The following is a 287,271-nucleotide window of genomic DNA, read 5'->3' on the forward strand; positions in this document are numbered from 1 at the left end:
GTGTCAGGGTGATGTGCCGTGTCTGTCAGATGCCTGGGGACTTCTGATACCCCTGAGATTCCTGAGAAGGAAGGTGAGCGTCGGCTGCCAAATTATAATCCCTGCCGTGGTAAAAACTCAGTGATGGGTCTTAGGGTAATTTATTTTTCTCTCTGCTCTTACCCACATAATGTCATAACTAACAAAGATCCCAAACTGGAGAAACAGCTCAACGGCTTCGGCGTTAGATTTGTCTTTCCCAAATACACACTAGTGGTCAGAAAAGTCATTTCACTGCACATCCACCGTTCACAGGCAGCCGTGCATCCTGCTGCATCCACGCCTCCTTCCTCTCCCTCTGCATCAATCAGACCTTTTCCAAAGACATCTACTAGCTCTTTCCCTGTTCAAAATCCTAAAATAATTGTCAGTAGCTATTTAAAGCCCTTCACATCCCGGCGCACCGCGGGTACAAACAAAACCCTTCTGGGCGAGCCCAGCCTGGCTGTTTACAAACAGGACACAAAAGGGACAGTCACATTGCCCCGGGAAAGCACAGGGATTCCTGCTCATCAAGAACGTGCCCGGAGTTTTGCGTGGCCAAGCCCATGGATCGTGGATCAGGCGCCTCCACTGCAGTGATGTGCCTCAATCAGAGCAGGTTTGAGTAATGCTGGGTTACCCTGGGGACATTTCCAGCCTAATTGGGAAAGCAGCCGGGCAGTAGCACAAGGGGTGTGTCTTTTGGGGGTTTGTGGGATTCTGTGGAGCTGCATCCTGCAGCAGCCTGCAGGAAAACACAGCAGTGCTGCTCCATGCAGCAGGTCAGCAATGCTGGGCTTTGGATCTGGAGAATTAACAGGAAAATAGGGGCATGGAAAACAAGCAAGTGGTCTGAGTGAGCCAGGAACAGATCTCAGCTGTGACCGGCCAGTGGTTTACTCTGGAGTTTAACAAACGCACAGCACACTGCAAAAACTTTTTCAAATTGGAAAGGGAACTAGAAATAAAGGGAATTTCTTGCCACAAATGCTCTACAGTGCACAGATGTCAGCAGAAGGTCTTCAAAGTGGCAATGAGGTCATTCCTATAAATAAATCATCCTGGCCCTGAGGAATCCTGCGGAGCTTCCTGGGAAATACGCATCTCAGCAAGCTGGATCTGCCCTGAAAGAGGAGACAGGTAATGACCACTCCTTTCAATGTCAAAGGAACAGAGAGTTTAAACAGGACCAACAATGACTCCTTCATTTTTTAATCTCCCTGATGAATAATGCAGCACATTCCATAAGGTGATAGGCAACATGTTCCAACAAAATGACACCGAACACCAGCAGGGCTGGGGCTGCCTGTTCATTCAGAGGATAAAAGCAGGAATGGATCCACTTAACCTGAGTTGGATTTGCACACCAGGGCACTCTGGACTGCACATGTGCAGCACCTGGAACTCCAGCCAGGCAGCATCTGGTGCCCACCTGCAGCTGTGCGGCGTGACCTGGATGTCGATCCTCACACAGGCAATGGTGCAGATCCCTGCTGGACAGCAGCGAGCAGGAGAAAGGGCACTAAATTACTGCCACCCAACCTTAGGGCACACCCTACAGATGGGCAATCTCTCTGTGTGGCTTAAGGAGCAGCAAAGAGGCAGCTGCTTTGGTCTGTGCCTGAGAATTCATCTGCAAACAAAAATCGGGTGCCCACGCAGGAGGTGAAGTCCAAGCCACAGGAGCACATGACATGAGTTACACGGGACAAATCCAGGGCTGCGTGGGCTGGGTTTGGCTCCATGGCATGCTGTGCCACTGCTGCCAGTTAAAATCATCCCTGGAAAGGAAAATATAATGTGTAGGGAAATCATCTGATTATATGTTTTAATATTTATGCAGCGCAGAGCTTACTATAAACTACTCTGCGAGCAGACATTTCAGTGCTGAGGAGAGAAGACATTAGAGCTAATCCACGTGTTGTGAGGCACCAGGGCTTGCATGCCTTGTGATCAACTTCCACAGCCATTACACTAAAACTACTCGCTGTTCTTCTGCAAAATAATTGGGTTTGAAAAGAATAAACCATAATTATTTTTTTAAGTACTATTGCGCCATCCTTATCCTAAAGCTTCTGCTGACCTCCAGCAGCACAGATCAGATCCATGTAACACCCTTTAACCTCAACCCACTTTAAAATATTAATCCTTATGCATGGCACAGCATTATTATCCCCTTGCTAGGGCTGGGGAACACTCAGCAGGGAGATGGGATGAGCTGCTGGTGCTGCAGTGAGAGAGGGGAAAGCAGGATGGGAGAAATGATGTGCTGGGGAGAGCAAGGGGCTGGGGCAGTACTGAGCTCAGTGCTTGGCTCCCAGGGAAAATCCAGAGGGAGGGCACCATCCCAGAGCACAGGAAGCTCAGAAAACCCATTAGAAGAAAGGAAAGCTTTTACTGTAATGTCTACCCTACTTGGGGAGAAATAACATGTGTGTTAAAATATTCTCATGGTAAAATCATCTGTGCCGTTTTTTTCAGTTAACGTTAAAAAATAGCTACATTGGGATGCAAAACAACCTCTGATTTTAATTATTTTGCTTTGGAAAATAGAAGGGATGGAGAAGGTTTCCAAGTGAGAGAGAACTGTGTTAAGAGAGAGAAAACGTGCTTCATGATTTTTCATAAAGGATGAAAACTGTGGATTAACCTGAAAATATGGCAGGAAAGATTCACTGTGGACTGAAAAGGCTTTTCTTTCAAAATGGTTTCAATAGGAAATTTATGATCAATAGCCAGTTTAGATTCTATAATGAGCTCAGCTTAAAATGGGTGGTAGACGCATTCCCATCCTACGGTACCGTTAGATGGATGAAGCAACCTCCTCCCTGACTTCCCACGTCTTATCAAACACTCTGCAATCCAGAGATGTTGCCAGTAGCAACAATGAGTCTTTCACCTTTTTGAAGCTCTCTCTCCCCTTTGCTTTAGCTGCTTCCTGGGCCCTGATCCTGCTGCACATGGCACAGCAGCAAAGGCTCTGGGACTTCACAGTCTGTCCTTCTTTTTTCCCCAGGTGTGTGGCTGGAGCTCCCTGGAAGCCACAGGGGCTGGTATGGACCTGTATGAGATACCTGGGCACTGGATTTCATAGAGTCAGTTTGGTTTGAAAGGGACCTTCAATACCATATTGTTCCACCCCCTACCATGAGCAGGGACACCTTCCACTAACACAGGTTGCTCCAAGCCCCATCCAACCTGGCCTTGGACACTTCCAGGGATGGGGCAGCCACAGCTTCTCTGGGCAACCTGTGCCAGGGCCTCACCACCCTCACAGGGAAGAATTCCTCCCAATGTCCCATCTAACCCTGCCCTCTGGCAGTGGGAAGCCATTCCCCCTTGTCCTGTCCCTCCATCCCTTGTCCCAAGTCCCTCTCCAGCTCTCTTGGTGCTGCTTTAGGCACTGGAAGGGGCTCTAAGGTCTCCCTGGAGCCTTCCCTTCTCCAGGATGAACAACCCCAATGTGCTCAGCCTGTCTTAATAGAAGTACTGTGCTTATTTGGCACCCCAGTAAAGCCAAACCCCTGATGTCAGGATACAACCATCATCTACTCCAACTGCAATGGGATGGTTTGGATCAGTCTATTAAAAATAAGGAGCTCCAAAAAGAGATTGAGTGAAGTTGCCCAAGGACTCAGTAGCTCACTTGTCCTTCCAGTTATGAAATCAGAGACTGCCAGGTCACATCCTGGAAACAAATGTGCACATATCTTTGATGAGACTCAAGCCAAGTGACGTAGGGACCTTACCTTGTCCCAGCAGCCGACCTTCAGTCCTCGTGTCTTCAAACACTTCCCATTCCCTGGGGTTCAAAATACTTCACAGTCACTTTCACTGAGTGTTTTCCAAAGCTTTTAATAAAACATAGAAAATAAAACAAAAAACTGCAGCTTGGATTTTTAGCAAATAAATGATGCTAATAGTTCTGGACATACTTTAAAAAACCCTCATCCATTTTTACCAGCGGATCTCCCTCACGAAGATGCTTTACTCTGCTCCAGCCTCCCCTGGAGGGGAGCCAGCCAAAGCCTTGCTGCAGACAGCAGTTGTCAGGCCAGTCTCTGATTTAAAAGGGGGTAGGTCAGTTAATGCTGTGCAGATGGCAAACAGCACATTACATTTCACTGGGAGATAAGCTGGCAGACGCTGGGATGGGCTGGCAGCGGTGGGCAGGGTGCCACGGCACGTCCTGCCACGGCCACGCTCGGCTCTGCACACCCTCCAGAGCCAGCACCCAGCAAGGACCCCCTGCTTCTCCTCTGGGACCTCTCCTGCTCATCCCAGCTCTCTGTCCTCATTGTCATTCCATTATTGATGGGACCATTCCGAAGCGCAGTTTTGGCCGGAGCGCAGCACGCTGTCGACACCAGCTCTTCCCAAACACTGCCTGTGTCTCACCCTTGCATAAAACATCCTGTAATGTGGATTCCAAAGGAGTGATAAATGTGCTAGTCTGCTCTTCTAGCACCTGCTAAGAAGTTATGCTTAACTTTGCTTTATTCTATTTAGTACTTTTCTTGTTCTCTTGCTTTCCCCCCCCAAAAAAAAAAAAAAACCCCACATTTTTTTTGTTGTTATTCTGAATCCATTTTTGAAGTGACAACTGTGAAAGACTTGAGTCAGTGCCTTTTGTAACTGCAACAAAAAAAAAAAAAAAAAGAGTAGATTAAATATCACCAGAGAAGTTTGAAGAAGCAAAAAGAGCATCAGCACAATAGCAGGTGTCAGTCTGCACGAGTATTTCTGGAAAAGGGAAAAAGCACAGGACGTTCGAATCAGAGACGTTTTGATGATCATTTCCCCCCCACAATGACTGTGCAGTTGCACCTAAGAATTATTCAAAGGTATTAAAAATGATCATTGCCAAAAAAGTAGAAATAAGGAAAATGTGAGGCAGACCAGCGCCTTCTTTCACCAGTTACCCAGCTCTGACAGGTGTGTTGTGTCAATGAAACACTACATCTAATGAACTTGCCAATGTGGCTGGAGTTTGCCACTGCTGGGCATTCAACTTACAGCGTTTATAAGCTTTTTTTCAGATTATGTGCAGGTGTTCTTGGTTTTTTGTCTCCTCTTTCAGAAACTAAATCCCTTTTTTCACTTGGCAGTACTCTACCAAAACGCAGTGCTCTGACTGCTGCTGGTCAGTGCATCAGAAAAAACATCCCCCTTTCTGTAGAATAAAACACTTTCAGTTGGAAGGGACCTACAGTGATCGTCTAGTCCAGTCCTTTGCACAGGATTTCTTTGAAAAATGAAATTTCCCATTCTAAAGGAAAAAGAAAAAGGCATAATTAGGACCTGAAGCAACTGGAATAAAACTGCATATGCAGAGAGTAAGATCACCCTCACTGAAGACCTTCTTGTCCCCCTGGGCACACCTGGGCTCATGTTCAGCCACTGTCAACCAGTACCCCCAGGTCCTCTTCCAGCCTGGCTTGGGGGAGCGATGGCTGAGAGGCTTGAGGGAGGTGCCAGGTTCTGTCACAGTGGCAGCCCTGATCCCTGGGAACACTGATTTACCAGACAGGCACATTGACACATTTCTTACTTCATACCCCAACCACCATTTCCCCTTCTCTGGTGGGGGCGTTTCCCCAAGGATGAGTCTCAGTCACTACCAGGATGTCTCTGGAAAACCCGGGGCCATCATTGTGGAAGTGCTGGGGCCTCCAGGTGCCTGGGCTCCCCCTGGGAGCTCTTCCAGGGGCTCAGTAAGTGTGAGCACAGTTTTGGTTGTTGATGGAGGCGAGTCCTGTTGTGTGCACTCAAAACAAGGATTTTTAAAAATCATATTCCAGCAAATACACCATTCCCCCATCAGCAGGAATGAGTTTCTTGGAAAATCAGGGTCTGCTCCACTTCCACACAGGTGCTGCCACAAATCCTGAAGGAAGAATTTTAAAGAAAAGGATCTTTTTTTCCCTTCTTTTTTTCTTTTAAACGGCTGAGTTTCAGTGCTTGAGGCTGACTCCGTGTGTCGGTGCCATTGGGATGAAGTTCCACCTGAACACGAGGAAGAACACCTTTAGTATGTAAAGGTGGAACAGGCTGTGGAGTCTTCCCTGAAAATATTTTAAATCCATCTGGACACACTCCTGAGAAAGGTGCTCCCTGCTGGAGCAGGGAGGTTGGATGAGGTGACCCTCCTGTGGTTCTTTCCAACCTTTCCCACTCTGTGACGCTGTGACTGTGCTGGGAAACAGGAGCTGGGACATGATCAGCAGGACAATGTGTCCAGGAGATGCTAATCCCACAGAAAAGTTAATCCCTCACAGCACAGTGGGCACTGCTCCTGCCCAGCAGTGCCATGGCCACAATCAGGGGCGATGGCCAAGTTCTCAGCAGATCTGGCACATTCCCTCTCAGTCCTCCATGGGGATGGAGGTGGGAGGCTGGATTGCTCTGTGCTCGATGCTGGAAAAGAGGACACTTTGAGCCTCTTATGCCAAATATCACACCTGCTCCCCCTGACACATGGCACATATCCAGGATCATTGTTTGGGGAGGAGCAGCCTTCCCTCCTTCCCTCATCGTGTGGGAACACAAGGCTGTTGATGGGGGGTTTCTGTGCAGAAAACTGGCTTGAGAGCAGCTGTGGGTGGACTCAGACAGCCCCACAATGGGAAAAAGGCTCCAAAAGGCTCCAAAAGCCTCAGGCATGAGGAAGGGCATCCCACTGCCTCATAGAATCACAGAATGGTTTGGGTTGGAAGGGACTTTAAAGCTCATTTAGTTCCAACTCCCCTGCAATAAGCATGAACATCTTCAACTATTCCGGGTTGCTCCAAGCACCATCCAACCTGGCCTTGAATGTTCCCAGCGATGGGGCAGCCACAGCTTCTCTGGCCAACCTGTGCCAATGTTTTACCACCCTCATGCTAAAAAAATTCTTCCTTATATCTCATCGACCCTCCATCAGTTTAAAACCATCACCCCTTTTCTTATCACAACAGGCCCTGCTAAAAAGTTTGTCTTTGTGCCCCCTTTGGCATCCCCCTGGCACCTCCCAGGATTAGGAAGGAATTAGCTGAATTAAAATTAGAAACACAATTGCACAGAGCAAGGGAAAACCCTCTGGCTTTCCAGGTCCCTCAGAATGGATTTTGTCACCACGAGGCCCTTGGCCAACAGTTCCCCCTCCATCACCTGGGCTGAAAGCAGGAGACAAGCTGTGTGCCCTCCCTGGCACGGGCAGCTGGTTGGCTCATCCTTGAGGAGCAGCAGGGCTGAGAGGGGAAGGTTGCTCCGGGGAGATCTGGGGGACTCTGTCACTTCCAGGTCAGCGTCTGTCCCCTGCAAAAAATAGCTGTCACCCTCCTGTTCTCTGCAAGTGGGACAGAAAAAGTTATAAAAGTATAAAAGAATTAACCAGGTTTTGGAGCAGATACAAGTCAAACTATGTAAGGCTGGATGATGTAATTACAAACTATGTAATACTGCACGAGTGACAGTTTTCAGAGAAAAACCAGAAGGAAATCCCTTCTTACTGCCACTAAAAGCTCAGGCTGTTGCCTTCAGTTGTCTGACAGTTCAAAGAATGAGCAAAGTGCTTCAGCACCAGCATCCTGCTGAGCTCCTACTTGATCCACCTTGGTGAAAAACCATCACTTTGCAAGCAGAATTCCCCTTCGGAGTTACACATAACATATTTCTTTCCAACTGGAAATGCTACTGGAGTTTGCTACAGACCATTTAAAATTAAATTGTGAAAGCATTTTAAATGAAAAAGGAATGAAAACTCACAGGTTTGAAAAAAGATAGATTGGAAAACTCTGAGATTTGCTGCTTTCTAAAAGGGAATCAAGGTATCATGAGTACTAAAAGACTCTCTCGCTCTTTCAAACAAATTAGAAATAAAGCCTAAGAGGAAATAAAAATGAACAGGTAGATTTGAATTTAATTTGCATTAATAAAGATTTAAAAAGGATTAGGTTAAGACTGAAAAACACATTTAGTTTGATTCAGCAGCTTGTTTTTTAGCTTCAGACTACAGAGAGCTGGTAACAGATCCCTGTGCAGTGTCCACAGGCTGGTCCAGAGGCTGCAGACAGGGCAAGAGCCAGCAGCTCATGGCAAGAGCTGAGGGTGTTCAGCCCAGAAAACAGAAGGTTCCAGGGAGACCTTAGAGCCCCTTCCAGTGCCTAAAGGGGATCCAAGAGACCTGGAGAGGGGTTTTGGACAAGGGCCTGGAGAGAAAGGGCAAGGGGGAAGGGCTTCCCACTGCCAGAGGGCAGGGTTAGGTGGGATATTAGAAAGAAATTGTTCCCTGTGAGGGTGGTGAGGCCCTGGCACAGGTTGCCCAGAGAAGCTGTGGCTGCCCCAGCCCTGGAAGTGTCCAAGGCCAGGTTGGACAGGGCTTGGAGCAACCTGGGCTAGTGGAAGGTGTCCCTGCTCATGGCAGGGGGTGGAACAAGATGATCATGAAGGTCCCTCCCAACCCAAACCATTCTGTGATCCTGAGATCTTGAAGAAGGTTACACTCAGTGGTTGCTCAAGTACAATTGTTCTGTCTTCATTTGCATTTACTTTGTTAAAACAGCTTCAGAGAGCTGCTTCTTACAGCCACTGTACTCTGCTGGGAATAAAACCTTCCCTCACTTTACAGCCAAGAGAAGGCCCCATTCTTGCTGCTGCAATCCCATTACAGTTGCATTAACACTGAAATTGAAAGCCTGACATTTATTATATGCATTACAATAGAGAGGAAGGGCCTGCCCAATTCAAGGTCTCACAAAGACAGATTTTTTGCTCTTCAAAGTACTTGGACCACTCAAACAAAACAGGGATGAAGGGACAGCAAAGTCTCTCACACACAAAGCAGGGCAGGGGTGGAGGGAGGAAGAGCCCTTGTCCTGCATTCAGCATCCCATCCCTTCTAATTTTGTAGTGCCCACCACAAATCAAACCCAACCATGAAATGGCAAAATAAAACAGAAACAGTTGTACTTAATGACAAAGACATGAACAATGAAACAGAGAAAATAATATTCAAGCCAAGTAGAAAAGTTATAAGCGACCATTTCTGACCCATTTCCCTTGCTGAGGAGGGACTTCTCAGCTGTGATTCCCAAGAGCAAAGGATGAAATAAGCCATGGTGGAGTTTCTGGGACAACCAGATAAAGGGAACCACTCAGCTTTCCACGCAATGCTGGGTATTACAAAGGTGGATTTCCGCTGATACAGGCTGGAACCCGTGTCAGCTTAAGCCCAAGATCAAAGCTGTCCTACAGCTCTGCCTCATCCACCGTGGTCACTCCAGTTACAGAGGGACTTACTGCATGATTGGGTCTGGTACGGGGAGCTCCTGGTGTCTGGAAACCACTGTTTGAAGGAGGCAAGCCCGTCGAAAACCTGGGGGTTAATTCCACACCATTAACAACTTTTGTTATTGAAGTGACCCTTCCCACAAAGCTGAAAGCCAAGGCTGCTTTTAAGCCTGGCAAAAATCAATCACCTTCCTTGGAAGGTCAGCACAGGAGTAATGCCCAGGATAAGTCCCATCCCCTGTCCCCATCGATCGTACACAAAGCATCTACACGCGCCACAGAAGTGATCTCTCACTGCTCGATATTTTTTTAGTGCTTCACCTGCTTTGAATTGCAAGTGCTTTGATAAATGAACTGAGAAGTTCCCCGGCTCCTCCACTCCACGGGTGAGCGGCTCGGAGCGAACTGCCGGAATTACAGGGTGATTTTTCACGGCAGTGCTCACTGAATCCCTGCTAAAGCCTCAGAACCTACTCCTTTATCTCGCAGGCTCCCTGCTCTTCCAGCAGCAAGGCACAGGCAGGTTTTTGGAGATAGGCTCAACAGGGAGAGTTTGAACTTGGGAATAAAATCTTGATTTAAGGATTTTAGTGTGAAATCATCAGCTCGGCAAGCAAACATTTCCCTGCTTAGCAAGCTAAAAATGAGAAGAGCAGCACTGAGTTTCATACATCCATCATAACATGTCCATTTTTATTTCCTAGGGAGAGGCACTGTGGTTGGTCTCCTTGGGTTAAGATCCCTTAAACGTGCCAAAGCCAACACCTCATCTGGATTTGGACAATTCACAGCCACATATAAATGTCAGAGCAAGAGCCAACTCCACCCCAGTCACCTCCACCCAGCCAAGGGATTGACAAGGGGTGGGAGTCAGTGAGAAACCTGCACCTAAAATAACAGCCTTCATTCCACAGAGATGCCTGGAATAAGCATTTATAAGGATAACTGGCACATCCCTCACCCCACTTTACCAGCACTTCTCCAAGAGGATGAGGAGTGTGAGGGCTGTGGAGGTGCAGGAGGTGGGCACCCCATGGGAGCTCCCCTCTGCTCAAACTCTCTCTTCATTTCCTGATGAGGGATTTATTGTATGGCCCTTCAAAATTCAAGGCAGGATCTAGGATGAAAAGAGCCAGAGGTCTTCCTTGCTGAAATGAGTAGGAGTGTTCTCCATCCTCTCTCTACATTCTATAATCCTGCTGGCAGAGGTGGCAGTTCCCGTTTTGCAGCTGTGACGCTGTGTTGGTGCAGCTGTCTCCTATTCCATACTGTGTTCCTTGCTAAAATAACTCCCCGTGGTTTCCCTGGGATCCTTGCATTACCCAACTGCCCTTGGGAGCAGGGATATTGCATTCCTCGTGCTTTCTGAGAGTGCAAAAGATCCACCATGGATTCAATGTGCAACTGAGCATTTCTGATATCAAAGGAAAAGGAGGGACCTGCTTAATGGCATTTAATGAAACAAAAGTTTCGTTTCAGTGGGAATCCAGACTCCCACTTCCCTGCATGGCTGATGCACACTCCTGGAAAGCTCAGCTTTCTGTTCTTTCAAATGTTCAGGCTGTATTAAATTTAACATCAGCTTGTTAGGAGTTATTATTAGCAGGTGACAGCTCATTTCATATACCCAAAGTCAGCAAAGCATTAATCTTCCTGCACACCAAAGCCTTGGATTATTGCACTGATGACGATCTTTAAGGTCCCCTCCAACCCAAACCCTTCCATGATTCAAACCTCTCCACAGGCTTAAAGATAACCTGTGGAATAGCAAACAGTGCCTCCCATGCTGCCTTTCAGCTGGGCACTCCAGCTGCTCAGACCAGAAAGTTACAGCCACAGCATTGGAGTGCCATCACTGTTTAATCAACTTTTCCCATAAGTCCCGAATACGAACATTTTATTTAAGATTACTCCATTTATGGCTAAAATTAGTAATTCCTTTATAGTGCTCCAGATCACCAATGATCCCTGCTCACACCTCCAAGATGACAGCTACAGCAGCCTCTTGCTCTTGAAGATGTGTCAGAAATCACAAACTGGCACAAAAAAAAAAATTTGTAGGAACAATCCCCGTGGTGGAAATTGGCCTTCTGAAGGGAAAACTCTCAGCAGTACTGGTTTTCCTCCTTTGGAAAAAAAAGCCACATTTGCCCAAAGCAAAATGTTGAGCAGGAAAATAACTTTGGTGGAAGTGTTTGTTTTTTTTAAAAAATCATATTGCTTATAATGGAAGAATTTCAAAACACCTGTATGTTTATTCTAATGACTTGTCTCTTGTGGGTTTTCAGGTCTACCCTTCCTAACACCTTCTCCAATAAAGCCAAAGGAAATAAATGCAAGGTGCACAAATCCACATGAGGGAAACAACCAACTCTTCTCTTTGGTACAGGTGAGTACCAAGATTCCTGGTGCCAGCAGAGCCCCCAGCATGGCTTGGCACCACAGGATCCCAGGAGAGATGGACATAATTAATGCAAAACCCTGCAGTGACCTGGAGTGCTGCAGAGCAGCAGCTTTCCCAGCCTTGGTATCCCTGAGCTCCTTCTGCACAGCTCAGCAGGCACCTTTCCCTAATAAGCCTGGAAAAAGCAATAATGTTTTGTTTTCCCTGGACAATGCTTAGAGAAAAGATAAAGAGCTCCAAGTTAGTATCTTGTTTAAAGGTCAGAGAGAAGAAAAAAATCTACTTTCCTAGGTGGAAAAACCTCCTAGATTTCCACTGGCACACAGCCCACTCCTGGATTTAATCCTGACCCACCCACGCCGAAGCCAATGCGATTGTGGTGATCCCTTCTTTCCTGAAGGCAGCTCTTTTACTGGATCCAGCTGACCTGCTTTGACATCCATCTTCACTTGCAGGACTTGCCCTGGGAAGCTGAACCTGAAATTCTCTCAAAGTAAGGAGAACAATCTCCCAGTGCTCACTTCACTGAGCCTGGAGCTCGTGTAAACTGAGCTTTCCCAACCCTCTGCCCTCCCTGCCTTACAAACCTGTGGAGTGCAGGATTTGCTCCCTTTGGAAGAGGGTTTCCAAGTAACACCATGATTTTTCACCTGTTCCAGCCCTTCTGTCCCTCGTGAACAATGATCATCTCCCCATCCAATTTTGATGGAAGTTAGTAAGTAAAAGAGACAGCCCTCTCTGCTTCCACCAGTGGGAATAATACTGCCAGAGGGGAATCCACAGGTATTTTTCTTCAGAGCAAGGGAATCTCCTTTTTTTCTCCTCTTAGGAACGTAAGCTGAGACGCTGCAATGCTATAAAAGGTTATTTACGGTTAAGAGAGAAGAAGAAAAAGAAAATACAGGATTCAACAACCTGAAGAAACATCCTTACACTTGGCTACATGAGGTGTGAAGCACATGAGCACGTGAGAGCTCCGCAGGAGTGCCCTGAGGGGGACAAATGCACATCTGAGCCATGTGATGTTCCTGTCATTGTTCTGACCACAGGCTGGGACAGGTCATGGTTTGGGTCGGAAGGGACCTTCATGATCATCTTCTTCCACCCCCTGCCATGGGCAGGGACACCTTCCACTAGCCCAGGTTGCTCCAAGCCCCACCCAACCTGGCCTGGGACACTTCCAGGGATGGGGCAGCCACAGCTTCTCTGGGCAACCTGTGCCAGGGCCTCACCACCCTCACAGGGAACAATTTCTTCCCAATATCCCACCTAACCCTGCTCTCTGGCAGTGGGAAGCCCTTCTTCCTTGTCCTGTCCCTCCAGGCCCTTGTCCAAAGCCCCTCTCCAGCTCTCCTGAAGCCCCTTTAGGCACTGGAAGGTGTCCAAGTACTTACCAATTTGCTAATGAAACTCTAATGAAACTTCTGTTTTCTTCCCAGGTCTGTAAAAGCAAGCAGTATAAAGGTTTTTCACACAGATGCAAATACCCCCCACACAAATCTGACAGAGAAATGTGTGTGTGAAACCAGTGTAATTTTACACACCAAGAGAAAGCTGGGGGAAGATTCTCCTCAAAGCCAACACCTTTCAAGCTGATCCACGGGCTGCTCAGAGGCAGAACCACGGCAGAGCCAAGCAAAGCAAGTCTGTTATCAAAAAGCTTAAAATAAACCTTGAAGCACCAAAAAAAGCCAAGTTTCAGTGTGATTCTAGTTAAGTTCAGTATAGTCTGAAGCATCTTCCCACTTAACAGGAAATCTTATCAGTTTGTTTATTTTACTTTGCTGCTACATTAAACAGTGACAGTTTCCCTTTAAATTTTAACTCAGGACATGTCAGAGGCACCAAAATGATCCCGAGCTGTCAGGAGATGTGAGACATGAACTCAAAACCTGCAGAGTCATGAATATGTCAAAATTAACGATGCTCACGTGTCCTTCTGCCAACACACACCACTCCCTAAGCAAAGAGGGGACTTGGAGGCTCCTGTGGTGTCAATCCAAGCTAATTTCAGAAATATTTGGTGATGCTTCCTTTTGTAAGCATATGTGAGAGTTCTAACTCACTGAGTCTCTCCATATGGCACATTCCTGTTCTTCTACTATAAACAATCAGAGGGGGAATCGAAGCAAATTTGGAAATAAACAGCAATTCCAGGTTTCTCACAGCACTAAACCGAAAAATATTTCACTGCACCAGGAAAACTCCAGGACTTGGAACTGAAGGGTACAGATGCCAATTTTCAGTGGCTTTTCCTCAGTGCTGCCTCCCTGTTAGTGAGAGGACACGGCTGCAGGCCCTGCTGCTGGGCTTTGTGCTCCTGGGAATCACCAGGAGAGACTGTCCATGAGTCAGATGTGGAAAACTGGTGTTTCACGGGTGTGAAGCTCCAGTTTTATGACTAAAGCTGCTCCCTGTTGCCTTCAGGCAGATCACAACCCCACACTGCTATATTTAGCAGGACTGTAATGAAAACTGCAAAGTCCAATCACGTGTACTTTTGCCAGGATATTATCTGAATTTAAAAAAAAAATATATAAATAAACCCATACCCTTTGTTCTTATGAGTCAGCAGTTATGGTAAATGAAAATACCTGCAGATGGGCACTGGCTACAGGGCAGGATGACACACATGTTGTACCACAGATCACCTGCATGCTGTATGTAAAACCAAGGCAGTTTTTGGTATAAAACCCCCAGAATTCGAGGATCTTGTATCAACATAAACATGGAATACACATGGCATAGTGCTGCCCTCTCTCCCTCAGTCCCCCAAACAGAGCAGCCTTAACAAACCCCCAATTTTGAGCTGCATGTCTGTAGCCCAGTGAGTTCTTTCACTAAGGTGGAACCGGACAAGTATTAAAATCTATGCTACAGGATTAAATAAGATTTTATTGTCACATTTAGCTGCTTTGTCAGAGATGTACATTTTGCAGGTTTCTGTACGGAATAAAAGTAAAAGACGGTGGTTGCCAACCTGTCAATCCTGATTCCAACAGTGACACGTTTATACCTGAGCCAGAGGTATAAACTCCAGAGCAAGGTCTCTGTCCCGTGGACTGCAAGACTCCAAAGCAAAATCCATCAAGTTAAGGCTAATGAGAATAATGTAAAATAGTTAAAACCAGAGCACTGGATGTTTAAAGGTGGAAACACTCGGTAGAAGAGTGGCAATTTTAACACCTCGTTTTTCCCGAAGTTATTTTGCTTAATTTATTACAGGTCAGGAGAAGGCAATGAACAGACTTTTGCCTACAGATACGATCCAAAAGACTAAAATTTCAGTGTGTAAATCTGACAGATTTGAAATTTTTAAGTGACTGTTCTGGGTGTAAACCAAGGAAGTGGTTACTGACACCTCGAGTGATAAATGCTGCAGATAACCTCATCTTAAAATGTGTATTTTCTCATTTACACATCAGGGATAAAGTCCAGTAATACAAACTTCTTAGTGGCACAATTTCACATATTTTGGGCAACGTTAGCATACAAGCAGTTTTTAAATAAAAGTAAGTGCATCCAAACATGAAATTCTCTAAATATACCACACTTCATTTATCCCAAACGGCAGTTTTCTGACAAGAGCTGTAATTCAATTTAAAATAATCATTTACACGTTTCACCCAGAGGAAAAGAGGTAATAAACCCAGGGGACTCTCCAAACAATCTTCTCCTACCCTATCCCCCTATTTAATACATAAAAAACTCATCTAGAAGCGTAAATCCAATACTCAGATGCAAATAAAATGCAAGAAGCAGTCTCTGATGTTTGCAATTTGCAGACTCCAAAGTCCAATCATGATGGAATTTACTACTTCTGTCGGTCATTTACTCCTGCATGTGCACTTTGTATTTATACTAAAATAACCAATGAGACAATAAATGAGGCCAGTGTGGCGTAAAGTCATTGTAAACCCAGTGAGACCAGAATAATTATATTTATGACATTCATTTGGATGATTTACCAGGCATCCCAACTCCTCCCCCCCCCCAACCTTTACAGAAAAAAAAGGCAACCATCAGTTGAAGTGAGACACATTCTGCTTGTAAAAAAGGTCGAACCAAAGCCCTCCTCTGATAAGAGCATGCCCACAGAAGAAGGTTGACCACATCTTTTCCAATCAGGCTTCTCAGAATTATCATGATTTCTCTGCTTGCAAAGGCCAATTTGGCTTACCATCGAAAGCTTATTTTGAAGGCGGCTGATATATTTATTCCCTTTCAAAAATTAAAATTCAAGGCATGATAGTGCAAGAGGTAAGTTTTGATTTGAGAACATTATCTGTAGACTAACTGTGCTTAGTTACTATACATCCCAATTTATTGTCTTAAAGAAAATATGGCAACAAAAGCTACAAGATCTCTATAAATTTCATTTTGCCTAAATTTACCAGTACATCCATGAACCTCATCAGTATTAGTACAACTTGATTATCCTAATGATTCCATTATAAAACTTGCAAAATGTATCACAAGGTGAATAAACCATCTAGTGCAAGTCTTCTACATTTTGTGTGCACAGTAATCCTGTGTAGTTCATCTCCTCCAGGTTAAATCCCCAAAGTCTCTCGGTAACAATTATGAAAAAACAGTGTCAGGTGGATTCTTTTGTTTTTCCCCCCCATCAAATCTGAGAAGTTTGAGTGTTCCTGGAATCACCATCGGGATGTGCTGGAGGCCGTGAATCCCTTGTCTGTGAGTATTCACTGTCAGAGGACTCTGTGGGTTCAAGCAAATTCTCATAATCACTGTCTTCTGATTCGTCAACATTGTCACCGACCGCTCTTTGGGAAGATGGCATGGATGCTCCATTACCAGAATATTTCAATCCTGCATTTGTGGACACATAACTGGAAGAACCTACTGCTTGAGGCCGAGGCATGAAGACACTGCTGTCCAGGAGCCCGGGGCCAGCAGCACTGTCCTGGCTCGTTGCATTGAAATCGGAGTACGGAGGGGGAGGATCAGAGACATCCGAATCTTCCAGCGTGCAGCCTTCCACAGCAAACCCAGTGTAGGACATTCGGGGAACAAACATGGGTTCCAAGTTATCTGGTGGCATTTGCCTGCTTAAAATTGCTTGCTGCATTCCTACAAAACAAAGAACATGGGGGTACTCAATGCTTTTTTGGCCATGTGCTTCACGTACCCGAGGTGTGACCACCACACGGCGCTGTGCTCTCTGCTTTCTTTCTGGTTGTTATTAAATGTTCATCCCTGGCATTGCTTTCCAACTCCAGCACTTGATTTTGTCCTCTCAGTCTCCATTACTCATCTTTCCTAATTCTGATTTTTGTCTTATATAGTCATCAATACACTATCCCTGACCATCACATCAAATCCTGCTTATTGCTACATCCTACTCCTGGAGCGTGACAAACTGCCCTAAATTTAGCAGTGCAGCCATGGAACTCATCAGTATCAGTACAACCCAATTATCCCAGTGATCACATTTCAAAAACAAAATGTGTCAGAAAGCAAATAAACTACCCGAGTGCAGGCATGCTACGTTTTTTATGTGCACAGTCATCCTGTACAGTTCATTTCCTCCAGTTTAAGCTCCCAAAAAGCACAGCTACAGGATGTTTCCACAGCCTGTTGCTGTTTCCACCTCATCTTTCCTCTGTATTTTTGTTCCCTCTCACATCCAAGAGCACAGTAACCTCAGTTAGGGCTCATCATGGCTGCTCCTCTCCACCTGTGTCTTACTCAGTACTCAAAGCTTCACTAACTTTTCATCTGTGATAACTGAGTTTTGATGTTACATCTTAAAAATACCACTTTCTACTTTCTCTTCCAATGCCCCTTGTGCTTGGGGACAATCTCATGAATACCTGCAAAGAAATTACCTTGTTTTCTTCCCTCAAATTATTATTTTAAAAACCGTACTCTCATTAAAAACCTAAGTGATGGAATTACAGCTGCAGGTGTAACAGGGTTATCAGAACAGGAATGTAAAAGTCATCTTAAATGAGATGATTTGGCAAATATTTTAAGGAAGACATGCACAGGAATAATGAAAAGCAAAACCTTACAAAATGAGGAACAGTTGCATCCCTCTGCAGAAAAGAAACACTTGATCTAAGTCAACTATAAATATCAACATGCATGAAGTGTGTTCAGCTGTTGAGATACAGGTATGTATTATTTCACTGCAATGGTCAAGAATACAACTGGAATACACCTAATTTTGAATACCACCATTTCAAAAATAGGGAAAAACTGGAGAAACTCCAAGGAAAGGACTCTTTAGAGATCTAAAAATTATGACCTAAGAGGAAAGGCTGCAATAACAGGGATCAGAAGGGAAGACTTGAGGAAACAGTTTCACTCTTCAAACGTGCCTATGAGGCTGCTATGAAAAGGTAAGTTATGTACATTAGACACAAGGAAAAACTTCCTGGCAGGAATGTTGTTAAGCACTGGGAGAGACTGAAGGTTTTGACTGGTTTCTAAGTGGTTATTAACCTCCAGACATCTGTCAGAACTGACACTGGGATAGGTAAAGTGACAGCCAAAACAGGATCAGCTCTACTTACTGTAACACCACATTTCTGGAAAAAACACAAATGAAGGGTGAACAGTTCCTTTCATCAAGTCAGTGAGATGTCCCTTAGGAATAAAAGGTGCATATTCCCTCCAGTGGCTGTGTAACAGCACTCCATTTTTGGGCCACAATATGAGAATTGCAGTGGGAGATTTCCTGGCACCTGGGAAGTGCACAGCACTCACCATACCCTGGAACACGTTACGTGTACAAAACTACTTCACTGATCTGGCAAATAAAGTCTCAACTGACTTTTATGCTGGAGTGTAAAGTCACAGCCTGTTAACCAAAAGTTTATAAGAATAACAAGCTTTCACAAAACACTACTGCAGGAATTGGAATCAAATGCTCCCTCTTCCTCCAGCCCGGAGAATGATTAACTGGAATATTTAACTCAGTAAAACCAAGGAAATTCTCCCGATATTGAGCAAGTGAGAGAACACAAGGCCAGATTCAGCATTTAACTACTCACATCTAAAAATACTGCAGAGTTACAAGCTGCATGTTTTCTTGTTTCAGCCCTCTCACATGATTATCTGCTCTGGGTGAATTCTCAGTCCAGCATTTGCATCTCACTGGTAGTACCTAGAGGCAAGCACAGGCTGCTCTTCCTCCTCCTCCCCCAGCTTTTCCATATAACTGGATCAGCTCCAGGCACACTAAATACCCACCTCTACTTCTCCATAGTAGCAGTTCCCTGCCTGCTTCATCTACAGCCAAGCAGGAAACAGCAGTGACTCATGCACTTCCATCTTTTAAATGGTCTGGAGCTAATCCTGGCTCTTTTACTTTATCTCTGGGGTTCAGAGGAAGGAGAACCTGGGCTGACAGATCAAACTGTGCTCTGAAATGCTCATGTGGTAACAGTACCTTGCTGCTTGGAGCAAATAAAAAATATCCACTCATGGCAGCAGCAGGGCCATTGCAGAGTTTAGGGTGTTCACCCACCTAAATCATCTTTCACTGTCAGACACAGCTTTAGGTAACAGGACACACAAGTAATAAAAGCCATCTTGTAGCTAAAATGATGAAATTTGGTTATTTGCTTATCTCTTAAAAAAGAAAAAAAAGAGGCAGTGTTTGCTGAAATATGTAATTTGCTTATGAATTACTTGGGTTTTAATCTTACTTCCCATTTGTCTATTCTCTCTGCTCCTACTCTCTACCTTTGGCCTTCTCTTGCACTCACAAATTAAATTGGATCAGCAATGTCTCCTTGGAAAGGTCCAAGCTCTCCACAAAACTTACCTACTCCTAAACAAAAGTCTACTGAGGTGACATTCAATTTTTAGGCAGGAGGGACAGTGTGGCAACCAGGCAAATATGCTCACACAAGTCTCACTGATTCAGGAGATTATGGAGCAGCAAAAAGAGATGAACAAACACCTAAAAAGATTTAGTTCAACACTGAAAAGTGGTATTTCAATGCTAAACATGTTCACCACTAAGACAGCAAATGGGAGTGGGAATGAAGAGTGGGAAAGGGAATGAAGACTTTATAAAACCATGGATAGCTCCTGTTCTGCATACACACTACCCTGTTTCTTTCCTGCAAAAGGAGTGTTTAGATTTGTTTTTTCCACTTTTCCTTTCCTACAGCTGATCTTTTCCTGTATTATTTCCAGAAATTACTTTCACATTCTTTCTCTACATTGTTGTCTCTCTCCTATATTTTAAGCTTGCTAGCACTGCATGAGTCCAACAGAAATACCTGCAGTATTTCACACACACTTTCACAGTTCAGGTGTCACGCAACGTAAATCCATCACACACACTTCCCAATGGGACTTTTTTCCCATGAGTTATCAGAAATAAAAAAAATTATTTTAACTCTACAAAACCTTCTGTACTTACAGCATCTGCTCCTGAAAAAAAAAAAAAGTAATTAAAAGGCAACTTACTTATTTCTTGTTCTTTTTCATTCTTCTTCTGTGCGATTTGCCTTTTTAACTTGTTCACATCAGCTTGAAAAGATTCAACAACGCGTTCACTTTTTTCTACATCTATACATACTGCCTGGGAGAAAAACATAAGATATGGTAAGACTGTGCAAAAATATTGGAAATATTTCCATGACAACATTAATAAAGCTCCTACCAGACAGGAAGCCATTAAAAGCACAAAACTAAAAGCAGGACTTCACTGTATCAGAGTGTGATATTTAAGCTCAAGATCGTTTTCTTTACTGGCTGTTGCCAATTCCCCACTGCTGCATTACAGGAAAAGCAATTCCAAATAATTCATCATTACAGAAGATTTGTAATGAGATCCAAAGTTACTAAGTGCCCCGTCCCTGTAAGTATTCAAGGCCAGGTTGGACAGGGTTTGGAGCAACCTGGAATAGTGGAAGGTGTCTCTGCCCACAGCAGGGGGTGGAAGAAGATGATCATGAAGGTCCCTTCCAACCCAAACCATTCTGTGATTCAATGTGATTCATTATCATTAACCATGATCAGTTTTGAAGAGTACACAACCCTAAAAGCTTTTTCTTCTCCAAAAGGTGACTCTTAGTGGCCTTACCTGCGGAACTGAAAAACATGAACTACGCTTTCAATTCTGTATCTAATTTTTAGAAGTTTAATTGGGGAATAATGCAAATATATGTCTAAGCTGCTTAACCAGAAAACTGATTTCCAGTCCTGTAACATTCTCTGTTAGATGGTCACTTCAAAGGTAAAAGTTCCTCAAGTCAGCCAAGGCCAAAATTAGTTTTGAGCTCTGTAAACCTTGTACATGATTTACACAGTGACATACAACAGTTAAAATTCTAAAAGGTAGGAAGACAACTCCCTGTTGATCAGAGAATCGTGAAACTGTTAAGGTTGGAAAAGATGTTTAAGATCATTGAGACCATCAACCCAGCACCACCATGTTCACCTCCAAACCAAGGGTATCCACGTGTTTTTGAACAGTTCCAGGGATGGTGATTTCCCCACTTCCCTGGACAGCTTGTGCCAACACCCTTCTGTGAAAAACCATTTTCTAACACCCAGTCTGAACCTCCCCTGCTGCAGCTTGAAGCAGTTTCCTCTTGTCCTGTCCCTTATTCCCTGGGAGCAGAGCCCAACACCCACCTGGCTCCAACCTCTTTTCAGGTGGTTGTAGAGCACAATAAGGTCCCCCTGAGCCTCTTTTTCTCCAGGCTAAACAACCCCATTTCCATTTCCAGACCCAGTAATTCAAACAACAGCAGGAGCACAAAGGATATACGTGCTCTTGGCATAAGCAATGTTACAAATAATGCCAGGAGCTAAAGAAATAGAGCTCTGAAGATAAATTTTTCTATCCCCTAAAGTTTCCCTGTGTGTGCCTTACCCACCTTACAAGGCAGGCTGGGAAGCAGCAACTTCCCACTGAGAAAGAGCAGCTCCCCTGTGCAGGCAGGGCCAGGGGATGGTTGGAGGGATTGCTGCCTCGTTCCCTGCTCCATGAGCAGACCAGCAGAGCTGAGCTGGAGCAGAGACACAAATTCCCCCAGGGTAGATGCAGAGGGAAAGCCTGGGAACAAGCTGTGACTGCAGCACAATTAGCAGCTGTGTGAGCTCCTGGGGCAGCACAGCCACGCTGCTCTTCACACAGGACAAGCTGTGAACTGACAGGCACACATTGAGTAGATCTGACACTCCAGGCACTTTCAGATGCTTTGGCACATTTGGAGCAGGATTCACTCATGCTCCACACAAGTTTTAACTAACAGATGGAGCTCTGCTGATGTTTCATACCCAGAAGTCATTTTTAAACCTCTGCAAATCCCTACAGCCTTCAGCAAGGCTTCTCTTCAATGCATACTCTTAAAAATAACTAACACCTCCCAGAAATCCCTAAGTATTGAATCATTTACTTGAAAAAGGGAAAGAATTGATGATATTCATACCAACCACTTTTACAGACTGGAAGTGCACACATTAAATAGAAATGGACATATTTCATTATTAAAATCAGACTGATTTTCCTACAGTTCATGATAATTCTTTATGAGCTTTAAAAATCTCCATCCCCTCCACTCCTGGTTTAACCAAAGGATGAATAAAAGATGCCACAGACATACTGACCAATATGAAGCAAAGGATGTTACCTGTACTTTTTCCTGAAGTGCATTATAAACCTGATAGATAGCCCTGATGTCCTTCATCACTCCATCTTTGTCAAAAAAATCAGTACTAAAAAAAGGAAGCAAAGCAGAAATCATTAGTTAGAAAAGACAACACAGGTTTCTAGTTCATGCTGTCTTTGAATTGCTGTTAAGCAGTCTATCACTCTATTTCTAAAATGTATTTTATTGCTAAATATGCTATTTTAGCAATACTATATTGCTAAAAACGTACAGTACTGTCAAGATCCAGTTGGACAGCAGCATATTCAATACCAAAATTACTTCTGGAACAACAAAGTCTCATTTGAATGAGATTAAACTTATGCAGAAATCTTTAAGCTTTGTATAATTTGATTGTTAACAGCCAGAAAAGCTACTTGGCACTTACAGCACGTAAGTAAAAATTCTTAAGAAAAACAACAAGATTTCTGAGCCAGAGTTCAAGTTTTAAATTAAGCTTGCACACGGAATTCCTTGGGGAGGTGGATGGTGGGTGGAAATCAAACCACAAGCTTCCAGCCAGAAGGCTCAGAGCATGGACTGGCCACACCAACTCTGCTTTTCTGAGGAGTGCACCGAGTTCCCTGAAAGATTCAGTTTTAAGCAGGAAAAAAGCACAGTAGGAACTGACCATTCTTCTCCTGAACTAGTTTTTTCCTTGTAGTATTCTTTGGGAGGTACAGAATGTGGAGCTGGATGACTAATTCATTTTAAAGGAAAAATCCTTACCCGTGTTCCTTGATAACTTTGGCATAATTTTGAGAAGTATTTGGCACTGAAGAAACTTTGTATTCCTGTTGACTAGTGTTGCCTAGATTAGGAATAGTAAGCGACACCCTTTGATTATACCTGTAGAGAAAGTTTAGAAAGACTTCTTAATTCATTTGCAAAAGATCCTTTACAATAGCCTTGATATTATCCCAGCTCTCTGATGATCACAACTCTTCTCATTTTAAAGCTTCTGCATTAGGTTTGTTATAAAAGCTGCTAAATATTACAGGTTGTGTTCAAAATAAATGCAGGATCAAAAATTCCTACCTCCATACCTCTCAGGACCTTTGAAATGTGCACTTGAACTACCACAGACACATTCAGGTCCACTATAAGAAACATGGTACTTGACATCTGATATCTCTTAAAATATATTTTTTGTTTGTTTGATGATTTAAAGTCTGAAAAGAATTTTTGCTCACCCCAACTTTAATTCATAAATTATTTGCACAGGGAAAAAAGCTGCCATCACTAACAAGTGGTGGTTTGTTACACTAACAAGTGCACCCCAAGACATTATTAGACAAACATATAATTTACATATAATTGTACAAACTTCTAAATAGCTTGAAGAATAGCAGCAAGAACCAAAAAATGAGGTTTGCTCATATACAGAGATGGCTTACCTTCTGTTTGGTCTAAAAAGCACATATTCTAAAGCATGTGTTGAGTTATTTGCAGTAGAAATGAAGCTGAAGAGAAGGAAGACAAGATCAGGCACTCCAAGGATGTGTGTCAGCTGTTTATGAATGATGTGCTCTCTATATGACATCTGCTGCTGTGTGTTTCTCCTAAATCTGTACCATCCAATAACGTTCTGCAATCAAAGTACATCAGAAAAGTGTTAACTCAGAGACACACATTCACCTTCTGAGAATAAAGTTGCTAAAATTGTGGTATCACAATTAGCCAAAAGCTTTATTACAACAAAACAAACTGAATTCCTAGAGATTTGCACCTATTAAAAGAATAGAATTCCTAGAGATTTGCACCTTTGCACCACAAAAAGTGTAGCATCCTGTTAAAACACGACTATCAAATATAAAACAATATAACTCCCATGTTAAATAAAAGAACAGGAAGCTTTGTTTTTAATTTTTTTTATATTAAATATTAAATTATTTAGCCTGAATGTAATAAAGCCTGCTTAGTTTGCTAATAAAAGAGAATACAAGACTGTCTTTATTCCCAGACAGCAGTACTTCTTTCTTTTTTGACATTATGACAATTAATGTCATTAAATCTGTGATGCTGTAGTCACATGACACTTCAAGTTTTATTTTCTTTGGTTTTGCCTACATTCCCCCCACAGATTATGCACCTTGCCAGTCCCCCTGTAAGGCAGATCCTAAAAAAATAACATTCCAGTGAAAACTAGTGGGAGACAAATATCTTTAAATTATGTTTTTTGCCTCATTTCCTGAGGGGGAACTTAATGTTCTAGAGTAGAGTTATAGGGTCACAGAATTCAGGATTCAATACTGGAAACTCACTCCACCACTTCACTACATAAGGGACCACACCTTCAGCTCTGCTCTTTGATGTATCAGTTCATGAGAACCTCTGAAACAACTCTTGGATAATTAGAAAAGGTTTGAGTCTTCTCCAAAGAACTAATAAAATTTAATCTTCTTAATACTGGTTGTGCTACTAACAGCCATGATTTGGAGCTGTGACAATATCTTTAAACATCTATAAGCTGTGACATAACTGATGGAAGAGCTTTTTCAGTTTAAAACTGACAGTGCAAAAATTGCAATTACAAGGCTGAATCGTTACAATACCTCCAAATGAACTCTTTCAAAAAGATTTTCAGATCAACTGCATTTTTGGTGGGTTCAGCAGCAAAGTACACAATCATTATGCCACGTTTTTAGCTCAGAAATCTGAGTGGGTTAATACAGCCTTTCATTTTTGGAGACCTACACTTAAATCCTTCACATTTCTTCAGGGAAATTAGACATTGCCCTTGGTTTAACCTAAGCACCACAAATCCACCAACTTCTGTACAGGATAAGCCCTGGATCAAAACAAACCACCAGATTTATGAAAGAAAATATTTCTCCTAGTTAATTACCTTTTTTCTGTTCATTTGTTTTCCAAACCCACTCTTTCTAATGACCAGAACAGGAGGAAAAGAGAGAAAACTTACTTTTCTTCGGTCTTTAAGGATCCTGTCCAAACTCTCCTCATTAACTTTGCCTGCATAATCATAAAAGCTGGAACCAAACAGGAAGAGAGAAAGGCAGACACACAGTTTACACACATATATTATACATAAAGTAAACACTTTACACTTTGAACATTCTTCAAATAGGTGGCATTCTATACAATACAAAGCAATTTCCAGAGTTTTACCTTTATTGACATAAATGCACTGTTTTAATTGTTAAAACCCTGCCTAAAAGAAAGGGAAGCAGGGCTATTTTACATGTAACTTCAAATAAGTTTCTTGAGCTCCAGTCCTGCAATTAGACTCACGTGGTTGGACCCTTGAAGCCAAAAGAGGCTGCAATAATCCAAAGTATCATGGTCTTTCCATATGGCTCTGCTTCCAGAACTGAGGCCCAAACCCTGACATGTCATTATTTTGAGGGCACAGCAGATTTAAGCATTTATACACCTACCTACACACACAGGTTGAGAAATTTAAGTAGATCACACTACATGATAAAAGGAGAAACATTTGAAAATAGATTGCTCCCTGCCTTACCTGCCAAGTCCTTGGTCTCTTTCAAGAGCTGGTATCACTAACACCTCAAGCAGTGCAGGAAAACACTCTGGTTTACAGGTCTGTGATCTCAGCTCTTATGTGGGAGGGGTAAAAAACACAACAGAAAATCCTGAGCTCTGTACTTGGCTGGTAAATAAGGGTGGAAATACCATTTGCTTCAAGATGCAAGTTGTAGTGAAAATTCAGACTACAACTAATTGGTAATTTGAAATACGTATTATTTGCATAATCTTTTCAATTCATGTTCACAGTATTTATTTATTTATGCATTCTGGTAAGTAGTAGCTATGCAATTCTTTCTCTTTCTGTGCTTTATAAGAGTAATTTTTTATAGGATGAGCAACTGGTATGTCATGAAAGACATCCATTTGAAAACTCCACAGACAGAGAAATCAGACTTTTGAAAATCCTTGCTTCTCATTCAGTACCAGCACTGGAACCAAGCCTGTCACACCCAACATCAGCAGTGCCAGCTTACAAGAACACAGTGGATGAGCAATAAGGCCTCACATTGGCTACAATTAAGTCAAAAGGACAAGGCAGAAAAAGCCCAAATCAGCATCTGCTACAATCAGTGGAGCAGAACAACCAACAGCACACTCTGGTCCTGATAAAAAGTGCATGAGCTGTGAGAGCTTCCCTCGTGCTCTGCAGTGAATGGATTCACCATTTTCCTGTGCAGCAGCACACAGGGGATACTCCTCCCCTCCCTGCATCAGCTCAGGCACTAACAACCCATTCCTTTGGCTGGGGGGAAGCAGGGAACGTGACCCGTTTGGATATGTGCTGCACAAAGCATCCCTGGGATCCAGGAAGAGCCTCCCAGACACTGGGATATTATCTCCATGTGTGGAGTCTGCAGCATTTAAATCACTGCCTTCAGAGTACCCTCTCTGTAATTATCAACCAGCAAGTGACTGACTGCAGCTTTTCTCTTAATGCAACCACTGTCAATCATAATATCTAAGCTACTGTGTCTTCTTAATTGGCTGGAAATCTCCAAATAAAGACAGGAGGAGATTAATTGGGAATTCCTTCTAAAAAGGAATTCTAGACAATGCTTTAGAAGCCATCACTGTATTAACAAGTGAAGACTACAGAGAAAATCTGCATGTAAATAGAGGGAAGCTGTTAAATAGAATACATTAGCCCCATATTTAATTTAAATTCTGGAGTTCAGAAGATCAGAAGGTAAAAATCACTAGAAAGCTGAAAGATTCAGAATAATTAGTTGGTGCAGGTCAGTACAACTAACCACAAAACAACTTGGTAACCCCACAAGGTACAAGGGTTAGGGCACCAGGGTGTGCTGTGACCCACCAGGCCCAGGCAGGGCCAACCTAAAACTGCAATAATTTCAATTGATTTTGACATCCATCCTCATTATCAGAGTGGTATGATTTGAACTGACTCCTATTCTACCTCCACCAGCTACCCAAGATGGAAATTCAAGGAGACAGAGAAACAAGCCCCTTCCAACCTAAGGTAAGTGCTACTAAAACTGTGATCTCATAATTTCATTGTCATGGTTGGTGCCATTTCCATGGATTTCTGTAATACCACCAGATGAGCAAACACTGGTGGGGACATTTGAAATGCTAATACATTGCAGTGAGCTCCCCATTTTTATATTCTGCATCCAACACGGGAAGACAACAAAAAAAGCTTACCTAAAGAGTTTTGAACAAGGCTCATGGTTATGGATTTCTGCAACAACAAAGAAAAAAAAGAGACATATGTCCAGCTGCTTAAGGCAAAGGGAAATTACAGTGGCATATCTTGCATGAACTTTCCACATCACAGCTACTGAGCAAACAAATATTTGTGTCAGACCACACACTGCCCTTAATGTCTCAGCAACACTTGATGACACAGCACCATACCCAGAAAACTGGCTTCTCTTTATAATTTGACATTTTACAGAGGGAAATATTTTAATAAGACACACACTTGCTCAGATACACAGAGATATAGGAGCCTCAAATACACACAATAATATTTTAATACTCTAGTTGTAACCTCCTCACAAAAGCATTTTTTCTCTTGGATATCCCTTTCCACAACAGTTACTTGCATTCACAGACACTTTGTTACAGCAGCAATGAAGAAAAAAAAAAAGGATGGGGAAGGCAATCACTGTAATGTTATACACAGGAGTGTTTCAAGAGGCAAGGCAAACAGTCTATAATGAGAAAAGGGGTTCAAACCCATTTCAAAACACTTAGCTGCAACTTGTAATTCTGTTCTACGAGATATTAAAAACTCAGAGCAGCATTTTTTCACTGAAAAGGTTGCAATAAGTGCTAATGTGCTTATTTAAAGAGCAAAGGTTGTAACATGGCAGTACTCTCAGAGATGAGTAAGAAAAGAGTAAAAATCCAATCCCCATTATCACTCCAACACCAAACATGACTTATTTTTTCAGGTGCTTGGAGCAACCTGGTCTAGTGGAAGGTGTCCCTGCCCATGGCAGGGGGTTGGAATGAGATGGGCTTTAAGGTCCCTTCCAACCCAAACCATTCCATGACTCTGTGATTCTATGATGATGTAGCACTGATATTTCCAGCTCCCACAGCAGAACCCCACTGGAGTGTTTAGCAACAACTTTGTTCAGACTCTTCCTTCCTGGAGGGTGACACACCACCTGCTGCTCAGGGCTGCCATCTCAGCACAGTCACACTGGGATGACAATTCCCAGGAACAGCAGACTGCACACATTAACCTCCCAGCACATTTAGTGTCTATCAAAACAAGGCCCAGAGCATCCATTCCAGGCCCACTGCCCAAGAAACTGTGCATCCTCACTAGCAAGAACTTCTCAGGATGCTGCTGTGAGAGCTGCTTTCTTAGGAATTGTATAGAATTGTATCAATTCCAGTATTTTTGCATCATCATGCAGGAAACAATCTGCTAACAAAGCCAGTAAGTGCAATTATTGAAGCTTAGACCACTGTTTTCCAGGAAATATATTGACTGCAACAACACACTTGATCCTTGGGTTATGATATTGCCACACAGACCTCGTGTTTTGAAAAACAGGAAGCAAGAAGCCTCCTGCTCAGACCACATGCAGCAGCCAACATTCTAAATTTAAGGCTTACACATTGGCTTATTTATAGATATAGCATGCATACTGTATATACACACATAGATACTCAAACATCACCACTGATCTTACAGATAAAAGAAGTTAAAACTCATCTGTGACAACAGTGCCACAAAACTGTCAATCCCCTGAGCTGAACTGGGAGTTCAAGAGTTAATGTTCACAAAGAAATATTGAAGTAAAAGTCTGGTAAACAAAAAAAAAAATAACCAGAAGGTCCTCAGGGGTGGGTGATTTCCATTTTCATAAAGTAACTGTAACTAATAATGTGACAAAGGAGTGATCTAAAAAGGGAGTGATTTTTAACACCACAAGCACTTGGTTTAGGAAACCAGGCCAAGGCTGCAGCTGGTGACATCACTGCCAATAATAACCAGGATCAGTGACCACTGCAGAGCAGTGTCTGCTTTAGAAACTTCAAAAAGTGACTGGCTCTGTCAGTTTAGTCTGAACACACAGAGCTATCAGCTGCCTTCCCTCACAAAGTGCTCTGATAGTGATTATATGCACACACAAAAAAAGCTATGCCTTTACTTTCTGTAATTTAGCTCAACTAACTAATTAATTAATTGACACTTCAGTCAATTTACCACCCTTGATCTCTTAGGAATAACCAGAACAGGAAACTACTCAACCTTCTGGATTGCTGGGCACACAACCATCATCACTTCAGATCATCAGTTCTGTGTCAGAAAAACAACTGAGAGTCAATCCAAAGATGTTTGTGTGTTACCTGAGCTTTATGCAGACCCTGCTTTGTTACCTGGGATCAGATTCACAAAGCCAGGTATGGATACATTTGGGTTTTTAGGAAGGTTTAGACATATTTTAACATCTGGTTATACATACAGAAACAAAAAGGCCTTTTCTTTCAGGGCTTTCCTACTTTCTACAAACCAAAGAGCTAAAAACATGCAACAGCTTCTCACTCATGCAGGAAAAATCTAATTCAACTAACACTTAACAGCAAGAGCTTCAATCTTCTTTCACTTTTCACACAGATCAGCTGTAGAGTCCTTGTGCTTTACAAACGAATTGTCTGACAAATATTTCTTGTCCAGTCTTGCTGTGACAGTTTATGATGTTGCCAGCTCCCAGCTGTCCATCCAAACCTTTTACTGAAAACCTGCCCCTTTCCAGTCTTAGTAAATCAAGCAATGAATTAATTTCATTTTAAGCACATGCTTAAATACTTAGGCAACTGGATCAAGAAACTCTCTGCAGGACCAACAGCCAAGTAACTAATTTCTCCATCATGAAATGCAGATAAATGTCTTCAATAAACAATCTTTTCTTTACACAAGAAGATGCACAAAACTTCTGTAACTAGCAAAGGTCTGTTTCCTTTCCTCACAACCACAAACACATAGACACTGTGGCAAATAGGATACACCCTCTGATGGTCTCACAGGTGAAGTGATTCTTAATGAAATTTTGTCCTGAGAACTTAAAACCTGAGCAGTGCCAATCTCAGAATGTCTCAAAGTTACATCACTTACCAATCACTTGTAGAAATTCAGTGTTGCTGATCTGTGAATCACTAATGCTAAAGGTCTCTTCTTGCCTCACCTCTCCCAGCAGAAATCCTTCCTACAATTTAAAAGGAAAATAAAAGGACTAAAAATGGAAAGAAATTCACTGCATACAGTCATGTACTGTAACTTTCTTAGTCCTTAAGTTGAACCAAAGATTTAGTCTGAAGCACCCATCTGAGCTGCAGCGGGTACAACCTGCCCTGAGGTTCACCAAGGCTGATTTGCTGCTTTGCCAGCATCCTTTCACAACACTGCAGGGATGGCTTGTCCAAAAATAACATTCTACACACAACTTACACAAGGGAAACACGTTACAGAAGGGAGGGTTCTGCCCCAGCCCCAAAGGGATGAGAAGGAGGTCTGAGCACAAGGCTGCTTTGCTCCTGCAAATCCAAGGGAAGTGGAGTTTACACCTGCAGAGCCTTACTCAAATTTCTGTGTGGAGACTGGGCTGGACCCTGAACAACAACAGGGATTATAAAACCCAGATGTTAATTTAAAGGTAAAACAAAGTAATTTATTCTCCACCCCTACCCAAAATGAGGAAGGAGACTGAGCAAGAATTGTGTGGTTTTGGCACAAGCACCGAGATGGTGGTGCAGAGCTAAAGAGCAAGCTCAGCCTAAAATCATGCCAACAAAACCGTGGGATTCGGGAACACCCCAGCTCTGCGCTGGTCAGGCGCGGCTGCGGGAAACCCACCCACAGAGCTTCTACACACGTGTTCCCTGCCTGCAACCCCAGTCCCGCGGGAGCCCCGCCCCGCCGGGAACATCCCGGGGGAGCACTCCGAGCACCCCACATCCCAGGGAACACCCCTAGAATCCCACATCCCGCCCAGGCACCGCACATCCCGGGGACCAGCCCGGACACCCCGCATCCCACAGGGAAGAACGCCGGACACCCCATATCCCGGGGGGAGGTCACCAGGCTCCCCGCATCCTTTGGGGAGCAGCCGCCGGACACTCCACATCCCGCAGAAAGCATCAAGGGTACCCCACATCGCCGGGAGCAGCCCAGGCACTCCACATCCCGAACACCTCACATTCCAGACTCCCCACATCCCAGGGAGCAGCCAAGACACCCCACATCCTGCCCAGGCATCCCACATTCTGGGGGGAGCAGCCCGGGCACCCCACATCTCGCCTGGACACCCCACATTCCGTCCAGGCATCCCACATCTCGCGGGGAGCACTCTGAGCATCCCGCATCCCAGGAAACAGCCCTGCCATCCCACACCCCGAGGGGAGAATGCCGGACATTCCAAATCCCGCCTAAGCACCCCACATCCCACCCGGATACCCCACAACCCGGGTATCCCACATCCCACACGGGAGGAACAGACCGGACACCCCACATCCCGCCGGGATACCCCACATCCCTCCCGGGCATCCCACATCTCGCCCCGCCGCGCCCGTGTGGGGCCGCCCCCGCCCGCTGTGACCCGCGGCCGGGCCGCACGGTCGGCGGTGCGGCCCGCCAGCCCCGCAGCGCGGGTGCCGCTCGGTGTGCGGTGCCGGGCTGTCTCCGCGGCCCCGAGCTGACGGTGCGGGGCACGTACGTGGTCGGCGCTGCTGTTGGCGCTGCAGTAGCACACGGAGCTGAAGGTGTAGCCGGAGATGGACGCCGCCATGACGGACACACCGCCGCCGACGCCACGGCGCACGCGCGCCGCCGCGCACGGCCGCTTCCGGCGGCGCCGCGGGGCATCATGGGCAGTGTAGGCCCCAGGGGCGACGGAGGTCCAGGGGTTGGGGGCGTGTGGAACGGCGGGAGCGAGTCAGGAATGATTGGGTTTGGAACACACTCGTGGAGCACGTGGAGGTCGCCGAGCCCGGTCCGTGACCCATCACCACCTTGTCAGCTAGAACACAGCACTGAGTGCCACGGGCAGGGCTAGATGGGATATTGGGAAGAAATTCTTCCCTGTGAGGGTGGTGAGGCCCTGGCACAGGTTGCCCAGAGAAGCTGTGGCTGCCCCATCCCTGGAAGTGTTCAAGACCAGGTTGGACGGGGCTCGGAGCAAGCTAGGAGAGTGGAAGGTGTCCCTGCCCATGGCAAGAGGTGGGACTGGATGGGCTTTAATGTCCCTTCCAACCCAAACCACTCCATGATTCCATGACACACACACGGAGCTGTACCAGGAGGCGACTCTGCAGCGGTGCCGTTCATCACTCCTATTTTTTACTTAATACACCTCGCAAAAAAAAAAAAAAAAAAAAAAGCCTTGTAAAAGCAGCCACGTTTGTGAAATTTGAAATTAATAAATATTGAAAAGCATAAACCCTTCTTTAAAATATTGCGCCGATTTTCATCGAATCCCAGGACGGTCTGGATTGGAAGGGACCTCAAAGATCATTTACGTCCACCCCCCTGCCACGGACAGGGACACCTTCCACTATCCCATGCCGCTCCAAGCGCCAGTGTCCAGCCTGGCCTCGGACACTCCCGGGGATGGGATTTGAGGCGATCGCACCGCGCACACCCCGCAGGGGCCACACAAACCCCCCGATTCGGGGCGGGCCGATCCCAACCCCCCCTCACACCGGCACCACCGAGCGGCTCCGCCCGCCCAGAGCGTCCCCGCGCTCCGCCCGCCCCGCTCGGCGGTTCCGGGCATGGCGGGGCCCGCGGAGCAGCCCTTCGTGCCCTCGGTGCTGGGCACCCGGGAGCAGTGAGTGCCGGGGCAGGGACGGGCATGGGAGCCAGGCGTGAGGCCCCACGGGCGGGACGGGGCGCGGAGCCACCCGCGGGAGTGGGTGGGAGGTGTCCCTGCCCGCGGCGGGGGGAGCTGCAATAAGGGAGCGTCCACGTCCCTTCCGGCGCGAACCGTTCCGTGCTTCGTGTATTATTTTATTTATACAATCCGTAATTATGTAAAGTGGCGCTCATACATGGAAACAGCCTTCTCGCCCTTTCGTAGAATCACGGAATGGTTTGGGTTGCGGAAGGGACCCTTAAGACCATCTCGTTCCACCCCCTGCCATGGGCAGGGACACCTTCCATATCCCAGGTTGCTCCAAACTCCGTCCAACCTGGTCTGGGACACTTCTAGGGGTGAGACAGCCAAAGCTTCTCTGCGAAATCCATTCCAGCCCCTCACCACCCTCACAGGGAAGAATTCCTTCCCCACATTCCCTGCTCTCTGGCAGTGGGAAGCACTTATCCTGTCCCTCCATCCCTTATCCAAAGTCCCTCTCCAGTTCTCTTGGAGGCCCTTTAGATACTGAGAGGGTCTCTCAGGTCTCCCTGGAGCCTTCATTTCTCCAGGTCAACACTCTGAGCTCTCCCAGCCTGGCTCCAGAGCAGAGGGGCTCCAGCCCTTGGAGCATCCCTGTGGCCTCCTCTGGACTTGCTCCCACAGTTTAATGTTCTTCCTGTGCTGGGGAGCAGTATCTCACCACCCTCACAGTAAAGGATTTCTTCCTAATATCTGGCCTAAATTTCCCCTCTTTCACTTTTTCTTCCCCTCACTCTTTAATCTGAATATTTCCCAGTATTAACTGCCATATCCTGCCTTTTCTTCCTCCCTTACTCCAGCTGGGATGCTGCATATGAGAGAGAACTGCAAACTTTTCAAGACATTGGAGATGCTGGGGAAATCTGGTAAATAAAATGACTCCTACAGTGTGTTTCTGTTGTTTCTTGATGAAAACAGACATTGCAGAAATACAGTTAGCAATCCAGTGGGTTGCTGACAAAAGGATGGGGAGTTTTAACACTGAAGCCACCAGTTCCTCTCTTGCTCAGTTTTGCAAAGCAGGTTTCTCAGTTACACTGGGACAAAGTGTCATGACACAGAAATCGAGCTGGTAGTTGAGGTGTACGTCACTAAAAAATTTTCTTTTTATCCCTGAGCTCAGATTTAACTACACAGGCTGCCCTTGCTGCTCCCTTTTTTAATATGTGGGTGATATCACCTCCCAAAGTTGGGTTTTCAGTGAGTTTTAAGGCCACGGGATTAATTTTAATTTGAAAAGAGCAAACACGAACTGTGAGCTGTGGCAGTTGTTACTTCAGTAACACTAAGAGGGGCTTTGCAAAAGCTGGAGGGAGCGAGCGATGACATAAATTTGCTGTACCTTACGTAGATTTTTTTGCTGTTTTAATTCCCTGAGCCCTCGTTTTACACAGGTTTGGAGAGGAAAGCATGGTGCGTGTCATCAGGTGGCTGGAAAAATACGAGGTCCCCCTGGACAGCTCTGTGCTTGACATTGGAACTGGGAACGGTGTTTTACTGGTTGAATTGGTTGGTATATTGCAAAGTTTGTGTATTTTTTATACAGAATCAGAGTTAAAATCCAGTTCTCACAAGTGACAGTAATAATCCTGGTGAGCTGTAAAGCTGTGTGAAAGACACAGAGAGTCAATACTTCAGTTTCCAAAATTTACAGTATTTCTTGAAATCTGTCAGCATGAGCATCCCTTATTTTAACTTTACCTTTGTTTCCCTACACTTAAAACTGCATTTCTTCCCATTGTTGTGTAAACTCTTCCAGAGAAGAGAATTAAGTTGATTAATGCATGAAGTACCCTCATGTGCAAAAGCAGACCCTTTCTCTGCATTCAGTTCTGATAATAAAACTCAGTACTGATGTGAAAAAGTGGGTCAAACCAAGGGCTTCTAAGTAAATTACTTACAAAGTAACACTTCTTTTCATGAAGTGTCCATTTCTGTCAGAGTGAAAACTCTGGTCAGATATGGTCTGAGGTGTTACAATGTTGTTTTACAGTGATACAAGATGTTTAGGAGTTCCAGGGTTTTTTTCCTGGTTTTAATTGATTTTTTTTGTGTAATACTGCAGAGGAGTTGGTAAAGGAAGGGACTGTCATACTTTCACAGCTTCTATTGTTCTGCATTCTCTATTGGCTCCATTAGTTACTGCAGGAATTGAAAGGGCTGGAAGTCAAAGTCAGGTTTGTAATGGAAATTTTTTCAACATGGACATTGATTTTAGAACACTTCAAAGCCTTTATGGGGACTGGCTGCTACACCACAGCACAGGGGAAGTTATGTCATCAAAAACAGAAACTGCCCATCTCATTAAGGGAAATTAGCCTAATAGTGATGATTATTAAGTGCAATGCTAGCCAGCTCTATCATCATTGAAATATCCAACAGAAGTTTTATAGTGACCCCACTTACAAATAGGAAACTGATTTTCATACTGTAATGGGAAAATGACAGCCTGATAGCTTTTAAAAACTATTAAACTGCTGTAAAAGCACCCTCTTTCCTTACATTAAGCACCTCAGAGTACTGTGGTTGCTTTTGTAGGGAATTTTCAGTCCAGTTCTCATTTGAAAAATGACTTCAAAAATTACATTGTTTAGTTTTGCTAAATAATTCAGGATCTCACTTGCTTAGTTCATTTAAAAGACTTTTTTTTTTTTTATGTGTTAGCTGCCAGGCTTTGAAAATCAGACTGAGATTCTTTTGAAAATCAAGTTGGGATTCTTTTGGCAAGAACAGCAGCTACTGTAGGACTGTTCTACCACTGGAGCTGGACTCCATAATGGGATAGAAATGGCAATACTGGAAAAGACTCAGCCATGGAAGACATTAGTAGCACCTCTCTAAAAGGGAACTACTTGAGACTACCTAAGTACCACATAAATAGACCCCTTTTTATGTGTGAAGTAGACCATGGTCCTACCCCTGTTAACTGCAAGGATGTGATAGGCTGGATTGAAGACATAATTCTTTCACCTTCCCAAAATTCTAGCACTTCTAAGGAAATGTTTCTGCCACACAAAGCTCTGATCTTCTCTTATTTTTATGAGTATTGTGGCAGCCAACAATATTGAAAATATTGAAAAGCTTCTCTGGAGCGAAGGATGTTCACCCACGTTGGGGTGTCTGTCTGGCAGCAGCAGAGGCCCAAGCACAGGGCAGAGCTGATACCATTGCAAACTCCCTTCTGCTCTTTAATCTGCCTCTCCAGGAAGCATCAGAAGAGTGCCATAAATACCACCTTCAGGGCAGGAGTCCAGCTGCAGGATGGCACGTGAGGGAAGGATCCCTTCCTGTCACAGTCAGGCCCTACAGGTTTAGCAGCATTTAGTGCTGTTTATCTCTAACCTTTCCTTCTCTGCCCTGGAGACTATAGGAGTGAATGGGAACTCCCTGAAGTGACTCAAGCCCTTCCTTTCCAAACAGAGGAGCTGTTGTGAGAACTACTCTTCCACCCCCAAGCCTTCAGCACAGGCATCTGAGGAAGCCTGCTTTGCTCTGGGGAGGAACGTGGGCAGGAGCCTGAGCAATAAGCTGTTCTCCATCACATGCAAACAACACTGTCTTTGTGCTGAGCTGCAATTAGCCCTCAGTTCAGAACAGCTGGTTAGCACTGAGCTCACAGGCCTGAGGGGCTGCTGGAAGGAGGAAGGACTGTTGTGAAAACTCCTCATAGTTTTCCTCGCTGTTAAGGTGTCAGCCTTTGGAACAAGTAGACACGCAGCTGGTTGCTTAATGCCAGTTCAAGTCCATGTGTTTTTCCATATAAAAACAAAGGAAAGCCTCCTCCCTCTCTGTGCTGTGACAGCCTGCAGCTGGCCATAGGATCAGAGCTCTTGCTGTTATGTTTGGGTTTAGACAGGCCGACTCACACACGTGACGTCCCGAGCTGGTCCCTTCAGCTTCTACTTCGGAGTGCAGAGATGTGTCCCTGTTCCCCTCCCACGTGCCCAGCTCCACCTGGGTGCCCACCTGCTTTGCCAAAGGGTTGCTGGGATCTCACTGCCCGAGTTCCCTGAGCTGGGTTATCGTTATCTCCTCCGAACTTAGATTAACAAAGTCTCCCTATGCTCTTTTATGTGATGCATAACCTGCCTGAAAATTGCTGATACAGAGACCTTGCAGCATGCAAATAGTTGTATTCAAATAGGAATTTAGCATGAATAATTAGAGAAATGTTTGATTTTGCAGTGGATTTCTGTAGTAGTGTAATGTATTACGTGATTTGGCTCTTACAGTTTGGGTTATAAACTAAATAATTGCTCAATCTCAAATGTTATGTGTCAGAGAGTATTTTTTTCCTCATTTTGAAGCATCTGGCATTGTCACATGTTCTCATCACTGAAAATTCCTGTTTTCTAGCTTACTTTTGGTGCAGATAAGAGAGCCTGTTCCCCTCCAGGGTGTTACTTTTCACAGTTCTGCTCAGTTTTGCACTTGACATAAACCAGCTTTCAGTCAGAAGTTCTTTTGATGAGGTATTTAGGCAGTGTGGACTTACTTCAGCTCATTCCTTGAGCTACTTAGCTCTTGTAAAGGTAACAGGTATAAAAATGAGTAAAAGCTGGGTTGGTTTTTTTCCTGTCAATAAGAGGAGGACAGATGAGATGGATTATAGATAGGGAGTATACTTGCTGGATAAAAAAATCGCTAGTGCACTAATTAAGATTCTCTGATTCTGTCTAGGCAAAGTCTGGCTACGTGAATCTCACAGGGATTGATTACTCTCCTTCTGCAATACAGCTTTCAGAAAAAGTAAGAGAGAAAGAAGGGATGTCTAACATTAAATTAAAGGTAAGTCTTGAGAGAAAGTTTATTGAGGAAATAGAAAGTAATTGAACCCGAGATTAAATGACCTAATTGATATTCAGACGTGCTCGGGGTACTAAACAAATGATGTCTTTTGACATTCATTTGTGAAAGAGCTCTAACCAAATAAATCTCTGTTTACAAGAAGGTTTTTGGTATTTATTTTTGTTTTCTGTTTGTAGCAGTCATTAGGGCTAACAAGATTTCCCTGCTTGGAGCAGGAGCAGAAGAGTGGTTCACCCTTTGGGAGTTCTATATTTTAGCTGCCACATTCTGAATTTCAGATTTGAGATAGAGGAAGAAATCCTTAAATGATAGATCCCTATCAGTAACTGTGCAGCAGGAAGTTTGAGAGCCCTTGCTGGAGCAGGGGTAGGACCAGATGACCTCCAAAGGTCCCTTCCAGCCTCAGCCATCCCATGATTCTGTGACTGCCTGTAATTCTGAGTTCTCTATCTGCTGTGCTGTTTTATCCTCCAGCTCTGTACCTGTGTGATGGTTCTGTTCTTGTGTCAGTTGTAAAATCTCTTTGTGGCAGGCACCGTCTGTTCTTCTGCATTTGTGCAGGGCCTGGCACGTGCCAGGGATCAAAGTACAAATTATGATTTATAGACTGAACTCCAAGTGTGTTAGTCTGAGCTTTAGATTACAGCAAATAGGTCATCACATAACACACAGAGAAGAAAGGAGCTTCCATAACATTGAAAAGGCTGTGAGTTACCCCTTCCCAAGCACCTATTGTCAGGTTCGAAACGTTGTATTTTAAAATCTTGCTTCGCATTAAAGTTTCAGGAGCTGCTGAGCAGAAGATTGTTTTCACAGCTGTAGACTTCTGGTTTAGGTAGAAGACTTCCTGGCCCCATCAGCTGAACTGTCAGGCTTTGACATTTGTATTGACAAGGGGACTTTTGATGCCATAAGCCTCAATCCCGACGACGCGGCGGGGAAGCGGCAGCAGTACGTGAGATCCCTGTGCAGGGTGTTGAAACCACAGGGCTTTTTCCTCATCACATCTTGCAACTGGACCAAGGAGGAGCTGCTGAACGAGTTCAGAGAAGGTAAGCAGCTGAACAGAACCCTCTGCCAGCTGAGGGTTGTTGAAGGATGGGATGAGTGAATTTTAATGTCCGTGTTAGCATATTGACTTTCCCAGATCAGGATTAGAGAAGGTAAAGAGATTAGTAAATGCTTCAGCCTGTCTTCCCTCTGTTTTCCTCTGGAATTGCATCTCCTTTCATCTGGAATTGCATCTCCTGTGTTTGCCAGTGCCAAGGTGCCACAGGAGGACAGGTTCTGTTACGCTTTGGAGGTTGGGGCTTTCAGTCTAATTACACTGGGAAAATGTGTACCCAGATGATACTTTTTTTCTTTGAGTCCTTTATACCATACTGAAGTCACCCTTCTGATTGCTTTGGGATTGTTACCCATGTTTAGAGGAACTGGTAAGTCTGTGACCTTTTTTGTCACCTCCTCAGCTGCTCTTCTGATCCATCACAGAGTTTTTTTACATGCCAGTCAGCTCCTGAATCTCCTGCCTGAGACTTGAAACTCAGTGTGGATCTGAAACAACCATCCCTTGTGAGGAACTGAAATTACTGGCAAGTTCTCATCTTTTCTGCCATTAATTTGTGTGAGTCAGCCAGCTGAGGTTTTTATTATCCATGGAAGAGGTTCAGCTGTATAAAGCAGTGGTGCAGTGCAACGATACAATCCTATAAACTCACAGATTAACTGACTTGCAAGTTTTCCAGACAAATAAAGAATGGTTTGCAAAGGGTTATCCAAGAGGCGAATAAAACGACTTCCTTCTAATAAAAGCATTTTAATTTCTGTCTGGCAGGATTTGAAATTCTGGAGGAGCTGCCAACACCCAAGTTTTGCTTTGGAGGAAGAATTGGAAACAGTGTAACAGCATTGGTTTTCCAAAGGAAAGAAACGAGGCCATCCATCTTGGACAAATTAGATTAGATGAGAAAAGTCTGAACTTTAAACCTGACAGAAAACCTCAGACACGTGTGTAAATAAATGCTTTTTGAGTGCACAGTAAAATACTCTGTATGGAACTCTGAGGGGCTATAAAACATTGCCCTAGAAACATTTCAGCTTTGCCTAACTTGCCCATAAATTTTGTCCTTGCTACAACCTCACTTGTTTTAGGGAAGCTGCATGTCTGGGAGGGAAACAAGGCATTCTACATACAGGTAACAAATATAACTGAGTGATGTTTGTGTTTGGAACATGAAGGTTATCTGATATTTAATTTTAGCGTTGGTAATCAGTGACCAATAGAGGTAAAAGTATTCTACAAAGCAAAAATCTCATTTCTCTGTTGTGCACTGGAATAGGGAACAAGCTTTTGCTATGTAAGTACTTTAATATTAATTAAATTTCATATTAATTAAGGCACTTATATTAATATGTATTAATATTAATTAATTACAATCTTTAATTTTTTTCTTTGGTGAACATGAATGTAGCTGTTAAGGAAGGGAATTAATACAAAAACCACAGCACTTGCAAAAAAAAGTCTAGTCAGTGTTTTAAATGCAGATTTTCAGAGGTTCTCATGCTCAGCATGGTTCTGTCTCCGCTGAAGTAGCTCAGCTTTTTTCCCACAGAGGGAGTGTCTTTGAAGGCCTCACTTGCCTGAGTGTGGTCATGCCTGGTCAGTTATTTTCCCTGGTCTCATAAATACATAAAGGTGGGATGTTACAGTCTTGCATTCTCACTAGTGAGTGACATGTGCCTCCTTCATGATTAATTTTCTATATAGTAATGTCTTAAGATCCACAATGACCTTAGCTTTTCCGGTGAATTTCTCAGGACAGATTTTAGCTGCATAAATCCAAAATAATTCAAAGCATAACTGTCCATTCCTTGTTCATCTTTTTTAATATAATTTTTAAACTTCTGTGTGTGATCTTTTTGCCTAATTTCTTTGCCTTTATTTCTTCTGTTGTTTTGTATTCTCTGAATATTACTGTTGCTTGAAAGGCAGGAAGATGAGATTTCTTCATCCCTTGACAAACCCATTTGCAGGTGACAATAAACTTGTTCTTTCAAACCTCCAGGAGGCCCCGTTGGGCAATCAGGTTTTGTTTCACAGGCAAGGTCATGTTTGCTTATCAGGGAATTGCTTCTCCTAGTTTCCACAGTTCTCCTCATTCCCAGGGTTCGGGAGATCTTTAAGGGTCAATAAATGCTTCTGGTCCTTTCCCAGGACAGGAATTAAGGCATTATTTGCACAGTGGTGAGTCCTCCCTCTGTGATCCATCTGTCGATATCCTCAAAGTAGGAATCCTAGTTCCACATCTTTTTGCAAAATGGGATATATTCCATTGGAAGAATGGTTTATCAGCAGTGGTGAGCAGATGTAGTCACTGTGAACAGTTCTTTGCATATTTGGTCAGGCTTGAGTTCCTAACTCAAATGCCAAAACCAAGGTCTTGTTACCATTTGGGTAACTATTGTAGTCCTGTGTGCTGTCTCTGCCCAGCAGCCAACTGGAATGATAGGAAATGTAACAGGGAAAACAGACAGAGGGGTTTTTTTGGTGCAGTGGTACAAAGGATTCAAAGTACACTCCTGATAACACCCTCAATAAAAAGCCTGTGACATTTTTGTAGCTGGTTTGGCATCAGGTAGAGCTAATACAAGGAAATTTTAATTGTCAAGGACTCTGGCAGGATGTGTTTAGGCCATCTCTTTTATTCCCATCTGTAATTTTTGCTAAGGAAGGCATGATGTGTGTTTAATCATGGAATGAAAATAAAATCCTGGCTGTCTCGGATTTTCTTTTAATCAATTAGTTGGAATTTGACCATTGATTCACATTCCATAAGATATGTAAAGTTAAGGGCAAGTATTGTTTTTCCTCTTCATAGGATTGATTATTACTTTTTCTTCTCCAGGTAGTATTTTTATACAATTCATAAAGCAAAAAATAAGCTTCCAAAAATTGCTTGAAACTAAGGATTTCTGCATCTCATCTGTAGTTTGCATATTCCTGCTCAGGCCCAAGCACTCTCAGGTCTCACTGGAGAGTAGAAAAATGCTTGTAAAACATGTTTTAGGAGATTTATTTTAAGGCAACAATAACCAAAGACTTACTATTTCAGATCTGCTCTGTTGGAAACCTGTGTTTTGTGGATAATGGAGTCTAGGTAGCAGCTCAAATAGGGACTTAAGCAATGAGGGTTTTTTGGCTACTAGGATTTGGAAATGACACGTCCTTGATTGGGGGCAGTTCATCTTGCCAGGAGGTTCTTGATGGAGGCGTGATCTCTAAATGTTGATGCATTTCAGTGAAAAAACAGCTGAAAAAGAGGCAGAGGAATAAGCAGTGGGTTAGGAGGGGTGAATATTTGCTGGAGGTTTGGGGAGTGCTTCGTGATGGTTTCTGAAGGCTGGAATCTTCACGACTGCACAGCTGTGTGACTCTTGGTTTCAGCTGCAACGCCGGACTACAGGAGAATAAATGCAGCATTTAAAACGCATTTTCCTCCTATTGTTTCGTTATCTGAAAACTCTGTATGTGATTTCACTGTCAAATATGAGGTTTGTGGGTAGTAAAACTAACATCTGCCATGGATCTCAGAGGTGGTTGAGCCCACAGGCTTTTCCTGCAGGACCGAGTTGAGGCTGGATGACGCTGCGGAGCTGGCAAACCTTTCTGATGGAGTTTTGCATAAAACGTGGGCAGAACAGAAAGGGTTTGTGTTCCCTTGTTCATTGAAAGTGTACTGAAGGATGGAATGCTCTCAGGACTGACCTTTTATTCCAGGGAGATGGGAGATGGCTTTTAGTGCCTAAGCTCAAAGAAGCAGCACCTCCACCAACATCTGTGCTTGGTGCAGCTCAGACATCTGATACCCAGCTCCTACTGCCAAGCAAACTGTCCAGGGATTTCTCTTTTGAGGCATTTGCTGGGAGAGGCCATTGTGTTTGTTGTGGGGCTTGTACTACTGAAAGGGCTTGGAGCATTTTACTCTGGAATTTTATGGGGTGTATCACGAAAGTGATTTGTCAGCATGAAATACCTGAGAGAGGTGACCGAGCCATATTAATGAAATAATTATTGATCTGAGATGTCTGATCTAAGAGAGTTTCTACACATGGGACTCTGCTAGAGTGTGAAGTAAATGGATTCTCGAGACAAAAAGCCTTTGCCTTTTCAGCATCACAGTACTTTCTTGAAGTAAATACTCCTCTAATCATGTTTATACAAATTAAGGAGTGAGAAATGCCAGACATGAAAATCGTGACACAACTCAATGAACAGAGAAAATTCAGATGGAAGGTTAATATTCCCTTACTCCTTGACTTCCCTTTTGGTGACCAGCTTGTTATTTATAAGAGAGGATGTTCATTTAACAGTCCTTAAGGAGCAGGAATAGTCCTAGAATGCCAGAATAGTTTGGGTAGGAAGGGACCTTCAAGACCATCTCGTTCTAATCCTCTGCCATGGCCAGACACACCTTCCACTATTCCAAGTTGTTCCAAACCTTGTGCAGCCTGGCCTGCAGTCCTGTTCGTCAACTGTTTTGTAAATGGTTTTTTTTGTTGGGTTTTTTGGAGGTTTATAAGATATAGAATTAATATTGTGTTCTTGAAACTCAGTATAATTTTGTGATGTAACATGAAGAATTTCTGGGAGCTACATTTCTTCTTTTTTAAGAGCTGTTGGGTTACATCAGAAACACCAACAGAATTATGGCAGCTGCTTTTGCAGACAGGGCCAGCAATGATGAAGCAAGTAATTACAGGCTCTCTGTCCCATCAGGAGAATATTTCTTCAAATCATTATTGAGAGCATCGGATTGAAATAACTGTTTGCATTATGGGCTCACCTTCTCAAATTTAAATCTGGTGTTGCAACACCATTTCTGAAATCTGGGAATAGCCAGCTGCCTTGATTGTATCTTAGGGTTTGGGGTATTTAACACCTACAGCAAAAGGAGACTCAGCTTTTTTTTTTTTTTTTTTTTCTTACTTTGTACTTTTCTAAAAAGGAGCCTTCAGGTATTTGGGGTTTTAAACCTGCTGTTGCTGTTTACAGGAGAGCTCCTTAGACCTGAGCGAAGAAGCGCATGTCCCACCACACAGGTCTCAGGTGTGAGTCTCTGGAAAGAAAACAATGCTCTCTCATATCATTTATATTGAAATTATTTCAGTTCTGCACACATTTCTGGTGCAGACTGACATCTGTGAGCCTGAATGGGCAAACAAGGGGATTAACAGCAATCCCTCCCTTAGAACGACTGGGTTTGTAGCCAGGTGTGCAGGGTGAAGCCAAGTGTGCAAGGAAGAACAGATAGATACTTGGGAAGCTCCAAAGCTGAGCTGACACAGCTTCTTTGGAGTTTTTTTATGTCAGGATGAGTTCTTGAATAGCTTTTCTGGTACATTAGGCACAGCATGCTTTTCTCCATCACTGACACTGGCTTCCATGTATTTCCACATTCCAGGAATGCACTGGCAGCACTGAAGCCATTGTGAGGAAAATCTGCATGTATATGTACTCTGCTATGTCTGTTCCACTGTGTTCCAGGGCGCCTGGTATAAGGCTGCCAAATTTTATGTTATTTCATACCAGACAAAATCTTTAAGTGTGGTATTTAGCAACATGCAGCAAAATTTTCAGTGTTTTGGCACTGGGATTGCTTTCCTGATCTTGGCACGCTGAAAGGTAAAGAACACAGCTTGCTACAACAATAACTGCTCTATTTTATAGGCCCTCTAAGCATTTTAACGGATCGAATCGTCTCCTGTAAAATATGTGGAGAGCACTTAAGAAATAATTGGACCAGGGCTCTGCATTGCCATACGGAGCTCTGCCTTTGCATTCCCGTCGCTCCCTGCCTTTTCTGGGATAAGAGGAGGGGGAGACTGCCCTTCACAGTGTTACCTGATCCAGGGATGAAGGGGTGCTATGGATGCCTTGGAGGGGACGGCTCTATCCTGTGCCTTGGCTGGAAGTACGTTGAGCATGACCCAACCCTTGTGGGTAGCAGTGAAATTGAGGAGCAATTAATGGCTACCAAGGGCTTTCAGTGAAAGGGGATGAGGTGTTATAGCCTCAAGACAAAGGAGGGAAAGGAGCACTGGCGTGTTTTGTTTAACACAAGCAAGGGAAAAGCCGACCTGCGGCTTAATTTCAATTTGTTAGGGAACAGTATAGCTTGAAATGAGCCCATTTTTATGTTACTGGAAATTAAACTGAGTGCTGTCAGGCAAACCAATTGCTGCCAGGTAGCATTATAAATCCTGGATAATCACAAATGCATAAGCCCATGCTGGAGAGCCAGAGCTAATAAACACCAGTGAGGGAGCAGAAACAAACCTCAGCACAGCCCCTGCAGCAGCCAGGTATTCATGGACAGCATCACGTGTCAAGCTGAAGTGGGAAGAGTGTGCATACAGTGAGAAATCTGAACTGCTGGTGGGGTCGAGAACTGAGATTTGAGCAGAAGGATCTAGGCTCTTTCACCCCAATTTGTGGTGTTAATTAGCCTCTCCAGCTACTCCTGAACTCCATGGGTGCTTATCCAAGGTAGGGTGCTGCTTTGGGGCGTGTCTGCAGCTGCCTTGAGCTTTGTGAATGATGCACAAGTAACTCTGGGCTTATCTTAAGCCAATGCAGACAAAAACATGGTTGACAAAGTGATAAGCACATTCAGGTAAGAGAGAGGTTCACATATGTCTTTCATGGTCTGTTTATTTTATCCATCAGCTGTTTCCATTACACCTTCTGTGGGGCAGCCCGGAGCTCAGCAGTCATGCCCTCTACCAAGGTGGGAAGGGAGGCAGCAAACACAAAGCTGTTGCATGTGCAGCAAATAACCTGACATCAAATAGGATTTTTAACTTTGGTGGAAATCCCACTGTATGCCAAATGTAGTTAGAACTACACTCCTCATTACAAACCTCTGCACAGCAATGGTTCAGTTGTTTAGGTATCAGGTCTCAGTTGGTATCAGTTGTTTAGCGATTCAGGTACTTTCTGACCCAGAGCACATCGACCATATTACGGACATGTGTTTGTTCTCTGGGTATGAAATACTTGTTAAAAATACTTGTGCTTGCTGTTATTTAGATTTCGTGAGTTTCAGGAGTTCCCCTGTGGCCTCTGAAGTTGATCTCCTTTTTGTGCTCTTGGAGGCATTTGGTGGAGCCAAGATGTCCCTGTGAGTACGTGGTACCCAGCACAGCTGGATGGCTGGGACATCATGTGGCTGGGACACTCCGACTCTCTGGCCTTGGGCAAGTCCCTTACCTGTATTCCTTGTCTAGCAGGAGAGGCAGAAGGATAAACCAACAAATAACTGGGATTGCTCCAGTGCTTAGGACAGTGCAGAGTTGTAGGTCATGGTGAAAGGGACACTTCTGAAATTATTAGTAAACTTGGTGCATATGACTTGAATAACAACGAACTGGAGCAGACAGTGAAGCATTGGAAAGGATACATGGAAAGCAGGCTGCAATCCTGTGAGCTGGCAGTGAAGGAAATGGTGTTTATCCACAGGGCTTAGCACTGCTACATCAACAGGTCTTAATGACTTGGACCCCAGAATCATTTCAGAAGGACCTTGGAGATCATTAGATTTTTCCCTATCCACAGTTTCCATCTCCCATCAGGAAGGCTCCTAGTCAGTGGGTAGCAAAATTGCTGACATCCAAGACAAAAACACAAATTAAATCAGCTCAAGAGTTGAACTGAATGATTTTTCTGTCCACAACAACTAAACTCTCTTGGTCAGTTCTTTAAAGCTTGAAAATTATTTCTGTCTTTTCCCTTTCTGACAAAATCTTCTGCACTGCCCAGAGCAGGGAACTATGGGCAGCCTTTACATTTCAACAGCATTAATGCAAATACTATCTGTGGAAAACAGGTTTGTGCTTCAGCAATAGGTTTTCATGTGTGCTGGGAATGCTCCACAGCCAGCTCATCTGTTGGGAAGTACAGAGGATGAGAGGCAGAAAATGCTGGGTTTGGAGCAAGCTGCAGGAGCAGACAGAAAGCAACTTTCTGCTTGAGTCTTGGAGCCCAAGGCTGCCACGGGAATGGATTCAATTACACTCCGAGCTTTATTGCTGAAATATTCCACTGGGAAGCCATTAAAAAAACATTTTCAAACTTGATTCCCTAAGTTCTGGAAAAGGAGTTAGCAAGTGTTTTATTGCTACCAGCCTCAACACGTGATAAGAAAAGCAAATACTGAGTGGGATGGAGGAGCTTGATGCTAAAGCCCCTTCACATCATCAAACCCTTCTCCCTGTTCATCACCCACTCAAACCAGCCACTCCTAATTTTATGTGTACTGAGTACGGAGCCACTTTTGTTGAGATCAGTCCTCGCTGTGTTGGTGGGAGCAGCTCCCTTGTTAAATTTCCACCCACTGCTTCTGCTTACTTACCTCTTTCTTCTTAATTACATTAAACACTAACTGATAGTCTTCCTCAACAGTTATTTGGTGTCCTGGGCTGTGCAGCAGCAGGGCAGGACACCCAGAGCATTGCTGAGTTACCCAGCCAGAGCCTCCCTTGCTGCTCCTGCCCTTACTTGTCCCCACATGCCATCCCCAGCAGTGTGCCCGGCCATCCAGGCGGGCGGATGAAATTCAGCCCCAGATTCATTCCTGATGACATCTGTGTTGTCTGCTCGCATATGTTTAAGATTAATGTTTAGGCTCTGTTTTGTAATGAGTTCTAAATCTTCCTTTTAGCTGTCATGTCGTTTCCTTGTTCGCTAATTACACCCGCCCTCGGGAGGAGCCCACGTGCTGTGTGCGGTGCAGCTTGGGTGGATGGAAAATGTTATTGTCAGAGCACATCGCTCCTAAAGGCCATCTCCCACGTGAGGCCAAGCAGATGTGCCTCTGAATGCTGCTGGAGGACACCCATGGCCACCTTCACTCCTGCGGTATTTTGCTCAGCTTGTTCTGTCAAATCAGAGCCCCCTCCCAAAATACATGCTGGAAAAAAATTCCTGCTGAGAAGACTTGGGGCTGCTGGTGAATGAGGGGCTGGACATGACCTGGCATGAAAGGTTGTGCAGCCCAGAGAGACAACCATGACTTGGGCTTCATCACAGGCAGCATGGGCAGCAGGTCAAGGGAGATGATTCTTCCCCCCTACTCCACTCTGGTGAGCCCTCACCCTGGAGTAGTGCAACCAGCTCCAGGGTTCCCAGCACGGGAAGGACATGGACCTGTAGGAGCAAGTCCAGAGGAGGCCACAGAGCTGCTCTGAGGGCTGGAGCACTTCTGCTACAGAGACAGGCTGGGAGAGCTGGAGTTCTTCAGGCTGGAGAAGAAAGGGCTCCAGGGATACCATAGAGCTCCTTCCAGTGTCTAAAGTGGCTCCAAGAAAGTTGGAGAGAGACTTTGGGCAAGGATCTAGAGTGACAGGACAAGGGGGAATGACTCCAAACTGAAAAACAGTAGGTTTAGACTGGTTATTGGGAAGGAATTCTTGGCTGTGAGGGTGGGGAGGCCCTGGCACAGGTTGCTCAGAGAATCTGTGGTTGCCCCATTCCTGGAAGTTTTCAAAGTCAGGTCGGACGGGGCTTGGAGCAACCTGGGATAGTGGAAGACGTCCCTGCCCATGGCAGGGGGGTGGAACTAGATGGTCTTTAAAGATCCCTTCCAACCCAAACCATTCCATTATTCTATGAAAAATGGAGAAAAATTAAGGAGTGGCATTTTTTTTACCGAATCCCACCCATGGGTGCAACGGTGGACGGTGAGTACCTGTGATGTGCCCAAACTTCAGCGCTACTTCCCATTGCGGGGACCGGACCCTTCCTTTCGTGGCTGATGAAGCCCAGCTCTTTTCCACCTCCTCCTCCTCCCTGGGCCGGCCGTGCCACCAGGAGTCACTCTCGGCCTCTGAACGAGCTGCGGAGCCCCACGCGAGCCGCACCCGCGGCATCCCGGGCTGCGGGGCCGGGTGCGGGCAGTGATGCCGCGGGAGCGCTGCCAGCGCCAGCCCGGGGACCCCGTCGTGTAGAGCCTGATGGCCGCACGGAATCCCCCTTTTTTATCATTTTTGGACTTTTTCCTCCCCCCAAACGCTCTTTCTGGCCATGTTTAACCCCTGGGATGCCCGTTCGGGGCGGCAGCCGGGGGGGGTCTCCCCCGCCTTCCCTCGCACCGAGCGCTCCGGTGCGCGGGTCCCCGGGGCGGGCGCTCCGCAGGTGCGGGCCGGGCTCTGACCGCGCTGGCTCCGCTCAGGAAGTGACAAGAGCATTTCCTCCTCCTCCTCCTCCTCCTCCTCCTCCTCCTCCTCGCCGCTCCCTCCCTCCGCCCGCCCCGCCCGCAGCAAGGCGGCGGCGGCGGCGGCAGCGGAGCGCGGTCGGAGCGGCGCCCAGAGCCGGCCCGGCCGGGCCGCGCCGCCGCCACCACGGGAAGCGCCCGGTAAGCGATGCCCGGAGCCGAGCGGGGTCGTGCCGTCCCTAGGGGGTGTCGGGGAGGGGGTGGACAAAGGGCGACGGTACACCCTGCCCGGCCCGGGGCGCCACGGAGGGGATGGGGGGAGGATGGTGGTACCCGATGGTGGTACCCCCCGCCGCTGCCGCATCACCGAGGAGCGGGCTGGGGGATGTCCACCTTTGTGCCGTCAGGTCTAACGCGCGCCGGGGTGAGCGGAGAGCACCGCGGAGAAGCCGCCTGGGCGCCCGGAGGGAGCGCGGGGCAGTGGGGTGTGTGCCCGGAGCGGCGGGGCGGTGCGGGATGCTGAGCCCCGGCCGCCCGCCCGACGTGCGGGCAAGGGCGGCTCTCCGGAGTTCGGCGTGCGGGGAGCGAGCGCTTCTCTCCCCATCGGATTCCTCTGCCTTTGCCACTGGAATTTCTTCCTGCAAGCGAATCAACACGTGCTTTCCTTTCTCTGGGCCGAGAGTGATGTTTAAGGGGGTTGAAACTCGGATGCCGAGTCTCGAGTTCTCACGGGGGGCTGCAGACCGGAGGAGCCGTGGTTGAGCATCCCTGCAGGGATGCTCTCCCAGGGTAATCGCACACTCTTCCCACTGTGCTACGCTTCAGATTTCATTCTGGTACGTGCGAGGTGGCTCCCGGCAGCAAGGGAGAGGGGCAGGCCTGCCCCCCGGGTGGGGGGTCTCGAGCATCCAACTCCGCTGCGGTGGGACATGGCAGCTGCTTACTGTGTGAAGGGTCCTGGCAGTGGAGTTGTCCTAGAAAGTCCCTAAGTCTTGTTTCTCCATTCAGTGACGTCAGGTAGTTCAGGTTCTGCAGTACGTGAAGGTTTCACATACAGCTGCATGCAAAGATTTCACGAATAAGGGTTTTTTCCTCAATAATTTTAATTTACTTGACACAGACTGAGTTTGTAGCAGCACGGTGCCTGTCACTGAGCAGTACCACTGCCTCTCAGTGCCGTGCAGTCTCCACAGATGCCGGTGTACCTTGGCAGCTCATCCTCTCCTTAGGAAATCCTCTGGAGTAAAAAGTAAGCGTAATTTGTTATGAAATAGGCTGATAGACGAAACTTCAGTTCACGATTGAAACCAGATGTGCATATTTTCCTTTTGAATCCTCAAGCAATAACGAAAGTCTATTTTGACAGATTAAAAACTACTTGCAAATTGCAGAGGTAGCAGTGCCTTGTGATAATCCAGTAAAAACACGGAGTGCTATGAGCATCTCTGCCCCGGGTCAGGTATCTCTGAGCACAGCAGATACTGCTGAAATCACAAAGCCCAGATTCCCTTGGCCTGCCTCTGACATGGGCAGAAATGTTTACCAGGGCTTGGATGAGGGCTAGAAAAAGAAATAAAGAAACCCCAAAACAATGTAGATAATGTTTCTAGGGAAAATATTTGGGGTGGGTCATGAAACAGATTATTTACTGTGATAGTAAAAACCCTGAATTTCAGAGCAGCTTGCTCTGTCCTTACCTGTTGTGGCTCAATGCAGGTTTGAAGAGAGTTTCTGATTTATTTCTTCTTTTCTGAAAGTCCTCGTGAGCCTGAGAGTGCTTGTGGTGGTGGGTGGGTTACACCCAGCTCTGGCATGGCCGGGTTCAGGGTGCAGGATTAGGGCTGTTCACCCCGTGCTGGAGGCACTTTACTGGGAGAAGGATGCAGCCTCCTGGCTTTCACAAGCTGGGGTGGGGGGAAACCCAGCCAGAACAACCTGCCCTGGAATTACTTCCTTCCATCCACTTTCAGAGGAGAGGAGGATGCCCGGCTGAGCATGGACACAGGGAGCACTGCCATGGACACAGGGAGCACGGCCACGCGTGCTGGCGGTTTTGCAGCTGAATCCCTGTCTCCAGACTTTCTCACTTCCAGCTTAAACCCAGAGCAGGGAGGGAAACTTTTGAGACTTCCAGCTCTCCGCAGGGCCAAGGTGTCCAGGAACCACATTGGTTATAGAAAGCAGATGGCCTTCTGCTGCAAATGCAAGACTTAGCATAGAAAATCTGGGCAAATCAGACAGTTGATTTGTGTGAGTGAGATCCAGATTTTTGTATATGGAGATCAGGCAGACTGTGGGACAGAGCCAGCACCAGTGTAGGCTAATTTTCAGATATGGATACCTGCATAAATATATGCATATGCATAAATATGCACACATGCAAATAGGCAAGCATATACCAATATAAATCCCCAAATATACTTTGGTTAATTATATGCAATTAGTATTTTTTCTAGTATCAAATGCTTGCTTTACATTTACCAAAAGTATAGGTAGAACAAGACGCACAGCTTTTTGGCAGAACACCTGTGTTTCTGTGCAGAACAGGCACCATGGGCTGTGTCCTGATGGGATGGGGAGGGGGATGAGTTTTATGCAATTTGTCAATTTTATTATTGCTGGTTAAATTCTGATTTCTCAAATGGCAGCTGGGTGCTCTGAGACTGTGCTTCCTTCTTTCTTTCTTATGACATTGCATAGAGTTTTTCTTGATCATTGTTGGGATGGAGGCAGTTTGTACTTGCCTTGTAAAATCTCAGATGGAAAAGGGGACACCCCAAGTTGAAAGGGTGATTTTGGTTTTGTTCCCTTCCCCCTCCTGTATCACATGGCTTGTCAAGCGATTTTGCTGGGAAATATTCCTAATGAACATTAATCTGTGGCAGAGCAGACTTTGGACCAACTTTGGGCTGGGACAGGGCAAGGTGCCAGAGATGCTCGGAGCTCTTTGGAGAGCTCAGGCTGGAGAGGCTGAGTCTCCTTGCCCTGTCCCAGGGGAGAGAGAGGGCAAGCAGAGCCTTGGTGTCAGGTCTGCCCTCTTTCCTAGAGTGCAAATACCTTCAGAAAGACAGGCTTTATTCCCGTGGCTATGGGGGACCAGGCTAGCAGAGGAGTTGGGATGTTGCTTCTCTGTAGCTCCTCAAGCAAGTTCTCTTCTTGGCTGACTTTTTCTGCTCCTTTCTCCCCCAAAACGGGGAGGAGGAGGAAGAGGAAGCAAGCCTGCTGACTCGGGGAAACAGAACTAAAAAAAAGAAGGTCTGACGAGTGGCAGAGGGCTGCGACTGCCACTCTGTGACTGCCGTCAGTCTCACGTGCCCGCCCGGAGCGGGCGGTGAGGGCTGTGCCCGGCAGCCGCGGCTCGCCTTGCAGGGGTCCCCACGGGGCTGTGCGAAAACACCACCGAAACAGCAGCTCCTCCAGCACGCCTGCTCTCCGGAGAGCTAAATATAAACTCACCAGCGAAGAGGAGGGAATTTTCCACCGTGCTACTCATCTGTGCCCACTGGGTCATGAAGCCTGGGGAAGCCCCTCTCCCTGCGTCTTCTCCTTGTTCCCTGCCAACCCAGCACTGCACGGGGTGAGTGCCACCACTCTCTATAGGGATGAGACCTTCCATAAATTCCTTGAAAGCAGTCGGGGCACTGGCAGACCTGAGCCCTGGAGCTCTGGTTCTGCACACAAGCCTCCCTGCGAGAAGTGGCCGCGCTTTAACTCTGAAAAAGGACTTTTCCAAGGTCATACTCCACACCCACAGTTGCAGCCTGGCTGCCCACGACCCAGCTATTTCTGTAGAGCAGCAGTGCAGAACGTGGCTCTGGTACAGTGAACCAGAGAGCAGATCTGTTGACTGTTTTGTTTTTCCAAACTTTTCTGAGTTGGCTCTCTGCAGAGAGACAAAAAATTCCCTAGCAAGAGCCTGTTTCTAAAACCTCACCAGGCTGGTGTGCCTATGCTAGTACAGGCTGTGGATGTGTGAGTCTTTAGTCATCAACAGGTGACGTAGGAATTGAAAATTAAGAAGCGTCATCACGCAGTTAATTTACAACTAGAATTTCTCCTGGCTTCAGGTGGTTGATCCATGAATTTTGAGGCCTATGAGATTTGATACGTTGGACGTGTGAGATACCACATCTTACGGATCTGACATATGCTATGTAAGATAAATCAGATTTGATATGTTAGAAGTTTCTTTGAAATGCACAAAGGAGCAAACTGCATTACGCTGACTTCGAGGAGCACCAAACCCTGTGTGAAGCATGGATGATCCCAGCACTGCAGGCTGTGGGTCTCTGCATGGATGGGTGGGAGGTACCAGGTGAATTTGGCTCAGTAATCACTTCGAGTAATATTTTAAGAACTGGTTGAGTGAGTGCAAAAACTCTGTTCTGCTGCATTGAGTTTCTATACCTCCCCCCTAAAAATGTACCCAAGGGAGACCTGGTCATGGTTTTTTGCTTTTAGAGGATTAAATATAGCAGCAGCATTGGTGTCACTGCTCTGTAGTCCATTTGAAGCATCCCTTGGGCTGCATCATTCCCTATACTTGTGGCTCCTGGCCATAGGTTTTGCTTTCAGCAGCCAGAGCTCAGGGCTTGTGCTGTGCGGTAGGTATGGGACCGTAGTGAAAGAGGAGTTTTACTTTGTGGCTGTTTTGTGCTTATATATCGTTACGTCTCCCAGGGTTTGTAAAAAATGGGATCTGGCAAGCTTTGATCTGGCAGCTGGAAAACCTGCTCTCCCTCTCTCTGCTCAAAACCAGCCCTCGAAAGGAAGGACCAGAAACCCTCTGGATGGCAGAGGAGAAGTGGGGTTTGGGGAGGTGGTGGTACAGAGGATGTGGCTCTCAAGGTGCATCAGCAGCTTGCTTCGGTCTCAGAGACTGGTCTGGACTGAGGGAGTTGAGAGACACCCCTCACCTTGCTCCTAAATCCGAGGGGATGAGTTAAAACTTGTTATTATACTTGTATTTAAGAATTTTCTTATCTTGTGCTTTTTCCTTCCTGTTCCTCTGCCTCAGTTGCCCCAGTTGAACAAGTGCCACCGTCACTATTCTGCACCACTGGGAAATGTTAGAGAAGGAAAATGGCATTAAGGCAGACAGTGGGTCTTGCCTGGTCAGGACAGCCTGGCAGCACAGTTAGGCCAGGTGATGGGGGCCATTTCTCATTTCAAGTGATGTGGGAAAGTCACAATAACTGTGAGTTTTGTGTTTCTGGGCTTGTCCTAATCTTACTGAAAACTTTCAGCCTCCTGGCATGCTGGGAAATAGTTGTCAATGTTATAAAATTACTTCATGTATATATATTATTAACCCTGTTATCATGTGGGGGTTTTTTTCTGTCCCAGCTGTGCAAATGGATGTTGTATAATATATTTGAAAGGACAAGTTTTAATACTATGAACTAGATGGCAAAAGCTACAACTGTGTGCCAAAGCTGAAGAACTGTTATAATTATGAAGGTATAGAAAGCATTAAAAATATCCACATTTGGTTTTGTAGGCTCACTGTTAATTCAGAAAAACAGGTTGCCCAGAGAAGCTGTGGCTGCCTCATTTCTGGAACTGTTCAAGACCAGGCTTGATGGGGCTCTGAGCAACCTGATCTAGTGGAAGGTGTCCCTGCCCTTGGCAGGGGATTGGAACTAGATGTTTTTCAAGGTCCCTTCACACCCAGACCACTCTATGATTTTATTTTTATTGGAATATCAGCTGTGCTATAAATGAAATGCAATGCAGTAGGATGGTACTTCTCAAAGTCAAAGCATCACAGTTAATGAAGATTTACAGTTACCAAAAGCTTCATTTAGAAACTCTCACCCACATTTTCAGTTGCACATGGTTTATGTTGTTGGTAGAAATTATTTTTCCCATGGAGGTTTCAGATGTAAGTATTTTAAACTTAATTTAAAATAAAAAGTCCCAACTCTCCAGTGTGATGGATTGTGCTGTTGATACCTTCCCCGTGCCTGTCTTTTGTGTACCCCACAATACATCATAAAGGTGACAGGTTCAAAAGGATCAGTGTTAAAGCTGGGACAAGAGCCAGGCCAGCCTGCAGAGGGTCTCCTCTGTCAGTCCACCCTCCTGATCCTGGCATATCCCACCCTGGTGACCCTGTTGGGACATGGAGCCACTGGGAACAGGGGTTAGCAGCTCATTCAGGGTGTAGGGCAGTGGGCCAAGAGAGCCCCTCTCCTGGGGACTACTCTATGTATCGCCATTTTTGGTAATTTTCCAAATTAATTCTTGCTGGAGCATGGACTCAATGATCCTAAAGTCTTTTCCAACCTGAGTGATTCTATGATTCAGTGTCTTTTAGGAAGTCCACTCAGGGCGGAGATGAAACTATAGCACTGACTGGGAGCCTTCTGCAGTCATCTGCTGTGCTGGTAGTTTATTATGATGATTATTGTCTGTGCTGGTTCAGGAAAAAATTGCACTTTGCCCTTGCTGTGGACCTGCGTAGTCCCAGCTTCCCGTCAAGCTGGGAGGTGTCCCAGTGCCGGTCTGCTCCCTCCAAGGGACCTGCCTGGCTTCTCCTGCCCTCTCTGGAGGCAACCAGGTCATCCTCAGAAGTTACCACCCCACATTCCCCCAGCCTTGTGCTGTACCTGTGTCTTCAAGTCCCTCAGTTACTCCTGGGGTCTGCTCCAGACCTTGGCCGGAGGTGACAGGAGGCTCCAGGTGCCCATAGCAGTTGTGGAGTGCAGAGCATGGAGACAATGCTCTCTCTGCTCCTCTTGGAGAGCCTTGGTTTATCCAGCCTGTGGCCATATCCCCACATACCTTGGTATTCTACTGCACCATGCAGGAGCCTGGGGACATACCCCTGCCTTTGAGGTGAGTGGCTTTTTAGCAATTTAGTTTTTTAAGGTGTATCTTAATGTCTCTGTTACAAACAGCACTGGTTGCTTCTCTGCATTATGTATTATCAAGTCGTTCTCTCTATTTAGTGCTTTACTGGTCTTGAGTCACTTACACAGCACTGATTTTCCTGTTTCCTTCCCAAATACTGCCAGAAATACTGCATGGCCTAAGGTGACAGTCTAGTTCCTGTTGCAGCCAGTGTTGCCAGTTATTTGCAGGTCTGTTTGAGATCTGCCAGTGACAGAGTTGTCGATAGCTGTCATACACTTGTGTGTGCTTTAATGAGGTCTGTTATACAGTGCTCCCTTTCAACTGCACAAAGACATCACCTGAGGTGAGAGCTCTTTCCCTGGTGCTGTAAGAGTGGTTCCTGACTCTCTGACCTCCCACTGAAACCGGATCCTTGCCAGGCTCTGGGTTTCAGGGCCATCACTTTTATCACCCTGGCTTGTGCCAATCCTCAGGGAGCATGGGTGGTGATGGCTCAGAAAACTTTTTGGCACAATCTTATAACAGTTGAAGGTGTAAATTATTTGCTGCTGCTGTTTAAGAGCAATCTGTATTTAGTTCTTGCTGTTTAATAACATGCCAGGTTACTCCTGACAAACGTGACCATGTCCTTTTCCTTTCTCCTTAGGACATTTATACTGACCATTTCTCACTTTTCTACATCGTGACTAATGTTTCCACTGTTCTTTCTGTTGTTGTCAGTGGCACTTCTTGTTGTCCTTATTATCTATAAAAAATTCTGTAGCTTGTTTTCTAACAGAACGTGATGTTTAGCTTACACTCTCATGCATTTTAAGGTGGCGTCAGAATTTTAGGGACTTCACAATGATTTACAAATTCTAGGATTCATTAATTCCTTCACTCGTTAGGGTTGCAAGTTGATACATATTTTTTTCCATGTGATGAAGGTGGACGTTTTTGCTGCCCTAATTGTCCCGGGCAATCATTCATGTTTGTGCACTGACAAAATACCTGGCACAGTTCCCTTCCTGGTAGCCTGCTGGCAGCTTTGGAGCGGGGATGGGAGGCAGCATTTAGGTCAGTTCTTCTCGGGCTGCCGTTTCAGGAGTGGGCTTTGTGTTTCACACCACGCTGGTGCCGGGGCCAACCTCCTTGTCCTTTGGGCTTCCCCTGCCCACGACACAGAGAAATCTATTTCTCCTCCTGATTTTCACCTGTGGGATGAGAGAAAGAGGGATGTATGGAGACTATCCAGAGATGTAGACTCTTGGGGTGGAAAACGCAGATTTCAAATTTTTTTCCCCTTTACTACTGTATGTTCACACTGTCATAAATGAGCTCGAGGAAGGCTGGGCAGGACGATGTTCCTGCCAGCCCAAATAAAACCAGGGGCTGTTTGCATTTCCACTTACTGTTTTTTTTTCTTTAATTTTCCTCGCCTCTGAGACGATCTGCAAAAATCTGGGCTTTTATGGCTGCCAAGCTGCTGTGGAGCTCATCCTGCTCTGCTCCATGTGACTTAGGCATCTCCAGGGGATGAAACATCCCAATGCTGGGAAAATTGTCCTCTGTGGGTGTTACTTCTCTGGTTGGGCAATCACCTGGTGGGGTACCTTGCTTTGAGGCAGTGGTACCTTGGGCTCACTTCAGCTGCACTCCAGGCTTGCAGCAGCACGGGGGGAAGCATCTCACTGCCTGGCCCTCGGGGAGCCCCCAATGGAGCCAAACCCACAGAAGGTTTGGGCTCTACGTGCTACTGACACCTCGCAGGAGCTGGGAGTGTGTTACAGCAACAGATTCTGTATTATTCCAGCCTCACAAGCGTCTGCCTTGCGATATTAAAAACACCATCTCAAAGCCAAGTCCAAACTCTCAATGAATGACTCCGTGGAAATGCTGTCGGGCACGTTTCAGTGCTGCCTTGGCTTTGATTTGAACGGGTAAACATGGTGAGTGGGTGTTTGCTTTGACTTCTTCCTCATAGCGAAAGACTTCCTTTGAGGGAAGGCAAAGCCTCCAGTGCTATTCCCCGTCACAGCAGTGGACCATTCTGCCTGTGGCATGATTTTGGTGATGCCTTTGCTGCCTGCCTGGGTCCTGTGCTGCCCAGCAGCAGTGGGAACCTCCCAGTTTCCCCAGTATCAGGGATGCCTCGTGTCCAGGGCTCTGCTTAAGAGTATGAATAATCTTGGCAGAGCCTGGTTTCTCCATCTGGTTGTGGCACAGTCATCCCAGCTGGGATGATGCCCAAGGACCTCCTTGGCTTTTGTGGGCATCTCCCCCTGCTTGACCCATACTCTACTCTGTTTCCCTTGAAGCTTCCCAAAATCACCTCCAGCTTTGGCTGCACTGAGATTACACATCAGAGGCAGCCTTTGCCACATGGTGGGTGGTCTCTGGAGGAGGCAGGGTGGGTGCAGCCCATCCTCTCCTTGTCCTGCTACTTTAGGAAGAGCCCCCCTCTGCTCCTCACACATTCCCCCATTTCCACCAGAACCATCAAAACTGGCTCCTTGGCAGCCTGTGCACGTAGGAACCATCTTCTGGTAACAGATTGTTGTGTATTTAATGAACCCGAGGAAAACACGAAATTTGAAGGCTGCGGGGCGATACGAGTTTGCTGTTCAGTCTGCCAAATTCACACTAATTCAGACAACTCACAGATGTTTGGATCCTTGTTCGTTAAAGAGATTTATGGAAGACGCAGCACTCAGAAATTTACGGAGAGATGGAGGTGGCAGCGTGGGCAAAGGTTTGTTTCTTGGCCCCAGAGGGCTCCTTCCCTCCCTTCACTGTGCCTTCCCCTTGCCAGTGTTGATGGCAACGGGTGGACAAACAGCAGGGAAAAGTGCCTTTCAGTCACTAGAAGGATTACTAAGGCTCTGGGTTCGTCTTTCAGAAGCCAAGGAACTCTTTGAAAGCTATTTCTGAGCTGAGGAATGAACCCCCAGAGACTGGCCAAGGGGCAAAGTGCTCTGGTGTAATGCAAACAGTGTAGGGTGTGCAGGTGACAGTGGGCACGTGTGTTACCCTATGTGGGCATGGAGACGGTCCACTGAAAGCATCTGAAATTCTTAAAATATTGCCTGCCTGCTTCAGGGAGGTACTTTCAATTTTTGGAAGGTTCTAAGTGGTCATTTCTCTGTACTGTACGTGAGGGTTCGGGAGTCTTAGGGTAATTTATCCATAAAGGGGAGCTGGTAGAAGACAATGTAGTCTGCAAATTGACCCATACATCCAATATTTCCCTGTTTTAAATCCAGATATGTCTGTAGGGGCTGTCAGCCTCTACCTATTCTCCAGCTCAGCCTTGAAAAAAGGAGAAATCTGAATTGCAAGCAGCATCCAAATCTGTTCTGACAGTGATGATGGTGTTGTGGCGCTTGGCAAGCATTCCCCAATTACACTGTGGGATGTCCCAGATCTGGCTCGTGCTTGATCTGGGTGGTTTTTTGGTGGTCACTGATGAGTAGCAGTGTTACAGTCAGTACCTACCTCACTTTGCAGCTCTAGGACGTGCTTCTCGCAGGGACCCTGAGAGCTCTGGAGCCAGCCAGGAAACCCAGGCTGGCTGAGAAGCCCCCCCTAACTGAGAATGGTGAGACCCTGGCACAGGTTGCCCAGAGAAGCTGTGGCTGCCTCATCCCTGGAGGTCTTCAAGGCTAGGCTGGAAGGGGGATTGGAGCAACCTGGACAGTTGGCAGGTGTCCCTGCCCATGGCAGGGGGTTGGAACGAGATGATCTTTAAGGTCCCTTCCAGCCCAAACAATTCGGTGATTCTGACCCTCAGAGCACTATGATCTGGCTGTAAGTAGATGGACATGGTTTCATGGAGGTGGGTGTTCAGATGGGTTTATGTGCTGTTTGAAATTGTTTGTACTTGAGAAGTGAGTCAGTAAAAGGGTTGTGGTAGGGCTGCTTACCGTCTCTGGCTCAGGCATTTCAGGCTGTATATGGGAAAAGAATATAAGGAAGAAACAAGTATTGTTTTTTTGTGTCTGTTTACTAGAGCACCGTGCTCTGAGCTGTAATTAAAAGTAAACCTGGACCCTGCTGGCTTGTTCAGCATCCCTAGTTGTTGAGATTAGGCAGCCAAAGCAATTCTCAATTCAGCAATTCCTCAGCTTTTGGGAGCATGGCCAACACTCACAGTGTCTCACAGACCACTGCAAATTCTTGTAATAAATCTCACAATTGAGGCGGGGGGGAGGAACTCACAGAAAGGTGAGATGGTTTTTTGGACCAGCAGGCTGGATTGCTGCTGCTGCTTCAGCTGCAAGGACAACCCTTGGTCCAATATTTCCACTATTCCTTGGAAATATTATTCAAAGTTAGAAGTAGTCCCCTAACAAGCAAACTAGGCAATGATTACAGGTTTGCTGAGAAAATGTCATTTCTGTGGTTGTTGGGATTAAGAGCATCCTGTAGAATGGCCCACACATGCAGGGATATTGGTGGTGTGTGTCCCCAAGGCAGCACGACTGCAGGACTCCCTGGGGCCAGTCCTGCTGGGTGAGGAGGATGCTGGGCTCCTGGGGCTGAGCTCTGCTGTGTGATGTCAATGGCTCTGGGGCGTTATTCCATGGCAGAGTGATGAGCTGGGAGTGCACCCTCAAGCTGGAGCAGCTCGCCAGCCTATGCCTGTGGCCGCTAAGGAGTGATCCCGTAGGAGGTGTGATGCTGGTCCTCAACAAAACTCGTGAAGACTGGATGTGCAGCCAAGAGATACTGAAGACCTCACATTAGTGCTCCAAATGCGTCTGGTCTTCTCTTTAACCCCCCCACGTGAGTTTTTGAGCAGCAAGCTGGGTCACTTTATAGAAGTGTAGTCACTTTATAGAATCATCATAAAATCACTGAATGGCCTGGGTTGAAAGGGACCTTAAAGATTATCTTGTTCCAACCCCCCTGCCATGAGCAGGGACACCTTCCACTAGCCCAGGTTGCTCCAAGACCTGTCCAACCTGGCCTTGGACACTTCCAGGAATGGGGCAGCCACAGGTCCTCTGGGCAACCTGTGCTGGTGCCTCACCACCCTCACAGGGAACAATTTTTTCCTCATGTCTAATCTAAACCTGCTCTCTTTGAGTTTGAAGCTATTCCCCCTTGTCCTGTCGCTTCCCACATCTCACTGGCTCCTCTCCGTTGGAGGTTGGCTGTCTCCTCACTTGCACCTCTCGCTTGCTGGTTGCTGTTTTGCAGTGACTAATTTTGCTTTCTTCTTCTCCTTTTCAGTTGCCAGGGAGGAAAAGGCAAAGTCACTGCCAGCACCATTTCCTTCAACCTAAAGATGCTGAGACAAAGCACCTCTGCCCCTGACCTGTCCTTTCAGTGCATCCACTGCTGGTGTGTACGGGAGTTGTTCCCCTGCCACTCCTATTCCCTAAGAGCATGGGGGACAATAAACTTGGTGTGTTTTACTCAACTAGATGGTGTGTAACTTTCCTTAATTGCTCTTATTTCTTTTTGGTGAGAGCCTGCCTGCAGATCAGGTCCAACCCAAACCTGTAGATCTGACTGTGAGCTCAGACTTCAGGCTCTCCCAAGAGGAGACTGGAGTTCTTTGGATGTGTGGTTTGGGGCTCACGGTGCTGAGGTGTTACACAGGCACTTGGAGCAAGGGATCGGGTTGAAATAATAGATTTTTGTTTGCTCAGTGATTAAGTTATGGCTGTGGGCAGGACTCCAGAATGTGTGTTGTGCCTGGTGGTGAGGGTTAAGCCAGGTTGCATAAGGTCCTCCTTGGTGGCTGCATATGGTATTTTTGGTTCCTAACCTGGCCCCTCAGGATGGGTGCTGTCATGGTAGACCTCAGACTCCTTCTGGCTATGGGTTTTATTAGCATGGCTGTTGATGTTGGCTCTGTCCAGGCTGTCCTGCACTGGCAGGACATGGGAGTTCTGGGCTATGCTGGGGAGAATCTGTATTCCTGTGTGAAGCTGTTGGTCATAAGCAACGAGACGATGTGGTGCTTGAAGCTGTGCAGACCTCCAGGATGATGCTCACCTCAAACACCACCTGTCATTGTTTTCCCCTTTGCTGTGCCAGACCTTAAAAATGTTACATGTAGGTAAGGCTTTTACTTAGTAATTAGTGCAGAAGGTGTGTCTTTATCCTGTTAGTCCTGGAAAAGTCTACTCTAGCTTCAAGTAGGAGGCAGAGGAAGATATTTCCTTGTTCCTTTTCTTTGGCTGGTAATCTCTGATTCCTTCATCTGAGTACTTAGAGCATGTGGCAGCACAAGGTGGGAATCAGGCAGGAGGGGAGCACTGTGTGGGACCCAGGGCCTTCTGCACTGGAGCCCTTCTGCCTCTTGGAAGGATGGTGCTTGCCCTTCCAGCAGCTGGGGAAGACCCTGTGGAGCAGGAGGAACTGCCTGCAGGCTCAGGGCAAGATGGGGCAGGGCTGCAGCCTTTCTGCTCTGAAGGCTGGGCAGCCTGGGACAGTTTTTTCCTCTTGATGGAATCCCAGGGGGTGATCCTGATGCTGCTGCATCCGTGGAAGTTTTGTCCGTTGAAAGTCATGTGCACTGACTCATGATCCTGTTGACTCAGGACCAGTCCATGGTGCATTTTCGGACTGTACAGACTTCTTCTTGGGTCCTGAATGGCATTTTTCACGTTTATTGGAGGACTTTACCCCATAAATAAACTCATTATTCACTAATGATGTGGGAGATTGCTCAGGCAAAGGGAACAAACTGCCCAGAGCTGAGCCCCCTCAGCCCTGCTACAGAAGGCAAATTGTTGCCTGAGTGAGGAAATGAGCCAAAACTTAGCTACATGCAAATGATAGGCTTTGAGGATTTTTCCAAATTCATAATGCAGTAAATCAACAAATTGAAGATGTACTTCTTGGCACTGTCCAAAGCCCTGATGGTGAGACAGATTGTTCAATGAGGAGAGTCAATGTAGCCCCAAGCCCTTTTAAGAATGGGAAGGATGGGGAGAGAAGCATGTTTTATAGTTTGGGTAAACATTGCAATGTGATGCTCTACAGAAAGCCTTAAACCCCACAATTTTCAATTGCAGTCACCAGTTTTGGCTATTCCCCCAAATTCTTTGCAGCCCTCTGTAGGGTTTGGAAGGGGATGGTCAGTGCCTGGTCCCCGCAGGGTTCTGTCTGCACGGAGTAATCAAGATGTGCACGGTGTGGGGGAATTTCTGTTTCGTTGGTGAGAGTGGGAGGGTGGTTAAGCCTTAGAATTGTGATCAGTGTTGCCCAGAGGGATTAGGTTTGGTCCTTCAGACACGTGGGTCTAAACTGCGTTAAATAAATCACGGTGGCTCCTCGCACAGCCCGTTGTTTTCTTCAGGCACAGCACAGGGAATGGTGCTGGGGCAGGGGGTGGAAGCAGGGTCCTTTGTGGGTTGTGGCTTCTTCACTGGAGACTTGGAGCAGCATTAAAAATCCATCGGGGGCAGGCGATTTATATTCTGACAGTGATCACACTGTTGTGCTCGCAAGGTGTATCAGTATGCAAAATACAGCTCCAGCTCCTTGTTCCTGTGTACCCTTCCCACTGTAAATAGGTTTTGTGTCAGTGTGTGTGTCTGGAGATGGATTATGGGGCTCGATGGGGGTTGAATGCTTTCTGTGTGCAGGGTGGTGATCCCACAGCAAGTGGAAATCTGTATGATGCTGGACCTCAGTCATCTTCATGAAGAGTTACTGCTGGGGCTCAGATCATGGAATCAGGGAATTGTTAAGCTTGGAAAAGACCTCTAAGATCGTGAAGTCCAACAATTCCCAGCACTGCCAAACCAAGCACTAATCCATGTCCCCAAGTGCTGCATCGACATGTCTTTTAAATCCCTCTAGGGACGGGGACTCCACCACTGCCCTGGACAGCCTTTTCCAGGGCTGGACAACTGTTTCTGTGAGGAAATTTTTCCTAGAATGTATGGGGATGCGTTATTGGTCACTGTTCACACTCCCTCTAACCATGGCAGTGCATCTGACAGACAGTTTGTTAAATCCTGAGGTCTTTTCCATACAGGTCAGTGTAGGAGTTGAACAGGGCATGGCTGTGACTGGTGCTTGGAGTCTGCTATGGTAACGCTAGCTGTGGGGTGAGGAGTGGGACCTCCCTGCAGGGAAGGGCTGTTTGTCCCCTGTGAGCAGCTCTAGGGCTGTGCTCCTTGCTTGTGCATTGTAAGGAGCATGTTTGTTCTCCAGCCTTACCTTTCAAGTCCATGGATGAAAGCTGGATCATCTGAATTACTCTTTTTGCAGTGTAATTTTTTTTCCCAAGCCCAACACTCCGTGACTGTGGTACTGTCCAGGAAGCAGCTCTGGGAGAAACTTCTTCCCACCTCTGCAACTGCAAAGACCACACTGGCTTCTGTTTGGTCTGTATTTTGAATGAAAACCCAAGGAAAAAGCAGGGTTTGCTAAAATTTGGGGGCTTCCATGCACTAGTGCTTCTCAGGGGCACTTCATACAGCTCAGGAGATCGTGTCAACTCCTGTGGCCATGGCCCAAGTCTGAACTTAACCTTGACATCAGGATGAAGATAGTTCCTTTGTCTGATTGCAAGTGAGGAAATACATTTCTTAAAGTAATTAATGGTCCCTGAAGAGTGTCTTTTTATTAGCATGTGTGTGTGTGAAAGCATCCAGTCTATAAATACACAGTAATTTCCTCCTCAGCACCAGCAGGACCCATCCCAGCTCTGCAGTTTCTGTCCCGTGGCACTTGTTTGCATCGGGAGGACATGACGGGGCAGGACCGTGCCGGGTCAGGAGCCCAGCGAGGCAGGATGGGGAGCCAAAGATCACATTTCATGGAAAGTTTTCCTTTTTGTTGCAGTTTCTCCGTGGGGGTGATTTCAAAACCCAACCAAGCAGTAGTTAAAATTGCTCATACCTGCAAGAGCACCCAGACCTGGCGCTTGGAGGGGGGTGGTGGTGGTGTTGGCTGCCAGCTCGCAGGCAGTTTGCCGTGCTGTGTGTCATTAGGGTTGTGTTAATTGCAGGAGATGCAGTGGGGCAGGGAGAAGGGGAGGTGGGAGGTGGTGTGTGCTGCATCCTGGCCAGCTTGGGCAGGAGGCTCTGCCTGTACTTGCCGCTGCTCTTGCCTGCTGGCTGCCGCAGGCCTGCGTGTGTACCCGAGTCTGCTGCAGCAGCACTAACCATTACCTTAGGGAAAGGTAATTATTCCCGGAGAAATCATACCTGGTGAAGGAGGAACTGTGCTTAACTGCTTTCATGCTGCTCTGAATGTTTGTTTGATCTTCACTCCCTTTGCTGGTGCCGGCAATGGCCCTGGTGTCCTCCCAAACACGGGGGGTCTGGCACTGAAGCCAGCATTCCTAAATCTGTGTCAGGATCAGGGACAGCTAAGACTGTGATAGATAAAAATCACAGAATAGTTTGGGTTGGAAGGGACCTTAAAGACTGCAGGGACACTTTCCATGAGACCTGGTTGCTCCAAGCCCCATCCAACCTGACCTTGGAAACTCCCAAGGATGGGGCAGCCACAGCTTCTCTGGGCAACCTGTGCCACGGCCCCACCACCCTCACAGGGAAGAATTTTTTCCCCAAATCCCATCTAACCTTTCCCTCTGGCAGTGGGAAGTCATTCTCCCTTGTCCTGTCTCTCCAGGTCCTTGTCCAAAGTCCTCCAGCTCCCTTTGAGCCACTTTAGGCCATGGAAGGGGCTCTCAGCAATCCCTGGAGCCTCCTCTTCCTCCAGGATGGACAACCCCAAACACCTGTGCTCTCTTCACATGAACCCAGGCTATCCATAGTATAAATATGTGAACTGGGCTCACAAATTATGTGTCATTTTGACAGTCTGAAATGTTTTACTTTTTTATTTAACAGTTTTCCTCTGGTCGTTGGGTTGCCCAGAGGTTTATGATGAAGTTACCAGTAAATTGTATGTTATTAGCCCACTGATGTTCATAAAAAGCTGGAGACTGCACCAGGTGCCCTTGGGAGCAGTAAATCTTTGGAAAATGTATTGATTCCCAATCTTGGCTTTGCACTCTGTATGAACTTTGTCCTCACAAAAGAATAGAAGGTGATTTTTCTTTACCAGCCAGCTGGCCTTTAAATGAGCTACTCTTGACACCACCACAAGCTCTAATCCAAGTAAACACGGACAGGATGATTTAGGAGCTGGGAAGAGGAGCCGTATCAGTTCGGAATGAGGGTTAATACTTAGCAGCACATTCTCGACTGTTGTCCTTAAATATCACAATTGGCTTTGACTGGATGGTACAGGATCAGTGTTTTATGCCCTTTGGATGGGTTTGGTTGTTTGCATTAACAGCAAAGCAACAAAAGAGCAAAACGGGATTAGAGGAGTGATTTGGGGAAAATGCTGATTTCGGTAATCAGATTAGAATTGCAATCTGTCTGCTTTTACACAGCAGTCAGTCTGTCAGAGAGGATGCCAGGAGGTGAGGCAGGGCTCTTGGTCAGGGCTGGGCAGTGCTGTATGAGCCTGGCTTTATACTGTGCTTTGTAGACATGCCCTGTTGTGTAGCCTTTAGCTTTTTCTACCTAAAACTACCTAAGAAATAGGTTAAGGATCAAGAGGCATGGTGTGGCTCTTAGGATTTCAGGGCAGGGAGCTCTCTCCTTCCTTGCAGGTTACTCTTTGTGTTGTTTTTTCCTTAAAGGGCTCTTCAGAGGTTGGGAATTAGGAAGTAACTGGTGTGGGATAGGGGCATCCAGGGGATTTAACGGCCTTAATGATGATGGAGAGGCTTTTTCTTCTGGATGTCTGCTCCCAGCTGGTGTGATGGCAAGGGCTTCTGTGGGATCAGCTCCAGGGCTTTAATGAGCCCTTCTTTCAAAGTCTTGATGTCTTCAATATAGGGGATATGAATTCCCTTTCTAAATGGAGAATTCAGTGGAAACTTCTTTTATTTGACTGAAATACGTGTGTCCCTTGTGTGCTTCCCACAGCTCTGCAGGTGCCCATCCCATTAAATACCTTTGTGCTGATGGGGTGCAGAGGGACACCAACAATGTTTTAAGAGCCTAAAATAAACACTCCTCAGGACTAACTGCCACCAGTGTGTTTTTTGGGCAGCGCTTGCCCCTTGCCCAGTGCATCCACCCTCCAGGCAAGTCCCTCAAGGCTGTTACTCTCTCTCTCTCTGTGTGCAGGGAGTTTTCCACACTCCGAGGCTGTCCCTGTGTATCCCCCGAGGAGCCGGCGGGGCCCAGCCTTTCCCGGGGGAACATGGACTGAAAGAGGAGCTTTGGCAGACCCCAGCTGCCAGCACCCTTCACCTGGACCCTGATGGACTCTGAGGCAGGACTGCATTACCATGGTGATGATCTTAACCAAAACTCGGGAAAACAAAGGTGCTGACTCCGTAACATGCAGGACTGAGCTGGTAAGATTTGTGAATTCTGTGTTCAAAACCATTATACTGCTGAGAACTTTGCTGTAGCTTTATAATAATTTTTTTCTGTGCTGCAGGGCTGGATCTTTAGGTGGTTTGTAGCACTGATTTCTACCGAGCTGCATTAATATCCAAGGAGCAGGTGATTAGTAAATGACTGGAGTGCTGTGGCTTTTGCATATGTGGATTTCAGTAAGCATGCAGTGGGATAAACAGTAGGAAAAAAACAAATCAATGCTGTGAATAACACAGGTGAGAAGTTGCTTCCCCAACAGCGAACAGATGTTCATCATTAATAGGAGGACGAGCAATTGGGGAGCAGGATTAAGTGGGAGATGGCGAAGGGCAGTGCTGTGGTACTTTTAATTTCACTGGGAGCCTGGAGAGATGCAAATCCAACCACACTGAAGGAGCAGGCAACAACAAAAACCCAAATGAAGGGCAACAAACAGACTAAAGGATGCTGTGAGGAGTGAACAAGGGTGAACAACATACCTGTGGTGGGGTAAATAGGGGACAACACCTCTGGAGGCAGGATAAGAGCAAATGGGGGTTGGGAGTGGGTCAGGGGGAAGAGGTGCAGGGTGATGGAGAGCCATCTGAGAGAGCCCAGAGCAAGGCTGGTTGTGGACACTTGTTCCTCTGTCCTCCTGGAGAGATGGTCACGGTCTGAGAAGAAATTAGACCGAAGGGCAGGGTGCACTGAGAGTCTCAGATAAGGGCATGCAAGGAACACAGCAGGAAGCATCTGGCAGGATTATCCATAAATGGGCATTTTGAACCTAAAAGAAATATAAATGCCTCTGTTTGCTGAGGATGACAAACTGTCCAGCTGGGCTCCCCGGGCAGCTAGCGCAGTATGCTGGGGAAGGCAGTCTGTCCTGGCAGTGAACAGCAGAGGAGAAGGTGAGCAAGCCAGAGGCAGTGTTTAATCCTACCTTAAAAGGGTGAAATTGTGGAAGGATTTTGATGTGTTAAAAGACTACCCTTGTTCTAGTGTTAGCTCCTGCTGGGAAGGCAGCATCTCCTGTGGCTGCTGCTCAGGGTGGTGAGGGGGGAACATGAACATCTGATGCTGGTTGTATCCCAGGAGGTGTGTGGGGCAGGGGAAAGGGAACTGGCTGCAGGGAGGCAGATGAGAGTAGTTCCTTCCCTACAAGAAGGGGTGGGTGCTTGGGCTGTCTGATGGCAGACAGCAGAGATGCAGAGCTGTGACACGAAACTCTGCCCTCCCGTGTTTGCCGAGTGCTTCCCGCAGCTCTGGGGCTGGGTCAGTAGTGCAGTGACAGTCCTGGGTACACAACTGGAGTTGCTGGGTTGCCTGAGCTGTTAAATTGTGGCAGACCATCGCAGGAAGGCCTGATCCACCAAAGAAAGCAAGAGTTTTTCCGTTGGCTCTGTGGGCAAGGCCAAAAAGCAAAACTGAAAGGAAATAAATGTCCGAGCAATGGGGCAATATCCCCTGCCAGCAGCCAATGGGCTCATTTGGCTCAGTGCCCGATTTGGTATAAGCACAAAATCCTTACAAAATGGTAATTATGCTCAACATGGGACATATGTTGTATTCCTCTCCCTCCTGCATTTGCAGACAGTGGCTGGTCTCTGAGACTGGCACACAAATGTGCTCTGGCACAGCCACTGCCTTCTCTGGGACTCATCCCACTTCCATCTTTGCTTCACTTTGACCACCCTTTGGAGACAGCTGCCTGTCCTCTCTAACCCCTGATTAATTCTACCTGCCACTTCCTAGAGTGGGGTTTGGCAGGTAGAGATATCCTTACTGCACCTAGAAAAGTGGCACATGCTCCAAAGAAGGTGACTGACTGTTATTTACCTTCACCACATCTAACACCCCATAGTTGCTTTCTGCCTCCACATCCCTCTATATTCAATATTTACAGCATTCTGTATGTGAAGTGGGATCCTTTACTGAATTGCTCTGTACAGGCAGGTGCCACCATTTGGTACACTATTATGATGATGATGATGATGATGATCCTCATCATGCACTGGAGACACTGGCACAGGTTGTCCAGAGAAGCTGTGGCTGCCCCATCCCTGGAAGTGTTCAAGTCCAGGTTGGAGCAACCTGGGCTAGTGGAAGGTCCCGCCCATGGGCAGGGGGTTGGAACTAAATGGTCTTTAAACTCCCTTCCATTCTGTGGTTCCATGGTTATGAGAGCAGGCAACGTGTAAAACATGGATCAGGAGAGGAGGTGTGAATGCAGTGACCTAATGCCAGATAAAACACAATTATGGCAGCGCAGATGAACGTGGAGACCGTGCTGGTGCTCCCCTCAGATGATGTAAAGCCTCGGTCAGATGGCGTGGTGTTGCCAGGATAGACACTTCAGAAGCCAGAATATGGATATTTTTAGGGATAATAAAAGAACAATTAGTGTGAAAGTGTGTTTTTGCAGGCATAGCTGAAATGGCATGCAGCTGCCGATGACATATTGATTTATTATATGTAAAACCATCCATGCTCATTTTTAGAAGTCTGATGGTGTCTCTTATGCTGTCAAGAGGAAAATTCTTGGGGAAAAAAAAAGAGTGTAAAAAGCAACTGGGATTATTTTGTACCCATATAGTGGCACTTTTCCCTATTTTTAGTGCAAATCAGCACAATCCAAGTGCAGACTCCCCAGAAATGCTGAGGTGAGAGCGCCTTGCCTTAGAAACACATTTTATGTTTAAAAAAACTAAATGGCTGCTTTGTACCTAGACAGGGGGGCCTTAATGGGCTTGGATGTGGTTCAGATACCACTGCTGCTGCTTTCTTGCCTAATCCAGAATTACCACTAAGCTGCAGCTCCCGCTTTCCGGTGTTTTGGGTCCTGGGAGTGGGGACCTCTCTGCAGCTATTTCCATGGGTAAGGACTAACTGCAGGACCCATGATCTGCAAGCTCAGGCCTTGACAACGACTCTGCACAGCGTTTAATTAAGTGTGGTTTTGTTGAGGGAAGGTGAGTGGGTCTGTCCCCTCGTCCCTGCCAAAGCCAGACCGTGGCAGGCTCCCAAGGTTCTCCTCTCCACTTTGCCGAGGCAGGGAGGTTTCTGGTGCCCAGGTCGAGTCTGCGAGAAGTGAATAGTTTTTCTGGTTGTTTGCAGCACACTCCAAAGATGAGTCAAGGACCTACCCTCTTCTCTTGTGGCGTGATGGGTAAGTAACAGAAACTTCTGTCTGTATTTACTCCACCTCCACTCCCGCTTCCTCATAGCGATGGGCGGGAAGATGTCCTGACTAGCTGGATGTCTCCAGAAAGCACTGCCCTGCAGACTTTGGGGTGGGCACCCTGTCCCACACAGTGGGAACAGAGGGGCACCCACCCCACCACCCACTGGTGGTGGCCATCACACCTGTGCCACTCTGCTCCCCAGAGGTGCCCTGTTGCCATTGCTGAGGGAGTTGCTTGTCTCCTTTCCCCTCCCCTTTGCTATATTTGCTTATTTTTAGAGTAACTCATACAGAGAGATTATAAACATTTGGGGTCTGAGGTTGCGTTTGAGTACCCAGCCCATGACCGTGGCTCTTGAATGTTTGCACGATGCAAGTAATAAATAACAGTATTATCACCAAAATGTTCCACCACTTGGCACAAAGTGTTTGGACAGACCTCAAACAGTAAAGGAAAATGACTTACTTTTGCCGTTGGCAGTAACCACGATACAGGATGTCTGATGCCTTTTATGTTGAGCTTGCTATCAATTTTTATGCTGAACAGCCACCAAAATTGATGGAGGATTTGTGCCTTGGTTGATGATCCTGAAAACTGATAGTGCCAGAGGATGTGCTGTTAGGTTTAGCTCTTTGGCGTTCGTAGCGGGGAGCCAGACACTGGGCGAAGTCTCAAAACCCAATTAAAATTGTAGGTCAGGTTTGAGCCAAGCTACTTGCTGTGAAAGCCAATACTTTACAAAGAGGCTGCCCCTTCTCTTCATGGACACAACTCTCATTAGCGTTAATGAGAGCTGGGCACATGCATTGACAGGAGATGTCTCCCAAGCTCTCTGATAGCTCCAGTCAATTGGGGGTGCAGGGGAGATGGAGAGCATTTGGGGTTTTTTTCAGATGAAAATCACAAGCATCAAAGTCAAGAAAGGGTAGAGACAGCCTGTTCCCATTCTCTGGCCTGTCAAACATGAATGAGGAACAAAAGACCCAAATCAGATGGTTTTGTCTTGCGCTGTGGCACTGGCAAGCTCTTCAACAGATATGTTGAGTCTCTGCCTAATTGAAAAGCAGTTTGTCTTTTAAGAGCTTCTACAAAGCCTTCTGCATCTTCCTGGTGCTGTGATGGTCTTCTGTGTCTGCCAAATCATCCTCTTTCTGAGGGAACTGAATGTCACCTCCTTGACCTCAGCTTGCCCTGTAATGGTCTTCACCATGCCAGTCAAGAGGAGCCTGTTTCTCTCCAACATGAAAGGCCATTAGTTGGCTGGGTTTTATTTCAGGCATCTTTCCTGAGTGATCTTGATGCCTCCAAACATGAGCCATGATCACAGACTAATCCAGTATCAAAACTTGCTTGATTTCTTAAATAAGCCCCATGGTTATTACAGCACCAAATGCAAAACTGGGGCAATATTTCAGGCCAAAGGGCCAAGTTCCTCTTGGTGGAAAGCACTGAGATAAATAAACACAGTGAAGTTTGGACTGGTAGCACAGCCAATGGGAGGCTGAGACTCATAGACTTAGGTAAGATACTGGGGGTTTGGAGGGAGGTTGGCTGAATTTTCTGGGGTTTTAACCAGAAGAGGCTGAGGATCTTAGAACAGGGTCTTCCTGGTGCTTCTGGGTTGAGGACAGCTTTGGGCAGGAAGGCAGCTCATATCTGGTCCTGGTGACCAGGGGGCAACAGGGCAGAGGGAAGCCCATGCTCTGCCAGGGAGGGCATCATCCAAACCCTGGAGTTCCCTTGTAAGGTACTAAACGCCACAAGACTTTGAAAAAGGATTATTGGTTGTAATAGAACTCAATGTATTGAGTAAACATTGTTAAAGACTTGATATTAGATGATGCAATACTAGATCCACTTCTCAAGGTGACCTAAATAATCTTTTGATTTTTAAGATTTATGAGAAATAGCCCTACTGGCGTGATGAAGTAATTACTAAAAAGATTAGGATATCTTTATATAGTCCTTTGCCTGGAGGAACATTGAAGATGAAATGCCTAAAAGTATAAATTCAATAATTTCTGTTTTCCCTTCTCCTTGATGGGTCCTTGAAACGCCAGGGAGGGTAAGAATTGTCCTTTTCCCCCTTTCATTCCCCAGCAGTCTCCATAGCACGTTCACAGTGAATATATTGGTGACTGTGCTAGAGAAAGAAGGTGACATATTAGAAAGTTGGGGCATTAGGGTGGTGAGGCCCTGGCACAGGTTGCCCAGAGAAGCTGTGGCTGCCCCATCCCTGGAATTGTTCAGGGCCAAATTGGATGGGGCTTGGAGCAACCTGGGATAGTGGAAGGTGTCCCTGTCTGTGGCAGGGGGTGGAACTGGTTGGTCTTGAAGGTCTCTTCCAACACAAACCATTCTGCAGTTCTACTATTTTTGACTTCCTATAGTGAAATTTTTCTGTTTTTGCGTGAATGACAGAAGAAAATTTACAATATCCTAACAAGGCATTGGCAGCATTGAGTGACTTTTCCCTGGCAGATACGTAAGAAGCGCTCAGCATCCAAGTTGGTAGCACCAGAGGTTGCACTAGTCCAGTCATGTATCACAGAATCACTGACTGGATTGGGTTGGAAGGGACATTAAAGACCATCTCATTCCAACCCCCCTGCCATGGGCAGGGACACCGTCCACTAGACCAGGTGTCTCCAAGCCCTGTCCAACCTGGCCTTGTAAGGGAAGCTCAGTGGGCGTGTGCTGACAGCTGTGGCCTCCTGTTTTCTGTGTAAGCAAGAAATTATCTTTGAGGTGAGCTGCAGTCAGGGTTTTATTAAGGCTGTGACAAGGTGCTTGCTCACGCAGTCACTGTGGCTGCAGGATCAGAGTCCTGGAGTGGCATCGTGTGCACAGGCCTGGTTGTAAAAGGGAGGAGGAGGAGGATGGGTTTGAACATATTTGGAACAGATCCTGCATTCATCCGCTGTGAAGTGCTCTTCAAAGTAACCATCATTTCCTTTTTCCCTGGGAGAGCACTCTCAGAATTTGTCCTTGCAGGGCACTGTGGCAGAGTGGGGTGATGGATGAAGCACACAGGTCAGCTTGTCTGCCCTTTGGGACTCTTCTCCACCAGCACCATTTGGCAACACCATCATTCCAAGTGTGCCAGGGGTTGCAGCCTTGGGTTCACTGTTGCACACCTCTCACTTGGAAGTGGTTTTTCACCCTACGTGGGTGACAGAAGAAAGCCAAGAAAACAGAAGAAATGCCAACTCATAGAATCATTAAGGCTGGAAAAGACCTCCAAGATCAAATCCAGCCTTTGAACCCCTTTATGGAGATGATGCCCCTTGGTTGCATCCTGAAAGCACTCACTGGGCTTACATGTCTCCTGTTGCTGAACCAAGCTTTCCTGGAATTTTGGGGTATTTTTTTGGAAAGGCCTTCAGCGCAGAGCAGCATCTTGATGCATGTTCAAGCACAGGCAACCCACAAAGAGAATAAGCCACACAAGGAATTCTGGTGAGGTGTAGCTGGAGCCGGGAGACCTCACCAGGGCACATTTTGCCATCGAGGTGGGGAATTTCCCTCCCCCATGCAGGCTGTTGGCACGAGCAACCTGCAGCCCACAGGTGTGTTTATTCTCCAGAGTAGATTTTGGGGCTGTTATTTTCATTTCCCATTGAAGCACAGTCTGTGCATCATATTTTCCTCTTATTTCTGCGCTGGGAAGGCTCTATGGCACTGCCATCGGCTAATTACAGCCATTAAATGTGTTCCACATTTAGAAATTATCTCTTGAACGTAAACAGGGGGCAGTGGAAAATGCAGGCTGCCTTTCCAACATGCATGGGGATTGTGAGACCAAATTCCAACCTGAACAACATGTGAAAAAAGGGAATTGGATGCACACCTGTGTGGAGAGAAATGTTTGGGTTAAGATCCAAACAGAATTTATCTGCCAAAAAGGATAAGAAAAATTGATTGAAACCTCTAATTGCTTTACAAGTTGCTGTAATAAATTATGTATTAATGTAAATTGTTTCACGGGAAAAGAACGTAGAGGAGACTTGAGCAGAAGGATCATGCATTATGTATAAAAAAGAACTGTAAAAATATTATAGCAGCACATTTGTGTCGCTGTAGTTAAAGTTGTGTCAGCATTTTGGTTTTACACCCTTCTCTGTGCTTATGAGAGTGGTCATTAAAATTTACTCGGTGTCACCAGAGCAGCATTTAAAAAGTCTGGGGCCATCCTGGAGCTGCAAAGTGCCCGACGTGTCCGTGTGCTGCTCCTGCAAAACCTGGAGCTCAGCATTTGGAAACCTGGCTGCGATACTCTGAGGATAGATCCTGCTCTCTGTGGGGGCTGTGCAAAGCTCTTGGGGCTGTGTGGAGGACAACACTCATCTCCTTGATTTTGGGATGTGACTTGAGCCCATGAGTGCCTCGTGCCCCGGACCACTGGCTTCGTTTGTTGCAGTGAAGGTTGCATGAAAGAACAGGTGGATGTTGCTGAGGTGTTAGTGTTTGTTTTTGCAGTTTTAAGTCAAAATCCAGAAGTAAGGTGCTGTTTCATCCGAGGACACTAACAGCCAAGAAGGGCCTGTTTAAGCAGGGGGGACTCCCTCGAGTTGCACTTACACTGTGCTCTGGTTGCTCTGTCATTTTCCAATAGGCAAAGGAGAGTTTCCCAGTGAAACATCTCACTTGCAAATCAAGGGGTTCTTATGGTGGGTTTTATCCTGGAACAAATTACTGCCTCAGGGTAAACCAGGCTGAGGTTTGTAATTTAAGAAAATTAATACATGTTTAACTGCAGTAGAATTAATGGCTCCAGTGCAATTATTGTTATCAGTGTGTGCAGGATGGGAATCTTACTCTTAAAAATTTGAGCAGAAAACCAGCTGCTTTTCCTCAATAAGGCTTTCCAGAGTTCTTTAATTACACCTTCAGCCCTCAGATAACCCAGTTTTCAAACTGTTTCAGTGAAACCTGCTTTCTGTTTGCACTGAAAACCCATTTTCTGGAATATTTGCCACTTTGGGACTGGTCAGTGATGTCCATGGGACTGGGGGGGCCAGGCTGTGCCAGCTTTCATGGTGTAAGGGGAAAAGTAAATTAACCTGAAGCTGGGGCTGGGGATAGTGGTGCTAATAACATTTTCTTTGCAAGGTTTGGAAGATTTATAGCTGTTTGTGCTGAAGCAGAGGTGAAAGAGGAAGGTGTCCCGTATCCTCCTCACCAAGGCCCTTTGTACAGTCTCCGGCCAGAGGATTGTGGCAGCTTGCCATGAAAAATCGGCTTCTATTTCTGTTTCTTTTGTCTGCTGACCTGACCTAAGAAACCTCTGAGCTGGCAGCATAATACAGAGGAAAAATAATAAAGATCTAAACATAGATGAAGTTGTTTAGCACACATTTCTCACTTTTCATTGTGTTTATTAAAATGAGGAGAGCAGCGGTTGAAATGCCATGCGGTTATTGCGGGCAGAGCCAGGCTGTTTGTGGCTGGAGCTGGAGGCAGGGAGAAATGGGAAAATTGGCCAACAGTGGTGTAAGGGGCCCCAAATCTGACCTCCTGACTTGAAACCTTTGTTGAAAGCACTCCCCACAGCTGCATCTTCCCTATCAGGCTGGTACCTGCAGCTGCGGGCTGGGTACGGCTTTGAATTCATCCTTCGGCTGCCTGAGTGGAAATACCCAAAAACCCCCCAAAAATATTGCATGGCTTAGATACGATCATGTGAAACTTGGCAGCGACGGTTGGCTGGCACAGTTGGCCTCTGTTTGCAGCAGCCGACGACAAAAACAGGCACCAGTGAAAGTCTGTTGGGTGATGACTTTTTTCCATTGCAGCAGCCGGCGGGGTTGTCCTACCATGGTTTTCCTGTTGAGCGTCAGTGGTGTATCTGCAGAGAGCCCCGTCCGCCTGAGCAGCCCATGCAGGGCAGCCCAACCTTGGCAGTGCTTTGCTTTCTTCTTTTGTTGTCAGCGGGAAGTGTGTGGGAATGAGATCATCATCCTCGATCCTCTCTTTGACATGGTCATTGGTGGGAAGCTGGGGAAGGGTCTGGAGCACCAGGAGCGGCTGAGGGAGCTGGGGGGGCTCAGCCTGGAGAAAAGGAGGTTCAGGAGGGACCTTCTCACTCTCAATAATTAACTGAAACGAGGGTGTAGCCAGATGGAGCTCGGTCTCTTCTCCCAGGTAACAAGAGGAAACACCCTCAAGTTGCACCAGGGGAGGTATAGATTGGATATTAGGGAAAACTTTTTCATGAAAAGGGTTGTCCAGGGCATTGGTGGAGTCCCCATCCCTGGAGGGATTTAAAAGCCATGTAGATGTGGCACTTGGGGCCATGGGTTTATGGTGGCCTTGGCAGTGATAGGGGAATGGTTGAACTCAGTGATCTCAGAGAGCTTTTCCAACCTAAACAATTCTGTGTTTCTATGATTCTATTCTATGATTCTATGATTTCTGAATACAGCTGTAACCATGTTTGCAGTCTTCCTCCATGAAGCTGCCTGCAGCCCTATACGTCTCAGCCTGAAGATTTTGGAGGTCCAGGTTTCTTGGAACTTTACTCAGGCACTGCAAACCCCATCTGATAAAAGGAATATCTTTATGCTGACCCTGAAACCATGCAGCAGGTCGCCACCATCTTTTGCTGTGCTGCATTGAAAGATTTTAATAAAGCCAAATTTGCATGAGGAACAAATTCCTCTGTAAATAAGATGAATGAAATAGAGAGGAATAAATAAATAAGTCTATGTAAGAGAGGAATAAAATAAGTGGGTTTTTTTTTAAATGGTGAACCTATTAAGGAGTTTGTTCCTTTAAATAAATGCTCAGCCTTTTGTTTCTTAGAGAGATGCAAACAATTGTCTGTGCTAGGTACACCTGGGATGCTAAACCCAGGTTGCAGCAGCAGAGTAGGAGAGTGTGGGTAGCCAGTGTCCATAGCACCTTCCTGCTCCATGGGGTAACTGGACAGGGGGACACCTGGGTCAGAGCACCCAGGTGACCAGAGATATTGGGGGATGGAGGGGAGATGGATGATAAGCCTCACAACACGGACCTAGAGAACAACATCTTGCATGGCTTCTGTTTGACACTATCTTGGGCTCAGTTTGGGAGAGATGCTCAGAGCCTTAATGGGGATAAGTTGGTTTTGTTGGAGCAGTGCTGTTTTAGCATTGGATGAGAGCAGGACAGCTCGATGGGTGTTGCGGTGGCTTTTGGTTTCTTGTAGGTTCTGGTGACTTTGTTGGGGTTTCTGTGCTACGCCAAGTAGATAGGCAGATCAGTGCCCGGTGGGACACCCCTCTTTCTATTAGGACCATCCCAACACCTCTCTTGTCTCCTTTCTGGTATTTTGTCCCCCAGGGTCTATCTTGCCCCAGATTTGTACTCTTCACTTTCAGTTTTTGTGAGCCTTTCAGGCAGTTATTGGTTGAGGAACCCAGGACAAACCACCCACATCTGAGACGTGATTTAGCACAGAGACAACCAATGGCCACATCACTTTATACTGCTGAATTCCCCTCAGCCAGTGAAATCTGGAATATCCAAAGCCATGTTTTCATCTTCTTCTAGCAGTTTTGCTCCTGCTGGGATTGTCACTTAGTCTCTCTCTCCACCTACACTGTACAACCTGCTCTGCTGGCAGTTCGGAAAACCATATTCCAAGAGTTAATTAATTTGTACTGGAAAACGTCCCATATGCTACTCTTTTGTTTATGGACATAGAAAAGCGAAACGCAGAATTAATTAACGCTAATGCCTGTGCGTGTGTGTTGTTTGTTTTTTTTGTTTTTTTTTTTCCTCCCTCCTTTCTGAACCAGAAAATGACAGATGGAGAGATCTCAGCAGGAAGTGTCCACTTCAGCTCGAGCAGCCGGGCGCCAGCATCTGGGACTGCTTGTCGGACAAGGGCGAGGAGGGCCCTCGCTGGCCCAGGGAGGGGACCAGCACCTGCTCCGTCACCAACCTGATCAAGGACCTGAGCCTCAGCGACCCCCACGGCAACGCCTCGGCCCCCCCCAGCAAGCGCCAGTGCCGCTCGCTCTCCTTTTCCGACGAGATGTCGGGCTGCGGGACCTCGTGGAGACCCCTGGGCTCGAAGGTGTGGACACCAGTGGAGAAGCGCCGGTGCTACAGCGGGGGCAGCGTGCAGCGCTACTCCAACGGCTTCGCCACCATGCAGAGGAGCTCCAGCTTCAGCCTGCCCTCGCGCTCCAACCCGCTCTGCGCCGAGCATCCCGCCCTCGGCGGACGGATGGGGTGCCAGCCCAGGAAAACGGCTGCTGGTGGGCACGGGGGAGAGCGGGTGGACATCCAGAGGTCCCTGTCCTGCTCACACGACCGCTTCTCCTGCTCGGAGTACGGCCCGCCCTCGGCCAGCAGCACGCCCGCCTCCACGCCGGAGCTGGGCCGCCGTGCAGGGGGGCTCTCCCGGAGCCGCTCCCAGCCCTGCGTCCTCAACGACAAAAAGGTGGGAGTCAAGCGGCGGAGACCGGAGGAGGTCCAGGAGCAACGGCCCTCGCTGGACCTCGCCAAGATGACCCAGGTAAGAGGCGGCGGGGCTGTCCCTGCAAGGGGGCTCAGCAGTGAGGGGACATAAAGAGCTGTTCTCTGCTTTGCCAAAGAGCTTTTAGCATCCTCCAAGGTGGGTCTGTGGCATGCAGAAACACATCCTTCTGTCCAAGCAGAATATCCATTCCCTTCCAAATGGACTTCTTTCCTGCATTTTTGTTCTACACTGATTTTCACACACCGAGTCCACCATGTCATTGTTTCCTCCTGGCACGGGTTTCAAGCAGGAGTATGTTAAACCCCACAGTTTTGAGTTCAGGTGAGAGGAGTCCTGGGCCTGCCATGGCGAGATGAAGGCAGCACCTCGAGGCACCCAGCCCTGGCTCCATCAGGAGCTTAATTCTTACTGCTACGGGCTTTACTCGCTCCTAGCCTCTGTAATTTTCCACTCTGGAGATGTTATCACGTTTCATTTTCAGTTCCAAACACAGAGCACAACCTCCCTCTTCAATCTGCCGTGCAGAGCCAGATAACAGATCTGAAGCAGAAATCACGGAGAGTTTTGCTCCTGAGTCTTCTCCCTGCAGGACCAAATGACTGGGCTCTAGTGAGAGACAGAGCCAAGAGGCTGCATCGAGGGACAGCATGAGCAACGTTTCCATTTCACACTCATAAGGTTTCTTTTCCTGCAGTTTTAGGACTTGACATTTCCCACATCAGTAATTTATAGTCATGAAGCCAGTGATACCACCAGCTCTGTGTGGGATGGAGATAACGGGTGTGAAAACCCCAGGGCTCCCACTGTGGGAGCAGGGGCACCCTGGCCACCTCCCAGGGTGAGCTGTCACCTTCTACTGGCCAGAAAACTTCCCTCATGGTTTCAGTTCAATGTGGTTGCCTTCTGTGCTTCATACCAGACTCACCTGTGACAGGAGCATCTGTCCTGATACTTTTTTGTAAGGCCAGCAAAGCCTGTCTGGTGCAAGGCATCTCCTTGTTGTTTGCAGGAAAACTGCTGGGGGCAATTCAGCAGGTGGGATGGAGAAACAGCTGGGAAATACCCAGTGGGTGAGATCCATTGCTGTGTGTGCATTTTCTTCTTACACGAACATGATATTTTATGGTCTTTCAAGAACATGATATTTTATGGTCTTTCGTGCCTGGCAGAGCAGAGGGTGTTTGAAGGAGTGCAGTGGTGCTGGAGCAAGAGATAAGCTTTTCCTGCTCCAGAGGAGCTTAGAGGATAAAAAGGGCAAGGGAATCCTGCATTTGGGTCATAGCAGGGGGATAACACAAGGATTGCTCTTGTCTAATGATAAATCACAGCAACAACATTTAATATGCTAAGCTTATTTTATTAGATAATAAGCTGGATGGGCAGTAAAAACCACTTACAAGTGTTACTGTATTTTACTAGCCACAGAGTGGAACAGCAGAACTGTCCCCTCCTAATTCCCTCTGTACAAGAAGGCACATGTCGTTTCACCTCCTTGGAAGTGTTCAAGGCCAGGTTGGACAGGGCTTGGAGCAACCTGGTCTAGTGGAAGCTGTCCCTGCCCATGGCAGCAGGGTGGAATGAGATGATCTTTCATGTCTCTTCCAACCCAAATCATTCTGTGATTCTCTGGTATGGACAGGGGAGAAGGAGAGTGTCCAGACTCTGGCTGGGCACTGACCTTCCCTGCCCTCTGAAGATGATGTGGGGCAAAGCCACCTTCTCCAGCCCATTAGTCCAGAGGGACAGTTTGTTGGCTAGGAAACAAAGGTCTTGGTCAGGGATATCTTGCAAGTCAGCAGGAGCTTCCCTTTCCCTGCAGTGGATTCTGGGCCCAGGCACACATTTATAATTTGGACAGCCTCTGACATGGGCAGGTGATCCAAGGATGACAAAAATCTAATCACTTGTACGTCCAAAAGCAGCTCAGTCCATGTTCCTGGAAAACCTTCGTCTTGAGGAATAGCTGTGTTTTCTCTGGCTGCTGTCCTCCACACTTTGGATATATCAAAATATCCAAAGTGAGAAAGCAATGCCTGAGCACTCGGCATTGCTCAGCATTGGGGTGGTACATCCTCTGCAAGAAACGATACAAGGAAAGGGTCTGGAAGCTCCACACTGCAAGGGATGAGTGCTGTAGGAAGAGAGAAGGGATTTCCTGGAGCAGTGGACACCCCCCTTCCTACCCCCTCCTTTCCCACTGATCCAGGCTGGGTGGCCAGTGCCGAATGCCCGGCGGTTGCTACAACCAACAACCAACAACAGTGTCACTAAGGAACTCCACCGCTGGGATCCAGTCCAAGCAGGTCCCATGGAGTATTCTCAGTTTCCAGACAGGAAACCCAGCCGGGCTCGGGTGCCCTGGCAGTGGGCGAATCCCCAAGGCATGGATGTGCTGCTGGGTTTGGGGCAGCAGGGCTGGAGCAGAGAGGGAAGAAAGCAAGGCTGGGAGATGTGCAAGGGCCGGGGTTTTCAGAGCTGTTGGGCTGTGGAAAGCAGCGCTGGCAGGCTGCTCCCCGCGTGGGAGGACTGGCACAGAGGGACGAGCACGATGAGGCAAGTCATGGTGAGCATTCTTGCCTTTGGTGGGGCACGGTCAGAGCCCTCCCCAGCACAGGAATGCCGGGAAAACCAACTAATTCCTCATGCAGGAGACGGGGATAAGTGTGCTCAAGAAAACCCTGCAGTTTTGGGGACCTTCCCAGGCTGCTTTTAATGTGTCCACTTCAGGAGACTGGAAAGTTGGGTGATTTCAGAGAAAGAGCTGAAATAATGGCAAGGTGTCTGCATGGCTGCAAGTGTGCTCAAATCTGGCTTTATACGGTGTAGAAATGCCTTGTGTGCAATGGTCTTCAGGATCCAAAGCAAAGGAAAACCAAAATGTCCAGATTATTCTCTTTACAGATGGGAAATTAAAGCACGGGGCATGCCATGAGTTCCCTGAGTGCTAAAGGCAGAGCTGGGGACTGAGCCTTGGGGTGCTGGGTGCTGGATCAGCATCTGGCTCTGGCAGGGGATCAGTTAATTTTCTGCTTGTGCTGGTGACCACATGTGTTTATAGGCCTCAAACCCCATACCATAATCAAAATAAAAATAATTTGACCTGAAAGAAATGTTTTCTTCATACCAGGAGGGATATTTAGGCCAGGCAGGAGGGAAGGGAGCCGCTCCTGGAAGCAATTACATGGCCACATAACTGGGCTAATTAAGAAAGAGACCTAAATGTTAAAGTTAAGCTGGGAGGGAAAATAGTTGGGAAAACATTGCCTTCAATTCCTCAGAATCCTGGTTGTGTCTTTTCTGTCTGCAATTCCCATAGCTCAGAGAGGGGAGGTGAGCCCATATCCCTCCCCTTATTACTTACTCATGTGGCACCAAACCAGGCAGGCTTCAACTTCGGGCAGAAACCAAACCATGAACATGGTTGTCGTTGAAATAGCAACAATTTTTAAAAGCCACAGCACCACAGCAATCCTTCTGCTCTTTTTAAATGCATGCCAACACTCTACTCTGCTTTCTCTTTGCTTCTGAACTGGGTATGAACCTGGCAGGTCATACTCAGGTGCGCGTGTGATGGTGATGTGTTATTTAATTATCCCGTGTCTGGAGGCAGGTGAGGTGTGAAGAAGCTGGTTTCTCTTCATCACCCCAATCAAGGAGAGTTTGGGTGCCTGACCTGGCATCTCTGACCTCCTTAACATGAGGACATCAGCCATCCTCCCGTTTCAGTGTAGGGCTTGGGCTTCCTTTCCAATCTCAGCTTTTATTCCCTCTTTCCACATAAAGCACGAGCCCAAAGAGGACAACATCCCACCTCTGAGATCCTGGCAGTTGCCCTGACAGTGTGTTAATTAATCTCCTTACAGCGAGCTCTCCTTCCTAGGCACAGTGCTCTCTGTCTCACAGCTCCAGGGACCTTGTCTGTACCAGCAGGCTGTGATCAGAAATGTCTGGAATCAGGTTTTTTTCACAAGTTGGGAGGTTTCTCAAAGACCTGGCTTTCTTTTCCTGATGTGGGTGCACCTAAAATATACAAGAGATGAGAAATGTCACAAAGGTGATGGGAGGTGGCTTAGACCCCACATGTTCTTCGGGCTGAGCTGATTTTGGCAGGAATGGGTGGTTTCAGCCTTTGCAAGGCACAAGGAAAAGCGTCTCAGTGTACCAGGTGATAAAAACAGATTTTCTAAAATAAAAGTAAACTCTGCCTGGGATGCTGTGTGGCAGAGAGCAATTCCAGTGCAATTCCTCTCCAAAGGGACTTGATATCTCTCACCTCCACATCTGCTGCTTTGTGAAATCTCCGTGTCAACGTTTTTGGGGATCTGGGGTGCCGTGTGCTGAAACGCCTCGTGGCAGCGCAAACACTGGCTTTGGTGGCTTGTCTGAGTCATCTCCGGGAAGCCGAGCCATGGGCCAGCCCTGATGGTGGCGTGTGCTGGGCTGAGCAGATTGTGTTCCTTCACACAGGCTCCCGGGAGCTGCACGGGAGACACAACATGTCTGTCACACCGGCGGCCGCCCGGAATGGGAGTTTGGAATTGTCCCCGGCTGCGGCGACGCGAGCCCGCGCTGTCTCTTCCCCACTCTGCTTCCTGCCTTCTAAAATTTTGATGCGATTGTCACTGAGAGATTTTAATTCGTGTTAACACAGTTCTAAACACAGCTATCCTTTATGCAGCTGTGCTTTTCACATGGACCATTTATATTTTTATATATATAGAGAGAAATGTATGTATTTAGGGTTCAAGGCCAGGTTGGACAGGGCTTGGAGCAACCTGGTCTAGTGGAAGGTGTCCCTGCCCATGGCAGCAGGTTGGAACTTGATAGATTTAAGATCCCTTCCAAACAAACCATTCTATTTTTCTATGATATATCTATAGACATAGACATAGACATAGATATATAGATATAGATATTTGTTCAACCCCAGCCATGTTCCCTCCAACACTAACCCAAAACAGGAGTAGCCCTGGCTGGAATTGGAGGATGGTCTTGTAGTGTTTGAGACTACAACTTTCCATGAAAAGAAAGGCACAAAACATCTCTGTGGAATGTAAAGCATAGCACTGCTGGTAGTAACTGCCAGACGTGGGGAGATATATTGGCTCCTCCCAGCTGTAAGTGCCCTGCTTGGGATCTGTATGCTGGTAGTAAATGAAGATTTGGGAATGGCACTTGTGCCCCATTTCTGATGTCACTACGAGGTTTGGGCTTCTCTGTGAGCCTTCAAAGCAGTTGCAATTTGAAGAGCTACACCTCATACCAAATACTGTAGTACTGGTCTTTTCCTCCTGAGTTTTCTCTACATCTATTTAATTTTCTACAGAGGTTGTACTCATGAACACCAAGAACTCCCAGGCAACTGGCAAAGTACTTCTCCTCTGTGAAGCTCTGTATTATATAATGTCTTGTAGCATATGGAACAGAAAGTTGCTATAGAATAAATAAGGCAATTAAAATACAATATTCCCTTGCATCTCCTTGGGTTATGGAGAGCATCCCATGGTTATGAGTTCCCCATAAATAGATTTGTCCCTGTGGTGGGCTGTGAGGGACGGATGGATGGATGGATGGATGGATGGATGGATGGGTGGATGGGTGGATGGATGGATGAGAGGGTGCTGAACACCAGCTGAGGACATGGTGAGGATGAAGCACTGGGTATGCCTGATAAGGATGAGTTGTAGGGAAGACTTTGTGCCTGACAGACGCCTGTTGTGGGAAAGGCACTGGGTACAACGGGATTATTCATGTTGCTCCCTGGCTGCCGTGGACAGACAGAGCCATTCATGGGGTGACCTCACTGTCCTGCAGGGAACACGTGCCTTCACATGATGGAGTCTCCAGGAATCACAGGAGCATCCCCCTGAAATGAAGATGTGTGGTACTCGTGATTTTCGGGATTAAAATCAGCTCCAGTCTGGGCTGGAGATCCAGAGGATCTCCACACGCAGTGGAGTGTGTAATGCTCACAATGGCTGGGAGCCTGGCTGGCCACCCCCTTGTTCTCCCTTCCAAACTAAGGAATAAGGACAGTTTCCATGAGGATCTGTGCACGAAGGAGTTTGTACACTCCCAAAGCTGAGGTCTTGACACTGAGTGGGAAGAAGTTTAAACTGCAGAATGGAAAAAGGGGCCTCTGAGCATCCAGCACTTTCCTTGAGGGGTAAAATTCTCTACATTTTCACCTAAGAAGACTTTTTGTTTAAATCTTGGCACCTTTCAGGCTTGCTGGCAGGGCAGGAGGGGTGACAGTGATCTTGGTCGGCGTCAGCACCCACTTGAGCCAGTGACAAATATTGCCAAATGTAGTGATAGGCGAAAAACTGGAGGTTTTAAATTCCAGACGTATCCCAGGAAATAGTTTGCTATTGATGTAACTTTTGAGACAGATTCCAGCTTCCAAGCCCCAGTGTTTTTTAAATAAACAGGAACGAGAGACTGCAAAGGTCAGTTTGTGGCCTGGTGGGAAAAAACCTTCAGTTCAGGATCAAAAGGATCTGACTTGGTTCAGAGGGCAGAGAGGACCTCGAAGGCTGGCTGGTTTTAACTCTGGCCAGACTGTTGCACATGCTACCATCTTTTCATTGCCCTGGTATTTTTTTACTTAAGTACACAAGTAGCTGAAAAAACTTAACTCAGTATTGGAAGTTCATAATGATGTTTGCTCCTGGCACAAACTGTTCATGGGTTTTTCCCCTCTCTATACCTTTGCCAAACAGTTCTTCACAGTTACTGAAGTATAGCAAACCTTGCCTCAGCTGGTGTCCAGTGAGAGAGTGTAGACCAATCTGTACTTGCTGAGGTTACTGCTGGTGCAAGCCCATGTTGCTGATATAGAACTATAGAACCACGTAATGGTTTGGGGGGGAAGGGACCTTGAAGATCCAGTTCCACACCCTGCCGTGGGCAGGGACACCTTCCACTATCCCAGGTTGCTTCAAACCCCATCCAACCTGGCCTTGGACACTTCCAAGGATGGGGCAGCCACCGTCTCCCTGGGCAACCTGTGCCAGGGCCTCCTCACCCTCACGATTTCCACCTAATATCCCATCTAACCCTGCTCTCTGACAGTCTGAAGCCATTCTCTCTTGTCCTGTTGCTCCATGCCCTTGTCAGAAGTCCCTTTCCTACTCTCTTGTAGCCCTTTTAGATACTGGAAGGTGCTCTAAGGTCTCTCCCAGTTCCATCCTGATCCATCTCCTGTTCCTGGCTGCATCCCCTGTTCCCAGTTCTATCCTGCCATGAGTTGCAAGGATTTGGGCTTGGGTGTTGCACCGTTGTTCTCGCTCACATGGGAGGACAGGGCTGGGAACACAAACAAAGCTTGACAGTGTCTGTCCCAATCACAGACAAAATCCAATTGTATCCCGAGGATGCACATCTGATTCACCACATGCTGTTTAACCCTCCAGCCCCCGGGCTCATACACTGCGTGACCGTGAAGAACAGTTTTTAGAAATCACAGAGAGTCATCCTTGAAGGAGTTGGCATGCTCCAAAGTGGCATTTTGGCTCAAAAAAGCCAAAAGTAATTTTTCATGCTGGTTTAAAAAAAAAAAGCCACCCCAAACCCAGCACTCCAGGAGATTTCCAGGCTCGCTGCTCCCTGCCAAAGCTCAGGTGGATGCGGTGGTGGTAGGATTTGTAGATGGTGGTTGGGTTTTTCTCCCCTCAAAGATGCTTCATTGGTCACATCTTCTGCTGGAGGATTTTGGAGGCATTCAAAGGCTGGAGCAGGGTGCAGATTTCGGATCTGTGGCTAAGCCCAGTGCAGTTGTGGGAATGGCTCCTCTGGGCACAGGGAAATGTGGCTGTGACCTCCCGAGCAGCTGGTGAGTTTGCAGAAAATATATTTTCAATGCAAAGTTTCAGTAGTGATGATCAGAGCAGTTATTTGGGAACCTCTTGTCTTGCAAAACTCTTATCAAGGTGTCTGAGGGACACAAAGCATTTCAGATTCTAAATAAATAAATAAATAAATAAACAATAATAATAATAATAATAAATAGATAGATAGATAAATAAATAAGGGCACTTCATTCTTCCTTTCAAGAGAAAAGCACTCAGAGTCAGCCCAAAGTGGAGACTGTGTCAGAAAAGTGAGGTGCATTTCGGGTCTGCACTGGATTTGCAGGATACCAGGTCCTGGATATGGCAGTGGGTGCAGGTGTCCTGTCCCTGCCTCGTGTTTGATGTCCCAGGTTTACACACCACAGTACCTCCTTTCCATAATCTCTGGGTTTATGGTCATCCACAACATGATTTCATCCCTTTACTTGCTGATAGTCCCTCTTTGGTGCTGCTGCAACAGTGACATGAAGTTTGGTTATGATTTTCATAAGGTCTTGCCTTATCATTTGGGGCTTGAAGTGAGACTGCAGTGGCATAATAGAAATATTTCTTTTATGATGAAAATTATGTGAATAGTATGAAAATGGAATACGGCTGAGGTTCTCAAAAATGTGGTTAAAAAAATTAAAAAATTTGTATTAGTGATGTTTCATCCTAACTTGGCATGAATCGAATTACCAACACCACTGAATTTCCCCAAAGATGAGCCACTCCAAATCCTGAAGTTTTGCCATCTCTCGGGATGAGCCAGGTTCAGGGTCACCTTTGCTCATGCCAGAACCACTCCACTTAAATCCATGGCAGTGCAACAGCATCATCAGCAGAGCATCCCGGGCCTGCTACCACCATCCCCACTGGGCTTTCAGCAGCATCAAGTGTGTTGGCATGGGGGCCCTGCACTGCTCCAGGGATGCCCTGCCACAGCCTCTTGGGATGCAGAGGAGAAGGCAGGGAGGCTGTGAAAGGCTGTGAATGGCAACTTGGAAATAAATGCACAGTGATCACTCATGGGGTTGTCTGAGCAGATGGATTTCTCCAGCTCATAGCAAAGGGTTCGGTGTCTGTTAGGGAAAATATTTGTTCTAGGCAGGAAATGAGGTTTTCCTCCAATTATTATTATGAATAGGAATGGACTGGGAGGCTGCACTGGGACTGAGTCCCCACGTGTGGGATGCTGAGAGATGTTGCACATGGGTGGGACAGTTGAGTCCTGGAGTGTTCCCCGCTCTCTGATTCCATGCATTTCTGTGCCTGCTGTATTTCTCCAGATTTCTGGGATTCATCTCTCCAACACCTCCCTGGGGCTCTGTAGCACCAGAAGGATTCCTGTTGGTGGGTCATATAACAGCTTTTTCTTTTGCACTTCTGGAATCTCCCTGAACATCCTCACTGTCACTGGGGCAGCTACAGATCTCCAAAGACAAGATCAAATCCATGAGTAAAACCAAATTATCTCCACAGGCTCCAAAGGCAGTGTCAATACTAATGACAATACTAAAGCCTCTTTCTTGCTCTTTTTTTTGTTTATTTAATACTGTGGTGTGAAGCGACTTGGTAGGATAATAGATATTTCAGAGCCTACTTGTGAAAACTGTTTTTCACACCAAACAGAATAAAAGCAAAATTATTTGCTAAAGCTGTAGACTTCCAGTGCACCAAGTAAGCACTGGTGCCTGTTATTGCAAAATGAGGACTGGAGCTGAGTAAATATTGTTCTTTAGTGGATGAAAAGGGAAGAGCTGGGAAGGCAGATATGGAAAACCAGAGCAGGATTTTGGTACCCACCGTGAGCAGGGCAGGGAGCCATCCCCTCTGTACTGGGGCTGCTGCTGCAGGCACGTTCTGCAGCACCTCAGCCTGATGAAGGAAGGTGCCTATGAATTACTCAATGCCTCCATAGATAAAATTTAAAAATTAAATAAAATAGTGGATGAGTCTGAGCTCCCTGACGTGGCAACACCACGTATAACCCAGCTCTGCTCTGCACTAGGCACACGGGCTCCGTTTGCTTTTCACACACCCCATCACTGCCTCCTGTGTTTTCCTTCCTCAGGTATTTCAGTCATTTCTTTCCCAACACCTCATCGCTCTGAGGCTCCTTCTGTGGGAGGACAGGGTATGTGTAAGACCCCCAACCTCCTCCCGATGGCAATGTTGATCTTGGAAGCTGCACGTGGCAGCGGTCACCGGTGCTCCTGGGGGGAAGGCAGCTGTGTCTCCCTCTTTTTGGGGAGTCCAAACTGCAGCAAGTGAGGTGCTGGTGAGACCTCTCTGGGGCTTCACTGAACTCATAATGTGCTTGGCCAGAGCACAGTCCCAGTGCCTGTGCTGCAGCCTGGACCTGTCGGCAAAACTGCTGAGATGCTTTTTGGTTATAAAGGGAGAGTCGGTTATTGGAGCCTCAAGGCTGAGCCATTCCTGCTGCTGCTCCCTCTCCATCTCCCTCCCCTTCCCACTCACTGGGAAACCGGCCTGGGGATGAAGTTGGAGAAGATTCTGGGTGCCTTAAGAGCAGTGGAGAGCACTGAACCTGAGTGATGTGTGTGTGTGTGTGTGTGTGTGTGTGTGTGTATGGCCTGAATCACACCAGCTGCTATTATGAAGTTCTGCAGAGCTTCAAAACCAAAGGAAACCCATTTTCCAGTTTCATTTTCCACTCTCCATCACCTGACCCTCCTCCTTGGCAACACAGATGAGCATTTTCCCTGGCACAAATGCCAGGTAGGATTTACTGTGATGCAAACGACCAAAGCATTTATATATAATGATATAAAGATCACAACGCAGGCTGAAAGTGTTTTACAGGAGAAGTTTGCCTAGGAGAGTGATTTAAACTTGAGCCAGGTAGAGAATCCCCCAGTGGAGGTGACTTTGTTGGCTCGGGAGGGCTGGCAGAGGCACATTGTTCTCGCATGGAGCAGCACTGCTCGCTGCCCGCTTCCCCCCTTCCCTTCTGGCACCGGGTTATTTTCAGCTTTCTGAAGCAACTGTAGCCCAGTGAGCCAACAGGAGGTGATGACAGCTTGGGAGGTAGGGCTGGTGGTGCTGACAGGTTGGAGCGTTACACCTTAACCGGGAAAATTGCGGCAATCACCTGGCGGGGTGGAAGAGAAGAAAGGTGTTTTGAGCAATAGCTGTGATCACCACAGGGATCACAGTCCTGCTGATACTTATTCTGGTAGATCCACTGTGATTGCAGGGATGTGTTCCAGGGAAAAGCTCACAGCTGGCTATTTTACCAAGGGAAGAGTCATATGAAGGAATTTTGCTAGGGATTTCTCCAGCTTGCTTGCTGTCAGGGCTGCAGCCACCAGCCCCTGTCCCTGATGTTCAAAGGTAGGGAAAACCTGTGGAAGAGGATGGATATGGGGGGTGAGTCGGCTCCTGCAGCCCTCCCAGATTGTAGCCTTGGTCCCTGCACAGAGTGGAGCATCACGAGACCCTGTGGGATGGAGACATAGCCAGAGTTTGGCTACCAGCATGTGAGAAGGGCTCTGCTCTGGAATACCCTGCAGCTCATTCCAGAGGCCAAGCATTTGTTATTTGTATTTTTAAATAATTTTTCAGGTCCTTGCATTAGAAATATCTCATTTTTTTTTCCTCTCCCTGAGGCACTGCCCAGCATGCTGGATTGCAGCACCTTTGGGGAGAGTTGGGGGAAGAAAAGCCAGCACCTCAAATGGTCAAAAATGGGTCATTGTTGTTGGCAAAAGGGGGTTTGGGTGTAAGTTACATTACAGATGCTCTCTGGGTGAAGTCAGGATGGCCAGAAATCTCCCAAAAGCCACCTGTGTCAGATCCAGGAAGGTATCTGGATTCCCATGGTTTCCCTGAGACCAACAGCATTTGAGGTGCCTGCTACCCCTTTCTGTCTGGCAGTGAAGGCCAAGGCTGGGGGGGGGCTCGGAAGGGGCCCAGGGCTGCCTGCCATGGGGAACAAGTGCTGCATTGTGCCACCAAACCTGTTCCTTGGCTGATGTCAGTACAGGGTTTGACTGCCCAGTTTTGCCAGCTCAGCACTTCAGCACGTGCTAAATTCACCCAATAAATAAAAAAATGAGTAAAGAACTCCTGATGGGCTGAGAACAGACGCCGCATTGACGGTGGTGGCTGATCCACCGCGGCTCCACAGCCAGCTCATGGAATGCTGGCTTGGTGATCACCATCCCGGGGGGACTCTTCTGACCCAGCTGCTGGGAAGGTAAGGTGAGGGATTTTGTGGCAGCCAGTACCTATAAAAACTTGCTTTCCAAGCTGTCAGACCTGTGTCAGAGGAACCTGCACGTGGCCTTCCTCCACCAGCAGCTGCAGCAGCGCTGGGAGCACCAGGACCATCAGAAGGGGTTTTCCATCCTCTTGCAGGGAAGAGAGAAATAGCAGCTGGAGTAACTCAAGGCTTGGGTTGCAGCATGTGAGGATGTGAACAGGGAAAATGAGGCTGTCGGCTTGATTGTCTTGCCAAAGTCCCATAAAAAGCAGAATTTCCCTGAAAGTCAGGTATCTTCATGGCTGTTCTCCGAGACATGTCCAGGCTTGGAAATACTTTTTCTTTGGATGGGAAGAATGTGCCATGGACCTTTTCAGTTGTTCTCCAGGCTGCATCCTCCATTATTCATCACTACAGGGATCACTCATCTCCCTCTCTGAAGCACTGTAGAGCATCTCCCATCCTCTCAGGATGCTCTGTCCCACCTGGAGCAGCTTGGCATGTCTGTGCATGAGTACCAAGCCCTGGGAAGCGACGGAACCAGGAGATGAACTCAGTCAAGAAGGAGAAAAATTAACATTCCTGAAAGTGCCAGAGTTTTGTTTGTAGAAAGGATTTGCACTTCTGAGAGGGCTGTTGACTTTCAGGAGACTTAGGCTTTCCAAGTGCCTAAATCACTGTTGGAAATATGCTTGCAAATTTTTTTAAGTACTTAGAAAATATTTCTCCTATGTCCTCAGGCCTCCTCCGGTGGTAATTACAGAGTTGTCCATTAACCACAACGTGCAGATCTCTGCTTGAAGCTGTTGCATGTTCAGCACCCAGAAGACAGACCTCATGGAGAGGCAGGGCTGGGATTTAAAAAAATACGAGAAGGATGACTTGGGGAACTGAATTGCATATTTAGAGGGCAAATGCCTATTTTTTCACACTGGCTTGGGGCTTTCAGGTATTTGAAGGTTTCATAGACTGAAGGCCATGTGAAATGTAGCTTCTCCCAGCTTGGGCAGTGGCCAACTCCTCCTGTGGCAGTGGGAACTCAGCATAAGTACCTTGGATTTATTGAGCTGATGTTCATTTATTTTTGGTGAGTTCTGTACTGCCTTAAACATGCAGCCAGGAGACGTGTGGGGTGGAGATGGTCATGTAACTGATCCAGAGCACGCTGGGGGTAGTTTTGATGCCATCACCCATTGCAGGGATAGAAGAGGTGCAGGACCTGCCAAGGATGGGGAGGTGGGGATTTGCAGTGTCTGCTCACCTCCTGGGGACCAGCTGGCTGTGAGTGTTTCTGCTGCCCTTCTTGCTTTCTGTTGGGAAGGGAGGGCTCAGGTTTGGGATGGGTGCGGAATGGGGTCGGGAGTACCCTCAGCTCACCTGGTGTAACTTCTATCCCAGCCCAGCTTCAGGATTGCCCCCGTTCCCTGTCCCCACACCTGACTCAGCTGCCTCTCTCCCCTTGCCTTTGTAGAACCGCCAGACTTTCAACAGCCTTACCTGCCTTAGCGCCGCGGCCGAGGAGGGCTCCCAGCGGCCCCCCGGCCCCCCGCCCTGGAGCGCAGCCCCCCGCTCCCCCGAGGTGATGCCGGGCAGGACCCCCGCCTGCACCCCGGTGCCGGAGCCGCCGCGCCCGCAGCCCGAGGACCCCCGGGCCAGCAGGGATGACCTCTCCTGCGAGGAGGAGGAGGAGGGCGGCGGGAAGGAGGAGGACAGGGTGACCTGGCGGAGCAGCGGGACAGGCGCTGAGAGCCTCTTCCAGCTGGACGGCGAGATCGACATCGAGCAGATCGAGAACAACTGAGGAGGGAGCGGGTCCTCTCGCCCCGGTGTCGGGGGGCTGCCAGCAGAGCCCTGGAGGGCTCCTCGCTGTGGTTTGCGGGGTCCTGTCACTGCTCCCCCTCCTGCCAGCTGGAGGGGACAAAGCAGCTTTGCCAAAATTTCATCAGGTATTTAGAGCAATTTGTGTGCATGCGTGTGTAAATCTTGAAATTCTTTGTAACTACTGTAGCCAGAGATCAGCCAAGTCGGAGGAAAGTGCCTGTCCGATAGGAAAACCAGGCACAGGGATTGCCAAAATCTCGCCATTAGCGAGTAAATGGCTTTTCCCAGGACAGGGTTGGAGCTGATGGAGCTGGCCATGCTCCCCTGGGTCCCACCTGTGCTAGTTCAGAAAAGGGATGCACAAGGAGAAACCACCACCCCTGGGGCTGGAAAAAGTGGGGGGAAACCAGAATATTGAGATTTGCAGTCCGAGCACTGGCTGGTGGCTACTGCCGATGTGGCTGTGGCTCCTTTTCTCCCGCCACATCCCGTGCAGCCCCAGCACCCCCTCTCTCCCCGTGTCCCTGGCAGTGCCGTGAGAAGGAAATCACAAGTGAAGTCTTTTGCTTAAATTTAATAATGGCAAGAGCTGGATTTTTACTGTGGGTTTTGGTTTTTTAATATATATATATATTTTTTTTTTTTAGTTTTCCTGTCAAGGAATTAAAGGGACCCCTGGCTCATGTGGGGTGGTGTCCACAGCAGCGCTTGCCGGGTGCTGCCTGGGGATGCTCAAATGCCTTTCTTCCCTGTTTTTTTAATTCCCAGCCCCCTCTCTCAACCCTGTTGGGAAACAGCCCCACTCAGGCTCGGTGCCACCCTCGCTTGGGTTCCCATCACCCTGTTGGGGCTGGGCTGTTTACCCATTTATCAGCAGCTGTGTCCTCTTTGCTACCCAGGGCACGGCTGCCACCCTCTTTTTTTGGCTTTACTGTGAAGGGCTGTGTGCCCAAGGCATGTCACGGCGGGGTTACTTGACAAAGTCAGCTGGCAAAAGGCTGAAAATCCAGGTAGCAGCACTGAAAGCTTTTCCTCTTCCTGTGCCTTTTTTTAAGCACAGATAAAATGGTGACCATTCTGTTTTTTACAATACAAATTCTCTTTGCTAAAATAAGCTGTCCACTTGCTAACAGGTTTAGAAGGACATATATATTTTTTTCTCCCTTTGTTTTTTCTTTTGTTTGTTTGTTTAAAGCTCTAGGGATTCTGTACGAGTGGCTTACAGCATCCTCTGCAGGTTCCTTCAAGCTCAGGGTTCACTTCCCGAGCATTGCAAAAGCGAGAAAGGAAAAAAATCATGGATACCAACAGCAATTGAAGACATGGCATTTTTAATGGGGTTCAGCACCCCCGTTGGCAGTGCTTTGAGGGTCCATAACTCAGAAAGACTGAGAGCTGCTGGTACAGGTTTCATTCACCATTTCTGGTTGTTAGTGCACTTTTTTCTGCAGTGGTTTGGGATACGTGTGGCATCTCTCACCACAGTGGAACCCATTAGCTCTTATCCCTGTCCTGGCACCCCAGAAGTTTTGCTCCCTCCAGGAAAGCAGGACCAGCCCCAGGTATTTGAGGAGGGGATGACAGGGATGCCTTTTCATTTTGGGGAACCCTCCAGCTCTTTTAAGTGTTGCTTGACGCATCACTTAGAAGAAAATACACCGTGGGTTAATTTTTAGCCCTCCTGTTGTGGAAGACGCTGCTGGTCTCAGACATTTTGGGAGGGTCCAGCCATGCCAGTGTTTTCCCAGGTTGCTGCCCCTCTGTCTGTGCCCCTGCAGGGTCACCCCCACAGCACAGTTCTTGGCTTTGAGTCTTCCTGATGCTCCATCCATCCTTCCCACCACTGACACGTCCCAGTCCTGGGGCACACAGCTCCTGCTGGCCACAGGCACCTCCTCAGCTGGCCGAAAAGGGGCAAAGTCACCCAAATCCGTGTCCAGCTGCTGTCGCAGAGCCCCGGGTGGGCTCTTGCATGTGCATCACTGGGGGAATTCCTAAGGGCTTCTGTTTTCTTTCCAAGGGCTGCTCCTGGTGCCATGCTAACCGTCCAGTGTGGGAAGGTGGCCAATAGACCATGATCCAGCTGCACTGGACGTAGCCGTAGCATTCAGTTTACATACAGCACAACCTGTTTGCCTTACTAAAAACGCTTCTCCAATGAGTCATGGCCTTATACTGGGCACGTTGGCGTAGGCACAGACTACAGTTAGCGACGGTTTTGAGGCCACGGTGGTGTTCTGTTGGGTATTTCTTGTTGGGTTTGTATGATTTCATGTACTTATTCTCAGTTTAAGAAAGCCTTACTTTTTAAATTTCTTTTCTCTCTCTCTCTCTCTCTCTCTGTAGAGGTAAAACGTTTGTGGATTTATATATATATAAATATATATATAAATAAAGTAATTAAAAAATATTAAATATAATATAGTATGTGCCTCAGATTCAGGGGACATCCTGTTGATTGTAAAGTCAGAAGTGGCGTTGCTCCCTGGCGTCAGGAGATCCGTCCCCTACGCCCGCAGTGGGAGAGCAGGGCATCCCCCTTGGGGTCCTGCTCTTGGTTTGTAAAGGACTTCACCTATTACACAGATGCTTTGGTAACCCTCCAACTCCCCCCCGACAAATCCCTGCCGGCTGCCAGAATGTGATGTTAAAGTAATATGCAGAGAAAGGATGTTATTCCTTGCTAGGTAGCTAAAACAGGTTTATTATTGTGAAGAGACCCGATGGTTTGTCCAAGGTGTGACCCAGTCTGGGCAGCCACTGTTTTAGGATGACAGCAAAGCTGTGTCAGCAGCAATCATCCTGAAAAAATAGGATTTTAACACAAAAAGTCTTAGCAGGCACACAGGAGACTGCTGTGTGTTTGCAGATGTAGCTCTTTGAGCCGGTTCTATGAAAGAGTACATTTAAAAAAACCAACAACAACAACAACAACAAAAAACAACAAAAAGAAGTGTTTGTAAAATAGATTGTAATTTTTCTACGTTCTAGCATAGCCTGTTTGGCCAATAAATTCGTGTTTCAAGTGCATTTTTTAAAGCTCCTGGCTGCCCAGGCAAACAGACTGACGTAGGATGTTCTAGGATTGTAGAAGTGCTTTCCGGCGTGTCTGAGTTTGGTGTTTTCAAGAAAGCGAAAAGAAGAGGACGGCCAAATAAAAAAAAAATAAAATAATAATAAAAAAAAAAATTAAAAAAAGATGAGAAGAAAAATAAAAAACAAAGCCTTCTGAAGCTATGACCTGTAGTAGCCAAGTCTCGCTGGCAAAATTGCACAAGCGCCGCGGGACGCGCGTGTCCCCGGGGAGGGGCTGCCCGAGGTGCCCCCTGCGCGGGCCGGCGAGGAGGCTGCACGTTCCCACCCCCTCCATGACTTGATTGCACTAGAGCAGCTCAATCTCAGGAAATTGCTTGTTACTTTTACTGTGTAAATAAAGCTTCCTGGTTCAATAACCCCCGGACAGTGTCTCGCCTCTCTGTGATGTGGGGTCGAGGGGTTCAGGGACACCGCTGCCCCTCGGGGATGTGGCAGCCAGGTTGTGGCACTGGTTGGAGTTTGATGGGGCAGGAGTCTCCTCCTCTCCTCTCCCAGAGGGGGTCTGGCTGCACCCCCTTGGCCATCTCCATGGGTGCTGGGAGGGGGTGTCCCAAAAATGTGTGTGTGTTGGCAAATCCCCCAGCTGGGACCCTCCATCGGGGTGTCTGTGTTAGAAATAGGAAGGAGTTCCCGGCTGTGGCTTGCACTGGAAAATGGACATTTTGTGATATTCACATGCAGGCAGACACGATACATCCCACTGTGGTGTGGGTTGTCTCCCATTGTCCCCCCAGCCTGACCCTGGCTGTCACTTAGTTGTAACACAGCTGAAAATACGATAACGAAATGCTGAAAATATAACAACAAAATGCAAATTTAAGTGCCAAGTAGAACCTTATTCTTTGTGTTTAAGGACAGAGCTAATGTCCCACCCCTAAACTCAGGCAAGGCCAGAGCTGACAGCAGGGCAAGGGCACACAGGGGTGTTAAATAAATACTTGAGGAAACAGGGTGATATCTCCCCTTTATAATCCAAAAAGGAAAACGGCTGTCCTTCCTCCAGCAAGCAAACAGTATAAAAAGTTTCATGACAGATGGCAGGATGTTTATCTGCCTAAACTTAATCAGATTGAAGTGATAGGCTTAGTATAATAGAACAAAAAAAGGAAGAATTAGGGGATAAAAAAGAAATTCTCAGTGATCCGTCACAGCCCAAATGTTCAACCAGGGTTTATGGCATCCTTCTGTGTGTGTGGGTGCTGACAGTACCACGTCCTCTGGCTGTACCACTATCCAGAGGATAAAAGATACAAAAACAGACCAAAAAATTGCACTAAGGTCATATTCCCAGATGTAGTTTATTTTATTAGAATTTAATTCCCAGCCCCTTTCCCCTGCTGTCCCCAAGGGGTGCCCTGCAGCTCAGGGGCCAGCTGGTAGCTCTGAAAAACAAGTGTTCCAACACTCACAGGCTGCTCCAGAAACAAGGAGAATCACTTTGGTGTCCTTCAGCAAGCAGAGTCTTCTTCAGCTGTTGGGACTGCTGGAGCTGGCATTATCATTTACCTCCTGCTTGCAGATGCAGGAAGCAGTGGCTGAATGCAGGCACTGGCCAGCACATTACATATAAATATACGTAACACAGACAGAATTACACACCTGACCATGGTCCCATGGGAGGTCCAAAGCAGCTTAAAGCCCAAAAAGTCTTGCCCAGAGCCCAAGAGGGTGCTGAGCTGCTGATGCGTTGATTAAAAGGGGACTTTTGCCTCTAAAAGGTGACCCTTGCAAACGCTGCCAAGTGTCGGTGAGGGTGGGCAGAGAATGTGACGGAGCAACCCCTAATCTTTAATTCTTTCACCCATTTTGAGCCCCTGTCCCAGCCACGCTCTTGCCACGTGCAGAATGGACAGGTGTTACCACACAGGCTGCAACACCTGTACTGCAAAACTGATGGGGGAGAGAAACTAAAAACCCTGGGGATGTGCTGGAGAGCTGCGGTGCCTGGAAGCAGGAAGCAGCTCCTTTTAGAAACCCTTATTGTGGTTAGAAAAGAAAAGGCAAATCTCGTGGCTGCCCCTGCTCCATGGAGCACCACTTGGCAGCCCTGCACGTGCTGAGAGCTCCTGGCAGCAGGATGGGGCTGAGCTGGAGCTAAACTGATGTGGCAGATTCTTGGCAAGCACGTGGTGCTGGTGCAGGATCAGTCCCAGGGGATGTTCAGTGAGTACAGAGAATCACAGAATGGTTTGGGCTGGAAGAGACCTCAAAGACCATTTTGTTCCACCCCCTGCCATAGGCAGGGACACCTTCCACTGTCCCAGGTTGCTCCAAGCTCCATCCAACCTGGCCTTGGACACCTCAGGGATGGGGCAGCCACAGCTTCTCTGGGTAACCTGTGCCAGGGCCTCACCACCCTCACAGGGAAGAATTTCTTCCCAACATCCAACTTAAACCTACCCTTTTTAAAGCCATTCCCCTTTGTCCTGTTATTCCATGCCCTTGTGAAAAATCTCTCTCAAGCTGGGCCTGTGTGGGACTCAACACCAACAGCTCCCTGGCACGGGGGAGCCCTTGGCTGCATCTTCAGGATTTTATTGGGAAGAGGTAGGAAACCCACATTCCCTCCCACACAGCCATGTCTGCTTGTGGATGGAGGGAAGGCAAAGCCCATCAGTCCCATAGCTGCTTCCAGCTTATTCCAGCTAGGAAAAAGCATTTCAGATCCTGTAAACATCCCTGCCAGTGCTGATCCCACTGAATACAAGGACAAATAGGCCAGATCCAAAGGACGGGGTTTATTCCTGACAGGACAGCGCAGTTATTCCCTAATGTGTCACAGCATCACCACATTCCCATGCCTTAACCGACGGCTGTTCCAGACAGGCTAATCCTGCCAGAACCATGTTTACTGGCTTGGATCCAGGGATGTCCCCCCTCCCCAGGGCTTTTGTGCCACCCAAGGCACACACAGGACCCCGCAGAGCCCCCACCAGGGCTTGGTGGCCTCCATCACCCCTCAAGGACATCCTCCATCCCATCTCAGGCACCCCAAAAGGCACAGTACAGATGGGTTAAACAGGTAAGTCTCTTAGTGAGGGGGTGCAGGGTTCCCTGTTTTGTACCTCCAGGCTGGGTACCCGGCGTGGGCGAAGAGTTGAAGGGGGAACAGCCCCCCCCAGGAATCACCCAGAGGAGGCAGAGGCTCCTCACAGGCACCAAGAGAAGAACATTCAAGACAGCGGGTTTGGTGTTCCCTTGGATAAGGTCAGTAGATCATTTTAGGACCATTATGTGGAATATTTAGGGAAGCGGGTGCTCACCACCCCGAGCAAGGCTGGGCCTGGGTTTGTTAAGGTGAGGTGGAGGTGGGAGAGGATGAAGCGGTTCCATGGAGAGGCTGCACATGAGGACTCATCCCTGTTCCTGCTGGTTGGTTTTACATCTCCTGGAGGATGATGTCGACTGCTTCAGCCAGGTTGTTCACGTAGGCATCAGGCTTCACATCGGGGTGGTTTTCATCTGAAGGTCTGCAAAGGGTACAGAAGGGCACAGCTGAGCAAGGGCAGGCTCCCAAACAGCTCCCATGTCCCTGGCTCTCCTGCTGCTCACACAGCCCAGGGCAGCACCCAGGTGACCCCCAATGGAGCACCCTCAGGTGAGCCTGAAGTTCACATTCCTTCCTCTTCTGTTTTTTTCCCCTTTTCCCCTTCTCTCCCCCACAGCCAGATCTGCCCAGGTAGATCCTATATTCTTGTGCCACTGAGCTGGGAAAAGCTTTGCAAAGCCTCGATTGGAAAAGAAGCTCCAATTAGTTAATGAACTAATCCAAATCAGTGCACTGCATTTGACATGACACTTCTTCACTCAGGCAACAGCAGTAGCAGACAGGGATTGGTGTAAGGACACTTCACTGCAAGCCTAGGACCTTACAAGCTGCAAATAATTATTCCCCCATGCTTTTTCTCTAGAAAGAGGTAAAGAAAAGAAGAACTCGCTTCCAACCTAGAGATATGAAAGGTGAAAAGGAAGGTTCTGTCAGGGTTTCATTTTGCAGGACCACTATCTGCTTGTAAATGCAACAGTGGAGTTTTGAGACACCACCAGCACAAGGCTGAGACTCACCCTCCACAGTGAGTCACCACCCCAAAGCAGAGAGGCTTGAAGCCATTTTTTGCCAGTGACTTAATTAGCAGTACTGCCCTAACGAGGCACAGATGCACAACCCCATTTCGCTGATTCAGCAGCATTGCTGGTGAGGAGTGGGGCAGATGTGGGAGGCAGAAATTTTCCAAACCTCGTGGTCCTGTTATGGCTCTTGGGCTGAGAAACCCAACAGCCGCTGAAGAGAAAACATATGTATTTTGTATGCTTAATGACTTTCCTTTGGGAAAGAGACAAGAGCCTGAATGTCCACCTCCCACCTCTCCCACTCCCCACGAAGGGCAAACCTTTATTTAGCACAGTGTCTCAGTGGGGAAGATGCACTTCCCATCGGATGCATGGGAGACAGGGAGATGATTATTTACGACGTGCAGAGTTTGGTGAGCACTTGTCTGTACAAGTATCAAACCATTTCTTCAGTCCCAGCACTGAAGCTCCCCAGGGCTATTTCCTTTCTGCTCCTTTTTCAGCCGTGCTCCTCATGTCCAAGCACATGAGCTCCTCACAAAGGCACGGCCTCTTTCAAGAGCCCATGCTGCTCGAGGGCTTACTTGCTGCAAAGTTACAGTGTGCAACTAGGAAAAATAATATATTTTCGTATTTTCAGCTGATATTCAGCTTTCCACTTGCAAAGCCATGTCTGGCACCAGGATGATGGCTCCATGCACTGGGGCTGGCTGTCATAAAAGCATCTTATTTAAGGGGTAGATGCATCTTTAAATATCCAAATTCTGTCTTGTTACAGGGCTAGGGTGCAATGAGAACTGTAATTATGATGGCTTTTAGGTTTTCCTCAACTGAAAAAGAGTTTAGATTGCTGAAGGTAAAGCAAGTTGTAACATACGATGGAAAAAACCCCTTCAAACGAAAAACAAATAAAAAACCAGTGTGTACCTATCCCTTTGATGGTGATCATTGCTCACCCCTGATTTAACCAAGTGGCTTTTATGAATACAGAAGTAACTTTGGGTGTATAGTAAAACATCCACTTCTTGTCACTTATCTTTAATTTGAGTGGAGATCTAAATAGAATGATGAATAAAACTTCTTTCCATTTTACCCCCTGAAAAATGTTTTTTCCTAGCTTATACATTAGGAGAAAAATTTAATGCTCAAAATGAATGCTTCTAAAAGAAATTTTCAATTCCACAGCACTCTTTGATCTATTAAAAGGATTTTTGTGATTATTATCTGTGCTGACTACACAGAAATCCATCTGTAACTCAGCTGCTAAATGCCAGCCATCAGGGAAAGGCCCTGTATACACTTGACGTGTCCCGTGAAAGGGGTGTGTGGGGTGTGTGTATGTATGTGTGTATATATATATATAGAGAGAGAGATAAATATATATTAAATAATGTATTTTTACCCATTTCCCAAATACCATGGGATCACAACACACAGACTGGCCAGCCACTAACTCCTGGCTCCACTGAGGTTAATAATAAAACCCACCTTAGCTCAGGGGAGCTCCAAGTTCACCCTGGTGCACTGCCCAAATGCCCTCTGGGACCTCTGGGGTGGACGCAGCCTTCATTTCTATCAGCTGCACCCCTGTTATTGATCCAAGCCCCATTCTTTCCCCTCTGCTTCACAGTCCAATACCCTCCAGGGTTACAGCTGGGCACCCTACAATCCTCTTCTGCTGCCCATGCTGCAGACAGATGGCCTTGCTCACAACACAAGGGTTTCAATCATTTTGCTAACACTTTACTGGTGTTATCCAGAAGAAAATGAGAGGAATATGCAGCCCTTATAAAGCAGATATCCTACTTAAAGCAGACAGGGTGCATAGCAGAGCCCAGGAGTGCTGCAGGTGCTCCAGCCAGGACCCTGCTTCCCTCCTGTGACAGCCCTGTGGCATCTCCCTGTCCCCTCACCAGCAACCCCTATCCCTGGGCTAGGAAGTGAGCTTCATTTCAGCCCACAGCCCATTTGGGAGCTCTCCTTTTGAGCCATGTCATATGTCTTAGATTACCTATGTGCTCATCGCCGCTACGTGGGGGGAAACGCAATAAATAAAAACTGTCTGAACTCCGTAGGAAAGCAGAGAGCTGGGATAAACACACTTCCCTGCTCTCTTGCCTTTTCCTGGGGTTGTGAGTGGAGCTTTTCTCCCTGTCAGTGCCACCCCAAGTGCTGTTTCATGTGGTCCCTTCCTTTGTCTCACAGACGCTTTGTAGCTCACGCAAACAGCCCAGCGATGGTTTGTTCCCCCCTCTCCCTCTTTTAAGCATCCGTGGAAAGGAAACTGCAAGCAATAAGCCCCAAACACTAATGCCAAGAAGCAAAGCTCCAAGTGTAGCAAAACAGCTCAAGAGCCCAAGTCTGGGTGCCAGAAGTGAGGCAGAAGAGAGAGCTGTGCCATGAAGCCTCCGGGCACATCCAAGATGCTGGAGGATGAGCCCTTCTTCTGCTGTCTAGAGGGAGCAGAGACCGTGGCTCTACACCAGCCTCTTCCCTGGAGAATTCAGGCTTTTTCCCAGGAGAAACCCCCAGATGCTGAGAGTTTTAAGATCCCCTGAAGTGAAGCGCTGCTCTGGAGCTCAGCCCTGATGTCCTGGGCATTGCTTTGGTGCATCAGAGCCTCCCTGGACAGGGCCATCAAGTGCAGGTGGAAACTTCAGCCAAGAGCAGATCTTGGTCTCACAGTTCCAGCTTTGCTTCTCTCTCAGTGACAATGACCCTTCGCATTGCCTGGCAGACATCACAACTGCAGGTCACAGAACTGACAGCAGAGGTTATTTTTTAATACTATTCTCTTTCATCTTCCATAAATAAATAAAAAAAAAAATCTAAAAATATCTTTAATTTGCTAGGTCAGTTGAAGAAGTTAGCATTGAGCTAACTTTAGGATAGACTCCTTCCGATTTTTTTTCTCACGTGGGACTCTGGTTGCAGGGAAGAACATAAATCAAAATGACAGAAAATTATATACTGCAGCTGAACATTGAGCTGTCAGCAGTCTTGGCCAGTGCACAAACTTGCTTGTGAAAAATCAACTACAGCCTTGGGAAACACTCTCTCCAGCAAAGCAGGACTCCTTGGAGTGGCTGAGCACCCCAGCCCGGATGTGCACAAACAAGGAACATTTTCCAGCCCACGTTGGCCACGGCACTGTGGAATGTGGCACTGCACTGCTGCATTGCCCCTTGGTGGTCACTTTGCTGGGGTATGAAGGGGTCAGGGAAAGAAGCAGAGTAGCACAGGATCCCTCCAAAATCCAGGGTGGTCCTCTTCAGTGCCTGTGCAGACACATGATCTGCGCTCAGGGTGATGTTAAGAGAGTATGTCCTTCAAAAGAAAAGCCAAAACCATCCAAGACGACCGGTGCCTCACCACACATGAACGATATGAAGCATCTTTAACATGATGCAACTCAGACAGGGGTCTTGAGGCTCAGTAGTTACTCATGTCTATCAAATCCTCAGGAGATGACTAAACATCCTCCTCTCCCAGGGACCATTTATCACTGTCAGGGCTGCAGCAGCTGAGCAGCTCTGAGCCAGACCCCATGCTCATACTAAACTGGTTAGTTCAGATCAATGCTTTGCTCAGAGACATCAAGGAAGCAGCAGGGGGATGCAGGAAACTGGCTCTGCTATTTTAACTCTTTACTTGGTAAGAGAAGCTCCAGCTATCAGGGAAAGTCCAGTGTCAGAGCTACTGACTGGCAAAAATTGATGGATTACTGCTGGTGAAGCACGAAACCAAACCCCACATCACAACCTGCTGTGAAAAATCAGCTGCTGCAACAATCAGAAGGTTCACTTACTGTCTGGGTCAGATTTCCACTTGGATAAGCCTGTTCTGACAAGCCAGATTCCCTACCTAGACTCAGCTATCAGGGATGGTCTTGAATTGCCCTAACTTCAGTGTCATTTTCTGCAATGGTTCACCCAGATGCAGCTGAACATCTGTGAGGGATAAAGGCATCTACCCTGGCCCTCCTGGTCCTTTGCAGGAACTACTGGGGGTCTTGGAAGCAAATGGAGGAAACACAGGGAGAAGAGAGTGTAAAAAGATGACCCAAACCCCACAGACTTTGAGTTAATTCTTTTGTTTCCCACACCAGATGAGATTCCAGTTTTAGACTGTGGGTCAAGGCGAGGATTGGATGGTGCTGTCAAGACAGCTCTAGTGGCACTTTAATGGGGAACAATTTCTGCAAAGGGGATTGGACCTCAGTGCTGAGGTATCCTGTGAGCTGGGAGCCAAGGAAGGGATGTCTGAGCTCCAGACCTTCATGTTGTGCTGTCCTAGAAAACTTCATGTACCGGTTAGAATTACTTCCTCAGCGCCTCACTTGTGCTCATTTCCAACAAAACATATGGAGGACAAAAAGGAAACAGCTGGATTACTGCATGGACAAAATATTTAACAGATAAAAGTCTGAGTGGAGGTAGCTGACACGGATAGTCATGGCCATAGGGATGGAAACAGCCCCAGAATCCAGGTCAATCCAAGACCTGCTGAAACTTGACTTCAGAGAACGAGAGCAGATGGGGATTGATCGACACATGATTAGTGTCACAGGTTAAAATTAGCTTTTACATAATCCTTTAAAAATTGGGGTGGGTAGGAAAAACACCACGCAGGGCCAAAGCAAGGCACCAAAGTTAATTATAAAAAGACAAATGATCTCGCATTCCAGTGCACAGTGCTGCAGTCATTTGGCTGATCCATAACTCTGTGTCCCACGATCACTGACCTTCCCAGCAGCTCCACTTTCTGTCAGCAAACTCCATCCCACAAACTCGCCCTCTGTTTGTACAAGGCACCTCTGTGTCACCATTCAGACTTCCCACTAACTCCCCGATTAACCAGCACACACTCCTGCTCCATAAAATGAGATAAAAAAGTCTGAAACCATTTCTCCTGACAGTATATTCTTCAGGGGCTCTTACTATAGCTGTAAAATATGCAAGACAGAGTTTAACAAGGTTTTCTTTAAGAGGAATGCAAACAGACACTGTAACCTTTGCTTGTTGCTTTGGACAGATGCAATAATTAGACTCGGTGCCATGAGTGAAACCCTCTTTTTTTCTTGAAACATGCAATTTTATCAGTTTGTCACTGAAAACCCCAATAAAACACAGTGACTAACAGCTCACTGTTAGATGGGCAGCTGAGGGATGGCTGTGGAACACGCTTCCTGACAGGACAATGAGAGACAAACCTGCACCAAAGCCACCAACAGCACCCAGGGCTGGAGCAGGTCCCAGAACTCCAGGGAAGACCATATCTGGATCACTATCATGTCACAGACAGATCTCCCTGGGATAAGAAGGGAGGCTTTTGTGGTTAAAAAACTGGATTTTGGAGAGCTGTTGTGAGTCAGAGCAGAAGGTCTGTCCTCATAAAGCACCTTCCCTTGCTTTGCTGCTTTCTATGGGGAAGATTTTTTTGCTTGGAAAAGTGTGCACCATCCACAGAAGCTTCCAACCACAAACCATCAGCCAAAGATGCCTTCTCTGTGGCTGCAGGAAGCCTCTAGAGATGACCTTGCCATGCCATCTCCTGCTCAACATGTCTCCAAGCAAAGCAAACCCATGTCAGAGTAAACCAGCATCCTCCACTGCTCCTCTCTTGCCTCCCAGAATTGTACACACAGCTAATTGTGTTTAATTGTGCCTAATTCAAATTTAGGCATCCACAAACAGGTAGATATTAACAGTCAAATTGTTTGCTGACACCTGAAGGAAATCTGTGGGCTTGTGACATTTATGTTAAACTGCTGCAGTTTTAACTGAGCAGAATAAACCAGCTGAAGTACAGCACTTCTCCAGGCAACGTATCTCAACATACTGGAAAACAGTGAGATTGAGGGCATAGGGAGTTATATTTCTGCATAAATTACCCAAAACCAAAATAAAACAAAAATGCTGGAAATCACAGAATGGTTTGGGTTGGAAAGGACCTTAAAGCTCATCTCATTCTACCCCCTGCTATGGACACCTCCCACTATCCCAGGTTGCTCCAAGTCGTGTCCAGCCTGGCCTTGAACAATTCCAGGGATGGGGTAGCCAAAGCTTCTCTGGCAACCTGTGCCAGGGCCTCCCCATCCTCACAGGGAAGAATTTCTTCCCAATATCCCATCCAACTCTGCCTTCTGGCACTTTGAAGCCATTCCCCCTTGTCCTGTCACTCCATGCCTTTTTGAAAAGTCCCCCTTCAGCTATCTTGGAGCCTCTTTAGGTACTGGAAGGTTGCCATTCGCCATATCCTTGTTTTTCTGAATTTCAAGGCATTTCCTCGGGTGAACACTTGCACTTTTCAAACACATATGAGCTGAAAATTTAATTTGAAGTGTTGTGGTAATTTGCTTGTTCCTAATCAGATGGCTGCATGACGATGCTTTAACCAATGAGCTCAGACACACAGTTCCTTAGAAGAGGATGCTGAGAGCACTGGTAGGACTGAAACAGGTGCATGAGGAGTGCTTGGTGTGCCTGCTGCACTTTGCTCTACCAGGTTTTCCAGCAGGTCTTTTTAAATGGGCACTTGTCAAGATCTGGTGCAGGACATCACACTGGGGAGCCAGGGAGGAGATTGGAAATGGGGATTGTAACCACATACATGAAGTGGTTCAGGGAGAGCAAGTGGGACTTCGACAAAAGTAAAGAAGTTAAAGGATCAGAATTGATCAGAACAGATCACAAGCTGGAGGCTGGCAGTAGCAAACTTCCATGGACATTACATGTAAAGCTTGGGAGAGGGTCAGCACAAGTGTTTTCTGTACTGCTATACACAGGCATGACATTTAGTCATGGTGATTGTAAGTTAACCCTTGGATAATCCCAGTTCCTGCCATTTCTGCAGGGTGCAGGGCACCAACCAGTCATGGAACACACAGCGCTGAGGAAGTGGATGACAGCAGCTGTTTTTCTCCACCCATTCCTATTTATTTTCTCTCTCAGGAAACACAGCACATGTGAACAAGCCAGATTAAGAGCTGTGGATGTTAAAAGTCCTGAAATTCTGTGGACAGGACATATACAGATCCATCCACATACTTGTAAGAAACAGGTATGAAGGAAGGCAGGACGGCGACGGGGAGACGTGATGTTGTTGGGACAGAGGGTACTGCTGGCTGAATGTTCTCATGTGAGTACACCAGAGCATGGGATTTTATTAGTGCTGACTTCTTTCCCCTACCTCCAAAATCCCTCATGGAAAAACGCATTGGAAAGTCAAGCTGGTCTGAACAAATATTTAAACAAGCAGAGCACTGGTGTTCTGGCATCTGGGCAGCAATTTTCCTGTCAGAACTGCAGAGCTCTCTCATCTTGTAAAGCCAGAGCAGTTCAGCAGGGGCCAGGCATTAAAAGTGTGCATACCAGCGTTATGGTGGAGAAGAGGGAGCAGCACACATGCCTACTCTGGCTTTGGACTGGTTCCCAGCCTGCTTGTCCCAAAACAGCTGCACATGTGTCCTGGGAGAGGATGGTACGCCGGGGAGAGCTGGAACCTGGTGGCCATCAGGATGGTGGGATACTCAGCCAGCCCCTTCTGCCACATGGGGATCTGGTTCCTTCTTCTCTGCCCATAATCAAGGTATCATGTGGCCTCTGAGCTGCAACCTGCCACGGTCCCATCCAACCCCAAATCCAAAGGCTAAGCCTTCATGGCTCCAAAGCCTCCAAATCCATGCTGGCTCCATGCTTGGGATGCTGGATGCTGGATTGGACTTCTGAGGAGACTCAGGAGGAAGGGAGTTACTGCATTGGTGACTGTCATCCTCAGCCTCATGGAAACCATTTCCATTTACCTTTTGCAGTGAGGTTATATGTTGATAACGTTTGTGCAACATACTCTGTTAGGCCAACAGAAACAGCTAGAGATGAACATTTGTGAACACAAAATGCTTCTGCCACTGCAGAGGTGCACGCTCACCCCTCAGCCACTTGAAGTTTTCCCATCATGCCAGCCCAGACCCACTTCATCCAGTGTTGTCTGTCCAAAAGCAAAATGCTTTGCCCAGGCTGGTGACATGAACCTCTTTGGGAGCCTCCTCCTCAGGACAGACAAATCCCTCCAAGTGGAAGAGTATACACAGAATCACTTAGGTTGAAAAGGTCTCTAAGGTCATCAACCATTGATGAACCTCAAAGTCCAACTGTTAACCCAGCACTGCCAAGCCCCATGTCCCCAGCTGCCACATCTACATGTCTTTTCAATCCCTCCAGGGATGGTGATTCCAGCACTTCCCTGGGCAGGGGAGGCATAGATTGGATATTATGAAAAATTTCTTCACTGAAAGGCTTGTCAAGCCCTGTCACAGCTTGAGGCTGTTTCCCCTTGTCCTGTCCCTTATTCCTGGGAGCAGAGCCCGACCCCCTCTCCGGCTCCCCCCTCCTGTCAGGGAGTTGCAGAGAGTGAGAAAGTCCCCCCTGAGCCTCTTTTTCTCCAGGCTGAGCCCCCCCAGCTCCCTCAGCTGCTCCTTGTCAGACTCATGCTCCAGACCCTTCACCAGCTTTGCTCCCCTTACTCATCCCACGTTCATCCCATCTTCTTAGATAACAAACCTGGATAGGAAATACCCTCTGGAAGAGACGACTTTTTTTCCCCCAGTCAACTCTATTTAAACCAGATGACAAGCTCGTACCCCAGAGCCAACCCTCGGACAGGCAGAGTTGGGTGTAAAGCACCTAACTTTTAATAAAGTTCAGAAAAATTTAAGTGAGATGAATCCAAGCTCTGGTGTTAGTGCAGCCTGCAAACACATGGAAACGAGCCACAAATGCCAGGCCCTGGTGCACGGGCAGTGACCGCCAGGCTGGATGGGGGTGGACTGGGAGTCCAGAAGCTCTGCCTGTACATATGGATGCTCCAAGTGCTGCAGTGCAAGCACAGCACAGCTGTTTCCAATAAAATTGAGCCTCCCTCTCCCCCCTCAAAAAGCTAAACGCACATTTGCTTGTTTGCTGAGAAAATCTGAGAACTGCCCCTGCTCTGCCAAACCATCCAGTCTAACAGGGTGTTTGCAAGCACCGTGAGACTCAGCTCTGCCTGCTTGGATTAATTATTGATGACCTGCTCGGCTTTGCCAGATGACCTTACTCAATCCAGTAGAAAACAATTTTAAACGCCCCTGAGAAAGAATTGGGACATAAATAGTGCATACACACAAACAGATGTGCATCTTAAAATGCAACTGATGCATTAGCTATTAATCAGACTTAATATTACACAGGAGTGGGAAAGATTAATTTTAAGGTTTGAATGTGAAGCTCGGGGGTGCTCAGACATCTTACTCTGTTAGTTACATTTAAAGACCTTAACCTAAGAGATTATTTCATTGCTTTCCTTTAATACATTGCTTACAAAATCCCTATGAAATGTGTAAAATGAATGCTGGCTCCTGCGTTTGCAAAGCATCTCATGGAGATTTAAGTTACAAAACTCTGGAAGATGCAGATTCTAGCAAGAAAAAGAGCTTTGCAGATTATAAAAAAAAAAAGGAGTCTTAATTTAAGATTTCAAATGCTGTTTGGAGAAGTTTGATGTAAAAAGTATGAGGCCAGATTGGCACTGATAATGCAACTCTAGAGACAAGACACTCAAAGTTACAGCATTAAAAGACTGTTTCTCACCAAAGAAGAATTTGAGCTACCCTAAGGAGAATAATATTTGTCTCCAGATGCTGCTCACTAAATCAGCTTTAATTTTAAATGAGAATGAAACTATGAGCTATCTGTGCCACTCCCAGGAAACCCAAGCAGACAGACACACATGCAGCCAGTTCTCCTTCCAAAGGGCAGGAACAGCCAATTCACGCACGTGTTGGGAACCAGCACCTCCCTGCTCCAAAACCTTTCCTGTGTGAGAAGCCAAAAAAGTACCTACACTGGAAAATTCAGGCATGATTTATATTTTTGTCTGCAAAGTTGCTCAGCCTGGAGAAGGCAACAGCGTGGGGTCTGTCTGACTTCTCCTCCCAGACCAGATAGGAATCTTGTATCCAACCTCACTACACTCAAGGATGTCAGGAACCCACCTGTTTCTAAACATGCTCATGCTATAAAGGATATCACAAAAGGGAATACATGTTTGGACCAACTCTCAAGAGTTCTGCCTAAGCTTTGACTCAGTGCATTATTTATGCCCTCTGAAAGGGTTTAGAGACATCTGAGCATGCAGAGCCCACCCAAATAACTTGTGCCTCTTTCTCAGAAACTTCTGCCCGTTCTAAAGCAGAAACTTTGCTACAGTTATTCCAAATTATGGCTTATTTGTTTAAGCCACTCTGTAAATGAGATCTTCATAATCTTCTCCTTAGAAGTTTGCATGCCAGGAGTGTCTCCCTACCTTTAATTCCATGACCACAGTGTCAAGGAGATGAGACTTCAATTGCCTAGGAAATATGTTCACCAATATCTGGAAGTGTTTGTGGCCAGGTTGGACAGGGCTTGGAGCAACCTGGTCTAGTGGAAGGTGTCCCCGCCCATGGCAGGGGATTGTAATGAGATGAGCTTTAAGGTTTCCTTCCAACCCAAACCATTCTGGGATTCTATGAAGTGATGGAGGTGATCAGCTTTGCTTTTTGCTTTGTTTCAGAGATGAAAAAAACAGGTCTGCTAAGCAGCTGAGCAGGTAATGAAGGAAGCCTTGTGCCATGTGCTTGCAGCCTCTAGGATACTGTATGGGGCTGCTGGGGAATGAGATCCTAAATCCAACAGCAAACAATACAATGTCATATGGACCAGCAATAGGCAGCCCACACTGGATCCCTTTTTTTTTTTTTTTAAATTAGCCATCCAGGCCTTAGGCTGGGCTACCTCCCTCCAGAGGAATGCAGGATGTCCCCTGTTGATTACATTCACAAAGATGGGAAGCTGTTCAAAGAATGATGTCGTGCTGCATTTATGGATCGTGCTTCATCCAAGGATCTCAAGCTCTTTGGAAGTTTATCAGGAAATGTGCAGCACCACTGCCCTGGAAACATGAGTACTGCAGGGAGGCAGCAGGGATGGCCACGGCGTCTTCCTGCTCCTCCTGGCTCTCTTCCACCTGGTCCTCACACCAGGCAGGATCCGGAAGGGCTGAGGAAAGCCAGCGAGCGCATTTTTCAAGGTGTCAAACCACATCTATGCTCGTGCTTAAGAATGGATTACGGAAAGTATGCTAAGCTAACGCCGTTAGTACACGGATTAAATCCCCAGCACTCCTGGCGCTCAGCCCTCTGCTTGGACATGCAGAGCAGGCCAAGGTTTATACCTACTTCCTTCCAGCTTCCAGCTCCAGCTCCTCAGATGAAGGCTGCTGGCGTGTCCGACGTGCTGTGTGCTCAGTGCAGGCTCAGCCCCAACCCCTGGCTCCGCTGAAGCCTTCCATGGGTTTTGTCAAATACCTAGTCCCGGTAAGGCCAACAGAGACTTTGCTCTACATTGTTCAATAAATAATCCCAAATGTAAAACAACTGACTTGGCTTTGAGCAGTAAAGCACTTGGGATGCTTGGTTTCAGTTTGGGGTGTTGCACAGGTAAGGTCTGTGTCCTGTGTTGAACTTGCACATCCTCCAGCATCGTTTCCTATGTTGGTCCCCAGCTGCCACTTTCATAAATACAATGGTTAATAAATAGTGTGGCCACCTCCAAACAGCTTTTTAAAATTAGGTTGTCTGGGACTGACTAGATATTTCCCATGGCAGTTTACTGCTGGCTGTTATCACACGTACAAACCACAAAATCATCAGGACACCAACATAACCATTTTGTACCACACCTGGCATGCTCAGAGCAGCACCGGCCACCACTGCTACCAGCACTTTGCTTTCACACCCTGCCACATTCATCCTTGCAGGGCTAAGATGGTTTCTGAGACAGTTCTTCACGAGCTCCAAGAATCAGGAGAGCTGGCAGTGCAACATGCCCCGGAGAGCTGGCAGTGAAAGTGGGGCCCAGGGGCACGGACACCTCAATCTCCAGCACAATGTACAATGCCAGTTTTTTTCCATTGCAGGTATTTGAACTCTCCCAGGGGAAAACCTAAAGAATCTCAAGCCGTGGCAGAGCACAGAACTGTATTTCTGTACTGGATGGCCCAACCCTGGAAGTGTCCAAGGCCAGGTTGGACGGGGCTTGGAGCAACCTGGTCTGGTGGAAGGTGTCCCTGCCCACGGCAGGGGGTTGGAACAAGATGATCTTTAAGGTCCTTTCCAACACAAGCCATTCAGTCACTCTGTGATTTCTAATGCTGGACTCACAGCACTAGTAAGGCTATTTGAGCAGCACAACTCCCACTGCTGCACCAACTGCTTAAGGGATGGTGTTTAGTACTTCTTAGGACCAGACTGAACTTGTAACATTTCTTAACTATTAAATCAATATAAAAGACTCACAGTTTTAAAACAGAGGATGAAAAAACCCAAATAAACAAGAACAGTGGCATGGTAACTGCTTTACCTTCTTGGTATCTGTAGTATTTGCTTTCATCTGAGCATTGTAGTTGAGACCAGTTTCCTCCCTTTGCATCAGCTTCAAGTGAAGACTGATCCTTTATAGAATGAACAGCCCATAATACTGGTTCCAGCTGTGGACCAGCTGCTTCTGTAACCCAACCTGGCTTGAAATGAAGTTTATTTACATACCATGCTCGATACCTTTGAGAAAATACACTACTTAAAATACTTCAAAGGCTCACTTTGTACTGGAGGTGGGACAGCCAAGACTGTAGTCTCTGCACATATTGCTAAATTCTTGTAAGGTATTTCAGGGTGGAGATATTTGTCTATGAAGTTAAAAACAACCCAACAATAACCCAGTCTCCTTCAAATTGCATTGAAGGCAGCACAGAGCAACCTGTGGAGGGCTAATCAAACCTCCCTGCTGTTTTTTCTCAGTCTACAATGAGAAGCAGTAGCCTGGAATGCAGGCTTGGGGGGTGTGTGCTGTGTAAGGATAATATATATAAACATAATAAAGTTTTGAAACAAACCACCCAAGCCCTTGTGTGGAAAGGACTTCAGCAGATCATAAAGAGAGAGACTTCATCTTCATTAAGTAAAACATTAAAGGAAATGTTCTGACTTACTGCACTATACATTAATGCTCAGCAATGTAAGGAGTTTAATTGCCTGTTGCTTTCCCACCATAAATTACTACCTGCAGCTAATGGCAAACCTTCCTCCAGACCTGTTTATGCACCTCACTCCCATTCTGTACACTCACATGGATGGAAACAGCAAGGCAGCCTGGAGTTGTCTGAAGTCCATACAAATGGGAATGTCTTGAGAAAGCAACGAACATTTAAGAATGCCACATGTGTTTGGTATAAGCTGTTTGAGCAGCTCATCACCTATGCAATGCTCAGCAGGTTTTATGATTGTATATATCTGAATTTTATAATTAGGCAGTACGAGTTAAAGACGTCCTGTAGTGACCTAATACAACAGTGAGACAGGGCATTTAAACTGACATTTTAAACTGACAGGGGGCAAGTTTAGATTAGATATTGGGAAGAAATCTTTCCCTGTGAGGTTGCCCAGAGAAACTGTGGTTGCCCCATCCCTGGAAGTGCCCAAGGCCAGGTTGGACGGGGCTTGGAGCAACCTGGGCTAGTGGAAGGTGTCCCTGCCCATGGCAGGGGTTGGAATGAGATGGTCTTTAAGGTCTCTTCCAACCCAAACCATTCTTGTATTCTATGATCTATGACATATCCATTAATCCTCCTGTTTGCAGCAGAACAAGATCCACATCCAAATACACACACAAAAACTTTTCAAGGCGTTTCCTCCAGTCTTCAAACCCCACCTGTGCCTCCCTTCTACAGCCTCTCCTTTCTTATAAAAATACTTAAAAAAAAAATGCCTGAGAAGACACTTTAGTGCCCCTAAAATAACTACTACCTGGTGCCTGCAGGGAGGCACTGGTGGGACCATGCTTTCATTTACAGGAATCTGAAGGAAAAAACAGGCACGTGGCTGGGGAGAGCAACAGTCTCTGTAGTGCCCCTGATTTTAACTCTAGTTAAAAACAGCCTGGGACATTCTGCAAAATTAGAATTACAAAACATACCTACTGATATCTGCTAGAGGCAATCCACAAACTCTGACTTTGAATGGTACCTGCCTGAGTCCTGGCTCCAGGGAGTTCAGTGTATTTCTTGCCTCTGGAAGTCACTTGTCCAGCCTTTATAAGTAAAATGATGTGTTAGTGATGCTCCAGCCAGGTCTGCTGGAAGACTTTTATCTTCTGCCTAGGACTAAGCACTTTGGGGAAGCTTTCCATCCAGCCTCTGAGCACTTCCAGTTTCTGAAGCTATCTCTGCCTACATCACTGTAATCTGATTTCACCTCAGTAGCCTCTGCTAGTGGCACCTTGTATCCTATAGCAGTCTTTGACAACATCAGCATACTGATGCCAGACAAAGCCTTTTTTTTTTTTTTTTGTAGTTAACCCAGCAAATACCACTCAGGGAATACTGAAGCTCTGGAAATTTGAAGAAATCAGATAATAAGAAAAAGGGCCTGAAAAATATTTAATTATTGTTTATGCAGAGTTATCAGGTAGTTATCAGCAGATCACAATAAATCCTATGGTGAAATCATGCTCTACTGAAAATTGCTTGCCGATAAAGACAAGCTTTAAGTCAATGTTAAACCATGCTGCCATTCACACACACGATTTTCCTCACACATAGCTGTTTCCTTCCTTCTTTGAGGGGAAAAAAATCATAGCACCATAGAATTTTTTGGGTTGGAAGGGACCTTCAAGGCCACCTAGTTCCACCCCCGATGAAGGAGTAGGTTGCTTCAAGAAGGAAGAAAAATTACCCATCAGAGAGAGGCAGATATGCAAGGTGACATTTGGACCTCAGTTTAGCTATTCTGCATCTGGGAGATGCTACTTAGATACAAACCCAAAACAACAAGCCAGAATCCCAACCACTTTCCCAAAGGATTAATTAAGGAATCCTCCTCCCAGCCCCCATTCAGAAAGTCTGGCTGGAAACTAAGTAACAGCAACTGTTTACTCCATTAAAACTCTGCAGTAAGAAAGGACAGCCTCCTACAGCTTCCCACAAATTCAGGCAAGATAAACATCTTTGTTATAAACCCAAGAGCCTCTCCAGTTTTATTGAAGGGGCTAGAAAGTGTCAGAGAATGGGAGCTGCTGAATCCAGGCTCTGATTAGCAATTAAGCACTTGGAGAGGGTCAAGGCTCTGGGCAGCAATGCCCTCCCCGTTGATGCATATAAAACCTTCTCACATAAATTAGCCATCCTGTGATTTTAGTGCTTGGGTATGCCTGTGACAAAGGAGCCCTCGCAGGGCTCTGTGCAGCCATCAGATCCAGCCTCTCCTGCCTGGAAATCTGCAGGGGAAAGTCCAGAGGGCTGTAGACAGACCTGTGCCCCCCATGGGAACAAGCTCTCGGGGTCACCCACACTGCCCCACAGTGCAGGGAGCCTCCTGGATCGGGTATGATCCCTTTGACTTGAACTTCCACAAATTCCACAAATATACTGGTTTTCCAAGGATGGGAGCCAGGTAGGGTCTGTGGAGCTCCCCGGCTTCCGGATCCAGGCCCTGAGCAACCTGATCCAGTGGAAGGTGCCCCTGCTCATGGCAGGTGGTTGGAACTGGATGGCCTTCAAGGTCCCTTCCAAGCCAAACCATTCTGTGGCTCCTCGTGCAGCACGGGCCGGGGTCCAGCCTCACACAGCGCCGGGGAGCGGCACCCGCCGTGATTTACGCTGGCAGGTGGAGGCCAGATCAGATCAGGTATTTTCTCCCTGAAAGGTATTACATAAAACCAAAGGCCATTCACGTCAGAGGCCCGTCTCCCTAATTAAGGGCTGGGAGGCTCCGTGCTCAGGGGCTGAGCGTGCGATCAGTGCTCCCGACACAATGTGCCCGCAGAGAGCCTCGCAGAACACGTCTGACCCCGCCGAGGGCTTTGTTTCCCCACACACACCTCCTTCCCCCAGCACAAAAAGCTGCAATTGGAAAGCCCTGGTCCTCGGAGGGGAGCGCTGGTTTTTATCAGATGGTAACGATGAGTACATCGTGAAATCATTTAATAGTTCTCATTAAATGCCTTGTTGGAGAGCAGCCCTGATTTATGAACACTGTGCCGTGGGTATAAATAAGCTGCACTTTGCTTGTAACACAGCTGGTCAAGAAAATTAATGTTTTGTTTTCCATAACCTTTGTACTCCCCCTTCCTCTGCTACTATGGCAAAGCTCAAGGCGTGTAACTGGATCGTCCTCAGGAAGAGGAGACGCATCCGAAGGGCTCACGGGGGCTCAGCCCAGCAGTGGAGAGAGAGGCAGGATCCCAAGGGCAGCCCTGCACGCCAGCTCTCCTGGAACCACTGCCCTTACACGTGGATGTACCTCCCTATTTCAAAACAAAACCCCAAGTGCTTACAAGCAGACCTGCCTCTCCCGCATTCGTGCTGGAAGTGTTGCTGGAACAGCGTATCCTGGTAAGTTCAGGTCCAAGAAATACTGATATATTTAGCACCCCTGCATAACTTTCCATACTTAAAAGCCCAGTACTCCCTTTTTCTTTTGTGCCCAGGGAACAGGACAAAAGCCACTCAAACCAGATGTACATCCATCTCCAGAGCAGGGGAAATATGAGGCCGCTGAGACACAGGACAGTGGCCAGAGACATTTTTTAATGCTTATATTAACCACAGCACCTAATCCTAAGCAAACACTTCATCACTTGCATAGTGTTTTTTGTCAAAAGACCTTTTAGTCCCAGCACAAGGTGTACACTGAGCATGTGACTGAGCACAGGGAAAACTGCACTTCCAGGGCAGACAGATGTTGAGGAGGCTTAGGAGAGAGTCAGTTTAAACAAGGATGGAGAGAAGGGCTTTGCAATCATATGGTTTGCAGCTGGAATTTACAGGCATGATAATTTTATAACCCTCTCCTTACAGTTTTGAAGCAATGCAATATTCTTTGCTGCTGCAGGGACAGGGCTGCAGGAAACATCCTCTTGTGTCTGACAACTTCACATGACCCTGAGACTGCTCACCGTGTTGTAAAAAAAGGTTGTGGGAAGCTGGCAGAGCCAATGAGGTGCATATGGGCTCATGTATTTCATGGGCATTAAAACATCGAGTCTTAAAATCAAAGAGTTTACTTCTGCTCACAGCCAGTCTTGTTATATCTCATTCAGAGACACTTCTGGTTTCTTTTATGGTATATATGAGCTTTTCTTCATAGAAGTGACTTCCCAGTGACTTTATGTATTTCTTTTCTGGTTGAAACCAAGAAACCTCTTACTCAACCAACCATTTTTCAAAGGTTCATAATGCATGAGGCTGTAAAATCACTGCAAGAAGAGAGTCTTAGGCAGGAGGACTCGAAGCACTGAGACAGCCGAGAACAAAACTATGTGAAAATCACCTCAAACCATAGCAGGAAATGTGAGAAAGATTAATCTCTTTTAAGAGCAATATTTTTACATTTCCACAGACATAGCCCCAGCACAGTCACGGCTGTGTGCATTTTCCAGACACTAACTGTGCATGGACTCAGAATCTGCCCAAAACCAAACCTTAGCTATCATCAACCTTAGTTTAGCCACATATTTGGCATTTAAACAAGAAGAAATTAGGAGTTTTTTCCTTGGGAGGCAACACAGATTTTGGCAACTGCTGTTGAGTTTTAAACATTTGAAAGTAATTGCTAATACACAAAGAAGCTGGAATTGAGGGGAACTTTCCCCAGGTTGGAAATCAGTACTGGTATCCACTCCAACAGCTCTTGAAGTCAGTCAGGCTCAGTCCAACATGTCCTGCCCAGATGTCAGCACCATCCCCAAAACAAGGATACACACAGACACATATGAATGTCTGTTTCTCTGTAGATGAAGAAAATTTATATTCCATCATCTTCCTTTAAAATGATACATAAAGCAGGAAGACAACTTGTTTCACTAGGAAAAATTTATTAGACTAATTTCTAGGGTGTATTTATTCATAAAACAAATTTTTGCTAGGTGATGGATTCAGATGAATCTGACTTAGAGACTCTGGCTCTTCTCTCCCATTAGTTCCTGTCTCTATAATTAATAGACATTTAATTATTTCTTGGAATATACTTATGCAAAAATATATCAATTTTGCAGAGATCATTAACTCCAGGGTTTCCGCTGAGCCACAGTGACTCCATGGTTGATCCTGAGTTGATGCAGGTCCCAATCCAACTTTTCCTGGTATGAACCTTTGTTTCATTTTATTGCTATCTGGGTTTATGAGAGAAGCTGGGAAGGAACAGAGGACATGAAGAACACTCTTTTGCCTCTGACACTGGCCTGGTGTGTGACCTGAGGTCATCACTTGGCCTTTCTGTGAATTGGTTTCTGCAACTGAAAAGTGAGAATAACAACACTTTGGTCCTTAGTGTGAGCACCTTGAAACTTCATTAGGGAAAAAACAGATACAGGAGAATGAGGTATTTCCAGTCCCTTCACGATCAGGTGGGGAGAAGACTCAGCGATGGAAGAATCTGTGGCCAAGCCCTAAAGAAGATGGATCAGTCACAAACTGTTTGGGATGATGCCCTGGCCAGCTGGGACCCATAAATGGGTTTTGGTGTTGACTTCAAGAACATCAGAGTCTGACCTATGTCACAGGGCCTAACCTGTAAACCAGAAACAGAAGGATTTCTGTCTTCCCATTCCCTCTCTCCAATACAGATTTGTGTTCTTCAAATAAGACTGTGTCTTATCTAAACTGTTAAACTCCATTTTGGTAGGAACCTGGAGGATTATTGAAAGGCAATGAAATAACCCTGCAAGCAACACGACTGGCAATAAGAGGAAGAAGAGTGAGAGAGCAGGAGGGAGAAGTTGTTTGTGAATCAGCACTGAGCCCTTTTGGGCTGGAGTAGCTGTCTGTGGGGCACCTGGCATGGGCACATTTCAGTGACAAATTTGTCTATAAAGTATGGGATAAATCTTGGCCTCTACCACCTGTGAGCAGCTTCCTTTGACTTGAGTGGGAACTGGTTCCTCACAGCTGAGAGCAGGATTTGTCTCTGAGGAATGTCTTGCACGATTAAAAAAGAGGGAGGAAGAGCCCTCTCAGAAAATCATCACAGAAATTATCTTGGTTTTTCTAACACCAATACCAAGAATACAACTGATAAAACCTCCTAGAGCTGGTCTCTGCCTCGTGATTGCCTTTCTGCCAGCAAAAATTTGGAAACTGGGGTTGGTTGCTTGCGTGCAAGGATGTTCCCTGCACAAAGTTTCTGCTAAATGTATACAAGAAAGGTATAGCCCTGCTTTCCTTCCACTGCACCAAGTCTTGGGCCTGCAAAGCCATACCCATGGAATCACAGCATGGTTAAGGTCAGAGAAGACCTCTAAGGTCATCGAGTCCAACAACTAACTGGTTGGACTGGTAGTGCATCCTCCATGCATGAACTGCACAGCTCTCTGCAGCAGTCATGGAAGCCCCACAGCAGACACTGGAATCAGAACCCACAGGTTCGTGTTTGACACCCACGTTTAATGATCTCTTTGTGACCTTTCACAAACCAATTAGTCTGTACTGCAATTTTAAAACGTACAAAGCAGAGTAAAAATACCACCAGAGAGCTGGGCATGATAAGCAGAGCACTGACAAAAGCACGCTCTGAGCATCATCTAAACATGTTCCAAGCCCCCTTTTCCCACCCAGACATTATTTGCATGTGCTCCCAAGGCTTCAACATGCTTTAGAGATGGGTGAAGCATTAGGATTACGATCACACAAACTGCTGTCCTTCCTTCTGGTTTACCCACTCTGTGCAAACCCCTGGACCAGCAACACAACACATTGGTTACTTTCCCCTGGACAGGGGGATAGGAGCAGGTACTCCTCAGAGCAAGTACTTACAGTCACTGCCCCCAAGGAAGGGAGCTGCTGCCAGGAATTAAAGGTAGCCAGCCATTCCTTGCTTACTGTAAATATTTTGCAGCCAATAATTACAGCCTGTTTCAATCCTCCGCCCTGGAAAAAGCTTGCTGTTCTCAAGGCAGAGGCAATCCAACTGTCAGTGACTGCCTCTTCCAACACCTCCAGCTTTCCTTTGGAGTCCTTACGGGGTTCTCCAGCCTCCAAAGGCCCATGACCAACAGGCTGACTGTCCCTAATGGAGGTGGTGGCTTTGGCTGGCAGAGATATCTGACCCATGCTTGAACAGGTCAAGCCACTTCTTCCCAAACAAGTGAATGACAACAGGCAGCTGCCTCAGAAAGAGTTAAAACAAAGAGTTCTGCTAACACTTAATGTTACAAATCTTTTCAGTTAAAATAAATTATTCAGGAGATGTCAGCCTCCCGTCAGCACCATCTGAGCTACATTTTTAATAGTTCTGTGCACTGAACACATTCTGTCATAGTATCAGTGATACTGAGCTGCGAGACGATGAAGGGGGAAATGCAAGCACGTTGTGAACATGAAAGACTGAGCTGCTTTCTCTTAATGGCCATGGAACACGTGTTGCCCAAGGCAGAGGAGGGATCAGTGGTGTTGGTTACACTGCAGAGGAGTAAAACAAACAGAAATAATGCACTGACTTCAGGAATTATCACAGGAGCCTCTTTATTTTCCCTCCAAAGCACTATCCTACCCAATGGATAATTCACCCACTACCTTCCACTGTCTTAGGTCTCACTTACTGTGAATTAATCCACAGTGTGACTCTACCAGATTTTTCCAAACATAAGCTGGAATCAGGATCTAGCCTCAAGGCTGCACGAATATATAACTTAGCAAGGAAGAGTCTTCTCCTCCATGTCTGTAGTAGTAACAATAAAAGAAGGCAGCATTTCTCTTTGCCCCAGATGCTAAAATAATCACCTCGCTGACCCACGTATTCATTTACTTGTCCAGATCACAATCCACCTGGCTAAATGCTTCTACTTCCCATCCTGTTTCAGTCCCAGAAGATGGAAGAGAGGAAAAGGACCAGATTTCCCACAGGGAAGCTGTTTGGGGTAAATAACCCCGAGAGAAGAGCCTCAAGGGAAACTGGCTGTTGAGAAGTGACCTCAAATTTCCACACTTCTTACTTCTGAGCAAGAAAACAAACTTTGCCCCAAGTGCTATCTGCCTGCAGCTTCACCTGCTTCAGATTTTACCTGAGAGAGAAGGAGACAATGAGTAACTGCAAGGCTGTTGCAAATCAAAGGATAGAAAAGGGAATATGGGAGATCCACAGCCTCCTCCAGGAGCATTTTGGGGCACACCAAATCCCAAAGTCTGAGTAGCAAACACCACCTGTGTCTTCTCTCTTCCTACAAACAGGAACAACTCCTGTTGCAAGGGCAGCAGCAGCTCGGTAGGTCTGGTTTGCTCTTAGGTATAACTCAGTAAGGTTAATTAAGGATGTTGTACTAACTGGTGGTTTTCCTGAGACAAACTGAGACCTAAGAGATGACTGGTCAGGCCAGCATATGGAGGGAGGATGGAGGAAGAAAGGGCCAAGGTTTGGCAGGGGTTATGGAAAAAAACACAGCCTCTTGTTCATCGCTCAGAGGTAACGATGAGCACGAGGGCTGAAAGCCTCTGGATACTCACACACACTCCCACTGTTCACCAGCCACCTTCTTGGGACTTGAAGGAATTCTACAAAGCACAAAAATGCTGCGGTCAGTTCTGAGTGGGCTCGGTGGCTGAACAGGCTGCAGAGAGAACCCGTACATGCCCAGGCTGGAATGAAGAAAATCCAAATGCAAATATGCCGAAGGATCGCTTACAGAAAGGTCCCCTGGGGAGTGGCAGAAGGAATCTGTGCCAACAGGGTGCTTTCTGGGAGTTAGGCATGTGCCCAAGGGAGAACTGAGTGATGCCATTGACCCCAGGGGGTGCAGGAAGGGCACTGAAGCCTGAAGGGACAACTGAACTGCGAGCTCAGAGGCAACAACACTCTCAACCATGTGAAAAAGAGAAAAACAGCCCCCTGCAATAAAGCCAGAACTACATCAATTTTCCCATTTTGATTTACACCTGCTCCCTCAGCTGTAAAACAGCTTAACCCTACTGGGTTTCATCTGCCACAGCTTTGTACCTCACAGACTTGGACTCATGGAGGGTGAGTGGCCCTGTGGTCAGGAACAGTGCGCTTGGTAAAGGCTGATCAGCATCCTGGAGAGATCCAGAATGCAAGAGCAATCCATCATCCAGGCCAGAGCACAGAGGATACAAGTGTGGGCTGAGAGTCAGCTATTGTGTGGATGCACCTACGGAGAACATTTGGTGGAATAAGGATAACAAGGAAAACAGGAAGCCTGAGGCTGTTTGCCCAAGGACAGTGATTATAACAGTGCCTGTCTTTGCAGCATACAATGGATGTTCCTGCTGTCATGTGCCACGTGAGGAGGAACATCTGGAGAAATATCTTTCTTTGGATACCTGGGAGGGTGAGGAACCCTCATCCCATCAAGCACCAGGATGGAGGAGCAGAGCAAGGATGAGGATGGGAGGGGGTGGGGAGAGCCAGCTGCCTTTTTTGGGAGTGATGCTGCCCGAGGTATCAGGGAGATCACTTCCCTTCCACGTCTCCCACTCACCCCTTGGAAAAATAGTTATTTGACATTCACAAAATAAACACTGTTCTTTTCCAGAAGTACTGAGTGGTAGATCAGCTCCAGGATCTACCACAAAGAATTAATTCTGGGCCTGACCTGGTACCTCCAACAGCAGGAGTTGTGCTCTTTTAAATGGAATTTTTGGCAAAGATAAAACTGAGCCCAAGCAATACTGATCTCCTTGGGGAAAGCACATTTCTGGGTGCTCTCTGGAAAGGTGCTTTTTGCCTTGTCATGTTACTGTCCATCCACTCCAGCAGTCCCACTCATTCCCTGGGAGGCTGAAGACACTTCTAGGTATCTCCAGAGCTGGTCTGTGTTAACATGGGCAGTGGAGGAAACAAGAAACTCACCCACAGTGCAGCAGCCAGAGGTGCAAAAATGCAGTGACCCTGTGAGTAGTGAAGGTAGGCCTGACCCAGAGCACTCTGTGTTGTTTGGAGCCAATCTGGCACTGGCTGCATTAAGAATGTGGAACATGTGTTTGGTGAGAGTAATAAAACACCTGAGCAGGAAAGCTGGGGCTGTTGAGCCTCCTTCTCTCTCTTGGCAGCCTCAAAATTGCCTCTGGATTATGACTCTGGGGGTGAGAGCATGATCAAACAGGTGGGCTGAGAGGTGCAGAGGTTTTATCCTGCCATCTGTCCCTAGAGAGCACGTGTCAGAAATAAAAAGGATGAGTGGGAAAATGACCGGCAGCAATGGAAGCAGCAGGATTTTGAAACACCAGCAAAGCTGGTGCCCGCTCTGGCTGAGCCCTGTTCTTGATTTAAACCCCTAAAATTAGTTGCTGCAAACCCCCGGGGTCCTTTCTCTGAGAGGTTTTTTTGGATTCTATGAAACACTGATCCACTTCAAGCATCCCATGTGACGGCTGCAGCCGTGGCTGGGAGTGGGGGTCATCGAGGGTCCCCAGCAGAGAGGGCTCCCCAGGGACACCCAGACCTGGGTGACTGCTCTGCAATCCCAGGAGATTTTGGGGTAAAGCCAGCCTGGCTGTGCCCCAGGGAGCTAATGCCATGTAAAGCCCCTCTGCTGGGGAGCAGGAGGTTCAGGTGCCTGCCCAGTGTGTGAGGCTGCCAACGTGGGAAGGGTTAAGGTAACCACAGTCCCAGGCTTGTTTACCCTGAGCATTAGAGAGGGATAGTTTGCTGAGAACACACTGATCAATATCTCCCAGCTGCCAGTTTAATCAGGATTAAGTGAGCAGCTATTAATTTTGCTCTTTTCCAACAACATTCAGCCGCCGTGTGAAAATGCTTCTTCTATCACAAACAAATTAACCTTGATACCATCTATCCAGACATTTTAAAAGGACTTAAAAAAAGAAAACCCCAAATCAAAACACTGACAAGAAGGGCCAAGACCAATAATCTGGCTTTAATTAGAAGCTTTCCAGTGAGTGGTTCACAGCAGGAGGATGAAGCAGGAGGAAGGCAGGGGTGCTTAAACAGAGCCAAGGTGTGCTTGGCTGGGAGCTGGGTGTTGAGACAAGGCTGGATGGACACCTGCAAAGCCACCTTTGAAGTGTTTAGAGTCATAAAGCACTGTGCAAGGGTAGGGAGCAGCACAGAGGTTCCCAATGCCCCTTCCCAGGCCAGTGTCAGAGCAGAGACACCTCCCTGGAGTGCAGGGACATGGCCAGACACAGGTGTCACCACAGCAGGAGAGGTCTGACTCCTCAGTCACGCCGTTTTACTGCCAACGAGGTAAATCCTGTAGGCCCGGAGCGTCCACCCCTCCCGGCAAATTTCAGGACTGGCGCAGTTGGCGGCTCAGCCGCAGGCGCTGAATATTTTTGTACGTGCAGAGCTGCTTCTCTTCTGAAACACATCCACCTTTGGTGAGGGGTGGCAGGCAGCCACCCGGCCCAGCGTGCGGCTACGCATACAAACACGGCGCAGTGATTCAGCCCGGACTGCGCTGGAGCTCTTTGGGACTGAGCTCCCCAGGCTAAAGACGACAGACGCTTCCAGATCCACGAACAAACGGCCACGGCGCAACCGCCCTGAAGAGCCAGCTTCTGCTGTTTTGTCTGCTTTGTCCTACAAAGTCTCTTATTCTCATCCATGGGGTGACTCATGGAGGAAGAGGACGCATCCTAGGAAGACGGGAAGCGGGATGCACAGAAGCCCAGCCTCGAGCTTTGTAAAAGCCCTTTCTCTCAGCTATTCTGTACATTGCAAAGGCACCAGAAGTTCTCTGAAAAAAGGATGACAGACGTGGCTGGACTTTCTTTCCAAGCTTCCTCTGAAATCACACTTGGCACAGCAGCCCCGGCCTGTTGAAAGAACATGGGAACGTGCATGGCAAGAGCTGCTCTCAGGTTGGAGCTCTCTGGGCTTTTCTAAGCCATCTGGGCTCTGATTTAGCTTGCAAGTCCGTAAGCCCCAAATGAAAACTCAGCTCCTAACCCAAGGGTTCAGCTCGGGGTCGATGACAGAGGAGTGGCTGAAGAACTCACTCTTAATTCCTCCTGGTTAAGAGCAGTGGGGAAAGGTCTTTGCCACCACAAAGAAAAACTCACCTGATCCTTTCCCATTTCTCAACTCCACTGTCTCAACTAGCTGGAAACATTTTGCTACTATTTCTCATCTTCTGGAAAAGGAGTGAGAGACCCAGTGCAGGCAGAGCTCAGGCAGCTGATGAGTTTCTCAGCACCGGGTTATACAACCCTCTTTCCAGCCAGCAGAGCAAGGCAGTGTTTGAAATGCTGGTGCTCTCCATCTGACCCTGAAGCTGAAGTCCCACCTGGATTAAGTTTTCTACCACCATGCCCAGGTAAAAACCAGTGTGCCCACCACCATGCCCAAGTGGCAATGGTGAGCAGCCCTAGACCAAACAATCCTGGTGCAAACACCATCTGCTGTAAACCCTCATCCTTTATGTAGCTCCAAAGCTTTGTGAGATGCAGGGACATCTGTCTCTCTCCTTTCTCCATGTGGACCCAGAGAAATCCTTGAATTCTGCCCTCTTGGCTACACTACATAAGGCACAAAGACCAGGCCATGAGGTGGGGAAGCACATCATGATTGGTGACAAGCCTTTTCAGAGCAAACCTCAAAAGTCTTTCATTGCAGAGCTCTGCTTCCTTCCACTCTGGTCTGCACAAACCATTTCTGAATTGCAAAGTGACACCCAGCCCTGATTAATAGATGTGTGGCACTGGGCCTCCACCCTCCCCACTTGTGTCAGGAACTATGTTGATATGAATTAAACTGAAGAGCCATTGTTCCAGTTGGGCCACATTAAGCCATATTTTGTCCAGAAGAGCAGAGATTGGAGGGAGGCTGGCACAGGGCAGAGCAGGTTCAGATAGCTCTGAAGGTCAAGCCAACTCCACCGTGGAGGGCTTAAAGCTTTCTGTGCCAGGTAGGATGGTGGATAAAATTATGTTCTCCAAGGACTGGATATAATCCAGGTGACAGCCGTTACCCAGCGCTGCCTCTGGGAACATTAAAATGAGACTTTGCGCTGTTTCTTTAAAGATCTTGGAGAGTTTTACAAACATTAGGGATCTAAATCTCTCAGTGCTCCCAGGGTGCAATATAAACTGTCTGGGATACCCACTGAGGCAGGTTTGGAAGTGCCAATGACTCTTTCATTTGTTTTACTGAAAGGGAAACTGAGGCCCCAGGGGAGTCGAGCCAACGATTCCTAATTTGAATGCCTGATGTTAGGCAACTCATCTGCATGAAGAAATCATTTACAATTTTTACCTTTCTTTTTTTTTTTTTTTTAATCAGATTAAAGTATTACAAGGTTGATCCCCTTCCAGACAGCTTGGTTGGCTGCATTATGTTTCAACACTTGGATTTTTCCCACAAAAAACACCACCACGATATCTCAGAAATTCGACCATACGCCTGCATGTGCTTACACAGGGAGCCTTGAAAATGGCAACACCAAATAAGTATTCCCCACAAACACAAAAATTCCCTTTGAATATTACAACTGTTAGATAAAATATATACTTACTACTGCATAATTAAAAAAGCCTCTGCAACTTTAATGCATACTGCCCTTGATCGTGTGGAAGCAAGGAAGAACAAAATCATTAGAAGCTAAATTATTCTAGTAGTCTATTATCATGGTGTAATCTTATTAAAGAAAATTCATGCTGGTGTAGCCTCTTACCTTCACCACTTACAGAAGAGCCATGTGGTGCAGTTCTGAGTGCACAGAGATAATAAAATTACAGTGAATTATGCAGCCTATGTATGGAAAAAGGAGCATAATTTCATCCCTTCGAGGAGGGATGCTGATTTTTCTCAGTGAGGCGACACCAGTACTACTCAGTTGCTGTGCATAAAGGGACTATTCATTACTATCTGCAGACAAGCAATTTTGGAGAAGATCTTGGGGCTGCCAGTGCAAAAAGGCACAGCTTGCTGCCACGGCTTGGCCATCAGCCAGTGCCAATCTCTGGCTCCAACAGCGGCCACGGCATCGTTCGCTGTGGGTGCCTGTCTCTGCCCACCCAACAACCCAGGCACTGCCAGAGCATCCCCTGCCACAGCCAGCCTGGGCTAGTGGAAGGTGTCCTTGCCCATGGCAGGGGGTTTGGAATCAGATGATCTTTAAGGTCCCTTCCAACCCAAACCATTCTGTGGTTCCAACTCCATGAGTTAGGGACACACAAAATAGAGCTTGTGCTGATTTAAAAATCATAAGGGAGAAAGGCCTCACTCCCCTCATCACCTGCTGTGAAGGACAGGCACACAATTAAAAGTTTTCTGCAAATGTTAATTACAGTGGACTTAGCTAATGACCAATTGGTATTTTGATTGTATTAAGTTTCTAAGTGTAATGAACTTAACTGAAGTATGGATTACAATCTTGCTCTAATTAAAACAAAAACGTGTAACACATATTTAGCTATCAGAAAGAGCTTTAATGGCTGTTTGGGGTCAAACTGTTGAAAATATTAATGTGTTGTCTAAAGCCTGCAGCACTTAATTAGATTCTTCATTCAAGTGGAATTCATGTTACTTCAAAGGATGCATCCAGATAAGATTTTATTGTGCACTCAGAAACAGATGGAATATAGATCTGGACTGTTACTTTCATGCTATTCTCCCTTGCTCTTCAGGTCTGGACTGGAATCCTGACTTCCTCAGTCCCCTCCAGCCCCGTGGCTTGGGGAAGAGATGGGGACAGCTTGTATTTCTGAACCTTTTGCATCTCTAATATCTGAGCATCTTCCCTACCACTGCAGTAAGAGCTGTACCATTTGCTGCCTTGCTTTGGGCACAAAGGGTAGATCAGGGAGGTCATTGTTACCTTGCAATACGTGGATAGAGATTAAACAACACACCTTGCTACCAGCAGCCACGGGGAAAAGGTGTTCAGTGTTGGTACATCAGTAGTGGCCAAGCAAAGCTGGGATCAGAAAAGCAAAGCAGAGCTCAAGAGACCACAGGGTTGAAATGCCAGGAATCCAGGAGGGCAGGATTAAGCAGGGAAGAGCTCACAGCTCTTGTCTGCGCCATGCTGCAGCTCTGCCTCTTGGCTTTGCAGCCCTAGGAAGAACTGACACACTTTAATCCAACTTTTTAATGCCAAATGAAGAATGGATTGGAAACAGGATGTTCTCCCTGGAAAGCACTGGACTTAATTTCTTCCACTCCTTTGGCAATACCTGTTTCTGTACTTCTTTAAGACAAAACACAGAACCCTTTCTTTTTTACTGGATGCTGCCTGAGGCAGGAGAAAGCTGTTTGCTGTAGGTGATGTCTCCACCCAGCTCCTACGAGAAATGACATGTTTGCAAAGTCAAAAAGTCACCACTCCTGAGGCCTACTCAGCCACCAAAAAAAAGTATTTTCAAACATCTGTGATCCCTTTTCTCCCAGCCCTGACCTTCAGCTGTCTTCAGTAACCCTTCCTGTTTCTAAACCATCTGGAGATGCTTGGATGGGCACAAGGGGAACAGGGTCCCAAAACCACCATCCAGTCTCAGGCAATTAAGGCACTGGCAAGCTGGTGCACCATTTATTTGAATTTGGTGTCAGGGCTTGATTTTTGAGGAATAGCCCAGGGGGTGTCAATGTTCCAGGAGGCCCCTGCATGGTCAGGCCAGACATGCTGCTGGACACACAGCTGCTCACTCCAGCCGAGGCTGGTAGAAGGGATCCCTCTCCAAGCTGGCTTCCCTTAGCCAGACAGATGGACCTGTGGGGAGAACTGGACATGTGCATCTCCCTTCTGGTCTCCTGACCACGGGAGCAGGGTAAAGGCTCTGTAAGAGCAGCAGTTGCTCAAGGGCAGGGCTGGGGAGGAAAATGTGTGAGCTCAGGAAGAGCTTGTGGTTATGAGTCAGGGTGTCACCATCCAGCATGTGAAGTGACACTTAGACCAGTCTGAACTAAAGGCTTCCTGTCTTCAAAATATCTCATTTGGGTCACACTTGAAACAAACCAAGCTCAGCACAGCCATGCAGCAACACCTCACTCCAACTCACAACAGAGGTGTGTGACTTCTTGCAACAAGTTTGACAGTGCAAACCCTTCTGGTCTTGTCACAGCACCTACAACAACATATCCATAATTGTGGCCATGTAGCTCCCCCACACTGTGACACTGCACCTTATCAGTACTTTTATGACAGCTTTGGTCACCTCTCTCAACCCAAATCACAGCCTGCTCAGGGAGCCTGGGATCCACCACTCCACCGCTGCTGAGCCCTGCCATGGCAGTGCCACAGCATGTGTGAGGTTTTCAGTTCCAGGAAAATCTCATTTTAGACAGCCCTAACTGGCCACGTTAACCCAGTCAGTACCTGCTGTTTACTCAGGATATCAAGTCCTGGACCGTGCATGCCTGGGTGTGCCCTGCATTGACAGAGGGAGGAGACTTTACACTGGAATTTGGAAGTCGATATAAAAATCTTGCTTGCCTGATGTACAAGTCCGTGGTAGGAGTTTACAAGAAGGCAGAGAGGGTTTGAGTCCAGTGAGGGCTGCATTGCAACCATCATCTCTGAAAAGAGAAACACCCAACCAACTGAGTAGAGAGGAGAGAGCACCAAAGGAGTAAACCTAATTCTGTGCCTATCAGGTTGCCAGGAGCTGGAGGGACAGAAGATGCTATAAGGTAAACACATTAGCATAAGATAATGTCACTCATGCTGGCAGCCCCAGAAAGGAGAGACTCTGCAGCCAGAAGTAGGCACATCCAAACAACTAACACACTACAAATTCATTCTGAAATAAAGACAAGGTTAAGGGGAAGAACCTCTCCAAGGTTAGGGAGAAGAATAGGACAGGCTGCCCGGGGTAGTGGTGGAGTCCCCATCCCTAAAGGGATTTAAAAGACATGTAGATGTGGCACCTGAGGATATGGTTTAGTGGTTGCCTTGGCAGTGCTGGGGGAAAGATTGGATTCTCCGAGGTTTTTTCCAACCTAAGTGATTCCGTGATTCTAAAATGATTCAGTCTAATTCAAGGATAAAGACAGGACTTCAGGACACCAAACCCAGCAAGGCAGCCCCAAGCCAAAGGCTGTACTGAGGTGTGCACCCATCCAAGGCAGCCTGTGCTCACCAGAGCACTGCAAACAACCACATGGAAGCAACAAGAAAGGAAACATCAGCTTAACAACGGAGCTGCCTTCACACCTCTGGGCTCGTTTGCTTCTGGGATGTAAAAGGAGAAGCCTCAAATGCATGTGACTGTATATATGTGTGTACATAAATATGGCCAAATAACTCAGGTGAGGACTAGGAAAGTTAGGAGGCACCTGAAAGCAGGAGCACACTGCAGCTAAGCAACCTGAACAGAAGTGATAGGATTTACTGAGGAAACTCAGCTATATCTTCCTCCAAAAGCCACAGATTCTGCTCCTGAGGTTTCTGTGCCATTAATCCCATTAGCGACAGGATTTACATGTTGAGATGAAGAGAGGTAAAGCAGGGGTAAAAAAAATAACACAGATGCTACTTCACCAGCCCCAGCTAATTTTCATGCAATTCTGGTTTCAGATAAAGAGCCTTCCCTAGGTTTTTGTACAAGAACAGCAATGCTGGCTATTCAAAGGGTGATAATACATCTCTCTCGTGGTTAAAGCCTCCAGCTTTATGAACACACATCCTCAAGGAGCACAGCAGGGAGCAGGGATGTGCCTTCAACAACTCTGGTGCCAGACTCAATCTCTTCTCCTTGCTCGGCTCCAGTTCTGGGGCAGACAATGGGACAAAATTATTTCAAGTGAAGCCCTTACTTGCTAATTGCATTTTGTGCCCCCACTGGATTATGCTGAGAACTAAGCAGGACAAGGCAAATTTATTTGGTATTACGGCTGTTTCAGGGAGTTATGGTGAACACTGAACCCTGCACAGATTCAGTAAGGGGCAAGATTAAGGCTTTGTTAAAGCTGAGCAAATGCACAAGAACTTCACTGAAAGAGATGAGCTGAGTAATATCTTCAAGTTTAACAGAACAGCAACCACGTACGGCTGTTTTCACAGACCCATAAACTGGATATTCAAAAAAGGAAAAGGAAAATAAAACAAAGGAAATCCACTTTAGCAGAGATAAACTGAACTTGGACACGTGTACAGACCCAAAAAAATCAACAAGAGGCATCTCACAGGCTAAAACAAACTCCTGTTTCCCAAGAGTGTCAAGTGTGATCCCTTGTGAAACAGAAACGTGAGCTGATGTTTCTTTTACTGAAATGATGAAATTAAATGTTACTTTTGAAAAGTTTACATAAAGTTAAGAGAGCAGGGTAATCCCAGCCCTTTACAGCAAACCTTTAACACTTGATAATGCACACAACAGAGGTGTAACTACTCTGGGCAGAGCTCTGTCCTCACGTGTCCTGTGCTCTCGACACCCCCCGTCACGAACCATCTGGCTCTGAATCATCACCTGCCCCTCACTGCACTCCCTGGCACAACTACAGAGGAAACCTCTGTGTAAATCTCTGCAAAATCTGAAATGTAAAGGAGATTGCTCAAAGTAGGTTGTAAAGCATCATCCTCTCCATGCCTGGTGTTCCAGCCAGGTAATGTGCTGCCTTTGCTGAAACAAGGAGGTGAATTTTCCAGACCTCCCCAAAACCAACGGCCAAACCTATGAAGCACAAGAAGTGAGTCTCTGTCTGTCATGGGAGAGCAGCCAAATCTTTTTGTGAGCCCAATAACAGACTCCTTTGCTGCCTTTACACGTCTTCAGCACAAACCCAAGCCCCTCTGGCTTCTCTGTTCATATATATATGTGAACAACATGGAAACTAGACAAGGCTAACTCCAAATGGAGCTGCTGTTGGATGGCTTCCCTGTGGTTTTTGCAGAGCACAGGCTCCTTTTAGCTTTTCCCATCAGACACACTTTGCCCCATGTGTAGGACAAGGCTTCCCCCAACAGGGGTGGAGAGGCTCTCCCTCTCCCCACTTCCATAAGCCCCCAGCTCCCTGAAAACCAGAATGCAGAATATTGTTACGTGACTATAAATGGTGAATTGCACAGACCAGGAAGGATTATTTATTTATTCCTTCATTCCTCAGCGCATACAAAGCCAAATTCTGTCTCCTGGGACTGCATGTGAGAGCTAAGGGCTGTGGACTGGTCAGTGGGGTGAAGTCCCCAGGTATTTTTGAGCGGGGTGTTTTATTGTGTAAACCTTCCTGAAGCTACAAATGAGGACTATGTTTGAGACAGAGGGTTTGCCATTGCACAGCAGCATTCTGAGAGCATGCCCTCCTGTCTCTTCTCAGCAAAACTCCTAATAGTGTATTTTTTGTGGACTTCAGGAGCCTGATAAATCTTTTTGTTATAAAGTGTCACCTGGAAAGGTCCCTCCTACCCCTGTTTCAGGCACTCCTCAGCTTTCCAGCTCTTGTAAGCAGGATAACACCTGAATGGCCCCAGGCACTCTGATCCCTTCTTGCAAAGCATCAGGTTGGTTTTCTTTCATCTTCATTCCTCTATTCCCCCTTCTGATAATGCCTGCTCCTCAAGCTCTGCCCACCTCATTCCCAGGGAATAGGATAACCAGTAACATAGTGACTGGCACCTTTCATCATTTTTCCCTGGGAAGGAAACTTTTCCCTGGCACTGTAGCACTGGGCAGCACAGTTCTCCCACCTGGAGAACACAGTCAAGCTTCACTCCTGTGAAAAGGGTTTTTCACTGGTGTTGGCAGATTTTCCAGCATCCTGGGCTAACTTTGTGCCTTAGAAACGAGGTGCTAAATTTGTAATGATTCCCTCTCTCACCCTTCTGCAGCAGGGATGTTTTAAGAGGAGCTGGGTTCCTCATCCTGGGGGATGCTGTTTGTTTCCACCTGAGATAGAGGCTGGGGCACATCTGGAGGCTCCCAGCTGGCCCAGACCCTGGTGTGCATCAGCTTGACAGCCCCCTTGCAGCTTCAAAGATCCCCCAAGGCACCAGTACCCACTGAAAGGTGCCGCCAGTGCCACCACCATTTGTAGCAGAGCAATGTGACCATGCCCCAGGAGCATCCACTGGCCTGGCTGAGGTTTCTGTTCACTATCTCAAAGCCCCCTGGAGGGTTTAATCCTGTTTTCAGATCTAATCCATTAAACAAATGCATTATCCCTATGCAGATTTGTGTTTTTCCTGGAGCTCCAGCTCTGTGTCACATCTCTCAAAAGACAAAACTTTTGCAGTGGCCTTGCAAACTAAGAAGACACCCCAGTCCCTTCTCCACTGGGCTTCCAGCTCAAGTTCAGCCCTGACTGCAAATGCCCAGTTTGGCCAGGGAAAGGCAAGAGTTTGGCAACAGGCACCAGCACCCTTCACTTAACACTCATTAATGCTGGAACAGGTCATGTCATCGTGTGGGTGTGATGCTGATCCTGCCAGGCTGAGTGGTACAGCCCACTCTGGGTGCAGGGCACTGGGGCTGTGCCTGGGGCATGGGAGGTGCAGGAAGAGGCAGAAAGACCCTTGTCCACCTTCTTTTCTGTCTGCTGTAACTCTGTGCTATAACTCTCTCCATCTGCATCTTTCTTGGGAGAGTCAACCAGATGTCTGCCCCCTTCCCTGCCTTTAGCCAAACCACTGTTCTCTCCCGGTAACACATTAAGTATTTCTCTGCCTTCACCTTGGTCCAGATTCAAATCTGTTGTCAAAACACTGAGGGTTCAGTTCCAGTTCAAGGACAGCAGCCCCAAAGCCCTGACATTGCTTTCCCAGCTGAGCTCTGGCCTGTTCTGCTGTTGGTCCAAGACAAGGTCCTGCACAAAGCTGTGCTTTCCCCCCTCCAGCAACCTGCCAGCACTTCTGCTCTCCAGGGCTTTTAAGAACCTCAGAAAACCGAAATAACACAGACATGGAGTGATTCTGCACTCAGCAGGATCTTCCTAAATAAAAAGTCCTCAAGGTAGAAAAGCAACCTGCAATTACACAGACTTTTCCAGCAAGACCTCCAGCCAGGGAGCACCATTGTGCATCCCAAGGGCCGTGTGCTCCTGCAGCCAGCACTGCCTGAAACGCTGCTGCCTCCCTCAGCCTCTTCCAACAGCCAAAATCTTGCCTATCCTGGGTTTAAACCAAAGTTACCTTGAGCAGGGGAGGACTGAAGAGTACAGCCCAAGGTATATGTGGTATTTATGGCCTAGCAAAGAGGGGAAGGTAATTCTTCTTTTTTCTTTGAATTTACAAATAGAGCAGAAGACAAACCCAGCAGGAAGAAATTCCAGCCCTTTCCTTTTAATTGAAAGTAGATCCATAAAATCCTGCTAAGTCTACTGGCTAATGCAGGCACTGGAAGGCAGCTGAAATATACTTCCCAAGGGCAGGGTATGTTACAATCATTACATTTAAGAGTCACAGGGGTCTAAGTTTAAAAGTAAAAAGTATACATGTGTTCCTCCCTCACACTCTGCTCCTGACCTCCTTTTGCTAATGTAGGAAACCTGATTTTGAAATAATCCAAAAGAGATCAGAAATAATGGTGAGTCAGTGATCAAATTTTAAAAATGTGATGTGTCAGCGATTGGATTTCCAAACATGATGTGTCACCTGCAGTCTCCTAATGAACTAAACCTGCTGATCATGGGAAATCCTACAGGCTGGAATCAAGAAGAGGGATTTTTTCATGTCCAGTAGACCTCCAACAATTATTAGGTCTATTTACAGTTTATAAATGAAGAAAAAGATGAAATGCCTTTAACCTTCCTGCTATGCAGGGCATGGCATGTGCAAAAATTACATGCACATATATAAAATAAACTAAAATCAGACATCAAAACCTGCACCTGAGGGTCTATAATGATTTTTTTCAATGCATTTTTTCAGGTGAGATTACGGCTGAATGTTTGAAGGAAAGCAAAAGGCAGGAACAGCAGGCACTCAGTCCCTATTGCCAGGTGGAAAACTGGGCATCACACTGATATATGACATGGGTTATGTCACTTAATGCTGAAGCAAAAGAAATGTACAGCTTGGTTGTTTGTTTTTTTGGTGGGTTTTGGTTTGTTTTTTTGTTTTTTTTTTAAGGTTCAGCTGCTTTAAGGAGCTTACTTTTTTTAAGGAATTTCTGCTCCAGAGTTGTTGGGAAACGGGACTGTGGGGAAGCAGCCCTCAGAGCTGGGTCTGGCAGAGGAACATGCTGTCTTTGATGCCATCTACTGGAACGGTGGTTTCAGGGCCTGGGATCTGCTGCTCTGTTGGACAACACAAAATTATGGTTTGTTCCCACGGGGAGCTGGATGCTGCAAGTGGGATGCAGGCTCAGAAAGGCTGCCTGGCCAAAGGGATGCTTTGCAGGATCCACGGATGCACTGGGACTTCCAACAGCACATCCGAGGTTTTCAGAGGATTTCACACAGGGTGTGCTGCTCCTGGAAGCCCACAGATGGCCAAAAAAACAGACAAGGAGGCAGAGCCCAAGGAATGAGCACTGCCATGACAAAGGAGAGCAAGGAAGAGGGAGTTCCTGGTTGTAAGATTCAATCTTTGGGAGATTATGGTATTCCTAGGAGGGCAGAGGAGTGACACAGCAGCCCTTTAAGGGAGGAAGGGCTTCCTTCACTTCCAGCCCAGTGTGAGTACCAATCTCTGAAATCAGACTAAGCTGGGCTGTTACCTGTAAATGACAGGAGAAGTAAGATTTGGATGGTATGTCTGAAATCCTGGGGATTTTCCTGTGAGGATGGACGAATCCTCATCAAGTCATTCCACAGTGCCAACTAAGTTTTCCCCCTCACCCATGTGCCCTTCAGTGCACCGGACCAGCTGATGACAGGAAAAGGAAAGCTCAGTTATCTGCTTATTTCACTTGTTCTGGTGCTGATTGTTCCCCCTCTAGCACTCAAAATCACCGGAGGATGCTTCCTGCAAACACTCTGCCAGACAAAGAGAAAACACTTGGGGATTTTTTGAGTCCTAGCTATTTTAGGAAGACGTTAAATACCATATTTCATCTCCTGGGGAGATTGATCAGGGGTTTTGTGCCTTTTCTTTAAGAATCCCAGCAGATAAGACCAAGACTGGTACAGGGTTGTTTTTTTTTCTGTCCCAGTAATTATGATTTGCAGATAGGGAATCACTGCCAAGTGTCCCAACTACAAGGCATGTGCTGGATGTGGAGCCAGCATTGACTTGGATGGCAGGCCCAGCAACCTCAGTATAAAGGACACTTCTCCCACACTATCTCCTCAAACAAGCTTGGCAACATAGCAACAGCCACATGGCCTGATTTCGCCATAAGTCTGGCCCCTCCAGGGAGTATCATCCCAGTGCTGAGCCCTCCCATGGTTTTACAATAGCTCTGTGCCCTTGAGAAGGTCCTAATTCACCTCTTTGTACAAAAGATCCAGAAAACAGAGGGAGAAAAAGAATTAGCTGCCATAGGGAAGGAGTAAAAATGATGGGAAACAACATGCAGTTGGTGAGCAAACTGCAAACTTTGAAAAGATAAATCAAGAGAATAAACTTCTCTCCAATCTCCTGTAACTACATGAAACTTCTCTGTTATCTTTAAGGACAGACAGCTGAACCAGACAAAGGAGAATCCTAAACTAACAGAAGATCTTCATATTTCTGTGTTGCCTGTATCTCCAGTCCAACAAATACACAGTCCAACCAGCTGGCCCCTGCATTCCTGTGCCAACAGCTTGTTCTTTTTCACTATTTGTTGCTTGTGCACAGCTTGGACATGCAGCAGAACCGGGACTCTCCAAAAGGAGTAACAAACATGCTCGAGAAAGTAACTTTTTGGAAATAAAACCCCCTTAAAACAACACAGATCATTAGGAACCCATTTGAGACTTGCGTGACTGGTGTGATTCCAAAGTCAGGATCCACCTCCACAGCCCATTGCTGGTGGGGGGCTCATTCTGCAGCCTGATATGTGCTCCTGAAGGGACATCACAGGGAACAGCATCCCTGGGAGTCCACCAGGACCCCCAGCACGTTCACCCTGTGCCCAGTCCCAGGCACTCAGAGGGAGCAGGGCTGCAGACCAGCCCTGTCACAAGCAACTGCCTCTTCTTGCCTCCCAGCACAGTGTGAAGCACAAGAAGGGATCGAGGAACACAATATAAATAAAGAAATAAAGCCCAGGAATCTAGGGTAAAGATATAGAGAAAGAAAACAATGAGAAAAATGACAGGATGAGTGAAGACTGAACACACATGAGATGTAATAAGAGGAGGGGTTGACTGAGTGAGAAAAAGGGAAATTCGGTATATTCTGTTCACAGGGCCACACATAGCTTTGTTGAACAGGTTTTGCTGCCTCCAGCATTTCCTGGGCATCTGCCACAGAGATCTGGGCTGACTCTCCATCCAAACAAATGGGATTGATTAAATTCTATCACACTCTCAAGGATTTCCATAGGCAGGCGTCCTATACATTTGCAATGCAGCGATCTGACCAAATTCCCCACAGAGCAATTGCTACAGAAAACTGTTGTTTTACTGCCTCATCAATCCTCGAGGAGTTTCCTATAAAGACAGCAGCTCCTGGATTTACTTGGCAATCAGCCTGTTTCCAGATGATGGCCACCTGGGACGCGTGTGTTTGCTAACCAGGCAGTGCTGATACAGACGCTGTTTGCAGTGCCCCTGCAGGGGGTTACGAGATGGGGTTTCTCTCCAGCCACTCTCACAGGACTTTGTTCAGAAAACACAGGTGCACATGAGCTGGAACAAGCACCACGGTTTTTCTGTCTGTTTTTCCTTGAGATCTCTTGGATAAAACCCACCTGGCCCTGTGTGGGGGTTTGGCTAGGAGTGCAGCAGGGCCCTGGAGCACAGGCTGTGCTGGTCCAGCACTCTGCTTCCAGCCCCAGATTCCTCTCCACCTACAGAGCCCAGGAATGGCTTGGTTTGCTTTTCCCCCAGACCTCTTCCTCCACCTTTCCCTCAAGCTTGCAACACAGCCTCAATCCCTCTGATACAGCCAGGAGTGTGAACACAGCCTATCTCTGAGGCACTAAGGGTTACAGCATCCTGCTGAGAAGAGCCTGGCTTTTCCTGGGAATAGGTGCCTCCAAGATGTCCCACCACCTGAAGGGGACTGAGCAGGAACAGCTCAGCCACCAGCAAGGAGGTCCCTGCTCAGCAACATCAACCTGTGCAGCAGAGGATCTGGGAAGGAGGGCAGAAGGGCACATGTGGGAACAACACCAGGATCAGAGAGGGGATTGAGGGAAGTTTTTGATTGCCCTGGTTTGCCCAGACCCACCCAGAGGTGATCTGTGCTCCCAGGACCAGGATATATATGTTGGGCACGGCCCAAGAGCAGGCAGCCAGCAGCACGCTTGTGTCAGGAGGCAGCTGGGGCTGCTGGCACCGGTGATGTGTCCATGTACATCCTTCCTGAACCTGGCAGGAGCAGCCCATGCTGGAGCTGGGACAGAGGATTCCATCTAGACCCCTCAACAACCAGGGCTTGGGCTGGTCATGATTCCCTCTCCTGAGTGACCCACAGCCAGGCAGGGACTGGGACAACACCTGGGATCTGAGCTGCAGAAACTGGGAGCTGCAAAGCTGTTTATCCATTCCCATCAGATCCAGTCGCTCCTTTCGATCCAGGAAGCATCTGTCTGGGTGAAACGATGCTCTGCATTATTATTCAGCCTGGGTAAGTTTTAAACATTTATATGGCAAACTCCACCACTTCCTCTTAATTGTCTTTGCCTTTCGGTAACAGGCTCTGCTTTGGCAGGGACAAATCCCCTGAGAATGGCCACACAAGGGTGTGGGAGGAGGGTGCCAGAAGCAGCAGCTTGGAGTTAAATAATGTTCACTGCAGCTGGAACAGAGGACCAAGGCACTGGTGGAAGGTAAGGAGGTTACTCCATCCCTGCCTCTGCAACCATCCTTATTAACATCTCCTGTAACATGCTTCCCTAAACCTTCCATGAGAAACTTCTAAGACAACCTGTGTTTACGTGGCATGAAAACGCTCTCCCAAGACACAGCACAAATATTGCCACAGCATTTTTTGTAGCTGAAAGCGATCCCAGGTCAGGATTCCAAGAACACCTCTGCCTCTTGTGACTGTAGTGCGTGATGTTTTAAAAGTAATAAAAAAAAACAAATAGGAAGAAAACAATACATGTGGGAGGTGAAAGACCTTTTCCAGCTCTTGAGGAGTGATGAGAAAGGCTCCCACTGGCTTCAGCCAGAGAGGGACCAGACCTGCACATGGTTCTCCAGTCACGTACAGATGGCAACACTCCCTTGTCCACAGCTGCTGCACAGCTGGCAGCACGAGCCAGAGCCACTCCTAAACCTGCCTCCCACTGCTAGATAGCTCACTGGTATAATCTTTGCCAAGGCTGCAGCAGGAAATCGGTGAGATACAAAGACCTCAGGAAGTCGCTTTGATTTCCTAACACCTGGAGTGGCTGTCGGCTCCCAGGTTCAACAACCTGCCTACAGAAGGGCTAAATGTGCAGCAGAGCTGGCACTGAGAGCACTAAACTCTCCTCTGGACGAAGGGGATACATTTTGTTTTGCTGTCCCACCATTTTCCCAAGCACATGCAAAGATTCCTTCCCTTGTTTTGCTCAGGCAAACTGTCTTGTAGCTCCTGGGCTACAAAGCACTGCTGTTTCCTAATAAACCACCATTTCCACACCATCCAACACCTCAACCAAACTCTTCAGGACTTGGATGTATGCAGGAATATGAGTCAGACACCAAGGTGAGAGGCAGGTAGGGATGGTAGCACAGGAGCTGGGAGCACGGGACTCTAAAGATACTGCTTTGGCCACCAGGGCACTGAGGCTTCCTGATACACCCCCAAACACACATCCAAACCCCTTCTGCCTGTCTGATTACCTGACCCATCTGAGCTGGTGGCCTTCCTGGTGACAGCACAGCAGTGCTGGTGACAAGGCAGCCCTCTGTGTGTTCCTTATGGGAAGGTGTAGCAGGCCAGAGCCACCACACTAGTTCAGACAGGCAGCCTGAGCTAATTGTCTGTTCCACTTTCAACAGTGGCCAGTTTCTGACAGTGGTTTAGGAAAATGTAGGAGATTTTTATATTAGAATTTTTGCCCTGAAGGAAAAATGCCTTTTGAATTTTATTAGGGTGAATTTGGCTTGTGTCTTGAAGCAGGAAGGCTTAAGAGTGCTACCAAAGCCCTTGGACTAAAACCATGACTCAGAAGGAGGTAAAGGAAATTTTCCTTCTGTCTTCTTTGGACCATTATTTTCATCTTTCAGGGTTTGTTGTTTGGGGTTTTGTGTGTGCTTGTAAAAACTCTAAAACCCCGCAGTGCTTTAGAGCTGAACAGGAAATCAAGGCCATGCATTTCAGCTCCTGCTGCACTGGAAAAGATGCTGACTTTTGTGGTAAGAAAAGAGTAAATATTCAGCCAAAAGGCAGTACAGCTCATAAAGCCACAAATGCAGACAGGCCTAGAAGTTATGAACTTATTACAAAAAAGACCAGCAACAATTATTAAACCCCAGCCCAGGCATTTTCCTCTAATATTAAATGATGGCAGCAAAAGAGCTTCCAGGCTCTGCTCCTTTACCTGCCTTTTCACAGGTTCTGGATAACCCCTGTTCTTCAACAAAGCCTGAATTGTCCCAAAGGGATTTTCCTTCTCGTGCTGCTATTCCTGCTTCTAGCCAAGATTTGCAGTTTTGATAGGGCTCTAAGATGGACAGGTGATACCCACGGTTTGGCACAGGGAAGCTGCAGTCAGCTCTCCACATGCACTTGCTATTCTGACCTTCCCTGCATGGGGAATTTCTGAATACATATTGCCTTTCCTTACAGAGAATCACAGAATGGTTTGGGTTGGAAGGGATTTTAAAGCTCATCTTGTTCCAACCCCCTGCCCTGGGCAAGGACACCTTCCACTAGACCAGATGGTTCAGAACCCCATCCAACCTGGCCTTGAACACTTCCAGGGATGGGGAAATGTAGGAAAAAAACTCCACAGAAATGCTAGAAAGAGAAAAAACAGGCAGCTCCTGAAGAGGGAATCAGAGGAGCTTTGCTCCCTTCCCAACAGAGAACCTTCCCTTACCACCAACAGCTGCAGCTGCCTACAAAGGCCAGGTATTTCTCACCTGCAAAGCAAGTGGGAGGAGAGTGTTACAACTGACTCCCACGGATTTTTGGCCTGTGCCTCCCTGTGCTCCCATCTGCATTCCCAGTTCCCACGGCCTCCGAGTGGTGACAGTGAAAATAACCAGAGCAGCCCACAGATGAACTCCCAAGTATTTAGATTACTGAACTGCACCTCCATAAATCCATCCGATCCTCTGCCGTAGGAAAGGGCTCAGGGTGTTAAATAAATAGACGATAAATTTCAGAGGATTTGGTAAAATTAGGATTGTCGTTGCTTTTCCATTCCTAGAAGATTAATCTTGGTTATAATTATCCCAGCTACATCCAGGCTTTTCAATAGCTCATACACTGATAAATGAAACGTTCACTCTCACAAATGCCTCTCCTTCCCCTGATGGATGCAATGCGTTCCAGATGGATGGAGAAACCTTTCCTTTTTTTTTTTTATTTTTTACACTTGCTAAGCTATTTCCAGGCACCCAGAGCACCAGCAGGTGTAAATCAGCAAAGCTGTGCCCATTTACTCCACTCCTTAGAGCAGATGAGAATCCAGACCCTTATTTCTAACCTTACAGTCACAGATTGTCCCATGAATGAGTGAGGTAAGAAAAAAACCCACCAGACAAACACAAAAGATGGTAATTGCACAAATCACTTTGGGCAGGCAATGTAGTGCCTGCCAGCCCCTGGAAAAAGCCACTTTAATTAGGCTGATTTAAATGCAGACAGGTTCTCTTTTCCCTTTCAGCTGAGGTCTTTGTACCCACTTTGTGTGAACACGAGCTGGCCTCCATGTCCTCAGCCAAAGCCTGGACTTTCACTCCACTAGCAGGACTGAAGGAAGAGCTACCTCAGCAGAGCCTCTGTGAGCCCCCCAAAGGAGACCAGCACCACAGAGATGCTTCTGAGAAAGATCAGTGCTGCCCTGCTGAGGAGCAGATTCTCCCTCTGCTCTGCCACACCATTCCTCTGTGATGCCCAGGCTTTCCTCAGGGCATTGGGATTTTCCAAATGCCTGGCCAGGGCCAGCTGGGAGCCCATCTGCAGCAGGGCTCAGCCCACACAGTGCCCCTGTGGCGGTCAGGAGTGGCATTTCCAACATATGTTTACTCCCAGTGCCCGAGTCCTTTCAAACTGAGCACGTGAGCACCCTGTGGCCACTGTCAGCTTCAACCTCCTGCCCTTGTGTGCACAGGGAAGGCAGGATCTCAGAACTCTGCTCCAGAAATAAATGCATGCCTGTTTGTATTTAACTGCCAGAAAGAAATGGTAGAAAAACCCACGTGGAAAACAGTGACTGGCGAGGGGAAAACATTTCTCTGCGAGCTCCCCTACAGTGTCTGCTTGGTGCGATGGGGAGACGAGGATTCAGTACGGGGGAAGGGTTGTGTTTCATCAAGCACTGCTCCTCAGACCAAATGAAAATATGGCTTAATTCATGCTCTGTCTTTTAACATGTAGTCTTTTCAACTGAATGCTACTTGACAGCTTGTGCTACGTGCAGCAGCGCTGGCCAGCGCCGTGTGTGCGCCAGCACCTCTGGCCACCATCTCACAGCCCCCAAGCCCACTCCCTCCTCCCAAATAAGCCCCATCTCCAAATCTGTCTGTTAAAACCCCAGGACGGATATCTAGGGACATGTTTTTAAAGAAAGACAGCTCTAAAACCTTTATGTGCACAAAAACACAGCTTTGTACAAAACTACTGTATCATGAAGCTCAGGGGCTGCTGAGAACAGAGTGATCAGTCATGCCAAAAACTGCAGGAAGGGACTTTTCAAAGCAAAAGTCCATTTGCTTTGGTAAAAGGCAACTCCCCACCTCTCTACATAGTTTAAAGATGACAAGAAAGTCAAGTGTTTGCTAGAACATCTCAACCAGAAAGGAAAAATAAAGTGCTCTGTCTGCAAGAATAAGAGCTGGCTCCTCTAGTGTGTGCTCACTCTCACGTCTGTCAGCTCCACTAATTCTCCGTGGAATGATGGGTCTGTGCTGGAGCAGCTGGCCCACAGCAGGACTGGCATTCACCACTGGAGTACACCAGATTTATTCCAGCTGCTCAGGTTCAGGTCCCTGCTGCTCACACTGCTATTCCAGTTAGGCTGTACCTAATAAAAACTATCAGGGATCAAAAACTAAGAAGATTCACAATCTAGTTATCTAGATGCAAATAGAAATTTCTCTTTCAGTTGGAGGGGCTTCAAGCTTTCACATGAAAAATAGGCAAACTATGGAAAAACTGTTCAAGCTCCTCTCTGGACCATATACTTAACCCCAACATGGGAAGTAAATTCCTGACCCTGCCTGGGCCATCTTCTGCTTTCATGCCATGTCATTTCCCAGCAGACAACCAGAAATATCCTCCTGCTTAGTCAGACAAATCCTACCCAAAGGCTGATGAAGTGAGAACCAGCTCGTCTGTGCCTGTTGCCTTGACAAATGTCTGTAAACCAGCTTGCCTGTAGGAAAAGTTTCACTGTTGTTATGATCTAAGGGTATTAAAACCCCTAGAAGGAAAGGCTGGCATGCCTGAACCCTATTCTTGCTATCAAACCAAATAAATTGGTCTCCTATCAGATGTCTGCATTGATATGGTAAAACTCTTTCCCTCTTTTCATTATCAGAGTTCGTTAAAAATGCCCAGCATTATGCATGAAATCAGCTCTTGACACAGTGTTTACACAGCAACAGCAGTTTCTTCAGCTTCACTGGGGACTCAGAGACCAAACACTGCCCACAGTTGTGCTTCAGGCATGTCTGCTGTAACAGCATTATAAATAGGTAATGAGAATTTAACAGGCAGAAGGAAAACAGATAATGGAGACATCCCATATCACACCGAGCTTTCATCATCTGAAAAGAGGTACAAATTTCAGCATGTGCTCATCAACACCGAGGGAAAGGTGTCCTCGTTAGAGGATGAGCACAGGAATCTCCTGGCAGCATCCAAAGGGAAGAGACATCAAGTTTCAGAGGAAAACTGCGACCACGTCTTATACTCACTATCGCTTCTAAAGGAGACAAAGCAGCTTAGCACAGAAGTATGAGGAACTGTGTTCAAGCAATTGGGAGTTAGAACAACAATGGCCATGGTCATCTATGCCACGTGAGCACAGATATGGAGCAAATCCCTGAAAGTTAGCCTGGAAAAAAGCTGCTTTCAAACCAGACAGCTGAAACCAAGGGAGGTCATTCAGTACCCGGCCATCTCAGATGCTTCCACGGCCACTGTGAGCAGCATCCACACACTTGTAAGCCTAAATCAAGCAGACTCAAATCACAGCTGTGATGAATAACCCCAGATACCACTTGGGGGGCTGATGGTCAGAACCTTGAGTGTAGCTCAGTAACTTTTAGCACACTTAAAAGGAAAGAAAAGTGTCATCTTTATGGGACAGACTCTACCTGAACAGGACCTTTTTTGCACTTACCATCTCCCCTCGAGTTATAACAGACAACACTCTCAAAACTCTTTTCCAACATGTGGTTCCAATCCTCTTCCTCCCTCTTCAGGTCTTTCCTTCTCCATTCCCTCTTTCCCCTGATTCACAGCCACAGCAAATGTGCCACTTGATTATCTGCTGACACATACATTTAGCACTTCTCCACGCAAAGCAACGAATTTGGAAGCCTTTCCAACTTCCCCTCTGGATGATGTCACCCTGGGCAGATGCCAGGCTGGGTTACAAGTGAAAATCCTTCACTTCGGGGTCAGACATTCTCCTATTTTTAGGCCTGGTTTCAGTGTCGTGCAGCCAAGAGCTGAGCTGAACAGTTCTTGTTATTCCACAGCAAATGCCTGCCAGGTTTTGGCCAAAGCTGGGCTTTGGGGCTGGTGAAGGGGCTCTGCAGCAGCTGCTTTGCTTGCCACGGTGCTCCAGCAGCTCACACTGAGATGAAAACCACTTCAAGATCCCACCCTCCAAAAACTGCACCTGTAACTCCAAACCCAGGGTTGGAATTTGTTCTGGCACTGAGGAGCACTGCTGGCTTCCTTCTGCCCCATGGAGCCTCTGGAGACTCTCACAGTGAGAAATATTTCCCCTCCAGGACACACTGGGAATGGGAAGTGGGATGGAGAAGAAGCCAAAGGGTGTTGTGCAGCCCACAGCTTGTGAGCTCACACACACTCACCCAGCTCTGACAGCTCCATCACCCAGCCATGCCTCCCCATATTCTCATGAGTGGCCAAGTCATAGTCATAGAATTGTTTAAGTTAGAAAAGACCTCTAAGACCATCAAGCCCAACCATTCCCCCAGCACTGTCAAGCCCACCATTAAATCGTGTCCCCAAGTGCCACATCTACATTTACATGTCTCTTAAACCCTACCAGGGATGGGGACTCCACCACTGCCCTGGGCAGCCTGTGGCAGGACTTGATAACCCTTTCTGTGAAGAAATTTTCCCTAATATCCAACCTAAACCTACCCTGGCACAACTTGAGGACATGTCCTCTTGCTCTGTTGCTTGTTTCATGGAAGAAGAGGCTGACCCCTTTACCTGGCTACAACCTGTCAGAGAGTTGTAGAGAGGGAGAAGGTTCCCCCTGAGCCTCCTTTCCTTCAAGCTGAGCCCCCCCAGCTCCCTCAGCTGCTCCTCATCAGACTTATTGCAATAATTTCCCTAATTGCAACACCCCAAGCAGCCAATGCCTGTTTTGTGCTGTGGCCATTTAAGCAAGTGATGTGTTGCTGTGGGTAAAGCTGGTCCCTACCAAGTCCAGCCTGGGCAGCTTCCCCAGGGCACATCCAGATCCACCAGGCCTTCTTTAGGATGAGATGACTTATACCTACAGGTGTAAAGGTAACCTGGGGAGATTCCAACCTCAGCTGCTGTTGGAAACAGGACAGGACAGGATGACTCCCAGCCCTTCTCTCTGTAGGAACACAGACCACTGTCTGCAGCACCAGATCCACCCGCATAGCACGGCCAGGTTTCCACGCAGGGACAGACAGGCTGTGGAACTCTGCTTATGAGGACACTGACAGTGCTTACAACGGGTTGGGAGTGAGTGGAAGCTGGAAAGACAAACCTGACACACCCTCCTCTCCTTGAAACTCAGGGGGCACTCAGGGAGCAACTAGGAATGGAAGAGCAGTGAGCGCTGTGAAATAAAAGCACACACTGGCACAAGTAACATGGAAGAAATACGGGCAAGATCATCTTCCAAAATGACAGGAGTGGGTCCCTGAAGGCGTCACAGAAACTATATTTAAGAGGAACGGGCCTACAAACCAGGAGCATTAGACCCAGGTGATCATATGGGGCCATTTTTAGACTCAGAGCACAGTTAAGTAGGAAAAATCTTTCGGGATGAGCTGCAGATCCACGTGGAAAGCAACAGCATATGCAGCAGCAATGGCCCTCTGGTGCTCCCCATGGCTCTGAGACCCATTCCTGATTTTAGGGAGGTCGATGGTTTGAGTTTAAAGACTCGACAGGATGCAGACCCCGTGCAACAGCACCAGCCCCTCATGCTGAACAAGCTCACGGCCCCCCACGAGCGGGCAGGGTGAGGTGTAACCATGCACGCTGCTGACAGGGACTGAAAACCACAGACAAGTAAGAATTGTAATTGTTGGGGGCAAAGTGTGAACATGAGTCACATCCCACACCAGCTGCAGGCTGTCTGCACCCCAACAGGAGCATGGGCAGTGCTGGTAGTGGCAGGGGAGCCCTTCACCCAAACCCCTTCTCTCACATTACACTCGTACTCCTGCTGCAGTACATGAGCACTCATGTACAGACACACCAGAGTTCTGCAGTGTCTGCAGAAGACCTAAAGCTGGCACTGCTAGGTGTTTTATTTTTAACCCTGGGCAAGTCACATCATGCCTCTCAAAGGGGATGAAAACCAGCCCCCAGCCCGGCAGAAGCAGCTGGAGGGCAGAAATCCCCATATCTTGCAGCTGCTCTCACACGCTGGCAGCCCCACTCCCACACACCCCAACAAGCACCTGTGTCCATCACCTCTGTGGCTGCTGGAATCACAGAATCACACAATAGCTTGGGTTGGAAGGGACATTAAAGATCATCTAGTTCCTAACCCCTGCCATGGGCAGGGACACCTTCCACTAGACCAGGTTGCTCCAAGCCCAGTCTGAACTGGCTGTGAACACTTCCAGGGATGGAAGGCAGCCACTCTGGGTTTGTTGGTTAAACCCACTTGTATAGAAAAAATAAATGTCACTAGCTAAGCTCTAGCATCCATGGGCTGCACAAGACAGCATTAAAGCAGGAATACTCCATTGTTTTGTGCTTGTACTGCTCCAGCATCGCAGCTCCTGAGCGTGTTTACAGCACAAGCAAGAGCCCAAGCCAGAAGATTAAATTTCAGACACTGGACCATTTGCTTCAAGGGAGTTCCATCAGCAGCTGACTCGGCCTGTCTCTCTCTCATGTGCTTCCCTCTCCCTTTGAAAACAATGCTCTGCCTCGGTTTTATCCATCAGAGCAGTTTCCCCTCCTGCCACACTCCCCGAGCCGCTCACTGAGAGGACTCCATGCACCAAGTGAGCCCGGAGGACACTTAGCTACAGGAAAAAGATATGCAGAGAAGAGGAACCTGCTCTTTAAAAATAGGAAATCTCTAGTGAAACCACACTGTGCAGCTGTCCCAGCTGTGCCCTTTCTGCAGCACATTTCAGCACGCTCATTTGCATTTTTACGGAAATAAGGTAGTTTGCTATGGGTATGGTGTTCTTCAACACTGCCAAATCTTGGACAAGCTGGTACAGCTCAGCATTCTGCAAGGGACAAGTGTTGAGAAATGCTGCTTCACTGTGGAATTTTTCACCACAGCCCTATGCAGGCACAGAGAAAAGGCCTCTAAGGATAAAAATAAGCAAGGACCTGCTCCCTGTGCCATCTCCGAGACCGCACTGCTCGGGTCACGGATCTCTGTGGTGACAGCAAGTGTTCTGCAGATGAACAGACTGTGGAAATCCTGGAAAGCCCCTGAGCTGCCTCCTGCCACCACCACCTCAGCTCAGGAATTCTGTATCTGCAGGGAGGAGGGAAATGCACTTTGGCCAGGCAGCTGCCAAGGGCTCTGGTGTTCCTCACGCCGATGCAGGAGCACACATGGCCGTGTCGGGTGGAGGATGGCTGCCAGCCTGAGCTGAAGGAGCACGTACTACCAAGACATCGAGGCACCAGAGCAAAAGGGAATGAAAGCAAAATAGCCATTAGCTTTGAATGCTGTCAGAGAGGGCCTGGTAGTGATTTAATCCCACACATCAAGGCCAGCAGAGCCACGTGCCCTCCCAGGTCCCACTGCCTCTGGCTTCAGGTAGCAGGCACCATCTCCTCCTTTCCTCTTCTTTCAGCCCTTTATCAGCTTCAGAGGAGGAGAAATGGAAACCTGAGCTGTCTGCTGCTGCATGAGCTGGGTGGATGTGAAGAGAGAAGGGAAGCAAAACTGCAGCCCAGGCTGACGTGGTCACTACCACCTTGATGTGCAAAATGCACATTGCTCCCCTTCCTAAGTGTTGGAGATGAGACAGATGATTTGAGTAGGATTGCTAAGGAAAAGTCAGGCATTAGACAGGTAGAGAGCAGAACTGTCAAGACTGCTGAGTGACACCGCTTTTCCTCACTGACCTGATCCATTCCCCCCTTATTAATCCTACTCTCACTGCAGACTGATCTCTTTTCTGATATTCAGATTAATTTTTTCAGAACAGCACCCAGCATGGCTATGGCCTGAGCACGCTCTGCTTCCTTGAGGTTTATTATGGTACCAATGAATAAATTTATCTGCTAATAAAAAAACCCCTAAACTCACATTTCTCTTTTAGACTGAAGATCATTAAATTTACGCGTGAGCTAAAAGGTAGTAGAACTTCCTACTCCACCTTGCTCCTTTTGGGAGTGTTTTAGCTCAGGTATAACCTGGATTTAGACTAGACTAGAATAGAACAGAATAGCTGAAAGGGGCCTACAATGATCATCTAGTCCAACTGGTATTTCTAATATCAAATAGTAACTTTGCTAGAAGGTAAACACTTGGCTATGTTCAATTAAGGAAACAGAAACATTCAAGACACATAAACGATGATTCTTCAGAGTAAAAGGGTAACATTTTCTGCTTCCTGAATTCAACACACATAGTTCAAGAACAAGTGCAGCAAGTATTCCCAATGCAATGTGTTACATTGAGCCCTACCCTGCAAAGTGGATGGCTGGATTATCAAAGAATCCTGCAATAGTCTGGGTTGGAAGAGATCTTAAAGACCATCCAGTTCCAACACCCTTACCATGGTCAGGGAAACCTTCCACTAGACCAGGTTGCTCCAAGCCCCGTCCAACCCTGAACACCTGCCTTGAACACTTCCAGGGATGGGGCAGCCACAGCTCCTCTGGGCAATCATGCTACAACAGCAAGAACTTAAACCTTCTCAGAGGCCACTCATTCCTAAAGCACCAGATACTAAAACTATTTTCTGTGTCTGGATGCTGGAATGTACTGGGAAAATGTAAAGCCATGGTCAGATGAGCATGTGTTTGCTAAGTTTTTGCAAGTTGTTTGCAGAGCTAACTCTGAACTTCCTCTACAAAGCTGATTCGAAGATTATGGTAACCAAACTGATAAACAAGTGTGAAGATCCACACATGGACAGAGCAAGCCATGATTTGAATATGCAGTAAACAGTGATAAGGCTACGCCTTGGAACTGCCTGCAGTCAGCTCTCCTGCTCAAAGGAACACCAACTTGCTGACACCAGGTTTCAATAAGCATTGCTTAAGACATTAACCAACATGAATTACAATACAACTTTTCACAGTGCAAATACGGGCTGGAAGTCTTTCCATTTAATACTTGAAACAGGCTTAATTATCAGGATGTGAGGCCATAAGAATGCCTCTGGTTGTGTCTCGGCACACAGGGAGTGTCTCTGCCTGCTCGTTCTCATTACACACTGCTGGTATGATCCATGCAGACCCAGGAGATGGGAAAGAAATAATAAAATTGTTCATCTTGGTGTGGTTAGTAATGCAGGAGCAAGAAAGGGAGGGTGGAGGGATGCTGCTTCTCTGCAGAGTAAAAAGAGGTCACTATTTTTTTGCAAAAAGTTTTCATGAGCTTTCATTTACTTACACAGTGGCAGCTGCGAATTTATCTGCGGGTGGAAATCTGTTTTTTTAAGAATAATTTTATAACCTCACTTTAGAGGCTATGACAACAACACAACCTGGTTTTCTCAATCCTTAATTTGCTGATGATGGCAGCCCAGAAGACTTTTCCTCTGTCCCAACTTCTGTCTTGATATGTCTGGATTTCTCCACTGGCAAGCCAATTTCCTATAAATCTATACAAATTCTGACTGTTTTCTTCAATCACAAAAGAGGAACAGATCACAAGACACTTTATTAAGGAAGTTGGAATAATCATTCTCAGAAGATAATTAAAAAGCAGGGATACATGAAGTAACTTGACCCAGTTCTCCCAGAGAACAGTGGCAGAGCTGGAGGGAGATGACAACTCTCACAGGCCTTGATCATTTTATCCTTCATCCCTGGGGTATCTTTTATGTCTGTAAGGAGGAAGCTCTGGGATGTTGATACTGATGTCAGTATCAGCCATGGCCATGAGATAAATCCCTAATCAAAGGAAGAAAACCCCACGTGGGCACTGAGAGGGGGTGAACCCACAGCGCCAGATTCTGAACCATTTCAGAGCTCACGGATGAGGGGGCACCACTGCTATGAATATTCCTGGCTGCCACCACATGCCAGCAGTGGAAAGTTCTTTAACTACAAATCAAGACCTGTAAATAACAAGGAGAAGGGGGTAAGTAATTCTTACCCCCTGCCAAGAACCACGTGCAATTCGATGCCCTGACGCACCTGAGAGGTGTTCCTGATGTTACAGGGAGACAGCTGGAAAAGCCTCAAAGTCACTTTTCTCTGCTCCAACTTGCAGGCTACAAAGAGGATATTACCCAGCATTGCAGAATCAATAGCTATTGTGGGAATCATTGGTTTGATGTCAAGGCCAATTAGCTGCAAGTGGAATTAGCACATACTCTGTGCTGGAAGGCAAGTACATGCTCTTCCCTAGATGGGAAAGATGTTGGCTATGAAGGGCCTCCATGCAGGTGTGCACAGAAATTTGGGAATTAGCATCACATTTCCCAGTGCTGACAAACCTCACTGCAGCTTCTTCTCTCAGCACACAGGAGCCTGAAGCAATGGCCTGCTCTGTCCTGTACATGGGACAAACTGAGAGAGGACAAATGCACAGACCAGACTGACTCTTTCTTTGCATTTTTGCACCTATGAAAGGCTATACTCGGCCAACCCAACTACTCACCCCACGTCAAAGAACCATGATGGCTGAGGTCACCTCAAAACACCACCTTATCCCTACATCTTCTCATTATTGCCCTGACTTGTGCCAGCAGAAGTTTTGTTCCATGGTGAAGCTGGGATTTATTGCATTTCTTGGACTGATCTATGCTGTGCCTGGTTTGGCTACTGAGAAAGAGCTCAACACTTGAGATTAAGTCCTGTTGGAGGACTGAGATCTCCAGAGGAGAAAAGTATGATGCAGGAGTGTGGAACAGGCAAAGTTTGTCACACTAAAGGAAATCAGCTGCACAGATTTTATTAAACTTCAAAGATGCAAAAGAAGCAAGAGAAAGGAGCCAACTTTCAGAACCTCCACGCAAGGTGGTGTAAAACTGAATGTTTTTGAAGCAGCTTAACCCACATTTTAACTCCCACCCTGGGAGCAGCCAACAGTGAAGAGGACTTTGCAGAGGCCAGGAGGGTGAGAGCCCAGGGAAGAGGCAGCCCTGAGGCTGCACCAGCTCTCCGTGCACATCCCTTCTGCTTCCCCTCTGGACCTCGACTCGCCCGCAGAGCCAACCACCCCCACCCTGCACTCACAGAACCAGTTCCTCAGTTCAGCAGGGAGCTGGCACCCAGTGCCACGTCACAGAGCAGCAGGGCATAAACATGCCATGGAGGAAGGCTCCAGCCACTGTGGGCTGCAGTCAGCTTCCCATTCCTGGCTGGAGGCTGCCCACCCTGCGGCAAACCGAGCCACCCCATCTACTGCCACAACCTCTGCAGCAGCAGCTCAACCCGTTTTTTTTTTCCATAAAATGATTTTCTGGCTCATTAAAACAAGTAAGATTCACCAAATTGTTCTGCAGCGTGGGATTGAACGTGGTTGCTGAAGCCCCTCTGAAATACCATAAACAGCACAGTAAATCCTGGCTCATGTGTCGTCTTTTGTGACGCAGTGCATAACCTGTGGTGGCACTGGGTGAGCAGCAGACCTCAAATATCACAGAACCACACAATCAGAGAATATCCTGAGTTGGAAGGGACCCACAAGGATCATCAAATTCAACTCCTGGCCCTGCACAGGACACCTCAACAATCCCACCCTGTCCCTGAGAGCGCTGTCCAAACACTCCTTAAGCTCTGTCAGCCTTGGTGCTGTGCCCACTGCCCTGGGGAGCCTGTTCAGTGCCCAACCACCCTCTGGAGGAGGAACCTTTATCTAAAATGTTCATGTAAACTGCACTGACCACTGAAACAAGGAGAGCTGCCCCAAAGCACACCGTGCACCAGAGGTGATGATGTCTGCCAGCCAGGGGCAGTATTTGGGTGAGGATGGAGGGGGACAACAGGATCCCTTGGACCTACAGGACGACTTGCAAAATGCTGCAATGGTTCCTCGGATAGCTCCTTTGTTATTTTCTATTTTATTCACAAATCATCTCTGCACTTGTTGTGCTGAAGTGAGGCACCATTGATGGGGTAGAAATGGAAAAAAAAATACTCAAGGTTGTAGAAACACAGAGAACTCAGCCGGGGTGATCATCCATGTCCTGAGCTGCATGATGCTCACAGCAGGGGCCTGGAACAAGATCCCTTCCAACTCAAATCATTCTATGGTTTCATGATTCTGTGACTGCAACCTGTGGCGATCCCACTGCACCAGCACTCAGCAGCTCCCTGACACCGCTGAGCTTTACACCTTTGGAAAAGCAGCCTCAGGCTGTGGCTGACACTCATGTGCATGAACCAACGATGCCATCCAGAGGTGCTCGGGTGCAGCACACACCTCTGCATCAGCAAAGACTAAAGGGAAAGACAGGGTCTATGCAAAATCTTACATATCATACTTTAAACTAAACCCACCACCAAACAACTACATTTTCTGTTATGTTTAATTTATCTTGCCCATCGCTTGTTTTTTTCTGTCTCTCTCACTACTCACTGTGTGTTTTGATTTTCTAAGTCGTTCTTAAAAATATAGATACACCTCTGACCTCTCCTGGCAAACAAGAGTTATTTCATTTTATTCCCAATTACTAACAGCAGGCCTGGCACCACACGGGGAATCGAGACACTCATCTGTATTTCACTGCTGTGCAATAGTACATGAATTCAGATAACACCAAGCACAGGCTGAAAAAGGAAACAAAACACTGGAAAACAACCTAGAACAGCTGGTGACTCCCTTTCAGCTGTGAAATCATGACTTGAACTTGATACAAGAAACTGTTTTTTTCAGCATATGATTATACATATCTATGTGTGTAGATATCTATGTGTGTGACAGAGTTTGTCAGCTGCCTGAACAGTCTGGATACAGCATCACCTGTGGCACATTTTATGATGGGCAAAGTATGGCCCAGGAGAGGTTTGGTCAGTAGCAAAGGTTTGATTTACCTCTGTGTGCAAAGATATTTCCTTCAGTGGCACCTGTATCTGTGTGACGTTATGATGTGGATTCACAAAGTGAAATAATATCAGAATAAAATCAACCACTGAATCTTTATTTTCTCCTTTAGGAAATTAATGGGATTAGAATCACAGAATCATAGAATGCCCTGAGTTGGAAGGGATATACAAGGATCATCGAGTCAAACTCCTGGGACTGCACAGATTACAGACAAATAATCCCAACAGTACAAACTATATACTTACTCCTTTAATCTTTGAGATTTTTCAAGCTTCATTGAGATAAATAACTGATTTTGAGAGGTACTATCTTAAAATTATAGAAAATACAATACCTCTGTATCTGTCTTTTAAAATACCATCACTTACTGGTCCATTAGAATCAAAGCACTGGGTATTATTTTATCTCCTTACAGAAACTAAATAGGAAAATTGAGAAACACATTGTCTTGAAAAGCTAACCAAGTACCTTTTCAGATATCTTGTGGCAAGTACTACTTTCATGTGCTGTATCCCTCCCCAAAGGAGCATCTTTCTTTTACAGTCTCAGTATTTGAAAATTAAGAAAAACTGTAAAAATATAAATGACATCAGATGACAGATGGTGTGGCTGAATCACACTACAAGGAGGCACGATCACGGTTAAGAGGAGATGGTTAAGGGGAAATTTTGAGTGTTATGGGATCAGAAAGTTAAATTTAGGGACTGATGTCTGCACAGCACTTGGACCATGAGTGGATCTCAAACCTAACCTGGCCTGAGCACCTGATGGTTCCTTCACTTCCCACCAGTCAACCCTGTTAATAGGGGCACTCAGGTCCCCCATCAGCAGCTGCAGGGAGGCAGGTCTTGTGAAAGCTCAGTGAAAGCACAGGATCATGGAGACACCTGCAGGGAGAAGGGTTTGAAGGGCCACTTGGAAGAGATGAGCAGGATCCTGCACCCTGGTAAGGCAAGAGGTGGAGAAACAGCTCTTGTGTTTCAGACACCTCAGCGCTGAATGTGTCTGGAGGGAAGAGCAGACATGTGGAGCCCTTCATAAAGCTGTGGGAGATGACCCACAGAGATTGCTGAATCGACAGTCTAATTTTATAATCCCAACCCTGCTACAAGTTTCAGACACGTCTTATATCAAGTGCACAACACTTCCATGCAGCAGCAAGACAAAAAAATAAACAAACCCCAGGAAACACAACGGTTCTATGCACTGGGATGAGAAAAAATACAGCTGTAGTTTAGCAGAAAATATTTCTCTAAAAGATCAAGGACACTGTGCCTTCCCCTTCCCACCACTTTCATACACACAGTGTTTTCCCAAATGAAAATGTCACCATCCACCCAGTGCTGCACAAGGAGGTGTTTGTGCAGACAACAAACGCAAGTCTACATTGACACCAACAGGAAAAGAGCTGGAAAAGGCATGGAAAAAGTCTGGTCCTGTGAATGTGTGGGCTGTGCACTGACCTGTACTTCCCTGTCCTCACTTGCAGGGCTCTCATCCCGCACTGCTGGGCTCCCCCGACATCATTCACGATGTCATCCCCGATCATGATGGCCTGTCAGGGTAAGGAAATACAGGAAAACTGCCATGAATTCCATTTCTGCCACATGTCACACGCCTCTGACATAACAAACAGCCTGACTTGATGTTTAATACCGCCATCAGACAAATTAAACAAGATAATATTGTCATCAGATTGATTAAAAGTCATCCTGCCTTGAACATAATTCATGCTATGGCTCCTGCAGCAATGCACTGGGGCAGCACACGCCTGTACAGTTCGTAATCAATCACAAAAATCAAAGGGATTGGGCACACAGTTAAAAAAAAATGGTAAATTTTATGAAGTTAGGCCTCTTCTGTTCCTAACAATCCATTTCTGTTACAGTCCAGGCAGCTTAAATTAAGCCTAACTTCTTAAAACTGGTATTCTACAAACTAGTCAAAAGCTTAAGCTTGTGATCACTGAGAGCTTGCTTCCAACCCATTCTCAGGTTGATACAGAAATTTGGGAAGTTGCTGTAAACCAGAATTTATTCACTTTTGCACAATATAACACAATATGTACATGCCTAGCATGCTCTGTGTTACCATCACCTTAAGTTTATGCAAATACTAATAAACAAACTACATTAAAAGAAGGTAACTGGGTGTGCTAAGATTTGTCTGTGTCTGATGAAAACTTCCAGCATGCACAGAGCACCTTCCTGCCTGCTAAAGATTCTAATTAAATCAAAGTGCATCAATTAATATCTTTTTGACAACCACATCTACAAAATTTCAAGTGCTTATTATCATCCTGCATTAAAAATTGCTACATTGATTTTATTCTTCAAATTGAAAATGGTTGGTTTTATAGTTTAAAAAACCCCCAGCATATACACAAAAGAGTAATCTACCATTAATAACCAAAAAAATCAGCTTTACACCTTCTAAAGGTGTTCTGGATTACTCTGAAGAGAACAGAGGCAGCACCTAAAACCAGGGAAACAAAGCAGCTCTGAAAATCTGTAATGTGGTTTATCAATCCAATTTAAAAGCGTGTTTTTGCACCTTTTGTATCGAAGTTGAATTTTATCTAAAACACATTAATTAATCGCACCTTTAACCATTTACTTTTCATCTTGTTGACTCAACCTCCTGCTTCACCTTTCACAACCTCAGCACCTTGCAAATCCAAACATTCTTGCCTGAATTTCCATCCCTTCCAGGTACTTTTGATTATTTTCATACCTGCACATCAGACACACGGGGTCACTATGCAAAGTATTTCTTGTTTTACTGAAGAAATTGCTCTGAGTGGTTTGAGCTTTTCCTGGGGTCTGTCATGATGGGTCCCTGCCTCATGTGTGGGTTTAGGGAGTTAATGGGATGTTTGCAAAGGATCAGGATTGCCTGGAGCAGCACCAGGGGGACTCTGCTGGGCACACACAGAGGCCAACCCAGCATTTTTCCATCTGTGGAGAACTGATAAACAGGCCCTTGTCAGAGAGGTCATGGGAATGTGATGCACAGGCAGCAGCAGGGATCTATGGGAATGCTGAGCCTTTCCATTCAGCTGGCTGAAGCTTTAAGGTCAAAAACATATAGGAAGACTGCATTGCAGGTGCCATTCCAGTTACCAGTTCTGTTTAATACAAAATCCTCCTCTTCTTTTGCCTTCACATGGAAGCAGCTCTTTTTTCAGAGAGCACACAAGAGCCAGTTCATCTGTGTCACTGACTCTGTGAGCTGTCTGCTGGGCAGGACTAAACCATACATACTGAGGAAGGCTAAAAATGGTAAAGCTCCAGAGCTATTTTTATTAATTACCTAATTGCAACAGGATCTTCTCCCACTTATTGCATAGCATGTAAAGGAAATCTCAGGATATACCTAAATTTTCTGAGAGTATTCATAAACCAAACTGACCTAGCAACACTAAACCTATGACAGCTCCATGTTAAAAACTAAATCCTCCTTTGAGTAATATATGAGCTAGAGTGTGTAAGATTATAAACAGTAGTGACCAACCCAGTCTATCTGCCAGGTTGTTTTTGAATAGTATTCACACGAGAGATGGTGACCATCCCTCAGGGGAGGAGATGGAACAGGACACTCTTTCAATGTCTGGTACCACTGAAGTGGTTTATTTTGAAACAGTTTATATATGCCCACCTTTTCTTCCTTCTGCCTGGAAGAGCCACCACTGTGGAGATGCTTTGAGAGGTTCCTTAGGGAGTAGAGAGATATAAAGACTTGTGACAAAGAGGTTGGAGCTGGGAAAAATATAGGGGAAGAGAAGGAGCAGGCTTTGGGAGAGGCAGCTCTGCCTTTTCAGCTCTGCTTTCAAACCCAGTCAAAGCCACCAGACTAGGCAGGGCTCAACCTTGCCCATCCTTCCATTTTTGGACCATTTTCCTTATCCACTCTGCTCATGGAAACATGTGTGTTCCTAAAAAGATGCCTTCTCCTGTAGATAGTTCACCTTTCCTTGCCACTCCTCCAAACAAGGAATCCAACATGAAATGAGGAGAAAATGATGGGTTAAATTTAAGGAATTAGTAAATAAAGCAGGTATGCATGGATAAGGAAAAGACAATAATCCCACTCATGCAGAGCTGCACAGGACAGGGCAACACAGCTCCAACCAACCAGCATCACCAATTTCTCCCAAGCTGCTCCAAGATATTTAATCACTGTCTTTGATAGTTTATACTCCCTTCTTCTTACAAAATTCCTTCCAACACCTCCTCGAGGGAGAGAGGGAAGAGATCTGCCCTCCACCAACTGCATGCCCTTGCTCAGCCTGAACCCCGATGTTCAGGATGAGATTTCTGAAACAAAGGCAATTTCAGTCCTGTGTTCTCATAACCCTAAAAATGAATTTCCTCTGACAAAGGGAACGGGCAGAGTAGGGCAGCCCAACAAACAGTCTCTTGCCCACCAGGGCTGTATTTTACCCCAGCCAGGGAAGTTTTCCTGCAAGACTGTGGCAGCTCTGTGAGTGCAGCTGCAGCTGAGCAGCGATGCCTGTCCAGGCCAGCTTGTGGCATACGCATACAAAAATGTACTCCAGCCCCCAGGGACTTCACAGATTTACTATCGGTGAAGGGCAATAATCACTAAAGGAGGAGCAATTATTCCCAAATCATTTAGGATTTAAAAAATCATTGGCAAGAAGATAGAGGTCAAAAGGTGCGCTGTCAAGGGAAATAAAAAAACTCTACCTGTCAAACCTGGGTTTAACTTCCTCTCTGACTGCAATATGGTAAGAAGAGAGAGAAAGATATAAAACTGAAAGGTCACATACCCACTGAAAGCAGGAATTAAAAGATCCCTGTCTGTGTTCACATTTTACACAGGGATCACACCATTAATTTGTTCAATCGTTCTGCAGGAGTTACTTTTTTTAGATCAGCTACAAATTTACTAAAAAGAAGGGAAAACACACAGTGAGTCTCTCCGGTTTCAAGACAAATCATCAAAGAATCAGGATGATGTGATTTATATTTCCCTAAGCCACGCAGCTGGTGAGAGATGGTGTGTTTGGTTTACACAGTGAACTAAGCACACATGGGCCATAGCTGAGGGAAGCCACTGCTCTTGAAGAGTCCCCATCAAACTCAACCCCCATTGGGGGTGATCACGGAGGACACGAACATGACCTCCAAGAATTTGGGAGTGGGAAGGCACAATATAATCCCCACAGGTCAGCAATCTTACTGGTACTGTCTGTGCCACAGATCCAGAGCTGAATGGAGGTGGGGGCCAACCTTTTTTACCCACAGAAGCAGCCAAAGCTAGTAAAGTCTTCAGAGATGCTGCTGGGGTGGTGAATGGGAACCTCGGGTAATTTTTGTCTGCAAACAGAGCTCTAGCAGTCACTAAAATCACAGGAAAGTGTCTGATCAGAAAACAAAACACGCAGTAAGAAAATGAATGAGGCAGAAAGATAAGAATATCCTGATTTACCCAACCATGCTCGTGTTGCAGGGCAGGGTTTACTAGGATGAGCTCAGACACAGTACTTTGGAGGATGCAAACAGTGAGATGCACAGAAGGCAGTGTGCTAACTTCACCAGAATACTGAACACAGAGTCAAACATATTTATGCCTAAACAGATTTTTGCCATAGGCTTAACAGCATTAATCAAGCTAAGTGTGCCAGGGCCATAAGGAAATAAAGCTTACACACCAAATCTTGATTAACGTATTGAACCCCTTTATAGAAGAAATACAACACGTTTACTTTTCTCCCTGTTCTCCTTGGTCCAAGCGGTAATCCCCCAGGCTTCAGGATCCCATGTTACGTTACTTATGTTTCTGTCTTAGATTTCCAAAAGCTGCAGGGCCAGCCAGGTTTCAAAAAGCTTTCAGCAGGACTGAAGTTTGAATCTTCACTCGGCCAGTTCACGTTTCCTTCGGAGGTGGGAAATCTTCCCCTGTCGTGGCCAGCGAGCAAGGAGGGGACATTGGCACGACAGCAGGTTGTCTGTGCCACTCCTGGGTGACCTCCCTCTGCTCTCATGCACCACTAACTCCCACCTGAGACTTGCAGGTGGCAGAAATGGGAATTGGTTAACTACCAGTAGTTTATGGACTCCGGTATGACCTGCCATAACTCCCACTAAAACAGGACAATTTGCTACAGAGAGAACTTTTTATGATTATATAGAACTACCAGAACCTTAACATTATTTAGGTTTTATTGTAAAGCTGTAAAAATCATCCACTGTGACAGCTGCCTTAAAACATATGAATTAGGCATTTCAGTAACCTTTAAGATGTGTTATTCTTTGTCATATTACTGAATTGTAAGATAGGTCTGGTTACCTCTAAGAGGTTTAAATTTCCAATCTATTAAAGTAATACCAGCAATCTGTTATTTCTAGGCCATTGAGGAAAGGTTAAAATGAAAATTGGACTTTGGGGAGTTCCTCCCATTCTAAGTGCAGGCTGAAAACATCTCAGCAGCAGAAGGCAAAGTCAGGGTCTCAGTAAGAAGCAGTTATCAAGGGAAACGACTGGTGATAACTTTATTGATTAAAGCAGCTTGAGGAATTTCAGAATTGCCATTGTCTAGAATTACTGTGGTGAGACAGCTTTATTAAAAAGGTATTTTTCATTAAAAGTCAGGTGAAAGAAAATTGTAACATGTTTCCAAAAGCACAGCTCATCTAAAATGGTTTAATGATGGTTTGGATTAAATGCATTCCACAGGTGGAATAAATTACTGGCAAACATTTTGTAAAAGTAAAGGCAAGTCAAACCAGCCCTTGTCATGTCACTACAAATGCAGAGAAGTATAGTTCATCCAGGAGAAAGATTAAAATGTAATACAGTGTATTACAGGAACTTACTGAAGTGAATATACTGAGGTTTTAAACTGAATATACTGAGGTTTTATTATTATGTTCCACGAACTAAACTAGCCTGCAAATCCTTCTCAAAAGAACACTAAAGTTGCAAGGTCAAGCACTGAGAAGTTAGAAAAAGAATAAATAATCTCTGCTGGGGACTAGTCCTGCTTTTCTGTACCCAAACCAAATTCTCCTGAAGCTGATAGGGACCATTCTCTGGTGGGACCATTTTTACCAGGCTGGTGATGCATTAAATGAGATTTGTTTCCCACGACAAAGTTCCTGAGACAGGAGTTCCGCTGTTGCATCCCTGCAATGATACCTTCCCTCACTGCCATGGGCTGACACAGTCCTGGCATTCCATGAGCCAGGAAAAACAGTGTCTGAGGAAAACTGCACCTCTCTGCCCAGGAAAAAGGACAAGTGATGCCACTACGTGGGGTTACCAGAATAGAAAACTCAGGAATAACACCTTCCCTCCTACTCCTGCAAACCAATCATTTCTGATACGAGCAGAAAGGAAACACAAACCTTTATGTATGTGATTTACACAAACAGTACCCAAGGCCTGAGCTCTGTGGGTTTTTTTGTTTTGTTTTGGTTTGTTTGTTTGTTTCTTTTGTTTTGTTCTTTTCTCCAGCTATTTCTTTTCCCAAATGTCACTCTGTGGCTGAAAAGTATTTGGGTGTTTGTTGGTTGGGTGAATGGTTTGAATAATTTCCCTGGCTGTAACTGGGATATTATGTTCAGGCTGAGTTATCTTGTAACTGGAAAGATATGGACAAACTGTAGGGAGCACAGGAAAGAGCCAGAGGGACAAAAACTGAGGGAAGCTGCTGAGAGCTAAACCACACAGTTCTAGTAAAAGACAACTGCTGTAATGATAACAAGCGTAGAGATAACTGGAGAGAGAAAACAGCCAGGAAGGCAAGAAGTTATTTGTTGTTAATTAGAGTAAAACTAGAAATAAGGAGATGCAGTTTAAAAGGGAAGTATTCCAATGAATCTCAGGAAAAGCTGCCTGCACATAAAACCTGAACACTGCCCCCAGGGTACTCACAGCAGCCTGGGTGTTTGGCTCACTGAAAACTACTGTGGACCAAACATTAAAAAATGTGGAGCAGGGAACATTCCTGCACTGGGAAGGAGATGGATTAGATGGTCTACCAGGTCTTTTCCACCTCCCCACTCTATAATAAAGTACAAATCAAGCACGTACTGAATTACAGGGCCATAATTTCATCTCCAGGCTCGAGGGACCTACAAGGCACCCAAACTTTGCTCCTGTTGTTTATAATGTCACCCAAACCCCCCTGATGGAATTATTACGTTGTAATTCACTGCTGCTTGTGAGTCATCTCATACTCATCCTTATGTCCTGTGTGACATAACAACAAATCAATAAAGAGGAGCTGGGGACAACTACAGAGAGGGGGAAAATGGGCTTCCTGTATAAGGAAGCCTCACACATTCAGCACGTTTCTGGAAAGCCAGTAATACAGGAGGAGGTTTTGGGTCAGTCAGCAAAATTATAAAATATTTTACTTCTGCCTTTCCTTTTACTAAAAGAAAGGTAATCAGTGCAACACTAAAGGAAAAAAAATTAACATTTTGGCTTCAATTCCACTGTTCTGCAGCCTCCAGTCTTCAAGTGTCTCTCTCTCTCTCTCTCTCTTTCTCTCTCTCTCTTTCTTGTGAGGCAAAAAGTCTTCCATAATTCCCTGGGAAACCTAACTTTTGTTTTGCAGTGTTTTCTTTAGCTTCCAAATAAAGGAATTTCACAAAAGAAGTGCATGTTCTTTGGAACCACATGGTTTGGGAGGAAGGTGAATATGAGAGCACAACACAACAATGTTGCAGAAGGAGAAACTACAGCAGAGAACGGAGGGATGGAAGGCTCTAAATTGAGCAGAAGTGTGGAGGGCACAAGCCAGAAGAGACACTGACACTGGGAATAAAAAGGGAAACAGTAGGAAGTTAAAAAGAACCCTGAAAAAGGTAGAGAAAATTATGTCATACCTTCCAGGAGGGTGGTAAGTATGAACAGGGAAGGAGAAATACAACCTGCTGGCATTTACCCTCTTGGCTGTCAATTCTCTTTTGTCTACTTCACTTTTTTGAGAGAATGAGCAAACATAGGTTTTTTCCCTCTGCAGTAATTTTTCAACAACTTTTTCTTTCTATTCATTTGGGGTTTTATAAGTCATTCATAGGAAGATCTTGAATATAAACATTTCTCTGCACCATATGGAAAAAATACTTGCATATCCACCCAAAGTTTACCATGTCCTCCTGGTCACATTCCCTTCAGGCTCTTCTATAGCTTCCAAAGTTATAGCAAAGCAGAAAAAATGCATGAGTGGGCATTAATGTATGGCACAGCCCATGGTCAGAGCATCTGAAACCTTACCTGCTCTGCTGGAACTCCCATTTCTGCCAGGGCTGACTCAAAAAACCTTTTTGATGGTTTTCCCACTACCTCAGCTTGAACATCACAAGCATACTGGAAAAAAAGAAGAGAGAAATGCAAAAAATGCTGATTGGAAAAGCATTTGTTCAACTCCATAATTCCAGTTACAAAAACTATGTGATTACTTATTTTTGCCCTTAAATAACACAGTGGATCAGTGGCTGAAGTTAAACATCAGGGAATCTGGATATCAGAAGTGGTTGAAGTCCTCTGGCAGGAAAGAAATTCTTCTTGAAACATCTCAAATTACAAATCTCTTACATCCTCCATCATGGAACTTCAAACTCAGCTCCAGTATTGCACATTTTTTTAGGAGCATCACTCTTAGAGACATAACAAATATCCTTTATATGAAATTATCAAAAGTACTGGAGGGCCTTAAAAGGGGTAGAGGGTTTCTTCAACCACCTGGCTTAACTTTAATGGTTCAAGTGACCAGCCAGATTTGAAAAGTTACATTTTCCTGCAACTAAATATCAGTGCTATGCCAAAACAGTTGTTTCCAGCTTGTTCCTAGACAGAAGCCTGAACTTAATCCGGGAGGCAAAAACTCTCCCCCCAAACTCAAATAGATACAAATTAATTGCTACAAGTATATGTTATATAAGTATACAAGTAGACATTATATATGTTCTGTGTTTATATATTACCTTATTTTGTCTAATTCTCTCCATTCACTGTGTACTTTTTTTAATCTCTCTTCATGCCTACAAAAGGGAAAATAAAGATTCTCTCCTTCTCTCACCCTTAGGTTGGCTTATCTGTCGGGTTCCGGTTCTGCACAGATTTAATCAGGCTTAAAAGCAGGATTGACCTTGAATAAGGGCCTTTTGCTGCAAACTGTCAAGGGCAAGGGCTGTGTCAAAAACAACACTGCACCAAACATAAAATGGACCTTCAGGTTCTCTTGGATATCTCGCAGACAACATTCCATGTTTTCCTTTTCTGGCTCCTCCTTTCAAGGGCCTCACTTCCAAAAAAAGGTGCCACAATGGTAAAAGTTCACATTTTAATTAAAAAAAAAAAAAATTAATGAAAAGAACAAAGGTAGAAAACAAATTAATCCACCCGTCTTTAGAATGCAGCAAATGAGTCTCCCGATCTGAGGGAACTCCCTCCACCAAGATGATTAATTACAGAAGATGGTCCAAATTTATACCAGTTACTCTTTTAACAAGGTGCACAGAGCAAGTAAGCATAATTCAAGCCATAAAATACCTCCAATGCCTTCATATATGCTCCAACATCAAGTTTCAGACCATCGGTTTCTTTATAGTAGCGTCTGGAAATGGAAGTGATAAAGTTCCCATGAAACGAAAATGTTGGCAGTTAAACACAAAGAAACCACATTTTATTATTTCTGTGCCTTTATGGGTGTCCATATGGCTGCAACAAAAAGTCAAGCAATCAGAAAATCCAGAGCCTTAATTTAACACCAGGAATTAGGGAAAGGACAGGCTCAGCACCACGCAGTGCTCAGGGAAAAGATCTCAGACCAGATGCCCATCTGGGACGCAACTCCACTGGTTCAAAGGGATTTCAAGGAGCTCATATGAAGGATGAACTTGGTCAGTGTTTTAGTGCACAGTGACAGAGACCCCCTGGCAGATAAAAGGCTGGCACCAACCAGCATCTGTGACCCCTTCAGTAATCTAGAAGGAGACCCCAGACAGTTGACCACCATCACCTCCTGCATGAGGAAAGCCAGGGTACTGTTTGTTGTGACTAAGAAAGCCCTCTAAGCTATATTTTGTTCCTTCTAAAAATGTCCCTATTGCCATGAAGCTCATGAAATTAGATATTATCTTTACGGTGTTTTTCTAGAATAGCAATTCACATTAATGTGGGTCTTCCAAGCTCTCCTGATCAGAGCAAAGACAGGTTTCTATATGAAAGGAAAAAAAGGTAGGATGAGCAGTCAGTTAAGATTTTATGCCTTATCCTTCTGCCATTTTCGATTATTCAGCATAGCCTTCCTTTAAAATGACCACTTGACCTTTGCTAGAACAGCCATTAACCTTCTATAGTCTGGTGTAAACAGCTTAATTTTCTGACAGTGGCATGACAGAAGAAATTACAAAGCCAATTCCCACTCTCAGCCCAAAACAGACGCTAAATGTAAATCACTCCATTTTCAGGAGGAGGGTATTCTGCTTCAGTGACTCTGACACTTTGGTTTTCTATGGAATGAACTAAAACTTCGACCAAAACCAACCTACTTGCCCACTTTGCAAAGATCCACCCAATTGTGCCAGTTCTGCACTTTAAAAACAAAGCTGACTGATGGCTGGGTTCTCTACATGGCCCTTTGCATCAACAAGGCTTCTGTAGTCAGGTGAACAATTCTTGCAATTTATAATCTCCCTTCTCCAAATCAGAGAACTCACCAGAGAACTCATAGTCACATTACCTAAATGATCAATCATTAAAGAAAAAAAAAAAGGAAATGGTCATGGTGAAAACTGAGCTCTGAATATCCAAAAAATCTATATTTTTACATGAAAAATAATATTCAAAATAAGTAACAACAAGTCTGGGTTTTAATTCATTTATATCAACGAATGACCAAACAAAAACTTTTATATGCACAGGGTACAAGGGCATTTTTGCATTAAACACACTACAATTCCTAAGGAAAGGTTAATTCTATATTCCTTTTTGAAAGATGATATTACATAACACCAAACCTGGTTATTTTATGCCCATCAGCCATTCTGCTGTGGGCTCAACATTTTCTCCTTATCCTTCTGAGAAGCAGTAAGGATTTTTCACCCGTGCTGTAGGATTAGAGCGTGAGTGTCAGGTGAGGCAACACAATGAATTTAACTGCTCCTTCCCACTGATAAGTTCTACCCAGCTGGATCAATAACCTACAAACTATGGAGGGTTTTCATGCCCATTATGGTCTATTGAACCACTGAGAAAAGTTGTCACTACAGTTTCCCCAAGCTAAACCTGCTCAGTCTTTTTAAAGCCCATACATCACACAACAGATAAGAATAACTCCTGCAAGGCTGTTGGGATTTGGCATTATTCAGCACTGGCGTTAATAACCTCCTGTTTAAAAACCTCAGAATACATATAAATTAACTGTTTTTAGGAAAACATTCAAACTTGCTGACTGGATTTTTTCTGTACTTGAAAGCAGGAGACCAAATTTACCTTTAATGAACAGAGAATAATTAAAAATGTTGCTTGATATTCAGACTATAAAAAATATGGATCTGTCTCTACAAAAGCACCAAAGCATCAAATTGCATCACAAACCTACACCAATAGTCCTTTTTCCAAGCGTGGCCTGTTGGATTTTTGGGTTTCTTTCACTATTAAAAATCATTTATATTCAGTTCAGGCTACAGGCAGCAGTTAAAACAACGTTTCTCACCTCTGAGATCTTGCAGGAGCAAAGACAAAAAGACAAGCAATGCCTAAAATCCGACAGGCCTCTTGCAATACTCACTCACTTGGGGGTTGGACACATCATAATCCAAAGTCTTCATGATTTCTATGGGGTTTTAAGAGGCTCTCTTAAAGCAACAAAAGTCCTCTTCATTGACAGGTACCTGAGCAGATCAGACTCTCAGCCCAGACAAACAGATTAACTGCTTAAAAGTTGGTACTATGAATGCCCACACCAATTTCTGGCCTCCATTAAAGACACTGGTGGAAATTTAAAAATGCAAAGACTTGAGGAAAAAAAACAGAGCTTGACTCACCCTCTTCCAAGGGAGATCAGGACAGGCTTCTCCATCCCAATCAGAACCCGGAAAGCTTCATTAAGGTTTGCATAGGTAAAGTTTTCTGCTGCATCTCCAAGAACCACACAGTTCGGGTTTGTTTTATCGATCCCGGCAAATTCAGGCACAAGATCTACAGAAGGAGGTAAAAAAGAAAATCAATCACAAATCCCTCACAGTTTCAGAGCCCATTGAATTGATGGTGTTTCCTCAAGTTTGTGTTTCCCTTTAAATCAAAGTCTGGATCAACTGCTCTTCAGACCTCCCTGTTCAAGACTGGCTCCTGCTGCCCTCATCTGCCCTGTGACAAAGAGCCAAATAAACCCTTTCCCGTCCCTCCACGTGTCCCAGGGTGTGCTGCAGCGCTGTCCCACCGTCGTGCACGAGCAGGTGTGGCCTCAGGCCTCTCTCCTTCAGGATGTGGCAGGCTGCTGGGGCTGGGGCCGTGACCTCGGACACGGAGACGTCAAAGCCCATCCTCTGGAGCTTCTTCACGAAGTTCTCGCGGGTGGCCTGGGTCTCGTTGGTGCACAACCGCAGCTTCAGCCCAGACGCTTTGATCCTGGGGAGGGAGAGCAGTGCAGGGGTGAACTGGGCATGGAAAACGAGCTCAGGACATCAATTTTGCTAAAAATTATATTAAGATGATACTCCAGAACGGGAGCAGACACACCTAAAATACTGATTCCGGGCACTGCAGCTGCAGTTTCCAAGTGCAGAGCTGTTGCCAGAGCACGCAGCTGCCCCTCTGGAGCACACAGCTGAGCTGGACAGGCAGCACAGGGGATGTCCACCACCCCCAGAATACCCCAGTGTGTCAGGCACACACTCCCTCCACACATAAAAACACTTAAATCTAGTTCCTTTCCTTTAAACTGGTTCATGGATGCCGTCACACCTGACCACTGGTGTGATACCACTGGCCCTTGACATCTTAACTTGGATTTTCACCTTTCCACTTACTGATCACTTGCTGCAGGCAACAGCAAGGCTTGGCACTTCTGCAGACTGCAGGTGAGAGGCCAGTTAGTTGCAGTGATGCTTGCAGCAACACTGGCATCGACTCAGTTACTTTTGTCGTTACATCTGTCATAAAACACCTGTGCTGTCACTTGGTGGGTAATCCTGAAAAATATGGTAGTTCAACTGATTCATTAATAAATGTTTCTCAGGGGAAGAAAACATGGCCACAAGTGTCCAGAGCCAAGGACTGGTATTCTGCAAAAGTTGTGTTGATGCCCTATCCCTGGAAGTGTTCAAGGACATGCTGGAAGGGGCTTGGAACAACCTGGTCTAGTGGAAAATGTCCCTGCCCGTGACAGGGTGTGGAAAAACCGCATCTTTAAGGTCCCTTCCAATCCAAACCATTTTAAGATACTATAAATCTCCTGCAAGTCCTCTCCCTCTGAGTGGCTTTTTTCCTTACTCAAGCTGTGATGACCTACTGGTCACCAAAAGGCCATTTCTGAAAGGATGAGTTTCGAGTTTTCAGCTATTTGAAGACCCAACCTATTTCAAAGTGGCCACGGAAAATCAGAAGCATTGAAAATGTATCACAATTTAAGAAAAAAAATAAATATTTGCCTAAGGGACTGTCACTCAGCTCCTCAATATGTGAAAATTCCTAATTTTTGTCAGATTTCGTGTGAAGGTGTGTATAATTATCTTTGAGGACCTGAGCTCATGGAGGTTCAGACAGCTAGGTAAAACTGGCACTAGGTTTATAAATTCCTATTAAAATATTATTACTTTTCTTTCTGTTAGGACGAAAAAGGTCTTTTCTATTAAGAAAGTCCCTGCACTGATTCTCAAGACAACAAAATAATGCTGGGTTTGTTTTCTAGGGAAGATGACCTCAATTGGTTGGTCCAAACACCAAAACCACCTCGAGGCAACGCATCCGATGACGAACTTTCTGTCAAAGGATTCTTGGAAATCTGGTCCTGACCCAGAGAGGCCCTTCTACTCATTAAAACTGCACGCCAGTGTCTTCTTTCATAACGCTGGTGATTCATTTCTTTCTTATTATTTGTCTTTCCTAATCATAGATATGCGAATTATCAATTACACTTAGTGGTTAATTGCCCTTCATAAAGATAGCTTTTCTATTTTAAATTAGGCAGTTAATATATTGTAACTAATAGCATCCACTTGTACATTATAAATATATCTTCATTGATTGGAGCACTGAATGTGAGATTCACTCACAAGTTAATGAAGCAATTGAGTGAAGAAGTGCAGGGTGTACCCAGGGAATAATTATTGTTAATGAATTATGATGTGACCTTCTCAGAACAATGAACAATTGGTGTGACAGTGGGATGACAGTATTCCACATCTGTTATTCGAGACACGGTTTCAGCTGGAGTTTAAAAGCAAAGCAGTGTAATTTGGATACATAACAAACTCTAACAGAGTGTGCCATGGTTAAAAAAAAATATTCTAAATGCAAAACCTATCTGCACAGTCCTGGGGAAAAAAAGTCCCATGAATCACAAGTGCCTGGAAGCAGAACTTTGTTGAATGAGAATCTATTCTTTCTCCTCTTAAAGGTCAACAACATGAATCCAGGAACAACGCTAAACACTGACTTGCACAGACAAACAAACACCCTCACAGGTCAGCTTGGGGAAAGCAAAGACTCACTTTTCCTGTACTACAAACTTAAGTTCTTTTTCAGCATTTTACATGAAAAACAGAATTACACTTCTGAAAGGCTTGACCAAAGCAGGAGCAGTCTGGATTCATCCCCGACTCCCATCATCACTCATCACCCCAGCAAACAAGCTCAGTAAATGCTTAGGTGAGGTCTACAGAGTGTTAGACCAAGCTGGACAGAAAATGGGAGTCCACGTGAAAAGGACTTTCAAAAATATCCTGGAACACTAAACAAAAGAAAAATCAACAAAAACTCCAGAGGAGACTTATTTCTACAAAAATATCTTTCCAATGTAGATCCACCTTTTCCTTCCTAATGAGCACCCTAAAAAGACCCCCTGCTACTCTCTGTCAATCCTTTTATGGAACAGTCACACTTGCTGGTGTGTGCATAATTACACACACACACTGGGATGAATCCATCCCTGGATGCTCAGTATTAGCAAACACACATCAGCAAACAACTATTAACTCAGAGCTTAAATACTTAGGGAGAGCTTTTACCAACATGGGGAAAATCCTGGCTGCAGTCGTGTTTACAGTAAAACTCTCCTTCAGTTTTCCTGGTCAGGTAGGTTTTGCACTAGGAAGAATTAAAAGAGGTGGCTTGAAGGTCTCTGTCTGACAGGGGAGATGCTTTGCTCAGTGAGTCTATACTGCACTGGGGGCATGGCTGCTGAGCTGGCCAATTTAATGGGAAACCTCCAGGCTCTGAACTGACCCCGCTGTTCATACCTCTGGAAGCACATGCAGAGCAAGTTACTGCAACTTCCAGTGCTGGCAAGTGTGGGGATGTCGGGAGAAGAATAAAGAACACGATTTGTAATGTGATGTCTTATAAGATAAAGAGCAAGGGATTAGATGAGTGCAGGTACAGAAGAATGAGGCACCAGCAGATGAAATACACGACACACGTTTTATCGAGATCTCCAGTGTATTACAGATTTCTCAGCAGTTTTATTACAGAGGCGCAAGCACACCCTGGAAACCCAGTCAATCAAGGCTTCAGCTGACTTCCATACATCGTGGTCGTGATAAAGATCCCGCTCCAACTCCATAAGCACCAGGAATCAATCCTGATTCGAGCACAAGCCGAGCACATGGACAGGCAGCACTGCGCTTATGCCATAGGGACTCAGCATGATCCAGGCAGCTGTGACATCCCAAGGCTGCCTCTCACTCCCTTTTTGGGGCCATCCACAGGCTCAGCATGGATCGAATCCACTCACACCACTCGAATCCACTCACACGAGCAGGAACAGGCAAATCTGAACTTGAAGGGAGACCAGCTTCTGACCTTTCGGGGTGCCACAAACAGCAAACTCAGCTAAAAGCATCTCTGTGGCAAAACAAACCTGTTGGATCCCTTCTCAGAGGGCACAGTAGAGCAGGCAGGGCAGCAGGGAGCAGACAGAAAATCCAGCTGTCCCCCTCCAGCTTTGTGCCAGCACCAGCTCTGCACCAGCTGCCAGGGAACTGCCACAGCACACAGGCACTGAAGAGAAGCTACACAGAACGTCCAAACCCAAAATTATAAGCAGACAGATGAACACCAAACTAACACACCAACAGGTAGTAAGGAGTCTTTTTCTAAGCCTTACCACAGGAGGGATTTAAGACCCCTCCAGATCAAAACAACCCCTCAGTCACCCAAACCCTAAATCCAGACCTGGGGCACCAACCCCGCTCCAGGCACATCGTGAGCACAAGCACAGGGAAGAGAGGGATATGAGGGGTTTAATTTCAGCCCTAAGCTGCCCCTCACACTACAGCAGCTCTTTGAACTGACCTTTACCTCATCTTGCTGGAGCAGGACACGAGGCTGAGTGACAATGTCCCACAATGCAATTACCATGCGTCAGATGAGCCGGTCCCTTACAAATCACCTCGAACTTTACACATCTGCTGGCTGTCAGCATCTGCCAGGCTCACTCACCCGAAAATAATGAAAAAAACTCTCATTATTGCTCCATAACAGGTAAAGTGTTAGGACAATTATTAGACATCCTCACTGACCTTGTGCAGACTCAGCCAACTGCCCTTGCCAACCTTTATGGGCAGCCTTTGGGCACACGAAACACAAAAAACTGTTCTTTCAGATGATGTAAAGGTTGTGACACCAGTAGGAAAAACAATGGTCCTGGAATTTAGGCTGGAAGCCATCACTCCTCAAATTCACATTGTCCTGTACATGGTTGAAGCAGCTAAGGACATGGTAAAAGGCAAAACTTCGGATTTTGGATAGACGCTTTTGTGACAAAGATTTTTCCTAACACAGGAGCAGGAGGAGCAGCAGGTCCTGAGGAGATGGGCAGGGGGGCAGAAAGCAAAACCCTGGAAGAGGCAACAAGCCTGAGCTTGGCAACTGTCCAACAACAACTTCAAAGGGGTTTGGAAGAGCACTAGTTCTGAGATTTCCAGAATTGGCCTTTTATCCTGCTTTTGGTTTTTCAAGGTGCTTTAGGTTTTCTTAATTTAAAAGCAAGCATGCTAAGCACTTATCCTATTTGAGTCTTTTGCATCAGTGGACAAACACCAGTGTGCTCCAGCGTAAACCTGTCAGCACTCTAATACCTTGTCTGAAACACAGGGAATCAACAGTACCAGAGAGTTATCTACCTGCAACCAAACAATAAACAAAACCAGGACTTTCTCCCACCTGGGCAGGACTCATCTTATTGCCCTCTGCAAGGGCCAAGGTGCTGGTGCTCCAGGTAAAACATCTCCTGTCAGAAGGGCAGGAAGCTGAGCTGAGACAAAACTAAGCATAATGGTCAAAAGTAGAAATGACTTGTCTAGTTACAAGGTCAATACAGAAGAAAGCTTGAAAAGAGCAGAAATTTATACTTCCTTAGCCTGGCTGGATGACGGAAAACCACAGAACATGATGCAGCTTTAGACATCATGTAAAAAACACACTCAAAATGACAAATTAAAACAGATTTTGCAACAAGAAGTCAGTACTAGTCCTCAGTAGTCTGGGTAACAGTGTGTAAAATCTCATCCAGACCACAGAATGGTGAATGATCAGGGCAAGGGCAGGATCAAAATCTCCTGTGCCTTCTGACACAGCTGTCTAGCAGGCAATGGGATGTTTTTCTGGTGCCATGGAAGCCTCCCTTGCTGGCCCTGCCACTTCCAGGGAGTAATTCACCCAAAAAGTCACCACTGCTCTACAGGGAAGGTAAAACTCCCTCTTCCAGCCTACACAATGCACAGGTTACCTCCAAGTATCAGATTATGTTACATTTACAAATCAATGTTAATTCTGAGGCTGATCTTGCAAGTTTTTCCCAGGAGAACCTCCATGGGATCATCACACAGGCCTGAGGATGCAAAAGGGTTTTGGCTGACAGCGATAACCCAGCTGTGGAAATGCCTGTGGGGGGAGTACATTAAAAAGTGTATTTGTGGCAATAATCTATTATATTTTCTCTTCAAATATCCTTTCCCATCATTCCCGTGGCGATTTCAACAGCAGCAATTTTTCACCTTTAATTTCATCTTCTGAAACAACACTAATTATTTCAGAAGCCTGAAGAAGGCCAGCCATAAGTGCCTTCACCCATCCTCATATGGCACAACCCTCTCCTAATTCCACAGAAACACTGAACTTCCTTGTGTTTTTTTCACTTGGTGTGTGCAATGAGGACTGTGGATGAAACCTGGGTTGTTCCTTCTCTATCCCAGCGCCCAAACCTTTCCATTCCTCTGATTTCTGCCATCACAGCTCGTCCAAACTGCTTAAATCTTGCCATCACATCTCTGATGCTACTTTTGTCCCCTGATCTCCTGGTGTTTCCATTCACTGATGTCCTGTCATTGGTCCCAAGTACAGTCAAGCTCATTAAAATTCCCATTCTCTGGTGATCCAGCTTTCTGCTCCATATAGCAAGGCTGGCCTGACAAATCCTTACACACACTTCTGGCCCCACTCCCTCTTGCATTCTTGTGTCTGAAACTCATCTCTACATCTGCTATCTCACGAGCACAATTTCCTCTCGAGATCCATATGGCTCACCTCTCTCTATATATAGAAGTGGATAATTTGGAGGCAATCCAAAGGAGGGATTGCAAAAGGGATTAAAAAATGGGAGGGCATTACCTTTGAACATGAATAAAAGCAGATTAATAGGTTCACATGAAGGAACCACGAGAAGAGGCCAATGTTACTTAAGGGTGGGCAAGGGTGACATAAGGAAAGGTACAGTTATAAAACTATACCCTCTGGAAACACCACTTTGAGACACTGACAGCAAAAACTAAAAACAAAAAATCACTAAACCGCAATTAAAAGAAAACTTAAAAAACCCAGTAATGTCTTTATTTAGGTATTTTGGTCATTTAGAATTTTTCAGGGGTAAAAATCTGAATGTTGCACATCAAAACAAACACAAAGTCCATCTAGTCCTGAAATCTCTACAAAGGCCACCAAATACAGCTGGATACCAGCATTACTGCACAAATTATCTGACACCATAAATCATAGTACCCCTCCCTGAACAGAAGGGTAGACAATAATATGGCACAACAGTGTAAACTAGAATTAAGTCTTCAATAAAAACAACACATACTTTTGAAAGGAATCTGCAGAAAGGAAGCACAAAGTAGAATATAAGAAAAATATCTCTGGTCCATTACATTCAGTAACAAGATGCATTTAATTGCTGCAGATTACCAAAGCAGCTTAATGCATTACACCTGAAAGACTTGAACCACACTGCAAGTGGGTGAATAAGTAAACTCTGGTAGAGCTTAAATAGTTGGTAAATCTCCACTTTGAAGATGTCGGGGAAAAAAAAAAATCAAATCTTTGGGCATTCAGTTAGCATGAATATATTTATTTGCATTAAGCAAAATATTTGTATTGACAATACAGTGAATGATACTGCAGTAGCTTTCATTCTGTGCTAAAAGGGGGATCTCAGGGCCAGGGGTTGAAACTACATGGAGTTGAAACTACATGATCTTTAAAGTTGTTTCCAACCCAAACCACTCTGTGATTCCATGAAAAGCTGAGATTTTTTTTTGCCTCTGAAGCTGCTATTTACTCCATTAAAAATTCAGTCAAAACAAAGTTATCCTTGTCAGGGTTGAATTCTTAGTTTGTATACAAACAGCACTTGTTTGTAAAGAATTATTTCTATTTCTCAGACCCTAAAGCTTAATGATGTTTAAATTCCAAAAGTGCAAGCACTTACTCATGCAATTTGTGTAGACAGCACATGAGTACCCACAACTTCAGGGACATAGATCTTTAAAAAAAAAAAAAAAAAAAGAAGAACACTGCTGATTAGGAAAACTAGTATGGGTTAGGAACATCCACTGCTCTCAGAAACTGAGGGCATAGCTGATGTTACAGAGTGGAGCTGTGACAACTCTGCAACCACTGTGGATCAATTCCTGGATTCCTTTCCATCTCTGCCACGGAACAGCCATATGACAACACAGAAGTGCTTCATCTTTTTGTGTCTCTACTGTTTCAGAAAGGGCAGTGACACTTACCCTTCTTCGGGATCCATGGGCAGAAAGTGCAAAGAGAGTCAAGTACAAAGACAAACAAAAAGATATTTACACAAGAGTTGGTGTAGTTTATTTGAAAATCTCTTTCTAAGAGAAACAACCCCTTTGCTATCACACGTCCTGAAGGCATGGCAAGCCTTGAAACTCTGCACAGCCTGTGCTAAGCCATGCCTGGGTTATCTTCTGTGACAACAAAGATTTCCTGCTCCTTGTGGCACACACACTTCCAAAGGGCTCTTTGTGAGCTCCCAACTGTCCCACCCGAACCCCCACACGCTGAATTGCTTTACAGTCCCAGTTCCGCTTGTTCTCCTCGCAATCCTCGCCTTGTTAGACTCTCCAGGTATTTTATTTTAACAGGACTGTCCAGCTGCTCCACAGCCTCCCCGCTCCCCAGATTTCCGCTGCTCTTCTAAAGGACTCAGTGGAAAGTTGTGCTGACAGATGCACCGTCCCCGGCCCAACAACAGGATGTTGTAAATGTCCAACTACTGTGTGCTTTTCATATGGATATGCTAATGGACACACTATCAGCACACAGCTGTAAATGCAAATGCCAGAGCACAGGCTGAGCATCTTTTATGGATGTTTAACCACCTTCTGTCTTGTAAGAGACCAGCTCCCTGCTATTTGTAAGATAAAAAGGGACTAGCTCACCTCGTGTCAATGCTGTGTAAATCGATTAAGACAATAAGAGCACAAACACAGAGGCACTGTTAGGGCTGGCTCCAGGACAAGCCTTTAAGTCACCTTTCTGATCTCGTCCATGGGCTTTCTGATCTGCTCCACGGCATCTGCCAGTTAACCACACACACTGAAAAGAGATGTGTCTGACTTTGTTACAAGGATTTTTAAAAACAACAACAAACGTATCCCACAGTAAATTAAACAATCAAGAAATGTTACGGGTTAAAAGTTTTAAAGGGACAAATAATCTCATCAAGCTGCTTTTGGATTTTTTATTCATCCACTGCTCTAATATCCCCATCTAAATTTAACAGCAAGAGTCTCTGGAGATTTTAAAGACATTCCTGGCACAGTGGCTCCTGGGTTAAACCAGTGGTGCCAACACCCTTTGGCACACAGGTAAGTTCTGGCTGCCATAGGATAGCTGAGTAATAGGAAGGATCTACATTCACCTTACCACTTGAGTGCAGCAGAAGGTCTGCTCTGTACAACAAATACTCCTGTGGTTCATCCTTTCAGCCCCTGATTCACCAACTCCCTCTCAGTGCACACTGAATCCTAGGATAAATTTATCAGAGACGTGGGTATATTAGCAATAAATAAAGCATTCCCAGTGGTTACACTTAGTGTTTGACCACAGGTTATACCAACTTGGATAGTGACTATTGATGTCTTCCTCAGGAGGGTCTCTACAGCTCTGGGAAGTGTGTTACTGAATGTCATCTTGCTCAGGATGTTTCAGTGTCTATCAGCTTCTCTGGTCATTTTTCTGCTCCATCTGACTGTACTGTCAGCTAAAAACAAATAAACAAGAGAGAAGCACCCCCCCTGCAGCCACCATAAATATGAACCAGGCCAAATTCTGCTGGTAGAAATTCCACTGCTACTCCCTCAAACACTAACTCAAATAATTGCAGAGCAGAATTTGGCTGAAAACAAAAGAAATAATGCAGGTAACACAGTTTTAAGAGGTCAAAATGGCTTCAGTCACATGAAACCAATGACAAATTAATATGTTTGCTTATCGTTTTTATTGGAGTGTACTATATGTTGTTACACTAAGTTAATTGCTGTAATAGTGTGGGAGATGATGTAGCAAGACAGCCTGAAAAGAAGAGGTCAGCTGTCATTTTGTCAGAGTCCCTATCTGTACTATGAGTTATCAAAATGGTATTTAAGGCTCCTATTGGACATATATATGCACTGAAAGATTTTAGACAGCTCTTCTAGCAAAAGACCGTATCAATTTGAATAAGTTATCAGGTTCCTAGCTATCTGCAATTATGACTTTTTAATTGATACAGAAAAAAAAGGAATTAATTAAAAAAGAGCTCCTTTTAGCTTTAATCCATCTGCTTGAAACCACTGAGCTGTACTGTGACGCAGACACAAATATTAATGACCAACTGGCAATAGGATAATGAGTCAATAAAGATTTTAAATGGTGTGGGCTAGAACAATTACCAACCTAATAGGCAGATAAATAAGGCTACTTGACTTTACCCAAGGAAAATTATTATTCTTAACCAGTTACATTGAATGACCTGAACAGTGGTTTGGGTTTGGTTTTTTTTCCTTCCTGTCTCTTTTCCATTCTGCTGTCCCCAATTCCACTCTGCTGTCCCCAGTTCCCACAGCTATGACTGCTGCTTCTCCATTGCTTACCAAATCCTGACCAAATGACATCAACCTTCCCAGTGCAGCTCTCCAGAGCCTGCTGCTGGATTGCATCTCCCAACCTGCCTCAAAGACCCCCTCAAACCCTTCCAGACAGGCAGACAGGTCAGATCAGCTGCTGAGGGGTTTTTGCAAATAATGAGGAACAAGGGCTTAGACATTTCCAGTCTTACCAGAAAAATCCTATAATTTCTTTAGCCCAAGGCCAGAGTTTTACTGTTGTTTCATCAGCATATTTCTGATATTGCTGTAAGTTAAACTGCAGTTTACATTGCCTCCATGCAAGAGGGTTCAGCAAAGGCAGTTGACAAAGGTTATTAAATGACAGCCTATAACCCGACAGAAAATGATGCTTAAAAACCTAGAAGGAAAAAACAGTATGTCAAAAGCATCCAGTGAACCACAACACAGGTATTACTGACTATGTCCTGAATTTTAAAGGAATGACCTGATCTCTGGCAGTAATTATGCAGTTGTTGCTATTTATGCTTGATTTGGCCATGCCTGGAGGCCTTTGGCTACGTTCTGGGCTGTTCCATGCTAAGCACTGCACACATGCAACTCCTTGAAAGACCCATGTGCCACAGCACTCCCATACAATGTCTTTATAGGAGCAAATTTTCCCTTTGCCTAATATCACTGAATTCCCTTGAAGTGCTGCTCTCCCACTGGCTGTCCTGGCACCTGCAGCTTCCACCAGCCAGCTGAGCATCACAAACAGGCCACGAGCCTCCATAAGCCTTAAACTTGCTTCAAACACTGCTCTCTGACAGCACTGGTAACTCTGATCCTGGAGATGCTGCATCAGCTTCATCTGATGACACTTTCTGTGCCTGCTACATGTGTTTCAAGAAGTATGAACAAAGACATAATTATTAAAAAAAGCAGCAAAGACTTCTGTTATTGCTAGTACATTTGGACCTTCTCCAGTTGGTTCCACAAACATTTAGGCACATATTTAACTAACCTCATATGATTAATTTTACTGCTTTCAGTATTTCTTCTTGCATATTTTCCTGCTCAATAAAGCACTCACCACAACTGTGTGTGTGCTGAGTGGCTCCAGATGACAGAAACTGCACAGGTGCTCACCAAGCTGCCAACCTTTCAGGGTTCAGAATTTAGACTTTTAAAACATTTCAAATGGGGTACACACAGCAGCACACAATCACAGAATGGTGTGGGTTGGAAGGGACCTTAAAGTCCATCTAGTTCCCCCTCCTGCCATGGGCAGGGACACCTTCCACTAGACCAGGTTGCTCCAAGCCATTACCAGCACCTGCCACTTGAAACAGACCTGGATTTTCTACAGTGGGTTAGTGAAACATCAAGGTAGAGCCAAAAGCCTCTTACACAAACCCAAAACCTCATCCAGCAGGGCAGATACACCAATCAATACCTGTCTTTAAAGAAAGTTGTAGTCACTGGCCCCATCCTGCTCCTCTGGTCCAGCAGGGCCGGTATAGACACACTTGGCAAGTCAACCTAATTAACTCAAGTTACTTAAATCAAATTTACTTGGCTTGTGTGACACGGATTGCATCACCCAGCTAAAAGGGAAAGAAGTCCCTACCTGTGGGCACAGGGATTAACTCATCCCAACCACACTTTGCTTTGGAGTCACATCCAAGTTGGGCAATCATTAACCCCAGCACGGAAATTCTCCATGTCTGCTGGGTTGCAAGTTTTCTGCGAGAAGTCTCAGCTAATTTGAGAGCAAAGTTAATCAATTTGCCGAAGCACCATGCCAGTGCGTGCAGTATTTTAAAAACGACTACCGGGGACAGTGTCAGACCTCTCGTGTATCACCCGCCCCTGCTGCGTGTGCGCTGACGACAGTAAACACAAACCCGAGCACGATGCGATCCGCCGCGCTGCTCCACGCTCCTTTCCCCAACAGCCCAGGGTCTGCGGGCTCACTTACCTTCAATAACCCTAAAAAACACCAAGGCGACCCAAAAATGTCCCGTTTGCTGTCCTGTCCGGGACAGGATCGGGGGCTGCACTCGGAGGTTACACTTCCCGCGGTGGAGTTAAATGCCCTTTCGAAGGTGACCACCGCCCACCCCGGGCTGCCAAACCCAGGCAAGGGGGTGCCCCCACCCCACCGCGGGCGGACCCCCGGCCCCGACCCCGGCCGGAGGGGGGTCCCGGGCCGCGCACCCACCTGCGCACGGCCTCGGCCGAGCCGGCGATGGGGACCCCGCCGTCGGCCCCGCTGTCGTAGAGGACCCCGCTGACATCCAGCAGCAGCCCCCGCACGGCCCGAGCCCAGCCCGCCATCGCCGCCCGCACGGCCCCGCGCCGGGCGCTGCCGGGAAATGCAGTCCCGGGCTCCGCTCCGCCCCGCGGCACCTCACCCTGAGCTGCCAGCTGAGACACTGCGGCTGCCTCGGCCCTGCGAGCGCTAAGGACCAGGCTGGATGCGGCTTGGAGAAACCTGGTCTAGCATCCCTGGCATGGGGGTGAAACGAGATGATATTTAAGGTTCCTTCCAACCCGAGCCATTCTGTGATTCATAGACAACCAAGAAAAAAAAAAAAAAAAAACAAACACAAAACAAAACACTGACTTATCATGTAAAGAATTTTACATCACGGATAAGGATTTTATCAGATGCGTTCCAACTTTACAGATAACACTGCTTTCTCTCAGATACCTTCTCATTGCTAATACCATCAATAGCACGCCACGACTCCCCAGAATATATAAGGAGCTGCGGTGGAATTATAGTCTGTTTTGTTTTAAGGAAAGCAGAGGAGCCTTGGCAGCATTGATTTGCATCACCGCTTCTGGAATAGCCTCTGGCTTCTCCTTAAAGATTATATCTAAACTGTGAAATTCATTAAACAGACCCAGAAACGGATCAGGTTATTTAAAACAACATTACTAATGGCGCAATATCTCAGCTGTCTGCACCGATAGTGAACGTTGTCTTGGATAGTGTTATCAGTCCAGGACACCCGCTATGAATATTGATCCACAGCTTGTTACAGCCATCACTTGCCGTCAGGACAGGTCAGGGTTGAAACCCACCTAGCATCAAAGCAATTCGAAGACAGCACTCGAGCTGAATTTTAATGCTTGAGCTGGGAAACGGACCAACTTCAGAGTGCTAAAACTAATCCCTGAGTGTGTGCTTTTTCACTTGTGCCTTTCCACACGTGTGTGTGTGTGTGTTTGCAGGTTGCTGTGCATACAGGTGTTAAATGGATGATATTTGAAGATGTCTGCTAGCTCACAAAATAATCTCAGTGCTACAATTTACCTTCTGAGGTCCTGCAGACCCAACAACTCTAACAGAAGTGGTCTCAAATATATCAGATGAATTTTTTTTTCCAGTTCTTCACCCAAAGCATTCCCAAAACCAAGCTTTACCCACCTGTAGCTTCTGAGTGTGAGCTCCTCAGGCTAGAGCTCCCTTTGCTTCTACATACCTGTGGTATCCCATCCCAGAGGCCAAATGGGCTGTTGGATCCTGCCACCACATAATTAAAAATGACAGCTACTTGTAATCACATCACCCTGCACATCAGCATCTCATCTTCTTGCTCTCCTGTTATCTTAAGGCCTATCTTAAGGCCTTTGCAATAGCACTGAGATTAATGTGTAAGCCCAGTTCTGGTCAGGTACCTGTGAAGAGGAAGAAGGCTGTGCTCTGCATCTTTCCCTAGGTATAAAATCAGGTGGAGTAGCAGATTCCTACTGAGGGTTGTCTTCCCTGGCTGAAGGGTGCCTTTTCCTTCATCTATCTGGTGATTTGTGGTACCAACAAATGCTGAAATGCTAAGGAGAGAGAAAAGGGTCTCCCTGAACAGATAGAGTTGTACAGGAAAACGCTACTAGCATATTTTTAATAAGCAGGGCTGGCTAGAAGTGATCATGGGGCTGGTGCAAGGTGGTGCAGAGAGGCTTGGCCTGCTGTCACCTACCCTGTGTTATAAGTATGAACAGACAACAAAGTGCTTCCCCCAACAGCAAGGAGGGTTAGTCTGGGGGGCTGCTCAGTAGGGCAGCAACTCCTCCAACACAGGCAAGCCTCAGTTTCCCTCCCTACTCACTGAGAATAGTTCTGAGCACCACGGGTGAATTGCAGGAGTTTGGCCCAAAGTCTGAACCAGACTGATCCTAAGCTGCCCTGAAACGAAAAGCTGCTCATTTCTCCCTGTGGAGCACACAGTAGTTCCACATCTCAGAGTGGCCGCTGGCAGAGGGAGCACTTAGAGCCTGGAGCTCACCTGGCACAGCAGAGGGATGCAGGAGCCATCTCTCCTCTCCAGGTCCCTCTGAACACGAGGGTCACCCCACTGGGCCAGCACTGAGTGGGGACCTGCAGGTGCGTCAGCGGACGGTGGGGGGACAGGAGCAGCCGAGGGGCTCTCCGGACCCGGGGGTCGGCAGCTGCCGGCGGGCTGCGAGTGCAGCCGCATCCCTGCGCTGGCAGAGGACCCGGAGGGCTCCTGGCCGCCCCCGGCCCACCTCGCTGCGCGTTCCCCCCTCCCATCCCGGGGCAGGCGAGGGGAAAGCCCCATCGCCGGGAGGTTGGGATGGAGGGAGGCGCCCGCTGCGCCCCCGCGGAGCCAGCGCGGCGGGGAGGGGGCGCGGGGGCGGCGTGCCAATGGCTGCGCTGCCCCCTCCTCTGCCCCCACCCCGCCGCCGGCCCCTCCGCCTCCCCGCCCGACCCTCCTCCCGCCGCTCACTCCGCGCCGCCAGCGCCGAGGCTGCGGCTCGGGAGCGGCCCCGCTCCGCGCCCGGCAGCGCTGGGAGCCAGCAGGTCTCCGGGAGGCGCGGAGGGTGGGGTGGGATGCCGGAATGCCCGGACCGCGGGGCCAAGGCGGCCCCCATCCATCATAAAATCTCCTTCTCCATCTTAGACATCCTGGATCCCCAGAAATTCAGCAGGAGACGCGAACCGGCCGCGGGGAGCTGGGGCAGCGCCCCCCGCTCGGGCGAGCGGGAGAAAAGTTTGGGAAGAGTTGAAGTAGGAAAGGACGCTGCTGCTCCCGGCAGCGGGAGGAATAAACTAGAGGCACATGGTAGGAACGCGCTCGAGTTTCTCCGTCCGGCGCTGGCGGGGCGCGCAGGTGGAGGCGCCGGTAGAGGGGACCCCCGGCCCCCGCGCCCGGCGGGGCTCCCGCAGCAGCGAGGGAAGGGGGGGCTGGAACTGAATTTTAAGTCTCGATGATGCAAAGGGAAAAGTTCTCGGTATCCGTGTGTCCTCCACGGCTCCTGGCGTGCGGGGCATCCTCTACCGCCCGACAAGGATGGCGCATCCCAGGGCGCGCCGCCGCCCCGTGCCGGCTCCGGACGGACCGCGGCTCTTACTGGGGCACCGCACGTTTTTGTTTTGTTTTGGGTTTTGTTGGGGTTTTTTTTGTCCAAGAGGAAGGGCGGCCCCCGGGCGCACCCCTTCCCCGGGGCGGGAGCGGTCGGCTGCCCCGGCCCGCGGGACGGCCGGCTGGGTAATTGCTCAGCCCGTCCCCACCGGAGGATGCCTTAGCTCCTGGTGATCGATATCCTATTACCGACTCCCGCCTATCTCCTGCCCGCAGCTTGCAGGTGCCCACTTCAAACCTCCTTCCCCCGGCCTGATCCTAATATTGTTCGATTAAAACTTACCTTTAATAGATGACATCTATCGATCTGGCCCTCGCAAATCTGAAACTCCATTAGCGCGGGGATGGGGAGGGGGGAGGGGATTTATTTCGCTTCAGAAGGGGACTTTAATAACTTCTTTTTTAATTGGTAAGAAATCCATATCGACGCCTCTCCCCTCCCCGCCGCGGATGCGGTGGCACAGCGGTGGGGGTGGGCGCGGGGGGCTCCTCTCGCACGGCGGGCGGGGTTTTTCTCCCTTTTATTTTATTTTTAATGATTGCCCTTATATTTCCACACTGGGGAGGGCGAGGGGTGGGGGGGGGTGGGGGGATGTCGGAGAAGAAGCCCGGGGTTCGGAGCGGGGAGGGGTGACGGGAGGAGGGTGCGCTCCATCTGACGAGCGCTGCCATCTCGCCTAGATCCGCACGGCCCGGCGGAGAGCGGCGCCGAGGACGCGGGGCAGGACCGCGACGAGGAGGACCCGAGCGGGGACGGGACCGGGAGCGGGGACGGGACCGGGAGCGGGCCCTCTCCCGGGCCGGAGGAGCCGGGGTCGCCGCGGGGCGCCCGTCGGCGGCGGGCGGAGCCGGGCTGCGGGAAACCGCGGCGGGCGCGCACCGCCTTCACCTACGAGCAGCTGGTGGCCCTGGAGAACAAGTTCCGAGCCACGCGGTACCTGTCGGTCTGCGAGCGCCTCAGCCTGGCGCTGTCCCTCAGCCTCACCGAGACGCAGGTGAAGATCTGGTTCCAGAACCGCCGCACCAAGTGGAAGAAGCAGCACCCGGGCGCCGACGGCGCGGCCCCCGCAGCATCCCCCGCGGCGGCGGCGGCGGGCGGCGGCAGCCCCAGCCCGCCGGGCCCCGCCGCTCTGCCCTTCCAGACTTTCCCTTCCTACGCCGCCGCCAACGTCCTGGTGCCGCCGGCCGCCCCCTTCCCGCTGGGAGCCGGCCCCTTCGCCCCTTTTCTCGGCCCCGCGTACCTCGGCCCCTTCTACGCCCCGCATCTCTGAGCGGAGCAGGGCGGGGGGCGGCGGGCCGCTCCCGAGCCGAGTCCCCGGGAGCCAGGAGCGCACCTCGGCCCTTCTGACCCAGCCGTCATCTCTTCTGGTGATTGCATGGCGATTGGAAGTGTAAGAAAGTTGATTTTTTTTTTTTTCTTAGGCATCACGGCAGCATGCTTAACTTTGACACAGAGGAAAAAAAAAAAACCCACTGTAACCACTGGATTTTATTAGCACGTTTGAGATGTAATTATAGGTGTTGGAGATGGGAAAAGTAACCCTCTTTACACATGCCTGACACTAATTCCCTCCAGATTCTTCTCCAAGTTCATTGTTAAAGCCGTTTGGCTTGCCAGCACATGTCTCAACCCTCGAGGGCTCGGGAGCTGTGGCACTCGTTACCACTGCTGTGATCCTGATCCTGATGATGGTGCACGTGGCCGTTTCAAATCCCAGGGACGCTCATCAGTGAAGATGTTCCCAGGCTCTGAATTTGCTCGTGGGACTTGTTTGCACCCTGTTTGACCCACGTTTTATTACCGTTTCTGAAAACTGCAAGTCTCTACCTGGAGGAGAGTTTTTGTCTGAGAAGGGGTAGGAAACTGCAGCTCTGTGTCATCAGGCAACAAGAAGAAAATCTGCCTGGTCAGTGGGAAAGGATTCAACTGCTGCTCGTGTCCACGTCCTCCCTGCCTTTCTTTGCAGTTCATTCCCAGTGACTTCAAAGGTCTTGGATGAGAAGTCTGAAGATCATTCTTTTTGCAGCGAACAGTTGTTCTTGTAATAACACAGCATTAGTGCCAAATGAGGCAGAAAAGAAAACATAAATCTGAGAAAATGATTACAGTATTCATTTCTTTAATGAGGGGGCATTTGTGGTAGAAAGTAAGTAAAACGCAGAATTTGCAGCATGCCGAGACCTATTTTCCATAACAGAGAAACATGTGCTTTTTCTGGTTTTGCTTTTTGGAGCACTTGTTAGAAGGAAAATCATATTTCATCTTCATCTTTACAAGCACTGGAATGAAAAGGAATTTTAGCTGGGGGCTTATCTGTCTCTGAATGGACGGGAAGTAATTGGTTTAAAAAAATCTGTCTCATGCAGTTTTACAAATTATTACAACACGGTGTTCAAGACTGTATCTTGGTCTCTGATGATGCTTTAAAGTACACATTGGCTCTCCAACCAAAAAACTTAGCTCATAAATCCTATCTAGCTCTTCTTGTGTTGATCTAAATAAAAAGGTTTTTTTTAAAAATTATTCCCTGTTTAGTTGTTTTTAATTGTACTTGGGTGAAGCAGTGTCTGCTTTGTGGACTGGTTGCCTCCCTGTGTGGATATTGACAGTGCCCTGTGTCGCGTGTCAGTGGCTGAGGGTGGTATCTCATCTTCTCCACGCTGGCTGCAAGGAGGGGGTTCATGGGACACCCATCTCTTGCATAAACCACCTTCTCCACTCCCAGATTTGCAGGGAATGGAGGTGTGAGACCCACAAGAGCAGGCTTCAGCCAGCTGAAATGGCCTGAGTTGTCTTTCCACGAAGAAGAGGAGGTACTCAGTGTCTTCTCAATGATTTGCAGAGCTATTAACAGAACATGAGGTTCACCTCAGGTCATGGGTTTGGAAGTCATAACTGCTATATGAATGTGTTTATTTGCAGGCTAATTAAAGTAACTTTTTATCTCTAATTTAAGTTAGAGTTACAAAAGATGGGGGTGTTTTAGCCCCTCAGTGTACATCCACAGCTGCCCTCCTTTCTGGCCAGTGGATCAGCAGTCTCAGGTGTCCAAGCCACCAGGATCCACCACTGCTAACAAACTATCTTTCTGTTCTGGCTGCCCTGGGGGCAATTAAGAGCTCAAGCCCTGCAGGAAGGGAAAGGTGTTCCACCAAGCTTGTCCAGTCCATTTTCTCTGCCTCAAGTTAGGACTAACCAGACTTAAACCCTCCTGACTATTCGTGATCTCCTACTTGTGATTGCCATCACTGTGCATGCAAAAAACCAGGTCTTGATATCATTTGGCTGTCACTCTAAGAGGTTCCCAGAGCATGAAATGGCTGGTGACCCACAGTGTACTCAAATCTCTGGTGTAAAAAAGACTTATGCCCTCTAAGTCATATGATTAGTTCTTTTCCTTAAGAACTGTAAAGCATAGCAAAAAACCCCAAAACCCAGGGAATGTTACAAATCAAAATAAACATAGTATAAATTGCCTCCTCCTTTGAGATGTGTTTTTTTGCTGTTCATAAACCTTTCAAGGCTCTGCTTTGCCAGCAATTAACTTTATAGGAAATCTGGATTCCTATGCAAGAAACTCCAGCCTTTATATTCTACCACTCTGTCTAGTCCCTTCTAACCCAGATTCCCCCAAATTTTTTACAGTTAATTACAGTTAATATCCGTCATGGTCCCCACTTTACGTGACCTGTACCTCTGCACAGTATTGGAAGGGAAATGCATGTCAATGGAAATGCAGATTTTCCAGCTCTGATCCCAGGCCACCAGAGCTTTTCTGGCTAAATGCTTCCAAGCCTTTTGGACAGACCCTTCCCTCCCTGCTTTGTCGAGGTGGAGTTGCTCGGGAGGGTGATCTCTGGCTTCTCATTAGGGATGTGGTGACTGGGCACTTATTACAGCTGTGATTCCAAGCAGTCCTGGAAGCAGCAGCCACTGTCAAACACCACTTTGCCCAGATTAGGCCATTTGCACTGGTAACACCTCTGGAAAAGCCCCACTGAGTATCCATTATCTCTAACAATTCTGAATACGGATTTGTGCAATATTTTCAGGCATAGACAAAAATTGACTTTACTCACAGCTGAATATAGATGTTAAGGGGAATCACAAGTGAGTCCTACGTGTGAAAAGTAAGGAATGCCTCTATATTAAATTAAAAGAGCTTTGAATTGAAATGCTCCGGAGAGAATAGGGAAGTTAGTAGCCTCCTTTGTTCCTGGGCAGCCTGATCTAGTGGGTGGCATCTCTGCCCATGGCAGAGGGTTGGAACTAAGTGATCTTTAAGGTCCCTTCCAACCCAAACCATTCCACGATTCCATGATTCCCATCACATCATCACATCAGTGTCTGCAGTGAGCAGGCAGCAGCAGCAGCAGCTGGTGTCAAACTGCCCAAACTACTGGTAACTTCTGGGTCCAAGAACCACAAAATCACTTTGGAAACCAACTGCCTTTAACTTGATAATGAAAGAAGTACATGAGGGAATGCCACAGCATCATAGTTATGCAAATGTTAGAAATGTCAATTTAACCAGACTTTCAGACCTGTATTTAAGAAAAAAACCCACAACAATTCATGCAGTTGGTTTTGCAAAGTTGGGAGAACACACTGAAAAATTAAATATATTGAGGAACTAAAGATAAGTATATTTATTGTAATGTCAGTGACCAAGCATTTTTCTTGAAGAAAGTCAGTACATTTTGTTGTGTAATACGTGACTGGAAAATTTCCTTCCAGAAATCTCTCCTTGAGGTCTCCTAGAAATCTCTCTTTCCTAGAAATCTCTCTCTTACTCTCTCTGTCATTAGAACATCTGTAATAAGCTACGTACTACCCACACACAAATTCCTGAGCTAAGCACAGAATTCCCTGTTTTCCACCTGAGGATTGCTCAAGTAGGACCATGGAGAGAGGGGCAAGGATGACCCAAGACAAGGAGCAGGCAGAGAGGGAACTCAGAGGCATTCTACTGTCCCTGCTTCTGGCAGAAGAGTTCCTTTGGAAGAGACATGACCACGGATTTTTGTGTTCACTGTGGAACATGTGAGTGTCACCTCCTGGTGGCAGCAGAGGCTGAGAGGTACTTGGCAGTGTCTTCAGGCATTGTCTCTTCTTGGCCAGCCAGTTCCACACCAAGTTCAGAAAAGCAATGAAAGTCAAGGTACCCACGTGTTTATCAGAATATAACAGGTGATCTATTAAATGCCTCATCAGCCCACTACGTGGTCAGGTGAGCCAGGAATGATTGAGAAGAATTGCTTTGGTCTCACTGGCCTCTTAGGAATGAGATCAAAGTCTGATTTTCAGCAGCTTTAGAACTCACAGGCAGAATAGATGTCAGGCAAAATATTTAGTGGGTCAGATTCTTCTGAAGAAAAATTGATAATGGGGTTCAAGCATCACTAGGCCTGAACACGGTTTTTGTTTTCCAGTACGACCCTGTATCAGCTGAAGTCACCTTGATCAAATCTTTACAGCACTTTCTTGACATGGAAAACTCATGTTCTGGGCCTTGTTTCTGGTAGTGTAGTCGGTAAAAGCTTCTGGGAAGATAATGATGTGTGCAACTAATTTATGACCTGCTTGTGACAGGTTTGCTTTAGCCTCTAAGTTGGCATCTTTACCATTTTATTCACAGGAGCTGTTCTGTGGTTGCTGTGATTCATGTAGCCTGTAGCAACGCTACTGTTGCCTTCTACTGCAGAAAAAACACTGAACTCCGCTTCTCCTGGATTTCCCCCTTCAAACACTAAAGAGTTCCCAATCTACCTTCTTTCTCAAGTTGATCATCTCATTTTCTGTGTTTTGTGTAATGCCACAGGGAAAACTGTAATTGAAAACGTGGCATTCCATGGGGCTTAGGCACGCTGGAACACTGCAGAGGGATTTCAGCAGTATTCAAGATTTGTGCTTTTCTACTGAGCAGCCTCTGACAGACTGAAAACACTTTCAATAAAACCAGATCTATGCACAAGATCAATACAAATACAAGATTTTACTCCTTTCTACACATGGTGATTTGTTATAGTAGCTTTGATCATTGAAGTTATTTTACTGCTACTGGTTAAAGGAAGAAGCCTTAAACATTCTCTTTTTTTTTTTTTTCTTTTTTTTAACAAGGAGAGAATATACAGAGTTACATAAACTTTGCAAAAAGTGAGCCTTAAAAGATGTCAGGCTTTGTATCTGTGGATCTCTAAGAATCTGACATAACAGAGAGTCAGGTGAGTTGAAATCTTGTCCTCTCAGGTGAGGTCAGTTCTGTGATGATGTCCCAACATCCAACACCTGTGCAAACATCTCTTGTGTGGTGTTTGTGCCATCAGATTGACAGCTCTCCTTATCCTCCAGTCCCTTCCATGGAACTACCCCAAAACTCACAGGAATCAGTGAATGGTATAAATGCTGCATTTCACTGAAATTGCCCCAGAAGAGCCTTAGTTTGAAGAATCATAGAATCAATCCTAGAATGGTTTGGGTGGGAAGTGACCTTAAAGACCATCCCTGCCATGGGCAGGGAACTCTGATAGAAAAGGTGCAGAGGGCAAAGAATCGTTTACATTATTTTATAGTTTATTTGTCCCTCCTAAGGAAGCACCACATGACAGTTTAAGTGTAGCTGCTTTCTGTCAAGGTCTTTCTGCTTTCTGAAAATTCCTTCCTTCTGGCAATATGCTCTCCATATTTCCATACCTCAAACTGTGTGATTTTTGAAAACAATTATTCTGAAAGAACCTGTTTTGAAACAACGGACTTGAAAAAAAAAAAAGTCTTTTGTCCTAACATGTATCAAGAAAGCCTTTAATTTTCTGAATTATCAGGTATTCTAAAAAAAAATCTAAGGATAGTTTTAAAGTCATAAACGGGGAAGTCCAGGAAGTGACAGCAGGTCATCCCGAGGTAATGATGAGTGGCAGGTGATGCAATAGGTTACATTGCTAATCTTTCACCACAGTGATGCCAAGTTAAAGCCTGACTTGGTGGGAGTATTATGTAAGATCTTCAGTTCCAGACCACAGCAGCCCTGAGCAGCTGAGTGCTCACCATTTAGCAAGGTTAGCAACACTTGAACAGCAGGGCTGGTGGGGATGTGTTGTGGTAGAATTTCGAGAAGAGTTTCCCAGCTCCTGAGATAAAGTGTATCCAGATGTTCAGGGCTCAATCCTGAGATTAACCAAATTGACAAAGTATTTATTCTTATTACCCATTTGGATGTATTTATGTTCATTTTCCTGTGGGCTCTCATGGCAGTTGTAGCTGCCATCTGGGTCAGATTTTGAAAGTCTGGAGAGTACGTAAAGTAGTTGTCTTTTCCAGAAATCATTGTCCTGATAAAATCTAAGAATGAAGACTGGAAGTTAGGAAGCACAGTGTCTGCAGGATCCAAATCAAAATACATTTGTACAAGGAAGTAGCAAGGTCACATACGAGGCACTTGAAAGCCTGAAATTTAAACTGAGTCTCACTCCAATTTTCTTTGGACTTTATTTTACCATTTCTGAGTTTTATGTTAGAAAGTGCCACTCATAAAGCTCTTTTAAACAGTCTTGGGACATCTGAAAACTGTTAATCCCAAATTCTCTCCAGTTTGTGTCCTCTCAGCAGTACGACGTCCAAAGAACGTGATGCTCACCAGAAATGTATGTAGAAAGGTTCTTTCATTTAATGAACTACAAGTTCAAGAAATGAAAGGGTTTATTATTTACTTTTAGGTTTTCACATGGAAATAAAATGTCTCACATGTGGAAGGCTCTGGATATAGGTGATGAGCTGCAAAGGAAAATAACAGAATGTAAGTTCAAACATGGGGAACAATGCCTATCAGAAGACAGTAATTTAAACTATTTTCATTCTATGATTCAGTTATCCATGCTGTCATCTAACACAGTGTCGTGGAAATCTTTGTAGAATAAGCCAACATACAAACTGGGGTGGGTAAGTATTAACTACAGCTCAAGGTTTATACTGCAATAGAAACATCAGCTATAAGGGTTGTCCGTGGTACTTTAAGCTGGGTTAACTAACACCCATCATATAAAACAGCATTATTTTGAGGGGGTTGTGCTATGCTTTGCCAAACTATCTTGAAGGATATGAGCTAAAAAAGAAATCTCTAACTGAACTGGAGGCAGATCTGCTTTGCGTACATTAAGATTTTTTGCTCCACTGCTCTGACACGCTGTGCTGTGAAATATTCCAGCTGTGACGCAGGAAAGGCTAAAGTTACTCGTCCTGCAAGAAATGTCTTATTGTAGAATTGTGCTGTCAATGAATAACCAGAATAACACAACCATGGGCCACGGAAAGCCATTTTTCTACATAAGGCACTATGAAAAATCTGCATGAATTCGACTCCCATTTATGAAAATGAAAGTGCACAAGTAGAAAATTCTTGAAATCACCCATCTACCCATTGTAGTCTTATCACCTTCATCTTCTTCTTGGGTCTTTTCCAGACACATATTTTCAAAGAGGAAAACCTGCCACAGAAAAGCCTTCCCCCCGTGTAGGATTGGTAAAACACCAGACATTTTCTAACAGTGGGCAAACCAAGGAATGTCACATGGCTCATGTCCCCACGTTCACACGTGTTGTGAGGGTCCCCTCCCTGTGTGATAGTATCTCATCAGTCCTTGCTCAGGTGACACAAACACCTGCAAGGCTGGCCTGTAGAGTATGTGACAACATCACACTCTTCTCAGAAGGCTGTTCAGTATGAAGGACCAGCTGTCACAGAATTACAGAATCATAGAATATCCTGAGTTGGAAGGGACGCACAAGGATCACTGAAGTCCAGCTCCTCGCCCAGCACAGGGCAGCCCCAGGAATCCCATCATGCCCCTGAAAGAGTTGTCCAAATGCTCCTTAAGCTCTGTCAGCCTTGGTGCTGTGACCACTGCCCTGAGGAGCCTGTTCAGTGCCCAGCCACCCTCTGGGGGAAGAACCTTTTCCTAATGTCCAACCTAAACCTCCTCTGACACAGCTCCAGCCATTCCCTGAGATCCTGTCACTGGTCTTCACAGAGAAGAGATCAGTGTCTGCCATTCCTCTTCCCTTCATGAGGAAGCTGTAGGTGATATGAGCTCTCCCCTCAGTCTCCTCTTCTCCAGGCTGAACAATCCAAGTGACCTCAGCCATTCCTCAGATGGCTTCTCCTCCAGACCCTTCACCATCTTCGTAGAATCCTTTGGACACTTCCCAATAGCTTTATATCCTTCATCATCAGACTAGGACTGAAGGCTGAGTTCCCCAGTAAAATATACTGACTGTGAGGTTTGCCTTCAAATCTGCCTTTAGCTCAGAAAAGCATTTTTAAAATTTTCTGCTGAGTGGCAGCACAGTTTCACCAACAGGATAAAGGGTGAAGTCTACTACCCTTGTGGCTTTGCTACGGATGGGAAGAGGGGTGGGACTGTCCTCCTGCCAGCACTGTTGATGTGTATTGGTTTTAGCTAATTCTGAACCTGCACCTTGAGCTTCCTGACTTGGCAAAACTCCACCTCCAGCCTGCTGACTGGTCTGGGTCTCACTGTGAGGTGAAGGACTCTCCCATGCCATTGAAGAATTGAACACTGGTGCCCCGGGGCTGAACATCACCTGAGGCACTCTGGACACTTCCTGCAGCATTCCTAAGGCAGCATTAAACTTGAGTGAGGGTTCTGCAACCCTGCCATGGCACTGGAGCTTCAGCAGCATCCAGGGCAGCACGTGAATCCCTGGCACCCACTGAGCTTGTGCAGCCGAACAGAGATACGAGGCCAAGGCTGTAATTCCCTTGTATAGGCCCTGCCTCTAAATAACCACAGTAACTGGGATGCAATTCCTCAGTCTCTTCACATGCCTAATTCCCGAGGACTTCAATGAGCGTTTCTGCCAGAGACAGAGCTGCAGAATTACTCCTAACAACTGGCATGACTTAACTTGTTTCTTCTTATAACTTTATGGTTTACTCACATGTCAAATTGTATTTTCTGTATAAGCAGAATGGATATAATAACCCTCTTTCCTCAAGTAGGTCAGAGTTTTCATCAGTTCTGCAGGGCAAATTACTGTAATATGTGAACACTTCTTGTGTTCTCTTTTCCATATTTTGGGTACTGTCAAGTGGAGTCTTTTAGGTATCTACCCTATTCAAACAAATGCCCAGGTGGTGCTTTGATGCTCCTCTCGCCTTTGCCTCCTGTGACCATCCTGGTGTTGCAGCTCAGTAAAGTCCATTTCAGCAATTATTGGTTTTGATTATTATGTGTAATAAAGGTATTCCTCAGTTTCTCTAAACTCTTCCCCTCCTTTAATGGATGCATCACTAGTCCAAAATTTGTGTTCACAGACACTCCTTTTCTAACAGAAGACACCATTTTCCTTTTGCCTTTTCCAGGTTGTTTGCAGGTCCTGCCCAGAACGAGCATCCATGTGCTCGGACAACGATTCCCCAGGAGGAAAGGGAGCCTTGGCCTCACCTGCCCAGCCTCAGGTGGATGGGACAGAATTGGGGTGGCCAGGCAAGAGCCCTGCAAGGTCTGTGCTCCCTCCCTCCCTTCCTCCTGGGGACGGGTCATTCCCCGAGGAGGGGGGAGCTACCGACGAGCCCCCGCACGGAGCGGGCACCGAGCACCGTGGTCGTGTCTGGGTCGGCACGAGAAGCGCCGCCGAGCCGGGGATCAGCCGGAGCAGGGATCAGCTGACTGCACATCGGGGAATTTTTTTTCCGAGGGCATTATTCTCCCAAGGCATAAGAAGTGCTGCTCCCTGACATCCAAGGTTTGGGCAATTTGGTTAGAAGATATGACAAGATTCAGGAATATTTTCAAATGAGGGCTTGTTTAGTGCAGGCAAGATATGCAAATTTCGTGTGTCAACTAGGATATTGTTTTCTTTGTGGAAGAAATAAACTCTTTTCCAGCACGGATAAATTTGTTAGGACAATCTATGAACAAAGAGCGAGAGGCACCCAGAATTCATTACTGCTAAAACTGAGGGGTTTTTTTTGCTTGGTGGGTTTTTTTTTGTTTTGTTTTGGTTTGGGGTTTTTTTCTTTCCTGTTGGGGTGGGTAAGAGAAAAAGTTAAATAATCTTGTTGTTCTTCTGTACTTTGCTCTTGTGAGACCCCACCTAGAACACTGTGTCTAGCTCTGGGGTCCTCAGCACAGGAAGGACATGGACCTGTTGGAGTGAGTCCAGAGGAGGCTACAAAGATGATTATGAGGATGGAACACCTCTGCTATGAGAAGAGGTTGAGAGAATCGGAATTGTTCAGCCTGGAGAAGAGAAGGCTACGGAGAGAACTTAGAACCCCTTCCAGGTTCCAACCTAAATGGGTTACAAAAGATCTGGAGAGGGACTTTGGACAAGGGCCTGGAGGGACAGGACAAGGGGGAACACCTTCAAACTGAAAGGGTGTATGTTTAGATCAGATATTGGGAGCAATTTCTTTACTTGTGAGGGTGGTGAGGCCCTGGCACAGGTTGCCCAGAGAAGCTGTGGCTGCCCTATCCCTGGAAGTGTCCAAGGCCAGGTTGGATGGGGTTTGGAACAACCTGGGACACAGGAAGGTGTCCTTGCCCATGGCAGGGGGTGGAACAAGATGAGCTTTAAGGTCATTTCCTACCCAAACCTATCTATGATTCTTTTTCAAAAAACCAGCATATATTTATCAAACACACCTCATTGAAAGTTGCCTTTCAATGTTCAGATCTTCCAGTTACAAAACACTCTCCAAGTGTAATTTAGCCTGGGGAAAGGTCAGGGTTGCGCTGGCTCATTCCAGCCTGTCCCTGCTCACCTGCTGGTCTGAGCTCAAAGCTCCTGGACCTCACTCCCCCCACACCTCTCTCCCTCCTTCCTTCCCACCCAAGGCATCAGTGTGTGAAGTCTGGGGCTCCATCAGTGCCATTCCATGTGGAGAATGGCAGCCTGTCCTTGGCAGGCCACGGGTGTGCTGGATGAACCGTGGTGGACTGGGGAGGAGGTTGGTGCATCCTGCGTATATGTCAAAAAACACCTGGCAGAGGAGCTCCGTGAGGAATTAATTAGCAAACTTAGTGAGTCCCTGACTGTTATTTTTTGAATTATTTTATGTTAGCCATACATAAAAAGATGGTGAAAAACTCATGCAAAGCTTTTCTGAAGAGGAAGGTCAGGGTTGGGCTTCTGCAATCCTCACAGAGCACTTCTCATGGCATCCTTCCAGTTCCTGGATGGAACTTATAGGAAAGATGGGGCAAGACTGTTTACAAGAGCATGTAAGTGATAGGACAAGGGGGAATGGCTTCAAATTGGAAGAGAGTAGGTTTTGTTTAGGAAGAAGTTATTTCCTATGAAAGTACTGAGGCCCTGGCACAGGTTGCCCAAAGAAACTGTGGCTGCCCCATCCCTGGAAGTGTCCAAGGCCAGGTGGGACGGGGCTTGGAGCAACCTGGGCTAGTGGAAGGTGTCCCTGCCCATGGCAGAGGGTGGAACTGGATGATTTGAAGGTCCCTTTCAACTCCATCATTCTACGATTCTCTGATCCCAAGAGAGCAACTTGCAGCTGCCAGCAGAGTTACCACCACCATCCCACATAGTTCCCATTTCCTAGTCCCTCTCAGTTTTTATTCAGTGCTCGCCTTGTCCTGCAGCACCTTTCCCGACGGGGCCAAGGGCTGGTGTGACAGCGACCCGAGGGCGCTCGGGCAGGGCCTGGGGGGCTTCACCCCGTCCGGGTGTGAGGGGGGATCCGGTCCTATGGCCACAAGGACTGTTCCTGTGCTGGTTTTGGCTGAGGTAGAGTTAATTTTCTCCACAGTGGCGAGTGTGTTTTGGACAGTCCCCGGGAACAGGGGAGCAGAGCCCCCGCTCTGAGGGGCGGGGAGAGCCCCCACCATCAAGGGCCGAGGGGGCGGGGCCGGACACGGGGGCCGTGGCTGTCAATCATCCGCAGCAGCCAATCGGCGGGCGCAGCGGCGGTGACGTCAGGCGCGGGGCGAGGAGAAGTGACAGAGGCCCGGGGCCACCACCTCCTTTTCGCCGCGGGCCCGGGGAGCGGCAGCACCTCCGGCAGCACCTCCGGCTCCAGGTACGGCCCGCCCGGCTCTCCCTCGGGGGACGTTCTCGCCTCCTGCGGCCCGGCAGGGTGTGATCCGACCCCAGAGCGCTCCCGCGGGCGCTGTGCGGGGAGCGGGGGCGGTGACAGCCCATCCCTCCGCTGTGCTGTGTCAGGCCCGCGGTGCCGCAGCTTTGCCTCTGCAGTGTCTTTGGCGTTGGCTTTGGCGGGGGGATGGCGAGCGGGATCTCCTGTTTCACTGCTGGGTTTATTGCTTTTTATTTTTTTTTTCTTTTGCTGGAGAAAAGGAGGCTCGGGGGGACCCTCTCGCTCTCTGTAACACCCTAACAGGAGGGTGGTCGGGCTCTGCTCCCAGGGAACAAGGGGCAGGATGAGAGGAAGCGGCCTCAAGCTGCGCCAGGGGAGGTTTAAGTTGAACATCAGGAGGAATTTCTTCACAGAAAGGTTAATTAGATATTGGGAAGGGCTGCCCAGGGAGGTGGTGGAGTCATCATCCCTGGAGGTGTTTAAGGAGAGACTGGACGTGGCAATCAGCGTTCTGATCTGGTTGACAAGGTGGTGTTGGGTCATAGGTTGGACTTGATGATTTTGGAGGTCATTTCCAACCAAACTGATTCTGTGATTCGGGATTCTTCTCTGCCAGTTTAGGTCCTGAGCTGTTCCTGATGCCTGCAAAGGTGGCTTGGCATGTCCACGCTGCTGTCCCTCCTGCTTGTCCCCTGGAACGTTCACCCCCTTTCATTCAGCTGGTAAAGGCAGCAGTGTGGCACTGATTCCTCTCTCCTGTATCAACATGACTCTGACTGGTTTTATGTATCTGACAGTACCTGCCATTTACCTTGGGGTGTGCTTCAGTGTCTGTCAGGGGTTGGGGACCTACAACCATTCAATTTACCTGTGAAATCACAGGCACTGGCCCCTGTCTGGATATTCTTGCTCAACAGCTGAGCAGAGTTGTTCAAGTTTTCACAACTGTGGTTTGGGTGATTTTTATTTTCTGATGCAAGACCTTTTCCACTTGGTGTAATTCCCTGGCTTCTAATTCCTGTGCTGCCTGCTTCAGAGCACGATCATGTTTCTCACTTCCTCATTGTTGGTAACAGGATTGGGTTTCTTCATTTGGTTTGTTTATTGTTTTTTCCTTATTTTACCCCTCCTCTTTCCTGAAATTTCTGTTAATCTTCTCTTGTGTATCATCAAAGCCAGATTTTTCTCCACCTTTTAACTTCAGATTTGTCTGTAATTTCCCAGCTTCACTCAGCCCTACTCCATGTAATCTCCTAAACCTTGGATAAAATGGTGTGGTCTCACTAGCACAGTTTGCAGGGCATTTCTCTTCATGGAGGGGAAAGCCCTTTTAAAAAATTCTGATTACTATTTTCCAACCTCTTTGAAAGAAGTAAAACAAGAACCTCAAACTGGGGATCTGTAATTCTTCGTGCAGAAAGGTACCTCTCTGATACAGGGCAGATGAGAGTTTAGTTTCTTTGCATCCATTATTTCAGGAATGTCTGGGACATCTGCAGAAATATAGAAGCTTGTGACAGGATTAGCTGCTCTGCCATGGAGGTGTGCCAGGCTGTCACAGACCAATTACATTTTAGTACTTAAGCAGGTTGCAATTTTGTGGAAGGGACCTCAGAATTTTTTCTTGCACAGAGAATTATTTGTCTTTTTTGTTTGCAGAATCTCTGAATAACCATCTTGAGAAGTATTAACACAAATGTCTAATATTTAACAGCTGGAAACATGCCCAGAGCTGTGCAGCTGCTATTCATCTCCTGCTGGAATGGAGACTGTTGACTCTTCCTAAACTCCTGGATTTTGGTAGCAAAATTTTAGTAGGTGGAGCAAATAGTCTTTTGGCTTTGGTAAGAAGTGAGGAGCAGCAAAGTAATACCTGAGGAGTTTGCTGAAAGAAATGCCTCCCTGTTCAAGGGGACACATCCACGGTGCTGATCTTTTCCAAAATAAATTAGGGATAAATCCATGACTTAACACTTCTGTCTCTGCAAGGAGCCTGAAATAACAGCAGCCTTGTGTAAACCATCCTTGCATTCTCTTGTTGGCATTTAACACCCATATTTTGGTTAGGTTTTATGATATGCTTTGGTTGGGTGCTGCAGCAGTGTCAGGGCTGCTCAGCTCTCCAGTTTGCTGTGGAGTGTGATACAGAGGAGGCTGCATTTCATATTCAGAGTACTTATTGTAATCTGTGATCCTCCTTTGGGGCTTAAACCCTTTGGCAGCTTATAAATGTGATGTTCTGCAAGACTAGAAACTTGAGCTTTGAGAGCTCTTGGTGGCTCTCTGCTGTTCCCTGCTGTGAGGAGAGCTTGTTTGGACAGCTTTAAAAGTGCCAACTCACTTCCCCTTCTCTGGGACGTATCTTTGTGTTGTCTGAGGTGCAGGCACAGAGAAGAAATCCAAGTGCATTTGTCTCATGAAACCCTCAGATTATCATAGATGGTAACAGTACAAGGTTGTATGTTCAGGGAAAATTGCTGAGTTTACTAAGAAAATAGAGAGTGCTCTAATAATCATTAATATCTGACATATGATTACTTCCCATCTGTTTTTTGATCACAGAATCCCAGAATGGTTTGGGTTGGAAGGGACCTCAAAGCTCATCTTGTTCCAACCCCCTTGCCATGGGCAGAGACACCTTCCACCATCCCAGGTGGCTCCAAGCCCCATCCAGCCTGGCCTTGGACACTCCAGGGATGGGGCAGCCACAGCTTCTCTGGGCAACCTCTGCCAGGGCCTCCCCACCCTCATAATAAAGAATTTCTTCCCAGTATCTCATCTGAACGGACCCTCCTCTAGCTTAAGTCCATTCCCCCTTGTCCTGTCACTCCAGGCCTTTGTCCAAAGTCCCTTTCCAGCTCTCTTGGAGCCCCTGTAGGCACTGGAAAGGGTTCTAAGACCCCAAAGCCTTCTCTTCTCCAGGCTCAACAGAATGATGGTCTTAAAAAAGTATTGACAGTGAGTGCTTTATATAGTAGGCAGCATTTTAAAATCCAGAATGCAACATTTTAAAATCCAGAGTGCAATTTATGTAAAAAGTTACAAATTTTACTTGTTAAAACTGATCCCAGTTAAAACTAATCAATCTTTTATCAAATTTGTTAATATTATCAGCTAAAGGTGATTTGTGTCCAGTGCTTCTTCCCAGTATTATATTATTTACTTTCTGATTTTGTGACAAGGTTGGACTTACAGTAGTCTTTGGCAGAAAAAAGGCATTTCAGTAAAAAAAGAAGTTTGATGAACTTAACTTTTTTATTGTAGTTTATATTAGTAAACCAAAATTAAGGCACAGTGAAAAAAGAGCTCTTACAGGAAAAATGGTGTAACTAGTTCATAGACTCGGTGAGTCACACAGCTTAGTTTTCTTTCTGTTTCTGTGAGTGTACATTAAAATAGAAAGAAAATACTAGCTTGAACTTAATCCCACGTTAATTTATAGTTCACATAAGATTTCTTACTTGAGTTGCAAAAGAGTTGGGAAACCCAGTAATCCTGGCAGTAAAACCCCTTCGGTCACATCGTGGGTTTCATCCAAAGTGTCGTTAGTGCTAATTATTAACTGTCTTTATTTTCCCCCCTCAGATCTGTATCAGAATACCTGAGGTCCATCATGTTTTCCAAGCTGAGCCGTCCCCAGAGTGTTGCTGTTCTCTCTCGAGGTCTCCACGCATCACTGAGTTCTGCTGCCTCAGTTGCTCCCAAAAAAACTGTTCAAAGGCCCGTCTCCTCTGAGTCCATCTATGAACGGGAGGCTAAATATGGTGCCCACAACTATCACCCACTGCCTGTTGCTCTGGAAAGAGGGAAAGGTATTTTATTTAGGTTTCCCTCAGTGTTGTGGAGGAGATGTGTCTGTGCAGGTGGGATGGGATCAGTTTCTGAACCTTTGTTGGGTATTTTTTTAGGGTGGAATTGAGATAATTGGTGAAATAAAGACAGCTAATTGTTGGTTAGAGAGCTGGATCATTATGCATAAAGCCATTTGTTAAAATGGTGATGTCTCTAAAATATTTTATCTAAATAAAGGTCAAAGTTCTGATAATCTCCAGAATAACTCAGCAGGAAAATTGCCAAGCAACTTTGTTTCTTCTTTTGCCTTGTCTGGGGAGGCTTAATGTTAGTGTGAACATGAAAAGGTGCATTGGAACCCTATTTAAGTCCTTGTGTACTGTTCCTGTATTATTGCTTAATTTAAATTTACTCTGGTCTTTAATTATGTTTAAGGGGCCTTTTTGTCCTGTGAGTTTATGTTAAAATACTATCAGCATAGTGATCCAATAGTTTCTCTTTTTCAGGGCACATTTTGACAGCTCAGAGCCTTCAGCTTCTTGAGTTTTGAGATTATTTGGGTTCTGTTGATTTTGTTCTTTATTTTATGACCTCCAGTTAATTCTCTTACAGAAGTTTTCTTCTCTATCTACCTTTTAGTGCCTAAAACAGAGATTTGGAGGGGAAGTAATAGTCTGATATTACTAACTCCATGGAATGGCAGCTTCATATTGGAAATGCTTCTTTTTTTTTTGTTTCCTTATTTATACTGTACTAGTTTTGTTGCTCATGATCTCTTTGTCAACTGATTATTTTCTAGAGGCCCTTTCAGGAATGCCCTCAGGGATAGAGAGAATAGAGAGAATACCATTTAAATTGGCCAGGTTGTGTTGTAACCCTTAGTTTATACCATTTAGTATTATCTCATGTCGTCTTTTATTTTGTGTATTGACCATATGTTTGTTTTCCCAGGTGTTTATGTGTGGGATGTTGAAGGTAGAAAGTATTTCGACTTTCTGAGTGCTTACAGTGCAGTTAATCAAGGTCACTGTCACCCAAAAATCGTGGATGCTCTGAAAGCTCAGTCTGAAAAACTAACCCTGACATCCAGGGCATTCTACAACGATGTACTTGGTGAATATGAGGAGCTCGTCACCAAAATGTTCAATTACAACAAAGTTCTTCCAATGAACACAGGTGAAGAAATGATTTTATTTCCCTTTTATTTCTTGTCTGTGAGATTCAGCAGCTGTGTAACATTTGGTACTGCACTGATGGCCTCTCTCATGTGCAGGAGTGATCATGGTGCTGCTTTGTGTTTCAGGAGTGGAAGCTGGAGAAACTGCCTGTAAACTGGCTCGGAAATGGGCATACACTGTGAAAGGAGTCCCAAAATACAAAGCTAAAATTATTTTTGCAGGTATGTAAAGTGTTCAAAGCTGATTAACTTCCTTAAAACTCTTGTGTTATGAGTTGAGGCATTGAGGAGGAAGAGAGCTCTGGCCACTGGATTGTTGAGGGGCAGCCTGAAGTCACGTGGAAAGTACACTCAGTCCTCCATGCTCTTTTAACCACTTGAAGCTTGGTATCTTTTTATTCTTAACTGCTTGTCTTTTATATAACTTTTTTTGTGAAATCACTCCTCAAATTGCTGCCATGCCTCTCATAGGTTGCACAGTAGAGTTAAACCTGCTTCCCTCTTAGGCTTCACCCTACCAGTGGTTTTCTTTGCATCCTTGAAGTCTTCCAGAGATTGACATTAACTCAGTAAAGCCATATTGAATTCTTGATCATATAATGAAAGTAAAAGCAGTATTGCTGAAGTAAATATTGGGCCCTGATTCCCTGTTGAAATAGTTCCTCCCTTTACCTGCCTGCTCTGCTTGGCTCCATAACAGGGAGAAGTTACCTGCCCCCGAAGAGACTGTTGTGCTTAGCTAAATAAAAAAAATGGAAAAAACCCCATATATAATAAAAAAATCTGATATTTAGTGTTCTTTGGTTATAGATAAAGTATTCTCGTCAGTGCTAATGTTGTTCAATGATTCTGTATTTTATTAAACCTTTCAGAATAAAGCTTACTACTCAAATATTGACCTTTTTCCCTGAGATTGCTACAGCTGCAAATACTAGTTTTAACTTTTGGTACATATAGTACCTGAACCATAAGTGCCATTAGGCAGCATTTGTAAATTACACTTCATAGTTGAATATTGCATTATATTTTCTGGGATTGAATAGAGATTTTTTTCAAATTTCTTCTGGGAGTTCTTTGAACAAATATACTTCTCCTTCCTTTTCTTCTGCATATATTTTATTTTGCTCTTCAGACAATTTACTTATAGTAAGTGGTTCTCATCTTGATAAAGTGGATCTTCCCTCCATTTTGGCAGGAAAAAGAGCTCTCTTGGGTAGCTAAGGGGAAGCCTTTGAACATCAGTTTAGAGAACTCAGCCTGGATTCTGTGCTGGATAGTGAGGCACTGGAGCATCCAGGTGGAGACAGGCTGCCTTCATCAGATCCACTGCTCTGCTTCCTGGGCTTTGAGGTTACAGGGAATTGCTCTCACATAACCTTGGGGTGACAAGCAGGGGTTGTGCTGGGGGACAGGGTGTGGTGCTCATGTAGTGGGGTTTATGGGGTTCCCTGCAGAGTGGAAACATCCTCTGCCCCAGGATCACACTTACACAAAGGAATTGTTTGGGGAGGAGAAAGCTCATTATGCTGTGAAGATATTGAACCCTTAATCTTCTTTAGTCTTATTAAATACCTTATTAATTATCTGAGAGTCTGTTGATTTCACTGAACTATTAAAATGAAGATATTACTGACTTAGTGACAGTTGGTTCCCGAACATTTTAACTGATGTTTCTAAATAAAATAGTGCAACATCACAATATTTTTACATAGGTAAGTGGGATTTTCTGGGCCTTTAAAATACACAGAGTGTATTTTCTGATTTAGGCTTAGTGGCAGCTTTATTTTTAGGACTTAAATTAGGGATAGTGTTCATTTCCTGCCCTATATTTAATAAGTAATATTTACATAAAAGCTGAACATCTTCCTTAAAAAGATGCTATTTGACTTATTTTCAATTTTTCGGACTACTAACAAAATTTAAGGAAATTATTTTGAATAAACTTGCCAGGTCTTAGAGTATAATTTTATTTTGCTTTTTGATATGTTCTTTTGATATTACAACATGGTATATTTATGACATCAATGCAAAATGCTAACAATTAGAAGAAGGATGATAATATGCTGATGTTAGATAACTTAAAATGCAGTAACAAATGGAAAGTATGATCTCCTTTAAACTGTTCTGGCTCTTGGCCAGTTTTGTAACAATCCCCCTCTCTGTTTTTTTCAGCTGGCAACTTCTGGGGCAGAACAATGTCTGCCATCTCCAGTTCTACTGACCCATCCAGCTATGATGGATTTGGGCCCTTCATGCCAGGTTTTGAAGTGATCCCATACAATGACCTCCCAGCTCTTGAGGTATTTGACAATTTCGTCATTTTACAATGTCTCTTTGGTAAATAACAAAGAAAATCAGAAGCTTATCCCTTTGACACTAAGATACCTGTATCTAGATTTATTTAAGAAATATATATGTTATTGATGTGCATAGGTAATGTGTGTAAATTCTGCTTTGGTTTTGATTTTCAGTTTTGCTTTAGGATGTAAAAGAAAAACCACATGATCTGTTTCCTCTCACATCTCACTAAGATGTTCAAGGTACAAATGAAGACCAACAGATAAACCATAATGGAATTCAGATCCATCCATAGCTTACATTCCATAAGTCAGGACTTGATTTCTGAAACTAATACCTTTAGCTACTTTTCTCAGAAATGCTGTGCTTTCTTCAATGATTAGATAACTGAAAGAGAATAGGTTTAGATTGGATATTGGAAGGAATTCTTGGCTGTGAGGGTGGTGAGGCCCTGGCACAGGTTGCCCAGAGAAGCTGTGGCTGCCCCATCCCTGGAAGTGTCCAAGGCCAGGTTGGATGGGGCTTGGAGCAACCTGGAATAGTGGAAGGTGTCCCTGCCCATGGCTGGGAAGTTGGAACTAGATGGGCTTTAAGGGCCCTTCCCACCCAAACCATTCTGTGCTTGTATGACTAGAATTCACACAGTTGCAAATAAGTATTTCCATTTCACAGCATCCTTAAAACCGTGCTGGGCTGGTGTTTCACTTAAGCTACTGAAATGCCAGAGATTCTACATTTCCCTGGGTTTCCTGAGTTTTGTCCTGTTAAGCTGTTGGAGAAGGTTGACCTTGATTTGTCTAAAATTTTCCACCTCCATAATGTGGGTTTATATTTTAAAGGGCTTGGTGGCAGCCACAGGGTGCTGGAATTGGGACCTGGGAGGCAAGAGGGTTCCAGCCAGATACAGGTAGTCCTGAAGGGCTTGGAATGTTGGCATTGCCACTTTTGTCATAGAATCACAGAATGTTTTGGATTGGAAGGGATCTTAAAGATGGTCTTTTTCCAATTCATTACCTGGGTACATCATCTCTGTGAGCAAAAAAGTTTCATTGAGTCTGCTTCATACAAGGGGATGGGCTGTGGAGATTGGAGGGATTGTAGGACAGAGTTGATTGTCTCCTTAGAGTTTGGTTAGGATGAAAACAAAGGTCTCTCAGTGTTTTAGTTGCAGTGTGGAAAAGCTTGCTCAGGTTTGAACCTACATCAGGGTGCCCATTGTGAAAGGCTTGTAAGTATTTAATGGCTTCATTAGAGCTGAATCCATTCTGTTTATGGGACCATACTGAGAAAAGCTGTAGGAAATTCATGCTGGGAATCATCACATCTCTTGTGTCTCGTGGACTTCTAAACCTTTTTGAACTTGATAGTGCAAGAATGTACCTGTGGACTTTGCTCTAAGGTAAAATTGTTCTGGAGAGGCTCCATTCTTTTTTGTTTGAGGGGAGAGTTGAGCAATTGTTTGTCTTGTATGGGGTCATGCAAAACTGAAGGTATTTCTGAGGTAATTTATGGACTGATCCGATAATCTGCTTACCTGAGTCTGCAATTTTTAAGGTTTGTACCTTCCCAGGTGAGCACAGCAGCTCATTTTGCAAGGCAAATAGTGACATTGTGTTGGAACTGAAATGGCACTCAGGGATAACTGCTTGACATAAATGCCATTATCGTGCCTTAAGGAAAAACACTGGGGCTAGGATTAGGTTCTGCTACACGTATTTTCTAAATTTGACCTGAGTAAAGGATTTTTCTTTTTGTCTTTCCCACCTGTTTGTCCATTTCTACAGCGGGCCCTTCAAGATCCCAACGTGGCAGCTTTCATGGTTGAACCAATTCAAGGGGAAGCAGGTGTGGTTGTTCCTGACAAGGGTTATCTCACAGGAGTGAGGGACCTCTGCACAAAACACAATGTAAGGAATTCCCTGTAATAACGTGGCTTAAACATTACTGTGTTTACTGCTGTATCTTGTAAGGTCATCCTTATATACTAGGTGCAGGACTTCATATGTGATTTAATAATCTCCTTTTATTTCAATAGAGCAGGGATACTTCTTGTGTTTCCTGCTAATACCTTACCAGAAAGTACTTCTTAGCAATGCACATTTTTCACTATTTCTTACCCCTGTCACTGGTTTAAGTTACTGATGAATGTTCTTGAACTGCATTTATTTTAAATTAATTTAGCTTTTAATTTCTTTCTCACATTCTAAGTTTCTTGGGACCAAAGCAAATTACTGCAGTAATTAATAATTACCATGGCTGTTAGGAGCCCTTGTTGGTGGAGTGCATAAGTGCCAAGAATTTGTAACAGTAGTGGGTCACAGAGTGAAACACTGAAGAAAATGGTTATCAGCGGTCTCTGATTTAAAAACCAGTGGTCTCTATTCCAACAGAATTCAGTCTTAATTTGCAGGTGCTAGTCATAATTCCTTCTATACCTTCAGAGGAAGGTATTGACATATTATTAGTAAAGTTGTCTTTATTATTGTTGTGATACCTCAAAAAAAGAGAGCTGTATTGTTTGAATTGAGTTACGGATGGGAGTGAAACTCATGGTCTGATCTCTGCTCTTTTTGTCTCTCTGAAGGTTCTGTTTATTGCTGATGAAATACAGACTGGTTTAGCCAGAACAGGGAAAATGCTGGCTGTTGACCACGAAAATGTGAGACCTGATATAGTTCTTCTTGGAAAGGCCCTTTCTGGTGGTTTATATCCTGTGAGTAACAAAGAAATACCAATAATCCGAAATAATATCAAATTATTCAAACATTTCTTGAATAATGATTTTTTTTTAGTAATTAACATTGAAAATCTACCAGTTGGAAGAACAATAACTCTGATGTTTGTTGTGCTTGGAATTTGTTGTTTACAAGATTAGCTATGATTTATGACCAGACAGCCCAACCTGTGAGAGATACATAATAAAACAGTGGAATATCTAATACTACTTTTTTAGCTGGAATGGCTGTTTTTCTGTCAGGAAAATAAGTGTCCAGTAGTCAACTTTTCATTATGAAATTTCTGGTTAGCCTTTTTTACTCTCTCTGGAGATAATCACAGCAAGACTGTGATAAGTTTCTAGATGAATTCTGTAGAGGATAAAATACTAATATATGTTAAAACACACATTATGGAGCTGTTTTGGAACAACTGGCATGATTTCATGTGTTTGGCATGTCTGCATGACTGATTTTATCCTCTTGGAGTAACTTAAATTCCTGCTGATTAGGCTGGAAATTACAACATGCCTTGAACTATTTTGGCTGATTAAAGGTATTTCTGAGTTGTTAAACCAAGTGTTGAAGCTTAAGGTCTTGAAATAATATTCAGTTTGGAGAAATGCCTCTCTGCTGTAGTTGAGAGTTACATGTTACCACTATATCTAAGTGTATTTAAGGGATTAATTAGGGGATTGCCAGATCTTCTCTCCTGTATACAGAACTGGGAATATAAATGTAATTTATTACCATGGGCTAAAAATTTCCTGAGCCCTGAGGAAAAGTTTGTTTCAGAGATATTAAAGTTTACTGTTTTAAATATGTCTGTTGGTGAATTTGCTGCCCTCCCCATTTTAGGTCTCAGCTGTACTGTGTGATGATGAAATCATGCTGACCATTAAGCCTGGTGAACATGGATCTACATATGGAGGAAATCCATTGGCTTGCCGTGTGGCAATGGCAGCACTGGAGGTTTGTGTGTCCTGATAAAGCTTTGGAATCCAAAGAAAAAAGTGTATCACACTGACATGATCTTTGCTTAAATAAATGATATTATTTCTTATGCTGGGAGTATCAATCCAGCTTTAAGTACGAATGGAAAATTGGCAGTGGTTATCTGCACAGATCACAAAACAAATTCTAAAGTTTTTATTGTAAGTGTGTCCTAATTCCTGTGTTCTTATGGTCTTAATGTCTTAAATGTCAAAATAAAATTTATGCAGAGGGAGTTTCAAGGCACTTATGTAAATTTGGTCAAATAGCTTCACTAATTTCATGAAGACACTTTGAAATTGGATTATATTGGATATACTAGCAGAGGCTGCTCTGTGAGCCTGATAAAATGTGTGTGCTACTGGAGCTCAAATAGAAGCTAAAATGTCTTGTCCAGAGTGTGTGGCTTAATTATTCTGTGACTGCCTAATTGACTACATGGGATGCAGGTCACTCAGCAACTCTCATCGGATCTGGAGAGATTAAGAATCTTCAGAGCTTTACTGTTGACTTGCAAATAACTGCAAATGGCAGTTTTGAACAAAATTTCAAAAATATTATTGTTTCTTGTAAAAATGAATGAGTAAAGGCTTGATACCAATCTACTGGGATATGCAACCTTTGCAGTGATACTCTGGCTGCAACAGCTTTTGTATCTCAGTAGCTGTAATGTCATTTACCCTTCCAACATGGTACATAAAACAAATGTGGTGCCCTTCAGCTGACTAGATCTGACTTCCCTTTAGGTAATTGAAGATGAAAACTTGGCAAAAAATGCAGAAATAATGGGTAACCTCCTAAGAAATGAGCTCATGAAGACGCCGTCCAACATTGTAACTGCTGTGAGAGGAAGGGGGCTGTTAAATGCAATTGTAATCCGGGAAACCAAAGGTGAGGAAATACAGTCAACTGCACCATCACAGCATGAAAAAGTACTTTTCAGCTTAACTTGTAGGTGGGAGATGGTATATAGGCATCATGTTTGTGTTCAGATCTTGGCTATAGTACTGTAGTACCTACCGAAAATTTATTCAAGTGTGTGCTGTTGAAAATAAGTGGTTTTAATTAAGGCTGAAAAATTTTTTAAAAATTGTTTGAATTCATTTATGATTTGATAATGTTCAAACCTGATGGTGAATCTGCCTCTCAACAAATACCCTTTTGTCTCCTTATTGGAAGAAAACTGGCCACATTTGGAACACTATTTTTTGCCAGATTATGGAAGGATTGGCCGAGGTTGGTTGTTTTCAGGATGGTTAGAAGAGTACAATGAATACAGGAGGGTACAAGGAAGAAAAAAGTTAATGACTGAGAGTATGTTTCTAGGGATTAACACCTCAAATTATATCAGAAAACTGGATATCAAGGCTCTTTATCAAGGGATAAAGTGTTGTAGGAAGGTGGTATAATTTTCTAAGATGTGCACATGACGCACTGAAATCCAGGTTGCACAAGTCTAACTTTGTGTAAAGTCCTGTCCACGTGTTCCTTTACCTCCCCTTTTCATGGCTCCCCTTTTTTAAATGTATTGCCCCATCTAGACAAGCACTGAGCTGTGAAGGGGCCAGACCTCTCTGTGTGCTGGAGGCAAACCTGTGAGACAAATCCCAGAACTTTGCAGCAGTTCTGCTCAGTGCAGATTCCGGGGGGCTGCTCGGAGTGACTCCATCTGTGAACACACTCCATCTCGCTGCCGGATGGCAAACACAGAGTCTGGCCCCACACACCACGTGCTGCAGTTGTGACACTTCTTCTGCTGTGGTGTAAATGCCCTCAGTGTCCTGTTCTCTCTCCTGTCCTTGCAGACTACGATGCCTGGAAGGTGTGTTTGCGGCTCCGCGATAACGGACTCCTGGCCAAGCCCACTCATGGGGACATCATCCGTCTGGCACCACCACTGGTGATTAAGGAGGATGAAATCAGAGAGTGCATCGAAATAATTCACAAGACCATCCTGTCTTTCTGAAAAACGTGGCTTTTACAGTCTGTCTGCTGACTGCTCCGAGGTGGTGTGCTGAAATATGTGCGATGAAGGCCTGCTCTTGAAGCAATCATCTCTCGTTCCTTTTATCTAGGAGGACTTGTAGCTGTATCTTTAAATTATAGTGGCTTGATAAAGAAAATACAGGATGATTTTAAAGAGTTTCCAGTCTTGGAATACTTGGAAATAAAGTAGTGAGGCGCTGTTCATCTGCTACTGAACAGTCGAGTCAGAATGTTTGAGGGGAGGTATCTGTAGAAATGTGCTTAATTGCTGAAAGTCCTGGCCACAGTTTAAATTGTGATTTATATCTATATTTTACTAAGGGTTGTCTTGCACTCTCATGTCACTCTCCAAAAACATTTGGCATTTTTGCCCCCCGGCAAGATGTCTGTAGGAAGGAAGCACTTGTCATTATGGATGAAATTTGTGTTTCTCATTTGTAGCTTGAAAAAAAATTCTAATGCTGGAGGTTTGACAAACTGGGTGTTATGCTGGTGAACTTGAGAAGCATCGAGCTGTGTTGTGTGTGTACAATATTTTGATTGTATGACAAGAGATGCTGTTTTCAAGCCTGGCCTCAGTGTTTGGCTTTGAAGTCTTGTAAAATAAATCTGAGCATATATATCTGTTTTTACTGTTACAAAACTTTCTATAATTGGGATGTTTATATTAAAACATGCTTTGCATTAAAAAAAATGTTAACGTGCAACTAAGATACTCAGTCTATTCAAAAAGAGCAAAGCTTATAGAAACTTAGAGTTTTTAATACTTAACTGAGCTGGTTTTAGCTGAGACTAAACCCTGATTAATCACTGTTAGTGCAAAATGTTCCCTTTGCTGAGCATAGGGGTTAAATACAGTCACATGTTCATAATGGGAAGTGGTAAATAATCCCTTGGTGTTTTAAAGGCAGCTTAGTTCACGGAAGTGAACCAATCTGCTGGTTGGCTCTCAGAACCATTTACCCTCCCCTTGGTTTGGGTGAGACAGAATGATTAGTCATCTGTGGGTGAAGGAAGACTGATTTCCATTTGGAAAAGCCTCATTGTTGCAAGGGGTAATGTATCACTGGGACTGTTATTCTTAGGAATAAAAAAGAAATGCAGCAGGGTGTTGCTGAGGAAGTTTGACATTTCTGAGAGCTGTGCTTATGGAACCTGATTGGGAAGGAGGGAAATAACTGCAGGAAACCACGGTGTAAACAGCATTTGGTCTCTGAAAGGACTCCAGCAAAAGGTAAACACCCAAACTCCTTGGCAGCCTGAAAGTTTACTTTTTTAGAGTAATAGGGCTGGCAAGGATGAAGGAGATGATCAGGTCTGTTCCCCTGCCCCAGTTACAGCTCTGTCAGTGTTTGCCTAATTGCCTGAAAGGGCTGGAGGGCAGAAAAGACTTCACTGTGTGTTTTAGTGCTTCCCTGCCCTTACTGGCAACAAGTCTCCAACACATCTGTCTGTTTTGCTGCCCATTACAGTGTCCCTAAGGCCACAGAGAACAGGTTATTTTATTGTCCTTCCATGCAACAGCCTCTTACATACCCAAAGTCTGTTACTGTTCTTGTTTCAGTCCTTGCTCCTTCCCTGGTTAAAATTCTGAGTATTTCCTGAGAGACAGTGTTTTCTAGAGCCCTTGCTGTGCTATTCCTGCAATTCCCTGCTCTGCTGTGCCCTCAAAAATGCTGGGTAGAGCCAGACTGGTTCACATGGCTTGGATGCACTACTGTGGTTTATGCCCCAGTATTGTGGGTTTTATTTTTTTTGTGCAAACTGCTTTGAAGAACAGCTTTGAAGCTGTTTCCTCCCATTTTTTATTTGTGTAATAGACAAGAATTACATGCATGTAAAATTCTGCAACTTGCTCGACTGACTTGCATCCTCTGAGAGTATTTCTCTGGCTGCTGGTGATCAGTTTGAGCCTTAATCTTGTCCAGCCTGTTTTCTGGTTGCAGATTTACTAGGCCAAGACTTTTCAGAACTGGAGAAATTTTTCTCCAGCAGACCACTGCTGGATCTCTGGGCTTTTTGTTCATCTTATAGTTGCTTCATGAGTCCAATTTTTTTGCAAGCTTATGGAAATCAGGGTGTGTGTAGACTTTCTGAAGACAAGTCAGAAACTGTCATCCTAAATTGCCCTTATTTAATGATGGGGTAATTTGAGTTTTCTGTTTTAACCTGAAAGTTCTCTGACCCTCTCAACTAAGCAGGGACCAGGGTGTGTGACTGCAGCCAGAGCTGGAGCAGACAGAGGGTTTTGATTTTTGGTTTAATTACAGTTCAATGCCAGAACAAGTACACAATTATATGTATTATTTCAGAAGTGAGGACAGGTACCCAGGATTTCTCTTTCCAGACACTCAGCCTGTCACTAGTTAACCTCTGCTTAACAACAATAAAAACCAAGTTGGCAGTTGTCTGTGAGATGACAGGAAGAGCTGGGATGGCCAAAGGGAATGTCAGAGATCCTCCTCTTCCCCTGTGCAAAGTGACAAAATGACAGGCAATCAGGAAAATCATCTGCCTTTGGAATGTTGAGTCTGTTTTGAGAAGGGGGGGAGGGGGGGGCAAAAGAAGGATTTGCTTCATCATGGAAAGTGTTTTTTGGCAATCCTAAAGTGGAATTTGGCCTGTTGTCGGTGACACTGCTCCAACCTCTCAAACTCAAATACAGCTGCTTCTATAACTAATGTGCTTGTAAATCCGTCTGTGCTTTTATTATCTGGGATCCTAATTAGCCTCAGAAATTTTCTTCAGGGCTTTTTATTACCAAAAAGTTATAGATAACTAAAGTGCCCTCACCTGCTGAGCGCCAGAAACCCAGTGCTTTGGGGTTTGTACTTGTTCCACTGATTGCTCAAGTGCAGGTAGCTCAGCCAAAGGCTGGTACTGAGCAAAGTTTGACTCGAAGGAGGCCAAACTGAATATAATTTACAAATTAGTGTAGTATACGCACAAGAGTGTACGAAGAAAACATATAAGACATTTCATAAAATATTATGAGCTTGGTTTCTGCATGACACCTTTCTAAGAGGTGAAGAAGTGATAAATGCAAGCTCAGAGAATGCCCTTTCTGTACCTTCCTAGTGTATTTTTTTTTTAAGTTTTTATTAGCTGGAGTTGAGAGTGTGGAAATGGCATTGCTTTGGTGATGCTTTTTGCTGCTGTAATTGAAGTTTCTTTTCAAAATGGCATTGGAAGGAGCTCTGCATTGCTTGTCCAGAGGGTTTAGGTTTCTCTAGCAAGAGCTATATAGGAATGTAACTTTCTAAAGGTAGGAATATGTATCTCCAAAATGTTCCTTTAAGCATTTGGCTGTAAAGGCCTAATCTGCCTCTGTCATATGGCCTGCATGTATTTTTGTGAAGTAGCTTCTAATATTTCTTTCCATCAGGTGTATGCAATGTTTTTCTAAATGAGCAGTGACTCTGCCTTCAGTGCTGTGCAAACACATGGAGGTAATCCAAGCACCCCAGAGCCAAACCAGCATTCCTGGGGCACCCAGGGCAGCCCTTGGCTTCACTGGGAGCTTTGTGTGCGGAAATAATGCCCAATTGTGCTGGCACCTGTGCACTTTGGCACGGGAAATGTGCATGGGTTTTGGCATGAAATCACAAAATATATTTCCTGGCATAGAAAGAAAAAATTAAACTCTTTGTGGGCAAATGTAAACCAAGATTTAAAGGCACCAAGTGAAACACTGAGAGGCAAGAACCGCACAGTGAACAGGGGGAGATGGGAAAACATAAAATACAGGGTTTCCTTTTTTCCCCCCTTCCTGCTGGCAATCTTGGGAACCATGCTTATGACATTGTCCTTTACCTGGGCTTCTTTTCAGCCATGAATTTGTGTCATCAAACAGCATTTTCTAAAGTTATAAAGTTACCAAAATAGATTACTTAATAGGACCCAAGTGCCTGGTGGTCATGACCAGGTCAAGAGCTGCACATCTTGAACCTGGTAGAATTTTCCATGGTGAAGCAATCTCTTTTGTTTTGTCTTTTAACAACAATGTTGGTGGACAAGTTAAGTAGAAAAGCAGGCCTTAGTTGTTTCTTAGTTATTTTTTAGGAGTTTTTTGGGTGTGTGTGTTTTTTTTTTTTTTTGGCCGTAACTGCTTTTTGATCTCTTCCATCCTTCCGGCAGCAGGTGGAGCCAGAAGCTCGGTTTTAAACTGAGAATTTACTGCTGGGTGCAGAGTTTTGAAGTTTGGGCCTCCTGGGGACTTGGTTTTGGTCTTGGCTAATAGCAAAGTGTGACACAAACTTCAGTCTCATCTCCAAGCACTATCTCAAAGTAACATGCACTGTGCATTCTTGTGGCTTATCTTGTGTGAAAGGGGATTGTAAAAAGAATTCCTGTACCTCTAGCGTGGCAAATGCCCTGTAATTCTGACTGAGAGGGATGTAGGGAAAGCTTAGGGGGGGGAAAAAGAGGCTTTCTTTCTCACAGTACTGAAGTAGAGCAAAGGAGAAGGTGGAGGTTTGAGACAAAATTTCAAATATACCTTTAAACTTGGGAACTGCTTTCCCTAGGCTTCCCTGTGGTGCTTCAATCTTGAGTGAGAGGCTTAAACAGTTGGAGTTGCTGCATTTGTGCAGTAAAAAGAAGTGCTTTGCTGAACGTTCACTCAGCCCTCAGCAAGAGAAGCAGACAAGGAAAAAAGTGGTACCAGCACTATAAAACAATTAAAAATTCTTACTACTACCCTGGTGGGAAGCCCACAAAGCTTCTGTGTTGGGCATCACTTGGAACAGGTCTTGGGGGTCATTTGGAGGGTCATCGAATGCTTGAGAGTGGTAATTTTCATGGAATCATGGAATCATAGAATAGGTTGGAAAGCACCTCTAAGACCATCAAGTCCAACTGTCCTGCTTCATCTGTAAAACACAGGGAGCAGGAGGGAGTTATCCAGACCCCTTGCAGTCAGATTGCTCGGGGGTCAAGGAAGAGCTGCTGTCTTGGGCCACTGGTGAGAATGGTGCTTTGTTTTTAATTTCCAGTGGAAGTTACTGTGCTTTTATTTTCGTCCTTGAGGCAGCCTGTCCTCCCCCTGCAGCCCATCGTGCTGGATGCTAACGTGGCACAGATAAGAGGTGGCCATAATGAACCCTCTTCGGTTGCTCTTTCCCTCAACACTCTCTGCCCCTCTGCTCTGGTTTGTTTGGAGAAATCTGAGCAGAGACTGTGCTGTCTGGAAAATCCCCAGGCTGTTATCGGCACTAGTCCAAACAAATATGGGTAGAAGGCAACTCCTACTTGTTCCTGTAAAAAAATCCTATTAATCTACCGTGATTTAGGCTGCACAGAAAGCCCCTCAAGAGTATTGACCCTTTGCACAATGCTCAAACCAAACAAAGGCCTGGACCTTGGATGAACTCCTGGCTCTTCCTTGGGGTCTGACTCATGGGAGACCTAATCCTCGAGCTAATACAGTCATTTGGAAGAGCTGTGAAATGAGAAAGGCAAGTAATTACCCTCTAAACACTCCGTTCCTGTCTACCATAGGTATTTTTAGCAGACTCTGAGGCTGTCCTGCCTCAGATGAGTTGTATCAGAACCTAATTTTATGCAAGGAGTAAAACCATGGCTCAAATGGACTGTCCTGGTAGGAATGGCAGTGGTGCACATTCCATCTGGCTCTTGTTGGCAATAAAGTCAAGGCCTGGTCAATATGTATTAAAGTATTTGGCAATTAGGGCTGTGCTGGAGGAGCTACAGGCCTCACATGGATGTGGTGGGAGTTTCCTTGGCATTCAGAAATCATCCTGAGACATTTGAGGGAGAAGATGCACAGGAGTGCTCCCCTTACCTGCAGCTATAGTGACAAGAACATCTATTTTCCGGTAGTCCTCTAGAGTTTTTCATCTTTTACCCTTAACATCAATCGGATATCATTATAAATATGAATTATTTTTTATACTGGAAGCATTTTCTGAATAACATGAATAGAACAGCTTCTCCAAAAAGGGCCTTCACTCACTTCCATCCCAATGGAGGTAGGACAGCTGAGGAAATCACAAAGCACATAAAAGTTTTGGTGATTATTCTGTGCTCCACACCTTCTGCCACCAGTTACGTGGCAGCTCCTGCCTTCTCTGATGATAAATGCTCATCTTTTTGAATAACCAGGATAAGGTAGGTCTCACAGGGACTGCCCAGCCCTTTCATCACAGGTGGGAGCAGCAGCCACTGTAAAGGTGCAGGGGAAAAAACTCAAACAGTTTTGTATACTGTATTTCAGTAGTTTAACACACAAACCTTGGTCAGGACTAAAGATTTAGCAGGAAATTCCTCATTGTTTGCATTACAGATGTGTAACTGTGTACAGGCTGTCCTCATGGTGAGTGGGGGGAGCCTTGTTGGAGCAGGTAGTTGTGAAAGGGATCCTTTATGGGGGGTTATATTGTTCACATGGACAGGAAACCATTGGAGGAGTACCCAGCTCTGTCCCCATTTTGTCTTCAGGGAAAAAAGCCCAATACTGAGTTTTGGCTGCTCACTCTGGCCTAAGGAGTGGAACAATGTTAACCATTGGGTGCTCAGCTCCTCTTGGGGAGTCCATGGCACTTCATGCTTCATCAGCTGCTATGGTGAGGAAAGGGGTGGTGGACAGTCCCAGCTCACTCCTGGGGAGCTGGTGCTGAAGGAACTGCAGTGACCTGTGGACAGTAACCAGTTCCATGCAGGATAAGTCCCAGTGACTTTTAGTCACCCAGCTCCATGCAGGACAGATCCCACTGCCCTGCTGCTGAGCACAGCACCTTCTCCCTCTACAGAACAAGGATAATCCATGTGCTTTCCATCTGCCACCACATTTGATGGATTACAAGCTCTTGAGACATCAGCGAGTGTCCCTTCCTCTGAAGGTGTCCTGTGCCTGGCATGACAGGACCATGATTCCTCCTCTGGCATCTAAACAATGCCATCATGGAGTGATCCCTAAGTAAATGGTGCTGATACACACCCAGGGTTGCAAAGCAGAATATTATAAGGGGAAAAGAGAAAAAGACCAAGAAAATGATGCTGTTGTGCAAAAATATCGCATGACTTTGTGTCCCTGCATCAGGCTGCTCCCCCTGAGCTCCCCTGGGGGAGGCTCTGTGTGAGCATGGACCAGAGCCATGCAATTGGGACATTTTGTATTGTCTGGGATGCAACAAATGTCAGGCAGTTGGAATAGAAACACAGAGCTGTGGCCTTGCTGATACAGTCCTTGATCTCTCCCTCCCATGTGCGGGAACAGTTGCTCCACGTCAAGGCCAAAGGCAGCGTGAGAAAGGGACTGGTATTTGCATGTGGTACAGGCTCGGAGCTAAAGGGCTTGGGTTGGAGCTCCCAGCTCTGAATTTAACCTTGGAGAGCACAAAAATGAAAACAGGATTAAAGCCAAATGGGGAAGGTGTCCCTGTGCAGCCGCCGCGTTCGGAGCAGGAGGTACAGGCATCATTAAAGACATCGGGAGGTTGCAGAGGGGCCTGTCCAAGCAGGGCTGCTTCTTCTGGTGAAGGAGCTAATCAAAGACTATAATTTTGAAAGACTCTACTCTCTGTGGCCCTGTGGAGATGAACTGGGGTCACATACCGGGGCTTTTTAAGCACTGTTTATGTCCACAGGTGGGAGCAACAGCTTGTCATTAGGCAACCTGGAAGAACTTCTTCCCTGAGAGGCCCCTTGAGGACTCATTGGTTTTTTTATTTTGTGGGTGAGGAATCCAGTTGTCAGATTTTCCCAGGAGAGTCTCAAGGTGTTCCTGATGATCCTCCAAATGGATGTTTGCTGCAGCCCAGACTTCTTAAGAGGAGGGGGAGGCACTGTGGTGGGGGCCTGGGGAGTACAGGGTGCTCAGAGATGGATGGGGATGACTTTTTCTGAGCTGAAAGTCAACAGTTTGTAATTCACACACCATGAGCTTGAGCAGGAACATTTTGGTTTAATCTAGTCCTCTGCCCACACTATTCTTCTGCAGGCTAGTGGGTGGTCACATGCTAAACCAATAACAAATAAATTAAAACCAAAAAGGAAGGCTGACAACCATGGTGGTGCCTGAGACCTCCTTCCCCATGTGGCACAACTTTCCTTGTCTCATTATGGCTGGGCCAGCTCTGCCCATGAAACTGTGTTGGTGCTCCAGTGAGGCTGGAACAGGTGAGATCTCAATCCAGAAATGAAGGTAAAAATACTGAACAGGGGGAGAACAAGCTCTGGGGGGAAATCCAGCACAGTCAGAGAAGTACTGCTGCCTGCCTTGCCCTGTGAGAGAGTCCTGAGGGTCTCCCTTCTCTTGGCACAGCTAAAATTTGGATCTTTGGAGAATATGTTTTAAGAGAATTTAAATTTAAGGGAAACCTGGAGTGTGATCAATTAAGGGAATTTAAGAGAATTGCACAGTTTAAGACAAACCTGGGATGTGATTAAAATTTATCTAAAGAACAAAAAAGTGATGAGGATATGAAAATCTGGAATAGCTCAGTGGGAGGAAGCACAGCTCACTGAGGTTACACAGAGCGATGAAGCTTTGCAAGAACAGGAACAAAGTGCTGGCAGTGGCAGCAGGTCACAGAGCTCCTTTCAGCCCTGCTTTCCAGGCAAGTGCTCTCTCCCAAAACCTGGGAAGCGTCAAAAAGTGCTCTTCCTTTGCCCAATGGGGTCATTATCTCCCACTCCATCCCTTTCATGCCTCGATTCTCTGCTGTTATTACCCAGGGCTTGGAGTACACTTCATTCTCCTCTTAAAAATTCAGCACGTGATGCCTCACTCTTTATTAAGGCTAAACAAACCAGATGTTTAAATGTTTCCAGTGATATTTTGTCTTCATGCAGATCTCGTTTTCAGAGCTTAGTTCTGAGAGCAGCAGCCAGAGCTTTCCCAGTGTGAGGATCCACAACAACTGCTGCTTTTCCCTTGTTCACAAACACTGTCAATCTGTTGTGGAAGGGACTAACATTGATTTAAGTGATGTTTTCCTGCCTGCTAATCAGTGTGAGAGGTGAGTTTTGTTACAGTACCCAGTGAAGAGGTGAGATGTCACTGTGGATTTAAATAGGAAATATTAAAATAGTAGCAGAGCAGCCAGAAACTCCACAATTAAGTTCCATCCATCTTGTGGACGTGAGGCTTTGAAATTTTTAAGGAGGGAGATTAGTCACTGAGAAAGAATGAAGACTATTAATAGAATATGATCCCTGCTCATTACTAGACTCCAAGCAGACAATTAACATCAGGAACACATCACACAGCGTGGGTGACCACTGGCCCATGGGCTTGTATCCCCCAGCCACCACCTTAGAGCTCTCTCTGAAGGAGGGTCATTCAAGCAGTGTTGGCAAAGATGTATCTCAGAAAATTAAAGCAGACTTTAATATTAAGCAGTGGCAGAAGAGGTTGAAGGTGGAGTGGGCTGCTAGATCCCTGCTACAGCCCTGCTAGATCCTACAGGATACTACAGCTAGATCCCTGCAGCTGCTTTCTCTGTTGTTTTATCTGACTGAGCTCACCAAGAGGGGGAAGTGTTGATCAGCTGGAAGGCAGGAGGGCTCTTCAGAGGACCTGGACAAGCTGGAGGGATGGGCTGATTCCAATGGGCCCAGTGTTGGGTCCTGCACTTTGGCCACAACAACCCCCGGCAGCCCCAAGGGCTGGGGATAGAGTGGGTGGAGAGCAGCTGGGCAGGTTCTAACCAACAGCAAGCTGAACAAGAGCCAGCAGTGTGCCCAGGTGGCCAAGAGGGCCAATGGATCCTGGCCTGGATCAGGAACAGTGTGGCAGCAGGAGCAGGGAAGTGATTCTTCCCCTGTACTCAGTGCTGGTGAGGCCACCCCTGGAGTGCTGTGTCCAGTTCTGGGTCCCTCAGTTCAGGAAGGACATGGAGGGGCTGGAGCAGGTCCAGAGAAGAGCAACGAGGCTGGGGAAGGGACTGGAGCACATGTGCTGTGAGGAGAGGCTGAGGGAGCTGGGGCTTTTGAGCCTGGAGAAGAGGAGGCTCAGGGGAGACCTTATCCCTCTCTCCAACTCCCTGACAGGAGGTTGTAGCTGGGTGGGGGTTGATTTCTTCTCCCAGGACCCAGCAGTAGGACAAGAGGGCTGGGTCTTAAACTGCACCAGGGGAGGTTTAGGTTGGATATTAGGAAGAAATTTTTTACAGAGAGAGTAATCAACCATTGGAATGGGCTGGCCAGGGAAGTGGTGGAGGTTTTCAAGGTGAGACTGGGTGTAGCATCAGTGCCATGGTCTGGGAACTACGGCGGGGTTGGATCCAGGATTGGACTTGATGATCTTGGAGGTCTTTTCCAACCTGGTTGATTCTATGATTCTAAGATCACCCACTGCTGCCTCTGCAGCACATCCTCCTCCTCCTCTTCATCAGGTCCCTAATCCCAGTACTGTCTGAAAGCTTCATCAGGGACAAGCTTTATTTTTTCTTCCTGCTCATCCATAAAAGTTTAAAGTGGCATAAGATTGAATTAAAACTGATTGGGAGGCAGCTGCTGCTCACAGGTTTTGACAATAAAAGCATTTTCTCAATTCCCTGACCATTTCCAAACCTAGTTTCCACCCTGTATTATATAATCATAGACTGGTTTGGGTTGGAAGGGACTTTAAAGGTCATCTCATTCCACCCTCTGCCATGGGCAGGGACACCTTCCACTAGCCCAGGTTGCTCCAAGCCCCGTCCAACCTGGCCTTGGACACTTCCAGGGATGGGGCAGCCACAGCTTCTCTGGGCAACCTGTACCAGGGCCTCCCCACCCTCATAAGGAAGAATTTCTTCCCAATATCCCATCTAACCCTGCCCTCTGGCAGTTTGAAGCCAAATTACCTTGTTCTGTCATTCCATATCCTTATCCAAAGTCCCTCTCCAGCTCTCTTGGAGTCCCTTTAAGTACTGGAAGGTGTTATAAGGTCTCCTCAGAGCCTTCTCTTCTCCAGGTCGAACTGCCCCAGCTCTCCCAGGCTGTTTTCATAAATCCCACAATTCCACTGCACTGTTCCTGCTGGGGCACACAGCTGTTGTCACCCTGTCTTGATGTGAAACTGTGGCTCACCAGCTGCATTTGGGCTTCTTCAGCCTAAAATTGAGCCCCTTTTTGATGACTGCTGTGGGAGCAGCAGGTTCAACTTGTGCCTTCTTGGCTCCTGCCTGTGGCTGCCTGTGTGGGCAGAGCACTGGTCTGCAGAAAAAGGTGATGAGAAAATTCTGAGGGACAATACATGCTGTTCCTCCCTTTCTCCTGTTTGTCTTCCTTGGCAGAGGGTGAGTGGAGTATGAGGAGCATCACTCTGCCCATGGGCAACCCCACGCTCCTGGGATAGCACACGTAGAAGTGTATTTGTCAAGGCTTAAGATAAAGGCTCAAAAGAAAATCCAATATTCAAAACCAATATAAAATGTAGTCTAGGTCAAATTCACCTAGGAGACACTTTCCTACATGTTCTGTGAGACTGAGGATGTAATTTTTTTTTTTATTTTTGCATTTTTTAGCCCTCTGTTAGCCATCCTAGCTCTCTGAATGAGTTTTGTCCTCACATCTCAGACACCCGGGCCTGTGCCCCGACCTGAAATCCCCATGTCAATGGTAGATCACAGTCAGCAGCTCATTGCAGCTGCTATTTATAGCCCATCTCCCTGCCTGGCTACCTCTCCTCCCTTCACACCTTCTTAGTAGGGAGCTACAGGATCAGCCACTTTGTCTCCACTCAGACTATGGGTGTTTAATCTCTGGTTGGGAGTTGTAGCCCTGTGCACAGAAAGAAATGCCTGTCTGACTGTTCCAGGCTCCCAAAGCCTCCTCTGCACATCATTCAAGGTTTTTTTTGGACGTGTTAGTAAAAACACACCTAATGCACGAGATCAGCAATGTCCTGAAGAGTTTGAGGTCAACCCTGAACATGGCATGTTGAACAACATGAACAACGTGACTTGAGAAAGAGTGTCTGGAAAGCTGCCTGGCAGGAAAGGACCAGGAGGTGATGGTTGGCAGTGGCTGAACACAAGCTGATGTTGGCAATGGCAGTGGTGTTCTGGCCTGCACCAGGACCAGGGCAGTGACTGTCCCCTGTGCCCCAGTTCCTAATGGAGTACTCTACCAGAGCTGCTGAATTGCATTCCAGATGTTTTCCAATATGGAGGTGGAATTTTTGCGTGTCGCCTGCTGCTAATACAATGTATTTACAGGACTTTGAGTCCACAAGCTTCACCTGACACCGAGTACCATGATGGGACAGTTTGAGTCCCTGAGAGGCCACACATGCTGAAGTGCCTTCCTGAACCAGGACATCAGTTGCAGGAGGCTGCAAGATGACTGGAGAAGGAGTGTGGCATCTCCCGGTGCAAATGAACTTTTATTTTCTTTTTTTCTTGTGTTTCCGTGGTGGTGGGGGGGGCCCAGCTCGTAGGGCTGGTGCACGCCTGATCCTGCGGTGGTTTCGGGGCAGGCTGTAGGGCTTCCTCGCCCGCCGCCGCCGCCGTGAGATGTGTCGCATCCGAACCGGCCCCAGCTGGGAGCGGTTTTCCCTCACGGAGCTGGGGAAGAGCCAAGATGGCCTGTACAGTGGTAGTAACTGTGCTGCTGCTCTGCTGGCCACCCAAATGCTGCGGTACAGCCACGATGCCTGACTGGAGGTGCTGGGCCCGCTGGCTGGAGCACTCTGGGCTGGCTCTTCGGAGATCCTGCGGCGTTTTGCTGGCGGGCTGTAGGGTGTCCAGGACTCGTTGTCCTGCTCCGGGCGCTGCCGCTTCAAGCTCTGCCGAGGGCAGGGAAAGCAGATGGGCAATGTGTTCTGGGACAACCCCGACACTGCCTGACTGGAAGTGCTGGGGCTGCTGGTCTCAGCACTCAGCAGTGGCACACGGTTGATCCTTGGGCGTTTTACTGTGGGGCTTCCTGAGTTTTGTGCCTGCCGTAGTCTCTGTGTGCACTGTTGGATCTGGGCTGGCCCAGGGTGTCTGGAGAGGCTGCTGCTTGCATGGCACAGCCCTGATGCTGCCTGGTTGGAGGTGTTGGGCCTGACAAGCTCTGAATTGTCAGTGGAGGCTGCAAGGAGAGGCAGGAGGGTCAGCAGGATGGGCACTCAGCCCCTGGGCAGGAGAGGCCGCTGTGGTACCCACGGGCCTCCCGGAGCCAAGCCCAGCCCCAGGCCCTGTTGCCAGACCCAACCTGGCCCCTGGCCCCAGTGCAGGGCACTGAGTACTTTGCCACCCACCAGTCTCTGTGCCAGCACAGCCCTTGCACTCCCAGGAGCTGGTGCTGTTCTCCAAAGAGGAGCAGTGTCGGTGGGTGCCCTCTGCAGTGCAGGAGCTGCACAGGAGTAGTTCCCAGGGTCTGGGGAAGAAAACGAGATACCGGTTGTGAGGATAAAGTGACGCAGCAAGGGATGGCCAAGCAGAGCCCTTGTTCTTAGTCCTTCCTCTCTGAGCCTGTGGGGAGACAAAGATCCTGTCCAGAGCCCTGGATTGCTGCTTTGGCAACTTACCCCTCTTCCTCTGTGTGCTTTCTGCCTCCCGGGCAAAGGCACGTGCTGGCATCGCAGCAGCTGTGCCTCTGATCTAATGCTCCAACTGCTGGGTCACTCTCCCATGATGGAGGTCTGCTGGAGAAGGAGGGGAAAGTGTTGAGCCCCATCTGCCCCAGGCAGACCCAGGCAATCCCTGCTTTTCTGCCTGCCCTGTTTCCAGCTCCTCCATGAGTACAAGAGGCATGGGACAGAAGGCAGTCAGGCCTGCCGGGGCAGTCCCTAGGCTGGCACTGCACTTGGGCCTGATGTCTTGTGAGTTGGGAAGAGAAAAAACAACCTCTTGGAGATTCGTATCCCCATGGTGAGCATTTCCATCAGAAACAGCTCTTGGTTCTGGCAGCATGGGCAGCGGAAGCAGATGCCAGCGTGGAGAGCCAGTCTCTGGATGCAGGGCCGGTGGAAGTGGGCATCTTGGCACGCGGGGCACACCATTGTTTTGTAGGATGTTTTGTCTTCCACGGCATCTAGGCAGATGCTGCAGGTGTTGTTCTGCCTTGGACAGACCTGCACTGCCTGCCGTGGGCGGTGCTCCCAGCAGAAGGACCTGGGGGCATGATGGAAGAGATGAGTGAGGGGAGGTGGGAAGTGCCGAGTCCTTCCCCAGCAATGGTAAGGATGGCAGAGGAGCTGTGACAGAGCCCCAGTCCCTGTGAGGGCTCTGCCTCTGGCTGTGGGAAGCTGCTGGGAACTGTCCTTGTGGGTTCTCTTTTGCCTGGCCACTGTGGACAGGAGGTGGTTTGAAGACAAACGAGAAGGTTCTGGCACGAGGGCTGGGAGCCCTTACCTGTAGAGCCCGAAGAACTGGGTGACGCATTCACCCTGTGGGGCACAGGGCAGGTGGAAGCTGCGGTCACACCCCGTCTTCCAGCAAGTGATGGTGGCCCCCATCTTGCTGCAAGCGAAACAATGCTGGAAAGAGCACAGCAGCCCCTGAGCAGCAGGATCAGGGCTGCATGACTACCTTGCAGCTCCAGGCAGGGCACGGGATGTGGGCACTGAGGGCTCACAGCCCCAGACCTGCCTGTGCACGAGGCTGTTGCCTGTGCTGGGGCTGGGGTTTCTTTCCTGGAATCCAGGAGCCTCTCTTGGTGCAAAGCTCCCTGCTCCTTCCAGGTCCTCACCTTCTTGGCTGCCTCCTGGATGACGCGTCTGGTGTCCCTAACAAAAAATTCTTCCGAGTTCTCTTGTGGAAAAAGCCCGCTGGCAAAGAACTGCAGAACAGGAAAAGCCAGGAGCTCCTTAGTTCAGCAAGTAAGGGCCCTTCCCTGGCAGAAAGCTGGAGGGAGCCCTGCGAGAACTCACCTGGCAGTAGATATGGACACAGAGCCTGAACTTCACCCTCTTGATCCCACAGATGTCTGGATCTACCTCTGCCCGGCGACACAGCAGGCACACTGAGACAGAGAGAGCACATGGCCCTGGGATGAGCACCTCTGTGGGGCTGGGGAAGTGCACCTGCAGGATCGTCCCCTGGATCCTGCTCTGTCCCTGCTGGCCTGGTGCAAGGGCAGGATGGGGCAGGCACAGGTGCCCCAGCAGGTGCCCATAGACCAGCCTGGGCTGGCCCAGGAGAGCAGGGTACCTGCCCTAAGGCAGTTGGGAAGCTCCTGCCTCCCTCTGCCACTGTTCTTGGCTGCTCACAGTCTGCTTTGGCATCCCCTCTGCAGCCATAGGAACTATGGGGAGAGAGACTTCTCACCTTGCTCTTTCAAGACTTTGTCCTGCTGTGCCATTGCAGGTATGGAATAGGTTGATGGTAAGTGTCTGGAGGGCCTTTGCTGCAACACAGCTGGCCTTTCTCCTCCTGACACTCGTGCACCAGCCCTGAGTGAAGACAGAGATGCATGTGAGCTGCCTCAGGGTCACCAGAGCCCCCCCCCCCCCCCCCCCATTAACGTCCTCCCTCAGCCACCTTCTCTCCTGGTTGACAAGCAGCCATCTTTCACATCTTAGGCCTTGGAGATGGTGTCACAGTGACTTCTGTGACATTGCCACCACTGATTGCATGCTCTGCCAATACTGGCTTGGGTGATGACGTCACAGTGCCTGCTGTGACATCACCACCACCTTGACAGTTTGGGGTTTGGGGACACACAAGCCCAGAGATGGGAACCTCACTGAGTGTGGAGTTGGCGGCAGCGCTGAACATGTGCACTGGTTGTGGATAAGATGGAGTTTACTTTGCATGGGGCCATGTTTTGGATTTGTGACCAAAGCAGGGTGGGGGACACAACTCTGAGCCACAGCTGAGCAGGGACTCTGCAGCGCTGAGACCTTTTCTGCTCCTCAGCCCAGCAGCAGGGAGCAGCCTGGGGGGCACCAGATGTTGGGAGGGGACACAGCCAGGACAACTGGCTGCCGTGACCCCAGGGAGAGCCCCACACCTCATGATGTTGCTCAGCAGCACAATTGCTGCTGCTGCTGCTGCCCCTGGACCAGCAGGGCATTCAGGCCTGGAGCCACTGTGGCCTTTTGCATCACTTATTTGGTTATGATTTGTTTTCCTTATTAAACTGTCTCAGCCCATGAGGCTTTGCTCTATCAGCTACTGTGCCAACTGTGATATCCTAAGCATGTTGAAGACCAGGATCCATTCAATGTCCCATCACCATTCCCAGCACCAGCGACATAAAGGCTGATTCCCACCCCTACCCTGTCAGGCCCTCAGCCACAACCCACAACCACCTCCAGGCGTGGGGAAGAGCATCTGGAAAACTGATGGGTGGGAAAGGGTCTGGGGGTACTGGTCAAGAGCAGCTGAATATGAGCCAGCTCAGTGATGCAAGTTGGCCAACAGCACCTGGCTTCTACCAGCACTAGTGTGGCCAGCAGGACTAAGGCAGTGAGTGTCCACCTGTACTGGACACTGGTGAGGCCACACCTTGAATCCTGGGGTCAGTTTTGGGCCTCTCATGATTAGAGACATTGAGGGGCTGGAGCAAGTCCAGAGAAGGGAATGGGGCTAGGCAAGGGTCTGCATTGCAAAGAGCAGCTGAGGGAGCTGGGGTGCTCAGGTGGAGAAAGGAAGCTCAGTGGGGACCTTCTGGCTCTGCAACTCCCTGACAGGAGGGGGGAGCCGGGGGGGAAGTTGAGCTCTGCTCCCAGGGCACAAGTTTGTGTATTCATGTGTTCATAAGGATGGCAAATGTGGGAAGCAATTCCCAAGATGTTAAAATGTGGCACATGCTTTCAAAAAAAGGAGGAGCAGATAAGAAGTAAGAGCAGTGCACACAGTGTTGACTACCAAAGGATGTGTGTTTACTGTGCTGGCAAGTGATCTCGTTAATTATTTATATCAGACAAAAACTTTCTTAAGGCAAACAATTAGGACACTTTTCAGATAAGGAAAACCTCTGAAGAATCCCCATACTGTTGGAGGTCAACTCTAGCCTTAATTCTTGTGTACTTTGGCTTTTATCACAGCCTTAATGCAATTTTATCTTGAGAGACTGTACATGTGGAACGTTGTCCCAGCAGTCCCAGAAGACCTGAAGGCAGTGGCTTCATTCCCTCTTTTGGCAGCTGGGACATGCTGGGGGAGCTGCATCTGTGTCCCCAGCTGGCATTCATGCCCTGGCTAAAGTTTCTGTTTCAAGTGAGAAATGAGATTTACTCATGTGGAGGGGTAATACCGTCATACACACACTGATGTGAGAGAAATACAGCTGGAACCCCCCAAACAGCTTCTTTTTCCCATTCCCCACCCCACTGTGAAAGTGCTTTTTCAGGCTGAACTAGAAAAATCCAAACCTTGTGTTTCTTGCAATGTCCATACCGCAGGGATCAGCTTTCTTCTTTTGCTAGATAATCTCATTTTTAAATTCAAATCCTGAATTCCTGACCTGTTTACTGGTGCTGACCTATTTGCTGGTGTGCTGAAAGCAAGGGCTACCCATGCAGTGATGTGATTTATGTGCCACCTTGCAGTCATGCCTTCGGAACTCTGGCAGTGCACGCCCAGGTTTGGATGTGACCAGATTTTTTTCAAGCAAAGATTTATAAAAATGTGTTTTGAGTCTGTCTGACACTGTTCCATGGCTGGAAAAAAAGAAATATTGAAGGCTGAGAAGCAGTTAGCAGGGATTGTTTTAAAATCTGCGTTCCATGGTGAGCCCATCAGCACAATGTAATGGGCATGATTAAATAGTTAAGTCATAGGTAAAAGCAATGGGAACAGTGATTTTTCATGTTATATCCAATTACCTCATTCCTCCCAAAGAGATTCAGTGCAATTCCCAGTATTTTCCTTTAGGAAACACAGAACATAAATAAAGCATTTTGCTGTGTAGTAAACAGCAACAGCATGTTTTGTAAGGAGATTGGAAATTCTGGAGTGGATGTTCTGCTGTTCAGTTGTATTTATTCTTTCTCCAGGACAACTGGACTTTCCCAGGATGTTTTCCCTTCCCCCAATTCTTCCTGTTCCTCATTCATTATATTCTTTAAACCCGACTTGAGCAAAAATTTCATTCATTATAACTTCATCACCTTCAATTTCTAAGAAGTCTGTCTAATTATGCCCACAAATACCTCGGGAGAGGAATTGTGTTCGAACATCATTCATGTAATGTCCATATATACGAGAAGCCACTCACTGAACACCGACTCACCTCCTTCTACATGACAGCACATGTGCCTTACTTTTTGAAAACCTGAAGTAATTTTTTTTCTTATAAAAACTTGGCTTATAAAACTTCACCAGGACATATTTAACAGCTCAGATCACACCAACCAGTGCACACACTGCCTTGATTTGGGAACAGATGATCTGCAGGGCTTCCAGATCTCTCCTTCATCTTGCTCACCCTTTCCATTCCTGCACTGGAATAAAAGCCATCCTTGCTGACAGCCCACTCCATCATCCATTTGTACAGATCTCCTTCTTGAGTCTTTCGTCTACAGGGCATCTCAGACATCCTTGAGGCCACCTGGCAAGTTTGGGTGTTTCCCATATCTGGGTGGCTTCCAGGGGACTGCTTTTACAGATGAATTGATGGCAGGTGTTTGTCTGGGCACAGCAGGGACGGTGCAGTTCTGCCTGGAAAATCCCAAAATACTGAAGGAACGCACCTGGTGTTGCATTTCCTGCCTTCAGACCCAGCAATGCTGGGTTTGCTCAGCAGTCAAGGGGAGCATGTTTCTGTATGTTTTCCATTGCACTCTTCCAAATTTGTGGAAGACACATGGTGAAGGAATATTCCAGGCTTGTTCGTTAGCTTAGGAACTTGATCTGTTTGAAGTTGCCTGATGACATTTCATTAAGCAATAAACTGCTGGGTCTGGTTTTATTAAGCCAGACAGAGGAAATAAGAAGCAGTTCATTAGACTGACTCCTATCCCACTGCCTGATACTTCCCCCAATTCAAATTTCTGTCCTTTTAAACCAATTTTTTCAAATATGATTAAAATTATAGGCCCTATGGAAAGTTTATTCCAACATAAGTCTAAAGGCTTTGAAGGAAACCGTTTTCTTAAGGGTAGGAAAAATTTTACCTTTACTTAGACTGATAAAAAGCAGCAGATCTTTTTTTTTCTGAGCTAGAGGTGTGTGTAAAACACAGCATCAGGGCAGGATGGTAGGGAGGGGTTTATGGTTTCTTGGGGTTGTACAGAAAAGTCTGCTTTTTTCCCCTGATTCTTTTCATCCCAGCTGGTTTATATCACCTCCAGTGGTTTACAAGGACTATTTATTTCTACTACTTGTAAACCGTTTTCCTCCGTGCAAATCCTCCCTCAAAATGACCTTTTCTTTATATACAGATTACTCAGCCCTGCATCCTCTCAGGCCTGGGATGTGCTGTGACTGCACCCTCTGTTTCAGTTTCCCCGTGTCCCAGCTCTCATGTGTCTTAGTTTCCTTCCCTGGGGGGACTTTATGATCAGAATTAATCACCTGGAATAGTGGTATTGAAATTGTGTTTTAAGAAATGGCCAAGGGAAGGGATCTTGGAAGGGACCATAAAAATCACCTAATTCCACCCCCCTGCTATGTGCAGGGACACCTTCCTCTGGACCAGGTTGCTCAAAGCATGTGTCCCATGTCATAGCATGGAATATTTTTCCGTACTTTATGGAAATATGCTTTTGTAGAAGCACCTGTTATGGATGTTGTCCTACTGTGCCCCATGGTCTCCTTGCTGTTCTCCCACAGACTCTATCCCAGGAGTTTCTCCAAGGAAATCCCCCCAGTGCAGTTGCCTTGGCCGAAGTCTTTCTCCAGTCTCCTCCCTAAGGAGACAATCTGGGCTATCCCAGCTGCCCTAGCCCCAGCTAACCAGCTGTACCCCTCCCTACCCTTAGATGAAGACACATAACTCAGAAAATGGCACATTATTAGCATTCTTGATGAATGTCTGGGCTTGCAGGTTTTGACTCAACACACCTTCCTGGCTGTGCAACTCCTTTCACAAGAGGTGCCTGGGAGTAGTTGGTATTTACAGACCTACAGGGCAAACAGGAAGAGATTGATGTGCTCCTGTCAGCCCTGCCCTCACCAAAGACAGGCAGCAAATGCTGTTGAGGCAATAGTGAAGCAATCTGAAGATAATGTGTCTAGTGATAAATTAATTGCAATTTAAAGTTTGTTGGCTTTCCTTTATATACCCCTAAGGAAGCAAGAGGCACTGTATAACTCAGATGGTATATTGGCAGTCAAGGAAACAGAATGAACAAATCTTACAGGAGTTCAAATCTGGGTGAAGGAAAATCTCTGCTGTGGAGGTGAGTGGTGGATGCTGAGAGAATCATTAAGAACTGATGATTTTTTAATTGTCTGTGTGTCTGCATTGATGCCTCCAGGGACATAAGCTTCTCCCCAGGGGTTTTGTGGAAACCATGCAGTTTTATTTCTTTGGGAAAGAGTTTTCAGTAGATAAATGCACTTTTACACTCACTCCCAGTTTTTCACTCAGTCTGTACATTATCTGGGTGCTCCGTAGCTGTAGCATCTTAGAGTCAAGTCTGGTTTGCTTCTTCTAAAATCTGTCCAAAGTACCCAAACAACACAGCCCACATGTCAGTGCTTGTGTGCATGTACAGAGCCTGTGTGATTTCTCACTGTGCTCATCATCTCCTGGCTGAGGAAGAGGAGAGGCTTGTCACAGCAGGCTCATCTTGTGCCTCTCCACATGGCCCTGCGAGGAGTCAGCTTTCCTCCAAAGCCCAAAGCCATGAATCATGCTGAGCCTGGGACCCAGCAGAAGCTCAGAGACACATAATTAAGGCCCTCTTAATTCAGGGGGCAGGTTCTCCCTCCCATATAACCTTACAGCAGTGGTTAATGTTGCAGTGATACCACATACCCTGTTGTTTCTGCCCTCCCTTAAAATAGCTGACTTGTGGGGCACCTCTCTAGGAGCAACTTTTCATTTCCCAGTAGATATTTTTGACCAAACCAGAAATTTAATTTATTACATCCAGGGACTCTTGAATAGGCCCATTTTGTTTTCTGCGTAAACTTAAAAAGAAGGAGAAAATTTTTTTTTTAGTGACCCTGGTTTATTTTTTCTGTCATATCAAATGAAGTGTCCTCATAAAAATTGATTTTAAGGTACTTACGGGTAATACCCAGGAGCTGGAGGGCTGCAGTGGGACAGAAAGGGGATACTTTGCTTCCAGAACTGCTGGTACTGACCACGTCTCCCTACAACAGCCTCCCTGCTGCACAGGGCATGGTTTCTGCCACCAAAGAGTTAATCCCCACCTGAACTCCTACAGGTAGCAGGTTCCTGCAGCAGGAAGGTAGACTTTCAGGTGAACACTTTTTAACTCTTGGATGGTGGTGACCCACCATGCAGCTCCAAGGCTGTCAGTAAACTTCCTAAAGTGCTCTGCAAACGCAGTTCCCTGTTTACCCAGATCCCACACTGGTGCTGCCCAAACAGCCCCGGGTCACGTACATCATCTCTGCATCTTGTTGCACAGTTGGAATCTTGTTAGGTAGAAATGTGCTATTCCAGAGCTCTTGCTGCTCAACCAACAAATGAATACATTTGCAAAGTAAAATATTTGGCAAACTGATATTGTTGGCAGCACTTTCCCCCACTCCTATAATTAGACAGGTCCTAACTGAAGTATGTGTAGGAGTCTGACGAGGTCTGAAAATAATAAGTTTATTCACTAGATGCCCTTCTGTTGTACTGCTCTAAGTGGGCACTGTTTTTGTTGTTTACAGTGATTGTTTATTCTTACTTCATGACTAGATTTCACCCATACCAGCCTTCCTCCTGCTCCGTGTTTTCCCTCAGCATTACCACTAGTAGCATACTGACTTCAGAATAAGTTTCTGGAGAAGCTGCAGAATTTTGAGTGTAATCAGCTCAAAGTTGCTTACCAGGACATCTCACTGCAAATATTTGGTATTTGTGCAGGATAAAAAGATCAGAGAATCACAGAATATCCTGAGTTGGAAGGGGCCCTGAGTTGGAAGGATCATTAAGCCCAGCTCCTGGCCCTGAACAGGACACCCCAACAATCCCCCCTGTACCTGAGATTGTTGTCCAAACACTTCCTGAGCTCTGTCAGCCTTGGTGCTGTGCCCACTGCCCTGGGGAGCCTGTTCCAAAGTACAGGGCACATTTTAAAATGCTGGAGGTATGCATATGGACTAAGAATCAGGATAGGAAATTGGTATCCCCAGGTAAGAAGCAGAAAACAGAAGGCCACATCAGGGGTATAAATGTTGGTCCTTGAGAGGCAGGCTGATGCAGGATTCCAAAGGACTCAGCTTCCAACTAGAGCTGGAGGCTGGATATTAATGGCAGTGAGATGAATGTAACCAAGCCTGAATGCAAGGTGGAAAACGATGGAAAAGTAGGAAACCAACCAGAAAAACATTTAAGAAAATGGAATTATATATATGTAATATAGTATAATATGATACAATATAATATAATAACTATACATTTTATTATATATAACAAAAAATAATTCTGCTGAAGTGAGCCGTGATCTGTGGCTCATCACGACTATCAGGAAATAAAATTCTGCCTCCTGATTTTCTGCCCTGTGTTCCCCTCTCAGAGAGAGCTCCCATCGCCAATTGCTCTCCTTCTGCAGTGAGGCTTTGCCCTCTGTGAATAAAGAGGACAAATCCATCCTAAAGAATTGGTGATGTATCTGATAAAAGCCTCACTGGTTCATTTTTCATTACTGACCTCAACAAGCTGTTGGAACATCGCAAATTACAGCCTCCCAGAAGCTGGAACTCCACAAGTTTTGTGGCTGGCATTTTCCCTTTGATGGTTCAGCTTACGAGGTAGAATCGACTTTGAACATCAGCCCAGGTTTTATGAGTGTGCATCAGGTTAAACGCAGTGAAGTTGCTCTGTGCACCTGCCAGTGAGGCAGGAACAGGCATTTATAAGCAGTGATGTTATCAACAACAGCAAAGTTGGATGGAGGAACACATCTCCAACCTTGGAAGTGCTGAGTTTTAGTACTGGAAAGCATAAATGTTACTGCTTCCATTTGGAAACACAGCTGCACCCAATGACCAGTCCATCCAGCCCCAGGGGCTTGGGATGAAAAAAATCTGTAAATATTAATTTTATATTAAAGTCTTCCAGGACTTTCTTTACAAATCTTAATGCCCTCACCTTCAGCTTGTCCCTAAGAGGACAAGGAGTGCTACTACCATTTTACAAATACATTAGGAAGGCACAGAAGAGCTGAACTGCTCATCTCAGACATAAAGTCTGCTCCAGATTATGGAGACTTGGCTTTGATTTGCAAAACCCAGCCCTCTGCACTATCCAGGGCACAGTATTTCCTTGTTCTTCTGGCTTCTGAAAGGGCCACTGAGGGTTTGGCTAGGAGCCCTTTTTAATAAATGGGGGGAAAAAAAGAGAAAAAAGAACGAACACTTTGGCTTATCAAGTGTTATTTGCTGAAACTGAGCACTGGATTGTGACTCCCAGATCAGAGGTTGGCTCTGTGCGTGTTTGTATGTTGTCTAACACAGTGGATAATTAGTCCCAGTTGGTATACTTTGGATGTACAAATTATGCAAATGTATTTCCTACAAATTAAAAAACCTGCAGTTTTTAAAAATGGGCAAAGCCCCTCCTGCTGTTTAAAACAATTTTTCATTTGAGCTTCAGCATTTTCAGTTAAAACCCAAACCATTCATTCCGTAGAGCTGCCTTCACCTTCAGGTTCCCTAATCATCTCCTCTGGGAAAGTGATAAAATATATTTTTCCAATTATTTTCATTATAGTTTTTCTAGATAAAAGAGAGCTTATTCCCAGCCTTAATCTATCAGTTGTTGCTTGATGTCTTCAAAACCTACTCTCATTCTGCTCAGGGCTGGCGTGTAATCAGGTTGTGAACAGAAACCCTGCTCATGGGTGATGAGGCCAGCTCAAAATGAGCATTCAAGAAGAGATGGGGGCTAAAAAAATGCTCTCTTTGGTCTTTGCTGCCAGTGACCTGAAGATGGGATCAGTTTTAGACAAACAATTTTTGAAGTCCCGTATGAAAATAACTGTGAAAATAGCTGGATTAGAAAAGTGTTGAGCAGTCAGATGTTGGAAAATAAGAGGTTGGGCTTCACAGCCCAAGATATATGAAATGAATCACCACAGCTCTACTGGCTCAGCAGCTCAGTGTCACTTGGCTTCTCTACTCCTTTTCATTTTAATTCTTTAATATTTGCCCCCAAACTAATGGTAATAGCAACTTTTACTTTTGTGACCACTACACCTCCCAAAGTCCTGAAAGGAAAATAGATGATATATTAGTTCTCTGAGATTTGTCCCTATCAGACGCAGAGTTTTGCTGTTGCTTGACACATTTTTCCAGAGTAAAATAGAGGGGACAACTGAAAATTTCAATTTCAGCCGTTCACTGTCCTCAGATATCCTCAGATAAACACTGTCCTCAGTGTTTTTACCACTGAGACCCCCAAACCCATAGGGGCAGATACATCTGTATTGCAGAGTCGGGTTTCTTGGGGGCCTCACAGACTGTTGAGAGTGCTAAGTGTTGTCTCACAGCTGGAGGGAAGACAGGCTACCAGAAAAATCATAATTTTTCTGAAAAAAACCACACATTTTGACAGGTTTTATCATTTTGAATTACCAATCCACTTCTAAACACTGGCTCCATTTTTTTCCAGGTTGCTCCAGGCCCAGCTTGGCCTGGAACACTTCCAGGGATGGGTCAACCCCAGCTTCTCAGACAACCTGTGCCAGGGCCTCATCAACCTCACAGGGAAGAATTCCTTCCCAATATCCCATCTAACCCTTCCCTCTAGCAGCATGAAGACATTCCCCCTTGTCCTGTCCCTCCAGGCCCTTGTCCAAAGTCCCTCTCCAGTTCTCTTGGAGCCTCTTTAGGCACTGGAAGGGGCTCTAAGATCTCCTCAGAACCTTTTCTTTTCCAGGCTGAACCACCCCTCTCTTAGCCTGTATCCATAGCGGAGGTGCTCCAACCCTGAGAGCATCTTCATGGCCTTCTCCGTGCTCACTCCAACTCTTTTACCAAACCACTGGGAATAAATAGGAAAATTAACATGAAACTAATTAATTTCCTTAAGATTTCTGGGAAACATGCAGCCAGTTAAAAGTCAAGTGAGACTTGTACAGCTGTCCTATAGCTGGAGCTGTATTTCTCTAGTTTACCTGGAAAAGAAATGTCAAGGGTAACAATCATGAGACTGACAAACATAATTTTATTGAGAACAATGTAATAATTTACAGGGCATTGTGCTTTACACTGTGTGATTTACCTGGGGAAACTGGGCAATTATTAACACTCCAGTGTCCTCGGTAATACTGGTGTGGCTTCACAGAACTCTTGCTTTAGCTGAATGCATGATGGTTATTTCCATGAAAGCTTTAGTGAACAGGTATCTTATTAGGAACCATTGAAGAATATCCACACTAAATTAGCACCAAATTTCTATTGGAAAATATTCCCATTGGAAGCCAGGTCACTAAAAAAAAAGAAGAATAATAAAGTAATACTAAATAAGAAACAGCTTGGTTTTGAAAAGCTACTGAAGAATTAGTCACAGAAATGTCTTAAAAAAAATTTCAGTCAGTTCCCAGATCATTGAAGAACAACGTGATGCGTTTTGCACTGCAATCTTCTTCTCACAAGTTTATTTATAATTTTCATCTACATTTTCTCCAGGGCCTCATGTTTTCCATTTTGTCAGGAGAGCTGACAGCAGCCATTTCCAAACTTTTAACCATCAAAATGACACAGATACCAATAAGACACATCAGTCTCCTGACCCTTTGCATCATGGGATGTGGAAATGGAAAAATGTTGGGTAGCTCTTCTTTAAAACCAGCAGAGCTACTACTGACCTGGAGAGTCTTTGGTACCCTTATATCACTTTGTCATGGTCAGGTAGGGCTCTCCTAACCCACTCTGGTGAGAGGAGAGGGGTTGTGTGCATGGGGTGGGGAAGCCAAAGACTCCTCCTCCAGATCAAAGTGGCTGAGGGTGGCGCATGCACCCTGTGTGGTCACATTCCCATTCCCAAGGCAGCATCCAGATTTGGTCCTGGCATATCCACAAAAGACAGTGATGGCATCACCTACCCACTCTCCTTGGGAGCTTCCCAACAAAACCACCTGGACTTCAAGGTCGGGTTGGATGGGGCTTGGAGGAACCTGGTCTAATGGAAGGTGTCCCTGCCTATGGCAGGGAGGTTGAAACTGATGGTTTTTAAGGTCTTTAAGGTCCCTTCAAATCCAAACCACCTTATGATTTTCCCAACTTCCCCCTGGTGTTCCACCAAATATTGCTGCCAAGGCCAAGGGGATTTGTCATTGCTGTATGGGCAGCTACACTGTTGACAAGCCTCTTCCAGTTAGAGAAATCTGAAGCCATTAAATGCTTCCACTAAAAGCTTTGTTTGGAGCCGTGTCACCCTCAGCTTCTGCTTGCTTTGAGCTGTGATTGGCACAGAGCAAATTTAACTGCCCTGGAAATCAGACTCTTATTCTTAGTCCCTTGGATACAGAGTTTATAAGGATGCTTTTGTTGTCACCTAAACAGAAGCACAGTTTACACTAAAGCCACTTTTGAAGCCGGCTCTACTTTTTCCACACATGGCACAATGATGTTGTTTTCAATCTAAAAGACTTCTACTACCCTTCAGGGAAAAGAGTAATAAGAAACACAGCAAAAGTCAATTCTTTTAGGGAAGACACATGTTAGGATTTGTGTCTGCTCCCTGACAGTCTCCATTGACATGAATGCAAAGTGGCTGCCAGGAGTGGTGGTGAATGAGGGGATGCTTTAGAGATTTAAGACTGCAACGTACCAAAATAAGGACGTAACAGTTTTATAGGACATGCACCACAAAGCTCTCTAAGGGAAATTACACAGCAATCTGTAGAAATCCATAAATATACTGTTGTCGCATGTTATTTATTAGTGAAATCTACAAAATTGCAGAATAATTAAAGAGTAAGTTACATGATATTTGTGCCTAGTGACTCAATAAAATCGCTTTCACAGCTGTTTTGACATAACATTCACCTTATTTACAAAGAAATTGTTGTCCTGAAACAGCTGTGAAACTGCTTTTAATATTGCCTGGCTTTACATCTATTCATAACCGAGACACTAATAGAAATCCTATTTATCCAAAGTTTCCTGTGTGTTGAATAAGCTGCAGAGGAGACCATTTTATGAGTATGTTTGCAGGACTTTATCAATGAAAACACTTGTTACTTTAAATTCCATAGTTCTCCCTAGTTCTGCCTGATACTTCTCCACAGGAAAAAGGACTTTTGGGTCAGAGAATATTCTCTGTTATTTAAAGAGAAGCCAATTACTTAGGGCTTTGGTGCAAACCTAAGGCACCACTCATACTACCACAGCTGTGAGCCATGAAAATGTTGTCCCTTAACAAGAAACACTGGGAAAGGAAGGTAGGAGTTGTCAAGACAAGCAGTCACATGACTAGAGGTTTAAAAATGGAATAAGGTGATGCTTTGACTTTGTCTGTTCTGCAAAGGTTTGAAAACAGGATAATTGGGGGATGCTGAATTTTCCAATCCCTTGCAATAAGGCATCATTTTGCCTCACTGTTGTGTCTCTAGAGAAGAGATCTGGCAAGAAGAGCACAGGGATAGCAAGGCTTCAGGGCTGGCATGGCATTTTGAAGCAACAGTCTCCCAAGTGATTTGTTGGATGTTGGATTGGGTATAAACGAATCCATTTGAATTTAGATCCAAAGGGAGCCATTTAAAAAAAAAAAAAAAAAACAAACCACAAAAAAACCTGGGGTGAAGAATGCAGCCATGTAGAAAACATCATGATGCTCAGGACCCTCATGATGTTGTGCCTGATATTCATCAGAGGCACGTTTGCCTCTGATCAGCATTGATCAATAGACCATTACCTTTGGAAAAGAAGCAGAGGGCACATAGCAACCTTGGAGGTGATGCAGGAACATGATTCTGTCTAAAAAAACCCCAAATTCTGTTTCCTGGTTATAAGATACAACTGACCAACCTGGGTTTGAGGTGCCTGTGAGGCACAGGAGCTGTAAGAGATTCATTCATACAAATCCTCCCCACTTCTGGTGGGTGGGAGTTACACAAACTGATGTTTTAAGGGAGGTCATAATGCTGTGTTTCAGAACGATAAAGCAGCACACTCTGAAGGCAATCAAAGCAATGTGCCCGTGCTGTGTATCTCAGCTCAGGCCTTGAGAAGTGATTTCAAGCTTGTGCATTATTCATGTGAAATAACTGTCTTTTAAAATATAACTGGGAGAGGTAACAACAATCAGTGCTCATTCCTCATTGCTATCACCGCCCTTAACAAGGACCAGCCTGTAATTTCACTGTACAAGAATATTCCTGAAATCTTTTCCTTTCTCAGGCTTTTACAAAAATGCAGCGAATTGTGACAAAATCGGTTCACTTATGCATATCCTTCCCCTGAAATTTCCTCAGCATCATGACTAGTTCCAGCGTGGAAATCTGAAAACTTTGTGAGTTGGAGTGCTGCAGTTACAGAAATGTAAAAAAAAAAAATTATAAATATATAAACCCCCACCATTTGTGATGCATCATAGATATTTATCTGGTTTTTTTTCAGCAAGGCGCATTGTGCAAGCTGGTTTCTAGGATAGACACTATTATGTATGGAAATAATGGGAAATGGATTTAGGCTGTGTGCTTCTGTTTAGCTTCTGTTGCTTAGTTTAATGATTTTTAAATATATGTCACATTGTGAAAGGCTGCATTTCCTTTTTGAATTGTATTTTATCAGCTAGACCCGTTGCTTCTCGCACAGATATGAATGTTACACAAAAAGTGTCATGAAAGATCAGGAGGAATCACAGCCAGGGATTTTGAGACATCTATTAACCCAATATCACACTGGTACAAAATTGTTTTATCACCTTCCTAATCAGAATAAAGAAAATCCAGTACAACGCGAGTTGGAGGGATGATAAACCTAAGTGAGGCAAACTGGGCTGGCTGGACTCACTGTGTTGGGGTGTTGGCTCATTTGATTACATTTGATTTGATTTGATTTTTCTCATCCACATCCATTTTTGAATGTGGATGAGACACTGGTTTGCAGAGCTGGTTTCTTTGTGTGGGTATAAATGAAATGCTGCTTGGATACAGCATTTCCCCCTTATGCTCTCAAATCTTCCACAAAGACTTAGACACGAGCATTGTCCCCCCAGTTATATAAGGAAGTGACCCTCAGTTCACCAAGCACAGTGAAATATCACCTGTGTCACTGCCATCAGTAAGATGGATTGCGAGAGAAAGCCATAAAATAAGATTTTGACTGCCAGAGAGACAAGGAGATGAAAAAGAAAGTCTGATTTACTCCAGAACATGTAGATTATTTTCTAAATCCTAAATAGTGACTACTTCTGGGGAATACAAATCGTATGGCACAAAGGAAGGAAGATAAATGAGATGCACAGCCAGGTAAGTTTGGTTGCTGTTGAACTGAGTACATCAGCTGAGTGCAAGTGCTTCTTGTACAGGTGCTTTGCTCCCTAAATCATAGAATCATAGAACAGTTTGGGTAGGCACACACCCTAGAGAGCATCTAGTTTTGAGCTAAGATTTACACTGAAAACCCCTCTAAATGCTGAAACTTGCTGAGTTTTTGAGCAACAAAGTTACGGACAATTTTGAACATCGTTTGCCCCTTAAGAAGAGATTAAATAAGGTTTTCCTTTTGTTAAATATGAAATTCCTAGGAATCTAACCAAATGAAAGCCTGTTTTATTTTCAAATATTTATTTTCACCTCTCCCTCTGCTAATGCTTCATTGTGAAAATTTTGGTGACTCAGGGAGCCCCAGCTCATCTGTAGCGTGGTAAAGAAGCAGTGCAATGTTCCCAAGAGTACAGCTGTGCAGGCTGGACAGCTCACACATGGATTTGGGGGCTGTAATGAGGAACAGAAGAGGAGTTTCTGTTCCTCCAGACAGGAATATGATAAACCCTCCAGCAAGGCTGTACAGAAAGGAATGTCCCTGAGTCCTGCTGGGACCTCACAAGGTCACAGCTCATCATCTCAGCAAAGGAGGAACTCGTTCATTGCCTTGAGGAGCACATTTTGGGGGGCACTGAGGGCTAAAACCTCATGAGCACTAAAGCAGACTGAAGCCTTTCAAGACTCCTAAGAATTAATATTGAATCTGCAATTCTAAAACTAGAAGTTAATTTTCCTTTAGGGATACTGTACAAGAGCAGGGAAATCCACATTGTGCTGCTGAACTCTACTCTCCTGCTTTATGGCAAGGACTTCTCCAGAAAGCCTGTTGCTCTATGTGTGACAAAAGCTGTTGGCACTGCTCCTTCAGTGTGTGTGAAGTACTGATTATGGCATATCTTACTTTTTTGGTACATTCTACTATCTGTCTGAAGGTCTTTGTGGCAGAGACTTGCAGAGAGTAAAAAGGGTTGGAAGGGTTGGAAGGGTTGGAAGGGTGGAAGCTCATCCTGTTCCACCCCATGACAGGGACACCTTCCACTAGACCAGGTTGTTACAAGCCCCATCCAACCTGGCCTTGAACACTTCCAGGGATGGGAAATCCACATGCTTTTGACTGTTCTGCCCAGTAGCTACAAGCAGGTGGACTTCTGACCCTAATGAACTCAATACACTCACCTACTCAGTCTGTGCAGGATCATTTTTACCATGAAGCTCATATTGGTTATGATGTGGTTCTGTAACTTGGCAAAATGAAAATGCTTTCAATTTTAGTTATAAGCCTTGATGTCAATACCTGTAGGGGAAAAGAAAGTCACAGTCTCACTCTCTTGTTGGTGGAAAGCTCATATCTTGCATTGCCAAGTGACATATTTCCTATCCTTTTGGGTTCATGGCTTTGAAATCATTTTAGGGTGCCAGCTGATGGGATGATATAGGTTTAGCTCATTTCCTGTGTGTCCCCAGAATAAATGTTCAAGAAAATGGAATTTAATAGATCAAGGAAAGATTAATGTAGCAGTAAATGGGCAGAGGCAGAGGAATGTCTTAGCAAGCTGCTGTTCTCTCATCTTGACTCTCATCAATAGTTTTCAATCTGCTGTGCTGAGAGGGATATCACTTTTAGTGCCCTAAGGTCACTAAAACCACACATGAAATCTGTAATCCTTGAGCTGACAGCATGGCAAACGACTTCTCTATTGGTCTTCATAACTGTAATTGCTATTGAACAGAATCTTTATATATTTCTCACTCTAAATTGTGTGACTGATGACACGGATGGTCTCTGCACAAAGATAAAACCAGTGCTTTCTGATGGTGTGAAGCTGATGAACAGTGCTATCCTTTGGCTTTTATGTCTTTCAAAAACAATTTCTTGCCAGATAGTCTTCTGAGATTGTATAATCTTCTCTTCTATAGCTGAGGTAACATTGACATTGTAGCATAAACCTTAATTTCCAAGGTATTGTAACCCATAACCACAGAACGTAAAAAACCCCACCATACTAAAAAAGTAATTTTCCCTTTTGTTGTAGTATAAAACAGAAAAGACTGCAATGCTGAAGGGTTATGCAGGTTTGTAAAAGTACTGATTTGAGGAATATACGTGGCTTAGGGTATAATTAACAAGATGCTGAGATTTATAGTAACTTGGGTCCTCAGTTCACACACGCTCTGGCTTAATCCTGTCTGCCAAAGAACTGTGATGTCTAATAGCTGCTTATTCATTTCTTTTGTTTCATGGGAACTCAGAAGGGACAAGCAAGCGCATCCCACCCCCAGCTGCCATCAGAGAGGGCTCAGCAGTCACCTCTACGTGAGCAAGGGCCTTCTAGGTTGGTGTGGTACTTTGGAGCAATATGACTGGGGAGGAATATGAGCATCCAAGGCCTGTTCTCTGCCTGCTCTAGGGCTAATCTGATTTTCCTGGCCCCTCTTTGTGTGCTTTATTAGATGCGCTCTGTGTGAGTTGCTGTATGAATGTTTCAGCTGTTAATAGAAACAACAATCACACATCTCGAGGACTTTAAACCAGAGGTGGGAGTGAGAGTGTTTAGCAACACAACTCAAGACTGGTGTATATTTTTTGAATGAGTCTCCTTCCTCTTTTGAAGTTGTCTGAGCACTGATGTTCTTTCACTGCCCTTTTCCTTCTCAGGGAAGATGTGATTTAGTGCTCTCCCCTGAACAAGGCTTAGGTCAAGTCACGATGAGCAAAGTTTGAGATGAATCAGGCAACACTTATTGGGTGTATTACCTGTTCTCTTCACCTTCCCAATAAGGAGCAGGTGTTCTCAGTCATTTTGTAACTCTCCATCTTGCTCCAGTTCTGGCAGGACCATCAATGCATCACCAGTGAGGCTTGTTGGTGTCATGGATGCATCCAGCCAAGGGATTTTCATACAATCACACAACGGTTTGGGTTGGAAGGGAACTTAAAGATCATCTTTTCCCAACCCCCTGCCATGGGCAGGGACACCTTCCACTAGCCCAGGTTGCTCCAAGCCCCGTCCAACCTGGCCTTGGACACTTCCAGGGATGGGGCAGCCACAGCTTCTCTGGGCAGCCTGTGCCAGGGCCTCCCCACCCTCACAGGGAAGACTTTCTTCCTAATATCTGATCTAAACCTCTACTCTTTTATTTCAAAACCATTCTCCCTTGTCCTGTCACTATCTGCCCATCTCTCCCACTGTTGGCTGCATATTTTGGCAGTGCACAAATTCCCATGCCCCTGGTGTCATGAGGGCAGCCACTTCTTAGCTGCTGGGAGCAGAGGAAGAGAAATGTCCATTTTAATAAGGAATGAGTAGGAAATGGCTTTTTCTGGGAGAACTCTGCAGTGCTGAGCTCAGCAGCAGGACAGCTTCCCTTCATGGGTAAAAAATGCCAACCTCTGAACTTCTTGTCAGGTAACAGAAATTTAATGTCATTGGAAGACTTTTTTTCCCCTTTTCTTTCTTCCCAAAATTGTCTGGAAGTATTTCTCAAATAGATGTGAAAGCAAGGTGCTGGATTCTGAGCTAGTTGAGCTGTTATGGTTGACTCAGTAAAGATATGTTGATTTATAACAGTTGAGAATCTGGTTTTATACAAAATTTATTAAAAACTAACACCCCCCAAAATCACGAATTCAAATCCTACTAATCCTTAATTGTTTCAGTGAATCAAAACAGCAGGGTTTATTGTCAGTAGCTTTATGTATCTCTCCTGTCTAAGATGTATTCCATAATTTAGTGAAAAAATCTACCTTTAAATTATCTTTCACTGAGGACTAGCCTTTTGTGTCCCCTGGTAGTTAGAACAAACCAAATCAATACATTTCCTACAAGACAACAGTGCAAATATTTTAGATAAAAAGTGATTTGGGGTGGAAGGCACATATTTTTCCAAAGGAGACAATCACCAGTACAGAGCAGCACTGAGCTAACAGAAAATATGGTTGTTTTTAGAGCAAATACCATCTGTCACAAAGCCATGGGAAAACACTCAGCGATGTCATAAATGTGTCCGTGGATGAACTTGGCAGATTTCTCCAGATCTCTCCTAACATGAGGAGAAAAGCCATTTCAGGGAAATCTCTCATCTTGAACCCATGTGTAAATTACACAAGGAAGTATTAATTTTTGGAAAAATGTTCAAAGCAGTTGAAAGGTGAGAAAGGAAAACAGCATATGGGGATGAAGCAACTCTATGAATTTAAACATCTAACGGGAACAGAGTTAACTCCACAGTCAACAGCACAACTGACAGAGCAGCCAGCCAGGAAGCCTGATGGTAATAGAAAATATCTTCCACAACTTGGCATTTGACTCCTGTAGCTGCCAAGGACAATGGAAAAAATTCTTATGTGGGAAGTAACACCACAGGATCCAGGAGGCATTTTTTTTTTTAGTGAAGGAGGGTGCTGAAGGAAAAAGGCAGGCTCCTCTGCCTTTTCCTTCAGCAGGGGAACTGACACTCTGATGTTTGTTCAAGTCATTCCCAGCCAGGGAGATGTGTTTGGGTCCTTAGATGGCAACCCCAGCGCACAGTCTGACATGTAACAGGTTGCCATGGCTGGTGAGCACCCATGGATGGTGGCACCCAAAACACAGGGAGCAAAGACCAATTGAAGGTAGTTGTCATATTTTTTTGAGAAATGAAAACAGCATTTCCTGGAAGAATCCCACTTTTCTGTCCTGCATGCATGGAGACACCAAAGCTTGCTTTTGCAGGGTGAGGCTGGGCTGCCAGAGCCATTAAAAGTTCAGCAGAGTTTAGGCAGAGATTTGAGCTACAGCTGTGTAAACTGAGTCTTTATCTTAATCTTCAGAGAGATTCATATGTGTACTCTTGCTGCCATGAGAAGGTCAAGCATGAATCCCTTATTTTCTGAGATGAGACTATAACTAACTTTTTTTGGTCTGAGGTTTGGAAGAGTCTTTTTTCTGAAGATGCAGGAGAGCCCTTTTTATGCATTCACACGTGTTCCCATCTACCTGCCTTTTTTAGATTAAAAAGGAAGCCAAAACAAAACTTCAGTGGCTTTTCCTGTCCAAAAGGAAAAGTTGTTTGAAAGAAAATATGGGAATTTCCAGTGATTCTGTTATATCTGTAAGAGCCTGGGAGTCTCCCGGTGAAGGTCACATCCTCTGTTTGTCTGTCCAGCAGCATCACCTGAGCCTTGCATATGGATGGAGCCCCATGGGCAGCCACCCTGACCAGCATCACTCCTGTCACGTCCAGGAGAAGGACTGAGAGACAACCCATCTAAAATAAACCCATCCTGCTAACTCATTTTGCTTGAATTTAGAGACTTCCCAGTTAAATCTCACCTTTGCAGAAGGGTGTGTGTTTCTGTGACTCAGTGGAGAATTTTGCTGTCATGAAGTATAAAACCTTAGCAAGGTTCTCACTGTTTTTATAATCACACTCAGGTCACACAGTATTAATTACTACTCTGCATCAATGCAAAAATGGCTAAAACTCTTCTTTCAGTCACTGAAGAACAAAAAGATTGGCAAGGAGATTTCTACTGGCAAGTCCCCCGCTCCTAATGGGAAAACTGTAGCAGGATGATGTGTCCTTTACACCTGTTTAAACTAAGTCTTTATCATAATCTCCAGAGAGATTCATATTTGTACTCTATTTGCCATGAGAAGGTCAAGCATGAATCCCTTATTTGCTGAGATAAGACTGTCTTGCAAAGCTCCTGCAGTGGTCTGGGATTTAATCCAGTGTGGATTGCCTACTGTGTCCAGCTTTAGAACACTGACACGTTGGGTTGGCTATCTATAGACTACAAAGAGATCACACACTCCCCTCCCATGAACAAATATGAACCAGAGGCAGAAAAGAGAAGATGTGTCCAATGTAATCAAAACCCCCATGAACGCTCCCAAGCCGGGGCCTTGTCCCTGGATGACTCCCAGCTAGATTTTGATGATCAAAGCAAGCTGGGTTTTTGTGGCTAGAATAGAGATGGATCCTTGGAGTTTCCTCCTGGGAGAAGGAGGGTGGGAACCACTGGGGTGAGAAATGTTTTGGGACCACGGTGTCCATGGTCCTCTGATCCCAGGGAAGGGTGTTTCATTGAGGGGGATCCCGGGTTTACTCAGCTGTAAAAATCAACAGCATTTACTGGAAACCCAGAATTATAAAGGCACTCACAGGTAGGAAAAAGGAAGAAAGAAGGCACAGATCTCTTATGGATATTTTTCCGCAGTTGATCCATGTCCACAAAAATGACCGGAAACCAGCTGGGGATGTAAATTGGAGATGTTTGGCGTCTTGTCTGCACTTGATATTTCCTGCCTTTTGCTGTGCTTTCCCACCCTGAAAAAATAGGTTTTGGCACAGGCAAACTAAAACATATACTGAAAAATTAGCATTAGTACATGGCCGTTTAATCTCCCTGCTTTTTTCCCCCATATAAGGACATAAAAGCACTTAGGGGAACATTTTTCACTCTCATTCGTTTAATGAAATATTTACCTGGATTAACAATATTGCTGCTAGAAAGGAAACTTGTATTCTGTGCTTTTCTGTGGGCTCTGGTGTCAGTCTCTGAAACCCCTCACCCCTCAGGCTCATGGCCTTTCCTGGTAGTTTCCAGAGCAGTGGTTTCATTAGCTGCACTAATCAATCTTTTGCCTAATTAATTACTGGGTTTGTGCTGCAAAGGGAGGCTTCTCTGGGGAACACCAAGGCAGTTTGTCAGGTCTGTGAGCCCAGGGCTCTTTGACTTCTCCTACAGGTCCATCCTCTGTCTCCACCTGAGAGATGCCTCCAGCAAGGAGAAGTTCACAGGCTCTGGACCTCTGCTCCTCTGCTCTGTGATTCCCTACAGGAAAAAGAGCTACAGAAGGGATACAAAAAAAAAAAAGATTAGCAGTGCCAACACGTCTCTGAAGTGCTTCTCTCCCACCCTCTAGCACTGAACATATATAATCTGAGATTCAAAGCACTAACTGATGATTTTGCATGAAGTTTCATTTTTTCCTAAAAATAATGTAATATTCCATAAATTGCTAGTCATTGGACACTTTTATGATCATTTCAAAGTACTTAAGCCCTCACTACCTGACACAGTTACTTAGACATCCTTGTGACCTACTGCCAAGACAAGCTGAAAGACTTACCCCATGCAATTGAAACTCAAAATTTACAGTGACAGGCCCATTAAAAATTCTGTTCGCTCCTCAGAGTTTCAACCAAGCACCAGCTTGACATGTGTGTCTCCTGTTTTCCAAGCAGGTTTTCAAAGGAGAGGGAGATGACCTCTGTAAATGTCAATGCAAACAGGACGTGTGTTTCCAGGGATGCTCTCCTGGAAACCCTTTAGTCCAGTGGCAGTGGAATGCCTGGTGTGTAAGTCTCTCTCTTGTTGGGTGTAGGACAGGGGTGTGAAGCTGGATGTAAAGGGTCAGGAGGACCTCAGGTTTGTCACTGGATCCTTTCCTATATGGAGTTCCAGTGGGAGAATTGCAGGGGTCCAGAGGGGTGAAAGAGAAGGTGGTTATATCCTCAGCAGTTACTCAGATTTACTCAGCCATAGGCTGGAAAAAAAAAGACTAATACCTCTAGAAGGGAGAGTATAAAAAAAACAACACAGGAGCTGAATAACAAGCTGCCTGGACCTGAAGTTTAGTGTCACCAGCACTCTGACAAATGTCACTGCTCCATTCCTGTGCAGCTGTTTCCTGGCTCACACGTGAGCTGTCACCAGCAGACACAGGAGCCACAAGCACAGCTGCAAACCCCAACCGGGTTTGCCTTTCCTGCTTTTATAACAGGCTGAAAAGCACAAAGTGTTTCTGCTCCCTAATGCAGTACCTGTCAGTGACTTCACTCGGTACATCAAGGAAGAAAAATGGTGTTTATAGTCCCTCAGGACAGGAAAGTGAGGGTTTAAATCATTTTGCCTCTTTTAACTCCTCTGATTTCTCCAGCGCAGATGAAAGAAAACAACACATCAATTATTAATAAGGGAAAGATTTTGAATTGTGCTTGCACTCCATGTGCTCCTGGAATTAGGGTGTGACTGTCAGTGTCCTTCTGATGCTTCCAGAACAGCCACAGCCTGTACAGAGCATGTGGGAATTATTCTGACAGGAGTGGTCCCACTGAAACACGAACATCCTTCTTATTAGGATGCCAGGAAGCATGATAATAGCAGGAAGCACTACTTGTGTTGTAGAAATACGTATAGCAATAGAGAAGTCAGCTATTTCCAAAAAAACATTACAATTTCTCCACTGAAAGGGCTGTCCAGCCCTGACAGAGCTGCCCAGGGCAGTGGTAGAGTCCACATCCCTGGAGGCATTTAAAAGCTGTGTGGATGTGACACTTGGGGACATGGGTTAGTGGTGGCCTTGGTAGTACTGGGGGAAGGGTTGGACTCAATGACCTTAGAGGGCTTTTCCAAGCTAAATGATTCCATGATTCTGTGGTAACACCTAATGCTGGGAAATGTGACGCTGTAGGTCTCAGCAATTCAAGGTTGTGTCAGAACGAAGATGGACATAAGCTCGTTGCAGAAAGTACAAGGTGGTGCTGAGGAGGTAAAGCCTGGAAGGAGAAAGGAGTGAGGGGGGGAAAGGTGAGGTTTGCTGAGGAGGACAACAGCTGCTGGACATGAGCTCATGCATTTGTGCCCTGATTTGTACCATGGCATGAGGGATGTGAGAAACCACCCGCAGGTCCCACCAGAGCATCTTCTGCTTATCCTTGGGGCTGCTCACGTGATGATCTGCAAATACATCTGTGCTACCCAACAGAAAATATTTGGCCAGTTTTCCATTCAGTAAGAAAACCTTTATGTTCATGACTGTGAGATCCTGGTAACAATTGATGTATGCAGTATTTGATGAGTTCATGCTTTTAGGAAAACTTGTAAGATTTATGGTGCGTACTGAATTCATTTCATCACTACAGAGATTATGTTCATGTGGTTTTCTACTACATTTAGCTCAAAGCTGTGGTTATGACTGATGGAGAAAGCAGACTGTTAACCAGGAATGATGTAAGAAAACAAAGAGATGCAGGAAAAAATTTGCATTCAAAGGGGCAAAGCACTTTATTAGGTATCACAGGAATCTGATTTAACAGAAACATGATCGCCCTTGGAGAGGAATTTGGAAATGTTCATAAAAAAGAAGGAGTGGAAAAGAAAAGGAAATAAAAGAAGGAAAGAGCAGCAGGAATGTGCTGTGCAGGAAGCCCATCTTCTGTGCTTGTGAACAGCCTCCAATAAATCACCTGCATTTCCTGCACAGGCCCTGGCCAGCTGTGGAAGGGACATAAATAAGTTGCTCTCCATCAGTGTCCTTTGGAACAAATTAGTCATTTCCACTTGAAAGAACAAGAAAGAAAGGGGAAAACAAATGAAAAGGAGGTTGTAGGGACAGGGCCTGTTACCTGTGGGACTGTGTGGTCTCTTCATGCAGAAAGGATGTGTATGTCTCACCTCCTGCAGAACCATGATATAGAGGGAACAGCACTCCTGGTGTTCCCATTACATCCCAGTATTCCCTGCAAGGATCTCCCATGTGCTGCCCACCTTCCTCAGCTCCCACATGGACACAAACAGCTATTTCTGACTGACATTCTCTTCCCTCCATGCGTGATAATTTGCACATTGGAGCTTGCAAATGACAAGGAGTCTTGGATCAGAGGACTTTGTGCCTTATTACCCCACGGACACACAGCTCTCCAGCTCCAAATCTCAACTGCTGCTGAATGTTCCTTGGCTCACCATGGTGCTGAGCATCTCAAAGTCAGGCAAACTGGTGGTTCATCACCACACACTTCTCTGTTTCCTGTCATCGTCAGCTGGAAATGTTCTGACAACACAGGAAGCCAGCCCTCCACCTTCCTGAGTACCTGTTTGCTAAAGTGAAAGAAAAATAACATTTTATTCTGGGATGGTGCTTTAGGACACTGTAAAGAGCACTTGGAATTGATGGGAAAAGGCAAACAGTGGCTTTGTATTTGTGTGTGTCACTGATGGCAATGGAGCTCCTGATGCTGAACTTTGGGGGTGGAATTTGCACCAGACTACTGGCTACTGGAGAGAAACACATCCCCATGCTGCTGAGTTTGAACCAGTGGCCAGTGCAAAATATATGATCCTCTACCAAGCTTGGAAATCTTTTCAGCATCTACTTGTTTTTAGCGAGTTTTCCACAAATAAGCTGTCAAAGTTCTCTGCTCCACCTTCCCAGGAGAAGGGGCAGGTAGTCTGAGGCAAGATGGAGATGAAAACATTTGCTGTCAAATGTACTTTGGGTCATTTAACAAGCTTTCCTTTGTTGGGAAGGATGTTTGAAAAACAGACAGTGCAGGTACAAAAGAAAGCTTATTTTATTTGGCTGTCCATCTGATTTACAAGCAATTTGGTTGACTACAAAAGAATCAATGCAAGTGATTAGAAGAAAACCCAAAATAAACAGCACTTTGTATTCCAGAGCAGGTATTGGATTTCAAGGGTGATGCTGGAATAGAGACAATCCTGACCACCTGCAAAGAAACATTGGGACTAAACCTACAAAGAGCCACAAAGACTTAGAACCACAAGGTAGGATTATTTGGAAGCAGAGACACTGCAGATTTTTGAGATATCCTTGCACAAATGATGCTGACTGAGTGGTCTTTGATTTTGGTTCCAGTCATGTTTGGTGGAGCTTTCACATTTTGTTTGCCAGAGGTCATGAGTTATAACCTAAACCAAACCATAAAATATAACCAAACCACTAAATCACATGTGACCTTGTCAGATTATTTCCTCTTCATAAAGAAGTTCTGCAAAATCAAGGAAGAGCCTCAATTCAAGGCACCTGTTTAAGAGAGGGGTTTTTTTAATCAAAAGCAGGAGGTGCTGTAATGATAAACCTCAAACACTCCTGTCACTAATACCAGTGAAAGTAATGCAGTTTATTAAATGGGTCATGGAGAAGGCTGTGGGTCCAGGGACTTTATATAGACATTGAAATGGAAATGATTGCAGAAAGATCATATTAATAATTTTGGGTGTAGGAAGCAAATAACGCAGCAATTAGAGAAGCTAATTAATGAGGATCTTTACATAATTAAATTAATGCCCTGATTGTGGCAAAATGTCACATTAACATTCATTGACATTCATATTTACTAATAGAACAAGTGTTAAATGGTGATGCATTAAGTTCTCAGGATACTTTCAGAAAAAGTTTAGCTCTGGATAGGAATTTTCTTTTTCATCATCACCTTCATGGGTGGGGCACATGATTACACACATAAGTCCCCATGTCCTTTTCCTGAGAGCAATTTTGATTTGCTCTTTGACATTAGACAAGTCATGACATTCTCCATTTACAAGCTATTCTAGCACTTTAGAATACCCAACCACCTACTGGGCAGCACTGTAAATTTTATATATGTTTTTAGAAGTAGTTGGAGGAAAAGATAGCATATGGTTAATCAGAGTTGTGTTTTGTATCTGGAAATCTACTTAAATACCCTATTCCCTCTTTGGCTTTTTTTATGTCAAGAGTTTCTCTGGTGACCAGTGTGGAGAAGAAATATTTTCACCATTTCAGTAATTTCTAAGTAACATACTCCTGTTGTCTGGGGAAATTAAACCCCAAAGTAAATGAAAACTAAACAAGCATTTCTAAATCCACCTGAAGGGAGCAGGAAAAAGACCGTGAAGTTACAGTAAATATAATCCCTCCTTTGATATTCATATGTTTCATCACTGGGATCTTGCAGGATTAGATCCAACACCCAGAACAATTATAACAGGCTTTGAAAAACAAAGCCTTTGGCTTTTGGACAGCCAATATGACACATCTTTATCACAAAGCCCTGTGTCTGCAGTCATTTTTCTTTGTACAAGTTGAATGTTATTGATTTGGAAACTGTTGTTTTCCTATTTCAATATTCAAATAAGGGACAGGGATGCTTGCAAGCATCTCTGGGCACCCATCTTCTCTTCCTGGGATAGAAAAGCTTAATTGTCTTCTTTCTCATCTAATCCTGGAGCACAATGCATCACAAATATGAGGTCCCAGCTATGGTGATAGACTCTAAAGGTACATTTGCATCTCTCTGGACTCCCTTCTGACAACAGGAGAAAGCTAAGAGATCATGCTAATCTCACTAAGTTAAAATCTGCTTTCAGGTTCATAGAGAAAAAACCTCAGTTCTGAACATTCAAGACAAGCACATGCCTAATCCAGGAGTCTGAGTTTAGATTTAACATGTGACTTGTCCCATGCAGAATCAAATCTATTATTGATTTTCTTTATTTATTTCCTCACTATCCAACTTCTGCCTCACAGCTTTGAGGGAACGATACTTAAATACTTTTAAAAAGAAAATAATTTATTATATCTATTTTAGTGCACAGATTGACAATTTTTAAGGTCACTTGCTAAGTCAGGAAGAGACTATTGGAGAGGATCCAGTTCTCATGTGGTTGGGGATGGTGTGGTTTAAAATCTGGTGTGTAAAGCGTGTGACAAGTGTAGAAACTTTAATTTTCCTGGTTTTCCTCCTACCATGGGCTACATTTAAAACCAATTCTGATTAAGAATAGCAAAATAGAGGGTAAGTTTAGACTTGATATTATGGAGAAATTCTTCCCTGTGAGGGTGGTGAGGCCCTGGCACAGGTTGCCCAGAGAAGCTGTGGCTGCCCCATCCCTGGAAGTGTTTTAAACAGGCCTGTGATTTTTATTGCTGGACCTATGAAAAATCCGTGGGTTTTGAGTACCATGAGACTTTCTAACTGGAGGCTAAATATGCTGATATAAATTAAATCTGTAAAGGAGTAACCCTAAAGTAAGCTGAATTTAGCAGGAATCTTACTGAACGTGGATAACACAATTCAGTGAAACCTCCACAAGCCTCTGCACTTCTGTGACAAAAATTTGGTGGTCACATTGCTCTGGCTGGTTGGGGACCTGCTTTAGGGTAACATTACTGTTAATAAGGAGGACTTAGGGGAGATAGAGGGGGACTGATTCAGCCCACCTCTGCCCAGGGTAGTGTTGCCTGATGTGCATTTCCCGGTGTCTTCTCCACGTGGTGCCTCCAGTGATAACTTTTCCATCACTTTTCCTTAAGAAACCACCAGGAACCACTGAAAGCACTCACTGTCAGGAAATTCCCCTTGATATTCAGCTTTAACATTTCTCTCTGAAATATCATCTCATTATTTTTACCTACAACCTCTCAAAACACCTTGAATAATTCTTTTCCATCCTTTCTATTTTCAGACACAGGCAGACAGATATTCACATTCACCTCAGCGTTTACCCAGCCAGGTTACTCAGAAGTTTCCTTTAAACTTTCTTCAGAAGCCTCTTCTTCTGTAAGTCCTGTCTCCCTCCGTCTTCAGCAGGATTTTGGGGGAGGAGGAAAGTCTGGGGGAGAAGCTGTGCAGTAAAAAGAGAGTACAAACAGTGTGTCCTTTTGGGGAAAGGAGGAGAAGTAGAAGGCAGCAACCAGCAAGAAGTGGGCTGTGCTGTTTCTTTAATAAGAGCCTCTGATATTAGAAAGGAATTTCTTGGTTCTGTGGTGCTCCTGTGATGCCCCAGCACAGGCAGGTTTCCCTACAGAAGACTTGCTGCAGGAGCTTCATACCCTCAGCTCCTACTTGATGGTGGGGACATTTTTTGACCCTGCTAAGCTTCAGCATCTGCTCTAACTTCACAGCGTGTCCTTTATCCATGGCATTTCCTTACCGGCAGCTGGTTTTATCTGCTTCTTACAAATTGGCCTTCCAAGAGCTCATTTAAGAAGCTGCAGTGGAAAAAACGCAGGTTTCAAGCCAAATGGTGGTTGGCTTTTGTGACTGAACAAAGGAGTCGGCCAGGTTTTTGTTGTTTGAATGTCCTTGTCTGAGTTCACAACTTGTAAACCCATTTCCCTTTTCCAAACTAATTCTTCCTGCGGGGGATCGCACTCAAAAGCTTTTGTTCCGACTGCTGGGGAGCGGGAAGGCTTAGGTACCACCGAGGTATCTAAGTGCCTAATTGCCAGCAATTTCAATAGGAGCTGCCCTAAATGTACCTTGGAGGATACATATCAAAGACAGAAACTTTGAAAGGCGATTGCTCTCTATCTGAGTTGATAATCTCCTTAGTTCCTGACAGCTTTTTTTTTTTTTTTTTTTTTTTTTTTTTTTTTTTTTTCCCAGAGATTTAGTTCCGTTTTCCTTGCTGACTGGAGCAGCCGAAACACAGAGGGGAGGAGAACTCTGAGGCTGGCAAAAGACATCTCCAAAAACTTGTGAATCCTAGAAAAGGAGGGGTCTGTGCAAGGGGGCATTTGCTGCAGCAGTTACGATACCCACTGATTTAGAAAGTCCCTGCACATTAACACACGCTCAGTGACACACTCTCAGCTTCCTCGGAAAGAACTTGCTCTTGGCCTTTGCTCTCAGCCCATATTGTTTCAGCCTTCAGAACGCATCAGCTACATTTCCAAAGCTCCTTGGATTAGTTTCTCCTGTCACAGTGCTATGAAAATAGCAATGAATTCCAGTGATCTTCCTGCAGCATTTAGCAAGCAGTGTCACTACAGCTCGTTCCTTGAATTTCCCACATAGGATGCCAGGCAGCTCTCTAGCCCATATTTTGTGACTATAGGGTAGAAACTCTTGACCTTGGCACGGCAAAACCAGAATAGGATCAGTACAAATCTAGTGCTGGTTAACACATCTACATAAGCAGCACATGGCAGCGTCAGCCAAGCTGCTCCTGTGGCTCTGCAGATCCTCCAAGGTATCATGAGGATATGTCTGCTGACAGCTCTGTTCCCTCCTGCAATGGGACATGCTGTGCCAAGTGTCATGTTATTTATAAAAACCCCATTCTCAAATGTAGATCTGTTTTGGCAAGTCCCTGACATTCAAGGTATATATCTATAATTACCTCAGAGGGATGACCCTCTTGGCTAAGATGAAAGAACTTCCACCCCACTAATGCTTCAAATAGCCCAGAAGGCATCACCATACTGAGAAACTGGTGTTTGCTGCTTAGTCAGGAGCTACTCTGACTTCAAATTCAAAGGAAATGGAGTAGTGGGGATATTTTAAAATATTTGGCTGGCATCCACCTTCTGGTAAGACTGCTGAACAATTAAAGTGTAATTACTTAATCTGACTTGGGCTGGCATATAATTAATTAACCCGGTGAAGTCAGACAGTCTACATCCATTTCTGATATGGATCAAATCACATCTACACAGTAACTATTTCACATGCTCTTTGCCCTCACTGAGCCTTGAGTGATGTTAGAGACGGATGAACTTCCAAAATAATTTTCCCACTTGTATTTTGGTAAACACTAGACAAAAATAACAGTGTTCCACCTAAACCCAGTTTTCCCTCTTCTTTCTATTTCAGTGAATTTTCCAATTTGCTGAAGTGTCTCCTTGTTCCTAATTTGCAGTGTCTGTGGGAGAAAGTATTTTTACAGACCATGTAAAAGAAATTGGAGCTTCCTCACCTCCTGTATGTTCCTGTCCTTTACAATCCTGTTGCTCTGAGTCGTCCTTAATCCATAGAGGGGTTGCCCTTGTCCTCTGGTCCTCAGTAATGTCTGGTGGGATTTTCCACAGCGTTTTGTGGCTGCCCTGCTTTAGAAAGGAGGGTTTTCTGCTCATCCATCAGGGAGGAGGTTCTGCCCTTTGCTGGCCTTTGTGCCAAACTCTGTGAGCTCAGGCAGCCCTGAAACTTTCATGACTTTACATATTTTATTGCAGCTGCCAGTGTCATAAAAAAGTTAAAATAAGATCCAGCAAAAAGGAGGGAAATCAATGGAGGACACATTTGGGAGGCTCTTCTTCTACTGGGCCACCCCTCACAGCTCCAGCTGCTCCCTGTGCCCAATACCTGGCAAAGGTCATGGCAAAGGAGAGGTGCAGCAAGGCTTAAAGCTGCTGAAGGACATGGGCAGCCAAAGTGGAGCAAAAAAGGGGAAAACACATGTTTTTGGAGCCACTCGTTTATATGAACTTCCTCCCAGGGATTGGCATCAAGGCCAGGTTGGTCGGGGCTTGGAGCAACCTGGGCTAGTGGAAGGTGTCCCTGCCCATGGCAGGGGTGGAACTGGATGAGCTTCAAGGTCCCTCCAAACCCAAATCATTCTAAGGACATGTCATGATTTAAGCGTCATGACAAACTCCATCTGTGGCAAAGAGATGAGTACAGTAACAGGCATATGTGGTATAGTCTGGGCAAAAAGAAATAAAAAAAAGTGGTTTTCAATCTGAGGAAGAAGAGTTCCTTTCCATCTTGTTTTTTTTTTTTTTTTTTCCCCAGTAATTATGTGCAATTTCTTAGATGCCAGCCAAGGAAGGGTGTCAGAATCAGCTCCTCAAATAAATATGCTCACCTTGGCCAGTGCTAAAATTTAGAACAATATGTGGAGCATAAATAAAGGTGTTTGCTGAACTAGCCTGACATCTTCACTGCAAATTCACGAGGAAGGTGCTGTTTCACCTGTTTTTGTTGCTGTAATTCAGCCAGGGTTGTTCTGGACTTGATGAAAACGATTTTTACAAGTTGGTTTTTACTGAGCTGGTCCAAAAAAAAAAAAAAAGGGAAAAAAAATGCTGCCACCGTTTACTAAATCCAAAATATTTTTCCCAGCTCTAGTTCCTAACATTTTTTTGTTAGTCATGCTTGGAATGAAAACTGCTTTCTTGAATGCACATGAATTTGAAAGAATTTTTCTAAGGAATTCTTGAGCCTTCCATATACCCTTTACTATTTTGACTTTTTTTGTTGTTTTACTTTTTTGGTCTGGTGCAATTCCCATAATGTGTTTGAATTTATTAAATACTTTCAGGGGAAGAACAAAAACAAATAGGCTGGGCTTGACTAAGCACGACTAAATCTAGAGGGCTGCTTTTGAGACAACTTAGACTATTATGGGTGGGAGTGGGACTACTCAAATGGGATAAAATTTCATTAGTGCCTGGCCAAAATACCTGCTGAAGGATTTTTGCTTTTAGATTGTCAGTTTAGGGAAAGAACAGACCAAAAGATCATATTTTATGACTGGCTACGATTTGGCCCAGCCCTGTTGAGGGGAGCCAACCTGCAAATACCTTTCATGAAGAGGCAGTTTTGCATGGGATTATGTTCCAGCAGGACTCCTTGTGCTAATAGCTTTCCAAGATGACTAAAGTATCATCACCTACCCCTATGAAATATAAATCAAAAAATCAGCCCTTCCCCTGTGGCTGGGGAACAAGGGAGGCTATAATGCAAAAAGACTTGTAAAGCACTGAAAACACACTGAAAGTATACCCAGCTTTCAGTTAAGAAAATGCAGGGGGTTTGTAATAGGCAGAGGGTGTAAAAGCCCTTTTTCCCATGGGGTGAAAAAGTAAAAACCCATTTTAGAGAGTTTTCTGCTGGTCTTTTCAAATTGGTTGTGTTTCTCCGGGAGACGGGAATTCCTGGCAGGGACAAGGCCTTTGATTCTTCACCTCTCTGGAAACTGAGCTTATGTTTTATTTTTCCATGGTGCAGCCTGTTCCTGCTTTGTTGACCTGGATATTCCTCCTTGTTTAGAGAACTTTTGTATTAGGCTGGAAAAACAAAAACATGGGCTTTTGCTCATTTTTCATCAAGCTAAAATGAAACACGAGGAAACCAAGCAGGCCGTTGGGTTTCCAGAGGCATTTCTGATATGTTAAAATTATTAAAAATTCCAAGTCTGACAACTGGAGTAAAACAACTTCAATTTATGTTTATTTCCTTTGGTCTTTTAAAAACTTTCTCCTCCCTTGTATTTTTTTCTGTGATGAAAAAATAATTCAAGAAAATACAATAGAAAAAGACCCTTTTTCTCTCTTTTTCTCCCAATATTTTGACTTTGAAACTCCTCATGGCCTTGAAAGGGAGTGATGCATCATGTCTGCAGGGACAGCACTCCCATAGCAAGTCACTCATTGCCCCTGTTGTTGAGGATGATGCAGTAATGGGAATTTCATGAGAAGAAACGGGTTTATGGTGTCCTCCTTCTCCTGAGGGAATTTCAAGTTCCATTTGTGCCTCCACCACCAAGCCATGGGAAGGCAGTTAAACCTCCTCAGCCAAGAGTGTTTTTGTGACAGGAGTAGCACCAGAGTGAACAGGGGACAAATAACAGGATGGGACAACGCAGCCTCCATGTATTTTCCTTGCTCTCTTTCCCTCTCCATTCCCGGCTGCAAACACAGCACTGCCCGTGACAGACTGTGCTTTCCCTGTCCCAGACCCCCTCAGCAGCCCTGGGATCACAGGGAGAAAGTATGGAATGGGAAAAGGAGGACTTTGATCAGGAAATGAGTATTGATTAAAGAAACCCTTCTTACTAATCACACCCCGTGGGTATCTTCTCTGAGGCAGTTTGGGGCAGTATTTAGCAACATTCCATTTTTTTCCTTTGCCAGCAGCCTATTTTCAGCATTTTTTTAAAGAGCAGCCAAGGAAGGGTGGAAGTGGATTAGCAAACAGCTCTTGGAGGTCATGTTGGAGGGACAATATGTTGCCATTTGGTATGGTGACTCCTGAAATCCTGCTCAAAAATCTGTCAGAAGCTAAAAATATAACACTGGAAACATGTTTTTATCCTTAATTCTTATGGAGTGTGTGGATTCAAGAAAACTGGGAGGAAACGTGACCCAGTGAGGTGCTTGCAGTGAGCACTGTCTCATGATGGCTTCACTTCCAGCACTGAGCATTAAAATATTAAATGGACTGAATGTTTCAGTCAAACCCTCAGTTGATTCAGCTCCTAGTCAGGGTCTAATAAAGCCTTGATCATTACAGAAGAAGCTGAAGCTGCAGCACAGCCATTGACTGGCATCCCTCGGGAGCACTGAAATACATCATCATCATCATCATCATCAGAAGCTTCAGCAGATGGACCAAATATGTCAAAATGTCGGAAGTGGATCTACTGAAGAGTTGAGATGGAAGTTGGGAAACAGGGACAGGATGGGTTAAAGCATCTCAGAACGAAGCAGACCTTTGACAAGATACTGAACTGGCAGAGGGGAGCTGCTGCCTTTTTTGCTGCAGGGATGGACTGGGAGGAAGGTTAAAGGGAGGCCCTGGAAGCTGTGGATGCAGGGGGAATGTGTGCAGGTCATCCTTCCCTGCCCACAGGTTGGCTCAGGAGCACTCTCAGCACTGGGCACTGCCAGATGCCACCGAAGCAGAGACTCAGAAATCAACTCAGTCTCAGAAACAGGACTTGGGCACAGGTTTGCAGATACATGTGGAGGACAAGAAAACAGTGCTGTAAATTAAAGATGTAAAAAAAAAAAATTAAGAGAAATGCCAGCTCCTGTGACAAATGGACAAGAGTGATGTTAATATTAAAAGGTGAAGTGCTACAAGAGAAGAAGTGTTAATTACATGCATGGCAGTGCATACATTAACCTTTCACTATGTGGAAAAATATTTCAGCAACAGGCACACATTCCTGCAGGGACTCTAAAATGTCTGCACTGTGCCCTTATTACTCTGGCCTTGGGTTCACATGGTAAAAATGCTCCCAAAAAACCATCCTTGAGGAGAACATGCCATTGGCAGTATCACTATAAGATGTATTAGTCATGTGCTACTGTTGATAATGCATTTGCCACATTTATCACTGCTGCATCTCTAATATATATCATAATGAATTAGTCAAATCCTGACCTATTAACACAAGAAAGGATCTGTTTACACTGCTGATACAGGATAATTTCCCTGAGTGAGAATTTGTGGATTACTTTACACCTGGGATTAACAACACTACGAGACTGATATTGGTTTCAGGTCCAACAAACTCTTTTTTATTAGGAGAGCAGGACTGGAAATAGTAGAAAACCAGGCAGTGACATCCATTCATGTAAAGGGGTGCTCCACATGTGGTTATAAAAGTTACTAATATTATAAAATGTCAGCATTTCAGCACCCCTTAATTCCCACCAAAACAATGGCACACACTGCCTGCATTACCATTTTGCTCAGTCCTGCCTGCCTGGATTTTTGTTTTAATTCTGGTAAAGTGCTTGGCATTGTGACTGAACTCCCCACGGCACAGGGATAAAGGGAAATCAATCACGTTTTTGACACTTGCAGAAGGAAGGTGTTTAACTTCCAGGCGATCCATCACACACCACTCGTCAGATAAGCCACCCTGTGCTTGTAGCAACCTAAATATGTGGCATGCCTTATAGAAAATTAAGCTCCTATTAAAGGATTCAGGATATCCAGCTCTCCACCAGACTCCCTGTAAAGCATCCTACCAATTTCTGCTCATCTTTTTAAAAGCACAGGGGTCCTATGACAGGGTACAATGGATTTAACTTCTGCTGCAGCTCTTGGTTCAAAACTAGCAAACTCACTATTAATTATTGAACTGACTTGTCAAGTTCTAGCATCAATTATCACAGCCCTGGCACATGGGGCTTTGGAATTAAAAGCATCCATAACCTTTGTGTGGAAAGGGCTTACTCTTTTTGGCTCAAGAATACTGTTTTTCTTCCACAGCACATTCATGACCTCTATACAGATGGCTGTTTCCCAGCACAGGTAAACCTCTGAGCTGATTAAATAGCAGCAGTAAATGGTACCCAGACAGAACCCTCAATAAGCATAAGGTTGGTTGTTTCTAGAGCTGATGCTCTGTTCCCTCCCCAGAGTTCAGAGGAACTCTGTTCATCTGTTCCACCCTCCACGGGGAGAGTGGAAACCTCTGTATCATTATTTTTTCTCCTCAGTGTGAATGTCTTTCAGTTTTAGGGTTGTAAGAATATCTTTGCTTTTCAACCATTCCAGCTGTGACAGATATTTGATAGGGAGAAATGGAAGTTATGGTCATCAAGGATGGAAGATGAATCAGTTGACATTTCCCTGGTGTAATAGGATTCAGATTGGATCCTGAAGGATGGGAAAATGACTCTGACATGGAGTCCTGAAATCCTGGGCTGGAGAAATATGTTTTTGTAATTGCAGTTGTTGATGAGGAAAGGATAAGCAAAGGATAGAGCAGTATTTCTTTTCTGACTGATCCAAGGAATATTAGCTTGCCAATTTTAGAAATCTATGAAAAATCACCTTGTAGTTATTAGGGCTGGGAGTTACAATAAATTACAGAATCCTTAGAGCAATATTTCTGAGAGCTTTTATATAGACACATTTCTTAGCACTGAAAAACAAGGAAATAATATTACACATGGGATTTGTGGGTTGGTAAATGAAAGCAACACTTGCTCTTAGCAACGTGAGTGCATAAAAGAGCTGGGTCTTCACTCTGACCTCAGTGGATGTTGCAATCCACAAATTAATGTTCACATTCTACCTGTTTGTAGGATGTGGCTCCAAACTGGGTGTTTCAGAGTGATCTTCCCCTCCAGAAGTGTTTTTTGGTCTCAGGTTTGGGCAGGCGGCTGCCAGGTTATTTTGTCAGCATCTCATCCTGTGTTTAATGGTTGGATGGGGAACTTCTCTGCCTTCCAATGTTTATACAGCACCTATTTCAAGGCAATTTTCATCCTGCAGTGGCACCATATACTACGGTGAATGTGTTTATGGGGTATTGAGATTAAGAAGATACCGTAGGGAATGAGAATGGGAAGTGTAACCCATAGCACCAATTTTTTTCTCTTCAGGATTTTCCAGATAAGGTAGATCAGCAAAATGCTACTGTTTAGAGCCTCACATGTAGCTCTATCACTTGATGGATAAATAACCAAGCAGCTCAAGGATGTGGGACTTGTGCACTCATGAGGAGGTGCAGTTGACAAAGTCTTGGGGCCTACAGGAAAGGTGAAGACATATTTTTGGCAGGGCCTGTTGCAATGGGACAAGGGGTGATGGTTTGAAACTGAAGGAGGGACTGGATTAGCTGTAAGGAAGAAGATTTTTATGATGAAGGTAATAAAATACCGGCCCAGATTACCCAGAGAAGCTGTGGCTACCCCATCCCTGGAAGTGTCCAAAGCCAGGTTTGATGGTTGGAGCAACATGGGATAGTAGAAGGTGTCCCTGCACATGGCAAGGGATTGGACTAATTGAATTTTAAAGGTCTCTTCCAAGCCATACTATTCTATGATCCTATGAAATGCATCCAACTGAATGAGATGAAATTAAAATTTCATCTATTTCTAAGGGGAAAAGCCATGGGCATTTGCACAAAATATTTTGAGGAAAATGTTTCCATTTCATTTATCTGCTTTATTAGACAGGAAAAAATTGGTCTCTGGACCTTACCAAAACACATATCTGAAATCAGCCCATGCAGCAAAGGACATTAAGGCAGTGAGCTCATCACAGCCTTTCCTTTCATACCTGACCTGGAAGCTGAATTAATAAAGAGTTTTCTGCCTTATCTGGCCAGTCAGGTGTGGGAGCAGACAAGATAACGTGGTGAAAGTTGCTCCTTCAGACTCAGTCAGCAAACTCTGCTAAGGGGTGCCTTTGGAGAGGGCAGAGCCAGGGCAGATCAGTGTCCTGATGTTTCTCCATGGCTTCAGCTCAGCATCATCCACAAGGAATTGCTCAGATAAACGATGAGGTCACGGGAGCTTCTTCGACTGCAGTCCAGTGTGATGGAAATTCAAAACTAATGACTTCATATCAAACTGTGAGTAAGCATCTGGCCTTTCTGGTGGGGAACTGAGTCACTGGTGAGCAAACATCAGTCCCTGGTATCCTACAAACACACAGTTCCTGGAATGGAGACCCCTCAGAATCTGGCTGTGCCCAGGATCCCGTGCTTTGAGAACCAGAATGTACCGATCATCAGCTACTGACCCAATCCTCTGCCAAAAGTTGCTCTCAGAGCCTGTTAGGGGTGGAGGTGGATGGTGCTCAGGTGGTGCATGGGGAAGCCTTTGTGTGCTTGTGTGGCACCTTCCTCCTCCTGCCTTTTCACAGGAACCAACACTCCCTCAGCCAGTTGAGTTTCTGTGGGAAAAACGTCCAAAGGGCTTTGCCTTTTCTCTGGAAAGTAGACAGGGGAAGTTGAAGAGGTTTGATGAGCCACAGATGTCCTTCTTCTGAAGGGAAACAGGGAAGCTGCTACTTCCTGTTATTTGATTCAGAATTTAGGGTGAATAAAATTAGCATCACTCGTTGGCCCTGAAGGTGGGTTGGGGCCCTGGACAAGCTGATCTAGTGGGTGGCATCCCTGCCCATGGCAGAGGGTTGAACTACTTATCTTTAAAGTCCTCTACAACCCAAACCATGCCATGACTCTATGATTGCTCCTTTCTGGAACACTCCAAGCCCCATACAGTTAACCTGCCTAACCTTAAACAAACAGGCTACTAGTTTGGGCACCTCTCTTGGCAGTGAAATATGAGGGATAGAAGGTTTTACCATTTCCTCCCCAAGCAAACAGACTCACTCCACAAAAAAACATGAAAAACATGGAAGAGTTTGGAGAGCTTGGAGACAGGCAACATAGGAGATCCCAACTGTTTTTCTTGCACTTTCCAGCCCCACAGATCTATGGGTATGGAGAGCTTTCTGCAAGGAAAATGGAATACAAGTAAATATTTCTGCAACTGATTTTGTCAATCTACTCACCTCTGCCGTTTCTACTTGGTCCTACAGGACTCTGAACAGACTGTGGATTTACTGGTCACTCAAGGTGGGGTGTCAGTCAGACACACAACCATTGGGAACCCTGTGCCAGACACTCCCCCCTTGCTCCCTCCAGGAGAAGAGCTATGCTTGGAAAAGCAGTCATGCCAAAAATGGATTAGTGAAAACACTTTTACCCTGTAACATGCTGGATTAAAAATAATAAGTCTCATCAGGAGGCTCAGTTTAATTGCTAGGATTATACCAGTGATGGAGAAACGGAGGAGGAAATCTAACAGGAGATGAGGCCCAGAGAAATGTGTTCCCTTAACTTCCCTCACAAACTGGAGGGGAAAACTGGCTGATGATTCAGTTTTGCCTTTGATTCCACATAATGACTAAATCCTGCAAAGATAATTGGTGTTATGGCCATTTGTGCTGGCAGCTGTACTCCGGTACTTTTTAAAATCATTATCTGTTAAGACATTTGCAAATATACAGTGAGCCTTGCAATGCCTCATTAAGACACTGAAGAAGACAGTCATAAATTTTATTGCCTCAGTATTACATGTTGGAGTCATAATATTGCAGATCTGTTCTGAATGTATAACTTCCCTTATCTCTTCAGCAAGGACTCCTGTTTTTCTGGACAAGCTTTTGAGAGTGGCATAAAAATGAAAAATGCCATCAGCATTCAAACAGAGAAGTCTGACTTACTCCATTTTTTTTCATTTAAGGAAAATGCTTGCTCTAACCACAGAGAGAATGTATTTTAAAATGTAACCATACTGAAACAGCAGATAAATGCTATTCCTCTAGCAATTTCAGGCAATAGATTTATCTGTGTTGTTTCACTTCCAGCCCACTGTTTCTCCTGATGGACATTAACTTTTATTTCAGGGCTTCTATCCAACCTTACTGAGGTCAGTGGAAAGATTATCTTTGTTTTCTTTCAGTTTTGCATCAAACCCTTGATCAGTACATCTCAATTTTTATTAGGAGAGAATAGGATAAATTTGCTAGTGGTTTAGAAAACCTATTTTGCCATTGGCTTAGAAAAATAGGTTGCTATTAAATGGAGCTGAAACACAGAAATTCATACGATACCATTCTGTATTCTAGGGACAGGCCTCCAGTCTGTCTTCAAGAATTTTCTGTTGTAAATTTGTACATATAAAAAAGAAACTTTAGTAAGAGTTTAATGTTGTGAATTTCCCAGAAGTTTAGTAGTGTCTAAGAAACAAATAAATCCCATTGAGTCACCAGTGTCTTATTCCACATGAACCTGGAACTGGGCTCTAGATATTATTTAGCCTACTGAAATCCCCACAGGCTGGAGTCAGCTTCTCACTGTTACTCCTGCTCTTCCTCTCTGCAGGTCTTTGGATGTGGGGAAGGATTTTTCAGTGTGCATTTTCTCCTTGATGTGCACTCAAGTCATCTCTTTGTGCAGCTCTGTATTTGCATGCATATCCAGGGAAAATAAATCTCCTTTGTATGGGCTTCTCAGGAGAAGTTAATCTATTTAGAATGGAGCCATCTATTCTGTAAGACTAAAGACAGTTGCATTAAAAGACATGGATGCTGAAACATCCACGCTGCAGTTTCACTGCCATGCTGTCATGGTGAAGGAGACACAGAGCAGGGACAATAAGATGACACTATCAATATAAAGCCAGATTTACCATCATCGTCCACAGTGATTTAATTCAAGGGTATGAGATCATTCCCTTTGAGCTAATGCAGAAATACAGCCTGTATTTCAAGGTCTGAGCATTTCCATGTAGATAAAAACACCACTCGCTCACAAATTGTTCAAGTCTTTTACATGATTTTTTTGGAGCTGGATTGCCAGGCAGCATGCTGGGATGCTCCCCTAACACTGCAGCAGATGAGTATTGAGCTGAGATGGCATCAACTGGGATGGAGGGAGTAGGAAAGGGGCACACCAATACCCCTCAGCCTCCAAAAATTGCTCACCTGTGCCATGAATGATAGAGCCAAACGTGAGCTTCAGGTTGGTCCATGGCCATGGGGTACCTGAGAGCTGATCCCTCCACAGCCTCTCCCATTCTTCTACATCTCTTTCCTACTCCCCTTGAGAACTGTCTTAAAAAGGCAGAAATAAAGCAGACACATTTAGGGCTTGTCATTTCAAAGGCAAGACAAAATCTATAAAAAGAATACTAAACAAGGAATCATAGGAAAATCTTACCAATAAATGAGAGGCCTCAGAGTATTTTGATTGCTGAAGCTGCCCAGAGGTTTTGCCAGCTTTTTTTCCCCAGCATGCTGGAAAAACTCTACCCTGGGATAGGTCTGCTTTGTCAAATATTAGGAGAATTGATCTGGCCTTGCTGGAGCTGAGGGTGGAGTTGGGAATGGAACCTGGCTCTTGGTCTAACCCTGGCTTCGATCTCCATTATGGAGACACGAACGCCTCTCGCCATAATTTAGGAACTGCCACAGACATTTAAGCTTCAGATATTATTTTTCTCCCCTTCTCTTTTCCAAGCTTTAGGTTTCTTCCTTCTCCTCGTGGAATCTCTGATAATTTTGGGAGCTTGACCTCGGAGTAATGTTGGCAGCCCTGCATGCCAATGTTGACATCCCAGCCCTGCACAGCTGCAGAGCCCGCAAACCTCCGTGGACAGAAGGTCATATCACCTCTGGAAAACAAATTAAACTGAGAACTAATAGTTGGCCTGTCCCCACATGTCCAGTCTGAAAATCTTACTGTGTTTAAGAACACAACTGGCACCTTTCTAAGGGTTGCCCAGCCCTTTGCTGGACCCTACCACTGGCGCTGTTACTTCTCACTCCGAGTGGGTAGATTAGGAGGGACAAAGCCTTGGCTTAGTTCCCCAAAGTACTGGTCAGGTTCACAAGACACATTAAGACAAGGCAGCTGGCTCAGAACAATTCCTGTTTTGACCAAGAAGTCACTGAAATTGGAGTCAGATCCTAGTTCTTGCCTTGTAGGATGTTATACAGCTGTTCTTGTTGAGGGGACAGCCCAGCCCTTGGTGAGCTTCAGAGGTACAGTCAAGTGTGTTCTTACTGAAACACCAAGCCCTCAAGGGCAGTAAGGACAGCAGTCAGCATCTACAGGAAACAATTTTAGGATTAATCACAGGAAAGAACTTTCCATCCTCTTTTAGCTGGGACTTAATACATTGTCCTTAATTCCATAGTTGAGGGATATTGATGCAAGAGAAACTTATTTTTATCTAATCACAAGCATCTCTGGTGAAGCAGCTTTATTTCTTTGACAATATTCCACACAGAATATGAAGATAGAGGACACCAGAGAAATCAACAGCACAATATTAAAAAAACTGGATAATTTCACCAGCACCCAGTGCTGATATTACAGTTTTCATTACATTCCTTTTGCAGCAGCACATTTCAGTGCCTCCTGTTTTCATCTGATGAGTCTTTTCAACCCAGGTCTCCCCCAGACACTTCTGTAGAACTTCCTGTGCATTCTCCTTCAGCCTCAGTGTTCTTTGAGGGTAAGAAGCTGTCCCAGAACCTCACGTGAATGATGTACTTAACAGAGCTTAACCCCACGTGTGACGATGGGATGTAGGAAGCTGAGGCCTGGTACTGCTGTGAGCTGACTTTCTCTGAACTTCAGAGTGGTGGGAACCAAGCAACTCCAAATGTTTCGTAAGTTGACCCTCCTGCCCAGAAAAACCAAAGGCAAATTTAATTTAGGGCTAAGCAGAGAGGTCAAAATATTCTGGTTGCAATGGGAAGGGCTGAAAAAAACCTGGGTTTTTCAAGGCTCGTACTTGGGCTGATGGAATGAAAGGCAGACCTCTGCTCCTTGGATCCATACCAAGGAAGACTCTTGTTTATGTTGGTGTAAATGATAGCAGCATCTGGCCCAAGATAAGAGGCTCATCCACTCAAGCTCTTTAATAATATCAGACATAGTGCTTATCACTTTTCATTAAAATATAAAAGGAAGCCAAAAAGGAAGAGCACAGTTTGTTCCACTTCCACTCCAATTAGATGCACTTTGTTATTTTCTGGATCATTCACCCTTGGTTCAATTTAAGTTTATTTTAAGGCTAATCAGCCCTTTAACTAGAGAATCCTCAGCCTCCTGCTGCTCTCTTGCAGTGGTGCCTAATCAGGTAGAAGGAACATTTCTGCTTTGTGTAAAGGCAAGGCTTTTGCTGACCTTAAGAAGTCACCACTGTGGGCTGCCACGATGCACTCAGTGACGTGGCACAAATAAATGTTACATTATATGTCCAAGAAAGAGGCAAGGGACCTAGAGATATGTGAATATAAGATTGAACTAGGTCCACATCCTCCTTAATCTAAATCCAAAACTAATTCTTTTCAAGTTAAGACCAAAGGAATCTCCTCCTGTGACCAAACACAGGCTGAAAATAGGCCTTGTGATGAACAATTCAATGTCTCCTCAATTTTGAAGCAAACAAGAATACAAGTAGTACATATGGAAGGGGGAAAGCTAAGCACATGTGACTGCTGGTTCCCATGCATGCAATGCCATGAGGAAACCCACCCTTGACTTAAATTCATTAACCCTTCAACACTGTCCACTGCTCCATTTGCTTCCCATCTGGGCATGGACAGTATAGAGGAAAAGCAACCTGATTAAGGAAAAGAATATGAAATGAGATCAGGAATAGCAAAATCAATAATTTGTCCAGTGCTCAAACATTAAAGAAATATCTTAAGAGGTCTTCTTGGAGAGGACTAGATAATAGACTCTCTTTTACTGCACATCATTATAACACATTTGCACCATGAACAGAGGAGCTCTCCAACTCGCTAAAGCCTTTGCTCTTGATCTTTACTTCCCAGTCTTTATGAAAGGGTGATGGGAATGGACATGAGGCAGAGATGATTATTGGGCTTCTGCACTGAAGAAGAAGAGAGGGAAATACTTCACATGTGTAACTCTGTTAACTTAACCAGGGATGATGCTGGCCTTGGAGGGCTATTGTCTTGGTACAATATGTTTTTATAGTTTTATGAATGGGCTATTTATGTAGCTTCTATGGAAGATCTTCACTGGGTGGGAAACAATAGAGAGTGATGAAGATCTGTTCCGCAGGGTTACAGATCTGACATTCGAGGGCCCCAATGAGCCCATCGAAGATAAAACCCATTGTATTTAGATTTGAATGGAAGGAATGTTTAGTTTTGAAGCAAAACCCCCATTGTTTGATACCCTGAAGAAGCTCATCCAGTGCTTTATTTCTCTGCAGAAGACAGGTAGCTTCAGTTTCTTCTTCCTATGAACAATCAAGGAAGTAATTTGAGGCAATCAGCTTCTTCAAACACTTTCTTGCAGGGCTGTGTGTGAGCTTGGCTCACACTACTTGTAGTGGGACTGGGTCTCTACTGCAGCAGGACCTTAGTTCCATCATCCCCACCTCCCTATTGACAAGTTTCTGTGTAGTGCAATGTCAGTTTGCTTCTGAGTGGAAACATTAACAGCATGAACATGTTTATATGCTCACCAGGAGATCTGGCATGGAATAAACTGTGCGTAGTATTCTTCATAATTACTCTCTAACAAATTTTGCAGTTGGAAAGCTCTCAGGTTTTTTCCCCTGTTATGTCCATTTTTTTTTCTGTGTCACTTCTTTTTACCATCTTTGTCACTTCTTGGGTGGCAAACAATGGTTATTAATGTTGAATTTGTGACACTGGCATTGGTCAGGTTCCTAGAAGACAATTCCAAACACCTTCTTTGATCTCCTGCACAGCACAGCCTAAAGAAACCAAGTCAATAATTCTATCTTCAGCTCGTAAAACACACTTGAAGTATAACCTATCTCTCAGGGAATTATTGTCTTGTTGTATTGAAATACAGACCTCAAAAAATGGAGACTTCACCACATTTTCCTCCCTCATAGACTTCAAATAAAAAAACTGGTGAGCCACCATCCCCTAAGCCTAAGTTTCTCTACTTGCAGCACTGACATAGAAAATAAGTGAGAAAACAACTTCAATATGACACAAAAAGAAATACTTATAGATTAAAATATTCCTGTCTGATGTAGCATGATAAACTGACCATTTTACACTTAATCAGCCTCTCTGCCTGAAGCCCAGCAGTCAGAACAGTGTCCTTACACCACCTTTTTGACTTGATGACATTTCTGGTTTTCATTGGGCTTGGCTGAAAGACCTCACAGTAGGAGAAAATCTGGTGGTCTGATCATCTGTGGTAACAGCATGTGACAAACACGACTCTGCATCACTCTCTGCAGTGGGACGTGGGATAAGGAAGAGAATAGAAAAAAAGAAATTAAAGCTTGTGGGAAAGCAACATTTTCCATTGCTGGGAAGAACCACTTTTAACCAGCTTTCCCTCCTGGCTATAGGATTTTGTCTTGGGGCAGGATTGAGTACTCCCTTTGCCTTGGCAGGGGGAGGATGCAGCAGTGCAGCCTGTCCTTTCTGCCCCTCGAGGGAGGTGCAAACAGAGCTGTACCAACTACTGAGGGTGAAAATGTGCCTTGTGACCCAGGCACTTCTCTAACCAAACATGCTGGGCTCCATCTGTCACAGAGTCACAAAATTTGGGTTGGAAGGGACCTCAGAGATTGTCTTGTTCCATCCCCCTGACACCACAGAGACACCTTCCACTGGACCAGGTTGCTCCAACTTGGCATTGAACCCTTCCAGCCACAGTTTCTCTGGGCAACCTGTGCCAGGGCCTCATCACCCTCACAGGGAAGAATTCCTTCCCAATATCCCATCTAACCTTGCCCTCTGTCAGTGGGAAGCCATTCCCTCTTGTCCTGTCACTCCAGGCCCTTGTAAATAGTGTCTCTTCACCTTTCTTGTCATCCCTTCAGGTCCTGAGAGGTCACAGTTAGGTCACTCCAACGCCTTCTCTTCTCCAGACTGAACAATCCCAACTCTCTCAGCCTTTCCTCACAGCAGAGGTGCTCCAGCCCTCTCATCACCTTGGTACCTCCTCTGGACTTGCTCCAACAGGTCCATGTCCTTCCTGTGCTGGGGACCCCAGAGCTGGATGCAGAACTCCAGGTGGGATATCACCAGAGTGGTGCAGAAGGTCAGACATGAGACTCCCTGCACCATCTGCTCACTGGCCTGCTGGAAAAAGCATGAAGATTATTTATTCATGAATGCTGATAATAAGAACAAGCAAAATTGTGATTTCTGGGGTATAAAATAGCACCAATCTCCATGTGATGCATCAGGAATCCTCGTACTTCTGACAGATTCACATGTCTTTTACAGCTCGGTGTATGGCTTTGCTTTCTGGCTCTTTTTATTTTTTTTTTTTAACAACCATGGATATTTAGCTGTCTGTTAAACTTATTGAGAATAATTAAACTGGATCTGGGGGAACAAAATAGGACATGCAGTTGGTTTAGCACCATGCTGCTCCCCGGGGACACTGTGCTGGTGGTTGAGAGACTGGAAGAAATCATCTTTAACAATGAAAAAAGAGCTAGTGAGTCATTCCAGCTACGAAAGGGATTAAAATATTTTTAAACAGAAGAGCAGTTATTAATAAAGTGCAGGAAATGATAGGGAGTTATTGCACTTTGAGCAAAAAGACCAACACGATTTCCTCCCACGTAGTACCTGCTTTGATGAAACTCTCCCTCCCTCTTAAATCTTATTTTTATTCCCTCTCAACTTTCTTTCAAAACTTGTTTACTAAAGTGGCCATGATGTTATTCTTTCTCTGGGTGGATACTCCTTTGCAGTAAATGGTTTCTACTTCTCAGCCTCTGAAACTGGAAAAACATCTCCACTCTTTGTTTTTTTCAAAACGACCCAAAACATCAGCAGTCAGTGCAAGTGTCCCAGACCTCCTGAATTCTCCTGAGGCTCCTTTCTTCCCAGGTGTCTTATTAATACAGAATTTTTTACCTGTACCATGTATCTATTCAAATAAAACTGTCAGTAATTTCAGTCACACCAGATAGGAATGGTGTGTGGCTGGAGAATATGGCCCCGGAGCTTTTCTGACTGCAAAATTATAGCTGGGGAAAAGAACAGTGATAAACATGTGTTCAAAATCCTCCACCAGCCAAAACCTCTTCTCAGACCTATGTAACCCATTGCCTTCAGACATTTCATCTGGCACTAAGGGCACAACGTTTCCTCCGTGTTCTGTTTTCAGCTTCGACTTTTTTTGTGGAAGATAAATTTAATGCATTCAATTATTTCAGAAGTAGTTTTACGTGCTGACATTTTCTTCCCCTGTAAATATCACAATGCACCTTATTTTTCTCTTGCTAAGTTTATGAATTTACTTTAACTCCTTGAAGTATTCTGGCTGCTCTCCAAAGACATTCAAAACAATCTACCCAACTTCTGTTGCAGAGTCTCGTTAGTTGGAGTGGTTTTTTTTGACAGGAAAGCATTTTCCCCAGAACCTTTCCATCAGTTCTCTTCCTAACTCACTGGTGCTCCAAATCAAAATGTTCAAACTGCCCCCCACTCAAGCCACAAGGTTTTACACAGCTCTGGTTTTTAGCTGTGTGAATAACTTTGTTCTGATTTACTCTGCTTCCTTCCTTTCATCGCCAGTAATAGGATCCCACCACTGGAAACCAGCCCAAACCTCAAGTTTAATTTTAGTTTCTGATGCTTTACTTTTGTGATAGCCACTTTACAAAGCAGAATTCCCCTCAGCTACCAGCTCATATTTTTTGTTATAAATCCTATGAAGTACGGGAACACAAGGGAAGAATGTCCTTCTTCATCTTGAAAACATAATACTGAATGGCTGGAATGTACCAAAATGGAAAAAACACAATTATTTTATGATGTATTTGATCCACATCTGGTGCAGTACAGGGAAGACACTATCCAGAAAGTTATGAGCCACAAAATGGATGTTTCAGAGGAAATAAAGCAAAAACAAATTCTTGTTTTCCTCCTTTTTTTTTTTCTTTTTTTTAAACTGATGTCTGTATTGTCATGACACCTCAAGCCCTTTGTAAGAAAACCACAAAATCAAGCTCCATGCAGCTACATGCTCTCTGATTTGAAAGATGAGGCTCAGGGGCACTGAGTTTAATATCCCTATTTAATATCCCTTTAGTGTATGCCTGCTTCCCTGCTTTAACATTTGTGACCCAGGCTCATATTTCCTTTTTGGATGTTTTCTGAACAGTGAGATGAATCTTTGTTTAATTTTGGCTTTCTTTCCCACTGCTGAGATTGTTTTATTTCTCGATCAGCTGTTATAGCAATGATTTTCTGAAATGTTTCTCTTTTTTCTTTTTTCTTTTGGAAACTGTACATCTGCTCTCGGCATCTGTTCCATATCCTTTATGAACATTGAAGCAGGGAATTTATTTAATTTTTTTTCTTTGCAGAGGTTGGATCTATTGTCTAGAAATTATTGTCTTTGCCTTAAAAAGCCCATGGTCTCCTTCACTGACTTTACTCTTCTCATGTTGGAAGCACCTCCTATTGCTCATCATCTGGTGAAATTTTATTTAATCCTGTCATTACTTTCTGTGTAATTTCTTTAGAGTCTTTAATTGCATTCACTAACCATTCCAGCCCTTCCCCATCATCTACCTCTTTATTGTGCCTTATTACTTTTTGCACACCCATATTTTCTTTTTTTAATGTTACTAGTGTATATTTAATGACATCCACTGGCTCTGAACCGACTAGAAATCAGCTCCAAAGTTCAGGCTTTTCTACCCTATGTCATTTCTATCTCTTTATTCAAGAGAATCCCATTGCATTTCCTCTGTTTCAATGCAAACATTTCTTTTTTTTTTATCATTTATCCTTCCTCACAGCACGGAGTAAACCACTTATGCTGAAGAGTTTTAGTTTCATTGAAATATTTTGCTCTTGATAGGTTCAACTCAAGTGGAGAATCTCTCTCTGTGTAGCTTTTGCATCAGATTTAGCATTAAAAAAACCCTTGTGCACCTCACCAGAGTGCTTGACTAATGCATTTATTGCTCCAACTTGTTTGTTTCTGTGAAGTCAACATCTTTCATCTTGAAGTATTATTACACACTGTTGGCCAGTAAAGTGCAAATGGACAAACACACAGCTTTGGTTTATAATAGATCTTTAAACAGATCTTTTTATGCTTCACTGAAGAATTACCAACAGAGACTTTGCACTCTGGAGAATGCCAAGAACTCATAAAGCTCAACAATTATGATACATGTGCACAGGGAACACTAAACCCAGAGCAGACCAAGCGTTTACTAAAGCTCCAAGGGCTGTCGGATGAGCAGCTTCCCTGCGGCCGAACGCAGTGACCGTGCAAAGCTCGGAGGAAGGAAGGGGCACAGAGCTCCTGGTGAGCAATTCAACCACCAGCATCACCCCAACCAGCCACCTGGACACTCCCATCTCAGGAGGAGTGTCAGCACAGCATGAATCTCTTCTTCTGGCCCTTCAACAGAGGCTCAGAGGAAGCAAAGTGTCTCCCTCCTCCGTCATCCTCTCAAAACTAATTCAAGTGGGGGAAAGTTTATTTTCCCTCCTATGAGTAATCAAGGGGAGCCCTGAAGCAGGAGGTTTGTACAATCTAAGTGTGATACAAACACTCATTATCAACAAATACATGAGGAATTTATTGACAGCTCAGACACACGTGTACTTACCAGAGTAACAAGTGTTAAACTCCAAGTTTCCTCTCTTTCCCTGTCATTCACAAAATCTCAGACTGGGTGAGGCTGGAAGGGACCACAGTGGATCATCTGGTCCAACCTCCCTGCTCCAGTAGGGTCGTCCCAGAGCACGTGGCACAGGATTGTGTCCAGATGGTTCTGGAATATCCCCAATGAGGGAGACTTTACACCCTCTCTGGGCAATCTGTACCAGTGCTGTCACCTTCACAGTAAAGAAGTTCTTCCTCATGTTCACCTGGAACTTCCCATGTTCCAGTTCCCACCTGTTCCCTCTTGTCCCATTGCTCTGCATCACTGAGCAGAGCCTGGTACATCCTCTGACACCTTTCCTTCAGATACTGATGGACATTGATAATGTACCCTCCCAGTCACCTATTAACTCTTCTTGTCTATGAACTTATCACACTATCTCAAAACACTTTAGTGTCCTTATTCCCAAGAATACATTTTTGGAGGCTGCACCAAAATTCTACTTTTTAAAGAAAAAAAGCTTTCATATCAAAGTTTTCCGCTTGGAATTAATTCAAGAGCAGTCCAAAAATGATACCCAACATGTAAAAATCCCAGGAAAACAAGCCAATTCCAAAATGAGCCTTAAAATCATTATTAGCTAAATGAAAGCAGGACTCTTTTTAATTTTTTTTTTAATTTTTCATTTTAGTTTATTTTTTAAATTTATTTTCACACTAAGAATTCTGTGGCCATTAAGGAATATTTTCTCCTTAGATCAATCTGCAACTTGAGACCCCAGCCTGATCTCCAAGTTCACTTTGTAGGTTGTATTTTGAGACCATTATTTAAACCCAAAAATCAGGAGGATATAACCACATGTAAATGCTTGTAGAGCTCAGTGGATCAAAGTTTTCCTGATTTGTGCCATAAGAGATTCACTTATTCTTCATGTTTTGGTAGATCATATATTGTCCCTTTGGAATATATTGAAAAATTGGAATGGCATCAGAGAACTCCTGTTACAGAGAAAACTTTGCAAAATTGTCTAATGTTAGTTCCCCTGTATTTCACATTCCCCATTATCCTTGGGGATAATGGAACGGATCCATCACTCTGATGCTAAAAACAAATGGAAAGAGTTGGAACTCCCCATCCTACTGGCATTCATAGCTGTTGGTGGAAAAGAAACACCTCCCTGGGGGGAAAGGCTAAAGGAGAACTGTGAATGCCAGGAGGCTTGTGCTGGGAAATCAGCCACATCCACGCAAAAGGATTCCCATTGATATCGCAATGCAAAAAAAATTGTGAGAACAGCATTCAAACGTTCATTTGGATAACACAAATAATCAAAGAGAATCAAAGCAACAAGCAAAGACAGTTTGTTGGCAGATGGAAAAGGATTGGGAAGCTAATGGTTTTGGGGAGGGCTGCCCTGTGCTATAGTAGAGCACATCTGGTTGGGCCCCTGTCGTAAAAGGAACAATGTCATAACTGTGAGCTGAGCTGGCTTGAGATTCTTTTGCTGAAAAATCTCCAAATAAAAGCTATAGTCTAGATGAGATTAAACTGTACAATTTCCATACAGCAAGGAAATCATCATCAAAACCAACTGTAGCCAAGTCTGACAACAAGAATTTGTATTTTATGGGCCACAGCCGAAAAAAAACCCCATTCATATCTTCCAGAAATTAGTAGGAAAAGGGTTTTCTGTTATATAAAAGATTGTTAAAATGGCCACAACTCAGTTCAGATCCCTCATAAGGTTTGGACACTACGTTTTATCTGTCTTATTTCTTAGCCTTTTATTTGTTCCAAATATAGATGTTTCATGCATCTATCATTTTAAAACTTGCACACTAGAACGTGAATTAATTAAACAGCATGCTCATTTCTACATAGTTTTCAGATATATGCTGCCAAGTACAGTAGAGTTTTGTCAATTATACTAATGAAAAATTGGTATTCAGAACCTATCTATTGAAAAGAAATTTGCTGTTTATAATATGTGTGATGTTGTTAACTTGTTGAGGCAGCTGCAAATGAAAATTAATGATTAATTTCAGCACATGATACAAAAGGCAAGAAGAAATTGTGCATGGAAATTATTGGTTACCCACCCTAACTAACTATGAGCAGTATGAGAAACAGAAAATCTCACAACAGGGGGTGAATAAGTAGCTTAATGTTACCATTGGTGGTGCATAAATGAGGTTCCCAAGAACTGGCAGCAGCCTGTGGGCAGCAAAAGCCACCTGTGATATAGAGAGATGGCTCTCTCTAGCAGCAAATCATCCAAACAACATGAAGGCCTAAATTATGTCATTATTCTAATTTTTTTTAAAGCTTCATAAGTGCTCTTCATTAAATTAGCAAAGCTATTATCATACCTGTGCCAGATCTCTCTATATAATTCAGCACAAACACAATCATCAAAAAACCACTAAGCACACACATCTCTTGAGCTGCCCTCTTGGAATCATGTTCCTAAAGTTTTCATGAAGCAGTAAGAGAATTTTCTCAAACCAGCAATATCACAAAACACAAACAGTTTGTTGTGTTTTTTGTTTTGTTGTTTGGGTTTTTTGTTTGAGTTTTTTTTTGTTTTGTTTTGTTTTCTCTTTTTTTTTTAAGCAATATATGTTACATATAAGTGTCTGGACATTTGCTTTTTAAATTAAATATTTCCCAGATTTCTGTGGTGCAGCAGTGAAATGAGAAGGGGAGATTTACAGACTGCCTCATATTCTGAGCATGCCTTCATTGAAGCTCAGGTTACATCTATGAACAGCAGCAAAAAAATGGTTTTATTTATATACTACAGGCTGCAGCAATCTTCAGCCACCAGGAAGATGAAGACATATCTGCTGATAAATAACTTTATCACTTTGTATTGTTAATTACACATAAGTAAACACTTTATTTGCAGAGTGGGGTAATGTGGTAAAGAAGTCAGTCAAGTGACTCACAGGAGCCGTGAGTGTTGTGGAAAGCTTTCAGGAGCACCTTTATTTCCTTTGAGTGTGTGTTTTTGGAGCAGGTGCTTTCTGTGAGTCTGATTTCTAAAGATCTCATGTATTTTTTCATCTTGGTTACTGAAGTTTTGAATACGTACAGCACTGAAATCAGCAGCTATTTGTTTTGTATTTGGCAACTGTCAAAAGGAGTAAAATGATCTGCATACACAGTCCAAATCAGCATTATTTGGCATTCTGATGCGTTCAGGGCACTTACAAAGGCATGAAATTCCTACAGTTTTGACTATACAATTTTACACCTGGGAGACTTTTCAGATTTTTGCTTATGATTACAACAACAAGTCACAACCTATTCCAGCAAAGAGTTTGGAGTAAATCCAGAGTTTTGAAGTTTTCCAAAGTGAGCCACTGCATTAAAAAAGGTGGCAAATTTTTATTATGGCCTTATTTTTCCTGAGGCGAAAAGAAGTGAGCATCTAGAGTCCTCTCTCAATGTCTGAAATATAGCTAAAACACATTCTCTTCTGAAGTTTTACAAGTAAATGCCTTTTACTTTGTTACAGGCTGCCCAGGTAGCAGCTAATTCTGAAACAGTCTAATGCTTGTCACTGTAACAACTTGTTTTAAATTATATGAATTAAACACAGCATTGGTAGAAAAAACCCTAACACCTGACCCTGTAATTAGTAGCTGCCCACAATGAAAAGCATTAAATCCTGAAATTTTTTGACTTTGTTATCTGAAACACAACCGTTTCAGTCAGGGTTTGCAATTTAGGTGTATCAGACTCCCTGAGCATCTCCAGGTTTCCAGGGTAAGGGTTTTAACCAGCAAAGAGCCCCTGGCTGAGGGAGGCAGTGACTGTGGGCAGGGGATGGAGGGGCTTACACATGGCTGGGCAGACCACAGACCACCAGCTGAGAGATGTGACCAAGTTCATGGAATCTTGGAATGGTTTAGGTTGGAGGGGATCTGAAGTATCATCCAGTTCCAACCCCTCTGCCGCGGGCAAGGACACCTTCCACTTGGTCCTTGCTCAGGTACACTACAAGGGGCTGGCAGAAGGGCTCTGCTAGCAAAGCCAAAGGGATCTCCGTTTATTTTGGATGCTCTTTTTCCTTGCAGGAATTGACTTGACTCCGTTGAGGGACACAGGGCTGCTCAGATGACACAGGTGAGCAGTGCCAGAAGGAGCTGGTGGGATTCTCTTCATCAGAGAACTGGGGACAAGACCCAGAATCACCCTATACTGCACACAGGATAATTAAATATCCATTCTCTAACAGAGGAGTGAACCTTCCCACAGACTCACCAGGATTCTCCACTTCTCTGCACACAGGAGGAGAGTTGGTTCTTTTGTGGAAGAGATGACAGAAGTTATTTCACTCTGCCAGCCAAAAGCTGGCCCTGGCAGCACGCGAGGCTCACTGCACCTGGGATGGTGCCAGCAGCAGCTTCAGGCGAGCTGTGAGACATTCCATGGGCATCTCTCACCCACCAGGAGCAGCTGGCAGGGCAGGCAGATAGCAGGGAACACGCTTCCCCTGCCAGCCACTCCGGGAACACAGCTGATAAATCATGGATAAGGGGGTACAGCAAATGGAGCCTGGAGAAGGGACCTGGAGAGGCTGTTGAGCTCATCCTCTGCAGGGACACTCCATGAAGAGGGAACTTCAAGGGCAATATGAAGGTTTGAGGTGGCATCAGCCCCCCAAAATTGATGACAATCAGTTGATGGTAAGAAGACAATTTGAGCATTCCCCTCCTCGCTGGGGATTTGCATTAATGCCAGCAGGCATTGTCCCTGCTCATTGCAGGGGTGTCAGACTACAGGATCTCCAGAGGTCCCTTCCTACCCAAACTATTCCGCGAGCCTTGGTCACTCCTGTGCACCAGCAGGAACAGCCTCACATCTCAGCTGATGCTCACTCACCTACTGTTTAAGGATAAACTCCTTCTAGTGATTAACTATCCTTTTTATTGGACAACTTTGGCTCTTGTGTTGCATCCTTTATGTTTATTGTTTCTCTTCTAGTCATAAGTATTTATTTCCTTCCTCTTTACTATTTGCCTTTACATATTTACCAATATGTCTCCTTGCAGGCTTTCCTTGACTAAACTGACCAGAGACCATTCCAATGTTCCCAGTGGATTACTGTGGCTGTGTGATCATTCCCATTCCATTCACCTGGACACCCTGCAGTGCAAGGCCAGGTGGGACCATCTCCAGCACCCAAAACTGAGGGATCTAAAGCCAGTCTGAGCTTTGCCATAGACTTGCAGAGAGAAATATAATCTCAGCTCACTTTGAGTGTAAAACAAGGGAGACCCCCCCATTTTTGAAAAGTAAGACTCACCTTCCCCAGTAACCCAGCACTGCTGCCCAAATTCTCTCTTCTCCACCTTTCATGACAACAGTCATTTATCAACTTTCTCAAGCAAAACAGCTTAAGCTGGTCTGCTGCTGCTCATCTTAATGAGCCAAAGCCTCTTCATGTCTTTAAAAGGATTTTGGCTGTGGGGAGGTCAGAGGTAAACAATCCACCATGTCAGGCTAGATTAGATTTCATTTTAAGATATGACACCCTCTTCTTTCTGCTATTAAAGCTGCCAGGCCCTGAGGAGTTTCATTAAGCTGCCTACAGCAATGCCAACAAGCATTTGTTTTCTTGTACAACAGAACAGCCAATAACATGCACTAAATATTTGTGTAATAAGGAAGGTTACCTTGAATTCTACAATAAATTTCGTTGTTTTTTTTTTATTGTCTGCTTGCTCCCCTGATTTTCTTTAGAGGTAGCCTACCTTAGTGCCATTTCCCTCTTGAGATGGCTCACAGTGTCCACATATCATCTCAACAAGCTGAGGCAGCTCTACCAGACTTCAGGAGAAGATGCATTTCTTACTCTGTTACTCTTTAGGCCATGGCAGCTCATTAACTTACACCTTGTGCCTGTTTTAATTTGCAAAACATTTTCGTAGGTGGGTTTATCAATGACTTTTTAAAGACCCCAATAAGCACCACCTGGTGCCATCTCGTGGGTACTCAGCTGATACATGAAGAAGCAAAATAACAGATATGAGCAAATATTAATTAACTTAAACTAAAATACATCTGCAGATGGTGGTCCAGCAGCTCTGCACAACATGTCCCACAGGATTTATTTCCCTGAGATCAGTAGTATGGGGTAAATAATTCTGGGAAGTTTGTATCTGATCAAGGTTAGAACATGAATTCAATTGTTATTTAGTACAGGTAAACAGCATGGGAAAAGCATATAATAGTTCTTTCACTTTTGAAGAAAAAATACATACATGGGAGAAACAAAATAGAAACCTAAAAAAACCAAGTAGCTACAGACTATTTGGAATTTTCTCTCTCTCTTGTACTTCAATAGCCTCAGTAAGGAACAACAAAACAGAGCTGCTCAGAAAATTGCAGATGCTTGTATTCAAATATAAGCTATTTTATTTCCATTCATTCTAGCAAAAAAACCTCCAGAATTAAGAAAAGCGTAAAGGAAAGGAAAAAGTCCCTATATCTTAAAGCCCTAACGTAACTCACCAGGTTCTTCCCTTTTCCAGAGAAGACTCCACCACAATTCTCACCATGATTTACCCTCAGCTCTGTATAAGGTAGCAAATCAGTCCTGGGGGTATATGTTTTTGACTTTTCCTAGCAATGGGAAGGTTAGCAGTGTGGCTGTTGGTGCTAATGGGATGTCAGTGCCTCAGAGCAGTCCTAAGCAGAGCTTCTGCTGCAGGTTTGCACAGGTATCTGTAAATCAAGCACCATGCTTGCCCATGTTTTCTAAATCTAGCCAGGGTTAAGGGAGTATTTCAAGCATTACCTGGAGCTGTGGATTATGGCACTAAATTAACACATACTGCCGTGTTTCTTCACTTGTTCTGAACAGTAACTCACCTTATTCAATAATCTGACCTTTGAATAAGAACAGCTTCCTTTAATCTGAATAAAGGAATTCTTGTGAGAACAGCAGAAGCACCCATTATATAATTAAAACTTCCCTGTTTACATGGAAAATCACTGAGACTAATGCTGTGAGAAGACGAAGACTTTAAAGGGTAGAACCTTGACTTTCAAGTTCCGCTGAAGAACATGAGTCATCTTTGGGAATGGGATTAAAGTGAATTTCTGCTTCAGTAGTAGGTTTGCTTTGTGACACTCCTTTCTCTCTTCTTTTTTTTTTTTTTCCTGGCTGCCTGATGTCTGCGCTCAAAATCAAGGTAGGAAGGGAAGAAAACTATTGCCATCAAGGTATTCCTGCAGCAGCCTCTCTGTTGCAATCAGGGGTGTGAGACCTGCATTGCAAACCTGCTCTGCCATCAAACCAGTCACCTTCAATGAGGCTGTTTTGACACCCTCAAACTCTCTCTAATTCCATGCACTGAGCTGGTGTCACTGAATTCCTGTGGTGGTGATCCCAAAGCCAGTCATGATCTGAGATAGTGTGTTCTCATTCTGAACTTAGTGGTGTGGAGAGAAAAAAAAGAAAGTTCATGAAGACTCTTTAAAGAGGAGACTCAGTTGGAAGTTTTATTTTGTGCTGTTCTTCTGGTGTTGCATTTTATTACCGCTTGTTTTCTAGGTGGTATATGAATTATCTGTTCTTTTAAAGGTTATAGGCAATAAAAAAAGGTAGTGCCAGCAGTTCATTGCCTAGGATAAGATACTCTCAACAACACAGTTAAAATAGAAAGGAAATCTGAGTTACTTTATTGATCCCTAAGGAGGAAGCAAAGCCAAACTCTGAAAAAAAAATATTCTGCAGGCTATGACCTTTATAAAGTGCATAGCCATAGAATAGGGACTTGGACATGCACCTGTAGATGAATTTCTACAGTTCACACCTCATTTAAGGCATTAAAAAATACATTTTTAAAAGCAGGCTGGCCTTTGCTGTTTGACAGTATGTTTAGAGTTTCCATCATCCCCAAAGATGGAGGAGGAACTCTCATTTCAGCAGGAGGTTTAATTCTCACTCTCTCTGTTCTTCCTTGATAAAGACAAGGAAAAGACACATGAAAGGGCAAACTGTGGAATGAGTCCCTTGTGGTGCTTGATGCCACTGGGTCCTCTCCTGGGGTGTGTCCAGCCCCACGAGGAGCAGGAAGGGAGGTGTCTCCTGTGGGCCAAGGACTCCCTGTGGATGGAGGGTTTCCTTCCATGCAGATCCAGATGACAAGAGTAGATGCCAGAAACAGTCTCTGAAAGACCAGGGAGAAATTCCGAGCTAAAAGGAAGCTACTTCAGAGAAAAGGAGGAGGGTAGGACTGAAAAGGAATGGCAAGAGAAGATGCAGACAACTTCTTAGAGGGTCCCTCCTGTGAGGTCTGGGTGGAAGGATCACAGTTATTCCATTGCCTCTTGGAAAACACCCAGGGCCAGAATCTCTTGTGACAGAATTTTTGCTCATGACAAAAGTGATGCAAAAGACAAGTGTAACATTTCTAAGAAGTTGTTAGAACAGATTCTGCTTTGGTGTCTAGTGGTTCCTACTCCTCTGTGAAAGAAGCTCTGTCACAGTGAGATGAACTACTAAGTGCAGTAAAATAGTCTGTGAATGGCATGTGAAGAAGACTTGCACAGCCTGCACTAAATTCATATTTCCACATGTGCTAGACAACATTGGAGTAAGGGATTCATGGGGATTTGGAAGAAATTAGCTGTGAAAATTAGACAAGAATTGGAAGAAAACAACTCTAGGGGTTGTGTCCACACAGAATGATCCTTTAGGAATATGGTGAATGGAGGAAACTTCAAGTGTTTTGATGAACATCACTTGAAAATAACTCAATATGTTAAAAATCGAGTTATTAAGATCTGGTTTAGTGTGAAATAGGGACACTTGGTGGAGAAATTTCAACACTTAGCCAAGAATGCCTTCCAGCACAATGCATCCTTAAGGATACCACCTGAGCCCTGAGGTGCAAGTGCATTCCCCAAACAGGTGATCCTGCTTTTGGAAAGCTTAACTCTAATGTCAGTTAAGGGCTGGCAAATGTGGAAGACCAGTGAGGTGTAGCAGACTCTCTGTGTAGGGGTGAATTGAAGAAGGCTATTGGAATCCACACATGTGATTTGATAATTATTACAGGAAAAGCTCAAATTCCCTGGTAATATTATGTCATTCCACTGACATCTTGCTGGTGTTTATGGAACTTGCCTCTTTGTAGGGTAAGCTGAATTCTGCTTTATGTTGTAAATAGTGATTTATTATTTGTTTTAAGCCAACCAGGCTGATCAGTTGACAAACAATAAATTTCAAGTTTCACATTTTAACTACAGAACCAGTTATTCAGAAATATCAAAGGATTTACTCATTCTTTTAGAGACTTGTAGCAGGTGACCTTTGTTTTGGAGGATCCAAAACTATATTCTTGTCAAGCCTGCACTTTCAGCCAAGCTCAGATTACGCATAGACTCACTGGTGCTGATGTTTAAGCCCAGACAGGTGATAGTATGCTTCAGACTGCACCAACTTTTGGTTCAAGCAATAGCTGGTGAAATAAAACTAAGTCAGTGGAGAGAGAAGAGGGTAAAGAATTGGTAAAGCTATTTTATTCGAGTGGACAAAGTCTGAGGGTAAATCACAAGTAGGATTGTGATGGCATGAGCAAGAAAAAGACTTGTTATAATTTTCTTAGAGGCTTCATCAGTGGGTGTAGGTATGTTTGGTGTGTTATTCACAGAGAAAACGCCAGTTGGAGATGAGTTATGTTACACTCAGCCCTGAAACTGTACTCTAGAATGAATCAATTCTGAGCTGCAAAGTGTAAGAAAAGCTTGTAATATTTATATGGTGTCAAGTTTATGCCCTTGAAAGTGCAGATCCCAGGACTGTGGACTGGAGGGCTCCACAGATTTCACTGAAGATATATGGGTGCAGACCAGCTGAGAATAGGCAGCTTCCCTGGCTACCAGAGAAAATTATGTTCCCTGACGAAGTAAGTGCTATTTATCCTTCCCAAGTTGCAATCAAATACAGAGGCAACTGCCAAGGGAAAATAGGCAGGCTGCAATTTTTTTTTTTATTTTATTTTTTAGCCCTCTTTAGATTTTTATTAATAAAATACAGTTTAAGCATGGCCTTGTTTGGCTCTTAGGAACTCTATTTATTTTTCTGAAAAATGATTTAGTACTTTTTCATGAGGCCATGTTGCACATGGGTGCTATAAATTTGAACTCCTCTTTTCAGCACACTTGACCACCATCCTGATTATACATAATGGCAGAATTTGGGATAGTGTCACTGGAAAATAGCTTTTTCTCGAAGTAGCCTGGCAAATACAGCCTGAAGGTCTTTATGTCTATAGAGAACAAGTTTTCCCACAATTTTCAATAGTTGGGTAGGTTTCTGGGGCTGGTTTTCAAGGGAAATCAATAGAAATAAATATTTCAGTCTAAATGCAATGCATGTACAGATTTGTACATGATTGGGGAACTTAAGTTTGGTTTTTTTTTTGAGGTGTCACTTACACTTGAGATCAGGTGCCCACAAGGAAATGTTCGTGGGTCCTGCTACCCTTAATTCCTGTCCCCCTCAACTGTGGTTGCCTTAATTTCTGTGGCAAAACTCTGCTTAGTACCCAAGTTTCTATTGCTAAGCTGTAGCACTGATGAACAGATGTTCTTGGGATGGCTGAAACCCTGGTGGGATGGAGAGACCTGATGTGCTCCCACTTGTTCCACCTGAAATGTTTATCCAGGCACGTGGGCTTAGAGCATCCCTGTGGCTTTTTTGTTTAGGGACCTTTCGTGGGAGGTGGAAAATCAGAGCTTTGTACCATGTCTCAAGCAGAAAGAGGCTTTAAACCCACATCACCCCCGTGAAAATTAACACGCTACCTCTTCTTCCAGAAGCCCAACCCTGCTGCTGCAGCCACACTTGGGAATTGGCTCATGGCCATGGACGGTGGGGCAGGCAGGAGTCCAGCAGTTTGAAGGGAGTTTAATCCATGCTCCTCAGCTTTTTGTTCAGCCAGCAATGTCAAACCTGTGTCAGCACTCCTGTCTGCATTGTGTTTTTAGGCATTTAATTATTCCCATCTATTCCAGGAGTCGTCGGAGCACTCTTGCATGTCTAGACCCTGAAGCCAATGTGTAACTGCCTATTCTTTGGTAAATTTAAACAGATGCATTATCTGATGAAGTGCTTTTGCTGATTTAGAAGCTGTAGTGGGACTGAGCACAGCAATCAATCAATATTGATTATCACAGTTTTTCCTGGGCTCAAGAAAAGTGGCGCTGCAAGAAAGGACTGCAGGGCTTCAGTGCTGCTGGAGCCATATCCCTGTGAGAAATCAAAGTGAGGGTAATTAATGCTGTTGGCATGAACATTAATTCTGGACTGGTGATGATATGGACATTAAAAGGAGCGTGTAGCCTTTCCCATAATGTATTGCACTAAGTGTGTGAACGTATATTTGGCTGCAGTTGAGTTTGATGAATTATCTGCCTTGGCTCTGCCACTGATATTTTCTAAAGCTCATTAAACACAAAGTGGTGGCAAAGCCCAGGGTTTTGACTGCTGCTCATGGGCCACTCACAACACGTATCCCTGAGCCAATGTGTGTTTTTTTCTCCAGCTGTGCAGAAGGAGCAATTGAAGCTCCTAAGTCCTGCATGCTATAAAGAGCTGTGTTAAATAGAAATACTACTACCTCAGTCTGCCCAGGGAAAACAGCACTCTGTGGTTCCTGCAGTGCTTGGGGTTGGAGGGGGGGTGAGACCGTGCTTTCTTTTCTGTCACAGCACTTTGCTTCTCTTTGTCATTCAAGTCTGTAACACCCTGGCCTCTCACTGCCCTGAACTGGGGGAATAACTGTGCATTCTGTCCCACTGGCCTGGGATAAACTCGCCTTTTTGTGCAGAGTCTGGCCACAGAAGCAGGTACAGACTTCTTGTAAATCATCCTCTGAGCTCTGGTGGCTTTTGTGTATAAAAATCTCGGAGCAGAATGGGTTACCATATCACGGTGGCAGTTTCCCCTCTTCTCCATATCTCCCTTTCGAAACAACAAAAGCTCATTTATGTCTTTAGAAATGAAAAAAAAACCCCATAGATTACAGCCTCAACTGCATGCCAGCTTGTGTGGCTGCATAGTCTGAACACGCTTTTATTCCTGGGACTTAATCTAAAACTCTTCTGATTTGTTGTAACTGCCCTGAAAAAATCCTCCTTTGAGTGAGTGTGATGTGCCCCTATTGCTCTTTAGCTTGCTAAGCCTTGTACCTGCAGCTGCCTGGGCAAAGCCCCTGAGATGCTAAATAAATGCAACAACAGTGTGATACACATCCCTTGGCCAGGTACCAGCCTGGGGGGAAGCTCACCTCTCTCTCTGGAATGAGTGGGTCCTAAATCTGGAGACCTACCACCTGTTTTGGGAGCTGCTCTGCCTGGAATGGTTGCAAATTCATTGGTAAAATCAGGACTGGGAGAAGGCTTTTGACTTGACAGGTTCCCAGGTGGGTGTCCCTTTCTGGAGCTCTTCCAGAAGCTCACTGTGCTGTCTGGGGGTTCCCACCTTTGGGGTGCAAACTCTGCTGGTGGGTATAAGATGACTTTGCACTTGGGGAGCAGCTCTGTGGGTCACTGACCTGCTCCAGCTGTGCCATGAGGGTGCTTTGGATGGGAGGCATCCAGGAGAAGGCATCTCTAGCACCAGCAGGCTGCAGTTAGTTACTTGTATAAGTACTTCAACAATCTCACTTTCATCCATGGCCAATGGTAACATTCCAAAATGGAAAAGCAGAAATAACTTGGAGCTCAAAGCAGGTTTTATTCACTCACTGATAGAGAAACTTTTTCTCCTTACACAGTGCAGCTACTGAGCAGTAGTCATAATTTTATTTTTCCTACAATAAATCCTATTTTCTAAGTATCTAAATCAGCTGAACTCGTGGTATTCTATAGATATCTCCTAAATGATTAACAGGTTACAAAAAGGAGAGCTGATACACGTTCTCTAGGCCACCTCAAATGCTTGTCTCAACACTTTTCCTCTGTTTAAGATGAAGCCAGTGGAGTTGAGCACCGTTCATCCACAAATAATGATAGTTCTGCAACTATAAAACTTGTTGCTGATATGAAAAATAATCTCATCAACTTCACTTTCACTTTCCTGAAGTAGCATGTCTGGAGAGAAAACACTGACACACACAACTGCTGAGACTTTCTGGTCTGTGTTTGAATTAATTCCAAAGTTTTAAGTTGGGATTTATTTATCTTTTTAGTGTTACTTTATCAAAATGCTTGTCTCCAGCTATCTAGTGGTTGCTCAATTTGTATTTGAAGCCTCTTACTAGCTTGATGCTATCAAATTTATTTAATGATTCTTTGTTTGCATATCAAAGACAAAGACTACATCTCTTGCTTACAAAGCTGGATCTAATCTTGAATTTCGTGTTAATTCTTTGATCTGGGTACTCACAGTGCAGTGTAAAACAACAAACCACAGCATTTTCATTAAGATACGCAAGTAATACCATTTCCTGAGAAAGTAAGATTTTATTGCTTGATCTTCTGTGGGGGTTGGTGAACACAAGGTCTATTAGTGTAGTGCATAAAAAGGTCAGCAAAATGACAAGGCTGTTTATGAAGGAGAACATTCAGCACTTGAGGAAACAAACCATGAGGGAGAGCTACCTCTGTGTGCAACCTCAGCCTCTCTGATGGGAAGAGATAGGACACAGGGCAGTGCTCACCCACTGCAGCACCTAGCAGGGAGCTGGAGAGGAGGGACAGGTAAAAGGAAGGTAAAAGTGAAGCATTTTTTATCCCACAGGTCATAAAAAAGGGGTTAAACCTGCTGAAGTGCCTCAAATTTGATTTGTTGCAGTTCAGTGTTTGTTAAGTGTTAGGGTTTAAATAAATACTTTTGGTTTACTCCTGCTGATGAGAAAGATCTACATAAGCAGAGAAAGGAAAGAGTAAAAGCAATGCAAGTCATGCCTCACAGCAAAAAGTTTGTAGACAAGACCTTTTCTGCCATCCTTAACTCAGGCCTTTAGCAGGTATTGGATTTTTCCCAGCCATTAGCCTAAATATGAACAGCCATTCATAACACTACTCTGAGGGGAGAAGCCTATAAATGCTTTCAGCATCTGAAGAAAGGCCTGTGATTCCCCTGGAGCTTCTGTAATTCCTTCTGTAATATTTGTACCACTGACAGAAGCCACAAATCCTCAGTGTGTGCTGTGCTGGTCCAGGGCTCCGTGGTACCCAAGCTGGTGATTAATGGTTCGAGGTGATCAGCAACACAGTACAAAGGAAGCAAACCTTCAATTGCTGTTATCCTGTGCCCCCCTGGGAGAGCAGCAGGGCAGGATGGTCAGGAGGATGCTTTTAAGGAGGATTTCTTTGAAGTTTTCTGTGAATGGCTGTAGACAAAGGGCAGGATGTGCCAGTCAGCTGTGGGCTGGAGGGTGGGATGGGAGACTGGGAGGAAGCTGATGTCTGTGAGTGAAGACTGAATGGTTTCTTACTGATGGTTGAAAATCCTATGTAAATGTGATTACATTTTATTTTGTTGCAATAATGGTCGTGGATGGAGCCTAGAAGAGTAATAAACCCTCTGTCACTTGGGAGCCAGGCAGGGATGGGCCCAGCCATGATGCATCTGGATAATGGCAGTAAATGGGGTTGTGGCCTTCCCCAGCAGCTGCCAGAGCACTTGGCATTCCCTTCACTTCCCTGTGCCTTTGGGGCTCTTTCTGGTATATGTAGGGATGATGGAACCCTGCAGGAAATGGGGACCAACTGCATACACAGACCAGACCC

The 287,271-nt window shown here is 45.5% G+C and overlaps 7 protein-coding genes across 14 annotated transcripts; 4 read left to right on the forward strand and 3 right to left on the reverse strand.

Annotated features, from left to right (window-relative positions):
* Positions 1-14,570: 14,570 nt before the first annotated feature.
* ABRAXAS2 (abraxas 2, BRISC complex subunit) lies at positions 14,571-32,147 on the reverse strand. The gene is made up of 9 exons (XM_027655307.1): positions 32,046-32,147; positions 30,449-30,539; positions 27,514-27,550; positions 25,262-25,328; positions 23,736-23,926; positions 23,068-23,187; positions 22,321-22,405; positions 20,147-20,261; positions 14,571-16,789 (listed from the first exon to the last, which is right to left on the reverse strand). The coding sequence occupies exons 1-9, from the start codon at positions 32,115-32,117 to the stop codon at positions 16,323-16,325; spliced, it is 1,245 nt and encodes a 414-aa protein (XP_027511108.1). The 5' UTR covers positions 32,118-32,147; the 3' UTR covers positions 14,571-16,322.
* Positions 32,148-33,073: 926 nt separating this feature from the next.
* On the forward strand, positions 33,074-41,817 carry EEF1AKMT2 (EEF1A lysine methyltransferase 2). The gene is made up of 6 exons (XM_027655314.1): positions 33,074-33,158; positions 34,025-34,090; positions 34,619-34,733; positions 37,905-38,012; positions 38,869-39,085; positions 39,868-41,817. The coding sequence occupies exons 1-6, from the start codon at positions 33,103-33,105 to the stop codon at positions 39,993-39,995; spliced, it is 690 nt and encodes a 229-aa protein (XP_027511115.1). The 5' UTR covers positions 33,074-33,102; the 3' UTR covers positions 39,996-41,817.
* A 7,567-nt stretch (positions 41,818-49,384) lies between these two features.
* FAM53B (family with sequence similarity 53 member B) lies at positions 49,385-96,132 on the forward strand. Its single transcript, XM_027655272.1, has 5 exons — positions 49,385-49,444; positions 67,204-67,436; positions 70,558-70,609; positions 78,407-79,131; positions 92,627-96,132. Exons 2-5 carry the CDS (start codon positions 67,368-67,370, stop codon positions 92,954-92,956), a joined length of 1,176 nt encoding a protein of 391 aa, XP_027511073.1. The 5' UTR covers positions 49,385-49,444; positions 67,204-67,367; the 3' UTR covers positions 92,957-96,132.
* Positions 96,133-98,790: 2,658 nt separating this feature from the next.
* Positions 98,791-179,846, reverse strand: LHPP (phospholysine phosphohistidine inorganic pyrophosphate phosphatase). Its single transcript, XM_027655262.1, has 7 exons — positions 179,701-179,846; positions 167,363-167,550; positions 166,968-167,121; positions 164,470-164,533; positions 163,192-163,284; positions 155,403-155,494; positions 98,791-99,542 (listed from the first exon to the last, which is right to left on the reverse strand). Exons 1-7 carry the CDS (start codon positions 179,814-179,816, stop codon positions 99,452-99,454), a joined length of 798 nt encoding a protein of 265 aa, XP_027511063.1. The 5' UTR covers positions 179,817-179,846; the 3' UTR covers positions 98,791-99,451.
* A 655-nt stretch (positions 179,847-180,501) lies between these two features.
* NKX1-2 (NK1 homeobox 2) lies at positions 180,502-184,140 on the forward strand. The gene is given in 6 exon segments (XM_027655195.1): positions 180,502-180,551; positions 181,870-182,113; positions 182,116-182,199; positions 182,202-182,327; positions 182,329-182,569; positions 183,551-184,140. Coding segments are annotated over 6 exon segments (1,335 nt in total).
* An 11,675-nt stretch (positions 184,141-195,815) lies between these two features.
* Positions 195,816-209,056, forward strand: OAT (ornithine aminotransferase). The gene is made up of 10 exons (XM_027655212.1): positions 195,816-195,924; positions 199,525-199,751; positions 200,683-200,907; positions 201,035-201,130; positions 203,081-203,208; positions 204,991-205,113; positions 205,791-205,919; positions 206,779-206,892; positions 207,660-207,804; positions 208,719-209,056. The coding sequence occupies exons 2-10, from the start codon at positions 199,553-199,555 to the stop codon at positions 208,877-208,879; spliced, it is 1,320 nt and encodes a 439-aa protein (XP_027511013.1). The 5' UTR covers positions 195,816-195,924; positions 199,525-199,552; the 3' UTR covers positions 208,880-209,056.
* Positions 209,057-220,197: 11,141 nt separating this feature from the next.
* LOC113952856 (PHD finger protein 7-like) lies at positions 220,198-224,412 on the reverse strand. Of its 8 annotated transcripts, none has more exons than XM_027655334.1 (9): positions 224,319-224,372; positions 224,106-224,230; positions 223,709-223,800; positions 223,528-223,564; positions 223,191-223,298; positions 222,684-222,950; positions 222,365-222,478; positions 222,095-222,213; positions 220,198-221,925 (listed from the first exon to the last, which is right to left on the reverse strand). In XM_027655334.1, exons 1-9 carry the CDS (start codon positions 224,343-224,345, stop codon positions 221,234-221,236), a joined length of 1,581 nt encoding a protein of 526 aa, XP_027511135.1. In that variant the 5' UTR covers positions 224,346-224,372; the 3' UTR covers positions 220,198-221,233. The 8 variants fall into 8 exon arrangements, with proteins under 8 accessions (XP_027511135.1, XP_027511140.1, XP_027511138.1 ...); XM_027655333.1 differs by having other exon boundaries at positions 220,200-221,925; positions 222,365-222,481; XM_027655335.1 differs by having other exon boundaries at positions 221,198-221,925; positions 222,365-222,481; positions 223,191-223,315; positions 223,528-223,617; positions 224,319-224,366.
* Positions 224,413-287,271: the final 62,859 nt, after the last annotated feature.

The sequence above is a fragment of the Corapipo altera genome, unplaced genomic scaffold (genome assembly GCF_003945725.1).
Source record: "Corapipo altera isolate COAL_440 unplaced genomic scaffold, ASM394572v1 180, whole genome shotgun sequence".
In the NCBI taxonomy this organism is placed as follows: domain Eukaryota; kingdom Metazoa; phylum Chordata; class Aves; order Passeriformes; family Pipridae; genus Corapipo; species Corapipo altera.

Coding starts and splice junctions, on each gene's coding strand:
- LOC113952856 (XM_027655333.1), bottom strand. CDS start 224,345: ATGGCTGCTTGTCAACCAGGAGAGAAG. Junction 223,299..223,527: donor TCCAGGAGGCAGCCAAGAAG/GTGAGGACCTGG, acceptor TTTCGCTTGCAG/CAAGATGGGGGCCACCATCA. Junction 222,214..222,364: donor AAGCACACAGAGGAAGAGGG/GTAAGTTGCCAA, acceptor TTTCTTCCCCAG/ACCCTGGGAACTACTCCTGT.
- LHPP (XM_027655262.1), bottom strand. CDS start 179,816: ATGGCGGGCTGGGCTCGGGCCGTGCGGGGGCTGCTGCTGGATGTCAGC. Junction 167,122..167,362: donor ACACCTGCTCGTGCACGACG/GTGGGACAGCGC, acceptor CTCCTTCTGTAG/ATCTTGTGCCTGAATTTGCC. Junction 164,534..166,967: donor CTGATCTCCCTTGGAAGAGG/GTGAGTCAAGCT, acceptor TTCCATTTCCAG/ACGCTACTATAAAGAAACCG.
- EEF1AKMT2 (XM_027655314.1), top strand. CDS start 33,103: ATGGCGGGGCCCGCGGAGCAGCCCTTCGTGCCCTCGGTGCTGGGCACC. Junction 33,159..34,024: donor GTGCTGGGCACCCGGGAGCA/GTGAGTGCCGGG, acceptor CCCTTACTCCAG/CTGGGATGCTGCATATGAGA. Junction 39,086..39,867: donor GCTGAACGAGTTCAGAGAAG/GTAAGCAGCTGA, acceptor TCTGTCTGGCAG/GATTTGAAATTCTGGAGGAG.
- ABRAXAS2 (XM_027655307.1), bottom strand. CDS start 32,117: ATGGCGGCGTCCATCTCCGGCTACACCTTCAGCTCCGTGTGCTACTGC. Junction 22,406..23,067: donor AAAGTTATCAAGGAACACGG/GTAAGGATTTTT, acceptor TCCTTTTTTTAG/TACTGATTTTTTTGACAAAG. Junction 20,262..22,320: donor CACTTCAGGAAAAAGTACAG/GTAACATCCTTT, acceptor TTTTTCTCCCAG/GCAGTATGTATAGATGTAGA.
- OAT (XM_027655212.1), top strand. CDS start 199,553: ATGTTTTCCAAGCTGAGCCGTCCCCAGAGTGTTGCTGTTCTCTCTCGA. Junction 205,114..205,790: donor ACCTCTGCACAAAACACAAT/GTAAGGAATTCC, acceptor GTCTCTCTGAAG/GTTCTGTTTATTGCTGATGA. Junction 206,893..207,659: donor TGGCAATGGCAGCACTGGAG/GTTTGTGTGTCC, acceptor ACTTCCCTTTAG/GTAATTGAAGATGAAAACTT.
- FAM53B (XM_027655272.1), top strand. CDS start 67,368: ATGGTGATGATCTTAACCAAAACTCGGGAAAACAAAGGTGCTGACTCC. Junction 67,437..70,557: donor TAACATGCAGGACTGAGCTG/GTAAGATTTGTG, acceptor GGTTGTTTGCAG/CACACTCCAAAGATGAGTCA. Junction 79,132..92,626: donor ACCTCGCCAAGATGACCCAG/GTAAGAGGCGGC, acceptor TTGCCTTTGTAG/AACCGCCAGACTTTCAACAG.